Genomic DNA, 284571 nt, shown 5'->3' on the forward strand with positions numbered 1-284571 from the left:
AAATTTACCATCATTTCACCATGTTATGCAATCATCACCACTATTTCTGGAACATTTTCATTACCCTGCCTCCATATCCATTAATAGCTACTCCGTCCATCCCAATCCCCAGCCCCTGACAACCACTGATCTGTCTTCTGTCCTTGGATTTGTCCATTAGAGATATTTCATATAAATGGAATCATACATGCGTGGCCTTTTGTGGGTGGCTTCTTTCACTCAGCACAATGTTTTCAAGGTTGATTCATGTTGTAGCAGGTGTCAGTGCTTCCCTCTTTTTAATGGCTGATTAATATTCCATTGTGGGATAAACTGCTGTTTTGTTACTCTGTTCATCTGTCCACGGACACTTGGGTTGTTTTCACCTTTTGGCTGTTGTGATTTGTGCTGCTATGAACATGTGTGTCTTTAAGTTTTTGTTTGAGTCCCTGTTTTTAATTCTTTTGGGTCCATCCCAAGGAGTGGCATAGCTGGGTCACTCTGGTGCCCAGTCTACGTTTAACCTATATTAAGAAACCATTCCCTTTTTATTACCTCTGAGACTCTGAGCACCTTCCTTCTCTGTGCCTTGGTTTCCTCTCCCGTAAAGAGGAGTGCATGACAGTTTTATTTCACAGGGTGGTTGAGAGGGTGAAATGGATGAGTTAATGTAAACCCTTGGACCAGTGCCTGGCACGGGGAAGCTCTCAATAAACATGAGCAATTACTTTTGCTCTTACCTGATTGCGGGGATTAAGATACTCAAACATAAAGCATGTTACCTTGCTCTTTGAGGACTTATTACTTGGTTTACAGTTCGTGCTAAGAAAATTCTGTCAAGAATGTTCGTAATGTGATGGGGTGGGGGAATATAGCTCAGTGGTAGAGCACATGCTTAGCGTCCGTGAGGTCCTGCGTTCAATCCCGGTACCTACTCTAAGAATGAATAAATCAACCTAATTACAACCCCCAAATGTTCCTAATGTGATAAACTTCAAGACTTATAATATTGGCCAAATGAAAATACAGAGTTGATTGCCTTTTAAAGCAAAGGAGAGAGGGCAGGGTATAGCTAATGTGGCAGAGTGCATGCTTAACATGTACGAGGTACTGGGTTCAATACGCAGTACCTCCATAAAGAAAGAAAGAAAAAGAAAGGAAGAAAGGAAGGAAGGAAGGGAGGAAGGAAGGAAGGAAGGAAGGAAGGAAGGAAGGAAGGAAGAAAGAAAGAAAGAAAGAAAGAAAGAAAGAAAGGAAAGAAAGGAAGAAAGAAAGAAAAGAAAGGAAGAAAGAAAGAAAGAAAGAAAGAAACCTAGTTACCCTCCCAAATAAATTAATTAAATAAATTGTACCCAAAAAAGTTCTTAAAAAAAAAAGAAAGCTCTACCGAATTTTCCCATCACAGCCATTATGCTGTGTCCCAAGATTTGGAATTGCCAGGCGCAAGGAGGGGAGAAAAAGTTATTCTGAAGTGGCTTTCAGGAAATAAAGCAAAGGATGGTTCCTGAAGACTTCGCATAATTCAAGAGCAGTGCCGCTGAAAGGTGGCCTGTATGTGTTCTCGGCTAATGTGGCTGAGAAGGTGGTGTAAACACAGTTAGAAGATGACGAGATTCCTGAGTCATGCTTCCAGTGGGGGAGGGGCACCTCACATTTGGGGTATCAAGTGAGTCTCTTCTTAATATTCTTCTATTGTGGTGTTTGGAGCCAGACTGCTTGGGTTCAAACTTGGGCTTCTTTATTACAACTGTGTGGCCTTGAGCTGGTTACTTAACCTGGAGGTGGCCTCAGTGCCTTCAGCTGTAAAATGGGGATCAGAGCACTGGCCTCACAAGGTTGTCGTGAGAATTGGAGTTAGGTAACATGAAGTGTTTGGAAAAGTCCCCACTTCCCAGTAAGTGCTATTTAACCAAGCGCTTAAGTTGGTTTTGGTTTTTTTCTTTTCAAAATGACATAATTGAAAATATCCTATTGTTCCTTATTCTTACCCTTTTAAGAGGGTCTGACCAAGAGGAGTGGTAATAGTTTGACTGAATTCCCTAAAACTCAAACAGGAAAGAAAGAGAAAAAAAAAAAAAGGAAAAGAAGGCACTGTTGGCTGCCCATGACTGGGAGCAGTTATTCTAGAAAAGAACTTGCTGCAAAGGCATTAATGTTTTGCCGGCTCACAGCCTAAAAGAATGCTGGCCACGTGACTTAATTAGCCACCCCATGGTCATATTTGCCATTCGTTTAACCTCAGGCAGCCCCATCCCTCGCACATAGTAGGTACTCAGTCTGTGAACAGTTTTGAGTGAAAGGATGGTGGGTCTGGGATCTCTTTCACCCTCGATCTTACAAGAACCATCTCACAATCTTTGGATGATGGGTAGATACATGTTCGAGCAGTCTTAATCTTTTCATTTGGTTTCCCTAACAGGCCTTTTAGGTAGAAAACTGCCCTCCCCACTTTCCTGAGTCCAAAAAGGTTAAGTCAATTTCCCAAGTTCAAGTTTGCAAGATCCCCTGTGGAACCTGGATCATCTGGTTCTGCATCCTAAAGCCCCTTACCCTCCCAGACTGCTTACAAGCTGCATGACCTTGGTGCTTTATCTCTAAGCCTACATCCTCACTAACCTCATGGCTGGGGGGAGGTTGGGTCATCCGTCCAGGTATGGATTATAACTTAATTACACTGTAAAAAACAAAAAGTGCCTGTCATTCCCATTCTTCTCTGACACTTCCATTAAATCATTTTAGACCCTGACCAACATAGCTTCCAGGTAGATAAGTATCCTGGTTCTCAAGAAGAACAAACTAACCGGCTGTTTATGCCGAGTCATGGCATAGGCCCTGGGAGCAGCAAAATATGTTTTGCTAGGAAAGTAATGATAGGGTGGCTCCTCCCTCCGCTTGGTTCCACCTAATGACAAGGCAGCTGTTCCAGTGGTTCGTGTCTCCCTGGTTTTCTGTCTCTCCCAAAAGCCAGGGACCAGAGAAGGAGACAGGTTCTGAACCAGGGTAGGGGTTGTGAAATATTTAAAAATTGGCAAACAAACAAACATACAAATAAAAATGACAGAACCCTCCAAACTCCCCAAAATAAAGCCAAAAAAAACCTTACTCTTAATTTTACTTTCAAACCTGTGCCTTTCCTGTTTGTTTGAGTTTTAGGGAAATTAGTGCCCTAAATCCTCTTGCCCTTTGGAGCTCTCCAGGCAGATCCTTTGAGGCACCTTAACATTAAACCTCCCAGGAAGCTGGCCTTCCTCAGCTGGTGTGCTGCTTCTGCGGAGTTCTTCCACAAACACCCCTTCTGCGTGCAGGTGCGCTTGACAGCTAAGGGCGGACATAATCCCACCAGGGGAAGAAGGAAACAAAATGGACTGGGACAAGCCTCTGGGATAATTGAGTCCGGGCCTGCTTGGTAGGCCTCAAAGGACACTGGTCTTGCTGTTCTAGTAGCCGTGGTGGCCTAGACGGGCATGGCAGGAGCAAAGACGTGCTGTCACTGAATCCCTGCGGAAGTCTGTATGAGAAACCGTGAATGCCATCGAGCACTGACTTCCCCACCTTGGTACCCGGACAGCCCCTTAGCTCCTAGCTAGCAGTTAGTAAGCATCAACTGAGGTGAAAGCATTCATTCAATATGTGTGTGTGTGTGTGTGTGCGCGCGCGCGTGCTGTTCTACTCATTTTCTTTTTTAATAGAAGTATAGTTGATTTACAGTATGTTAGTTTCAGGTGTACAGCATAATGATTCAGTTATACATATTTGTCTTTTTCAGATTCTTTTCTATTATAGGTTATTATAAGAGACCGAATATAGTTCCCTGTGCTCTACTGCAGGTCCTTGTTATCTATTTTATAGTAGCGTGTGTACCCACTAATCCCAAACTCTTAATTTATCCCTCTCCCCCTACTTTCCCCTTTGGTAACCATAAGTTTGTTTTCTATGTGAGTCTATTTCTGTTTTGCAAATAAGTTCATTTATGTCATTTTTTTTAGATTCTACATATATGTTATATCATATATTTGTCTTTCTCCATGTAACTGATATCATATGGTATTTATCTTTGTCTGACTCATTTCACTTAGTATGATTATCACTAGGTCCATCCATGTTGCTGCAAACGGCACTATTTCATTCTCTTTCTCTTACTATTCTGAGTAATATTCCATTTATACACACATATATATACCACAACTTCTTTACCCATTCATCTGTTGGGCATTTAGGTCATTCAGTCTTTTATTGAGTATCTGCTATGTTCCATGTGCCAGGCACTGTGTTAGGTACTGAGGATAGAGCTGTGAGAAAGACAGTTGTTTCCCAGGAGGGGACACATTATTTCTGCGTGTTTGTTTTCTATTGCTGTGCAGTAAGTTACCAGAAACTTAGAGGTGGAAAACAGCACCCATGTATGGCTCTCATTGTTCTGTAGATCAGAAGAGCAGGCCAGCTCTAGTGGGCTCTCCTCTTGGGTTTCACAAGGCCAAAGCCAATGGATGGGCTCTCTGACAGCTCTGGGGAAGGACCACCTCATTCAGGTTATTGGTAGAATTTAGTTCTGAGGTCTCGGTGTTCAGGCTGGTGGCTCGGGCCTCTCCCTTAGTCTGCAGAGGCTACTCTCAGGTCCTTCCATGTGGCCCCTCCATCTCACTAACAGAGAACCTCCTCTCATCCCACAAATCTCTGCCTTCTCTCTGCCACCAGAGAAAACTGTTATTAAAGGGCTGAGATGGTTAGGTTGGACCAAACTGGATGGTCTCTCTCAACTCAACTGATTAGCAACCTTAATTTCATCAGTGTAATATAACAGCCATAGGAGTAACACCTGGATTGAAGGTCTTAGGGACCAGTGTGGAACTCTACATACCACGCTATGCAAACAAATAATTGCCATTATTGCAAATGCTAGTAAGTAGTATGAAAAAGTAAACCAGGTGCTGGGACAGAGTGACCAGGTGAATGGGGAGGGGCCTCCATGAGACAGTCCGCTTTGCTGGTCCCTCTCTATATCAGCCTCTGAATGTGGCCTGAATCTGCTCTATCACCACGTCTCTAAGTGGCCTCCAGGCTCTCATACCATCTCCACACATCTCTCCCCTCAGCCCAGATTCCTGTTGAACTAACTCCCTGCCACCTCTGTATAGATAATGTCTAACAGGCATCTCAAATATAACCAAAACAAACAAACAAACAAACAAGCATACAAATAAAAATGACAGAACCCTCCAAACTCCCCAAAACAAAGCCAAAAAAACCTTGCTCTTAATTTTACTTTCAAACCTGTGCCTCTCCAGACATCTTCCCTGTTAGTAACTGGCACCATCATTCACCCCATTGCTCAAGCCAGAAATCTGAGAGGGATGCTTGATTCTTCTGTTTCCCTCCCACCCAACTTCAGTCTATCAGCAAGTCCAGCCAGTTTGACCTGGCAACATACTAACCCGTTTTCTCCATCTCCACCCCCGCCCCCAGTCCAGTACATCTTCATCTCTCATCTAGACTATGAACTGCCTCCACTCTGGTCTTCCTCACTCATTCTCTGCAAGATATGCTTTTAAAGAAAGAAAAATTTGTTTTATTGAGATATGACTCACACACCATATAATTTACCCATCTAAAGTACACAAGTCAATCGTTTTTAATATATCCAGAGTTGTGTAACCATCACCAGAATCAGAAGTAGGATATTTTTTATCACCCTCAAAAGAAACCCTGTACTTACTAGCAGTTATTCCCCAAATCCTTAACCCTCTAGTCCCTAATCTATTTTCCATCTTCATAGATTGATTTTCCTGCTCTAGACATTTGATGTAATTGGAATCATGCACTATAAAGTCTTTTATGTTTGGCATCTTTCACTCAGCACAGTGTTTTCAAGCCTTATCCATTGTTTTTTATTGCCAAATAGTATTTTATTGTATGAGTATACCACATTTAATTTATCCATCCTGCAAGGCATTCTTTTTACTCTTCTCTGGATGGTTTTGAACCCAGTGTTGAAGATAAGGTGGGCCAGAGTGGAACTCGATAGGCACATTTATCACTCCCTCCCACCCCTACCTCCACCAGAGCGCTCCTTTTTGCCCTCCCCCAAGTCTCTAGAGAGCTGGAGAGAAGGATTCCTTTGCATCTGAGAACAGTTTATTAGCATTTGTGAGAATCTGTGTGAATAACAACACCTCTTCAGAATCTGGGGGTGACCCCAGGGACTGGGATTGATTCCTGATGAAATTGCTCCTTCCCTCTGCTCACTGCTTTGGTCTGGCAAGAAATTCAGTGGTGGGAAACCTTCACGTGTATGAAATGCTTGGGGATCTAGTCACATTTGAATCATACATTCATTCAACAAATATGTATTGAGTACTTGCTATGTCCCAGGCATTTGGGATATCATAGTGAACAGAACATTCTTTTGTGGGTGGGGAGATGGACAGTGAATAAACGGGGGAAAACTGGAGAAAAGGCAGAGACAGACGATAGGGAGATGGAAAGTGGGACAGGAATCACAATTTCCTGGCCTAAATTTTAGGGCAAAATTATATTCTCCCTTGAGGCACAGATATGTAGAGATGTATACCCTTTCCCTCCATTCTCTTCTTCAGCCACACTGCCTTGGTTGTCATCAAGAAGTTGAGACCCTGATCACCAGTCTCTCAAGAATTGGAGGAGACAGAATGGGAGATACTGGCCGAGTATCTCCGGGAAGGAGGGTGGCCCTAGGTGAACGATGTTAGCCAGATAGGGCGGCTATGACTGGAGCACATTAATGCCAAATGAAGAGCTATTTGGGCTGGTTTTGAGTGACTTAAACCAACCTGGTTTCTGGTTTGGGCTATAGTGAGAAAGTAAGTTCTCCCACGTGAGGAGAGAACTGGGTGAATAAATTACAGATGGGTTGAGGTGGGTATGTAATAATAATGCCAGCAAGTGCTGATTGGCGTTGACCGCTCGCTCCGATAGGGGTTCTCTTCCAGGGAGCCTACGGGCGTTATCATCTATCTGCCCGAGGACTCACGGCTGCGGGCAGGGTTTCGGCCCCTACCCCTGACTGCCGCCGGGGCTTTCTGGGTGACCAAATGCCCGGGACGGGGTAGATGCCGGGCCACTCGCCACGCTAGGGCTGAGGGACCAAGTAGCCCGCATCGGAGCGCCCCGAGGCCCAGCCCGCCCGCGAGGCTCCAGGCGGGCACCCGGAGAGAAGCCGAGGCGGCGCGGGGCGCGGGGCGCGGGGGGCGCGGCGCTGCGGGCCTCGGGCGGGCGGGCGAGTGGGCCCTGGCGGCGGCGGCGGCGGCGGCGGCGGCGGGCGGGCCACTCCCTGCTCCGCCTCCCCGCTCCGCCCTCCCGCTCCGCCCTCCGGCTCAGCGCCCGCCCGCCCGCTCTTCTCGCTCGCTCGCTCTCGGGCCCCCCATGCGGATGTGACATTTCACGCCGCCGCCATTTTGAGAGAGAGCCGAGCCGAGCCGCCGGGCGCCGCGTCCGCTGCCGGAGCCCCGACGACGACGCCGAGGAGGCGGAGGCCGCAGCGCCCCGAGCGCGGCCGGCCCGTCGCCCGCCCGCGCCGCCGCCGCTCCCGCCGGCCCCAGGCCCCGCAGGCCCACCGCGGCCGGCCAGGCCTCCCGCCCGCCGCGCCCGGCCCGAGGCGGGGCTGACTCCGCGGCCCCCGCCCGGCCGCCCTCCGCCCCCGGCCGGCCCGCGGCCCCGCAGCCCCGGCCCCGGCGGCGGGAGGCGGGCCCCGCGGCGGCGGCGGCGGCGGCGGCGGCCGCAGCGAGCGACGAGGCCGCCCGGCCCGGCCCGCCGGCCGCCCGCCCGCCTCGGCGCCGAGATTGGGCGAATCGCGAGCAAGTACGTGCGCGTCTCCCTGCCGCCGCCGCCGCCGCCGCCGCCCGCCGCGGGCCGCCCCGGGGCCTCCGCCGCCGACGACGCGCGGGAGGAGGAGGAGGAGGCCGCCCCGCCGCCGCCGCCGCCGCCGCCCCGGCTCGCCGCCGCCGCCGCCGCCGCCCGCCCGCCGGGCCCGCAGCCCCGGCCTCCGGCCGCAGGCGAGGCCCAGGCCGCGGCCGACATGAACCACCAGCAGCAGCAGCAGCAGCAGAAAGCGGGCGAGCAGCAGCTGAGCGAGCCCGAGGACATGGAGATGGAAGGTGAGGCCCGCGGGCCGGCGGTGGCGGGGCCTGGGGGCGCCTTCCATTGTGGTCGGGGGGAGCCGCGGGAGCCACGCGAGGGGCTCGCCATCTTTAACCAGGCCCCGGGCGGCCGCGGGCCTCGGCCTGGCCGCCCCGACCCGGCGGGCCCGGCTGGGGCGAGGCTGCACCGTCATGCCGGGCCCACGGGCGGGGGGCGGCCAGCGGCCCCCGGCCCAGCTCATTGTGTGGCCCTGCGGGACCCGGGCGGCCTCGCCAGCACAAAGCGCCGGGAGCCCGGAGTTGTAAATTAGGGCGCTCCGGCCGCGGAGGGACGCAGGCGTTTGCGGGCTGCTGGCGGCTGCCGGGCGTCCGGGCTGGGAGCCGGACTCCGGGGACCGTCCCCCTGGTGGGGCGTCGCGGGGGCCTGCCTCGCCCGGCCTGGCCGTGGCCGTAAGGTCGGGGAACCGGAGACCTCCTTAGGCTCGGGGCTCGCCCACACCTGCGCCCATGCGCTCCCCCGGAGAGGCCGCCGGGGCTTTGAAGCGGCCCTCGGTCGCTTCATCACAGCACTTGTTAGCGTCGGGCTTCATTTTGAAACACCTGCAAGGAACGCAGAGGTTCTCAGCTTTTGGACGGGCCCAGAGTTCTGTGCCAGGCGCTCTTCGTTTCTCTAAGTTAACTGTTTTTCGAAGAGTTAATAACCTGGCTGTATGCGGCGCAGTCAGCATGCGGCCAGGTGTGTGTGTTTGAAACGACGTGAAAGCCCCCCAGCCCACGACTACCTACGTCCGAATCAAACCTGACTCCAAAGGTAACGTAATTTTCTGTCCATACGTACCCGAAGTTTTCCAGGGTACTGTACTCTGGTGATAGAGATTTGGTGTAGAGACACTGGAGGGGAAAGGGTCTTCGGCTTACATAGCTAAAGCAAAGTTGGTCACTGGAAGGCATTTTTTATTTCTCATGGCCCCAACTACTTAAAAGGGCAAAGTCTGAGGAGTCTTAACAGAGAGTCTCCTTACCTACCTTGAGGGGGACAGACAGGCAAGAGTCAAAAGGGGGCACCTGAATGAACAGGGCATTGAATGTTCTGTTCTTGTGCTTTTAGCAAGTGATGCTGGGTTGCATAAATGAATGGGGCCGCTGAGGAAGTTCAGGTAAAGCAGCATTTGTCCTGTGGGGTGGCTACACGTGTGGGGCCCTGCACCCTGATTGGTGGGAACACTGGTATTCCCCTGTGAGAGGTAAACTGCCACTAATAGGATGTTCACTGAAAAAATGGCCTGCACGATTGCAAAAGGCAAAGGTGTAAATGCCTGCAGAAAGCACTTCTTAGTGGTACTTAAAGTGGCCAGTAATGGGGGACAGGAGAACCGAGTGCACCCCAAGGACCAGCCTGTCTGTTTCACCTGGCCCCAGCGAGGCAGTAACGCCATGGAGCTTTTGGCATGTGTCGTTAAACCAATGAACTGAAGGAACACATTGCTGAGAATTTTGTGTATTCCTTGTATGCCACATAAAAGAAGGGTTGCTTTTCAGTTTCTTTTTGAAACATCACCCAGTTAAGACAAAAATCCAGTAGTGCTAGCATATCCGTGTCCACGTACATTCTTACGACTTTTTAAGTGCTCCGAACACTAGTGAGTTGATAAACAGGGACCTCACTTGAGTATATGTCTGATACAGAACTGGGTCCCTGGGGACACTGATGTTCACAAGTTTCAGGGACTTAAAGACCAGAGGGGGTTGAAGAGTGGGAGAAGAATTTTCAGAAGGCCATTCGTGCTTTCAAGACTATTTTCTCATGGAGTCTTGTTCTCATATCAAAGTCTATTGGCAAAATCATTCCTAAAATCTGCAAATTTACTAGCATCTCAAATTGGATGGCAAGGTTGTAGTTTATTACTGCTGAGCCCTTAAACTTAAGTCTTGTTTTTGAGTGGGCTTCTGTCCCAGATTCATTATCCAGAAGATAACCTTGCCTTTGTAGAGCTTATGGTTGTCGACACTGTGAGCATCCACTGATGCAAGAAGAGTGGGAATGAGTGACTGTTGACTCTGGTTGACTTCATATGCCAGGCTGTGTGAGTTACTTGCACCTGTTTGGTGTTTTGCCTTGATTCCTATAGATTCAGCAGCTGGGAGCTGTCAGGGTTCTGACCAGCTTGAGGAAGGGAAGGCTTTGTTGATGAGGAGCATCTTGCCCGCTCCTCCTGGGCTGGGTGGTTTCGAAGGAGCCTGGGAGACTGGTTTGGTTGACAGGTTTTTTCCTATCAACAGGTCAGTGTTAGTTTGCTCTCGACCTGCTCTGCTTTAGAGGGGTTGCGTGTGCCTTTGAATTCTGCACAGCCCTTGCACATCTGCTGGAGAATAACAGCGCTCAGCGTTAGTTATTTTAAAAATGCCCTTTTTTGAGCAGTTAGGAAAGTTGTGAAGGGCAGAGAGGGAAAAGGTAGGGGGTTGTGTGTTGGCAGTTCATCGGGGTCGGGACCACATGCTTGCTTCCTGTAAGATCATGTGTTTTCAGGTTGGGAGGCAAGTAGAACTGTTTCGGTGGTGGTGTTACTAGGTCTGGCCAGGAATGAATTTGCTTGGCAGTTTATTTACTCACAGTCTAACTCGGAGCGGGTGCAGGCCGAGGGGCTGAGGGAGTGACTTGCACCAGCCTCTGCCCTCTTGAGTACTTGAGAGGTGATAATCTGGTCTGTTTTATGCCCCGCCGAGTCAACAGGAAGCTTTCCCAAGGTCTTGCTTCTGCTGCATAGGCTGGCTTGCACAAATGTAAATACCTTGATGTTTGTTCCCCCGGTGTGGTTCTTCTGCCCGTGTGAGCAGTCTCTGTTTCAGAGTGTGATCTTTGAGACTAATAGGAACAGACCGGTTTGTTTGACTTTTGTTCAACACTGCGACTACTGCTATCAGGACACGAAGCTGGGAGCAAACCAACGAGTCGCCTGCGTTCTCTGAAAAGAATTGATCACTGCCTTCTGTGTTTTTTTGTTTAAGGGACAGCAGTGGTGGGTTTCTTTTTCTTTCAAACTTGTGTGGGTAGATGGAGTTTCAAGTTACTTTTCTGCTGAAGCAAGTTTGGGAGTGGAAAGTGAGTTCACTTGCACACACGCACCCAAATAAACTACACGTGGGCATTTTATTCTATCTAAAAAATTTCCTTTTCAAACAGCAAAGTAACAAGACAAAAATCAAATAATATGAGAGTATTTTTTCCTCTCACGTTAGCTATGGGTGGTAAAATAACTCTGCCAGCTGCAGAGCTGCAGCTGAAGCGCTGAACATCAGCTTGGAGAACCCAGAAGAAATAGAGAAATTAGGCCAAACCTAGAAACACCTGACTAGGATGGAGCCTGTCAGGTTCTGGTGGGATTGGTAGTTACTTTCCACAGGCATCAGCCCTCCTGATGTTTCCAAGCTGCTGATTTTGATAATCTGTAAACAAAAGGTTGATAACAGCAAATGTTGGAAGAAAGTTTATACCTTTGCTTTTTGGATTTTTTTAACTTTTTGTAATCAGTTTTGTGGGAAGGGAGAAAAAAGCCAGTGACTTCAGACTCAGGGTGGGGCAGTGCAGTGGGAGCACAGGCTCAGTGCCAGGCCTGCATCTCAGCGGGGACTTTGCCACTTGTTATGTGACCTCACACACATTGCTGAAGCGCTCAGTGCCTCAGTTTCTGCATCCTTGAAAAGGAAGGTCGGCAGTATCCTGCAGGACTGTCGTGAGGGTGAAGGCACAAAGCGTTCATAAAGTGCTGGGTGCGCGGTTGTGAGCGTAGACGTTCAGCCAGTGGTGGTGTGATGGGGAACACACAGGTGAGGCGGGTCAACTTTGGGTGCTTCCACAGCAATTACATCCGAACAAGGATTAGAAAGAAAGCTGACCGACCTCAATCTCAGCGGCATTATTTATAAAATCCTGGGCTCGGTGTGCCTAAATAGATATTTAAGATTAATGGTGTATTATTTTAAGAAAAACTAAACATGATGGATGGATGTGGTGCGTTGTGAGACTGCTGCTGAACCGTGGTCAGCTCGGTAGCCTTTTCTGAGAGTGTTCTTGTCGTTGAACTAGTGTGAGAGCACCCCGTGGTGAATTTGAGGTTGAGAATCAGGTTGTAGCAGGGGAGCTGAGTCACTGAGCCTCCAGGCTTTGGGAGTCAGCCTGAATTCTTGTCTCTGAATCCCACATCCTGTTACCAAGCCCTTTTGGTTTTCCACCCGCCACCCTAAATGAGGCCCCTGTTGCCTCATGCTGGGACTTTGCAATAGCCTTCTTACTGGTCTCTGCTTCCACTCTTCCTGGACCCCACACAGCAGTGAAAAACTGGCTGCCCTGTCATTTCCCTGCTCATAGGGACTCGGGCATGCTGCCTTCCTCATCCAGGTAGATGGGTGGGCGCATGGCCTGGTCTGCGCCATCAGAGTCATCAGCCTGCTTTCTGCTCCAAGCGTACAGTGGTGCTGCATGTGGTCCAACTCTGGCCTTTGGGCCCTGTACTTGCATAGGTGACACCGCCATCCTGGAGCACGGACAGGACAGGTACCCCAGGTTGGTTCGGGTGCCACCTTTTCCCTGACCCTCTCTGGTGGCCTCAGCCTCCTGCCCTGCTTTCTGTCTGTGGAGTCATCACTGTGAACCGCCCTGCTGGACTGTTTGTGCTGAAGATGCCCATCTTATGTTCCTTTTGTGTTAAATTTATTTGTGGCAGACACTCATTCAGGAAACGGCAGTTTTGAGGCCAAACAGTAACACAGGAGATGGCAGGCGGGCAGGGTGGCGTGTGAAAGAGAAAGCCGAAGCCATAAACCAATATTGCCTTGATAGCTGCTAATTCAGTTTTATTGCTTTTAACGTAAGTTGCTTCCAGTGGCATTTTTGATCCTTTTTGCAAGGAAGAACCTGTTTTCCAAACAAGGTAATTAATGGACCTTTGTGAATCGCTGAAAAGTCTGCATATTCTAAAATTTGTTGGTTATTGTTTCTGGTTTTTTGCATGAGGTGTATGGAGCCTGGGTACTTCTGCTTGATTTCCAAGGCAAGTTTTACTCTGGAGACCTGAGTTGTAACAAGGTATTTCTTGACATGTACTGTGACAGAGTTAAATGTTAAATGTCACCTGCTTCATAAACTTCTTGTTCTGAACTAATTTGGACTTAGGAAAGTTGAAGGAAGCAGGATTTTAAGTGTCATGCGTAGGCAAGAAAGTCAGTTATGCCATTTTTGTAGTAAGTTAACACATGGCTCAGCTAATGAGAAGTCAGATGTGTTGAAATTCTCTTGAAGAGAAGCAGGCCTGCTCCAGAGGGTTGGTGATTTAAACTTGGAGGTTGGAAAGGGAGGTAATTAGAAAGTTTCTCGTGTAGGGTAATACACCGACCTGGCAAGAGGTAATGCCTGCAGAACTTGGTGATGACGCCACTGAGTGTGAGACCAACAGAGCAGGGGATGGGGAGGAAGAAGTGCCTCTGGGAGAGCGCGCTTGGAGGGGTGGTGTTGTCATCTGTGGTCCAGGAGAGCTGGGAAGAGAAGACCACTCCAGGGGGACAGGGACTGGAGGGCTCACCGCGAGGTGTGAGCTGGGCCCTCTCTGGGCTGTCCACATGTTGTGTCTGGGACCACTGTTATGAGGTCACAGCTGCTAATATTTACGGAAATGCTCACGTGTCCTTCCAGGGAGCCCAAGCTACCCAGTCATCAGGAGCTTTATCTGACTAAATGTGAGAGAGTACTGTGTCTGAGTCTCAAGATGGTGGTCCTTCCTTCTTTTTTGGGTCATTTGAGAATCTGACAGAGAAGGAGGTTCCCTTGTGACCAAAACAGTTCTGTATGATTTTCCCACCTGGCACAGACTACTTGAAACCAGGCCCTCCCTTGGTTTTGATTCCATGCCAGTGACTAAATTGGTTTGCCTGACGCTGGGAGGGCAGTGTTCTGTGTGAGGTACCAGCCCCCAGAATATCCCCTGGGGAAGCAACAAGTTGTTAAACAGGCCTCTGGTTTGGAAAGGGCTGTATGAGATTGTTGGGGTGACCTGTATGCAGAGGCTGATCACACCCAGGGTGTAGCCACAGGTGTCTGGGTGGTGATCTGACTTCTTGGCTCCCTCCTGCCACCCCCTTCGTGGTACTTTGTGAAAGAGTTGAGTGGGTCTTTTCCCAGGGGAACCGTTTGGTTTTGCTCTCACGTATAGGCTGGGCAAACTAAGTTTATTCATCTAGAGTTGCAGGTACATTTCATCAATGTGATGTTGGGGAATAAATTACATTTCAAGGCTCTTAATTGACCCTGTGCAACTTCTGCTTTCAGACAAACACATAAAACGCTCCTTAACATGTTTACATGGTTAGATAGTCCAGCTTTTCTTTTTAAATAGTGTAGGGTAGGTAATTTTGAAGTGCTTGCTTGGTAGTTTGTCAGCTTGGAGGAGAAATTATTCAAAAAAATTGTGTGTGAATTGGTTAAAAACATCCCACTACCTCTGTTGCTGTTTTATAACCATCATTGATGGACACATAAGAATTCTCCCTCCAGATTCTCAGCCTTTCCTCTTTGGCTTGTAAGGACAGAGGGCGACCACACAGGAATGCCTGGCGTGCAGAACGCCCTCAGAACTAGCTGGTGGAGTGAGGTTGCTGTGGCCTCTGAGTCCCAGCCTTTGGGCAGTCCCTCCCCCTCATGACCGTGGAGCAGCAGTGGCCGGCGGCTGCTTCTCCTGATCTGTGTGGTATCTTACCTGTGCTAACCGGAGGATTCCTTGTTTCTCCGGAGCACTCCAGGTCTCCTGGGGGTACTGATGAGAACAAACTGAGACGCTTTCCTACTAAGACCCGTCTTGCTCAAGTAAGCCACTCAGCCTCTCATTTTCCAATGGGGGCAGGAGAGATGACATATGGGGGTAGGAGGATGCTAAAGGTTTTGTGTAATAAGGTAGCCACAAGGTAGCAATTTTAAGATAATAAAAATGCTATTCCTTAACTGACTAGCCACATTTCAAGTGCTCAGTAGCCACCCATGAGTGAGCAGATACAGCACACGTCCATCAGTGCAGAAAGTGTTAGTGGCCAGAGTTTACCTAGGCAATCTCCTTGGATCCTGGACTAGAAGGTGTTTCTGGTAGCATTAGTGTCACACTGAATGTTAGAAAGATACAGTGTGTCCTGGAAAAGCAAAATTAAAATGAGTGAAAGCTTTGGAAACTTGTGAATAAATAGTTCTTGGGCAAATCTGCAGAGAGCAGGTTTTATTCAGTTATTAGTGAAGAACCAAGTTTTTTCCTTTAATTTCCAGTCCATTTTGGACCGTTTCTAAACAGTATTTTGTAGAAATGAAGTACAAACAAATTATTTAAGAAGTGAAATAAAAAGACACATACAAAATGCAAGCCTGAGTTTATTATTAAATTCAATGAACTTAAAGTCACATTTCAACAGTTATTATTTGGAACAAACACACATAGGAAGAGGGAATTGCAGAAACTGTACAATATACAGTTCATTGGAAGTCTGTGTAGGCCATTAATATAAAGAAACGTACTATTGCACTTGTAACCTTGTAATTCCACTGTTGGAACTAAACAATTTTGTGTGAAATAGCAATTCCTCTTTCTTAAAAGCTTACACGCACACTTGGAAGGAACGCATCATACATGACTAGTTTTTCAAGTAACGTTCCTGCTTGAATGGATAGCATCCCTGCCTCTCATAGAGGATGATGTTTATCCAAGTCGTTTCTATGTTTGTTTTACTAATAAGTGTGTGAATCCAGTACTGCAGGGGTGTACTGCTAAGATTGGGAGCAATCTTAAAGCAGTTTTCCAAAATGTGTCTGTAGACGACCTCAACTATATTCTATAAATTTATATCTAAATTATGTTTCATTGGAAGAAATGTGTTCTGGGTTATATTTACTTGGGTTGCAGTCAACCACCTAACCCTAAAATTGTACATACTGTAAGGGGGCCCCATGTGACACATGACACCACACTCCACTTTGACAGCACACAAACCAGCCCATGCGTGGATGTCTCGGGAAGGTCAGATTGCTGAAATGTCTCCACACTTGCTCTTCCTGTGGGTGAGGTCCACAGAGGACACCTGCTGGCAGGCTCTGCACAGGCACCTTTGGTTTTGTGTCCCCCCACCCCCACCCCCAGATTTGTCTTGTCTGGGTTTCCATGAGTACCAGGGCTCATGGCTTCTGACAGCCTCGTGGCTGCAGAGCTGTGCTGCTGTTCATCAAGTATGCATTGATGAGGCCTCTCCCGACCGGCAGGTGCAGTGCTGGCTGCCCCCTGCACTTGACCAGCTCCCTGGGTGGATGCTCTGGTTCAGTTGCGTGGGGGGAGGGCTGTGATGGAGTAGGGAGGGGGTGTGCCACTGAGGAAGGTGAGGACGAGTGGGGAAGGGGTGGGACAGCTGAGGCTTCACGGAGAAGGTGACACAGCTAAGTTTGAAAAGAAGGGGCTGTGTGATCAGAGGCAGGAGGTGAAGAACAGAACCATGGGCTTAGGATCTTCAAGTCTGTGGCTAGAGGGATAGGATCTGTGGTCCCCAGAATAATGGCCCACAGAGGTGTCTGTCCTAATCTCTGGGAGCTGTGACTTTTGCTTACATGGCTGAGGGACTTCGCAGGTGTAAGTTAAGGATCCCTAGATGGGGAGATTATCCAGCATTATCCAGGTGGACCCATGTAATAACAAGGTCCTTAGCCCATAGAAGAGGGAGGTTGGTGTGGGGTGATGTGAGGAGACTGTTGCTGGCTGTGAGGATGGAAAGGGGGAGCCAAGGAGAAGCTGGAAAAGGCAAGGAAACAGATTCTCCCCTCGAACCCCCAGAGGAGCCTAGCCCTGCTGATACATTAATTTTAGCTCAGTGAGGCCCATTTTGGACTTCTGACCTCCAAAACTGTAAAAGAATGAGTGTGTGTTGTATAACCCAGTAAGTTAGTGATAATTTGTTTCAGCAACCATCAGGAACTAATACGGGATCCAAGAAGGTGGGTAAAAGGCAGCTGGTGGGTGTCTAGTAAATGTAGCCAGCCTTGAACCTTAGAGAGCCGCACAGAGGCTGGAAGAGTGTGTGGCAGCTGACCCTGGCTGAGGACCCTCCCTGCGCCAGGCCGGGATCGGAGGGCCGTGCCTGTGGTAACTCGTGCCATGTTACCGCAGTAGCTGTAGCAGCATCCCCATCATGTAGCAGAGTGAGTTGAATAACCTGTCCAGGGTCAGTGGCAGAGGTGGGATTTGAACCCACAGCATCTGGCTTCACAGAAATTTGCAATTCGTCATAGCCAGTAGACAGCATTGGTCACAAAGCAGTGGTTGCTGCTGTTTTACTTAAAACACACCTGCTACCTTCTCCCACGGTTCTTACCTCACCGCCCCACAAGAGGTAAGCTGCCAGTGGCTTCCTAGCCTGAAGGGTTTTGTGTGGTTCACCACATGCTTTGAACATGGAAGTAGCTCACTGCCGAAACCAGCTGGGGCCACCGTACCTACCCTTCAGCAAGTGGAATATGGTGGCAGAAGATGATACCGAGCAGAACAGATGTTTTTAAAGGTAGACGCCTCCTTCCTTTAAGAATCAAGTATTCAGTAACACGTTATAATAAGATCCTGAGCTGAAGTGAATCATCCTTAAAGCAAACCATTCAGGGTTCTGGGCATGTGGAGAGGTTCAGAACTTGAGAAGGCTCACACCTTGTCAGCCAGGGCTCAGGGCTCAGGGCACAGGCTTACTGCATTTCAGAGGACCCAGTTCTGTGGACCTACAGGGTTAGATCTAACTACAGGCACCTCCAACCAAAGTACAGACCCCATCCACTCCAGTTGTCTGGTCACCCCACCGCCACAACCCTGCACCTACACGTGAGCTAGCTGAAGCTCCTCCAAGCCACACAGGTCACCGACCTGGCTGCACCCCTGCTCTGTCCCACGGTCCTGACCAGCTGCATTTGTCTCCTCCTGTCGCCTAAGTTATCTGTTTAAGATAGCAGCTTTTGCAAGGTGGAAGGAAAACTGGGTCAGAGGTGCCAGAGCCCCGGATTCCTCAACTGGGCAGGGGTTGAAAGGAGAGAGATGTCCTAAGAGGCCAACATGACTGCTTCATTAACTGCCAGCTAGCTGCGTGGTATTGTTTTTGTGGCATATTCTAGATATTTTCCTTTTGGGCCCTTTTCCCTGACAGTTTTAAAACAAGAGATAGATACACACACAACTTTAAAAGCAGCAACACACAGTAACTACTAACGAATGCGGTCACCACTGGGTTGGCAACATTGAGGTCTCCAAGCGAGTCGATTTGGGGGGTGTCTGGAGAAGATGCAGGTAAGTGAGGTGACCCATGGGCATCCTAGTGGTGGGGACTCAGAAAGCAGATGATCTTTAGAGGTGAGACTAGTTGAGCTTCAAGATGCATGGCGGCCAGCGGTGTAAGTTAGGGGCAGGCAGGTCCTGGGGGTGACTGACGGTGACGGCTTCTGCTGCACGCTCACGCAGGTCATGGGGATCGTGATTTCACAAGCATGGTCTTTGGGAGCTGTTAGAAGTCTTGAGGATTATGCCAAAGTTGATTATTAACTACCTTGGGCTTTATGGGGAGAGGGAGATTTAATACTACAAATCTGGGAAGTTTTCTGTTACGGCCAGTATTTCCTTGGAAATTAGAGGCTGTTACGTTAAGTCTTGAGATTTCTCTTTTGATGAAGTTTTTAAGTCCTGTAAGTTTTGTAAGGCCTTTTATTCTTAAAATATTTGTTTCATTTTGGGTATGTTATCAGGACGTTCTTGGTCATGGGATTTAGTTTCAGAGCAAAAGTGACTATCCTGTACTCTGCAGGCAGTGTGGCAGCCACAGCCTCTCGGCGGTGGGTCAGACACTCAGCTCCTCAGCCAGATTCCAGGGGCCCGATGGCCACCTGTGGCTCGTGGGTTCTGCACTGGGCGGTGCAGCTGTGGAATGTCTCCCTTGTCATAGAAAGTTCTACCAGCCAGGTGCTTTTCTAGACCCAGCCTGTGAACTAGGTTTAGCTTTGCCTTTCTAGCAGGCTGCCTTGGAGAGGATTGCTTAGAATAATGGAAAACCAAGCATTTTCTTCTGTAAAGCCTAGGAAGAAGGTTCCCCAGACTGGCTCTGCTTAGTGCATACTTGCTGGTCAGTTCAGATCATTGCTTCAGGCACTGGGGTGGGGTGGTTTACAAAGATGAAGAGATGATTAGATGTCTTTGCTTGAGGAGTCAGCAGGATGTAGACAGGTCATGTGAACACATAATTAATGCAGAATAGAAAGTGATGAATGCCACACGAGGTGAAGAGTTAAGGGTTCTGGAAGGGGAGGAGAGTGATTACATCTGGCTGCAGGGAAGCAGGAAGGCTTGCTGAGTGGGCGGGCCTTAGAGGGTGGTTAGGATTTGAGTTCTGGGGGATTTGAGGTGAGAGAGCCAGAGGCAGGGCTTCTGGGGAGAGGATAATAGAGGCCCCGCCTTTGTTTCTTGGACATGTGCTTTGTATTGTAATTAACACTGAGCTGTGTTTCTTTGCTCTTCTCCCCTCTTTGATGCTGGGGGGTGTTCCCCATGCCTTGAACCTCTGCACACGGTACCAAATAATCAAATGCATTGCATTTTTATGTTTTAGTTTTAATAGGACCGGAACATGCCGCCATGTTAAATGTCAATTAACCTAAAGTTTACCTGCTTTGGTAACCATTATAAAGGGTTAGATTTGCATCTACTCTTCTATAAGTTTTCCTAATAGAATATGTTAGTAGTCACCATGATTTTTAAAATATCAACATATATTGAGATGATTCACATATTTCACAGTTCAACCATGTAAAGCATACAGTTTATTGGTTTTTATTATGTGTACAGTTGTGTAACCATCAACACAATTTTGAACATCAGGGGATTTTTTTAGGTTTGTTTGTTTGTTTAATGAAGGCACTGGGGACTGAACCCAGGACCCCGTGCACGCCAAGCATGCCCTCTGCCACCGAGCTATACTCCCCACCCCTAGCATACATTTATAGGAAATATTTTCTAAAACAAAAATTTAATGAGAATGGTATTGTTTATACATTTTTGCAGATTTCTTTGTTGTCTGGCTTAATAGAAGACAGCTGGATTCTCATATGCTTCTGCAATGTGATTTTACTGAAAATATAAAGAAAAATCAGTCTTAAAAAAAAGAAAACTCAGTCTTAGAGAGGTATATAGTTAGCAAAAGGAGTCATATCTTAATATTTAATAGCTTTTTCAGGTAATTGTGGCAATTCTTTCATACTGAACCAAAATTTGGTAACTTCAGGTTAATTAACAACGTGCAGTTTGAAACCCTATGGATTAGCTTCTCCTGCTCTACTACATTAAAATTCATTGGTCTGTCTTGAACTTTGAATGGATCATTTCTAATGTCATTCATTAGTCATTTGGAAAACATTGATACACAGTTATACAGATCTTACAAATGTTGGCATATTTCATTTTACAATTGCATTAAAAAGCCCCTAAAACATCACATTCATGTGTGTAGCAGTCTTGTGCTGTCAGCTAGTTGGGGACAGGGTTGTAGTTCTAACTCCGGAAAGCTCACTGGGACAGAGCAGAGACTGTTGTTCTTTATGTAAGAGTCTTACTGCTTCTTGGCAGAAGGTGAAGATGGTTGAATGATAATCAGCAAGTGGCAGCCCAGTCATCCCCATGCCATGGCGGTGGGCAGCAGGTAGTGTTGGATGGTCTTCTGTAATGGGAAATTGTCCTGTGGTCCCCCTCACACATACAGGTGTATATAGTGAGATAGTCCTGTTAAGATGAGTAACAGAAATGTGGTGAGAAATCAAGGATAGAGCATTAAACCAGAAGTGATTGTGATTTTGATCATTTTGCTTTCTACTCCTTCGTAATGGCCAGTATTCCACTTACTTATTGTTTGTGTCTTCCCCCCATTTTCCAGTAGCTTGTGTGGAACAGTTGGAACTCTTTGGGAACTGGTCTGAATTAAAACGTAGCTTGTGAAACAGCACACCTCATTTATGTACACAAGTTTATTAGAGTAGAATGTGTGTGTGTCCTACCTCCCATTTTCCTGGCTTTTTGAGTTTTCAGCTCCCCCTCCTCCTACAGAAAAGGAGCCATGGTGCAGACATTTGTGGACTCCGTTGTACAAGGCCTCCTGAAGGTCCTGGGGCAGAAGGGCTCAGACCTGCTTCTTCTATGCTCTTTCAGTTCTCTTTTCCCGAACAGTTAAAGGTCTGAACTCAGGGGAGTGTTTATTTAAAGAGTAAGTCATTTCTTAATTCTTTCCCCTGTTCTACAGGTGTTTTTCTCCTTTTGCTTTACATACAGTAAAACTGCCTTTGGGGTGAATGGCTCTGAGTTTTAACATCTCTGTAGGTCTGTGTGACCACGGCCACAGGCAGGACACAGAACAGCCCCTCATGCTGTTCTTTTAGTTCTTTTAGTCACATCTCTACCAGATGCCGAGCTCTGGCCACCACAGATGTGCTCTCCATCCCTTAGGGTTTTGTCATTTTGCAAATGTATAAATGGTATCATGCAGCATATAGCCTTTGTCGACAGGCTGCTTTGCTTCAGAGCCATGCCTCTGAGATGCGTGCAAGTCCGGTGTATCAGTCATTCGTTGCTCTGTATTGCTGGGCAGTATTGCCATTGTGTGGACATCCAGTCCCACCAGGGGACATCTGGGTTGTCTCCAGATTTTGCCAGTTTGTCAGGATAAAGGAACTATATATATATAGTTCACAAAAATCTGACATGAGTTTTCATTTCTCTAGAGGAAGGTTCGAATTGTTGGGTGTATGGGAAGGTATGCTTAACTTTGTAAGAAATTGCCAGACTACTTCCTGGAAGCCTGGGCGCTCTTGCCTTCCCACCGTCCATGTCTGAGAGGTTGATGATCCTCATCCTCCTTGTCAGACACGTCTGTCTGTTTGTGCCTATAGACATCCCTGTACCCTCTTTGAAGGCTCTGCTTAAGTACTGCTTGTTTTTTTTTTCATTATTACTGTCACATTTGAGAGCTCCTTATGTATTTGATACAAGTTCTTTGTCAGGTGACTTGCAAGTATTTCTCTCAGTCTCTAGTTTATTCTCTTAACAGTGTCTTTCCGGAGAAGTTTATCAAAATTCTCTTTTATAGATCTTGCTTTTGGTGTTAGGTCTAAGAATTCTTTGCCATACTCCATGTGTTCACTTCTGAAAGCCTTAAAGGTTAAAAAGTTTTCAACCGTGTGTATCACCTGTGGCCCATTATGAGTTAGTATGTGTGTAAGGTGTGAAGCTGAGGTTCTTTTCCTTTTTGGCATATAGATGTCCAGTTGTTTCTTTAGTGTTTGTTGATAAGTGTCCTCCTTCCATTACTTACACCTCTGTCAGAAACCAAGTCATTTATGTTTATGTGGGTCTATTTGCGGGCTCTCCTGCTCAATCGATCTTTGCTAATACAGCGCTATCTTGATTTCTGAAGCTTCGTCATGAGTTAAAATCAGGCAGTGTAATTGTTTCACTTCTTCTGCTTTCACTTATTCTGCTGAGATTTTGATTAGAATTGTCTTCAAACAGACAGATTAGTAGACCTGAGTGGTGGTCTACCGGCACCAGTGTGTAAAAAACAAACAAAAAATACCAGAAACAACTTGGTTTTCTGTCCTAGGCTGTTCTGTTTGTGGTTTATTTGTATTTAAATAATGGAACTCATTTGAAATTGGCTGTGCTTGACTAGTTTTTAAAAGTTTTAATTAGCACAATCAAGAATTTGTTTAAAATCTCTTCTAAACCCAATCCTCAGCTCCTAATTGCCTTTTTTCCCTCCAAACATTGACAACAAATTTTATTTCTCAAGTGGGACAAGAGTAAGGGAAAAGGCTCTTGGAATTTCTTCAGTTATTCCTTTCTTGGTTTAGTGGTATAGAGATTGAAAGATAAAATTAAAAGAGGAAGTTTAATAGGGAAAGTGATAACAGGCTATGAATGTGTGCCCTTTTCCCCCCATTTTTTAAATTGAAGTGTAGTTGATTTACAATGTTTCGGGTGTACAGTGAAGTGATTCAGTTATACATGTATATATAAATCTATTCTTTTTCAGATTCTTTTCCGTCATAGGTTATTGTAAGATATTGAATATAGTTCCCTGTGCTATACAGTAGGCCCTTGTTGGTTATCTATTTTATATCTGTTAGTCCCAAGCTCACACTTCCACTTTGGCAACCATAAGATTGTTTTCTATGTTTGTGAGACTATTTCTGTTATGTAAATAAGTTCATTTGTGTCATTTTTTAGATTCCACATTTAAGTGATATCATAATATTTATCTTTCTCTGTCTGACTTCACTTAGTATGATAATCTCTAGGTCCATCCATGTTGATGCAAATGGCATTATTTCACTCCTTTTTATGGCTGAGTAATCCGTTGAATACATATACCACATCTTTATCCAATCTCACTGCCTCTTGCTCCCAAATGGGCCGCTGCTACACCCTCTCCCTTCACTGGTACAACGTCTAAGGGCTGCTTACGGTGGTGTCAGGCCATAGGCAGTATTTTGGTTGTGCCTTTTTGCACTGTGATTTGCTTTGCTTTGCATGTATGTGCGTTTTTACTCTTGTTATTAAAGGCAGGATATATTCACTGAAACATTAAAACAGCGTGGAAACAAAAAGGCAAGGCTCCGTTCTTGAAAGTGGACACTGTGTATGTACCATGTGATGGATACTGTCCAGTCCACATGTGCAGCTTTGTTCTGTATGGACGTCCTGGTAATTGATTCCTCTGTTGGCGGACATTCGCTCTTATGGTAGTTTTACTTTTCCCTAAAACCGCGTGAATGTAGAGTGAATTTATACACATAAGTAAATTTTGCTGATAACTGGGTTTTTTTAATTTTTTGTAGGGGGAGGTAATTAGGTTTACTTATTTATTTATTTGTTTAGAGGAGGTACTGGGAATTGAACCCAGGACCTTGTGGACGCTAAGCAAGCACCCTATCACTTGAGCTATACCCTCCCCCCTAACTGGGGGTTTTAAGCACAAATGTTTAATGTTATTTTTAGAGAAATACTGCAGCAGATGGAGCATTTGTACCGGACTCCGTTGTTCAGTGTATACACATTGTTTGCTCTGCAGAGCCCGCAGGAACAGTTGTGATTTGTGGAGCTACTTGTCCCCACACGAAATGGCCCCTTTCTATTAAGTTTTTTGTCCCCTCCGATACAGCTTTATTGAGATATTTCACATACCCTGTAATTCACTCATGCAGTTCAATGGCTTTTAATATATATTCAACCATCACTGTAGTCAATTTTGGAAGTCAGTTTTGTGCCATAAAGAATCCCGCCGCACTCCTTAGCCACCACCCGCCGCATCTCCCCATCCCTTCCTGCTCTAGGCAACCGCTGGTCTGCCTTCTGTCTCTGTGAATGTACCTGTTCTGGGAACTTTGGAACCATACGATATATGACCCTTAGGATTAATGCACGTTTGTGTTTCAAATTTTTCTCTTAAAAATGGTGCTTCAATGTGAGAAATATTCTTGTGTATATCTTTGGACATGTATGCTAGTTTGGTTGTAATGGATACTAGAAATGGCATTTTGAATGAAAGAATATTTGACTATAAATTTACACTCTAGCCATTGATACCACATTTTGTGATGTGAGACCCTCGATATCAATGAACATTTCTAGTATTTTTGACTGTTAATCTGGTAGATGAAAAATGGTATCGTGTTAGTTAGGAAAGTTGAACATATAAGTCATTTGTATTTCATAAGAATTTCTTTGTTGTAGTTGAGTTGGCTCGTTGTGTTTTTAGGATCTCTGGGCACTCTGGATATTAATCCTTCAGCTACTGTGGTTGCAAATACTTCCTGACTTGGTCCTGTAGCTTCTGTGCAGCTCTGTCTCTACGGGGCATGCTGGGACTTGCTTTTCGTTCCCACACGTGGAAGGCTCCACACGGTACAGCAGATAAGGCTGTTTCTTTCTGTGGAGTAAGCCTGTATGTGTAAGAAAGCAATACCGACATGATTCTGAGCTCCTCAGTTGTACAGGATTGTGTCCCCCTGTCCGTGTCCAGTCAGCATTCACACCAGTCATCAGTCATCGTTTGTGGGACAGAAGTGATGGGCAGTTAGCATGATCCTCTAGGGAACAGATGATTTTTACATAATGAAGCCAAGCTGAAAGCCTCAAACAAATAGTTTTATTTAAGGAAAGCAAATTTATACGTGGTCTTCCCTGGGGCTTTATTTTCATATAACTAATTTAAATCATTATTTCAGAGTGTAGAGCTAACTGACAGGTTTCAATAGAGTGAGTCTACTTTGAACCTTCAGGCTTCATTACTTAGAAGCTGGACAAGAACTGACCTCCCCCCAAAGGCAGGGTCACCACCTGCAAGTGGGCTTCCAGCTAGCCTCCTGGGGCGTGCACGGAGCCGATCATGTAAAAATGGTAAAACCAGAACACATTTGTAGTGTTGATACTGCCACGGCTTCATTGTTAATAATGTGACCAAAGGAATTCATCAGAGTCACTAGAGGCTTTCTTGCCAACCTGGCAGGGGCAGGAAAGCACAAAACCACACATCACCCCACATCCTCCATAGAACAGCAGTGGAGCCTCTGATGGGATCCTCCTGCCTGTGATGATCAGGACAGGCTTGATCAGACGGGTGGGTCAGGGTGGTAGCCAAGGTCCAGACACTGGGACCATCTCAGCGCTGACTCACCTGGCCTTTGAGTGTCATAGTGCTTTCAAGGCCACGGGTGGGTTTCCTGGTCATCTAGTGGGGCACATGCTTTATGGGGACACTTGGGGGGTGAAATCTGGCATCTGTATCACACCTCCAAGGCCCTGCTCACCCTCCGCCTGAACTGAAGTTCCCACCTTCGCCCTTGCCCTCTGCCCTTGTTCCTGTTCCCTCTACCTGGAAGGTGCTTCTCCAGGACCTCTGCCTGGCCAGCTCCCTTCACTCTGTGGTCGTGGCCCAGATGTCGCCTCTTCCTTCATGTCCAAGGCCTGTGGCTCTGTCTTCCCCTCTGTTACATTATCCCTAGTTTCCTCCAACAAGAAATTGGAGACCAGGGCGACTAACTTGTTCTCTCCAGAAGTGCAGGGCCCAGCTGCTCTTGACGCATCAGGACACTTGGTAAGTAGGGTGACTAACTTCTGTGAGAAGAGGGTGCCCAGCCCCAGCCTCTCCCTCCCCAGGTAGTCCTGTGTTGGGAAAGGAGTCATTAGAATGTCGCCCTCGTTATGAAGCGTCATTACTGTAATTGCAGGCAAGTAGGGCATGCTGCTCTGAGGGAGAGGCCTGAAATCCCTGTAATATAATGGGAAGGGAGTAGAAGCGATCTTTTTGAAGCACAGTTGAAGATTCCCACTTTTTAGAGGTTTCCCTGAGGGAGTGAGGACTGGAAGGCATTTGGGTGTTTGCCCACAGCCCACAAGGGCTCAGTGGTCCTTGTCTGTGACTGGGCGAGTGAGCTGGTTCGCAAACAGGGGCCCTGCTGCCTGGTCAGCTCCTCCTCCTTTCCCCTCAGCGGCTGTCACGGATGGTAGGTAACGTTTGGGACCAGTTAGACCTGGGGTGAGAGTCGAGGCACTCAGACCTACGATTGATTACTCATTATACATTTGTGTCCTTCTAAGAACTTAGCCCTCGGTTACCTCCAGGTTCTGCCCAAGGACTAGATATTTTGCCTCAGAATCCCCCAAAAGGGACCAAAGTTGACACCGCAACCACAGAATTCCCACAGAACTGTAGGTTTTCAGAGACATCTGGAGTTGTTTCCCATCTCCCAGCAGGTTCTGGTTTCTTGGGGATTGTGAGCCCCTGCCTCTGTGGAAGCCCTCTGTGCGCCATGTTCCGGGGGCAGGGTCGCCGCCATGACAGCTCAGCTTCTCAGTGGTGCTTGGTAGTAGTACGTCTTCTGTCTCGCCGCTGGGTTATCAGGCTCTTCTCTCCTTTGGCGAACTTAGAGCTAGGGTTTTTGTGGACCAGAACATTGGGAAATGTATTGTATCCGAATCCTTCAAAATAAGTGATGGAGGTGGAAGAGTTCTCCTGGACAGCCTGAGAACTCTGCTGTTCAGAGCCACCTGGCAGCATTCTGGCTCTGGGACACGTTGTTGATCGTTGCCATTGGGAAGAGCACTACTCATGGGGGCTCGATGTGTTTGAGAAAGACGACCTGGTTCACCGTGTCATCTGTAGCAGAATGGTTGGGTAGATCATGACAGGATGTTACGGTGTTATTCAAAATCAAATCTACATACATATTTATGCATATATACATGGGTACTGAATTGGGAGAGCTGTAATTATCTGTGTATTGTGGATAGTAAACTCTTTGTTCATGAAGAAAGTGCGTACACCTTGTGTATGTGTATACATACGTGCATGGAGAATGCTAGGAAGCTGAGCTTGCTTCCCCTCGGGCTCAGAGGGGGCGAGGCCATAATTTCCCTTCATCACTGCATTGCTTCTGTGAGCATTTCATTCTATAAAATCCCCAAATAAAAATACCTGCCTCTTGGCTCAGGACCTGTACAAAAATGTTTATAGCCGTTTTATTTGTAATACTCCCACACTGGGAATAACCCAGATGTTGGCAGGTAAATGGTCAGATAATGGCGTGTCCTGCCATGGCACCCTACTCAGCCGTATAAAGGAACAAATTGTTGACATGAGTCTCAAGGGAGTTATGCTGAGTGTCAGAAGGTGCTCCATGAGGTTACATACTGTGTGCCCATTGGGACAACATTCTTGAAATGGCAGTGGGTAAATGGTTATGGGTATGAGGAGATTGGTTGTTGCCGGGGGTTGTGGGGGTGGGTGAGAAGCACCAACGGGAGGTGGATGTGGCTGTAAAAGGCCACCCGAGGGTCCTTGTGCTGTCCTGTGTAGTATCTTGACGGTGGTGAACACGCAGACCTGCACCATAAGATATGCATGAATGAATAGAAGCAGGATCAGTGTATTGTGTCAACGTGAGTCTCCTGGTTGAGAGATTGCGCTATAATTTTGCAAAATGGTGTTATCGGGGGAAATTGGGTAAAGGGGAATGGATTTCTGTTATTTTTTTTAACACTTTTTTTATTGAGTTATAGTCATTTTACAATGTCAAATTCCAGTGTACAGCACAATTGTTCAGTTGTAGATGAACATGGATTTCTGTTATTTTTATAGTAATAAATACTGTCTGTTAAAGAACTTTTCGCAGCATTGTGCCTCTTTCCTGAGGACTTCTTTATTTCTTTCCGGAGCTCCATCTGACTTGTACTTCATCTAAGGATTGAGTGTTTGTTCCTCCATGAGGTAAGGGCCACACAGGCAGATATATCTCATGGAGGGACAGCAAAGAGATTAGAAAGAGCAGCTGCTCCATAGCCTTACAGGCCTGGGATCTCCCTGTGACAACCCCCTTCATGGTCTGGAATTTCTTTAAGGCCATTGGTCCATCTGTAAATAGGGAAGACACCCCACTATGTCAAACCCCAGGCCGTGATCACCACCTGATGTTCATACAGTGCCCAGCACATAATAGGGGCCAGCCAGTACGTGGGCATTCTCTCTGCTTTAATTACATGGCAACTTCGGGCGTGCTTGAGTGGATGCTTCATGCTGAGGATTTTTGTGTGTAGGTTTGATACCAGCTACGTTCCTTCTTTTTTAGGCTTGAGGGTTTCTTATGTTGTCTTTTTTAGATTTACAGGAAAGTTGTAGTTAATACAACATGTTCCCGTGGACCCCTCACCCGGTTTCCACCATTAGCAGTTTATATCAAAAACTACAGAACCAGTAACTCTAGACTTCCTGTTCCCTCACTAATGCTCTTTCTGTTTCTTGACCAATTTGCTTTATGCAGATGATCATCTAAATTGATGAGGTTGCTTGGCCCAGTTTTGAGAGGAGCTTTAAAAAAAAAAAATGCTGAGGGCAAGCTCCTGGAGATTCTATGCAGTCACTCTGATGTGGCCAAGAGAACCCTCCCCTCCCCCAGCCCCAGCAGATTCTGCTGCAGAGCCATGCAGACATGGCGGGGAACCACAGGCTGGGACGAGAAGGTGACTCAGGAGCTCAGAGTGGGGCTCCTCTGCTGCTGATGGGTTTTCAGAACCAGTACTGCCATTTCTAAACTGTCCTTCTGCAGCATATTTGGGCTTGCCAATTAAGAAATGATTGTGTAGAAAGATACTAGTGCCCTAATTTACTTTGATAACCTCTGTTTTATGTAATTTTATGAAAAGTGTGTTCAAACCCAGGAGAGAGAAGAGGAAGGGGACCCAAGCAAGAGCCTGAGGGGATTTGACTTGGAATTCTGGGTGAACTGATAGAGTTGGGATTAAGATGTGCTCTTGAGGCTCCACTTAAGAGTTGTCCTGTGGACAGCCATGAGCTGTGGTTTTGCTCACTGGGTTGTATGACTAGTGGGTAATTTTGAGGAGGAATCTGAGGGGCTGAGTGGAGACTGACTCCGAGGCATGGCTGATCTTTGTGGCCCAGCTACCACCTGGTGACAGCATACAGACTCTTCGTAGAGAGGCTGTGAGGTTTTATTGTGGTTGTTTGGTTCCCTCTTTGTCCAGCCTTTTGGGGAGAGGTTTGAGAAATCTTTGAGAAGTGTTGGAAAATGTCAAAGCCAACAACTGGAATTCTGTTTTTCATCTGTTTATCTCATTCTGGAGTGAGATTCAGCTGCTTTATTGGCAGCACAACATTTCCATAGTAATTGGCCTCTGGATTGTGACATCACAAAGTGGAAGTCCGGGAAGAAGAGCTGAATATAGGCAGAGGCATCCTCAGTAAAAGGAAATAGAGGCTTTGTAACTAATCAGAGCCTTTTGTGTTTCTGAAGTTACTCTCTTAAAAATATTTTGTGCCTCTTACATATGAGATATACATGTATGTACATATATGTATATATATATATAAATTATGCCTCTGATACTTATCACAAGGTTGTTGTCAAAAGGTTTGCCAATCATGAGTTACTGGAAACTTAATGGAAATGATCTTCTGTTGTCGTTCTGGGTGTTGTATAAATTTTGGAGTGATAATTGCTCTCCCCTATCCCCCACCCCCTACATTTAGCATATCAGAGACTTTTGTCTGTTTATTTGAGGCATCATACTGTCATTGGTCTTCGGCGAACATGTCTCGAATCTTACTTGATCATTGTGTGTCAGAAAATTAGTGTTGTAGTTCATATTTGGCCAAGCGAGAGTTAGCACATCTGGGAAAACTCCAATTAGGCACGATATAAAATTCAGGAACAGGTCACTTTATCTATAGTGATAAATATATGTACATGCCAATACTGCACTTCTTCCTTGGCAGTAAAGCAGCCTTATCATTTAGGATATTTCTGGAAACCTAGTGCCAACTGTGGTATCGGGCGCCTTCATCATTTAATTCTGGTCCAGGGATTTATCATGCCTTAATTAAATTTTTAATCCTCTTGTTGAACAATCATTTATGAGGAGTTTTTTTTTAAACTGGATATTCAGTCTCTTAGGAGCTAGACTTGAGTTGCCAACCTTTTCTGCAAAGGTCCTGTGGCAGTTGGTTGGGAGTTTCGTAGGGCCTGTTGCTGGACAGATTCGTCATGTACCTGGTGGGTCAACCAGGGGCTTTTTGCCATTTGCTGGACACCAGCCTGGACCACCATCCTCATACTTAAGAAGGGTGGAAAAGAGCAAATTGGTCAGCCCAGCAGGAATGTGTACCTCAGTGTGTAAAAGATGGGGCATTGCTCAGGAAAACCTGGTTCAACTGTGAACCCTACCTGCCTTGCCTTTTACAAGCCAACTGCAGAGAAACCTTGTCTTAACCCTTAAACCTTTAAATCTTGTCTTAACAGGAGCTCTTACTTTATAAAGTTTCGAGTCACCAATACAAACTCTTAGATACCTTCTTCAAGGTGTAATCTGAATTCACTTGGTTTTTCAAAATCATGGATCAGATTTAGATCCATGACTTGGCCCCAGCTTAAATTGCTTGTATGTGCATATCATAATTTTAGGGGTGATGCTTTGTTTTGTGTTCAGAGAATTATCCATTTGTCATTTTTGCGCTTGTGTGTTATAAACTATGTTTTAAAGCTCTTGCCATAATTTAGATTTGAACCAAGAAACTAAATTAAAAGTATCAGGCATACATCAAACAGATTTCTTTCAGATTGATAGTGTGTTCACGTGATGCGTGTGTGTGTCTACAGTGAAGAATTAGCTCTACTGCTGCTTCCCCAGAACCTTTTTAACATATCCTCTCAGTGTTTTCACGTAAAGGGAAATAGGAACTTAAATATTCTTATTCCAACATACTCTATCCTTTTTATTACTAAGTTGCATATGATGATATTGCTTGGTATCTTAATTTTTTTAAACAATATATGATGATTTAAGGTAATTAATTAAGGAAATAAATGTGGAAAGTTCAAAGTACCTGGTTTTTCATAAAATGAAAGCAAAGATTTTTAAGCATATAAGTTTTAGAGCTTAGATTTTGAGCTAGTTAAGCAATAGCAAAAGGAATTTCTTCTTTCCCTACTTCTCTCCCCCATTTTTTCTGTCAGGATGTGATGGTTGAGGAATCAGTTTAAAAATTTATGTTTTCATAAACAACTTTTATTTAATTAACAAGAGTATCAAGATTGGCATTGGTCTGAATTTGAGTGTTAATACCTATTTCTTGACTTCCAAGGATTTCTAAGGTGTGTTTTGAGATGCTTAAGGGAAAAAATACAGTGTATATTCAGAAATTATTGGAGAAATGTAACCTGATAGTTAGCATTTTGAAGCTTGTCTAGAGTGGGAAGAGGGTAGGCTGCTATCCATGGTGCTGAATCAGACCCAATGCTGGTCTGAATGGTGGAAAGGCTCTGAAATAATTGGAGTCCCAAGGTCACATCTATGAGCGCTTTCAAAAACCACATCTCCTATTTGTAGCTGAGCCTCTTAATTTCTATTGAAGTGTTTGATTCACCAGGGAAAGCTGACAGAATAGGCAAACTTGGGGAACACCATTAGTTGCACTAAGCTGTTCTGACGTTCAGGACAGAGTTTAAATGTGAAGTAGGGCCATTTTGGCCAATATAGGCTATTTAAATCTTAAGTCTTGCCAAAGGTTTTTAAAATTTTTTTTCTTTTAAACCATGAACCTATGTCTGTGTCAGGAAAATGTTCTTAAGTTAATGAATAAAGAGTGATGAGAATGTTACAGTTGGAACTTACACCTTATATTTGCCAGTCATTGGTTTAAAGTTTTGAATCCCCACTTCTGAATTTATGTAAATGTTTTTCAAGCCAGATTTCAGCAAGCGTTAAGAATGGCAAAACTGTTTCGCTGGTTTGTTTTTGTCTTTGTTTTTTTATCCTTTCCAGGGTCCTTTTCCATGCTAGTCCTCCCAGGGACCTCTTTCACATTCCCTGACTCCCCCAAAACTCTAGTCCTGGTTTTTGCCGTGGATTCATACTTAAATTGTTGCAGGGCAGTTATTGTATAATTAAAGTATGACAGTTTGCTGTTTCAAGGCACGAGTATCCATGGTAAAAGATTGTGATGTACACTGTTTTGTATGTATTTAGTAAACTCTGTATTTTCTCTAGGATTGAGTTTTAATGAGTAGGAAACCTATTTCAAAATAAATTAATTGTAAGTGGAACAGATTACTCTGAGGTGTAGTGTATGTTCAAATCCCATTTGGCATTTTGAAAGCAACAAAAGTTTATATTTAGTAAACATACTACCTTTTGGGTTAGAATTCAGTTCTTTTGGCACAGTTGGAACTTACTCATGACTGGAAATCGTCAACAATATGAATATATTTTTGTTTATTTAGTCCAAGCCATGAAGGTAAAAACTATGGAATTTCTTTGTTTTCTTTAAAGCTGGAGATACAGATGACCCACCAAGAATTACTCAAAATCCTGTTATCAACGGGAATGTAGCCATGAGTGATGGGCACAACAACACAGAGGAAGATATGGAGGATGGTAAGTACCTGTGGCTTATTACTTGCATTGGGTGGAGAAAAGTGTCGGAAACATGCGCCACACACAGTTCCTCTTGAGTACTTCTGACTTTCTTAAGGGTAGCTAGTTTTCAGGAGGTTGTTTCTGAGGAAAATTTAGGAGCCTGTTTCGGTTTTGAATTTGAAGATTGCCTACAAATTTCAAGGTAAGTTGATTCTCCCCAGCCTAGATGAGAAGGTTTAAATACAGAAGTTTGTAATAGATGGGTATTTGCTCAGGCCTGCAATTTTCCAGCCACTGCTAGTATTCAGAACAACAAGTATATCTTACTGTCCTTTCCTTTTTGTCTGCAGCAAGATACTTCTAGACATTAGAAGGTAGCTCTTCATTGCATTCCTGTTATAGCGAGTATATCAGTTGTCTGTAGCTGCTAATCCTTCCCCTTCTGGTTAGGTGTGAAACCAGAATCGAGCTTTGGGCTTCTTTCCCCAGGCAGGCTTTTGGTCTTTATCTTCTCTGCATGTATGCTTTTATACATGCATGGACATTTTGTGCCTAGGAAATCACCTTCTTTCGAGGCTATTTCTTCATTATAATTTATCAGATTGTGTGACCTGTGCATTTGCAAGGTCAAAATCAAGAGAAGGTAGCAGCCAGTAATCACTTTATGCAGCCCCTGGAATCTTGCAGTGTAATATGAAACCATGTTCTGTCAAAAGCATGTCCATCAATCCTCATGAGGGTTGTGTCCTTCCCAGGGGTGTAACGGGGCAGTTGAAAGAAACCATCAGTCACGGGCTGCATCACCAGAAGGACTGCTGTTCAGACCTCCTGCCAAAAGTTCAGCCTCCATGAGAAACTGCAGCCGTAGTTGAGAGTTCTCTCACAGTGCGGTTTACCCCTGGCAGCTGGCTGAGGCAATATCTGAGGAAGGTAAAGAGGCGTGGTCTGAACCCGCTGCTTTGTTACCTGTGGAGTGCGCTTTCCACTGCAGATGAGGGCAACGGTGTGGGTGTGGTCGCCTGGTTGCTGGGCTCTTGGTTATATTCAGACCCTGGAGATGCCAAAAGTGGTCCAGCCAGGTCTGATGTGCCAGGAATGAGTTAGGAATCGATTCTAGTCTTTGGTGGAGCAGTGAGTGGCCCAACCCAATCAGAGCCCCCCAGTCTGGTTTCCACAAAGCAATTTCGTGCTCATATTTCCTTGGGTGTTTTGGGGAGCGGGGGGCTTGGGAGGAGGCACAGATGTGGATAAAAGGGCAGGGTTTCTCAGCCTCGGCTCAACTGCCCTTTGGGGTAGATCATTCTTTGTTATAAAGGGCTGTCCTTTGCCTTATAGGTTGCCATTGTCACTCCACCCTTGTACCCCCCAGTTGTGACCACCAAGATTGTCTCTAGACACAGCTAGATGTCTCCTGGGGACCCCATATTGCCTCATTTGAGAACAACTGTAAGGAGATAAGAAACTACATAAAATCCCTTTACTTTGGAGGGAGATTTTACTAAATTATCAGTGGTAAATAATGGTGCTTTAGAACCTAAGAGTGGAAATGCTTCTGTTGTGGATTACCAGATGGAAAAAGCACTTTACAGGAGAAAGCAGAAATGGTCTCAGTAAGTTTGTTCCTGGTTTGGGATTTTAGTTTCCCTTTGAAAGGCCCAGGGGCAGGAGAGTGTAAAGATCTGTTTGATGGTGAAGCGGGTGGAGGGCTGGGAGGCGATGATTCCGGCTCTCAGAGTAGAAGCCTTAGTTTACTGCAGCGTTTTCCCAGCTGTGTTATGTATTTTGAAACAGTTCATGGTAGGATATGTGTGTTGTGAAATGTTTAGGAATCGAGGAAATTTGAGGTGTGCGAGGTTCAACAAGTTTCTTTATTGTAGTACTTCTGAGCTGTCAGCCAACTAACATTTTTCTCCAAAATATGATTTTGTTAATGATTCCCCAGGGCCCTGAGCTTTAGAACCCCTTTTTAGTGAATCTCCTTTTAACATCTTAATGTGAGGAGGGCACATAGTATGGGAAACACTGGATTAGAGTTACCAGTCTGTGCAGAGCCCTTCTTGGTAAGGGAAGTTTCCTACACAACAGTTAAATGGCTAACAGCACAGTTGGAAAATGTTCAGTTGCAGTAGGGAGCCTTTAAAAAATCCTGTTAACGTAGAATTATGGGCAAGTGTCATAATTTCTGGTTGTACCTATTTGATTTTAGTTTCTTACTAAGCTTTTCCTTCGATGACCAGGCAGATCTAGATGGATCTAAATCTAGATTATTAGTACCCATGAAACAAAAATAATTTCTGAAGATTAACTAGAATTTGCAAAAGACTTATATTGGAAAGGATAATTGAAGTTTGATACAATTACTGCAAGCATGCCATTTGGGAAAACCAGGCCAACCTTTCTGATTAAAAACATCTACTTTTCCATGCAACTAAGCACCAGGCTGGTACATTGTTTTGCCCTGCGAAGGTAAAATTGGTGTGAGAATGAGCACAGTGGTAGCTTTGGACTCCATGAGAGCCGCTGCGGCTCTCACCGGCAGGATTGGAAGGTGGTGGGTTATCAACTTTTCTGACTGAGGATGTGTGAGAACAGCAGGTAACACAAGCTCGTCATCCTGTCGTTTACAGTAGAAGGATACATGGAGTAGTTAGGGAAATGCTCTGTTAAGGCAGGTTTGATTCTCTGAATGAAATACTAATTCTGCGGTATAGGAGGTATCCGCCATAGTCCTAAGTATATTACTTTTTTAAAAGTTACTTTTGAAGCAATTATAGATACAGAGGAAGTTGCAAAAATAGTACATGAGATCCTGAGTACCTTTCACCCATTTTCTCATGTAGTTCCTAGAGGAGGGTAATCAGGCCAGCCCTATCTGCCAAGGGTGGGTTTTGTGTCCGCTTCTCTTAGTAGACCCTCTTGTCTTGATCTTTTGGTTTAGTATAAGTTTTCAGTTACTCAATTCATATGAAGATTTTGGAGCCATAGGATGGTGACATTTTTACTTACATGAACTCTCATGTTAAACTTCCTTATTAGTATATTTTGGAAGATGATTTTGTTGTGCCTTGAACGTGAGGCAGAATCTCACGTCTAGTGTGTGATTTAGCAAGTGTGAACCGCACCCCGTGGGCCAGGGTGGCGCCAGGCTCAGGTCCCCCAGCCTCTGCCTTGAAGGGCTTGCCCTCTCCTGGACTGTGCCACACTGAGCTCGCCGTTGTGTGGTCCTACTGAAAACTCAAACATTAAACTAAAATGTGGGGAGGAAGAGCAGAAAGGCATTTATTTGTAAGTGTGTATCGGTTTTTTGTCTGTATTAAACTCTAATCCTACAAAAACCCCAGTGGTAACTGAAAATCAGGTGAGTTAGGAGAGGTGGGTCGCGGAGAGAGGCAGGTCCTTGTACCGTGACACCATTAGGTCCCAGGAGTGTGTCCTGTGGTGACACTCCATTTCTAGGGTCACTGTGACTCAGACAGGTTTTATTGGGGTCTGCGTTTGGAGGGTCAAGCTAAACTCTAGGATGGCATTTTACAAACCAGAGGCAGGGTCACTGTGCTTAGTGTCCACAGAACTTACACGCTGAGACCCCCTGTGGTCACTCTGTAAAACACCTTGGGTGATAAGCCACTCGACTTCCTCTGTAAAGTGGGAGTTAAGTACGTCGCATTTGCCTGCCTTGTAGGGTTTAGACGCTACTCAAAAGTGACTTGTGTGGCTGTGGAAGAGTGGCCCAGTTCTCTCCTCAGCCCTCCTGGACCTCATTCTCTGGAACAAGTTTCTTGCCTTTTCAGTGGAACTTTATCTCTCCGAGGGATTAGGGTAATACCTACCCACTGAGGAGGCTAGTATGTAACGCTCCTCTTCCTCCCCAGGGCCTCTGCAAACCCGCTGAGCAGTCATGGGTAGGTAAAAAAGTGGGGATGGAGCGCATTTAAAAGAAGGTAGAAGTGCTGTTAAGCATCCTTTTGGTTCTGATTTCTTTGGTTAAGAATACTGCCTTCTCATGAGGACTGATGGACATGTTTTCTTAGAACAAATCCAGTAACAATGGAACCAGTGCACTTGGTCACCTCAGTAAAGCGTGGAGAATAAAGGATGAAGGGCGGGCGTGCTCTTAACGTGCTCTCTTCCCCAGGCTGCTCAGTCTCATTTTGCGCATCCTGCACCTGGGGGTCAGGGATGTCAGACTAGCATCTGATTCTCAACTAGAAAAGGCCGTCCTGTTACTCTGTAGACCAGGTGTGGCCCTTGGCCCCCTGTGCCTGTGAACTGTTGCTGGTCTGCAACAGATAGGCAGAGAGAGAGAAAGCACTTAGAAACTTGTACAGCAGTTTGACCTTCCTGCGGCAGTTTTATGATGTTTCATCAAAGTGTTAGCCAATAACAGATTGGCAGGTGGCCTTGGGAGGGCTGCTCCCTCACGGGGAGAGATTGAGAAGTCTGGACACTGCTGGGTTAGGCAAAGCTAAATGAAATGAATAGTGACCAGCAGAAAAAGGTGGAATTCTGAGTGTGACTTTTAGTTGAATTCTGCTAAGAGACACTATATCAATACCTTGCTTTTAATTTGAGGGAACCTTGATTTCTTAAATTGGTCTTTGGTCTTGTTGAATAAATTTAACAGTTCCTACTATTCGTGTCGAAGAATACCAGTTTCTTCTTTCTTTTTTTCAAATGGCTCTGCTTACAGAGTCTAGCCTGGTATTTCACCAACATCGTGAACTAATGAAGTTAACGTTTGTTTTTAGGCTAACACCTCGGGAATCGTCTTATCCCTAAACAGTGCTGCGCTTCCCGGGAATGGCTGCTCCCCACTCCCTCAGAAGTTCTTTTGCTGCAAATCCAGCGTCCCCTTCATGTCTCTCCTCCAGAATCCGCCCAAGTCTCAAGCCCTTTCCTTTTCCTCCTTAAGTCCTGTCCTTAAACAGATGTGACACGAGCAGTTTCATTCCTTTTCTCCAGTCTCTCCACTCACTGCAGAATAATTGGGATTTAAGACAGAGTAGAATAGACTCTCTTAATCACAGTTTCTAGGAGGGCAGGAGGGCAGGCGGGTGTGTGTTGTTAGCCCTCTGGGTTTTGGATTTCCCTTCACACAAGCTGTGTGTTATCGTGCTGTTTTAGGTTATTAATAAATTGGAAATGACGCTCCCATTTCCCCAAAGAGTTAGGTTTTAGCAGTTGAATTTCAGTTGTTTAGAGTGTTTATCTCAGACTTGTTGCTGCTTTCAGTGTTGTCTGACAATGCCGGGCTCTGACTGACAACGCGTTCTCTTGCAGACACGAGCTGGCGCTCCGAGGCGACCTTTCAGTTCACTGTGGAGCGCTTCAGCAGATTGAGTGAGTCGGTCCTTAGCCCTCCGTGTTTTGTGCGAAATCTGCCATGGAAGATTATGGTGATGCCACGCTTTTATCCAGACAGACCACACCAAAAAAGCGTAGGATTCTTTCTCCAGTGCAATGCTGAATCTGATTCCACGTAAGACAGTTTAAATGATGCAATTACAAACCCACAAATAGTTATACTACATTGTTGGAAGCCAGATTTGATTGGCCTCAATGAATTTTGAATTTCTTTTTGAGTTTCCTTGCTGCCTGTTACATAGTCCTTTGATTTTTAAATTAGATTAATTACATTTCTCTCTTTAATACTCACTGGTAGGTGTTATATCCAAATTAGGAAAGGTGTATATTTTTCTTGGAAATTAAAAAAATCTAAACTTCATGCGTTAGACTCTACCTGCCCATGGAGCATGGAATCAGGGCCTATCTGAACTAGCGGACTGCTAGATGACCACGTCTGATTCTACCATAACTGCCGGAGGGGTACATCGTAGTTAAGATTCTCAGGCAGACCTCACTGTATGTGAGCCGGTTCTTATGGGATATTCAAAAGTTCAAATTAAAACATTCTTTGAGGGTTTTACCAACGTGAGTTTCTCTGGCCAATTTTGTGGTGAAGCCAGGGCCTTGGCTAAATTTTTTCTTCCTGTGTTCACCTTGTAATTTGATCTGATGAGGATTTGGGCTGAGTTTGTTTTAGTGTGACAGATGACTTTAGCCGGAGCAGCAGTTTGGGTAAATGGCGAGCTTCCCGAGCCAGCGAGTGAGCAGAAGTGCCCGCAGGAATAGCACCGCCCTTACACTTGTTCCAATGAGTCTGCAGTCGAAAAATTGTTTTATAAAGCTCCACTTGAACTGGGTTTTAAACATTGACCAGATCTCCTTTTGTGGTCTGCCCACAAGACCTGCTTCTACAGTCATTCCTCCGGTGGTGTATTCAGTGCCCTTGCTCTTGGTTCCCTGGGAGCCCCCTGCACCGCCCAGCCTGGAACCCTGTGTGAAGGGTGCTTGGAGCCACAGCCCCCATGAGCTTCAGGGGGCAGGAGTGACACCTCCTACTAATTTAGAACCTGGAGCTTTAAGTCTGTTCATATTAAAAAAAAAAAAGCATTATCATCATTCTGTTCTTTTCAAGTAATAACCGTATTAGATTCTAGAACTGTTATCTGACCAAAAAGCTCTCTTGCAAAGTGTTTAAAGTTTAGAAGCTTGTATTTATTTTCTAGATACCAATTAAAAAAAAAAACTTGAAACTTTTTAGAAATTAAAAAGACATAAAACCATGAGTTAAATTACTCCAGGTTACATAGGGGCCCCCAGACCCTCTTCACTTCTCTCTCCACTAAAGATCAATGTGTCCTCCTCCTCCCTCTAAAGAACAGAGGGAGAAGATGGGAGTTCCTGTGTGCTGTGTAAATATGCCAGCTGAGGCTTAGGTTGTCTCCCCGAACAGGTCGTGGTCCTGTCACGCACAGGCGGTCCTGAAGATAATAAACTACAGGGATGACGAGAAGTCCTTCAGCCGGCGCATCAGCCACTTGTTCTTCCATAAAGAAAACGATTGGGGATTTTCCAATTTCATGGCCTGGAGTGTGAGTAACAGTGCACTCAGACTGAATGATCTGAGCATTATTCCTTGTCCCCTAATTCTTTATTCTTCAGATCCGTCTGCTTATTTTAGAATCAGAATATTTGCTTTATAATTTGGATAGGTAACTCCAAAAATATCTTTTCTTCAGTTTCTTAGTTTCAGCAGCCAGCAGGACTCAAGTCTCAATTTGTTGTCAGACGTTGTAAGGTAGTTTACAGATTTTCTGGTAGGCTAGATTTTCTTTAAAAGAGATAATACTGAGTGAGGCATAGTGCGGGGTGGTTTCATGTAACTTCCCTGAAATCTTAAGACAGCTCATTTGGGAAGCTTTACCCTATTACGTTCCGGGCACTAGGGTGATTGGAATGAAGTAAGTATTTGTGTGTTCTCATGCAGGCTGGATGTTCTTATTTTTTATAGGAAGTGACTGATCCTGAGAAAGGATTTATAGATGATGACAAAGTTACTTTTGAAGTCTTTGTACAGGCGGATGCCCCCCATGGAGTTGCGTAAGTCTTCCTTTAATCGGGTGCTGTTAAGAAATGTCTTGAGCTGTAGCGAAAGGAACAGAGGTGCACATATTCAACACATTAGCATGCTGTCTGTGCTCCCCCCTTGGCACACACAGATGGCATCCACAGACACGTGTGTCAGCTTCACGTGCATGAGTTTGTGGAGCAGATTGGTGGAGCACTTCCTGTGTGCCAGACACTCTGCTGGGCTCTAGGAATATAATTATGTCAACAAGGCAGCCATGGTTTTCTGTCCTCAGAGAACTCGGGGCTGGTTGGGCAGAGGAGCTAACACCAGTACTTAAGTAGCTGCAGCCACAGGCGCTCTTGTTACTCTGGAGAGGTAGCCATCCGCGTGTGATCACTGGGGGGCAGTGAGGCAGAGGAGCTGCGAGGAAGGCTGCTGTCTCTGGGCCCCGGGGTCTGTGTGCAAGAGCACGTTGCATGTTTTTGGCCTTGAAGAGTGTATAGGATTGTGTCACTTGTTGATAAGGAGGGCCAAGGGAGTTGAAGGTAGGGCAGACAACCTGAGTACGACCCCAGCGGGGAAGTACAACGAGTTTCTTATGGTGAGGAGTGAAGAAATCAAACGCAATCTAGAAGTAGTTAAATGCAGGCACCACTGTCCTTTATGTTTTTTTCTCTTTCCACATGGCCCTGCTCTCTGGCCAGAGTGCCTGGGTTGACTTGGCTAGAATGAGCAGAGAGCAGCGGGGCAGCCAAGAAGGGCAGTCACTCAGCTCAGGTCCTGACTGAGGTGGCCTGTGTGTGGCACTGGGAGTTTTTCTAAAAAGCAAATAAGATTTATTAGCTTTTCATGAATTGGACTGATATAGGAGGAATCAGACTTTTCTTGGGTAACCTTTTGGAATGTATACTTGAATTGTATTCAGATATCAGGAGTAGGTGGCAAAAAAACATGTTATTTCTAATTAATTTTTCTGTGGATTTTCCCCATTTTTAAAACCTTCCCCAATGCTTATGATATATGTCTCTTGACTAAAAAAGTAGATTGGATTTTCAGCCTCACCAATCAAAACAGCTATATTGGTTCAGTTTTACTTGGGAAAACCTATTCAACCATTATCACCTACCTCTTTGTAGGGGGTTTGGTTTGGGGGGAGGGGTGGAAAATAACCACCTTTACAGGTGGTTTAAGATTTTTGCATTTTGGGGCCAATTATTTATACACAGGCATTTTAACCAGGGCCGTTTGGTACATGTGAGTGGGTTTACAAGGCCACGGACTAACCTGGGAATCACAGAGCCCCAGTGACCCTGACGTCACAGTAAATGTCTCCTAGCGTTGTCTTTGAGTTGTATGCAGAGGCGGTGGGATGGCGCTGGGAAGGGCTGTTCTGCTTTCAGGTGGCATTCTCTCTAGCCTCCTGTTACTTCTAGGAGGTGAGGGGGAGTAGGGACTATTAAATCTGAGGAAATATACCTTTTCTCCCAACCAACCACCAGTGTAACAGACTAATGAGAAAAATCTCTAGGAGTTTAAAAGTCTGAACTAAAACTTGCTGCTGTACACTCCTGCCCTTTCCTATTTACATGACCCTACAGGAAAGAGGGGTTTCGGCTGTTCCCATTTTGTGTTGACAACACCCGTGATGGAACTACCCGGGGGCTCGGGTTGATAGAAGTAGAGTTTAATTAGTGTTTGTGAGCGCTGCTCTCGGTAAGTGATGGCCGTGCTGCTGTCAGCAGGCAGTGCTTAGGGGCCTCTCCTGGGCCAGGGATGAGTCTGCACTGGGCCGTGCTCTTGAGCGAACACAACTGGTGACCCCCGGAGGGAGCCATGTGATGAGAACTGCCAGCCTGGTGCTGAGCTGTTCACTTGGAGACGGGTGCTCGGACCTCACCCCGGTGTCCAGTCGGTGGGAAGGAGGTGATGGTGCAGAAATGAAAGTAGTGAAACGCCGGTGCCTCGGCGACTTCCGGTTGCATCACCCCACACACGCTGCAGAAGCAAGGAGGTGTCCTGTGCAGTTTTCCCTCAACCTCAAACTGATCTTGTAGGTGGGATTCAAAGAAGCACACGGGCTATGTCGGTTTAAAGAATCAGGGAGCGACTTGTTACATGAACAGCCTGCTGCAGACTTTATTTTTCACAAACCAACTACGAAAGGTAAATGGATGGTATTTCTCTCCCTCAACCTTCCACCCACCCTTTTCTCTCAAGTATGAAGGGGCAGGCGGAGCCCCTCACCAGACCCTGCCGTGTCTCGTCCTGGTACGCAGGGCTGCTCCAGGGAGGGCCCTGCTTTACGCTTATGCCCCTTTATTCCTCAGTGTTTCAACACTTGTGACGCTAACTTGGCCAACAGAGCTATTGGGCTAGAAATAATAAAGGTTTCTTTGTTAATACGAAAGTCATTAGCAGCAACATTTGAAAGAGTTTCATATCAAAATTGATTAGTTGAAAAACTACTGGCTGAGAAGTCCAAATACTCCTTTTTGTAAGAATATCAACAAGACTAGATATCTTTGAATCTAATAGAAGACAGTTATTTGTCCTTGAGGAATGTCATACGAACAGGGCAGCAGGACAGGCAGCACGCGCTCCTGGTTGTGGGGAAACTATTGGCTGATCTGCTGGCTTTTCCTGTCATACGCGCGCTGTTCTTCTGGGCAGTGTTAATCACCCTGATGGGGTTACATCCTGGGGTTAGCTGAACGTGGATAATTTCAGTAGCATTTAAGTTTCATCAACTCTTCTGTTCACAAGTAATGCTAAGTTTTAAAATGTTGCTCTCAGAAGTATAAAATAGAAGTGGTTCTCATTGGATGGTGAACTATAAATAATTTTTTTAATTCTTTTTTTTTTTCCACTTTCTCATAACTTCCAGATTGTCTCTAAAGACTTCCATGATTTAAAAAAAAAAATTCCTCACCCTTTTGGGGGATAGTTGAAAGCCCTACCCAACTTCCTTAGTCATTGTGATTTTAGAAATGATACTTTCACATAAAATTCCATTTTTATTTCTGAATCAATTCTTTTAGGCTGTGTACATGATGCCAACAGAGGGTGACGATTCATCAAAAAGCGTCCCTTTAGCATTACAGAGAGTGTTCTACGAATTACAGCATAGTGATAAGCCCGTAGGAACGAAGAAGCTGACCAAGTCGTTCGGGTACGTGTTGGGAGCCTCTCCTTCCTGCTGCGTGAAGGGTGACAGTGAACGGGCAGAGCCCAGGCCGTCCACTGTGTCAGCGCATTTTATCAGTCTGCTGCGTTAGACCTCTTTGGAAACGGAAGCTCTGTTTTAAAATTTTTGCTTCAGAAATAATTCACCACTTAGATTTACCTGTCAAGAAAAGGATACGTATGGTTTCCAAACATCTGTAAATTTAATTGCAAACACAAGCTTCCCCTGCAGTAAGATGCAGAACAAGATGAAGTTGGGAACTTTTGGATGTCCTGCTAAAATTCAGTTTGTCTTTGGATTGTAACACGCCCTGCCCCCAATAATCTTCTCCAAAAAAAATGAATTCAAGAATAATTGACCGGCTTAGTTTTTTTTTTAATCTAAGTTGCTTGTTACTTTACTCTTATTTGAAATTTGGACGGTTAAATGTAAATTCGTTTTATCTTTCTAAGGTGGGAAACTTTAGATAGCTTCATGCAACATGATGTTCAAGAGCTATGTCGCGTGGTAAGTTGCAAGCTGTAATTGTATACTACTTACATTTAATATTCTGAAGCACTGTCAGAAGTTGTTACCAAGTGAAACCTCAGACCTTCACACCACTGTGATTCCAGTTATGCCCATCTTTGGTCAGGACCTAGGATAGAAAGAAAAGGCAGCATCTTCAGTTTAAAAGCCAGAGAGACTGACGAAAAAGTGTTCTTTGATAGGGAAGTGTGAGGGGAGACTTGAGTTTGAGTAGTAGGAGGTGATATATTTTAAATTTGTTAAATTGGTGTAATCTATCAGAGTTCTTAATCAAAGAAACAACAGATTCGTTGGCCTGAGTGGCCATCCTGACAGACCCCATTTCACTGTAGAATAGTGACTTCTGTTCTTACATCCAGACCCAGGCCCCCTCCTTTGCACAGAAGCTCTGTTCGAAGCCAGCCTCTGTGTGGCTGATCCTCCCCCAAAATCTCCTTTAGTCACTAGCAAATTCCCGTTCTTCCAGTTGTGATAAAGACACACAGACACACGCAACGTGAAATGGCTGTTCAAGGTGATTGGCTGGGCAAGGTGTGTTTTCTTTTTTGCAGCACTAGCTGGATTGAATCCAGTTCATTAAATATCCATGGACAAACCAGTCAATCCTGTTGACAGGCTCAACCTCATTAATCTCTTGGTGTGGACCAAAACGAGTTAAGTTTAGTGCTCAATTTACATGCTTTTCCACAGAGGTAAAATGAATATAAAAAATGCTTCTAAAGGCACTACAGATTACTAATTCATTCCAAAGGCGGTATAGAGGGTTAATCTCAACTGTTGCATGTAGATATTTGTGTAAATATCCAACCAAGGAAGAAAGATTTTGTATGTTTTTGATAATTGCATGCTAAAGGTCATAATATTTATAGTCTAGAATTTCTTTGACCAGTGAAATTTCCTAGTCATGTTTCAAATTACTGTATCTTAATTAAGCATAACATGTTCTTAAAGCCAAACCTTTCTCTTCCAGTTGCTTGATAATGTGGAAAATAAGATGAAAGGCACATGTGTAGAAGGCACCATACCTAAGTTATTCAGAGGCAAAATGGTGGTATGTGATTACCAGTTTTAATGAACGATTTTAAAAGATTTAAAAATGCTGTTACTTTGACGATGAATGCTTAAGCTGTTGTGTTCCCCGTGTTTATAGTCCTATATCCAGTGTAAAGAAGTGGACTATCGGTCCGATAGAAGAGAAGATTATTATGACATCCAGCTAAGCATAAAAGGAAAGAAAAACAGTAAGTTCTGTCTACCACATGGCACAGCCTTTTGATCATTTGTTCTGGTTTAATGCTTCATTTATACAAGTGGTTTTTATGAAATACAGCTTAGAGAAAATCGCCCAAATGATACATGTAAAGCTCACGCAGGCCCCCACCCAGGTCAGGAAACAGAACATTTGCAAGCACAAATATTGGCCCTTCCCAGTGGCTGCCTCCCCCTCCTCAGAGGAAACCACTGTTGGGGCTTCTAGCATCCTATCCCAGGTTATTTTTGCATGTTTCACTATTGACGTGCTCCTCTAGGCTGTAGTCTCTGATTCTTGTTTCTTTTGCTGATCGTTGTATCCATGCAGTTCATCTTCGTTGTGAGCAGCAGCAGTTTGACCATTTTCATTGCTTTATAGTATTCCCCTTGAGGAATGTGCCACAAGTTGTTTGAATCTGTTCTTTTCTTGATGGGTATTTGTGTTATTTTCAGTGTGAGGCTGGTAGGCAGGACTGTTCCACCCTTTATTTGCATTTAGGGTGGGTGGAATGCTGGCTCTGAGGGCCTGCAGACATGTTGAACTTAGCAGGTAAAGCACTTTATCTGTCTCACACGCTGCTCAGGGCGTGAGAGCTACAGTTGTTCCACATCCACCCCAAGCAGTCATCAGACAAGGGGCATTTTGGTGGGAGTGTGGTGCCATCTGGGGTTTAATTTGCATTTCTTTGGAGATGAGGGAGTTTCACTTTTTCAAATGCTTATTGGCCATTTGCACATCTTCCTGAACATATGGAATGTAGTTTGTAATAACTCAGTGTCCTGGTCAACTGATTCAGTTGTCTGTAATTTCTGCATCTTTTTTGGTTTTGTTTTTGTTTTTTTCAACTGAAGCATAGTTGATTTATAACGTTGTATTAATTTCTAGTGTGGAGCATAGTGATTCAGTCATACATTAATACATACACACACATACAAATTCTTTGTCATTTTAGGTCATTATGACTCAAGGCTGGAGCTGGATCTCTTGATTCATTTTTCGCCCTGGGCTTTACATTCTGGCTCTTTGTGTACCTGGTCATCTTTTACTGGGTGCGAGCCGGTGTGACTTTTACCTTGGGTGAAGGGTATTCTTATCCTTTGTGCTGGGGCAGATTTCAGTTATTTGGAGGTAATTTGGGGCCTGTTGATGAGCTTGGTCATGTGCAATGCAGTGAGGTTTGTTGTCCCCACAGCCAAGCCAGCACATTGAGTTTTCTGCCTGAGCGACCATTCCCGATCCTTCTGTGAAATTTCCTCGCCCACTCACCAGTCAGTGCTCACCCAAGGCTCCAGGGAAACCCTCTGCACATCGCCAGGCTCTCTCCTGCACAGTGTTCTCCCCAGGACCTTGTCCTGCAGATGCCAGCCGCCTCGGTCACGCTCTCTCAGGGAGACTGGGCTCTCCACTTGGGCTTCTCTTCCCTGCGTGCAGCCTGGAAGCTCCAGGCCGTAAGCTGGGACTGTTGAAGGGCTCCCAGCGATGACTGTCCTGCAGGCCAGTTGTCTGCTCTGCTCCACGGCTCTGGGCGCTGGCTCTGGGTTGGATGTCGTGCTCGGCCCCCAGTGTGGGGCTGAGCAGCGTAGCCCTCTGTTTAACAGAATTTCATAATTATAGTGAAATCCAGTCCATCTTTGCCCTCTTTTTTTTTTTTTTTTTTTTTTTGACTTTTTAATATATATATATATTTTTTTTTTGAAGTATAGTCTGTATAATGTGTCAGTTTCTGGTGTACAGCATAATGCTTCAGTCATACATGAACATCCATATATTCATTTTCATATTCTTTTTCACTGTTACTGCAAGATACTGACTGTAGTTCCCTGTGCTACACAGTGTGAACTTGTTGTAATCTTTGCTTTTTTACAGTGAAATCCAAATCAACCTTTGCTGTTTGTTTTCTAAGAACATCTATCCTGAGGTCATAATTCTCTTATCTGTTACTGTTTTACCTTTCCTGTTTATCTACGGTCCCCTGGATTAATTTCTTTGTGCACATGGTCACAGTGGGTGAAAGGCGCTCGGCCTGCACCTTTGTCAGTAGTGAGCCCCTCGGATCTGTATAGACCTGTCTCTAGACTTTTTCTCCTGGTTGGCCAAATTCTGGGATAAAATTTACTTTCTTCGATAAATTCTACATTCTTTTTCAGCTTCGTTGTGGTTTGATAAAATTTTAAGTTACTTAAAATGTGCATTATGATTTTTTTAACTGAAGTACAGTTAATCTACAGTGCTGTTACTTTCAGGTGTGTGTCACAGTTACTAGATGTGCATGTGTATAGTCAAAAGTATTACTCCTGTCTAGTCAGTGAACACACCCATCACCTCATTACTCATTTATTTTTTAAATTTTAGTATTTTGGGGCGAGGACATTTAAGTCCTGCTTTCTCACGGACTTCGGCCATGCAGTGCAGTGTCCCCGGTGCACGCCGTGCTGTACATCAGCTCCTCCCTTCCTACTCATCTGAAAACTGAAAGCTTGTGCCCCTTTTCCCAGCTCTCCCTCCTCTTTCTCCCACCCCAACCCCAACGTGCCTCCTCTGTTTCCACACTGACTTAATTGTAGCTTTAAGTGATCAAAATTTGGACTTTACTGTTACTTGATTTTTGTTAAAGTTATTAAAACATTGACTCTATGTTATCATCTGTTAACACCCTTTCCAAAACCCTACCAGCGTCCTTAGAGTTTACACCTTTTGCCAGACGGGTGAAGGGGCAGAGCCCAGCAGTCACCGCTCACAGCTGCAGTTACTACGTCCTCTCCCTGGCTCCTGAATTTGTGTTACAATCAGAATGTTAGGGATAACATTGGCTGACCTTTTTTTTTTCTTTCTCTCTTAAAAGTATTTGAATCATTTGTGGATTACGTGGCGGTAGAACAGCTAGATGGCGACAATAAATACGATGCCGGGGAGCATGGCTTGCAGGTAACTTGTGTGTCAGTGTCCTGCTGTATCTTTCCACTTGTGTCCAGGTCTTTTGCTTACTTGTGAACTAAAATTTCATGTGTATCTTTTCATATGTTGCTGGTGCTAAAAGGATTTTATTTCTCAGTCAAAAGGATATTATATTGAGAGAGCTCCGATGGTATCACTGGTGTAGTTGATCCGGCAGGGGTGGGGAGGTGTCGGGAAGGAGATTGAAGTGGGGCCAGTTTGCTGGAGGTAGAATCATCACCCGACACACTGAGGGTCCCCACCCTCAGCCCCCACTTCCTCTGTCCTGTCCCTTACCTTGCCAGTGTCAGACCAGACCTTCTCTGAGTCAAACAGAACTGCTTAGTCACGTGGACTCTGATTTGGGTTGGTGGTGGTGTTTGGTTCCCACGCCCCAGCCTTTTTTTTTCTTTTGCAGTGGAGTTTTAGTTTTCTGAGGATCCTGACTTCCAGAATGAGGAGTACATTTTCTGTTATTTTTTCCACGAACTGCTTGTTTTCCACATGGCCCCACAGGAACTCTGGGCTTCAGACAGAGCAGCGAGTATCGTGAACAAGTGACAGTCTGTGGTCAGACAGAGGGACAAAGACAGTGGCCTTTCCAGCCAGACTGGTTAGTGCATCAGTAGCGTCCTCACAGATCCATCTGAGTTGCAGCCTCATAACCCTGACTCATTGGCTCAACTAGTGTATAATTTTTCAGACCATCCTGAGTTCACCAAGCTTGCTAATTTATAATTCATAGTGCTGGTGAACCCATTTAGCAGTGGATCACAGACCTGCTGTTCTTCTGCTTGCTCAGGCCACTCGGGACGCTGAGCTGTAGATCACTTAGCAAACATGCTACTGGATGTGCTTAGTCAAGTCGCAAGAACTGCCCTTAACCACACTGGGTAGTTCTGGGTCTGGTGAGCAGTATGTATTTCAGAGTCACAGTCTCAGTGGACAGTGGTGCAGGAGCAGAGTTCTTCCGGTGCTCTTACAAGTGGTAGTAAACCCTGCCGTTCCTTTGTGTGGCAGGTTCCTGGGCTTTTGCTTTGCTTCCCAGAATGTACATTGGAGAACACTGCCACGTAGACATGGCTTGTCACAGACCCCCAGTTCCTCCAAGTGGACGTTTTCTAGCAGGCGTTAGAAATAAGGTTACAACTTACTGGAAATATAGCCGTGGTGATGGCCACCGATGGCCCAGTGATGGTCGGATTTGCCAAAGGCTTATTTGGGCGAGGAAGGAGCTGGCTGAGGTGGAGAGAGGAGTGAGGCCTAGGTCCCTCCACAGAAGCCCTTGTTGGAAGGTTGGGATGTTGGTCGGGATGTCCTGTAACACAGAGACTGCCGATAACCGGGCAGAGGCCCTGATGGTGGTCAGAGGTGTTGCTGATACTGATCGGAATAGTTGTCGGAGCTGAGCGATCAGTGAGCTCCAAGTGGTGCTCCCCAGTCTGTGTTCTTAAGTGGACATCTTCAAAGCCCGGGGGGAGGGCGGCTGTCGCTGGTGGTGCCTCCGTCCTGTGACTGCTCGCCTGCAGATTCTGCTCGGGTGCTCCTCAAGCATGCCTGGTCTTACATAATTGTCATCATTTTCCTTTTCCATTTGATGACTTCTCCGTGTTTCTCCATCATGTTTGAAGTGTTAAATGAGTATGTAATGCGGCAGCAAGTGACTGAGCCTGAATTTACGCCACTGTTCCCCTGTTGCTAGGTATCAAGTTAATATAATGCAGAGTGAGAGGGAATGACACACACAAGCCGTTGCAGCGCTATTGTAATAGCAGACCTGATAACGGTCTAAACAGCACGCTTTAAAGGCATCCTAGATGGCTGCCCCCCAGAGGTCGCCCGTGTGTTCCCATCTTGCTGAAACACTTGCTTTCAGAAACTGCTTCAAGAAATAAGTAGAGGTGAACTAAATTTGCATTTCTTTTTCACTGTCCAGGAAGCAGAGAAAGGTGTGAAATTCCTAACATTGCCGCCAGTGTTACATCTACAACTGATGAGATTTATGTATGACCCTCAGACGGACCAAAACATCAAGATCAACGATAGGTAATCTAGAGTGGGCTGTGGAAGTTAGGATTTAACCAGCATCCTGATTTAGGGGGTTAGTCTCAGTGCTTTGTTTAGTCTTTCTCTTTTTGGTCTCATCTCTGATTTATTTAGGTTCCCCTCTGCCTAGGTGTCCCAAGAACTGTAATTTTAAAGGGATAACTAGTATCAGGGGCTGCTTCCTCTGTGTCTCCTTCCAAAGGAACCCTGGCCCCTCTACACTGTGGCAGATTGAAGCCCCCGAGGAGAGGGCATTTTCTGTCCCACAGCTTTGCGTCCACCAGAAGTGGAATTTGATGTTACTGCATTTGTTTAAATAGGATTCTCCTATATTTTGTAATTTCTCAGTTGGTATAGAATGTGCTAGAATTGTCAAGAATGCTAACGTAGGTGTGTGTGCCTCTAGGTGCATCTAGAGCCTTAAAGTACTAGAGTAAAGAGTGAGACCACGCCGCGCTTCATCTGGCTCAGACGGAACTTCCATCCTGATTAGTTTGAGCAGTAACTTTGTACGCCTTGGCCAGGGGTGCAGCCTGACAACCAGCAGTCTCCTAGAGGCTGGTCCGTCAACCCTCAAACTCTAGGGAGAGTATGACCCCAGTCAGATTACTTGCCACCAGGCGGGCCTGCTCCTCCGTTCTCGCCCTTTAAGGTCAGGTCTCCGAGAATCTGCCTCCTGCAGACCCCACAGGCCAGTGGCCTATAGACTGGGTCCAGCCTGCTGGTGTGCTTTGTTGGGTCCCCACCTTCTGTTTTTATTGGAGTTAGTTGCCCAAAAAAAATTTTTTTAATCATGATGTTTCACATAAATGTGCAGATTTCTGGCATCTTAGAGGAGTTCAGGGCATTTGGCATTGCTGGGCGGAAGCTGCCTCTTTGGGTTCAGGCACATGCTCTGCTGGGCACCATGGTCCTTGTCTACCTGCCTCCTGCCCAGCCTGCCTCAGGGCATCCCCGATGAATTTTGACCACGTTATTGAAGTGTTGACGGAGCCAGTATTGTTTAAAACACGTCAGGTCTTAGAAATAGCAGGGTAGGTTTCCTTGTTAGGTATTCCCTCCCCAAGTTTGATTTTTCCACATTTCTCAAACCTATAGTTTATCTCTAATGGTCTAAGACCTATACAAGCAGAATCATTCATTAATGCATTTGAAAATGTCCACATCCTAGAAAGGTCACTGTGTCAGAAGACTGTTGTCTGATCCTGGAATTTAAAATTCTGTTACATCAGTGCCTTATAGGTATTTTCCTCTTACCAGGCTTCAAATTTTGTCTTGACTTGTGGATAATCTGTAGGAACTGCCTTAGAAGTAGTTCAGAGGACCTTCCAGGTTAGATTTACTAACCTTTCCGAGTAAAGATGAGCAAATGTTAGCTAGGTCCAGCAATAAATGCAGCCTAATGGTGAAGTATTTTACAAGTAAATGAGATCTGTATTTCTCTTGATGTTTTTTAATAGGTTTGAGTTCCCTGAACAGTTACCACTAGATGAATTTTTGCAAAAAACAGATCCCAAGGACCCTGCAAATTACATTCTTCATGCAGTCCTGGTTCATAGTGGAGATAATCATGGTGGACATTATGTGGTTTATCTAAACCCCAAAGGGGACGGCAAAGTAAGTACTAGGCAAGGGGCGGGTTGGATGCGGTACTGTGTAGGGAATTCACAGTGATGCTCAGCTTCAGACTTTGCCTTGATAGTGAAGGATTCCCTCCTGGCCTCTGAACAGAGGTCATGTCTGTATGTTCTGATCTGTTTTAATCGCTGATACTTCTAAAGGTGTGAATAGTAAATTATGATTGTACTTTATACGTACATCCAGTTATTAGCATCAAATGTCGGACCTTGGAAGAATCCCTTTATATTTAGCACAAGGCACTTGTTCTCCACTGACAAATAATCACACTAATTCCTGTGGCCCGGGGTGGGGGGGGATGCATTGTTTGCACGTTGCTCTGCATACATCATTGTCTGTGCTGTGAAAGGCAGTCTGCCTGGTTCACGTGGATCCCATCACGTGATCTTCATCGGGGGAGCAGAGGAGGGTCTTGCGGTCTGAGTCAAGAGCCATAGGGCCAGCGAGGAAGAGAGCAAAGGTTGGGCCCGCCTAGCTTATGCTGTGAGGAAATTTGATGGAGGGACCCCCTCAGCACAGATCACGACGAGCCTTTAACTGTAGGAGTTAGTACCATGTAAAATGGCTCCATCCATGGTGGAGAGAGTTTGAGCCTAAGCTGAAAACAGGCTGAGTACAGTACAGAAACTGCCGATGGGTGAGTATTAGCAGTTCCCCTAGAGTACGGAAGGAGGAAGGCAGAGGTGCTGGGCATGGTTGCCTCAGGCAGACTGTGTATTTCGGGAAAATGCTGCCTTTTAGTTAGTGCACGCTTTATCTCCGCCGTGGTCTCTCCTTGGCAGTGGTGTAAGTTTGACGACGACGTGGTGTCGAGGTGTACGAAGGAGGAAGCAATCGAGCACAACTATGGGGGCCACGACGACGACCTCTCCGTCCGGCACTGCACCAACGCCTATATGCTGGTCTACATCCGGGAGTCGAAGCTCAGTGAGTGGAGCTGGTTTGTGGTGCGCTCGCCGAGGGGAGCTCTTACGCTGGACCATGGGTCCGCCTGCCGAGGCATTGTCGCCTGTGCAGACCCGTTTCCTCCTCGTTCTGCCTACTCACAACACTTAGCAGCAGCTGGATTGGGCTTGTGGGTTTTGGTGTGGACCTGTGGTGCCAAGTAATTTTACTCTAGTGGATTGCTTTATTCATGATGACGTAACTCACAGAGGTGAAGGAAGATGCGTTTGTCCCACAGGTGAGGTTTTACAAGCTGTCACCGACCATGATATCCCTCAGCAGTTGGTGGAACGATTACAGGAAGAGAAAAGGATCGAAGCTCAGAAGCGGAAGGAGCGGCAGGAAGCCCATCTGTACATGCAAGTGCAGGTCAGACGCCAAGCACAGCCAAGACAGCCCCGAGTGCCCTGGGAGCCTAGCTCCCCTCCCCGGAGTGATGGGGGACTGGTCAGGGCATTGCTCCCGGAGCCGCTCTGGGCAGCTCCTTGACCATGTAACTGAGGGACCGTTCAGAGTCAGGACTGAGCGTGAGAGGTGCTCGGGCCACCGACAGACACAGCAGGGATATGTTAGTGTTTATAAAAAGTGCAGGGGATTAGAGGAGTGACGGCCCAGGAAGGATGCTTGGGAGGGAGGGCAAGCAGAACCCCGGGGAGGCCTGGGCAGGTGGGCCCAGGCTGTGGAGCACCAGGGAGCACTCCAGTAGGGACGAGAATTGCCAGGTGGTTTTGGTTCATGACTTAGTGGCAGTGAGGAAGCAGAACCATTCGTTTTAACAAGTTGACTACTTGGGAAAAGGCACATGTGCATCCTGACTTTGATGTTTGAAGATCACCACACAGATGGGTTTCTAGCTGATGCTTATTCATGAGCTTAGAGTGGCTGTGTGGACGTGGCTGGTTTTCATCTTTCTAAATCAGAACCTGATTTAGTTCTTGATCATTCTGGTGCTTTTCTGCTTGCATCTTCTGAAGAAGATTCGTTAAAGCAAAAGACTACTAGTTTTTATTTTTAGCATTTTATTCTTGAACCTCAGTTTCGATCAGGGTCATCTTGTTCTGTTTTGTCTGTTGTCTGTTTTGTCCATTCTGTATTTTCATGGCATTTTCAGATCGTTGCAGAGGACCAGTTTTGTGGCCACCAAGGAAATGATATGTACGATGAAGAAAAAGTGAAATACACTGTGTTCAAAGTGTTGAAAAACTCCTCGCTTGCTGAGTTTGTCCAGAACCTCTCTCAGACCATGGTGAGTGCCCGTCCTTGGTGGTTTATTCTGACATCCCAGTTTCCCCTCCTCCTTCCTGACTGGATGAGGTCAGATTCTGCCTTTTGTGAGCTGTGGGGCCTGAGCTCATTTCCTTCCGGGTTGTGCCCTTTGGCATCTCCTGGCATCTCCTCTCATCTCCCCAGCTGCCCCCACCACCAACCCCCACCTGGTAAAAGGGACTTGGAGCCCTGAACCCCAGTGATCCCGACAGTCGGGTCACTGTTGTCCACCCCCCATCAGCAGGGAGAGCTGTAATTTGTGATTTTTTTTTTCTTCGTAATCATATAACCATTACTTTGATATAGAATTAAAACATAAGCTGATTTTGTTTCAATTAATTTGTGGTTTTCAGGGGTTTCCACAAGATCAAATTCGGTTATGGCCCATGCAGGCAAGGAGCAATGGCACCAAACGGCCGGCAATGCTGGATAACGAAGCGGACGGCAACAAAACAGTGAGTGTGGCCAGGTTGGGAGTGCGCAGAGGGCAGGTGCGCCTGCTTCGCCTCCCTTAGGGCCAGTTATGTAGAGTTGGACCCGATTATAGTTTTTCATTCCGCTTAGCCATTAAAATCATCTAAAATCAGCGTCTCTTTTGGAAATAGATGATTGAACTCAGTGATAACGAAAACCCTTGGACAATATTTCTGGAAACAGTTGATCCGGAGCTGGCTGCTAGTGGAGCGACATTACCCAAGTTCGATAAAGATCGTAAGTGCCCACCCAGCCCAGCCCCTCCAGAGGTGGAGTGGGCTCCCTGGACCCCAAACACACAGGGCTAGGTGCTCTTCCCTGACAAATATTTTAATTCCAGAAGTGTTTGTTAAGTCCCCACTGTGTTCAAGGCTTCTCCATGAAGTCAAGTCAGAACGGACTGTGGGTTTGCAGTGTCCTGGGAGGTGTGGAGAAATGGCAGCAGCCTTGAGTCCATCAGCTCGAACAGAGCAGGGGTTGCTTCAAGAGCCAGATAGTAAATATTTTATGCTTTGTGGGCCCTACGGCCTCTACCTGCTATTGTGGCAACTACACAGCCACAGAGATGATGTAAAGGAACAGGCTGCCCGTACTCAGCACAGTTTGATTTGCAAGACAGGTGGGTCCAGGTTTGGTGACACTGGCTGTGATAGAAAATGATAGATTTTTTTTTTTTACTTGAAGTGGTCACCTCTCTGTCAAAGACACACAGCCATTCATGTATATTCCCATGGTGACACTCAGCTAGCTAGTGAGTACCAGGTCTGAAACTAAAGGTTTCTGCAACTCTCTGCCCTTACTCTCTTCTTTACTGCTGCAGATGCAGCGTTTCCCGTGGGCTGAATGTTTGATTGATGCTGCAGCCCCAGGAAGCACTTCATTGGGCACAATAACTTTCAGGTGCCCTAAGGTGTCATTTCAGTTGCAAAAGATGAGTATTTCTTAACATTACATGGACTGTAAGGTTCTGACCCAGCCTGTTGTCAACCTTGTAGACGATGTGATGTTATTTTTGAAGATGTACGATCCCAAAACGCGGAGCTTGAATTACTGTGGGCATATCTACACGCCGATATCCTGTAAAATACGTGAGTCCCGCCTGCACTCCCTTCTGAGCTGCTTTCGCTGAAGTCTCGGTGTATCACAGCTTCACACTCTTGCTTTTTCTTGAACCTAGGTGACTTGCTCCCAGTTATGTGTGACAGAGCAGGATTTATCCAAGATACTAGCCTTATCCTCTATGAGGTTTGGATCCTTCTTTTCCTGTAATCAGCACATCGTTACTGGCTGGGGGAGGACTTTCCCATGTGTTCTGCTGGCCCTGAGTTTGTCGTCGTGTTCAGGCCGCAGCTAAGCAGAGCCTCGGTGACCTGAGTCAGGATCCTGTCTGTACATTTGTGTACATTTTTTTTTTTAGCTCTCGGAGGGGGGCGGGGAGTGATTATTATATCCTTATGAATATTAATATTTCACACTAACGTTTTTATTAAAAATGTAGGGTTGGTGGAATTGGGTATGGAGAAGTTATATACAGTGTATGACCATATTAAACATTGGACAAATGTTGCATTGTAACCATGTTCTTTTTCCTGTAGGAAGTTAAACCGAATTTAACAGAAAGAATTCAGGACTATGACGTGTCTCTTGATAAAGCCCTCGATGAGCTAATGGATGGTGACATTATAGTGTTTCAGAAGTATGTACTTTTTGAAAGATTTTATCTTTGTGCTAATGTGAGAAGTTTTTGTTTGTTTGTTTGTTTGTTTGTTTTAAGTTCTAGAACCCAGTAACAAATCGTCTCTAGACCCCGAGTGACGGTTTGTTTGAAGTTGACAGAATGTTGACAGAAGTTGGTCTTCTCTGGGTTTCGAAATTAGGGATGGTGAGCGGTTTCCTCACTGAATCCTTTTATTTCCTAAAAACGTCTGTGGCGAGCATGGTAACTGGCAGCAGGGTGGCAAGAGTCTGTATGGACTAGCAGGGTTGTTTTGGCCCCTTAAAACATGGGCTTGCTTACACTGCAGCCACGTGGGCGATTCATTTCAGTCTGTCTGCGTGGAAGCCGGCAGCCGTGCGGTCTGTGTCTGACAGCTGCCTGGTATTGCAGTTGGCCTCTTCCGTGCACTTGAAGCCATCTGGCCGGGGCAGGGCAGCCGTGAACACTGGCCACGGGGTTGGGGGGGGGGGGTAGCTGCAGGGCACAGCGGCCAGGAGCGAGGCGAGGAGACTTCTTTTCTAAGGGCTGGGCAGTAAATGCTTTCGGTTTAGCAACGACTGCTCTGCTGCCTTGACAGGAAAGCAGTAGCCTGCCAAGCCCTGGTGGGGAATAGGCTCTGGCAGAGCCGGCTGTGTGGGCCCCCCGCTGCATCCAGAGTCCTTCCCTCGTCTGCAGAACCAGAGGGCACCTCCTGTGCTTGGTCGCCTTTCCTTGCTGTCCCTGGTCGCAGAGGGAGCGGGCAGGCTCCTGGCATCTGGAAGCGTTAACCTGAGTTTACATCCGCACCGGGCGGTATCACCGCCGCTTGAGAGACGATGCCTCTTTTCTTCCTACCAGTGTCCCCTGGCCTGGACTCCGATTCTCTGTAACCTGTGTTTTCCTCCCCTAGGGATGACCCCGAAAACGATAACAGTGAGTTACCCACAGCAAAGGAGTATTTCAGAGACCTCTACCACCGGGTCGATGTGATCTTCTGTGATAAGACAATTCCCAATGACCCTGGATTCGTGGTCACCTTATCAAATAGAATGAATTACTTTCAGGTACTCGATAAAATGCTCTTTTCCCTTCACACATTTCACACCAGAAGGACCTCGCCCTTCTTAAAAAATGCTCGCTGAGAGGCTGTGTGATGGGTTTGGTCGTGGAGGGGGTTTACAGCCCCCTGTCTGAGGAAGTTCTTGATTGATGTGGGTTAGTGCTGATGTTGCCGGGGGGTCAGAGCTGTTCCCCCTCCTTGCCCACTGCCCTGCTCCTGCCCCTCCAGGTCTTCTCGAGTATTCAGAAAATAAATCTACAGACCTCACCATTAAAAGTGAAAAACGCTTTAAAGCTTTTCTTCTTCAGATAGGCTTCTCCTGTGGTGATGTACTAAGGAATATAGTTAATGCCTGTGATGGCACATCTCTGGAGCATTTGAATTCAGGCTGCTTACATCACACTTCCTTAAGAACATTAAGCAAATAACCAATGATCAGGTGTATCAGCAAGTTTCAGTTGGTTCCCCAGACGTGGACCTTGGTTCTGACATCTGGTCCCTCCCTCCCCAGGTGGCGAAGACAGTTGCTCAAAGGCTCAACACCGACCCGATGCTGCTCCAGTTTTTCAAGTCTCAAGGGTGAGGCACGCTCACAGATGCTCGGTCTGGGGTCTTGGCTGCATGCTTGCCATAATTCATCCAACATCTCAGAGCTAATTTAAGTAGCTGGCCACTTCACCTGACATGCCATTTCTTAGTTTCAGATACAGAATTGTCACCACTCACATCCCGTACCACACTACTCCAAGATGTCAAAATAGTTGGCGGCCCCATCTAAAGCCAATCTTACTTAGGAGACCTCGTCAACACCCCTCCCATGTGTCCAGCTGGGTCTGGCCCAGCCAGGCTTCTGTGGGCCCTGTCACCATTGCAGAGAGCACTCAGGCGTGACAGCCGGAGGGACTTAGGCCTTGGGGGACAGGAGTATTCAGAGTGAAACCCTGTGCCAGGTCCAAATTTCAAGTCTAGGTGTAAGGCCAGAGGTTTGCTTTTATGCTCACTCACGGGTATTTGTTTTAGGCAAATAAACAAGTCATTTATTTATATGCTGTTTTCTTGTGTAGTTATAGGGATGGCCCAGGTAATCCTCTTAGACATAATTATGAAGGTACTTTAAGAGATCTTCTACAGTTCTTCAAGCCTAGACAACCTAAGAAACTTTACTATCAGCAGGTATGAGCCCAAATTAATGTCACTGTGGGTGATGACCAGAAGGCTTGGGTTTCTGTGGAAGCGTAACTAAAATGAGTCTCTCTTCTCTTACTAGCTTAAGATGAAAATCACAGACTTTGAGAACAGGCGAAGTTTTAAGTGTATATGGTTAAACAGCCAGTTTAGGGAAGAGGTAAGTTTTCTTCTGCGATGTGGGTTTTTAATTGCAGCTTACTGTTTCTCTCCAGACCTTGACAAATAAAGTAACAAAGGAAGCACAGTAAGTGGCAGCGTTGCTGGAGGCCCCGGCCCCAGAGCCCGAGAATCCGGGCACGGGGGCGAGCTCTGTTCTCCCTGCCCCGCCGCCACCTCTGAGGCCTGTGGGCAGAAAGGCAGTGTCAGGCTGCCCGCACACCCGGGGGCTGTTTTCCTACCGAGCCCCCCAGTGTCCACTCGACTGGGGTGCTTTTTGCTACTTGGCCACAGGCAGTGCTTTTCTCATCTGTTTGCGCCTTGGCCAGGCCCCCAGCACATGGAGCCGACAGCGACTCCACTGGGCAACTGGCAGTGTGTGGCGGTTCTTCTGGGAAGTGTGCACCTTTCTAGTTCTACTCATATTGAGGGGAGATCTGAGACACATGTGTGGAGCTGGTCAGGCTGGTGTGACACGGTCCACTCTGGTCCTTATCCTCTCTCATTGTGCTGAGAATTGGACAGGCTCTTAGGGGACCTTCTAGGGGAAGAAATTCCTGAGAAGCTGTCCTGTGAATGGCAAGCCTTTTGCCTCAAAATGGCATTTCTTAGACTCCCGGAGGGCCGGGGGGGTCCCGGGTGGGGGTGGACTCCTGATGGGTAGGAGGGTGGCTGGCGTGGGGTTGGACACGTGCTGCAGTTTTGCGTGTCCTTTAAAAGCCTTTATCTTGTCATTTCTTAGGAAATAACACTATATCCAGACAAGCACGGATGTGTCCGGGACCTGTTAGAGGAATGTAAAAAGGCTGTAGAGCTCGGCGAGAAGGCATCAGGGAAACTTAGGTGAGCCTTCCCTGGAGCTCGGGGTGGGGTCCACTGTCACGTTCCTGGGCGCTGAGCGCGGCCGCGCCTCCTGCCTGGCTGCCATGCTGGTCTCCAGCCCGTCCTCTGCAGTGGTTTGTATAAATATTTTACAGTTAAATCTTCTTTTCCTCCTTCCCTCCTCCTCTCTTCTGATATTAATTAGCTGTAGTAAAAGGGAGATTCAGAAAGAAAAGCCAAGCAGAGGAAGAGTAATTCAAACAGAATGAAAAGCTGGAAAAAGTGCACCTTCTCTGTTGAGCCAGTGTTCAGGCTGAAGAAGGAAGCCCCAGACGTGAGGGTCAGGTTTTCCTTCAGAGAGTCGGGTGCTGTTCTTAGTGCCTTGCCTTACAATCAGCCTGCAGGATGAGACAGCCCTTGGGGCTGCTTGGTTCCCAGAACGCTTTCTTTGCAATATAATAAAAGAATGAGGCCTTTATTATATCTAGAGAAAAGTATCACAAGCCCTGCCTGTTGTGGAGCCATTGCGGGAAAGACTTACACAGGCCCAAGGAGACTCAGTTTAACTCCATCGCTGGTCCCCGACGTGGCTGCGTCCGCACTGAGTCCAGCCATAGCTTGATCACAGGGTCCCCTTCAGACGGTAACGTGCTCCGAGGGGGCCACCAGCCAGCGTTTTCTCTGCTCCCCTTGGATTCCTGCTCGTGACATTTCAAATCTTCCCAAAGAAGACCAACCTAGTAGTTTTACAATAAAGACTTTCTAGAAAACTATCCATCAGTCACTTTTTTCATGTGAATTTATAATTCACTTCCTTCCTTTTTTGCACAGGCTGCTAGAAATTGTAAGCTACAAAATTATTGGTGTGCATCAAGAAGATGAACTATTAGAATGTTTATCTCCTGCAACGAGTCGAACGTTTCGAATAGAGGTAACTGTCCATTGTTGGCACCAGGGAGGGTTTGGGAGCCCCCGGTAGGTGGGACAGCCTGCCTGCCACCTCACCTGTTCAAGTAGCAGGCAACTCTCAGAAGTGGCTTGCGTTTTAAACATTTACGTACCAGTGGATGAAGTGATCCCTAACTATGGACCACTAAGCACATCTAGGTCAGAAACTGCATCCCTGTTGATTTTAAAACTGCTGAAATTTCCACAGTAACTGGAACAATCCATTATTTTGTTGCTTAAAACCCGGAGTTTTCTTTTAAAATAGGTGTTTCTCCTAGCCCTGAACTCTCAACATTCTAAGAAGATCCAAACATGGCATTTTGGCAAAAATATGACCTAAAACTCCTTACTGGAGGAGCAAGTCAGAATTAAGAATTAAAATATAGTGTTGTGTTTGCATTAACTAAATGCTTCAACTCTTTGTGTTTAAAATACGTGTCCCCAGGAAATACCTTTGGACCAGGTAGACATAGATAAGGAAAACGAGATGCTGATCACAGTGGCACACTTCCACAAAGAGGTGTTTGGAACATTTGGGATCCCGTTTTTGCTGAGGATACACCAGGTGAGGTGTCCTTCCGTGAGTAGCTGAGCTTCTCCTGTCGGGACCTGGACCCTCACATGCGCGTGGCCTAGCGTTGTTCAGTCTGGCTTCCTGCCTTGGGCCGGGGTGGGCTCACCGGGGGCCACGTGTGGCCCGGGCGGGTGTGAGCTGTATGAGCACATGTGCCCTTTGTCCTTTGTAGGGCGAGCACTTCAGAGAAGTGATGAAGCGGATTCAGAGCCTGCTGGACATCCAGGAGAAGGAGTTTGAAAAGGTCAGCGCTTCTTGGGTGCTTGTGAATAATTTGGCAGGCAGGATGCTGAAGGCTTGGCCAGGCTTTTTTGCCAGAGGAGTGCATTTTGCTGGTATTTAGAATTAATGGAGGCGTTCTTAATTTTTGTCTTTCAGTTTAAATTTGCCATTGTGATGATGGGCCGGCACCAGTACATAAATGAAGATGAGTATGAAGTAAACTTGAAAGACTTTGAACCTCAGCCTGGTAAGGGCCTCAGTGGGTCGCCTTAAGCGCGAGCTTAAGTCTGAGAAGTTCGTGGTAGGTGGCCGGGGGGCGGGCGGCCCTGGGTTCCGGTGCCGGCACTGCTGTTCCTGCAGCTGGGTGACGCGGCCTCACTTCCTCACCTGTAAGACGAGGAGAGCAGCCTGGAGCCCATGAGCTCTTGAGCATCAGGGCCCTTGGCCTGAGGCTGCAGTGGCTGACACACCACTGAGGCCCAGGGGTGACTGCCGGTGCAGCGCTCGGGAGCTGCTGAGGTGTTGGCTAGGGTGTGGGCGCCCTCGGCCCCAGAGCCCGAGCTCCTCCGGGACCCCCACGGGAGAGGGGGGCCAGCTCTGCTCCTGAGGTTTCAGAGGCTCCCCCTCTGGTCTGAGTTGTTTTTCTCTCCCCACCAGGTAACATGTCTCACCCTCGGCCTTGGCTCGGGCTGGACCACTTCAACAAAGCCCCAAAGAGGAGTCGCTACACATACCTTGAAAAGGCCATTAAAATCCATAACTGACTTCCTTACCCGGTGGGCGAGGCACGGGACCGCGGAGGGCGTGCCCTTTAACAGCCGAGAACTCTGGTGCACGAGCACTGTCCGAAGTCTTCAGCAAGAGGATTTGCTGCTGGTGTTAATTTTATTTTGTTGAGGCTGTTCAGTTTGGCTTCTCTGTATCTATTGATTGCCCTTTTTGAGCAAAATGAAGGTGTTTTTATAAAGCTTGGATGCCAATGAGAGTTATTTTATGGTAACCACAATGCCAGGCGACTGTCAGCGTCACGGGGGAGCGGCTGATGGGCGCGGCGCTGCGGACGGGCTGCCCCTGGTCCCTCCCGTCCCGGTGCCCAGCCCTGCGGCTAGGAAGTCTTCTGTTAGGCTCGTCTGATGTGTTTCCCTCAGTTATACTTTCAATGACCTTTTGTGCATCTGTAAAGGCAAACAGAGAAACTCACAACCTAATAAATAGCGCTCTTTCCTTCACTCGTGTATTGTCGCCCCTTCCTCGGTCTCCCCGCTGCCCGGGTCCCCCGACGGCACTCGTCTCACTTCAGCCAGCCTCCGCTGTCCTGCAGCCCATTCGCGAAGTGGATGCACTGAGTACGGTCCTGACGGACACTTGGGGATCTTTTTATTCAATTGAAAACACTGTTAAATACAATTAAGGTGTACTATGCTGCCTCTCGGCAGACCTGATGATCTCAAGAGTTCATTCAAACAGGTGAAAAAATTATAAATAGACTTACCTTGCAGTGGGACAGACAAAACAGAGGAGGGCCTTTTAGCAAAGGAGGGCATGCCCACTAGTGTTAGCAAGCTGTTGACTTTGTATAAAAAAGTTAAATAAAAAAGAAAAAAAAGGAAAAATGAAATTGTATATTTAATGAATGAACATGTACAATTTACCACTGGGAGGAGGTGGCTTTTTGTCGCGTGGATCTGAGTGACTCACTGATGTCGATACTCACTGTGTGTAGTTTTCTTTCAGTCCGGCCTTTTCCTTTGGAGCTGACGCCAGCTGCGTGTCTAGTTTTGAGTGCAGTAAAATAGAATTCAGCAGATCACACTTATTTTTCATCCTTTTCCAATATTTTTTGTTTGTTTCTGTAGCAGCAGTGTACACCAACTCTTCCTGTATATTGCCTTTTTGCTGGAAAATGTTGTATGTTGAATAAAATTTTCTATAAAAATTATAACTCAGTGAGTGACGTGGAAGTTGAGGAAGATTTCTGCTCTCCCTGCAGAGAGGCTTGGGGAACATTTTCCTTTGTAATAAGGTTTTGATGGGGTACACTTCCCCCCCAATTCTAGTATTGCTGATACACAGTTGTGGTTGGTGGGGGGCGGTGTTTTTTGTTTTTGCCTCATCACATCTAAGCTTAAGAAATCAAGATTTTCCAAGAGGGAACATACAATAAGATGACCGGAAATATGATTAAAATTGTGGAAGACGTGGTCCAGGGAAGGTGTCCTCGCCTCCCACGCCTGGTGCGCCCTTCCTGGTCCCTGGGCTGGTCTCTGCCTGGAGTGACTTCCTTCCCAGGTTCCCACCGTGTCGGGGCCCCTTCTGACCATGAACAGCGCGGTCCCCACTCCTCCCTCCTGAGGCATCATTCACCATGTGCTTTTTGAACATTAAAATGGGAGGGTTGTTTCATGGAGTTTTTTTGGTTTTAGGTTTTGGCTGAGGGCTGATTACAGTCTTAGGTCACTGAAGCTTTAAATGACTTTTCCCAAAAGTCTCTATAACGCGGACGGCATGCACTGTGTGTGATTTACTTTCGCTCCCAGTTTGAGCGTTGAGTCCGAGTTCATCAGCCTGATGGGCGGGTGGCAGGGCTGGAACTTGGAAAGGACCACCTTTGACACTGCTCACTCTGGACCCTGAGGGCAATCCACAGCCCTAGAGCCACGGGTCTTTGGAACCACAGTGCAGCATTACGAGGGGCTTGTGGTCGCTGTGACCGGTACCGGAAGCGGCACGCCGGGAGAAGCGGTCTGGCTTCATGGCTTTAGAAGTAAAAGCGCAAACTCCGTTGGCAGTCACACACTTCAGATGTCGAGGAGGACCCGTGGAGCCCATTGTTCTTGGTGGGCAACACCGGCACTGCCGCCGGCCTTGCCTTTCCGTTCGGACGCTCGCTGCCCTGTAGCTCCTGTGCTGGGGGCGGGGGGAGGGCCGGGTGCCCCCGGAGCTCCTGAAACGTGACTGAAGTAGCTGAGGGAGTGAATTTTCAGATTTAACTTTAAATCGCCTGTTAGCCTTTTAATCTTGGCCAAGACATTGGCTTTGTGGTTGTTTCAGTGATTAGTGCCCTCGAGCCGTTGAGTTAATATAAAGCACTGGCTAGTGACTGGGAGTGAGTTTTCTCGACCTTTCCATCAGAGGAAGCTTTCCGGGGCGTTCATGTACAGGGTGGGATCCAAGTGAAATAAGGACTCAGTTCCCCCAAGTGCCTCTCGGCACTGGGTGCGGGGCTTGTGCCCCGCCCCGTCCTTCCTGCCCACCGTTAACTTCTAGTGAGGCCGGGGCCCTGGGGCCCTGGGAGCAGACTGAGCGGTATGGTGTCTGCAGGCGCCACCAGCAGGTCCTTGCTCTTCGGAGCTGAGGCGCCAAGACCCACCCAGGGGCGAGCACAGGTGATGGGTAGGTCCAGGGATGAGCATTCACAGCAGATCTGCTAAATTTGATGGGTGTTGAAAAAGTTCATTAAGATACTGGGGGAGAACCCACACTCAGCCCCCATGAAGCCCAGTCCTATCCCAGTCCCACCGGCAGAGGAGGTGCCTTCAGCCCGTTCGGGCCCAGAGCTGCTGGTGTTCTGGGCAGTGTGACAGGTTTGGGGCTGCCGTTGGGGCATGGGTTGAATCACCCCATCAGACTGGGCAGGTGGTGGAGGGGGTGAAGTCCTGCCCACCGCCTCCAGCCACAGTAGCACAGCCTTGGCTCCAGGTGAGAGCCCCCGCGTTCACCCTCCTGCCTGCAGTCTGGTGAAGGCCCCAGGCTGGAAAGAGCAGAATGGGGTCCCCAGTGCCATGCCCCGGCCTGTGCCACGCCCCTAGTCCGCTCCTCTGCTATTGGGGTTGCGGGGGAGACAAGTTCTGTCTCTCTGGCCGTGCTTCAGGGACAGTATGACTCAGAAAACCCAAGTCAGCGGACCTGGTAGCAGCTGTCACCGTTGAGCACAGCACGCTGCAGCCGGTAGGGAGGCGTCCGAGCAGCTCAGAGGGACCAGGACATGGACACTGATTAAAAAGTGACCTGGCTGGGCTCCAGCCTGCTGAGTGCAGAGCTGCACTGGAGACCCAGACTCACTGCCTCTTTCCAGGTGCCCCAAGCCAACCTCCCTGCTCGAAGGAGGGGCAGCACCAGGCAGGATGCTGCCGCCTCCTGAGCCCTGGGCCCTCCTGGGCGGCCCCAGAAGTTGACGCAAACCACAAGCATGGAGAAGCCTTAGGGAGAGAATGAGGTCACAACCCCACACATGCCAGCCTGGGTCTGTGGTGAGACCTCGGGACCCCAGAACTGAGGCCTCAGGGGTTAAGAGACGAGTAGTGGTTTAGGTCAATTTGCCCAAGGCAGTGGATGAGGAAGCCCTGGGATGATGGGGACTGGTGGGGCTCGGCCAAGAGGACAGCCCTCCTTCAGCCCTACACTCGCTGAACCAGGGGCCTGTGCTGCTGAACCTTCAGAAAACCTTCAGCGGAAAAGTCTGGACTTTTTACAAATCAGCAAGGGATGTTTTCTCTGCTGAAGCTGCACAGTCTCAGAAAGGTCTGGGGATGGGTCCGTGGGCTCACCGAGGGCTGCTGGCCGAGCTGGGCAGGGGATCGTGGTGCCGTGGGGCCTGAACGCCGCCCACACCACCAGCACTGCATTTGCCACGGGACTGAATATTCCTGCCTGTGAACCTACCTCTCTGGGAATCCTAGTCAAACCCAGCAAGATTGATCCAGAATCAGACCCCAGATGGAGCTCTGAAAATGTGTCCCCGTGACTGTCGTCTGCCTGGCCTGGGTGTCTGTGTGAGCCTCCAAACCAAACATTGACCAAGTCTCAGGTCAAGACCTCTTCCTCTGGGTTGTGGTGGCTGGTGGGCCCGCCTGGCCTCCCTTTCAGTCGTCCATCCTCGCCTGGTCCCTTCTTCGGACATGGAACCCAGATGGGTAGCCACCTGCCTTGTCCACCCAGGTCCACCTGGCGCCCCTGTCCTGATCTATTACAAACAAGAAGCTGGTTCCCGGGTGCCAGATGCCTCGTTTGTGTCAGATGCTTCATGTCCTAATCCTAAAAATCATGATGGACCCTTTTGGATGTGGAAACTGAGGCTTCCATCCTGCAGCTGGTACCAACTCAGAAGCAGGTGCTCTCCCCTGGTTCTCTGGGGCATCTGAGGGGACAAGAGGCAGAGGGGCAGCTGCCAGGCATCTTTCTGGGGCTGACATTCAGACTCAGAGAAACCTGCCCCCAGAACTGGTCTTTTCCCTTGGTTGGTGGGACACGACCCGCCAGCACTAGCACCACAGGCCTGACCATCTGACCCCTCCCTGCTGCCAAAGACTACTTGAAAAGGCCACTGAGATGCTGCCACGGCCCCGTCTTCACTCTACACACACCCCTCCCACCATCGCACCTTTCCTCACCACTGTAGGAGTCTTAGGCCAGCAGACCGGAGTTTCCAGCCAACCATCTAGTTATTGGACCTGTACCAGCCATCTCTCAGGCCTCAGCCTCCACATCTGCAGTACCCAGGTGTGGAACCTAACAGTGAGTGAAGCACCTACCATGTTTTCCTGAGTAAAACGTAAGTCAATGCCCCTGCCTCCCGATTACTTTATCCTCCGCCTCTTGATTCTGCCCCCACTTCTCTGCCCCTTCTCTAGGAAATTCATTTTAATAGAAAAGATAAAACAATACTATTTGTTATATTTTACAAAATTTTTAAAAATCCCTTCTTTGTGCCCCTGGGTTTTCTTTCGCCCACCCCCTGCCTGACCTCACACCTAGGCAGACCACATTTTACCTAGGAGGGATCCGGCTCTTAAGTCAACTTGGGGCCTTTGAATGTCCTCAGCATTTACCAGATTCCAGCATAGCAGCCTTTGCAGGACAGAAAAGCTACTGTGCGGTAGCTGTGAAGGAATGTTAAGGATTAAACCTCTTGTGGAGAAGTGGGAACAGAGATTTGAGAAGATCTGCTGCCCAATCCCAGCTCCCATGGACCCACCAGGGGACACCAGGACCTGGGGAAAGTGACAGAGACTCAAGAGGGAGCAGTGGGGCCAGAAAGGGGCAGCAGAGAGAGAAGAGGGTGGGCAGGGCAGTCCAGAAGGGGCCAGGGGGAGAGCAGATGCATGGGTGAACGGACAGCTTTTCTGGCTGGCTGGAGCGTGGTTGGTGAGGGAAGCAGGCCACAAACGGCTTCAAAGGGACCCTGCTTTACAAGCTGGGTCCTGGGGATGGTGAGTTCTAGGCGAGCTAGAGGAGCTTACTCTTACCCGAGTTAACTTAACTGGGCTCACCCTGTGCCAGCCTCTGGCTGCAGGTAAGGACTGGACCGGAAGGAGCGGTCAAGATCTGGGGCAGGAGACCCCAGGAAGAGCTGGGCAGATAACAATGGGGAAGGAAAGCAATCATTGCCGGGCAGAAAGGACAGGAGGCCCTGGGATTAGAGGACATGCTGCGGGGAGGTGGCAGTGCCGGCCCCGGCCACCAGGGCCATGCCAGGAGGCCGCAAGAGGGGTGACTTTGAGACCTGGTGGGTTCGTGGGCATGGGCGGATGAGGGGGCTGGGCATCCAGGGAGGGCTGTGGGATGCAGGAGGTGAGGACCTTGGGGGGCATCAGCCCAAAAGGGTGTGCTGAGAGGGTGCACAGGAGGTGGCCGTAGCCCCCCACCCCCGCAGGACAAGGGAGAGGGCAGAGAGGGTCGGGGGCTGCAGAGAGTCCAGGCAGGTAGGAAAGAAGGAGAAGTGCCTGGTGGGGGTGGGATTTAGCAGCGGGAGGTCATGGGTCAGCCGGGCAGGGCCTTGCTCTGTGAGGAGTGAGCCCCAGGTGAGGATGTGCTGGCTCCCCGGCTGGAGTTGCAGAGATGGTGCAGAAGCTCGAGCTGACGGTAAGGAGCCAGGAAAGACAGGATCCGGTCAGTGGACTGTGGTTTCCGAAGGCTCAGAAAAGGACGGAGCTGGAGGAGGGAGGGCCACCATGCAGGACATCATTCATTCCCCCGGTGCTCACTGAGTACCTACAATGTGCAGTGCTCAGTGCTCACCTGGCCTTCCACTGGAACAGGAGGGCACAGGGCAGGGCAGGTGGGCACCGCCCTAGTCCCTTTCCCTTCATCACTTCGCTGAGCAGGGCTGGGGGAACCCCAACAAGACAGACACGGGCCGGCACTGGTCACTTAATCGAAGTTTATTTCACAGGCGTTTGTAGCGGAAGAGTTCTTGCTGGCACACAGGGCACAGATGTAGCACGTCCATCAAGCTGTCCACATAGAAGGGGATGAGGCAGCAGCCAAGGAAACACCTGCAGCCTCGAAAGCAGCAGGCCATGGGATTCACCTGGGGCCAAGCCAAGCCTGGGACCCCCACTCACCCGGCCCCATCTGTCCTTGGTGCTGCCCGGCCACCTGTGGTGGGCTAAGAAACTGCCAGCGCCCCCCAAACCCAGCAGGCCCCCCGCATTGATGCTCAGGGCCCTGTGGAGGTGAGGGGCAGCCACTCACCCGGACAGGACGATGCCAGTGCACAGAAGCCAGGTGAGGACACCCGGGACCGGAGTGATCGCCGTGATGATGTGGTTTCCGCAGTATGGACATGTGGACTGTACTGGAACTGGAGACTGCACCCTAGGGGTCCTGGTGAACTGTTCTTGGAGGGGCAAAAAAGGAGACAGGTCACACCCCGTACCTCCATCCTCCCCATCCCCAGTGTCCACCACTGCAGATTCTCTGTGCTCCCCTGAGCATCCTCCGCCTGTCCAGGTGGGTCCAATTTCCCCTTTTACACCATCCCCTCCCCACCAGCCTTCAGGGCTCAGGGGCCTCCCTCAGTCAAGATTTCCCAGCCTCCCACCCATGAAGCACTAGGGAACTTGGGGGCGTCGCTGGTTTGGAACTGGGCCCCGGGAACTCCTACCCATACTGGGGAGGGGGGGTAATTCGGTTTATTTTCTTTTTTTGATGGAGGTACTGGGGATTGAACCCAGGACCTCGTGCATGCTAGGCAGGCGCTCTACCACTGGGCTGTACCCTCTCTCCCTGCCGCCGCCCCCGCACACATTCCCTTTTGAGTGTGTTTAAGTTAGCATCAGCTTCGAACCCTGCAATTGAAAAGCTCTAGGTGATACCCTTGGTAAAGCAAAAGCATGAAAGAGAAAACAGCCCCCCAACCTTCCTGTTGGTATCTCTCCCTCTGGCCTTGGTCTGGTGGGACCGAAAAAAGGTGTACTTAGCTATTTTAAACACTGCAGCCATTTCTACAACCTTGGGTGTGCAGAGAAGGGAGGTCTTCAGTGCTGGCTGAATATTTTGTTAAAACACGATTCCAGAGAGCTCTCATGCTCTAGACGGAAGGTCAGGGTCTGGTCTGGGTGGACCATTTGGAGCCATGACGAGGGGCATGTGACCATTACAGACTTTGGTTTCCTCTGGGGCCCAGGTGAGGGGGTGCTGGGGTTTGTAGAGCCAGGGCCTGGTTTGGGAGAGGTGCCGCCCCCACCCCCAGTTTGGCAGAAAACAAAGGGAAGAATTATATACATGAGAAGGGGGGGACCCATGGTTCTAACGGTGTCCTCCCCACTGAGAGTTTACAACCCAACCCAGCATTCTCAAACTTTTTGTTTAAAAATACCCTCAAAGCCCAGATCCCATGGGATTTGCTGGGGATGGGATTTGCAGAGTTGAGAACAGGATTTCATTGCATTAACATTTCCTACTCTGAGCACCAGCCCCTCCAGCAACGACCACACTGGAGAGAAGGGCTCCCGGCGTTGGCAGTGTGGGGGTCACACAGTTGTGGGGGCAGGGAGGAGGGCTTCCTGGAGGAGGAGTCTTGGTGAGTGGTCAGGGCAGTCCTGAGTGAGACAGAGAAAGCCCGAGGGGTGGGGGCAGGGGCTACATCAGGGGAGGGGCTCTAGTTCCAGTAGGTGGAGAGAAGTAGGGAGGAGGAGGCTCTTTAGGGGAAAAGAAGGGAAAACACCCTCAAATCTGAAGGTTGAATCCATGTCAGACGCTGAGGTGAAAACGTGGCCAGTCTGAGGGAGAGAGGTCTCCCCATTTTACAGGAGAGAATGCTGAGGCCTCCAGGGATGGATCACCTTGCCGGTGGTGGTTTAGCTGGTAGATAGAGGAGCTGAGATTTGAACCCAGGCATTTCTGATGAGTCCTGCCCTCATTGTCCTAGGATGTAAGGTCTTCCTGGAGGCAAGGCCAGGAGCTTGAGGATGCAGAAATAGCACAGGGCCCCATAATCTCTCTCTCTCCTTTCTTTTTTTTCTTTTACATCAAGCATTTATTACGTGCCAAACTCTGGGCTAAACATGTCTCACTCCATTTACTTTTGCCAAAACACAAGCCACGTAGCTCTGTGGCATTTTTCCAACTTTGCCAGTGTAGAGGCTAGGTTCAGAGAGGTGAAGTAACTTGCCTGAGGTCACCCAGTAAGTAGGCATCAGAATCAAGAATGGGACTTAAGTACGCCTACCTCCGGGGCACATGCTACTCAGTGTCCCTTGCCTCTGGTCAAGACGGCTCCAAAAGGGGCAGCATTCCATCTGCTCCTTCTGAAGAACTGTTTGGGCCCCAGGCCCACCTCCATTCTTCCCAGCCTGGCTCATTCCTGACCCACAAAGGGCCTGTCACAGGGTGTGGACACGAAGTTCTGCCCCTCACCTCAGTAGTCCCCCCTGGCCGGCTCTCAGGGCCTTGGGAAGCGTCCACTCCCACGTCCTGGAAGCAAACGCAAGACTGTTTGGGCAAGGACTTCTGGGATCCGGGGTACTCAGAGTGTGGTCTGGGGGAGGGGAGGATGGGGGCCCTATAACCTTAATGACAGTGTCGGTGATGGATGGGGACCCTGTGTGTTTTTACTGGGAACCGCTCGAGACTTTGCACCAGGACCTGCCCTTCCCAGGAGAGGAGCCTCTAGGCTTGAGGGGGGTGCCTGGGCTCTCCCCACACAATGCCTCCTCCCAGATTGAGGCCGGCCAGAGGACAGGACGCCCCTCCCCACTTCTCGCCTCACAGTCTAGACTCTGTGGCATAGGAGGTGGTTTCACACCCATCTGGTCCCCAGAACCCTGCTTAGGGCTGGGTTTTGTACCCATTTTACAGGTGCAGAGACTAAAGGTCAGGCATTAAGTACCTGGCCCAGGACTACCGGCTGGAAAGTCCTTCTGATCTCATACTGAGTTAGTAGCTCCCTGGTCCTACATCAACCATCAGCTCTTTTAATCCTCTCAACCGTTTTCCACACCAGAAAAGAGATCAGTAACTTACCTAAGACTATAGCAGCATGGCCAGGCCCCCACCCCAACCTTCCCCCAACCCACGGTCATTCTGGGTTGTCTCTGGTCCCCCGGGATGCTGGCGAAGGAGGGGCAGGTCATACCTGATATGGAAGCATAGTTAGTCTTGTGACACTTTAAGAGGGCATAGGATGTGGGAGGCCCCACCTTGTCCCCATCGGGCCTCATAATCCCCAAGTTGGTGGAGGCAGTGGGCCTTGGGGAGGTGAGGCTCAGAATCAGCCCCAGTTCAGCAAGGGGACCCGTTATATCCCTGCCACTTCCCGAGGGCCCCACAATCAATGTGTCACCTAAAGGAGTGGACCCTTACCCTGGGGGAGTTTCCCTCTTGGGGACCCAGGCAGCGTCCTCTGTTCCAGCATCGGTGGAGGGGCAGGGCTGGGTTCCAAGTTCTGAGAGGGCAAGCGCTTGTCTCTGGAAGTCCCCATTGCCTGGCCTGGCTGTCCGTGAGGGACGACTGCAGGCTGCCCCCAGAAGACTGGGCTTGGCTGAGGTGGAACAGCCATTGTGATGTGTGTCCTCATAGTGGCCAGAGGGTGGGCTGCGTCCTCACGCTCTGCAGGAGGGGGCGGGGCCTCCATGAGCTCAGACCGAGGAGCCCCCTGAAGGTCTCCAGGCCCTACCTCCCCACACTGCGGGCTGAGTGAAACCTAGGTGGGGGCAGGGGGCAGGGCGGGAGCCTTAAAAATATGAATCTGATTACAGTGAGCGATTCTGCTGTGAGGAATTCATCCTGGGGGAATTAGCCTCACTTTGCGGATGCTCATGTCTTCTTTAGAAGTGCAGAGGGGGGTGTGTACACAGGTAAGCACACACATATACACACACACACGTATATACACAGAGACACATACACATGCACATGAGTATGTGCACACATGTGAACACGCCTGTACACGCCTCTGTCTCTGTGTCTTCTCCCAAGGCCACCGGCCTCTCCTCCTTCTGTAGCTATGAGGTTGGGCAAGTCCTAACTCTCTCTAACCCTCCATCCCCAACTTACCCCATCTGTAAAATGGGGACAGGATACCTGCCCTATAGGGTTGTTATAGAATCGAATACCATAACCCAACTTATGGGTTGGGCTCAGGTACAGGGAGTGAGGCTGGCATTTGTATCTGAAATGATCAGTGGCCTGGAACAGCCAGAAGGGACTGTCCCATTTGTAGAGGGTAGCTCCATGCCGGGGCTGGCTCAGCGCTCTAACTGGAGTCACAGCCGGGAGGGGCAAAGCCAGGATTTGCACAAACAAAAGGCACAAAGTGAGGTTTGTGCACTGGACCGTGGCTTCTCATTATACCCCCAGATACTGGGGAGAGTCCAACACAGCCCTGCTTGTCTATCAGATCGGCAGAAACCAAAAGTTATGGTGAGTCCAGGGGCGGGCGGTGGGGGCAGGGGGACAGGCTTTCCCACACAAACACTATACAGGGGATTTGGTGATATCAAACAGAGTTATAGATGTGGGACCCTTTGACCCGGCAATACTATTTCTAGAAATCCATCCTAAAGATAGACTAGCAAAAATAGCAGATGACCTAGGCACAGCGCTATTCAATGCAGCAGCAAAAATCTAAAAATAATCCAAATATCCATTCATACGGCTACCCTGCAGCTACCAAAAATGGAGGAAGAAAGAAAAGAAGGGGAAAAAGAGAGAGAAAAAAGAAAGAGGAAAATGTCCATGTATTATTACAGAGCAGTCTCTCCTGGATAAATTGTCAAGAATAGCACTATTTTTTTTAATTTAAGGACACAAAGAGGGAGATAATTCTTCTTTTATTTCTTCTTAGAAATTAAGAACTAAAATGGTTAATGTTGAGGAAGACAGGATGGAAGCAGGCTGGTCCTCTCTAAATGTGCCTTGTTTATAGATGTGACTTCGGAACCATATCATTATGTTTGCTAATTAAAAAGGAAGTACCTCGAAAAGGAAAAAGCAACACCGAGAAACGGAAAGCAACTGAAAACCAACAAATGTGATTGTCTATCAAGATTTCTCACACGGGGCATGAAGCACAAGCTACCAAAAAAAAAAAAAATTGAAAGACGACTTCATCAAAGCACCTGCTTCTCAAAAGATATCTTAGCTACAATAAAAAGGCAAGCTACAGGATGGAAGAAAGTATTTGCAGTCCATATATGTAACAAAGGACAGGTATCCAGAATGCAAAAGAGCTCCTTTTAGCTCAGTAATTAAAAAAATAAATTAAAAAAACTCAGTATTAAAAGTGGGCGAAAGACATAAACAGACACTTCACTAAAGAAAATCTAGAAATGGTCAATACAGACATGCAAAGATGCTTAGTGTCCCTGTTCACCTAGGAAACAAATTTAAAATCATAGGTACCACTGGTTAAATTTTTAAAAACAGACAATTCCAAGTGTTTACAAGCATGCAGAACAACTAGAACCCTCCTGCACAGCTGGTGTGAGTATAAAATGGTTCATCACTTTGGAAAACTGGCAGTTTCTCATAAAGGCAAACATACACCCACCTGGGACCAGCAATCCCACTTCCAGGTTTTAACCCAGGAGAAATGAAAAATCTATGTTCAAAAAAAGACCTGTGTGAGAAAATTCATAGTAGCTTGATTCCTAATAGCCCCAAATTTAGAAACAACCCAAATATTTTTCAGCAGGTGGATGGATCATCATATTGTATATATTTATACCAAGGGATTCTGCTCAGTGAGATGAAAGGAATGAACTATTGATGTACTCAGCAAGATGAATACATCCCAACAAATGATTTTGAGTAAAACAAACCTGACTCACAAGAGTATCTCTCCTCGGGGGGGGCGGAGTACAGCTCAGTGGCAGAGCGCATGCTTAGCATGCACAAGGTCCTAGGTTCGACTCTCAGCACCTTCATTTAAATAAATATCTACACCCCTGAAAAAAGAGTATGTCTCCTGTGATCCTATTTGTTTGAAGTTCTGAAACAAGCCAAGCTGTGAGGTGCAGTAAAAGTGGAGGTGCCACCTGTGAAGGCAGAAGTCAGGTTCACATGGCACGCCAAGTGCCACTTACATCACAGACTTGGCAGATCTGTGAATTGTTACAACCGTTTTTCAGCTGATGGGAGAAAGGCATCTTGGGGAAGCCCTTCCCTAATTCCCACAGAGACCTTGTCTTCATGGAAGTAAGAGATGCCTCTTCTGAGGTCAGGGCCTGGTTCCAGCACCATCTCACTCTCACCCTTCCACCTTCTCTCTCCAGCTTTTTATCAGTTCCGTGGCGTCCACAGCTGAGAGTCTTCAAACAGCCAGCTTTGCGTTCCTGCTCAGTCTCTTTTGCCTCCACATGGTGATGAATCAAGCTTGCCCCCTCTTCTCACTCTGTCCCTATGTGCGTTGGTGTCCAAGATTTGATAGCTGCTTGCTGTCCTGATGCATCCCCCAGCGGCCGCATGGAGGAGGTGCTCCATTAATATAGATTGACTGGGTGAATGAATGAATGAATGAATGAACGAATTGGGTGCTTCACTCATCACAGCCCACCCCATTCGGCTTTAAATTCCCCAGATTTCACACCACAGGGCCCGGGGGCTTTGTACAGACTTGAGGTTATACATCTTGGGATGGGGTTAGGGACTGCCTTCTCCGGAGATTTTGAGGAGGCAGTCCCCCTAACGCAGGGCTGAAATCCCACATCTGAACTGGGGCGCTTTGAAGGAGAATGAAAGGGAGCCAATATTCTCGGGCTCCGACCATCCCGGCCACCGCCACCAGGGGGCAGCACTAGGCTGCGCGAGTCAGACTCGCTTCCTCCCTCCAAGCTCTGCTGGGCGAAGAGGTTTCCATCCTGGGCGGGGAGGGCCGGGGGTGAGGGGAGCAGGGCCGCCCCTCCCACCCTCCCTTTAGGGCTGGCCTGGGGCTGAGGGCTCCTGTCTCACCTCGACAGCCTCTGGCTAGGCTGCAAGGAGTGAGGAGGCTTGAGAGAGGGCTTGCGGCCAGCTCAAGGCCTCAGCGTGAGGCTGTAGGGGAGCTGGGTTAGACCCAGGCCCTCTGCACCCAGGTGCAGGGCCCTACTGGTAGCCATGAGGCCTGGCTGGGCTGCTCCTGGGCCTCTGCCCTGAGGATCAGTTCTCTGAGAGGCTCAGGGTTCCTGGAGGCCTCTTTTGTTGTTGTTTTTAATCATCGCATCCCAGAATAAGCCTGGCATGGAGGAGGAAGAAGGTGGTTAAAGCTTGGGCGGTGTCACTCCCAGCTGTGTGACTCCAGGCAGGTGTCTTTGCCTCTCTGAGCCTCAGTTTCCTTCTCTATAAAATGGGTCTAATAATATTAATACATCTTCCTGCTAAGAGTGTTATGAAAACTCAATGGGACAGTTTTTCCTTGCTGGCCGATCCTTCACCCATGCATACTTTCTGTTCATTCCATCCTGCCCCCTAACCCCACCTTTGCACTTGCAGCTCCTGCGGCGTGGAATGCTCTTTCCTGAGATTTCCTATGGCTCATTTGCATCGGCAAACTCAGCTCACGTGCTGCTTCCTCGTGGAGGGCTGCCATGGACCCCCGGACGAGAGGAACCAGCCACCCTCCACCACGCCACCTGGTTCAGCCTGACAGCAGTCACCTCTGCCTGGCAACTGACTGACTCCTGTATTTGTTTACTTGATCACTGTCTGTTGCCCCCAAACCCTCAGCTCTGTGAGGGTAGGGACTTCACCAATGTTGTTCACAGCTGTCTCCCCAGTGCCTAGCGCGGCACCTGGGGCATAGTCGATCCTTGATAACGATTTGTTGCATGGATGATGAATGAAAGAAATCGTGTGATGTACGTAGCCCTGTGCCTGGCACATAGAAAGCTTGTGGTGAGTTAGCAATTAATAATAACACTAATCATAACAATAATGAATTAAATAAGCAGAGCCCCAAAGCCACGCAGGGGGCAGACCATCTTAGGATGGAGTGAGCCTGGAGTTTTGGCAGCTGGGAGACCTGAGAGACCCCAGTCCTCTCCTGCTGGTCACCCTGGGCACCTAACTCACCCTCTCTGGTCTATGCTTTCTTCTCGAGCAGTAAGGAAGACTCTGCTCCTGGGGCCGCTGAAGGGAAAAAGGTGGAACTTTTTTTTCCCTTCCTGCTCATCCTCTTCCCAGAAGAGCCCAGCTCCTGCAGGGAAGCGATGAGATAAGAAGGAAGGAATCCAGAGGGATGAGTGGTAACTGTAATTGTTATGCAAGTGATGAGGAGGCGGGGCTGGGTTGCTGAGGAGACAGGGGAGGGCGGCTGGAGAAGCTCCAGTCTGGGGAGGGGCTGTGCGTCCCGAGAGCCCTCCCTTCCCTCTCCTCCTGCCCATCAGAGAGGCCCCATCTCCTCTGTCTGCAAAGGGGGCCCTGAGCCCTTGATGGGAACTGCTGGGTCACACTGGGACATCCCCTAACCTCTCTGGGCTGAATTTCCAGCTCTGCCAACCACCCTGTCTGCTTTCTCTTCCTCCCAGCTTGTGGGGAGCTGGGGGCAGGAGGTGTGGGAGGTGGATGGGCTGTGGTCAGTGCCCCCCACCTCCAAACCCCACTGCTTACTGGAGGGGAAGAGGGGGCGGGGAATTCTTGTCCCCTGGATACCAAAGGAAGCCCTCTCTCTGAAGAGCTGGCATCCCAGATGGGGTGTGTGTGTGTGTGTGTGTGTGACTACTTCCTTGATGGCTGCCTTCCATTCTCTGCCCTCACAACTCTGGGGCTGACCCCTGAGGCCTGCCTGGAGGGGGACTGTTTCTAGTCTGAGACAGCTCTTGGGGTCTGGAGTGTGGGGGAGAACCCAGGGTACTGTGTGATGGGAGAGTGTGTGGTCATGCATGTTCCCATCTATGTGTGTTTGCATGGGGGGTGGTGTGTGTGTGTGTGATGTTGGTGTTTTGTGTGATGTGCATCTTATCTGCTCCTCTGTGTGTGTGTGTACATCAGTATCTGATCTGCATGGAGTGTTTGTGTGCAATGCAGGTTTGTGTGTGTGTGTGTGTGTGTGAACCTCCAAGCATCTTGGGTGGGCTGTGTGTCTGGGACTTAGCGTGTCTGTATCCATGACCATGTAGGAGGGGTGGTCTGCATGTGGGGTGAGCTCCTGGGCCCTCTTTTCCTTCCTTCAGCCAGCACCCTCAGCTGGCCCTCTTGGACCTCACCCTGAGTGGGTTCCAGCCCCAGAGCTGCCCGGAGTGCGTCAGCCTAGATGGAGCAGGGCAGAGGGCAGGCCCCCACCTCCACCGGCCTCCCATCTGGCCCAGGGTGGAGTTTCCAGCTCCTTCTCAACTGTAGGCCCTTCCAGTGCCATTTTACAGAAGGGCAAACTGAGTCATCCTCCAGCCCCCCCCCCCACTGTGGTCGGCCTGGCTAAACCCCACGACACTGCCACTGCCCGTGTTCTTCAACATGTATTTACAAGGCAGACGAGGTGCCTGCCTTAGGGAGCCCGTGTGTTAGTGGGGGACACAGATGCCAAAGACAGATGTGGGGAGAAGGGTGAAATGCTGGCGGGTGATAGGACTGACGTGGGTGGGGTCGTTTCTGCACTTAGCTCAGGGTGGGCGGAGGGTCCCCTCAGTTGAGCTGTAATGACTGGGGAGAGGAAGCCTGGGAAGACGCGGGGGAAGGTGTGTCCCCCAGATCCGGACATTGGCAGAGTCAAGTTCACCCACCATCTGGTCCCAGAGCTGCACTCCTGGCTCAACACAGCTGGATGGGGCCACTCACTGAGCTCACCAAAACATGTTCCCGAAGATGTAAAGATGTAATGTGGCTTCTCAAAATGATGAAAGAATGAGAAGGAAACAGGAAATGCCACAGAATCTTTGTCTAAGTTTAGCAGCAATGTGAAAACCCCAGAAGCTACAAAGAAAAGGATGGCCGGATTTGATCACAGGGAGCAGGTGGAGGCTGGGTGATAAGGATGTGTCAGTTGTTGGTTGTAACACGTGTGCCACTCTGGTGCGGATATTGCCAGTGGGGGAGATGTGGTCGTGTGGGGGCAGGGGGACAATTCTAGGTGATAATCTGCTGATATGTAGGGTGGGGTGCTGGGCACTATGTGGATGTCAGTGATTCTTCGCCAAGCAAGGCTACCCAGCATCCCAGCACCTCCAAAACCACGGCCCCTCGTTCTCCACGCCAGGGCTACTCTGGGTCATTTGAAGGAATATCCATGCCCTACCTCATTCCCAAATGCCCTCTGAGCTGAGCTGCTGCACCTCTCTGAGCTGGCAGGGAGGGAGGAGTAATGCAAATCCCCTGCCTGGAATGCCCTTCCCACCTCTGTTAAGACTTCACTGAAGCATCTTCAGCTGAAACTCCTCCTGGAAGCCTCGGGGCAGGACCAAGAAAGAGATTTGCTCAAATTCCCTGAGTCAGCATTTCTGTGAGTTTGGAGATATACAGGAAATGAGGAAAGAGGTCTGGTAAGAAACAGCTTCCAGTTTCATGCCCAGATACATTTCATCCCGCTGGGGAATTCAGTCACTGATTCAAGAGTACTTCTAGGGAGTACTCTGCAGAGCTGGGCACTTGACATACTAGTGAGCTGAGCCCAGTGGACAATGTTTTGTGTTGCCAAAGTTATGGCCTACTGGGGAGACAGAAAATTAACTGGTAGACAAAATAATTAAGGGTTTAGATGAGAACTCTCAGGGGAGCCCAGGGAGGTGTGGAACTTCTTTTAACAAGGGTATCTGAGACTTAAGGGATGAGGGGACCCTCTTTTGCCTCTTCCCTCTAAATGAATTTGCTGATGTGTGATGGCTGGAGTTCCTGCAGCCATTTTGGATCATGAGGCAACCTTGTGGTTAGCTGCCACATGTTTGTTAAAGGATTGTGGAGCAAGAGAATAAGAGACACCCGAGTCCCTGAGGACTCTAGACCTGAGGAGTCAACCCCAGGATTCTTATACATGACAGAGATATAAACCTCCAGCTTGCATAAGCTTCTAATTGGAGCTTTACTTATATTCAATTAAGTCAAATCTGAAGTGTTACAGCAGAAGAGTGTAGGTTTTCTTTAATGAGGAACAAGGAATTACTGAAGGGTTTTGAGCAGGGGAGGACATGGTGACAAAGATTCTCTCCCTGACGAAACTTTAGGCTCCTCTGAGTCCTCTGCGCTACTAGGCTTGGCCTTGCGCTTCTGTCTCTGACCTTGTAGAGTACAGTTTTAAGAAGAATCTTGTCACATTGGTTTAGCAGAATCCTGCACCTTCAATACCTGACCAAATTTCTCACCCTCCACCTCCCCCCAGGTGATGTCTGCTCACCTGACTTGCCTTCAGTAAGACTCCTGCTAGTTCAGTTTAGCCAGAATCCCCCTTGACCTGTGATATTTCCTTCCTTCTTAGTAATTTTCCATCCACCAGGCCCCCAAAACCCCCTGGCTATAAATTTCCACTTTTCCTTGCTGCATTTGGAGTTGGGCCCAATCTCTGTCCCTCACTCCCCATTGCGAGTCCCCATACCATTGCAATAGTCCTGAACAAAATCTGCCTTACTGTTTGAACAAGTGTCATGAGTAATTTTTTCTTTAGCAATGGTTAGATTTATGCTTTTGAAAGACCATTCTGCCTGCTGCATGGAAAACGAGTGAGGGCATGGATATTAGGGGGAGGCAGAAGGGATAGGGTGGAGGCTGCTGCTCCTGGGGAGATAGTCGGGGCCCAAGTTACGGTGGGAAGAAATGGGTACAGGTGAGTGGATGTGAGGTACTCTTTGGAGGGAGAAGTCTCCATCTATCCGTGCTTTAAGCCCTTACCTGATGCGATTGCTCCTTAATTGAGACCCACAAATTTAACCCATTCTGGCAACTACCATGTCACCCCACACCCCATTTTCTCTCTTTCTGGTTTAGCCTCACCCTGCTCCTTCCCACCTCAGGGCCTTTGCATGTGCTCTTACCTCTCTCAGGAATGTCCTTTCCTTTGTCTGTTTAATTCCTGATCTTCTAGATGATCTCAGGTCAATCAGCACTTTCCAGAGAAGTCTCTCCTGGCTCCTCCAGCACCATGCCTGTCCCTGCCGTGAGTCACCGTGGGATTTTTGTACCATTGTGTGATTACTGGTTTAATATCTGCCTCCCCTATTAGAGTGTAACACTGCAGGGGGCAGGACCCACGAGAGGTTTGTTTAGCCCAGGGCTTGGAGAAGAGAACATGTACCATAAATATTTGTCAGATAGCTGGCTGGCCGGCTGGCTGGCTGATTGGGCCTTGTTGGGCGGAACATTTAGGCCATATCCCCTCATCAGCCATTAGCTCAAGTCTGGCTGCTAGGCCAGTGCCCCATCAGATGGGGCCAAAGTGGTGGGCTGATGTTGTATATTCTTTTTTTCTTTTTCATTATAGGTTATTCCAAGCTATTGAATATGGGTCCGGGTGCTATCCAGTAGGACCTTGTTGTTTATATATTCTGTTTATAGTAGTTAGTACCTGCTAATCCCAAACTCCCAATTTATCCCTTCTCCCCCGACTCCAGCTTTCCCCTTTGGTGACCGTAAGTTTGTTTTCTGTCTGTGAGTCTCTTTCTTTCTGTTTTGTGAATCTGTTCATTTTTGTCTTTTTTTTTTTTTCATTTTTGTCATTTTTAAAGATTCCACATAGAAGTGATATTATATGATATTTGTCTTTCTCTGTCTCACTTCACTTAGTATGATAAGCTTTAGGTCCATCCGTGTTGCTGCAAATGGCCTTATTTTGTTATTTTTTATGGCGGGGTCATATTCCATTGTATATATACACCACAACTTCTTTATCCAGTCATCTGTTGATGGACATTTAGATTGCTTCCATGTCTTGATTATTGTAAATAGAGCTGCTATGAGCATTAGGGTACATGTATTTTTTGAATTGGAATTTTCTCCAGATATATGCCTAGGAGTGGGATTGCTGGATTACATAGGGTAAGTCTATTTTTACTTTTTAAAGGAATCTCCATACTATTTTCCATAATGGCTGCACCAAATTATATTCCCACTAACAGTGTAGGAGGATTTCTTTTTCTCCACACTTTCTCTAGCATTTATCATTTGTGGACTTTTTAATGATGACCATTCTGACTGGTGTGAGGTGATACCTCATAGTTTTGATTTGCATTTCTCCAATAATTAGCAATTTTGAGCATCTTTTCATGTACTTATTGGCCATCTGTCTGTCTTCATTGGAGAAATGTATGTTTAGGTCTTCTACCCATTTTTTTATTTAGTTGTTTTTTTTTTTTTGTTTTGTTTTGTTTTGTTATTGAGTTAACAATAACTCAATTTTGGGTATATGTTTGTATATAATATGTATGTTCTGTTTGTATATTCTGGAACTTAAGCCCTCGTCAGTCACATCGTTTGCAAATATTTTCTCTCAGTCCATAGGTTGTCTTTTCATTTTGTTTATGGTTTCCTTTGCTGTGCAAGAGCTTCTAAGTTTAATTCGGTCCCACTTGTTTATTTTTGCTTTTATTTCTATTGCCTTGGCAGACTGATCTAGGAAAACATTGCTGTGATTTATGTCAGAGAATGTTTTGCCTATAATCTCTTCTAGGAGATTTGTAGTGTCCTGTCTTTTGTTTAAGTCTTTAAGCCATTTTGAGGTTTTTTTTTGTGTGTGGTGTGAGGGAGTGTTCTAACTTCATTGATTAACATGCAGCTGTCCAGCTTTCCCAACACCACTTACCGGAAAGTATCTTTTCTCCATTGTAGATTCTGGCCTCCTTTGTCAAAGATTAATTGACTGTAGGTGTGTGGGTTTATTTCTGAAGCCACTACAATTGGGAGAACTCCTGGGACCTGTCTCGTCTGATGGCAAAGGGTGGGGCACTGAGCCAAGAAGTCTTATCCAGCCCGCCACCTGAAGTCCTGGTTATCAGTTGGTGACCTTTCTACTGTGTCCCCAGGCTGTGACTCCCTGGGGGCAGGAACTGGGTGGGCACTTTTTATTTCCGCATGCTCAGTGCCCAACATAGAGGCTGGCATGGACGACACACTACAGCAAACTCGGGTGTGGAATTCCGAGAGGCTTCAATTAGTTGAGAAGTTGAGAAGTTTAGAAGGGCTTTGGGGAGAAAAGGAAGAAAAAGAGACCGTCTCAGTTTGCTCCTCGGGCTGCCATAACAGAATACCATAGACGGGTGGCTTCAACGACAAAAACTGATTTCTCTGTTTTGGAGGCTGAAAGGTCCCAGATCAAGGTGCTGGCCAGTTCAGTTCCTGGTGGAAGACTCTGTCTTCAATGGTCTCCTCTTTGTGTGGTTGTGGAGGGGAGAACCAAGGGGAGAAAGGAGAGGGAGAAGAAGGGGAGAGGCAGGCAGAGCCGGGGTCCCGGACGCCGTGTTGTCCCAGGACAGTTACAGGATACCTTCCCCTTCCCGCCCCTCAACTACTAGCCTGAGCCTCAGTCCAGGGTTTGGCTCCTTTTCAGGGGCTGCTGCCGTGACTTGCTGTGTGTGAGGGGGTGGGTCGCCTCTCTCTGCCTCATTTTCCTCTCCTGTAAAATAAGAGTAATGTCATTTACCACAGACACAGAGGACTCAAAGAGGGAATGGAAATTAAGAGCAAAATAAAATGCAAACAAAAAAATAACGAAATCAATAGCTTTCCCTGTTTCTTATTTTGTTTTGTTTTCTTTGCATTCTCTCTCTCTCTCTTCCTCCCCTTGGCCTCTCTCTTCAATCCTTCTTGTCATTCCTAGATCTCTTTCTTTCCGCTAAAGCGGAGGCGCTCGGGCCCATCCGGATTCTTGAGCGAAGATCAGGTAGGGGCCGACCCCGACGTGGTTGGCGCAGAGAGGGACCAGCTCCGACGCGAAGACCAGATTCTCCCACTTTCCAGGAGAGTTTTCTGGCCGGGGTGCAGCACAGGCGAGAGGCCAGGCCCTCCCCAGGCCTTGCGCCCCGCAGTCCCGCCAATCCTGCGCGCGGACACAAAGGTCCCGTCGGGGCTGCTCCCGCCCGCCCCGCCCCTGCTCCAGCCCGCAGCGCCATTGGCCGAGAGCTCCTGAGCACGGGCCCGGGGGCGGGACAGCGGCGAGCCCGCCCCGCGAACCACGCCCCCTCCCTCCTCCAGCGCTGTTCTCGCAGTTCGAGCGGAGCAGCCGGCGGAGTGGAGCAGACTGCCAGGTAGGGAGCGTCTCCCTGGACCCTAGGAGGGGTGTGGTGGGGGGCCCCGCCCCAGAGGAGGCCCAGGGAACCGCCGGGATGGACCTCGGCCTCTTCTGCCGCCGCTGCCCCCACGTACCCCCACCTCTGCAGGGTCTTCCAGCTCGCCGGCATGGGGCTCCTGGCTGGGTCTCTCTAGGCCCCTAAGAAATACCCGGGCTGCCGGGGCCTGTTTGGGCAGCACGGGTCACTCATCCCTCCTGGAGAAAGGTGGGTGTGGCAGCGGCTGGAGGGATTTGAGGTGGACGTCGGGTAGCACTTCCCTCCTGGCCACCTGTTTTCTGCCTGCGGAAAAAGGCTTCCCTCCTCCTCGTCCTCCTCCCCGCCCCCGCCCCCTCCCCGCCTCACCACCCTCCCCTTGCTTTCGCCTGAGTGCTGGAGCGGGATGGGGTGACTCGCGATGCCTTGGGGCCAGGCGCGGGCGGTGGGGCGCCGCTCGGGGAGGTGGAGTCAGCCCCCAGCCTGGCCTGGGCGCGCCAGCTGTGGGCTCGGTTGTGGGACCTCGGCCAGGCCTGGCGGGGAGGTGAGGGGGCCATCCTGGCGCCGCGCGATTGGTCGCGTCTGGGGAGGAGGAGCCGCCGCGCGCTAGCCGTGTGTTGTTTGTGTCCGGATGCGGGGCCCCGAGGCCGTGCAGTGAAACTTCACCCGCGCCCATGGGCTCCCTCCCCGCCGGCCTCGCTGGCAGCCCAAGTGTGCAGGCCGGAAATGCAACGGTCTTTTTTGATTTTTCAAAAGGAAGCCCTTGGCCTCCACAGCTTTTCTGGAGTTGGAGTGGGTGTGTGTATTGGAAATACGGGGCCAGAGATCAGCCCGCTCCAGGCAGCGATCTCGGTTCCCAAAGGGGTGGGGATGTCTTATTGCAACATAGGAGGCTTCTCTGAAAGCCTCCGTTTTCCCATCTGTAGACAGGGGAGACAACTTTTCCTATCAAAACAGGGTGTGTGAATATAAAAGGAGATGGCTAACCCAATGCAAGGAGAAACGTTAGCTACTGTTACATTTTTTACTTGCTTTTTTTGATATTTCGCAATCTCTTCGCTCCCGGTCTTGCCCCTCCAATCCGGTTGCCACCCTGAACCTAGAGGGAACTAGTATAAACAGGTTCAGATCAACCCCCCGGCTTAAAATAGTCTACCATTGTCAGTTTAAGTCCCAAACTTTTCAACATACCTTTCTGTTATCACCCCACCCCACCTCCCCAGGACCTTTACAGCCTCCTACTGCCGCCTGGCCTTCCCTCCCCCTGGGCCTTTGCTCCTTCAGGTCCCTTTGCCAGGAATGACTTCCCCACTCCTCCTTTAGGAATCAAAGCAGCTGCCCCCTCCTCCCGGCCAGGGGCCTCCTCCGAGTGCCCCCTCTGCTCCCGCCCCTTCTTCTCCCGTTTCCAGGGCAGCCTTGATGACCGCGGGTTCTCAATGCTGGCTTGTCTGTCCCCGCACCCCTACACCCCCCCGACTAGTGTGGGAGTCCCTGCAGAGCAGGAACAGGGCCCTGTAGCGTCGCGGAGGCGGGCACGCAGTAGATGCCCGTCACGGAGTAGATGCTCGGACTGGAATGAGCTGAGCTAGGCCTAGCGCAGGGCTCTGGGGTCCTGGGGCGGGGTTGAGGGTGGGCTCCCTTGGGAGGGGAACGGCCTTTGTCTCACCAAGTGGCAAAGTCAGGGCATTTGGTTTGTGTGCGATCAGCAGGGACTGGAATGGGAAGGATTATTCTAGGCTGCCCCATGTCTGACAGTTTCACCATTAGCGGCTCAACTATTGTTGCCTGAGTCCTTTGGTAGCTGGCATCGGCTGCACCGCATCCTCTGCACGACATCCGCTGGGCTGGGAGGCCGCACCATGACGGGCTCATTTGACAGATGAGGAAACTGAGGCAGGGAGCGGTGAGGTCGCTTGCGGGTGGTCACAGAAGGAGTAGAGAGCAGAGTTAGGCCCAAGATTTGGAGTCCAACCGAAGCCCAGGGAGAATGGGGGCGAGCACGGAATACAGGAATGCTGGAAGTGCGGGTGATGAGGGTGCGGAGTGCGTTGCTAGTTACAAACAAGGGTTTGTTCCCCTCCCCCCGCCCCACCAAAAGGAGGGCTGTCCAGGTTGGGAGTGGGCACAGGGTCCCCGGCAGCGGTGAAGCGGGAATCACGCGCTAGTGCTGGAGGGGCACCTCTGGTTCCCCGCCGCTGGTACTCAGTTTCCTCCTCTTCCCAGCACTTTGGAGCCCTTGGGGCGGCAGAGCAGTTCCTGGCTAGCGGACACCGGGGGTTGCACCCCTCCGCGCCTTGTTTGTATTTTACTCTGTGGCTGATGCTGTGGGCTCCCGGCGAGGCTGGCAGAGAGCTCTTGCGTGGGCCAGGCTGCCCCGCACCCCCCTCAACCCCCCGAGTCTCCCCCCTACCCCGCGTCCCCCCTTAACCTCCCCCTCCTCCCCTTGGCTCCGCCCTCCCCTGACTCCCCGCCCTCTCCCCTTCCCCTTCTTCCCCCTCCCATCTCCCCCCCCACCCCAGCCTGAGTCCAGCTCTTTCAGGAATAATGGAGGGGAACGTGGCCTCAGGCTCGTTTCTGGGCCTCTCCGGCTCCCTAGGACCCCCCAGCTCTCTAGGACCCCACCGTCCAGCCTCCCCTGACCTGCCCAGCCCAGCCCCTCGTCCCACGTGCCCTCAGTCCTGCGAGGGATGGCGGAGCAGAGGGGAAGGACGGAGTCTCTGCCTCCGTTTATAGGCGAGGAGCCGGCTGCACTAGGGTGCCTGATTCACCTAGGACCCTCCTCCCCCAGTTTCCCTTCCACCCGCTTACATTAGCTGAGAGGTGGGCAAGGCCTTCAGCCTGCACTGCTCTGTTGGGGGACCAGCAGCATCTGCCTTTCTGGGAGCTCCTTAGAAATGAAGAATCTGGGATCCCACCCCCGTCTTGAGAATCTGCATTTTATCGCCATCCCCAGAGTGTTGTGAGCACACTAAAGTGTGCGGAGAGCCGAGCGGGTTCTCCAGTACCCTGTCCTGTTCCCTTTGGTGGGCTAGCACCGGTCCCCGTCTGCCAGCAGTGGCCCAGCCTCTGGGCTGAGAGGTGTCTGAACACGATGCCCGGCCCTGGCCTCCCCGACCCAGAAAGCCATGGAAAGCCCCAGACACCCCATTTTTCAAAGCAGTCTGGCTTCGCTGAGAACCACCCTGACAGTGAGGCTCCCAACTTTAACCCAGCTGTTCCCTCCTACCCATCTTCCTGCCCTCAAGGGTCTGAAAGCTACCAAGAATGGAGCTTTGTGAAATGAAGTGCAAATTCCTTCTCACTAAAGTGTAAATGACACCACCAAGGCTCCCCTCCCTGGAGTCAGCAGCTGGCTACTGACTCAGGACAGATCTGTCCTTCATATGGTTGGTGGGCTTTGAGGCCAAGAGGGCAGGAGGAGAGAGAGGGGTTGGCAGGGGCTCTGCAAGATTGGGTCTCCAGTCCCTAGATGTGTGGGTGAGTGGAAGAGGGGCTGGGAGACCAGAGCCTGGTGCCCAGCTGAGCTCTCCGAACCTTCCAGGAAGACATGCATGTGAGGACTGTGGAAAATTCCCAGGCTATTTTGGGCTGAGGCCCCCTTCCTGCCCTTTCCCAGGGTTAAGGCCCTGTTGACACACCCCTTCCTGGAGACAGTCAGGGTGGGAGTGCTTCCCGGCCCCCTACCCAGGTCCCCTACCCACCCCTGGGCTCTGGGTCCCCCTTCCTTGGCGGGACACACACTTCAGGACCTGGGGGGTGATGGGAAGGGGGAGCATGGCCAGGGCTCACCCTCACCCACGTTCCTGCCACTGTCTGACGTACTGTAAGCTTCACCAGTTATTCATCAGCTGTGGGACCAGGCAAGTCGCTTGAGGCTTTGTGCCTCTGTCCCCTGTTAGTGAAATGGGGCCGAGCTGAGCTGAGCTGTGTGAAGCGCTGTGCACACTGCCCGGCCCCAGCAGGCTCTTGTCAGGGTGGTGGGTCTCCCTCTCCCTGAACAGAAGCTCCTTCAGGGCAGGAATTTTCACTGACCTGCCTGCCCTTTCCTGCGCATAGCAGGCGGCCCAGTAACTGTTTGAACTCTTCAAGGTCCCCTGGGCCAGTGCTGGCGCTCAGCGTACCGGGGGCGAGGTGACCCCGCCTGGTCTGTGGTGTGCACGCACGCAGGCAGTGACATGCTGGCTTCAGGTGCACACATACATGTGCACATACACACATGTTCAAACACGTGTGCACAGAGCCAAACACAGCATGCAGTCACATGCACACACAGCCACACACATAACACACGTGCACAGACACACACAGACACGTGTGCACACAGCTCAGCAGCTGTGACGGGTCTTGGGCGTGACATTTGGCCTGAGTTTGCTGCAGGCCAAGGCCCATTCCCGGTCTGGCCTAGAGCCTCCTGCCAACCTGAGCCTCAGGTGCCTGTTTGCAAACTCCCCTCAGCTGTAGGAAGTTGAGGGGCAAGGAGTGGGGGCTCGTCGCGGAGGTTGGGCCCTGCCTCCTCCATCCAGGGTCAGCTTCAAGGCCACCCCTGGTGTTGCTGGGAGAGCAGGTGCCCAAACTGTGCTGGGGGGGTGCGGGTGGGGGTGGGGGCCCCCCCACCCCCGCGTCTGTGTGTGTTGTGGGGGGGGCAACAGTGGGCTCCAGAGCTAGCTTCTGGGCTGCTGGCTGCCCCCTCCCCCAGCTGTTTTCCTGACAGCTGGACTTTAACCCAGGTCTCCCCACACAGAGGCCATTCACTCCTCCCCCTCCGCAGGCCTAGGGGTGGGCTGGCCCCCCTCCAGGCCTGCTCCAGCTGCCCCAGCTGTTCTCCAGCTCAGATGGCCCATGAGAGGGGCCCGGGTGGCAGTGAAGGCTCCTGCATCTCCCAGGCCGGCACCTCCCTTCCCATCCCCCCTCCCCAAGGTGCTGGTGTCCTCTGTGCCTCAGTTTCTCCCGCTGCCAGGTGCACCGGCGTGTAGCGTCCTGCTGCTGGGCTGCGCAGCACTGACGTGAATACCAGCAGGGGCTTTGGGCTCTAATGCTGGCTAAGACCCTGCTGTGTCCCAACCCCAGTGCTGAGCCCCAGGGACAGGGGGACATGGAGGGACCCCGTGCTGTCCTCACATTACTCCCCCCTCGAGACAGGCTTCCATCGGCATCTCTGGGGGATTGGGTATGCTGAGGGAGTCATGGGGGCTGGGGTGGAGAGAGAAGGGGGCCACTGATTTGGGCCTGCTTCATTAACCCAGGGGGAGGTGGGCATGGCAAGGGGCATGGGGACAGACAGACAGATGTGGGTGTGAAGCATAGAAGGCACGTGGTAATGGTGATGCCCCCTGGTTCCTGGGCTGGCCTTGCCCTCCTGCCACTCACCCCTCCTTCCCCACTGCCCCCTACACAGACAGTCTCCTTGCTGGCCTTCAGGCACACCTGCCCTCGGCCAACCTCAGGGCCTTTGCACAGGCTGTTCCCCCCCACTGGAAGAGCCTCCCTCTTTTTTACAAATTCTTTCTTACTGTAGGACCTGACTTGCAACTTCAGTAGAGTGGGACCTCCACCCTGTTACTTTTTACATCTTTCTGTGTATTAATTACCAGTCCTTTCAGCAATCTGTAACCATCTTGTTTGTGTATTTATTTAGCTGTTTCTTCTCTGGCTCCAAACTCAGCCCATGTCTTTAGTACCACGAACAGGGCCTGACACCAGGCACATTAAGTGTTGAATGACTTTATGATGACAGTTCTAACAACAATCAGAGCTGACACTCCATGCTCACTTGTTCTGGATGGAGGGGGTGCAGAGTGCTTAGCATGTGTTATTTTATTTCGACTTCATGAAGGTAGTGTGCAGTCAGAACTGTTAAAATCTCCATTTTCCAGACACAGAAACTGGGGTCAAGAGAGGTTAAGTAACTTACCTAATATCACACAGCTGGCAAGTGGTAGGATTTGAAGTCACACATGTGCCTGACTCTAGGGGAAAGGGAGATTTTGGATAGAGGGGGGAGGGCAGTTCCCTTGCCACACTCTGGTGTCCCTGGCTGCAGTGGTCCTTCCTGCTGTCCTGGGCGGGGCCCTCCCTTCTCTGGGCCGGCCCCCTTCCCAGAACCCCAGGCATTGGAACATTCTAGGACTCTATGACCTGTGCTGGTGGGTCATGCCAGAGCCCTGACCCCCAGGCGAGCGGCCGGGGCCTTTGTGAGGTGCAGGCTTCCCGGACTCGCGGTCCACCCTGGCCGTGGCTGCAGCAGAGAGAAGGGTCAGGAGGTAGCTATGGCGCTTCCTTCAGAGAGCCAGCCGGCCCACTCCCTTTCCAGCCAGATAGAACTCGGTCCTGAAAGGGGAGTGTGGAGGAATGTGGAGGGAGAGGCTTTGTCCTTTGGGGGGAGGAGGTGGCCCTTTCCCCTCCAAGGAATTAGGCCTGGTTCTTAGGTGGTTAGGGTTGGGGAGCGGAGGGGCATCGCCGAGTGATGCAGGTTGAAACCTCGGTGCCCTGGGGCTGCGTGATGACTGTAGATGTGGCGGGAGGGGCAGCGGACTGGAGGCTCAGGGTCCTCAGACACCCCCCACCCCCCCAACCCCTGCTGTCCTGGGCCAGACCTGGCTCTGCTCCACCTGTGTCCCCATCACTAGCCCTGAGCTGATGCTGAGTGACGCCCACCCAGCTGACCCACTTTGCGGGTGGGAAAAGTGATCCCAGGGAGGAGGAGGCGCTCACCCAAGGCCCCTTGGCTCCTAGGCTTTGCTGTTCCCTCCTAACCTTGAGCCAAGGGTGTGCGAGAGGGGTACCTTTGTAGTCACATCCGTCGTGTTGAGTACAGTGGCCACGTGCTGCTCTTGACAGGGCTGTTAGAGCGAGGCAGCCCCCTCCCCTCCCCGGCCCTCTGATGCCTGTTAGGAGTCACCGAGGGAATTTGATTTCTTAGCAGCAATCGGAGATTTGGGCTGGGTGGACATTCATTTAAAGGCCTGGATCAGAGTGAGGGATCTGGTGGAGATGCTGCCTTTGAAACGCCCCTGCCCCTCAGGGTCCCTTGGGCTCGCCCACCAGCCCTCTCCTGGATGCAGCCCTGTGACAGCCCCTCGGGGATGCAGACTCGGGGTTTGAGCCTTCTTTGGTTTGTGTCCTGAAGTCTCCTGGAGGAACACTGAGTGTTGTTCCTTCTTTTGACTCCTCCTTCCCTGTAGTGTCCTCCAGCACTTAGCGGGGGTCAGGAAATGTTCGATGAGTGACTGGAGTCCCGATCGAGATGGCATGAAAGCACCCCTGCCCGCCCTGCCGGCCTCCCTGATCCCTCCCTCTCATCCTTTCACAAGGATTTACTAAGTGCCCCAAGTGTGCCAGGGTCTGTGCTGGGCACTAGGGACGTAGAGGTGGCCATGGTGTCCTTGTCACCAGGGCGACCTGGCATTCCTATGATAGAGAGAGGCCCATGGCTGCTCTAGGAGCCCGGGCCAGGTGCCTGACCCGGCTGGGGCTGGGGCAAGCCGGCCGTGTTTCCGGAGAAGGTGACTCCATGTGGAATGAGCCTCCAGCCCCCGTTCCACCACGAGAGGAATGAGCCTCAGATGGTGGACTCTCAGACGTGGGGGGTGGGGATGCATCTGGGGGCCCCTCCTTGCAAGGCCAGAGCCTCTGAGAGCCCCCTGTCTCTCTCCAGGTCAGCCATGTCATCTGAGCCTCCTCCTCCATCACAGCCCCCCACCCATCAGTCCTCGGTTGGGCTGCTGGACACCCAACAGGCCCGAGATCGCTCACCATCCCCTCTTCGGGGCAACGTGGTCCCGAGCCCACTGCCCACTCGCCGGACAAGGACCTTCTCCGCGTGAGTCTCGGGCTGACTGGGGGAGGCTTCCTGAGATAGGTCGCCTGCCCGAGTCCAGAGAGCCTCCGTGTCTCTGGCCACCTCTGCGCCTCAGTTTCCCTGTCTGTCAAATGAGTGATTGAGGGTTGGGTAATGGCTGATGGTTAGAAATTGGCCGAGTGCCTTGTAAACTCTGGATAACACTGCCCCAGGCTCATGGGAGCCCGTCACCAGCTGGGGACAGGGGATGGGGGGTGGCAACGGGTGAGAAATTGCTAAGGTCGTAAATCATTAGGTTTAACCACACACAACCTCCTGCCCTGTGGGCCCTTGACTCCATCAGCTCTAATATGGGGATAGTAGAGGACCCACTCGGCACCTGGCACGTCCACTCAGGCCAGTGAGTGGAGGCTGCTGCTAACAATTAGCCTTCCTTGGGACGCTCAGAGAGCTTTTAGTCAGATGGGGAAACTGAGGCCTGAGAAAATCTGCCGGCATCATTCAGAGAGTCACCCTCACCAGGATCCGAGTGTTTGGTGCTTAGAGTTGTGCAGTGCACAACCTGCACAGCTGTACGTGGGGGCCCTGGCCAGGATGGGCAGGGTTGTGGGTGGGGACTAGGATGAGGTGCGTGTGCCACGGAGAGCAGGGGGGCCAACCTGGAGGGCTCATGGGGGCCCCTCACGCTTTCCCCTCTGTGCCAGGACGGTGCGGGCTTCCCAGGGCCCTGTCTACAAAGGAGTCTGCAAATGCTTCTGTCGGTCCAAAGGCCACGGCTTCATTACCCCAGCTGACGGCGGCCCCGACATCTTCCTGCATATCTCCGAGTGAGTCAGTGGCCAGTGCCGGCGGGCTGGAGCCGGGGTGGGCACTGCCATGGTCCCAAGGAGGCAGGGAGAGTGTGTGACTCTGATGGGTGCCAGGCATGATGAAGGTTTGAGACCAGACGTGTGTGACTCTGCTTGTGACCTGTGTGCGACCATGTTCAGGGGTGGAGTTGTGAGCCCGTAGGTGATGGGGGCAGTGCGTCAGAGGCTGCAGGCAACTGTGTATGTGTGTGTCTGTGTGTCTGTGTGTGTCTGTGTGTCTGTGTGTGAGTCGATAACCACTCGGGGCGGGAGGTCTGAGTGACCCTGTCCCTTCCTGGTGAGGAGGGATGCCCTGTGAGCAGAGGGGAGCTGTGTATGGGCAGGGGGCTGGTTTCCTGCATAACTGGGGTCGGGGGAGCAGGGATTGGCCTGGGGAGGCTGGGGGCTGCCTGATCTCTGCTCCAGGAAGGAAGTTTGGAGCTGGGCTCTTTCTCCCGCAATTCGCTCACTGACGCCCTTCCTTCCTGAGTGTCTGGAAACCCTGGGGTGGGGGTGCTGTTGGCCCAGGGCGGGTCCCACACATCCTTGGCCTTGACTGGAAGGCGTCCAGCAGCCTGTGCCTCACTTCAGATCTTCTAGGCAGCCGACAGATCTGTAGGGACCTGATCTAGTCTCCCACCCCTACACCAGTCTTCGATCTCAGCACCCCCATCTTTCAATCCGTGACAGGCAAAGTCCTATCCCACACAGCAGACCTGACCAGGTACAGAAACCTGTTTTTGAAATTAGGATCCTGTTGCAAATGTCTGCTGTGATGGGCGAGTTATCCCTTCTTACCCTCGCCAAACATTCTCACACTCCAAGTCTTAAATACACCCCCACCCCATTCGGCACAGACGTGAGGACAATGCTAGAGTGATGCATTTCATGTAGGTATGAACACGTACGTGGATGCAGAGATGTATCTCCATAGTGCCTCTTTCCAGAAAGGACATGTAGTGGTTTACAAGGATACACACAGTGCACCGTGAAAAATTAGTAAGGAAAACATGGGATTGAGGGGCACAAATAAGAACGATGGAGATACTGTGATGTTTGGTTCCACTGCTAGAAATGGGCCACACATTTATTCCAGAGCTTCCTGGTGGCCACATCAAAGAGAGCAGCACTGTTTGCAATGTGATTCTTTGGTCAAGACGAACCAGTTCCAGGGAAGCTGGCTGGTCTGTGTTCAGGGTTGAAGGGGCTTGTCTTCCTGGGGTCTCATTAAGGGGCATGAAGATGGGTACCTCCCCATCACCGGTGAGATGGTGACCCCTGTCCCATAGAAAGTAAGAGAAAAGGACTTTCTCAAAAGCACACTGGGATTCTGAGGAGGTGGACAGCAGAGATATGGCCTGGTTTCTGGGACTCCTGGACCAGGTAAGGGTGGTGGTAGGGGCCAGGCCATCTCCCAACTCCAGTTCTCTGGCTCAGACTGGCTCTCCCTGCACCCCTATCCGTAAGGCCCATGGCACTCGTGTTTAATGTGCCATGTGAGCACCCCCAGGGGGCGGAGCTCTGTCTCTGTGTCAGCATCCGAGGTCCCAGGGAAGGAGCTGATTGGGTCAGAGGCTCCTAAGCCAGGACCAGAGGGCTGCGGGGGATCCCTCTGGTGGCAGGGCAGGGCAGGGTGGGGGGCAGTTCCTCCGCGGGCCGGTGTTTTGGGCGCCGTGTCGTGGGGCTTCTCTGAGTGCTCTCTCCCCACCCTGCAGCGTGGAAGGGGAGTACGTCCCGGTGGAAGGCGACGAGGTCACCTATAAGATGTGCTCCATCCCGCCCAAGAACGAGAAGCTGCAGGCTGTGGAGGTGGTCATCACCCACCTGGCGCCGGGCACCAAGCACGAGACCTGGTCCGGCCACGTCGTCAGCTCCTAGGAGGGGCCAGAAGCACCCCTTCTCCCTGGCTTGGGGGCGACTCTGGGGGAGGGGGAGGCAGGACCAAACTGGAGAGGACATTCTGCCACTTGAGATGGGGCTTCAAGGGGGGAGTGTGGTCCCTTTCAAGTATCTCCTGGAGGAAGGGGTGTGGGGGGCAGGCGCGGGGTGCTCTTGGCCACCAGCATTGCCTCTGACCATCGCAACCAACATCTCACCATCTGAAAAGCATTAAAAGCATTGAAAAAGGAGAGGTGCCCCGCTGGTGGCTGAGTGGAGGGTCCAACCCTGGCCCAGGGACTGAGTCCTCAGCCCTGAGAGTCTTTGGAGGCTCAGAATTCCCAGTCTGGCCTGTGGGGGGTTATGTGGACCCCACATATTTTCCCAGGAGGAATTCCCACCCAAGCGCCTCACCTTGTGTCCCTTGTCAGCCCTGGAACTCTGGACAGAGCAGGCTTTTCTGATTCTCGGCTGGTTGTGCCAGGGGGCCGGGAGGGGGTGGGTGGAGGGTGTCTTTGGTGCCTTTGCAGCGGGAGGCGTCAGAGCCGGACGTCTGGGACCCCGAGTGCTCCGAGCCGAACCCTCGCTCTTTTCAAAGCCTGGTCCTTTCTGTCCGTCTTCAGATTGAGTGATCCTGGCTTAGCAGCCCCTTCACATCCCCGTCATTTGGGTAGTGGGTGGGGGTAAGGATGGCGGTGGGTGAAGGAGGTGTAGAGAGGGGAGGGTCTTTGTTTAAAAACAGACCTTTCTCCGGACCCATCCAGGAAAGAGCAGCCAGCTTGCTTCCTGACCGCCTGGTAGAGTCAAAAGTTGGAGAGAAACACCTTTGGTGCGGTTTTCTGGAAAACTCATGTGAAGAACGGCTTAGGGCTTTTTTTTTTTTTTAAATAACTGACACTCTCACCGGAGCCAGCTCTGTTTACACTTTGCTGCCCACATCGCGAACCTTTGTAGACGTTCCCAGTGAGCAGATCCTTCGGATTTTCTTTGCTGTGGTTTGGTTTGCTTTAGTTGTGATTTAAAAACAGAAATAGCTGGGAAGTAGGTTTTGAAATAGGTGGCCAATGTGTAGTCAGGGATCCCCTTGTCGATGCAGGGAGGCAAGCTCTTTAAAGAGGGCGGCCTCCCCCAGGCTCCTTACTCCGTGCACAGTGTCTTTCAGCCTAGAAGTGGCTTCATCCAAAAGTGGGCGGGAGGCCAGAATTGTTCTGCTGAGGCCCAGTGGGGTTGGGTTTTTTTTTCTAAGTGTAACCGACCTGTGACACTGTGTTAGCTCCAGGTGTGCAACACAGTGGTTCGATGTCTCTATACATTACAAAGTGACCACTGGGGTTGTTTTGAAATAGGCAGGTGAGTGTGTTGGTTATGGTGTGCAGTGAAACACTGCAGTTGAGGAAGTTGATCCTTTTTCTCCTGGCCTTTCGTGTCCCTGGAGGGGTCCTCCCACCTCTGCCTTCTGCTGGTCTGCGGTGGCCTTTCCCTTCCGGCCTTGGAAGTCCCCCCTGGAGGCCTCTGACCATCGAGTACAGACCACACTTCTGCAGCCACGTTGGCCGAGACCTGTGTGGGCTCCTGGCGGTTGAACGCTCGCATCTGCACCCCACCCGCTCCCCCAGCGTCTCCATGGCCTTGGCCTCACCTTGGCACACGGCTGGGGCTCCCTGTGGGGCTGGGAGTCGGGTCTGCCCCTCGGAGGTGATCTTTGGGCCCACTCGCTGGGTAGAATCCTTTGTAAACGGCCCTTGCTCTGTCCTTCCTGCGTGGCCACGTCTTTCTCATCATTAGAGCTGAAAGGGACCCCCTCCCCGCTCAAGCACAGTCTCAATTTACAGACTCCTGGAGGCTCTGGGAGGACGGATGGTGTTGGTGACAGAGCCGGGAACAGAATCCGGCATTGATTCCTGACTCCACATCTTTCCTCCCCTGGCACCTCCCTCTCAATAAAAGTGTTTTGCGTGAGGCTGTGTGTGGTGTGTTAACGCGGAAGCTGGCTGCCAGCAGGCCCAGGCGTCTCCCTGAAGGAGGCTGGCACAGTCATTCTGCTGTGCAGTGGGGTTTTCTGGGGGAATGAGTAAGAATATGGGACCATCCCTCCTTCCTTACTCATCACCCTCATGCAGAGGGGAGCTTAGCAGTAAGGTGTGGCTTCGTGACAAAAGAAAACGCCACTGACTCGGTCAGTTGTGGGTAAATGCCCTGTCGATGCATTTAAACTTACACTGTGCGAACAGGAGCAGTCCCTGCGCAGGGCGGTCCGGACGCAGGGAAGTTTAGAAGTGGGAGGTAAGGCAGCCCAGGTTTCCAGGAGCATGGCGGGGAGATGCGGGGGACTGGGTTGGTGCGGGAGAGGCTGGAATGTCTTCCTTGGCCAGTGTTCCCCTCAGGAGGTAGATGATGACTGGGTGGTGCAGAGGTGAACATTTTAATTGTAATAATGTATTAATGTTCAAGGTGCATTAGGAACAGTTACACGCAGCCCATCCAACCTGTTTAGGGAGAGGCCAGAGCAGGCATTTAGCTCCAAACAGATGTGTCGACGTGTGGCTTGAGGGAGGGCCTGGCAAGAAGTCAGTGGGATGCGTTCCAGTGGCTTTGGGGGTGCTGTGGGGGACAGGGCAGAGGTGGACGGGAGCCTGGAGACCTGGCTGAGGTGGCCTGAGGTGGCCTGATGGGCCAAGATCCAGGAGCACTGCCTGGGGAGGAAGAGGAAGCAGCTCTCGGAGAGGAAGTGATTCAGGGCCACCTCCGCCCTCCTGGCCTCATCCACACGTCTGCCCAACCCGTTCCTCTGCTCTGTTCTCTGTTCTCTGTTCCCCAGTCACTCTCCGCCCAGTAGCTTGACAGCCCTGCTGGTGTCACGCACACGGGCCTCCCCGTCCCCTCCCCAGGGATCAAGTTCAGGCTCCTCACCACAGCTTACGAGAGCCTTGCTGGCAGCCTCTCCCACGTGTAGCTGCTGCTGGTCTTTCCCCTGAGGCTTCTTAAGTGACCTTGAGTGCAGGGCCAAATTCCTGGTCAGCTCTGGAGTGCTGCTGCGGCGGTGGGGGAGACACTTTCTCTCTTAACTGCCCCAGGCTGACCTGGGGCGACCTCTCTGCTTCCTTCTTGCTCAACTCTGAGCTTCTGTGTCTCCGTTTCTGGTGATAGTGTCTCCTATCCTGGAACTTAAGGCTGTAGGGAATGACCGAGCTCATCCTTGTCTGGGCTAGTGAGAGCTAGCGAGGGCATGCACACTGGTCATGATGCTATACTGAGGTTAACTCGGTTAAGTTACACGTGTGGTGGGGAGTAGATCCCAGCTGACAGATGAGCAAACTGAAGCTGGGATGAGCTAGCTCGTCCTGTCACACAGCAGCATGACAAGGCTCTGAATCTTGGCCGCCTCCGCTTACCTGCCCACCATAGAGCCTGCTCCTTTGTGAGCTCGTGGAAGGCACCAGCGCTGCACGCGTGTTCCTCGGCTGCTGTGACGTGATGTCCCCACCAGAGAGCCCGATGGGGAGGCCCTGGGTGGGGGGGTGCCGTGGGATGCCTAAAGGGAGAAGAGATGGAGAAGAGATGGAATACATGAGCTGGGGAGCGTGGACTGGGCTAGGACTACATAAGCAGGGAAGGATGGTGGAAGTCTGAAGTTGTGCGGAGGTGGGAGGCAGGTGGGGGAACTCTGACAGTGCAGGGGCGGGGGCCCAGCCTGCCGGCCTGGGGGGACCTGCCCAGGGCAGCCGTGTGCGGGGCGGTGAAACGGTGGGCCGTGTGTCTCGTCGCACAGGTTGGGACAAGACTGTCAGACTCAGCTGTCGTGATATGGTAAGTTAAGGAAACGTCTAGGGAACACTGGCGCCTTCCCCAGTGGGCAGAGAAGCGTGGAGGAAGGGTCTGTGCCAGTTGGAAAGGGCAGCTCGTGGGTCCCAAAGGGCTGAGTTTTCCTCCCAGGATCTGAGAAAATACTGGTTTACCTTTAACTTCGCCGCTCACTTAACCAACCAGAAGAGACAACAGGAACCAGAATGAGAAATAGGAAACAATAAATCACTTTAATTTGCTGCTTTTCATTTTGAAAGATTATTACAGTATCATTGGTAAAAATTCACAAAGACAGACGCCACCGGACGGCCGCGTCCTGGGAACCGTTGAGAAGTCACCCCTGTGGGAGGTGCAGGGGTGGCTGAGGGGGCCGACCTCACACCCTGGTGCTGCGTCTTGCTTTCACCCGTGTCCTGATTCTAAGACCGCCAGGGCTGGTGTGCAGTAGGTGGCAGGGGTGCTTGGAAGGAACCAGGGTCCTCTGATGAAGACACCTGGTGGGGGGCAGGGAGGCGGGGTGTTCAGGGCACCCCCCACCCCGATTCAGGTTCTGGTGCGTGACCCCAGCAGAGGCCACACTGTGGACCAACGCCGCCCCAGCCCCAGTCTTTGGAGGGATTGTGGGTCCTGCTGTCTCCAGATGCTGAAAAGTGACGTGTGAACCGTTTTCTTGGAAAGCTCTTCTGTGATCTGGACAAGGGCCTGAGCTGTCTTCCAGTTTCAAGAGGAACTTGCAGAGGGGAGAAGGGAGGAGTGAGGGTTGCAGGCCCAACCACGGCTGCTTCCAACCCTTGGGTCAAAGTCTGGGTGACAGAGGGCCTACGGGTCACGCTTATTATTCAATGCTCTGCAGAGAAACAGTGCAGCTCCCAGGCTGGCAGTAGTGCAGGCTCTTACCTGACTGACCCCTGAGGAACCAGGGCAAAGAGGCCCTGGGGACAGTGAGGAGGAGGTTCTTTGGGTGTGACACCCCGGGTTAGTCTCCCGACCTGGGCTCAGAGCAGGGCAGGGCTGTGTGCCAGGTCCTCGATGGGGCTTGCTGGTTCCATTGCCCCATCGTGATGGCCAGAAAGCTCCTCAGTGTAGTGGATACAGCGCTAACCCGCGTCCTGGGCCGACTGGGCGCAGGGTCCCTGGGGGTCAGCGCTCACTTGGCCAGCCATCGTCCCCACCTGGGCAGCACGGGTCACCTAGCTCAGTGCCGCCCCAGGACCAGGACGCCGTGTTTCAAAGCCCCCACCCAGCTGACACTCGTTGGGAGCCTCATTTCCAGAACAATTTTGAACCTTCTGCCCTGGGGTCCGATAGTTGTAAACGTCCTGTCCTTTCTCATCACCAAAGCCCCCTTTCTGGTACTGAGGCCGGAGGTCAAACATTGATACTTGTTAGATTTTCCACAATACCCATGAGCACACTGGCTCTTTTTAGAATGATGGGGAAGTTTAAAAATAGAAAAATAGAAAAAACCCAGGTGGACTGTGATTGCACATATCAGGGCAGCAGAGGGTGGGGTGAGGGATAGGGTTGGGGGTGGCGGAGTCTGAGATAAAGTCCTTTGCAGGAGGGAGTCCTTTGAACCCTTCTTAACAAGCCTTTTCTCCCTTCCCGCTGCTTCCGGAGGCGGAGGGCCACCCCCCCGCCGCTGGAGGGCTGTAGTGATGCCTGCAAGGTGGCTGGGGATAGGCGTGGGGGGGCACCTCGCCACCGGGATGCGCCCGCTTCCCCGGCGGAAGGGACCGTCAGCAGAAGAGCTCCTGGCAGATCCTGCGCGTGTCGTCGGGCGCCGTCACGGTGTAGCCCACCGTCCTGGGGTCTGTGAAGATCTCGTGGTCGTTCCCGCCCTGTGAGACACAGACACAAAGCGGATGCAGGTGCCACCCGGTTTATCCCAGGCCGTGGCTGCTGTGACCCCGGGAGAAACAAGGACTTTGCGATTTGACTGGGCAGGGAGATGTCTTCAGTTACCTTTTTCTCAGTTTCCAGAAGAGAAAGAACATGAGTACTGCCATTCATTACCCAGAAAGGGTTTCTCACCTTTCCTTGAACTGCAATTTCACGTTGGAACATGTAATTATGCCTAATGCAAGAAATCACGATGTTCCCGGGAAGATCTGTCTAAAGGCTTATTTGTCTATAAAGCAAGCAAGCACAGGGGGTGACAGAAGTCTCACTGCCATCAATTTGCCTGAACTGTGCCCAGACTTTTCTAACGTCACAGGGGACTGTGGTAGGGCAGACGGTCCAGAGCAGCGCTCGGAACTTTCGGGGACGATGGACACGGTCTATCCCTGACCTGACAGAGGAACTGAGATTATCTGAGTTTGATTCATTTAAGTTTACATAGCCCCATGTGGCTGGGGTCTGAGCCAGTGGCCTGGGTTTAGACCCTGGTTCTAGCACTGATGAGAGGAGTGTTGTGGGTGGCTCCGCATCCCTGAAATGAGGATGATGGTGGAACCATGCCCTAAACACCAGGGCAGTTAGTCGATGACCAGTCCTGGGATCAGCATCGGCGCTTGGCTAGTGTGGCTTCCCAGTCTTTTCACAAATTACTTCACCAGCCATGCTGCTGGGGGTAGGGGCGGGTGGTCCTGTCCCTGCAGGTCCCCCAGTCTGTGTGGCTGGAGGGTGGTAGTCCTGTCACTGTGGTCCCCCAGTCTGTGCGGCTGGAGGGTGGTGGTCCTGTCCCTGCGCATCCCCCAGTCTGTGCTGCACCTCCCGCCCCAGTCCCACTGGACTCAGCCTTCCCACCACACCTAGCCCTGCAGGAAAGCCCCTGCTTTTCTTCTCATGGAATTTCCTATGTTTTCCTCATCAGACTGGATAAGCAGTCTAACTCAAAGTCTTGGGGAAAAAATCAGCTGGTTTAACATATGATGAAAATAACTGCAGAGAAAATGGGTTTTTCTCGTAAAGCACAAAGCACGAAGCTGATATGGAGAAAGTGGAAAGCCTGACATCCTTCTAAAGGACTGACACCTGAAAGGACTGCGGCTTTCATCTTTATAAGAACCGCCCATGCCCCAAGCAGACGGCTTCCCCAGGCGGAGGTGAAGTTCAAGACTTCAAGAGGGCCCGTTGCTGGGGGCCCAAGTGCGCTGGGTGGGGAGTCACGTTGGGAGCCCACCACCTTGGGGTGCATCTGGGAATGTGCTTTCCCAGTGCTTGGAAGCCTGCCAGCCTCATGAATTTACATCCTGTGATTCTGGTCGTTTAGATGGCTCTGAGTTCATGGCCAGCAGCTCCTATACAGTACATGTGAAATCAATTCTTATCATTGAAAAAGTCAGATTTCTCTTAGGAACAGCTTGGTGGGTGGAAAGCAGCACAGAGCACCTAATGAAGGAAGAAGGAACTCCTGCTCTGTCCAGAAAAACCCAACACTTTCACTCCCTCATCACTCACCAACTCAGGAGGGAGGCGTGAGTTCTCATGGATTAACCCAACAAATCTTGTAACAGAGCAGGACCCTGTGGGGCCTTCCTGGGTTAGACCCCTCCCCCGTGTCCTCTGCTGTAGCTCCTCTCTGAAGTACCCAGATAATAGTATCTCATGCATATGTCCTGAGTTTTTCAGATGCTAAAAACCACCACCAAAGGGAAGAAATTAACTACTTGATCAGGAGCAAGGAGCCCCCAGGCCTTCTGGGGCCTAAGGATTGATTAAAATCAACCAGTCTGAGAATTGTGCACAGGTAATTACAGACCGTGGGATGCCCTGCCCTCACCTTGCCTTTTTAAAAAGGCTCAGCTGAAACCCATTGGGAGTTTGGGATTTCTGAGCATGAGCAAGCTGTTCTCCTGGCCCGGCCCTGCGGCACATCTTTCTCTGCTCCAGACTCCCAACATTTCAGTATTTTTTGGCCTCATGTGCGGGGCACAAGAGCTTGCATTCCGTAACAATTCTCGTGAAACCAGCCTAGGAGTCTGCGCTTGTGGCGGGTCGACCCCAGCCTGGGGCAGCCCCTTCCCTGGGTCCCAGCAGCTGCCTGAGCTCGCCTCCCTCCAGGCAACGCGAGGACTCCCCAACAGGCGCTGGCCACCCTGGCCCAAGGCTGTTTGGAGCCGAGAAACGTCTGGAGCTCCCGTCCACCTTCAGTGTGGCCTCAGGGTGAGTGGCTCCAGCTTGTGCAGGCTGGGCATTCTCTCTACTCCATCTGGGCTCATTCCCACTGGGAAGTGAGCCACGCTGGGTCTGTTCTCTTTTGAGAGCTGGGCCCTTCTGTTTGGAGGCCTCCATCTGAAAGTGGAAGTTTTAGACTAAACCTCCTCTGATTTTCTGTCTGTGAGACCTTAGCTTATTTGTTGTTTGTGTTTTTGTGTGTATCGTTTTGGGGTGAGCCGCTCCGGCTTGTGCACGATGGGAAATTCTACCCGCTCCACCTGGGCCTGTTCCCTTCTGGGAAGTGAACCATTCCAGGCTCACGGGGAGCCACTCTGAGTCCATTCTCTTTCAGGACTCAGGCCACTTTGGAAGTCTCCATCTGGGAGTGGAAGTGGAAATTCTGGGCCTCACCTCCTCTGATCTTCTGTCTGTGGAACCATGTTTGTTGTCTGTCAGGACCAGCACTGGGGGGGTGAGACGTCCTTGGTGCTCATGTGTGATGACACTAGGGTATCCTTCCCTATTGCTTTGGCTTCATCTGCTCCCACAAATAAAAGAAAATGCTATTTTGTAGAGTAACACTGCGTGGGCTCAGTACTGCCTAAGATCTCGGGAACGATGGCCCGCAATGGCTCTGCTATTATGCTAGTGGACCTTCTGCAGTTTGGCTTTTATCTTGGGGATGTGTGAGTGGGTGTCTAGGTTCTGCCAAAAGTGAGGTGTGTGAATGTAAGCACATGATATATAGATACATGTTATTGTCTAGTGGATATTTGGGAACTGAAAAAAAAAAAGTCCCTAAAAATAGTCAAGATGATTGCATTTTGTAAAAGCAGAGGAGGAAGCTGCATTCCTCTTCCTGTGCCTTTGAGATATAAATGAGCTACCTGGACTCTCAAGGGGAAAAAGTTTTCATTTTTATTTTTCATTTATTATTTTTATTTTTTTAACTTAAAAAAATTATATTATTTGTAGGCGGGTAATTAGGCTTATTTATGTATGTTCTGATGGAGGTACTGGGAATTGAACCCAGGACCTCGTGCATGCTAAGCACACAGTCTACCTCTAAGACATAGCCCCCTGACCCCTGGGAAAAAAGTTTTTAAAACTCAAGTGAAGAAGCTGTGAGATCTCTGGTTCTATCTTTACGTGAAAAATTAACCTGTAAATGAGCTCTATTTAACTGATCTAAAAGTAAGGGCTTACAAGTTAAATACTTCTAAGTATTGTGAACAAAAAATACTGCAAGCCATAACCGTAAACAAAGAATGCCGAGGGTATGAGGGTATGAATTCATCAGCCGCTGCCCCCCTCCCCGCCCCCAGCGAGCTCACGATGCGGGCAAGCAGGCAGCAGGACGTGAAAGGACCGGACACTGGCCCTAGAGACTTAGGTGGGTAGCAAAGGAATGATTTCAGTAAGCCCAAATCTTTGTGCCTTCCCATACATAGAAAAGTGCTAAATTCTTTAACTTGAGATGTCTGGTTTTCTTTAGTAAACAGTAATCTTATAATGTTCCGACTATCTGGTCTTTGTTGTAAAAACTCCTATACATGGCTTCTCCCTGCCTCTGTGGAGCAGCCCCTCAGAGCCATCTGAGAGGCTGTCATCCCAGGCTCGAAGGGGTTTGAGTCCTCAGAAATGTCCGTCAAATAAAACGCAATGCTCAACTTTTAGGTTGTGCATTTATTTCAATTGATAGTTTTGGCGACCAGATGGGACCCAGAGCAGACTCCTCTCCTTTGCCTGAACTCTAAGAGGGTCCAGAGCCTCGGTACCAGCAGACTCCCTCTTGGGCCCATCCGCCTCCTCGGGGAGTCCAGACGAATTTGGGTGAGTCTCTCCTGGTTCTAGGATCTCCTGTTATTGGTTGATGATCCTAAGTTTTATTCAGTGGCGTTAAATTTCTCTCTGGAGGAATAGGTTATCCTTGAAACTTAGTTTCAAGAAGAGATACCTGGATTATCCTCCGTGAAAGCCACTGGGAAGATTTTATTCAGTTTAGACACTAAGTGGTTTTATCCTCAGTTGAAAGACTGGGAAGATTTTGTTTATTACCTACACTGAGTAGGTAATAACAGAAAACTTCCCCAGCTGTGAAGGAAAACAGTCATCCAAGTCCAGGGAGTGCAGAGAGTTCCACACAGGATCAACCCAAAGGCACACAGTCATCAAATTGACAAAAATTAAGGATAAAGAGAAAATATTAAAATTAGCAAAAGAAAAGCAACAAACAACATACAAGGGAACTCCCATAAGGTTATCAGCTGATTTTTCAGCAGAAACTCTACAGGCCAGAAGGGAGTGGCATGATACATTTAAAATGATGAAAGGGAAAAATTTACAACCAAGAATACTCTTTCCAGCAAGGCTCTCATTCAGATTTGATGGAGAAATCAAAAGCCACAGATAAACAAAAGCTAAAAGAATTCAGCACCACCAAAGTCAGCTTAACAACAAATGTTAAAAGGAATTTCTCTAGTCATCAAACCAGAAGAAAAGAGAATAAAAAAAAAGAGAGAGAAAAAAAGACCCACAAAAGATTGCTTTGGCAATCAGGGGTCTTTTATGGTTCCATATAAATTTTGGCATTGTTTGTTCTAGTTCTGTGGAAAATGTCATGAGCATTTTGACAGGGGGTTGCACTGGATCTGTAGATTGCTTTGGGTAGCACGGCCATTTTGATAACGTTGATTCTTCCAATGCAGGAGCACAAGAAATCTTTCCATTTATATCATCCTTGATTTCCTTCATTGGTGTTTTACAGTTTTCAGAGTATAGGTAACCTCCTTGGTTAAGTTTATTTCTAGGTATTTTGTTTTTGATGCAATGGAAATGTTTATGCCAGTTATAAAGTTCTGGTTTTTGAAGTGGGGGGAAAAAAACAATGAATGGAGGGCCACAAATGGCAAAATATCCTTCTTTTTTGTGGGTGAGTTGTATTCTATTACAAGTATATGCTACATCTTCTTTATCCATTCATGTGCATTTATCCTATCTTGGCAGTTATAAACACCGTTGCTTGTTAATAGCAGGGTATATGTATCTTTTTGAATTAATGTTTTTGTTTTTCTTGGATATATGCCCAGCAGTGGAATTGCTGGGCCATATGGTGGTTCTGTTCTTAGGTTTTTGAGAAACCTCTATATTGTTTTCCATGGTGGCTGCACCAATTTACATCCCACCCACAGTGTGCAAGGGTTCCCTTTCCCCCACACCCTCGCCAACATTTGGTATCTGCGTTCTTTTTGAGGATGGCCATTCTGACAGCTGTGAGATGGTGTCTCATTGTGTTTTGATTTGCATTTCCCTGATATTAGTGATGCTGAGCAACTTTTTCCTGCTTCTGTTGGCCATCTGCATTTCCTATTTGGAAAAATGTCTGTTCAGTTCTTCTACCCGTATTTTAAATGGGTTGGTTGGTGTTTGCTTTTTCACTGAAGTACAGTTGATTTAAAATGTTGGGGAAAAAAAGGAAAAAAGAGTATGGGTATGCGGGACAACTGATTGTCTGCCCAGCAGAAGGAAACAGCCTTATATTGGTGACTTTCAGGAGGGCATTTGGGAAGGGGCATGGAAAGCTGTCAAATATTTTTATTTTTTACATCCTACACTTATTACTTAACCTATGTGAATTATTTAAAAATGTACTCCTTTGTTACTTTTGTAATTAAAAGAACAGTTACATGTTTCTTAAAAACAGAAGTTAAAAGGGAAAAAACAAAACAAAACACTGAGTAGGGTTGGTCTGGGTACTTAGGGGGAAGTCTGGCCTGTCATTTTCCTTGAATTGGCTACCTTAATAGTTTGTCGAAATAAAACTGAAGTCTTATGAGAGCCATCTGGCTCCAAAGATGGGACCCTCCTCCTGGCCAGCAAGGCGTTCTCAGGTGACTGAGGAACTGGCAGGAGGGGTGGAGGCAAAGGCCTCATGCCGTGCAGCTGTCCCTGTAGAGAAACCCACTAGTGACTTTATTCTGACAAACTGGCCGTAGAATGGAGAATAAACTTTTAAAACAAAAGAAAGAGGATGACAGATTGCCAGCCTCCAACTAATACCCCAGCCAGGTTTACGTATGTACAAAACTTACAACTTAGTTGGGAATTAAAGAAAATCTCACCCTGAAAGTAACTAAGCCAGGGCTCTTTTATTGCATATACAGTTAATTTGCATTTCTCTTCCTGGGCCCTTGAAATGCAAATATTTTATCTTTTTCTGGGTGTTTTGTGTGTGTGTGTGTGTGTTTAAAAAAACTTGGTCTCTGCCATCCAGAAGATACAAATATGGTACACATATGGCAGCCATGCAAAGAGACTGGGATTCTGAGCAATCCTTTGTACCAGTTCTGAGGCATTTTGCATCAGCCTGGACCACGAAGGCCTTTACTTTTTTGGGGAAAATAAACGTTTGAATCCCCTACTCTTTTGTGGGGAAGTCTCTTTGTCTTATTGGTTTAAAATCACTACTAACATATCTCTCATTGATGACCAGATGATGGATCCTTTAAACTGGAGAAACTTCTAAATTGGTAAAATTTTAGAGAGCTCTCATTATAAATAGCTATTTTATTGGTACCTATAAAAATCAATCAGATTTAAAGGTGGAAAAAAAAATACATCTAATGGTTACCCTAAGAACTCCCTTAGTTTAAAACAACAGCAGCAGCAGTTTGGAAAGCTTTCTTTGTGTTCTCCCCTTCCCCTCAATGGGTTTTGCAGATGCTAATAAAAACATTAGAATAATTCATGTTTATTAGGTTGAGTAACTGGAAAAAGACTGTAGAAAAAAGATTTTTTTTTTTTCTTAAGGTAAAAAAAAAAAATCTATAAGGGATTTATCCCAAATGTATAAACATTTTTCAGATGGTTATTTAAAATGGGATAAATAAAAGACATTTATTGATTAAATTACAAGGTTTTGATACTACAGTACATAAGGTTAAAAAGGCCAAAGGGACCCCCTATGGGTCCCCAATATTAAAGTTCAAAAAGCCTACTCTCTTTACCCCAGGTTAAAATACATATATTTATAGGGCTGGAAAAGAAAAATGTACACTGAGATACTTGACCAACAATTGGAGCAACAGTTAAACCAATTAATCAGATTTAAAGATTGACAAGGGCCTAAGTCCCTTGGCTCAAACTCCCCTGGGGATCCCAGAGATTTTTCTATAAAATTAGATAAAATGGACAAGAGATAAAAGAAAGGAAAAAAAAAAAAGGCTTCTAGGACTCTTCTAAAACAAGACTTATTGATTGAAAACTAATAAAAACTAAAAGGTGTAAGAGTTTACACAATTGAGATAAAAGTTTATAAAAATTGGTATATTTAAATGGGCTTTATATAAACCTCTTTTGCTTAATTACGTTGTGGGATAGACATGTTTCAGTGGGGAATACTTCCCCTGCTTGGTATTATAAGGCTGGGCACATAAACCTGTCCCTCAGGAAATATCAATTAAAACATACTAAAGAAAACCAATAGGGTTACCCAGCTGTACAATATAAAGTAGAACTAAAAACTGATCTTCAGGGGCTAATAAGAATAATAGAGATTTGCTCTGGGTTTAACTTGTAAACTCAAGAAAGAGGGACTTTATTAAATGCCTTATGCAAGCCTTTGAAGACAAGATAAACTAAACCCTAACTTTTTTTTTTTTTTTTAGTTTTTTTTTGGGGGGGAGGGGAGGTAATTTGGTTTATTTATTTACTTTTAATGGAGGTACTAGGAACTGAATCCAGGACCTCATGCATGCTAAGTATGCACTCTACCACTTAAGCTATACCCTTCCCCTTGAAGCCTAAAGTTTTAAAACATAAAACTCTTTATTTAGAAATCTCACTGATACAAAAAAGCAAATTAAAAAAGGTGTAGTTGAACCTAGGTGACAGACCAGTTCTTTGGGGAACTAAAACCAACTGTCTTTGTCAAGACAATCAGAAATGTAAATACAGCAAACAGCCGGAGACAGGCCTGATGAGCTCAATGAGGTAAAACTTGAAAACAAAAAACTGGGTGCATTTTAAAACTCAACATTCTGAAGAAACTTGAAAGACACATTACTAAATGAAGGAAGCCAGTCTGAAAAGGCTACAAACTGTACGAGTCCAACCAAATGACCTTCTGGAAAAGGCACAGCTACAGAAACAATAAAAAGACCATGGTTTCCAGGGGTTTGGGGAGAGGTGGGGAGGGAGGGAGGGAAGAACAGATAGAGCACAAGGGGTTTCTAGGGTGATGAAATTGTTCTGCGTGATACTATAGTGGTGGCTCCATGTCATTATGCATTTGTCAAAGCCCACAGAATCTACAGCATCAAGAGGGAACCCTAATGTAAACTATGGACTTTGGTTGATAATAATGTGTCCATGTTGGTTCATTGATTGTACCAAAGATGCCACACTGATGAGGGATGTTGAGGGTAGGGGAGTGTGTATGTGTGGGTGGGGAGGGCTACGTGGGAACTCTGTATTTTCTACTCAATTCTGCTGTAAACCTGAAACTGCTCTAAAAATAGTCTATTAAAAAAAAAAAAAACCTCAACATGCTGACAAGTCCTTCAGACCTTATCAAGGACAAATACAAATCTTTTTTTTTTTTTAATTGAGGTATAGTCAGTTTACAATGTTGTGCCAATTTCTGGTGTACAGCACAGTGCTTCAGTCAGACATGAATATACATGTATTCATTTTCATATTCTTTTTCACCATAAGCTATTACAAGATACTGAATATAGTTCCCTGTGCTATATAGTATAAACTTGATTATCTATTTTATATACATTAGTCAGTACTACAAATCTTGAACTCCCTGTTTATCCCTTCCCACCCCCTTATCCCCTGGTAACCATAAGTTTGTTTTCTATGTCTGTGAGTCTGATTCTGTTTTATAAATAAGTTCATTTCTCTTTTTTTAGATTCTACATATAACTGGTAACACATGGTACTGGTCTTTCTCTTTCTGGCTTACTTCACTTAGAATGACATTCTTCAGGGCCATCCATGTTGCTGCAAATGGCATTACTTTATCATTTTTCAAATGGCTTGAGTAGTATTCCATTGTATAAATATACCACAACTTCTTTATCCAGTCATCTGTCGATGGACATTTTGGTTGTTTCCATGCCTTGGCTATTGTAAATAGTGCTGCTGTGAACACTGGGGTGCAGGTGTCTTTTTGAATTATATTTTTCTCCTGATATATGCCCAGGAGTGGGATTGCTGGTCATATGGTAAGTCTATTTTGAGTCTTTTGAGGCATCTCCATACTGTTTTCTGCAATGGATGCACCAAACTGCATTCCCACCAACAGTGTGGGAGGGTTCCCTTTTCTCCACACCCTCTCCAGCAAGGACAAATACTAATCTTGTGTCTTTTCCATAAATATTAAGCCTTAGTGATTTATGCAAGCAAATTCAATTTATTCCAACTGTTATTTATAAGCAGTAAATTTATATTGTAATACCTAATTCATAACTAAGTTTTGAAGTGAAGTTATAAGATCTGTTTTGTCTGTTTATATGTCTGTGTACATATTATAGATGTGAGATGTCTCTACCCCTAAGAAATATCAAAATTAAATTTATAAAAGAGCTCTACTTAATTGACTTAAAAGTAAGCACTTACAAATTAAATTATTTCTAAAATCAAAACTGGCCAAATTGACTTTCAGGTTCACATGAAATGAGAAATATTCAATATTAAGTTAATACCTGGTATTAAGTTTAGTTTGTTTGTTGATCTAATTAATATAGACCTGTCTTTAGAGTCATCAATATTAAGTATAATACTTTTACTGTGCTTAGGTTTAATGAAAGCCAATTAAGGTCTTGTTATATCTGCAGATTTTGTCAAAAAAACTAATTTGCTGTGATAAAATTCTTAGTAAATTAAACGCAAATGAGATAAGAGCTTTTAGATAAATGATTTAAAATGTATCTTAGGAATGTCTGCTTAAAATAATCTCTGCAAATATCTGGTATCTTAAAATTCTAGAGTTGTGCTAAATTAAGTTAAATGATGAGAGTTTTATTAAATAACTAGGTCATTCCCAAATATACTAAAACATTAGTTAACATTGGCTTCCCTTTACAGAGAAGCTAAAGGTATTTGTAACTACTAATAAATATGCTTAGTGCCACCCTAAGATTTTCTATAAGAAAGCACATGGTTTTAGAAATTATTATTGGTATTTGTTTGTCAACCTACATAATGCTAATATAGAAGACAGTTCATAATTGATTATTGCCTAGTTTTCACTGGAAATTAAGGGTTTTAAGAGTTAACTGTTCTAATTTAAATATATAATTAAAGCTACTACAAATGAAGAAAACATTTTGGTATACAGTAGAAAAACAGAGTGTATGTCTTCAGCAAAAGAAGGTATAAAGGATGAAATTACACTTCGTTACTTAGAGTTGGTAGTTTCTAGAGGAGAGAATTAAGGGATAAAATATGATACAGAAAGTGATAGAAGGTTTGTGGAGAAGGAATCCTGAGAAAAAAATTTTGTGTATGGTCAGGATTGACAAAAGGATTGTTGTTAAAAGCAAGCTGGTACAAGGCTGGGGTTTGATTCTCTATGTCAAGAAAACAGTTTCTTACGGAGTGCTACTTTTGGTAACAGATTGTGTGTCTGTGCTTTGAAGCCTCTGTCACTTTGGTCGAGTAAGCATTTCACGGTGACCTATGATTTTATCTGAGCAAGTGTTTTGAAACTTCAACAAGCTTCCCAAATTTCAAATTTTGATTAAAGTTCTTTTGACCTTCAGCTAACTTTGGGATGCTTCAGAGGGCCCATGAAACATCCAAAAGAGAGAGATTAAGCTAACTAGACTTATTTGGTAAGTTAAATTACTTAAAATTGTCAAGTGATTGGGAATAAAGCTTAGGAAGTTATTGGAAGTGAATGGAGGGAACAGTTCATAGTTGCTTGCTTCTTGGTTTTCATTAGAAATTAAGTTTTTTTTTTTTTGAGAAATTGAGGATTCTAATTTAAACATGTCATTGCTGAAAATAATAAGGGAAACATGCCAGCGTACAGTAGGAAAATAGGATATATGTTTTGAGTGAGAAAGGTGTGAGAAATGGAGTGGCATTTTGTTAAGGGAGCTGGTTATTTCTGGATGGGAGAAAATATAGGGGACAGACTAATGTGGATACAGAAGGTTTTGGAGGGTTTGTGGAAAGGAAGCCCTAAAAAAGGAGTTCTGTGCATGGTCAGGCTGAAATTAGATTACACTTAATTAGGTAAATGGATTTTGCTGTTAAAAGTAGGCTGGGGCAGGACTGGATTTTAGTTCCTCTCTGTTGTACGATAACAAGTTTACTTAGAGTGCTTCTGATGACAGATTGTGTGAAACCCCTTGATATTTTTGACAAACTTCCTATCAAATTCTAGTTAAAGTACTTTTGGCTTCAGCTAACTTTGGGGTGCTTCAGAGGGCCCCTGAGACATCTCAGAGAAAAATACTAAACTAACTAAGATTGGTTGGAATGTTAAATTACATGGACACATTGTCAAATGAGTGATAAGCTGTCCCAGGTTATACGTTATGGATAAGTGGTGTTAACATGGATATTCTCGGAGTTGTGTGGAGTTTCTGGGGTGTGGGTGTGTCCTGCTATACTGCTGTCAGTCATGACTCTGGTGGTTGTCTTGGAGGGCCACCTGTCACAGCGACTTGACGGAGCTCTGTCAGGGGCACTGTGATGGGGTCTTCTGCCTTGACTTTTTGGGTCTTATGTCACTTGTGGACAGTTGGGCTGATGCTTTGCAGGACTTAGTTTTCAGGATTCATGGGGGTGGGCTGTGGGGGGGGTGCTTTTTGACAGGAACTGGTTTCTTTGGGATCATGCTCCCAAACTGGGCAAGATATTTACAGAGTCTAGGGAAGACACTGATTTCATAAAGCTGTAGGTGAAAGGGTCTGACTGCCTAGGATTGAGTGAACTGATGAATACGGTTACAATTTTTTGGTTGTCTGAAATATTACTGGCTTTGGGGGAGGGTACAGATCAGTGGTGGAGTACATGCCTAGCATGCATGGCATGCGTGAGGGCCTGGGTTCAATCCCCAGTACCTCCACTAAAACAAACAAGCATAATCCACCCCCCCCCAAAAAAGGTGAGTGAAATATCATTGGCTTTTGATCTACGTTTTAAATTGACCTGTTTACCAAATGTTTGTCTCCCTATCAGTATTGTCCCTGAAATTTAGGATAGAAAGAGAATGCTCTAATGGAGCTGTCAGAGCATAACTACTCACGATGGATAACAACGTTCTAAGCCATTTGCTAAAAGCACACGTATGACGCTTGTGTAACAGTTGGATATAAGTGATAAAATGTATGGTCTATTAAGTGCTTCCCCGTTAACACACCTCTGAGCCTGTTCATAATGTCAGATTAGTCTCCCCCACCCCCGCCCCCTGGATAACTAGGCAGATACAAAGGAGGCCTGGCACCAAGGGACACGACCTGAACCTGGGGCCAGAGCCAGCACCCCAGCACCCACAGACAGGTATTTTGATCACCCATGCTTTCTACTGAGAGGTTTGTAAACAAATGGGGAAATGATGGAAAAATCTACACATAGTGAGGTATGGGGAAGTCATTCTGGCTTATGCATGGTTTGACTTAAGCTTTACTAACCAGAGCGGCCTGCCTTATGGCCTTTTGGACATGCATTAATACATCTGCTTTGGCCTTAAGGAGGAGAATGCAGCTGAAGGTCAGAAGGGAGTGGCTGTGGTTCAGATGTCCAGGGTGGAATTGGGTGGCCACTGTGGGTGTGATTTTGGCTATCTTCCTGTATTGCTGAGAACTCTTAATCTTCTGGGCTGTATCATACTCAGGATGTCACTGGACATTTTCAAAGCTGTGTCTGCTGGCAGATGGCATCTGCAACCTTATGACTTGAGGGTCTCCTCTTGTAACTGCCAGCTAAAAACTGGCACTCACCAGCCACCTCTACAAGGATTACATCACGGGCCACTGCAGCCACTGACCTTCAACAGACCCTGAGAGGAGTTCAGGGTGGAGACCAGGCATGGGGTGCTCTGTGCTCTGGGAAAAACTGGCAGAACACGCCTTCAGAGGGTTAGATATTTTCAGGTTTTCTGAGCCCAAATTCTTGCATCTCCTCAGATCTAGAAAAGCTCTACAACCATTAACAGTGACATCTGCTCCTGTCTAGCAGCAAAGCCTCTGTCTAAACGTGGGCTTGACTGCACGCACCCCCGTCGCTCTAATCATGTATGGCACTGCCCTTCCCCCACCCCTCTGGAGCAGTTCATCAGAGCTGAGGGGCTGTCTCCCAGGCCACAGTCCTCATTTTGTCCCAAATAAAACTTAACTCACCACTCTCATGTTGTGCAACTTTATTTCAGCTGACAGTTCTGGCGACCACACAGGGACCCAGAGTGGACATCTCGCCCTTGCCTGAACTCTACGAGGAGATGGGGCCTCGCTGCCAGGAGAGGCCTCCTGGGCCCGTCCGCCTCCTCGGAGAGGCCACACGGATTCGGGTGAGTCTCCTGGTTCTTGGATCTCCCACACTGGCTGATGGTGCTGAGCTTTATTTGGCGGTGTGTAACAGGTACCTGGCCCCTCAGCTGAAAGACACTGGGGGGAACACCCACTCAGCTGAGAGACACTGGGAGTGGGAACAGGCTGGGTTTGGTCAGTTAGAAAGGGACTGAGCCGCCTGGTCTGAGTGGTTAGGGAAGAGGCGGATCTGCTACTTTCCCTCAATTTGTCTACCTCAGTAGAATTTGTCAGGATAAAACTGAAAATATTACATGAAGGCTTTTGCTCCCAAGAAGAGGGACAGGACTCCTCCCGGTCAGCTCTGCTTTCTCGGGCACCTGAGAAATTTACGGGAGTGGTGGAGGCAGAGTCCTCCTACGCTGGTCCCGTAGGGAAACCCACTCATTAATTCAGAGACTCGCTCACCCAGGAGTCGTGTCAGAACTGTCTGTTCAGTGACTCGAGCACCCGTGGTGGTCTCAGACCATCGAAGGGAGATCCGAGCCCTTTGAGAGGGCTGGGGCGGCTCTTGGGTGATGCCTAGGGGAGTTAAGCTCACCAGCAGCACACTGGCCACCACACGATTTCATTAATAAACTTTATCCCTGACAAATTCAACTTTAAAGTGGGAAATAGTAAAAAGCCAGCCTCCGACTAACACCCCAGCCAGGTGTATGTACGTACAAAACTTACACTCGCAAGTACTTACTTAATTGGGAATTAAAGGAAAACTTTGCCTTGAAAATGCCAAAGCAGGCTCTTTATTGTGTACACAGCTGGTAGTGAACGCTAGCTTGGCGGGGGGAGGGGGGACTTCAGAATTCTGACCCTGAGAGGACAAGTCCTTCTGGGAGAACTTGCTCTTCTCTCCCTGTGGCCTGAGACCAGGGCCTCAAGGACACTCATCTAGACCGTCTCTAATTCCTGAGAGTATGGCGGGGGGCGGGGGGCGGGGGGCATGAATCACTATCACAACAAAGAAGACAAAGCTGTGAGATTTCTGGTTGCGTCTGCCTATGTCTTTGTGTGTATTATATATATAATATGTTATATGTCTTTACTTTTGGATGGTAGTATCAAATTAATTTATAAACCAGCTCTACTTAATTAGCTTAAAGGAAATTTAGTGCCTATATCGATTCTTAGAAATATGAATGAATTTCAGGTTCATGTGAACTGGGAAATAGTATTACATTAATACCTCGTATTAAAGTTTGCTGATTCTAATTAATATAGACATGTATTTAGAACTATCAACATTAAGTATAATACTTTTATTGTATTTAGGTTTAATAGAAATAAGATATTACTTAGGAATAATTAGTTTAGAAATGTCTACTTAAAAATAATCTCTCCAGGTATCTGGTAACTTAAAATTTTAGAATGGTGCTCAATTAAGTTAAATGATGGAAGTTCATTGAATAGCTAGGTCATTTCCAAATAAAGTAAGACACTGAAATATTAATCACTGAACACTGGCTTCCTTTACGGAGGAACTGAAAGTATTTAGGGCTATTAATAAATGTTTGGTGCCAAACATATTTTCTATAAAGAAGCATATTTTTACAAATTATTATTGGTATTTATGTTTGCTAGTCTACAGAATGCTAGTGTAAAACACAGCTCATAATTGCTTACTCCTTAGTTTTCACTAGGAATTAAGGTTTTTAAGAGTTGAGGATTGTAATTTAAATATGTAATTAAAGCTATTAAAAATAAACATTTCAGTAAATAGTAGGAAAGTAGAATATGTATTTTCAGTAAAAAAGTCATGAGGAATGGAATTGCATTTTGTTAAAAGATAAAGTAGATTCATCCTAGAGCTGGCTGTTTCTGGATGGAAAAAAATAAGGGACAAACTAATATGGATACAGAAAATGATGGAAAGTTTGTGGAAAAAGAACCCTGAGAAAACAGTTTTGTGCACTGGTCAGGACTAGCTAAGTTTAGAATAAATTTAGCTGAATAAATGAATTTTTAAAGCAAGCTGGTGTAAAACTTGAATTTAGTCTTTCTGCTGAAGACAAGTTTTTTAAAAATGTTAAGCTGCTTTTGATAAAATATTGTAAAGTTTCTCTTACCTTTAAGTGGAAATCTGTTAAAACTTTCCATATTTGCCTTTGAAATCTTTCATCAGCTTGGTTAAGTTAAGTATTGTTTCCACAGTGACCTATGATCCTATCTGACCAAGTGTTTTAAGACCTTTTGGTCTCAAATCAAATTGTAATGAAGTTTCTTTGACCTCCAGCTAGCTCTGGGATGCTTCAAAGGACCCCTGAAACATCCCAAAGAGACATAATAAACTAACTAGGTTCATTTCGCATGTTAAATGGGAAGTATTGTCAAATGACTAATAAATCTTATTAATATAAATATTCTAGAAATTATAAGGGATTCCTTAAAAATCTGGTATGTCCTGGTTATGTCATAGTTCTGGTTATCTTAAAATGTCTGTCAGAGCAGTAACTAAATTTCTTTCTCTGTAATTAGATTTTAAACGAGCCTTAAGGCTTTTGCGAATCACAGTTCTGGCTTTATTCTGACTCCTTTGCAAAAATTCTTCCTCTTTACGATTTGTAGAAAGGACTTTTTGATAAGTACAGGTTGCTGAACTGTGGTAAGAAGTGAACGAATTCTAATGGAAAACCTGACGGCTTCATAAAACTTAACAGAAAGGATTAGTTACATAGGATTGAATGAACTGGTGAATATGGTTATAATTTTATGGTTTCTGTCTGAAACATTACTGGCTTTTAAACTGTGTTTTCCAGATATAAAGAAACCCTTCCCATCAAGCTAATTATGACTTTAATTCGGTAAATTAAACCTTTGTAAGCAGAACTGAAACATTTTATCTTTTCTAGCTGATTCCTCCAGAGACTGTAAACTCTTAGTTTCCCAGAAGCTTCAAAAGGCAAATTAGGAAGGCTACCTCCTAACAAGGGCAGGCATCTCAAAGGCATTTTGGGGACCAGGAAAAGAGAGGAATTCACCTAAACCTGTAAGGCAAAATCTGACAAGCCCTTGGCTTAGGTTTCCTGGCCCTGAGAGGCCTTTTTAGAAATTCAACCTGAGATGCCTTATAAAAGTTCCAGGAAAGCCAATCAGAGGGAAAAAAGAAAAGAAAAATCTGTATGATCAATTATACTTATATAACTTATCAGGCCAAGTTTGTTGAAACCAGACTTATTTTGCAACCAAATCAGTCTTAATTTGGTTTTATTTGGTAGAAATGAGGGTAATTTAAAGAGAAAAAGATTACGTTTTGGTAAATTATTAAACGCTAATTGTGTTAATGGAGGACTGGATTTGCTGCCTAGGACTCACTCCCCAGACAGCTCCTTGCTGTTATGTTACATTAGTGTAAGTTTAACTGAATTTTTAAAAGGAACACTCTACATTTGTTTCTGAAGCTTATCTCAGTAATCTGCCTTTGGATGAAGATCAGATGTCCCTCGACCTGCAACCAGTGTTTTATATACTGGAAAGGACCTAATTTAAAGGACTGTCCCCAACCTAGATGAAAGGATCTTTATCAGGTACTCCTAACTACTAACTCATGCACAGCAGAACTGAAGGGAATGGACTCTTGGATTAACTTCCACTTGCAAAGGGCCCCTGCACTGGACTGGCCTATAGAGAGAGGACTGCTGACCTCAAAATCTCCTTAAAACACGGCTCAAAGGAGAAGCTACCAGACCAGGATGAGAAGACGACATCTGAGGTATAGAGTCCAGGCCTGTAGACCAGTTACCTTGAATATTGCTCACACCTCTGCTTATAAACTAAATGTATTTCAAAATCTTATGCAGAGTTAAAGTTAATCCAATTGTCAGGTTTATGGTCAATTACCTCTACCCAGTACTTCTGGGTTACCTCTGGATTTCCCTCCTCCAAGGCTCTAACTGAATGACCCTTAGGACATTTATTCTAGAAGAAAAGAAATTATAGTTATGGTCAGGTCACTATTGATATTACCAGGTGGGATCCCCTCACCTGGCCAATTAATAATACCTGCTCTGACCCTGGCCATAAATATATTTTCTTTTAGAGTTACTCAAACTCAAGCGATAAGCAAAATTTCAGCCAAGGAACATAGCTTCCTTCGATTGTTTGATGGACTTATGTGGTTAACACCAGGCTATGATCATTTAAGTTTAAAGACTCCTTCTATGTTTGGAATAATTAAACTATACTCATAACACCAGGACATTGGGCTGGGTGTCTTATCAATGCCTGTGTGACATTTTCCTTAAAGATAAGGATTGGTACAGAACAGACTGTAAGTCAGAAGACTCGGGGATATACCAGGCCACACCTAATGTTAGTTCTTGGCTTAAATTCTCTCTCATGACCTTACTAATACTGCTAGCTATATTATGTCTGTTTTGCCTGTTTTGCAAAATTATTTCTTGCATTACCAAACGTGTCACTGAGCCTCTGATAAAATGATGACCAGGTGACCTGAAGCAGTTAAGCCAATGTATATTTGTATGAGGTAAATGACTGTCATAGTGTAACTCTGGACATGGAAAGAAGCAACAAGACGGAATTTCTTTTTATCTGGACCATGACAGACCAGTGAAACAGGTGGCCCAGAAAGGTTTGGCTACTGTTAAGTAACAGCAAACTGTGTAGCCTATCAGCGAAATCTTGCCCTGACCTAGGAATAAGCATTCCTAGTACCACGGAATGAAATGGTCATGAAAATGCTTCCCCAGCCACGATCAAATTTATTACCAAAGGGGTTCTACCAACTAAACACTGGCACTCACTGTCTTAACGCTTTAGAGGCAATCACCTTGGCACTTGCCGCCTACCTGTACAAGGATTAAATCATGAGCTGCTGCAGCCACTGACCTTCATTCAACACACCTTGAAAGGAGTCCAGGATGGAGATCAGGAATGAGGTCTCTCTGCTCTGAGAAAACTGGCAGAACAGGTCTTCAAACAGATATTTTCAGAATTTATGAGCCCAAAGTCTTGCGTCTCCTCATATCTAGAAAAGCACTACAATCATTAACAGTGACATCTGCTCCTCCTGACTAGCAGCAAGCCTCTGCCTAAATGTGTGCCTGAATGCACGCACCTGCCTTCCACTAAAATCATATATAATACTTAACTCCCCGCTACCCCCGGAGCAGCTCCTCAGAGCTATCGCAAATGCTGTCTCCCGGGCTACAGTCCTCATTTTGTCCCAAACTGAACTAAACTCGCAACTCTCACATCCTGTGATTTTATTTTAGTCAATATAACTTAAAATTTTTAGACAATAAAACTGTTTCAGATCAGATGTTAGCAGAAAAAAGGAGACGTGTAGTAGCCCATAGTTCTTATCACATATATGTTGATACCACATCCAAAGTGAAAACCTACTAGGTAAACGTACACAACTGGCTGCCTGGCTACAAGTCTTCTGTAAAGTGCCAGGTCCAGACTGCTTTTCAGGCTTATGCTCCTGAATCCTCACGGAATGAGAAAGGTCTTATCCTACAAGACCCAGATCTAGGACTTGGAACTTGGGAATATTTCCAATTCAGTGTCCATTCCCCAAACTGAGGTAGGACTATGCCCTGTTTCAGTAGGAAGTAACCAGAGTGGTTGTCACCTCATTTCCTGGGAGATTTAGGGAAGTATCAAACAGGATTGGAGACTGAAACTAAATTCTTCTGCTGAGCTCACGATTAACCTAACTAAAACATTGCTCCCCTTCTGTCCAACACCTGTCCTCCAGATTGGGGAGGAGCAAAGAAAATGGGGAGGGGGCAAGGCCTGAAACCCGACATCAAGGACAGAAAGAAATGAGATAAAAAACATTGCATGGAGATTAAACAACATGCTATTAAAAAAAAAATCAATGGGTCAATGATAAAATCAAAGGGGAAATTAAAAAATACCTTAAGACAAATGACAATGAAAACACAGTCACATAAAACCTATGAATTGCAGCAAAAGCAGTCCTAAGAAGGGAGTTCATTGTGACACAGAGCAAAAAAGAACAATCTCAAAAAGAAAAACCTAACCTACCACCTAAAAGAATTAGAAAAAGAAGAACAAACAAAACCCAAAGTTAGCAGAAGGAAAGATCAGGGAGGAAATAAATAAAACAGACATCAAAAAACTAAGAGCTGTTTTTTTTTTTTTTTTTTTTTTTGAAAGAGTAAACAAATCCAACAAACCTCTGGCTAGGCTGACCAAGAAGGAGAGAGAGAGAGGACCCAAATAAAGAAAAAAAAATGAAAGAGGAGAAATTACAACAATACCAAAGAAATCCAAAAAGCCATAAGAGAATACTATAAACAATTATATGCCCAGAAGAAATGGACAAGTTTCCAGAAACATACTGTCTACCAAAACTGAATCAAGAAATAGGTAATTTGAACAGACTGATTACTAGAAGTGAAACAATCAGTAATAAAAAACTCCCTGCAGACAAAGTCCAGGACCAATGGCTTCACTGGGGAATTCTACAAAACCTATCAAACATACAAAGAACTTATACTGATCCTCCTCAAACTCTTCCAGAAGACTGATGACCAAACTCATTCTGTGAAGCCACCACTACCCTGATTCCAAAACCAGACAAAGACACTACCAAAAAAGGAAATTACAGGCCAATATCTTTGAATATAGATGCAAAAATTCTCAATAAGATATTAGGAAACCAAATCCAACAACATATAAAAAAGATCATACACTATGATCAAGTCAGGTTCACTTGAGGGGTCACATGGATGGTTCAACATATGCAAATTGTTCAGTGTGATACAACACATTAAAAGGACAAAAAAACCACATGATCATCTCAACAGATGAAGAAAAAGCATCTGATAAAATTTAACATCCATTCATGATAAAACTCTTACCAAAGTGAGTATAGAGGGTACATACCTCAATATAATAAAAGCTATAAATGAGAAACCCACAGTCAACATGAACACTCAGTGGTGAAAAGCTGAAAGCAAGCCTTCCCAGCAAAATCTGGAACAAGACAAGGATGCCCACTCTCACTTCTAATCAACATAGTATTGGAAGACCTAGCCATAGTAATCAGACAAGAAAAAAGTGATCCAAACTGGAAGGGAAGAGGTAAAATTGTCACTATGTGAAGATGACATAACACCACATACAGAAAACTCTAAAAACTCTACAGGAAAACTACTGGAACTGATAAATGAATTCAGCAAGGTAGCAGGTTACAAAAATGCAAGAAATTGGTTGCATTTCTTTACACTAACAATGAAATATCAGAAAAGTGAAAAGAAAATCCCTTTTTAAAATCCTGTTAAAAAAATAAATTACTTATTTTACAGGAATAAACCTGACCAAACAGATGAAGACTTATACGCTGAGAACTATAAAACATTGATAAAGACTATTAATGACTTAAACAAATGGAAAGATATCTTATGCTCTTGCATTGGAAGAATTTATATTGTTAGAATGGCCACACTACTCAAAACAATTTACAGATTTAATGCAATACCTATCAAATTACCCAGGACATCTTTCACAGAAATAGAACAAATAATAATCCTAAAATTTACAAGGAATCACAAAAGACCCAGAATTGTCAAAGCAATATTGAAGAAACGAATGAAGCTGGAAACAACGCTCCCAGACTTTAGACAATACTACAAAGCTATAGTAATCAAAACAGCATGGTTTTGACACAAAAAGAGATATATGGATAATGGAACAGAATTGAGTGTTATAATACATACCTTCAGTCAATTAATCTTCTACAAAGGAGGCAAGAATATATAAGGAAGAAAGTGGTGTTGGGAAAGGTAGACAGCCACATGTAAACCAAGCTCTCACATCATACAGAAAAATAAACTCAAAATGACTTAAGGACTTATAAATTTAAGACAGGACACAATAAATCTCCTAGCAGAGAAAATAGGTCAGTCTACCAAAGCAACAAAAATAAAAGCAACAAGAAACAAATAGGACCTAAGTAAACTTACAAGCTTTTGCACAGCAAAGGAAGGTATAAAAAAACTAAAAGACCATCTACAAAATGGGAGAAAATACTTGCAAATGATGTAACTGACAAAGGCTTAATTTCCAGAATATACATACAGCTCACATAACTGAATAACAAAAAAGTAAACAACCCAACAACAAGTTCATACTGTGTAGCACAGGGAACCATATTCAATATCTTGTAGTAACTTATGGTGGAAAAGAGTATGAAAATGAATATATGTATGTTCCTATATGACCAAAATATTGTGCTGTACACCAGAAATTAACACACTGTAAACTGACTATACTTAAATAAAAATATATTTAAAAAATAAAATTGCATCCCCCAAAATAAAATACTTAGGAATAAATCTGATCAAGGAAGTGAAAGACTTATATGTGGACAACTACAAAACGCTGACTAAAGCAATTAAAGATGACTTAAAGAAATGGAAAGATAGCCCATGTTCTTGGATTAGAAGAATTAATATTGTTAAAATGGCCATACTACCCAAAGCAATCTACAGATTTAATGCAGTCCTTATTAAATTACCCAGAACACCTTCCACAGAATTAGAACAAACAATCCTAAAATTTTATATGGAATCAAAAAAGACCCAGAATTGCCAAAGCATTACTGAAGAAAAAGAAGGAAGCTGGAGGAATAACCGTCCCAGACTTCAGACAATACTACAGAGCTACAGTAATTAAAACAGCATGGTGTTGGTACCAAATCAGACATATGGATCAGTGGAACAGAACAGAGAGCCCAGAAATAAACCCACAAACTTTTGGTTAGTTATTCTTTGACAAAGGAGGCAAGAACATACAATGGAGTAAAGACAGTCTCTTCAGCAAATGGTGTGGGAAAACTGGACAGCAGCATGTAAATCAATGAAGTTAGAATATTCCCTCACACCATACACAAAAATAAACTCAAAATGGCTTAAAGACTTAAACATAAGACAAGACACTATAAACCTCTTAGAAGAAAGTATAGGCAAAACATTATCTGACATAAATCTCAGAAATGTTCTCCTAGGGCAGTCTACCCAAGCAACAGAATAAAAGCAGAAATAAACAAATGGGACCTAATCAAACTTACAAGCTTTTGCACAGCAAAGGAAACCATAAGCAAAAGAAAAAGACAACCTACAGCATGGGAGAAAATATTTGTAAAATATGAGACTGACAAGAGCTTAATCTCCAGAATATATAAACAGCTCATACAACTTAATAAGAAAAAAACAAATAATCCAGTCCAAAAATGGGCAGAAGGCCTAAAAAAGCAATTCTCCAATGAAGACATAATACGAATGGCCAATAAGCACACACAAAAAAGCTCAATATCGCTAATTATGAGAGAAATGCAAATCAAGACTACAATGAGGTATCACCACACACCAGTCAGAATGGCCAGCATTCAAAAGTCCACAGACAATAAATGCTGGAAAGGGTGTAGAGAAAAGGGAATCCTCCTACACTGTTGGTGGGAATATGTTTGGTGTAGCCATTATGGAAAACAGTATGGAGATTCCTCAAAAAACTAAAAATAAACTTACTGGTAAATATGATCCAGCAATCCACTCCTGGGCATATATCCAGAGGGAACCTTAATTCAAAAAGACACATGCACCCCAGTGTTCATAGCAGCACTATTTACAATAGCCAAGACATGGAAACAACCTAAATGTCCATCGACAGATGACTGGATAAAGAAGTTGTGGTATATTTATACAATGGAATACTATTCAGCCATAAAAATAATAAAACAATGCCATTTGCAGCAACATGGATGAACCTGCAGAATGTTATTCTAAGTGAAGTAAGCCAGAAAGAGAAATAAAAATACCATATGACATCAGTTATGTGAGGAATCTTTAAAAAAAAAAAACCCAAATGAACTTACTTACGAAACAGAAACAGACTCAGACATAGAAAACAAACTGGTTACAGGGGAGCGGGGGAAGGGGATGGGAAGGGATAAATTGGGAGTTTGAGATTTGCAGATACTAACTAATATATATAAAATAGATAAATAACAATTTTGTACTGTATAGCACAGGGAACCATATTCAATATCTTATAGTAACATGGTAAAGAATATGAAAACGAATATATGTATGTTCCTATATGACTGAAGTATTCTGCTGCACACCAGAAATTGATACAACATTGTAAGCTAACTATACTTCAATAAAAATACATTTTAAAAAAAATGAGCAGAAGACCTAAACATTTTTTCAGTGAAGACATACAGACAGTCAACAGGCACATGAAAAAATGCTCAATATTGCTAATTATCAGAGAAATGCACATGAAAACTACAATGAGGTATCACCTCACACCAGTCAGAATGGCCATCATTCAAAAGTCCACAAACAATAAATGCTGGAAAAGGTGTAGAGAAAAGGGAACCGTCCTACACTGTTGGTAGGAATGTAGTTTGGTGTAGCCGTTATGGAAAACAGTATGGAGATTCCTTAAAAAATTAAAAATAGACTTACCATATGATCCAGCAATCACTCCTGGCCATATATCCAGAGGAAACTCTTAATTTGAAAAGACACACGCACCCCAGTGTTCATAGCAGTACTGTTTACAATAGCCAGGACACGGAAGCAACCTAAATGTCCACTGACAGATGACTGGATAAAGAAGTTGTGGTATAAATATAGTGGAATACAACTCACCCATAAAAAATAATAAAATAATGGCATTTGCAGCAACATGGATGGACCAGGAATATGTCATTCTAAGTAAGCCAGAAAGAGAAAAAAAAAAAAAAAACGGTATGATATCACTTTTATGTGGAATCTAAAAAAAATGGCACAAATGAACTTATTTGCAAAACAGACTCACAGACATAGAAAACAAACTTATGGTTATTGGAGGGGGAAGCGACAAATTAGGATTTTGGATTAGCTGATAAAAACTACAACATATAAAATAGGTAAACAAGTTCCTACTGTATAGCACAGGGAACTATAATGTCTTGTAATAACCTATAATTAAAATGAATATACATAATACATGTATAACTGAATCACTATGCTGTACACCAGAAACTAACACAATATTGTAAATCAACTATACGGAGTCAATTAAAAAGAAACAGGGAAGGTGGTGGAATTGTAACTGGCAGGACCCTGTGGGGCCTTTCTGGGACAGAGCCCTCCCCCACGTCCTCTGCTGCAGCTCCTCTCTGACCTACCCAGATGACAGTATCTCGTGCCCATGTCCTGAGTTTTTCAGATGCTAAAACCACCACCAAAGGGGAGAAATTAACTACTCGATGATTATGAGCACGGAGCTCCCCCAGCTCTTCTGCCGCCCAAGGACTGACTACCAACCAATCCGAGAACTGTGCACAGCTGATCTCAGACCCTGGGACGCCCCATCTCATCTTGCTTTTGAAAAGGCTTGGCTGAAACCCTTCAGGGAGTCTGGGGTGTTGGGGGCATGAGCCATCCATTTTCAATAAACCTTTCTTTGCTCCAAATTCTGAAGTTTTGGTATTTTTGGCCTCACCGTGTGTCTGGCACATGAACTTGCAGAGTGCCAACTACCTGCCAGGCATGTTAGAAGATGGAGATATGGTGGCAAACTAACACTGTCTACTTAAGGGCTGCCTCCCAAGCTTACATTTGGGGCTGGGGGAGGAGACTGACATAAACAGCTCTGCGATGCTTTGTCTGCAAAAGGGGACCAGAGTGACGGGAGACGCCTTTGAGCAGAGACCTGAAGGAGGAGAGGGGACCCACCCCATGACTGCCCATCTAGGAAGGCTGCCTGGTCAAGAACTTGGGGGGTGGGGTGCTCGCTGAAGGGCCTTCGGGGGCCGGGGTCCAGGCTGCGAGGCCTTGTAGATGGTGGTGAGGACTTGGGATTTTATGTGAAGCTGCCTGAAAGCCACGAGCCAGGCTTCACAGGGTCAGGTTCACTTTACTAGAGGATCTTTCTGGAGAATGGATGGGGGATGAGGATGCCAAAGTGGAAACGACAGCCAGGATGCAAGGCCTACAGAAGCAACCACCTCTGGAGTGACAAGGGTCGCAGCTGTCGCACCTGCTCCACCCAGGGGAGGACGTCAGGTGTGTGGACAGATGTGTGCCTGAAAGATGCCTCACCTGTCAGGGGTGTCCGTCCCACTGTCCTGCTGGCAGGGTGGGTAGGGGAGCTGTGTGTGGAACTGAGGCTGAGCTCTGCTGCTGTGTAAGTCACCAACTCAGGACAAAGCCAGGTCCGGAGACTCGCGTCACCCTGGAAGGTGAAACCTCCCGCACCCAGCCAGGGCCTGCTCTCAGAGGGCAGCAGAGCCGCACCGCAGTGCCATCGACCTGGGACCTCCCTTTCCGTCCCACAGGGGACCTGGCTCAGAGTGTGGCGGGCCCCTTCCTGGGGCTGCACAGAGCTTGCAAACCTGAGTCCGTGTGAGGTCAGGAGAAGCAGAACCAAAACACCGCGTTAGTGAGGGTGCTACCCTCCAGAACGAGAAGGCTGCAGAGAACCAGAAATTTCAAAATTGGATTTGCATAGGCGCCAAAGGTTACGGATTCTGGCCAGGCAAACTTAGCCTCCCCCAAGCTCCACAACAAAGCCCTTGTTTCCAGGGAGGAGACAGGGCGGGAAGGGCCTGAGAATGAATAAATGATCATGTTTCCGATAGGGTGGACCTGGCAGGCCCAAAGGAGAGGCCACAGCTCAGCGCAGATCGCCTATTAATATTTAATCCCTACCAGGCCGAGGTCTGAAGATGAAACAGGAGGCAGTGTTTGCTGTGTTCAGACACCGGGAGCTGCAGAGAACCCTCAGCCGCCCTGTTCTGGCGCACGTGACCCTTGAGACAAAGAGGGAACGTGCATCAGAGGGGTCCCCCTGCCCCCCGCCTGCTCGACAGGGGGTCTCTGCTGCATGAACACTCGCCCTCAGCACAGACTCTGTAGCTTGCAGTCCAGAACCATGCTACACATGGACGTTTATCTTGGGTGGTTTAATAAGCACTTGGCAAATTTGTACGTATTATGGGTACAGAGGCCACAAGACAAGGGCTCGATCCCCAAAGAGCCCAGAGCAGGGCTTCTCCCGGGTTTGCAGGAGACAGTCACTGCAGGGGATTTATACATACGTCAATGAAGCTGAGGAAGAATAAGACACCAGAGACCCAGGACGAGCTCCTGGGTGACAAGGGCCAAGTGCCTAGGGGTCTCCTGGACGTGGTTTGTGTATGTGTTAGAATTAGCTGGGGATGAAAACAATCGCAAGCAACTTTAATATGTGAAAATGCATGCCCTTAAATAACTGTACTGATCTTTTCCTAGAAAGAAGTAAATAGCTGTGGTTAAAAAAAAAAAAAAAAAGGCCTGCCCTTGGGTACATGAGGTTTTGCAAGCGATCAGGTGATCCCAATGCACTTCCAGGGCTGAGAATCAGCAGCTTAGAACCCAGCGGTGACCAGGCCTGGGGTGTGGCGGAAAGCAAGCTGGCTGTCAAGCTAACATTCCTGGGGAGACCATCTGTCGATGTCTCCAGCACAAACCCTGCATCCACGACACAGGATGAGAGCTGCGGAGGGGCCCTGGCACAGAGTATGGCCAGGAGACGCTGATTCTGTGGACATCAGTGACTGAACAGGAGAGCCGTGGCAGGGGACCCTCACCTCAGGGCCTGTCTAGTCAGCCACTGTCCTATTCTCTGGACCAACAAGGCCATGAGTTCTGGTGTTCAGAAGGAAGGCGGTCCATTGGGGACCCCAGAGAACACTCAAAGCCTGTGGTTTCCCCGCACGGTGTCCTGCTTCCCATCCTCCCACAGCAGGGACCGGGGGTCTCCTCAGCTAGGCTAAGAACCTTGAATCTGGTCCAGCCTCCCCTAGGAGGCTCAGACCTCAGGGAGCAGCGATTCATCCCAGGTCCCTCCAGGAACAAGGGACTCCCCGCACCACGCTAATTTCAGCCTTCCACCACCCAGGCAAGACCCGGGCCTCAGATTAAGCCACAGAAACAAATGAGCAATAAGACAGGCCACATTCTGCACTTGTGTGAGCCCCCAGGAGTCTGAAGAGCCCTGGGGATGCCAGGCGCGGTGAGGGAGTCCAGACCGTAGCCAAAGGCCAGCTCCCAACTGCAGCCTGGCCAGGAACTCCGGGTTTGCTGGGTAACACTCGCAAAGGCAACCCATCGCCCACCCCGCAGGCCTCCAATCTCCTACAGCAATCTCAGTACTAAGTAAGCCTTATCAAAACATCCTTAAAAGCAGCAGACGCAGTCCAGGGGCAGTGTTGGCTGGGTGCAGTGGGGAGGATTTGGGTCTCCTTGGCTTCCAAGAGCCCGAGGCCTCTTTCCACCACACTGAAGCTAAAGAGCAGTCTCAGAACTTTGGACGTGAGGTGGGAGAATCACAAAGGGAGGGGCTCCCAGATCCCACCCAGCCGCTGACCGTCCGTGAGGCCCCCGCCTTCCCACGGCCACTGCTCCCCATCTCTCCAGGCTGTGGTCAGGACGGGGCGGGGAGACAGCAAGCAAGCATCTAGCCCAGGGCCCGACACCGAGAAAGTACTTGAAAATTTTGATTTCCTTCCTGTTTTCAATTCAGTATTTTAAAATTTTACTTTTCAATAGATAGCACATTCATGCAGTTCAAAAATTTTAAGAAAGGATCCTGTCACAGTGGTCTCTCACAGCCTTGTCCCCACCCCCACAGTAACTCTATAATCTGTTTTTTAGAGGGTATCCCTTCAGACTCCCTGTATGCATTTATAAGCAAATATGAAGAGAGATTTCTCTGATTTTAGACAAAAATTTAGTCTGTTATGGGGAGGGCATAGCTCACTGGTAGAGCGCATGCTCAGCATGCATGAGGTCCTGGGTTCAATCCCCAATACCTCCATTAAAAAAGAAAAAATCTAGACCGTTCCTTACACTGCCCCACACTAGCTCTGTTTTCACAGCCACCTGGCATTCGGCCATGTGGCTGGACCACTGGCTATTTACTCCACGTCCTCCAGTGCAGGGCAGGGCAGGGTGGTCTCGGGTCCTGCCCCTTTCCGTAGCCCTTTCACAGCCACAGGAGTGAGCCGTGCGGTCAGAGTCCACCAGTGGGTGATGCTCAGGAAGTGTTCAAATGTTTTCACATCGCAAAGATCTTAAAGCCAAGATGTCCTTTTACGAAAAGCGTTCAACGAGCAGGAGCGCTCTTGCCTGGGGATTCAGAAAGGCCGGGGCGTGACCTGTCAGGCACAGCCCCCTAGGCAGCCAGGCAGAGCAGCCTGGGTGTGTCTCCCGAGCCTGGGCCATCTCCTTCCCTGTGGCAAAGGTCCCCCGGGCCAGGCCCAGGGCCTCTAAGCTGGACTCGGAGCTCGGTTTCAATGGACACTGATGTGGCTGCTGGGAAGGATGATTTAGAAAAGCAAGGGCCAGCCTCTTCTTACTCTGCTTTCTGGAGGTGCTCAGAGTAGGGCAGGGTTGGGAGATGACACGGGGACTCAGTGTAACATCAGAGCCCATCAGATGGAGGCTGAGCTGCCGGGAGAGGGGAGGCTGTCAGGCAGGCTTCTAAGCCTGCTGAGCTTGGCAGGAAAATGGCTTTTTACTGACAGCTTTTAGCTCAGGTGCTGTTTCCCTGGAAGCCAGCAAAAACATTTGCCATGGTACAAAGAAAAGAAACAGCTTTCAAAAAAAAAAAAAAGAAAAAAGAAAACAGTTTTCAAAATGTCTATCACTGAATATGAAAATGAATTTGAAGCCAGTATTTGGACTGCTCTGTGCCTAAAGTTGTTCAAAGATTTAGATGGCTGGACTGCTAACTCTCATTTCTAGGGAACCACTGACAAAAAAGACCAGAGAGGAGGGCAAAGGGTGACGCAAGGGTATTAGCACAGGGTTAGTTACAACAGCAAAACCCACAACCCGAACGGGCCTCTACTAGGGAAATGGGTAAATAAACTGTACCTAATGGCAGAATGTTATAAGGCCACTGAAATCTTGTTTTCAAAGAATATTCACTAACGTGGGGGAAATGGAGTACGTTAAAGAGAACAAAAGCAGAAAATAAAACCACGCACCGGCCAGGCCCCACGTTTGGGATCACATACATGCGAACAGGCTGGGAGGCCTGTCAGCTGTGATATACAAGTAACTTTTACTTTCTTCATATTTTTTCTAATTTTCTACAATGAATGCATATTAATTAAAAATGGGGGGGGCCTCCATTCAATAGCATCTGTTTTTAAAAGTAGGTAACAACAGATGTGTGGTAATGCAGGGGTTAAACAGAAAACTCTCTCCCAAATGAAGAACTCTCCAGAGAAGTCTTTCTGATTATCTCAAGAACTGCATTCTGTTCTGCAAAGTCCCAACCGCGGCTTCAGATGGCTATCAACATACAGCAAGAGTGTCATCACCACAGAAGAGTCTGTCTCCGGCCGCGTGAAGAGCCGTCCTCAGACCGCAGGGATCGGCGCCACGCTGGGAGGACTGGAGAAGCTCCCGGCTGGGCCTCAGACCGGGGCTGTAATTTCATTAGCTTACTTTTCCTACACACATCATGTCAGATAGTGCCTTTTTTCCCCCCAAAGCCTGAATTCAAAGCTTTTCTGCATCAAAGTGTTTCAACAAAAGGATGGTGGTTATAAACCACTTCTCTCTGTCGTTAAGAGACAGCCTGACAGATACAGCTCCCAAGAAGCACTGCATTCCTTTGGGAACTAGTCCGAACCTTTCCCACCCAGCTCGAGAGACTGCTTGTGGACGGGAAAGTGTGCTCATTTAAAGAGTGGGTAGCTTGCTCTGGGGCCACCAGCTGTGTCATTTAGCTGCGTGACCTTGGGCAAGTGACCCTTCCTGAGCCCCAGTTTTATAATTTTGAACAGAAGACATGAGACTATACCACCCAGGAGTCCCTTTCATGCTGGAAGACTAGCACGTGGAGATCTTAACTGAAAAAGGCAAGGCTGTGCGGGACAAACCTTGGCAAAACAGCAAGTATTTTGGAGCGGACCAGGGATGGGAGGGATTAAAAACTCGCTACATGTAGGCTTTCTGATGCACCTGCTGGCGAGTACGGCCACAAAGCCGGAGACAGGATGCCTGATGGCAAGGTAGTCCCCACCACTGTGGGGAACAGAGGGCGAGAGGAACGTAAGGAGGGGGCCCCAGGCTGGGCACGGGGCTGAGCCTCCTCGGGGCCTCAATGGTGGCAAGGCCTCTCCGCCTGGCCCCCTCGGGGACCCACCAGTCCTAAGGAGAGCCCCGCTCTGCTGCCTCGGTAGCTCTGGGGAAACCCCTCCTACGTGTTCCTCCTGCTGGCGCGGGCCTCTTAACAGCCAGCTCTGCTCTCAGTCCCCAGTTTAGATTCGGCCCCAGACTTGGGATTTCCAACAGCCCCCAGGGACTGCTGCCTGTACCCCATGTGTGATGTCCAGGACTGATTGCCCGCCTCTCCTCTCTCTCCTGAATTTCAGACTCATGAGATTTCCGGTCCTCCTACCATTTAGAACTCCTAGTGTCCAACCTAAATGAATGCCCCCAGGAAGAAGAATACAGTGGAAAAATAAAAGACGGTAAGGGCTTTGAGACACAAAGAGGCTCTGACGACAGCACTGAGTCATATTCTGGAAGGCACTCGAGGTGGGAGACACTTCATTCAAAGCCAAACTGAAAGGCTCGATTCTTGCCTTCACTGCGAGGTCAGGTGTCTGAGCACCGATGAGAGGGGCTCCGTCACCCCATCTCGTAGGACAGAAGCCAGTGCTCGGTTGGAGCTGGGCTGCCTGGTAAAGCGTGGGTGCCGGGGAAAGAGCCCGTTTGTCGGTTTCCCTGCTGCAAACCCAAACTGAACAATGAAACTGCACGAACACTTCCGTACTTACAGGCATGGTTTTGTCTCCAAAGAAATAAATGGTCTTATAGCCATCGTTTTCCACGTGTCTCAGGCAGTACCGCTTGTCCCATCCGTCAGGGAAGACATCAAAGCTGATCTGGCCTCCTGCCGAGTGGGGAGGGAGACACACAAGGTCAAAGTGAAAAGGAGGCTGATGACACGTCACTGAAAACAACATGCCGTTCACTCGCGTCATTAACCGGAGTGTCAATGTTATCTTTACTACCCTAGTTTGCTAATTATAATGCTTTTGGGGTAGGTTCTAGAAATTAATTCTTGCATTATGTTTGTTTCCAACATTATTTCACCTAAAATCTAAATAAGAGACTCAGAGTGGGACCCGTATTTGCATCTGAGAGTGCTGCTGTCTACATGAAGCACTGAGCGAACTTCGTGAAAGAGCGGCCATCGGCTTCACTCAGCCTCGCTCACCTTGAGCTGTACCGCACTCTCGGTGGAAAGGCCTGGAAGCGGGCTGCATCCCCGCTCACTGCACAGGAAAATGAAAATCCCACAGAAGGGGATTTACAGGCCGCTTCCTTGGGCAATAAAAACCCCTTCAAAGTTTTGTCAGGAAGATGTTCATCTCCCAGTTCAAGGACACTTAATAAGCCACCCACTCAACTTTTATACAGAATCCCTCTGCATTCTGTTTTCGGGCACGCACATGCTACTGGTAAACGAGGGGGCTTTCAGAACTGGTTCGTCAGCACCCACAGCAGAAATCGGTCAGCTTAAAGCATCTGACAGGCACCTTCCACCAAAGAGCAAGGCAAAGACGTCAGCCCTGCGGGAACAGCTCTGCAGTCACCAGGAACGTCTGAGCCGGCCTGTCGTGAACAGAAGCTTTGTGAACCTGGACGAGCGCCTTTCCTTTTCTGGGTCTCGGTTTCTTGATTTGTGAAACCAACCCAAGCGACTTCTAAGGTTCTGCGCCGTTCACACATTACAGGATTCCAGAGCACGCTCAGGCTACTTGATCTAAGAGGCCCCCACCCAACCTGTCTCCTACAGAGTTACCAACGTACTGTCTTCTGCACAAACACGTGGGGATGAGTTCCTATTCTTCATTAAGCAAGATGTTCTTATTTTGAACCAGGAGAATCACGGGGAAGAACAATCCTGCTGGGTGAGAATTAAGAACCAAACCCAGCATTTCCTGGAAGGTGGTTCCTAACTGGGCAAGTCTCTACTCTGGCTGATTACGCAGGAGAGTGATCTCTCCCTACAGGTGGGCGCCTCATTGAACCCTCTTGCCCGTCTGCAAACTGGGCACAGTCCAAGTTCAAGAGTGCACCAGCCCACAACAAACTCCTGGCAAACAGCTCCCAAAGTGTGCAACCCGTCTGAGTGCACAATACCTATGGAGAACGTGAGGCCTTTTCCTGCAAACTCCTTCCGCAGATCCTCCACGAATTTCTGCCTTATGTTTTCTTTCTAAGGAAAACAAAAAGATACCAATCATCTCTTGTGTTAGAAAGCACACATTCCTGGCCACAGTGTTGCACACCTTGTCTTCACAAACCCAGGATATTTCAGAAAGACTCACTTGATCAAGTTCGTAGAACTCAATGCGTTCTTCCTGGCTGCAGCTTCGTCCGACAGGGGACACGTTCAACATCCCGTTTCGAAATTCAATGAAAGTACCCCTGGAGAGGAAAAGGGGACAGAGGTCCCGGAGACACATCATTTATCTGAGCTACGTTATAAAGAGGCTGCAAAGTGGGGCAATTCCCAAGGCAGAGACTGCTGAGATAAACGTCTGGCAGAGCCATGCTGAGCCATGTGGCAGCCGTGAGCCCCACGGGGCTACGGAGCCTTGAACTGTGGCTAATCCGACCGGAGATGAGAGTTCAGAGATTTACTATGAAAAAGGAGTATAATCATCATTAATTATGCTTTATATTGGGGGGTGGGTACAGCTCAGTGGCAGAGTGTGTACGAGGTCCTGGGTTCAATCCCCAGCACTTCCATTAAAAAATACACAAATGAATAAATAAACGAACTTGATTACCCACCCCCACAAAAACAAAACAAAAAAATTAAAAATAAATAAATAAGCTAATTATCGCCCCCAATAATGCTTTATATTGAGTGTTTGAAATGATTATATTTTAGATAAATTGGGTTAAACCTATTAAAATTAATTCCACCTGTTCCTTTCTACTTTTTAACATGGCCACAGAAAACTTAAAACACTGCCTGTGTGGCTCACATTGTGTCTGTCGGTGGTGCTGCTGCTGAGCAGAGAACGTTATATACAGTTAACAGAGCCAGGAAAGCCATTACCAGCTCTTCAAATTCCCCGAGGAATTTGAAAATTTATCTCCCAGACACCTTTGTTGGTGACCTAGTGAACATGCTGATTTTCACCAAGCAAAGCGACACGCAAAAAGGCTGGAGGGACCTGGTGAGCCTGAGAGAGAACTGAGGAAGCGCAAGTCACCCAGGGGCAGGCTGCTACGAGATGGCTGATGTGACCGCAGAAATGAAAACAGCCTAACACGTTTTAAATTACTTTGAATGAAGATGTTAAAAAACACATTTTCAAAACAAACATTTTCCCACCACGTTTCCAGTTAGGGTCTCAAAGTTGTTTCTTACAAACTCAATTAAGTGGTAAGCTACTTATTTTGACAAACCCAACATAAGCATTTTTTACTCTGAGACGTCTTCCAATTCTAAACGCCGATGCCCGTGAGCTCCTGAAATGTTTTCCCCGAACCGTTTCTGCTCTTTTAACCAAACAGCTCTGATCTCCAGCCACGTGTAAACCCTGAGAAGACACGTGCCAGGTGGGCAGCTGGGGACCAGAGTCCAGGTCCACGCCACCACTTACGAGGTGACCTGGGCACCTCTCTGAGCCTCACAAAGGGCTAATGACACTCACTCTGATCTCTGAAGAGCCTTGTGAAAACAAACATACCTCGTAAACTGGCGGGAAGCAACAGTCATCAGGTAAAGTAAGAAAGTGGAACCCCCATCACTGGGTCCTTGTCCTGCTGTGCTCAACTTGCAGAAAAACAGGCAAATGGTCTAACAACGTATGTGCACCTGAGATGCTCTTTCAAACCCCCTGTCCTGGCTACCCTGGAGTTGGGACAGACCAGCCTGCCCCTGGCACCTTCCATGTGCACACTGGGGTACGGGGCACTGGGGATCATTCTCACAGGTCCTAAATGGTCAGAAAAAGAGCTCAATTGTTTTCCTCCAACTCAAGGACACATCACTCCTCTTATTCCCAAGGCGGGGAGGGAGGCTGATGCACTGCAGAAAAGCTTCTGTTCTAAAAACCAGGATTAAGGAGGTTTATCAAGCATTCACTTCCTCCCCGAAGATCTGGACGCTCTGAAGTATTACTGCCCCTGCCTGACCTGCATGGGGCACAGAGTCAGCACTGACGAGAAACGTGGGCAAATGCTGAGCAAGGAGAATCTCAGCGCTGCCTCCTGAATTCACCAGGGGCAGCTCATGCTAACTGGGAATTCCAGCTCTGCCTGCTGATCCCCCTCGATAGATGATGTCCTCTTCGGGGACAGGAGTATACTTACCCTTTTTTCAATCTCGCCTTAATACTTAGCCCAAAGCAAAGACTGAACTGACCTGGGATATGTTACATGTTCACTTTTACATGGAGAACTTCTAACACACACAAAAGTAAACAGCATAGGATAACAAACACTCACATGCATCTCCCAGCTGCAACAAAGATCGACTCTGGTAGCCTGTCTCAACTGTGCCCTGTCCTGGGACAGATTAGAGAGGGGCAAGCCCCCTGGCCTCTGAGAGGAGGCGCTGAGCAGGGGGCACCTGTTTCAGGAATTCTGGAAACAGGTCTTGGGCAGCCTCAAAACTGCAGCACGTCTTGAAATCCAATCGCCACTGAAAAAATGTTCCTTCTTCTAATCATTAAGTGCATTAAGTTACATATAAGTGCAGAAAACTGAGAAGATAATGAAAAGCATTTCAAAGAAACCTCCTGTAACCTCACTGCCAAGAAATAGCCACTGTTAGCACCTGGTCCATTTCCTGCCAATCTTCTAACTGTAGGCGTGTGCGCATATGACTGTGTGTTGTTACTTCTTAAAAATGGGAATTGAGATGATAATAGTACTCCGAGCCAGAGGTAGGTCCCCAAACCAAATGTCTACAGAGGCCAGGAAAATGAGACAAGAGGCCTGTGAAAGAGCAAGGGCGGGAATGCTGGGGCGCTGGGCGGGGGCAGTGCTGCCTGGCCCGCTGCTGCCACACAGGAGGTGGGGCATCGAGCTGCCAGGTCTTCAGATGCAACAGAAGCCGGAAATCCAGACATTTTAAAATATGAAATCAGATTTTTAAATGATAGCGCCTGATTCAGATTGTATTTAATGCTGGGGGCCAACCCAACTGGGCTCTGCGTGGGATTTGGCCTGAGGGCCTCCAGGCTGAGACCTCCCAACCTGGGGCTGAGTTTGCTTTTTGCACACTGTTGTTTCGCTGGCATGCCCCCTAACTAAGAGCCTCAGGACGTAAATCGTCTTCAATTTCCGTCCTGTGGACGTGCCACCATTTCCATAATCATTCGTCTACAGCTGGCTTGACGGTTTCCAGTGATCCCTTACTAAGCACTGGGCTTTGGACTTCCAGTAGCCCCAGCCCACCAAGTGACCGCCCTCCACATTCCAGCGCAGCCTCTTTGCTGAAAGCACACCCACCTCTTCCTCGGGAGTTTAATTTTCGCAATGTAGCTCAGACAGTAGTTGATTAAATCTTGGATCAGGGCCTCGCCCAGGTGACCTTGAATATTCTAGAGAGAGAAAATGCCGGAGTTACTTGACATGGCGGAAGGCGCTTTCAAAATGGCTTTGCAGCAAACCCAGGTTCCCGGCCACTATGGGTCGAGGGTCCCCAGGCTGATGCAGTGGTGACGGGGACACGCCCTGCTGCCTTCCCTTCCTCTCCCTTTCCCTCTGGTTGAAAACAGGAGGCAAACCACAAAGGGCTTTAGACAAAAGCATTTTCTGCTTCATTACTCAAGGTCTTTGAATTCATTAGCTTTCAAGTGCTTCCTGGAAGCCCCAAAGAGCTTATCACTGCTGCTTTTATTCAATTAAGATATCTGCAGACACTGAGAGAAAATACATTTGTTAAACTTGGGCCTTCTCTTATGTCTGAAAAGAACGATCTTAATGGTAGTAAGAGCTACACAGGACCTTTCAAAATGCTTGTAGCAAGGCAGCCTAGCCTAGCCTCTGCTACCATCATAGAAATACAAGGTTAAGTGTCCTTAAAAAACAATTATAAAAATTTATATTTTGGAATATTTAGTAGTCACATGGTTCAACACCCAAAATGTAAAAAATACAGGGTGAAGATTCATTACCACTCAGCTTCCAAATACACCTCCCCAGAGGCACTCAACGTCAAAAATCTTTTTAGAAAACATTTTTCTGGTAGTACTTAGTCGTTTGGATACTTGAGAACCTACCTGTTTGCATAAGAGTTTCCCATCTTTATATGCTACCAAGCCATTTTCTGGAAACACATAATCATATTTTTCAACCACTGCAAACAGAAGAAAATTTAGAATGTAATGAAATGAAACCTGTGTTTCTTTTCCTATTTTGTTTTCAACTTTTTTTTTTAAATACAGTAGAACCTAGTTGTTTATCTACCTTGTACATAGTAATTTGAAACCTGTGTTTCTATTTCTTTTCTTTCTTTCTTTTTTTTTAATTGAAGTGCAGTCAATTACAATGTGTCAATCTCTGGTGTACAGCACAATGTTCCAGTCATGCATATATACACATATATTCATTTTCATATTTTTTCCATTAAAGGTCATTACAAGATATTGAACATAGTTCCCTGTGCTATACAAAAGAAACTTGTTTAAAAAAAATTTATTTTTATATATAGTGGCTAACATTTGCAAATCTCAAACTCCCAAATTTATCCCCTCCCACCCCCTCTATTTCTTGATTAACACTTATCACCAATAAAATGGCTAAACTCCAGGAATGACTATGAAAGGCGATCTCATCTTTACAGATTGGCAGAGTGGGGAAAAAAGCTCCCTAAAATTGTTTTAAAAGAAGGCTCTTCAGGGGGGAGGGTTCAGCTCAAGTGGTAGACTGCATGCTTAGCATGCGTAGGTTCAATTCCCAGTACCTCCATTAGAAATAAATAAATAAATAAGCCTGATTACTTCCCCGCCACACACACAAAAAACTAAATAAATAAATCACTCTTCAAAAAAAAAAAGTTAAAAAAAAAAAAGGCTCTTCGTTACAAACGTAAAAGATGACAACTAGGCTGAAGATTGGAGACTTGGTGGTGGGTCATCTCTTGTCTCTGCCTTCAGCCTGCCTGTTTGTAAGGAAGGATGGGAGCCAATGAGGGCTCCCAAACCTCACTGTGCATCTGCATCACCGGGGCAGTGATGAAAATGCGCAGAATTCCAGGCTCTGCTCCTCAAGGCTTCTGAATCAGAATCTGCTGGGGCCAGGCTAAGAATCAGACTTTTTTTTAAAGTTCTTCAGGCGATTCTTGTATTTATTCAGATTTGGAGACCACCCACATAAATCTTAATGGAGCCTCCAACGTTCAGCACTTGTTAAAACGCAGATTCCCAGGCACTGTGTGTTAGGTCCCCCCCTCCCCAATATTTTAACAAGCTCCCCAGCTGATTCTGATCCTGGTGGGTCTTCCATTTTCCCCCAGCTTGTGGGCTTTTGATTCTGGTGTTCTGAGTCATACTGAAATGTAAGACACTGTCCTACACTGACAAACCTCTCTGAGCCTGTGGTTAAATGCATGACCAGAGGCAGAAAGGGCAATCAGGACCAGGTAACAGGATTTCCGGGGCTTAATGTGCCCCATTATGTTGTTTATAGCATTTCTGCAGAGCACCAATAGGAAAATTAAGTGTAAGTGGAACAGAGAGTTTTACAAGACTACATCTATTACTCTCTGAGTACGTGATCCAGTAAACACACCCTATAACAGATCTGGACCGTAAGATATTACATCTAGAACAGTGGTTCTCACCTGTGGGGGATTTCGCCCCCTAGAGGACATCTGGCAGTGTCTGGAGACATTTTTGGTAGTCACACTGGGTGTGGGGGCACCACTGGCATCAAGTATGCAGAGGTCAGGGAAGCTGCTAAACACCCCGCAGTGCCCAGGACAGCCCCCGACAACAGAGAATTATCAGGCTGGAACATCACCAGTGCCAAAAGAGTGATCAACCCGTCTATCCCTCCACCCGCTATTTCTTATAGGCCAGGCACCCTGGAGGCCCTGGGGCTAGAGGTGAATAATCCACAGTCCCAGTCTTCAAGACAAACGTAACCGAAAGTTTCCAATAACCCAAGGGTGCTACACCAGCAGGGCCATGCATTAGAATCTCTTATCAGCAGTTGCTAAAGTATGATTCCCAGGCCCCGCAGACCTATTAAGTCAGTGAAGGAGCAAATAAAAATCTCCGAGAGGAGGGTACAGCTCAGTGGTAGAGAGCATGCTTAGCATGCAAGAGGTCCTGGGTTCAATCCCCAGTACCATCAATCAATCAATCAACCGAATGCTCCCCAACGCCGGGGGAGAAAAAAGAATCTCCAGCTTCCTGAGGTCCGGGGTTAGAGATTCTGGTTCACTGGGTCGGGGAGGAGCCTGGGCGACCCATGACTAGGGAACTTAGGGAAACACGGCAATTGGGCAGCAGAGGGGAGGCATGGAGACCCAGAGGACACCTCAACACCTGAGCTGGGGCCAGAGGGGCAGCAAGAAGCACTGCAGGCAAAGACACAGATGCCCGTCTCTCGGTGAATCTACCCATGCATCTGAGCAGCAAGCTCTCCACCAGCAACTCCAGAAATGTACCGAGAGGATTTAAAGCAGGAAAAATGAAGGCAGAGAAAATGCTTCCCCGTACAAAGAAGCAGGAAGCCTGCCACGTGGGGATGAGGGCTCGGGGCTGCCTGGGATACTTAATGGCTACAGGTCCCAATATCCTCCTGAGAAGTTAACCTTTCACCAAAATGCAACGAGCAAGGTGTAGTTTACCATCACTTCCCAGCTGCTCCTGTACTTTCTCAAAGTCCGACCCGCCTACTACTCCAATTTTGATCTTCTGCCTCAGTTCTTGTAGAAAGCCATCCATGTCTTTGGTAATTTTCTGCATTTCAAAAAGGAAAATCAAAAAATACAATACAAAGTAGTCAGGAGACTAAAATCCCAAGAGCAATACAACCCTTACCTGCCAACTCGGCTTCTAGGTCCACAGATAAGAACAACTATTTCGGTTGGGATTTTGGGACATCAACTTTTTATCAGAAAAACCTTGTTAAATTTGACTTATTTTTACCTAGTTTAAAAGACACAAGTAATCTACTAACAGCTGTTATGCACTGCTGGCTCCAGCTATTTTCCTGTGCATTTATATACTTGTCTATAGGCACACATAGAAGACATAACACACATAAACACAGGCACACATTACAAAGTCTTAAGTTTTTTTTTTTTAAATGGAGGTACTGGGGATCGAACCCAGGACGCTGTGCATGCTAAGTATGCGCTCCACCACTGAGCTATACCCCACCTTCCCCCAAAACAGGTCTTTTTGAAGCACAAGTGGACTCACTCTGTGACTTGTGCAGTATCTTGCTTTTCAGCGCTAAGTTGTGGTGTCTTTTCCATAATGTATGTAGATCTAGCACATTGTTTTCAAATACTACACTGTACTCCATTTATGGATTTAAGCTGTTGATTTTAAAACAAAACAACATAAGGGGGAGGGTATAGCTCAGTGGTAGCTCATGCTTAGCATACGCGAGGTCCTGGGTTCAATCCCCAGTATCACCACCAAAGAACTAAATAAATAAACCTAATTACCTCCCCACTGGAAAAAAAATTAAAAACAAAACCCCCAATACAATATAATGAAATTAAAGAGGAAGTTCAGATTTATTATAATTACACAAACAGAAAGCATAAGAGTAAGAGCACCAGATTTTTGAGAGAAAAGCTCCTGTATAGGCACTGGCCTCAGTGGTGCAATTTTATGCCAGTTAAATTCCCAATGGTGTGCTAATTCAAAATAATTTTTTTTAAATGAATGTTCTTCTTTAAATTGAGGTGTAGTTGGCTTACAATGCTGTGTTAATTTCTTTGGGATGGGAGGGGGCAATTAGGTTTGTTTATTTTAGCGGAGGTACTGTGGACTGTATCCACGACCTCATGCATGCTAAGCACGCGCTCTACCGCCGACCTATACCTTCCCCGCAAGCTATTTTAAACTGAAATGAAAAGACATCCTGGTGTTAAGACAAATCACAATGAATTTTTGATAGTCTTATTTCACTACTTTTAGCAATTTTAACTCTACACTTACATGGAATATCTTCACAAATACAGTTACCAGAAATTAAAAACAAGACACCTGCTTAACTTCAGTACAAAAACATCTTGAGTTCAATCTTCTCTTTTTCTTAAAAAATACTTTTTTAAAGAGCAATACAAATGTATGATTAATAAAATAAAATTGTATAGAAGGGCTTATAAGAGTGCAGTCTATTCTATATCTTTCATGGAATCTTCACCTAGCAGACAAAACCTAGTGGCCTCTGAGTCAATGACAGTGAAAATGGGTCCCACAGTTCCCCCAAGTGCTTTACTGAGAACTGACGTCAGAATGGGAGGAAGTGGGAAAGACATCTGTGATTGCAAAATACTAAAAATGCAAATACGGGGCAGGGCAGGGTATAGCTCAAGTAGTAGAGTGCATGCTTAGGGTGCACAAGATTCTGGGTTCAATCCTCAGCACCTCCTCTAAAAAAATAAGTAAAGCCTTTTTTCACGAAGATGGCACCGAAAGTGAAGAAGGAAGCCCCAGCCCCTCCCAAAGCCAAAGCCAAAGCAAAGGATTTGAAGGCCAAGAAAGCAGTGCTGAAAGGCATCCACAGCCACAAAAAAAAGAAGATCCGGACATCACCCACGTTCCGACGGCCCAAAACACTGCGGCTCAGAAGGCAGCCCAAATATCCTTGGAAGAGTGCCCCTAGGAGAAACAAGCTTGACCACTATGCCATCATCAAGTTCCCCTTGACCACCGAGCCAGCTATGAAGAAGACAGAAGAGAACAACACACTTGTGTTCATTGTGGATGTCAAAGCCAACAAGCACCAGATCAAACAGGCTGTGAAGAAGCTCTATGACACTGACGTAGCTAAAGTCAATACCCTGATAGGCCTGATGGAGAGAAGAAGGCCTATGTATGACTGGCTCCTGACTATGATGCTTTGGATGTTGCCAACAAAACTGGAATCGTCTAAACTCAGTCCAGCTGGCTAATTCTAAATATAAAAATTTTCACTAAAAAAATAAGTAAATAAACTTAATTACCCCCCCAAATAAATAAATAAAATTTTAAAAAGTAGGGGAGGGTATAGCTCAAGTGGTAGAGTGCATGCCTTGCGTGCATGAGGTCCTAGGCTCAATCCCCAGTACCTCCCCACAAAATAAATAAACCCAATTACCTCCTTCTTAATTAAAAAAACAACACAATAATAAATAAAAATGCAAATACCAACAGCAAACACAACACATCCATCTTCAGACAGAAGCCTCAGGGTACAATTTTATCTCATCCTGACCCTTGTGCGCACTGATGAGCTTTATAAATGGTATAGTGGTCAAGCCATCAGACGTGTTCTACAACGTGAATGGGCTGCAGAGGCACCTTTTCACTTCCAAGTGGCAGCAAATACTTTTTGACAGGAAATAAGACCCAGCTGCTTGTGACCACAATAAAGCATCTAAACTACCCCTCACTGCAGGAGAGGTATCAGGAGCAACATGACCATGCAGCAAAATTGCTGTGATGTTTCTAAGTGACTCCGGTGCTGATAATTACAAAGAATTCTTTATAAAGCATCCCAGAGAAAATAAAGCACAGAAAAAGAGCCAAAAGCTTATAAGTAAGATGGAAAAATGTTAAAAATTCTGGGAAAAAAATGATAAAGAACTTTTTTGGGATGATTAAGGAAAACTGATGGGAGTAGTAGAGGAAGAGTTAGCAAAATAGGGCCAGAATTGGTCCATTGCTTGTTTCTGTCCAGTGTGACTGGGACACAGCCACATACATTCATTTACACAGTGTCTGTGGCCACAACAACACAGCTGAGTTGTGACAGAGACCACATGACCTGAGAAGTCTCAACCATTTGCTATCTGGTGTTTCACAGAAGGAGTTTGCCGACTCCTGGACTAGGGTATAGAACAGTCTTAGGGAACTGGTGGTAGTTCCCTTAAGTGTGATGACGATGCTGTGGTTCCCACAGATGTCCTAGTTCTCAACGGCTGCCTGCACAAATATTTAGGGGTGAAGTACCGTTATGACTGCAGCATAGGAAGTGGTACAGCAAAGATCAAAAAAGAGAGAGAGAACTGATCTTAATTGTTGTTGAATTTAAGTGGTGGGAATACGGCTGTTCTGGGGACTGTTTTCTCCAGCAATTCTGTATGTTTGATATTTTCCATGATAGAAAGTTGCAAAACACTTCATCTAGGTTTATGCCCTGTTTCTCTTCGCACGGTTTTGTTCTAAGTCTCAACTGCTTTTAGATGCAATGGCATTTCTTAGGAGAGTACTCAGAACAGCAAAGTTCTACTGAAACACTGAAATGTACAAGGCTCTGGACTCCACTCTAGTTAGATTTTACCTGTATAGGTCATATCCTGTTTCAGCAGCTGCAAGAAAAGATAACCCATTCTATGCTGCCTATCAAGGAATGTTTCCAGTAGATAATAACGCGTATCTTCATTTTAGTCTTCAGTTTCTTCTGATTTTAAAGAAACAGAAATGTTTGACTTATAATATCTAAGCTATTTAATATACTAAAATGCACTGGTTGACTCTAATGATTTATATATGTCTGTGTTTGTGTAATGTGTACCTAGAGGGGAAAGAGTATTAATTTGACCTAGAGTTTGTATAGGACATATAAAAATCAAACAGATTCACATGTATGGCTTCAGTCATTAATTAGATACAATCAGCAATTTTGTAGTAACTACACTAATACTTATCTGACAGTTCCTGAACTGAACTTTTAAATTATTCTCATAAAAATAAACCAATCACTAATGTCAAAAAAAAAAAAAAAAAGATAACCAATTCTATTGCTTCCGGATTCTCTTGTGCTTATCACTGTTTGAGAATGTGTGTACTGAGGAAGGGAATAGTTCTGTTGCTAAAATATTTTTCCTTTTCATCTAGAGCACCCAGCACATAAAAACTCTCTTTTAAATCAGATTTTTTTTTTTAGTGTAAAAATTACTTTCGTTCACCAAAGAATATCATGTTTTAAATGTTTTAAGGGACTCCACTGTGGGTTGCCTGGTTTCGCTGCTATTTCATTTTTGTGTTTATATATACTGATTCCTTCTGGGAATCAGATGCATTTGCCTGAATGGCATACCTAGTAACCAGAACAGCCTCCACCTTAGTGCAGTGGCAGAAAATGGCAAACTTAGCAAATAACAATACCCTGAGGCCAGAGACTTGTACCAGATCTGTTGTGCAAAATCAAGCTCATGGTTTCACTGAGTCTTATGTTTAAAACGGAAAAAACAACTATCCTACTTGGGATGAAATAGGGAGAAAGCTGAGAGGGTCCAATGATACTGTGTAAAAAGGCTTGGAATGTAAACCCTAGACCATCACCGCCACTGGGCCAAACTGAGCACCTGTTTTCTTCGTAACAAAGTTTTACTGAAACAAAGAGACGCCACGTCTACATATGGTCTACAGCTGCTTTGCATTAAAGCTGAGTAGTTACTACAGACCACACGGTGAGCAAACACAGAGTATTTGCTATCTGGCCCTTTACAAACAATGAATTGCTGACCTTGCTCCAGACCACTAAGGACGTTTAACAACCTACAGGATTGTGCTGATCATTGAATCTCAGAGTCAGAAAGGGCTTTCGGAGAACTTGCAGCTTAGTATCATCACTAGATACACAGCACCTGTGGCTCAGAAGGGTAAAATGTGTCTAAGGTCACAGACATTTGATGTGGAATTCTGGAGCACACCCCTGGTACCACCCAGCCAAAACTAAACAGGGTAGAGGTGAACTTGAAGACAGCGAGGCCATTGGGGCCCAATCTCAAGTTGAAATGGCTGGTGTTCAGGCACTAATTTGTGCTGCAAGGGGGAGGTAAGAGTGTGCTTCATCACAGAAGTTAATCCTAAATGAAACCTGTTGGTGCCTGTGGCAGCAAAACCTGAAAATGGGAAGCAAGTTTCCACGAGTCCAAGGAGGCTCTCAGCAGACAGCCTGTGACAATCAAGGTCTCCTCAATCACCTCAGTCCACCGCAGGGCTAGAGAAGGGAGTGGTGGTGGAGACTAACATTTATCAAATACTATTGAACACAGCCTACTGTATGCAGGACACTTTCATGAACTTACGTGATTTCATTCCACCTCCCCCCACCACATACAACCTACGGAACAGGTAATGTCCCCATTTAAAGCCGCAAATGCTGAGGCTCTGAAGTTAAATGACTTGCTCAAGGCCACACAGCTGTGAACAGAAAAGCTGAGACTCTACTAGGTCTATTTGACTTGGAAACCTATGTTTTTCATATCAGGCTACCGGCACAGGCCTGAGGAGGGCACAAAAGCTGGTAGAGAGGCTGAGCTGGGTGTTCAAACCTAGGGCTGGCGGTGAGACTCCAGAACTGTGTTTTCCAACCCAGGCCCGTCCCATCTCTCCTAGCACCCGGAGGTTTTGAAGAGCTGGTCAGAGCTTCCATCTAATCTTTCCAAGGAACTCAGAATAGAGTTCAGCCGCTCCAGGGGCGATAGAAGATCCTTAGCCGCCCCAGGTCGCCCACCTGGCCGGTCGTTAACCCCGTCTAGGAGAACCAGGGGGTTCTGCACCAGCTGCCGCCAGGCCGCCGGGCGCCGCTTACCTGCCGCGGGGCCGTCAGGGTCCCGTCTACATCGAAGAGGCAGAGCGCTGGCCCGGGTGCCGCCATAACCCCAACTTCCACGCGTACCTTACAGGACTCACTGTCACCTGGAACTCGGCCCGGAACTTCCGGGTCCGGCCCCCCGTGCCGCAAGGTACGCCGGGAGGAGGAGAATCCACTCCCACAATGCCTGCGATTAGCGGCGGCTATCCGCCCTGGACTACAGGTCCCAGAATGCAACGCGCCTCTACGCTATCCTATTGGGGCCGAGCACCCTCTCCTAGGGTTCCGGGAGTAGGTGGGATTCACTTCCGGCAGCAGGAAGCAGGGCCATGGTAAGAAGGCAGGTGGCGGCAATGAGGGAGGTGAGGTGTTTTGGGGGTCGGGGTCAGGCCTGGGGTTCTGATAAGGAGAATACGCAGGAGGGACCTCCCGCGTGGGTTACGGTTTGGTATTCCCGGCCTTCTTTTGTGCTCGGGTCACGTGGGCCAACTACAGCGGCAACTAAAGCTCACTGAGCACTCACCGTGCATCAAGTGGATTCGAGGGCTTTAAAACTACTACCTCATTCAGTATGTTCTGGATCCCCACTTTGAAAGATGAAGAAACTGGGGCTCAGAGAGGTGGAGTAATTTGCCCGAGGATCCACAGCTGGTGATTGTAGGAGCCAGGACTGGAACCCAGATCCGCCTCCATCGCCCGAAGTTATCTTTCACTGCACTTTTCAAGGTGTAGAACTGTGCACCTGGTAAAACCCTGTGCCACGGGTTGACGCCTCCATTCCTCCCTCCTCTTCTCCTAATCTAGGCTAAGAAAACAGCGTTTTCCTTCTGCCCCCAAGATGATGCTTTAACCTGACCAAGAATTGGAAAGTCCGTCATAATAATGAATAGCGGATTTGTTTGCCACTAGGACAGTGACTTACTTTCGTCCCTGGGGAAATGTTCACACAGGCTTATGGATCCAGTGCCCAGTCCAGGGTTGGCCCTTCCTAGGTATTTGTTCAATGAATGAAGGCTGTGCCTCCTTTTCTATACCTGCCTGCTTGAACTGCCTGGAGGAAGGAGGACCGGTTTGAAAGTCAGACTGCCCCACACGCTGGCTGTGTGTCTTTGGGTAAACTTCTTACCTTCTCTGGGTTGTTTTCCTCAGTGGTCAAGTAGCAGTAGTGGTTCCCATCTCACAACCGCTTTTGTGAAGATCACGTGAGGTAAAAGCATCTAGCTTACCTTTCTTTTCATCTCTGGCTGTAACGCCAACCTCACAGGATTGGCGGGGAGCCTCCGTGTAAGATGCTTTGCAGATGTCTGTTATGTGAGTTAGCATGGTTGAGTTGCGAGAGAGAAATGATCTCCCTGTCTCCCTTGCAGGCTGCCCTCCTCCGAACTGTGCCACGATTGCCAAGGACAGCTGCATGGGGAAGGCCTCTCCAAGGGCTGTGGTGCTGCAGTGGGCAGGATCCTAGGAGGTGGGTTGGGAGCAGGCCGCCCACCTCCAAGGAGAAACCAGCAGGCACAGAGACAGAGAAGTTTCAGATGGTCTATCGGTTTGATGCCATCAGGGCCTTCGGGTACTTGTCACGGCTCAAGGTGGCTCAGACAGCCCTGACAGTGGTGGCCCTGCCACCTGGCCTCTACTGGTACTCCCAGGGCCTCATGACCTTCAGCTCCCTGTGTCTCGCGGGCGGCATAGCTGGCTTCGCGCTGGCCATGTTGTGCTGGATGAGCCATTTCTTCCGGAGGCTGGTGGGCATCCTGTACGTGAATGAGTCGGGCACCGTGCTGCGGGTGGCCCACCTAACCTTCTGGGGCCGGCGACAGGACACCTACTGCCCCGTGGCCGACGTCATCCCCATGACGGAAAGCAGAGATCGGCCTCAGGAGCTGTTCATGCGAATCCAGCAGTACAGTGGGAAGCAGACCTTCTACCTCACCCTCCGCTACGGACGCATCCTGGACAGAGAGCGTTTCACGCAGGTGTTTGGGATGCCGGATGGGCTCAAGTGAAGGGTCTCCCGCAGGAGGGCAGAGGGGGTGAGCGAGGCTGGGAAAGGGGATCCGGCAGCTGGAGACTTTGCCAGCGTCCCTGGGAACTTATCTTTTGGAATGAGGAAATTCACAGGAGAAAACCTAGTAGTGTGGTTACTAGCCCTGAGTGCACGTTCTTAACTGCACTTGTGTACGACATTCAGATGATGGCCAGAAGTTTCTGTTAAGAGCCAGTTCTTGGAGGAATCTATGCCAAGTTCACTCAGACTGTACAAACACAGGTGTGGGAGGAGCCAAAAGGCTTGGGTCTGTCTGTTCTCAGAGCTCCGTCCTAGGACAGATTATTAAGTCTCTTGGAACCTTGGTTTTTACATCTGTAAAATGGAAAAATCCTCCCTGTCCCCTGGGATGGTGTGAAGATAAACAATAAATGTCACTGTTAGTTTAGAGGTGAGGGTGCCCAGAAAGGCTTCCAGGCAATCGGGAGGGATTTCCTGAGCCCTGGGCTGCGCCCTCTGGTGGACCCAGCAGCACAGGGGACTGGGACGAAGCCTACAGGTGGGTCATTTCCACCTGCCAGCAGGTCGTTGCACAGCCACTGGGACAGGGTTGTCGTCCAGGCAAGCTCACCACCCGGAGGTCTAGGGGCTCTCACGTAGGGAGGCCTTGCAGTGCGATCAAGTCAGTGAACTCGGTGCTGGTGCGATCCTTTACAAACCAAAGCCAGCTACATACAGCGCCCCCTGTAGTTAGTAATACATGTTTAGTAATATATTTATCATGCAATTTATAACAGTAAAGAGGAAGTCATGATCTTTATGATTCTCACTCAAAAGTCAATAACTAAATTTTGTTTTGTGACCTTCCAGTCTTTTTTCACTGTAGTAAAATATAAACATAAAAAATGTATCCTTTTAACCATTTTTAAGTGTACAATTAAGTGGTATTAAGTGTATTTACAATGTTGTGCAACCACCACCACTCTCCATCTCCAGAACTTTTTCATCATCCCAGCCACTAACTCTGTGCCCATTAAACAGTAACTCCCCAACCCCCCCTTTCTCCAGTCCTTGGCAGCCAGTCATCTGCTTTCTGTCTCTATGGATTTGCTTATTCTGGATGTTTCATATAAATGGATTCATATACTATATGGCCTTTTACGTCTGGCTTCTTTGACTTGGCGTAATTTGCAAGGTTGATCCATGTTATGTCAGAACTTCATTCCCTTTTTATGGCAGAATTATATATGTGTATGTTACACCTTGCTTATCTATTCATCTGTTGATGGACATTTTGATTGTTTCCACTTTTGGCTGTTGTGAATAATGCTGCTGTCAACACTGGTGTACAGATGTCTGAGTTTCTGCTGTCAGTTCTTTTGGGTATTTTCTGAGAAATGGAATTAATTACTGGACCATATGGTAATTCTACATTTAACTTTTGGAGAACTTGCCAGACTTCCATAGTGGCTGCATCATTTTATATTCCCACCAGCAATGAATAAGAGTTCCAGTTTATGCACATCTTTTTTTTTTTTTTAAATAGCCATCCTAATGGGTATGAAGTGGTGTCTCATTGTGCCTCCAGTGTTTATTAAAACATAGACGTTTTCCTGTACCTGAAATTTTTTTTTGCTTCATGTTATAACATAAGACTATGTCAGTTATAAACATTCATTAAAAATACTCGGTCACAAAAAAGAAAAACTTGTAACTGTTGAAATGCTAGATGCTAACTTATTATGGTCATCATTTTGCAATATATACATATATAAATCATTATGTTGTAGACTTGAAGTTAATACAATGTCATATGTCAATATATCAATAAAATTGGGGGGAAAACAGGCAACATACCTTACAAGTAGATAAAAACAGAAGTCCCAGATTATTTGATTTTTTTTCATTTAGATACTTTTTTATGCAAAAAAAAACAGTAATTATAAAATATTCACTGAGCGGATGTAGCCGGTTCTGTAACCTTTACTGTTTAAATGATTTCCATTTTTTCGTTGCTATAAAGAATGTGAAAAATATCAAATATATGGGGAGAGACCCTTCCTCTGTGTAGACTGAAAATGGCATTTTGAGCAAAGGAACTTTATAATCAAGATAATATGAAAGAAGTTAGATCTTAATTTATTTCATTTCCCCAGAATTTATTCCATCTTCCTGCAAAAACGCATATAATTCAAGACAGTTTGTTCTTGCAGGCTTCCAGATCAGCCAGTCATCCTGCCCAAACCTCTTGTGCCGGGTGCTAAGGGCACCGCAGTTCATAGAAGGTTTTTGCTTTTGTGGGGCTTCCAGTGTCTAGGTGAGGAGGGAGGACGGAGCTAAGTGCTTGTAGGTAGTTAGAGATGGGATAGTGCAGTGAAAGAGGAGGGGGCAAGGGTTGGGAGAGGAGCCAGCATGCCCCAGGACGCCCAGGATGGGGAAGGAGACCCCAGGAGTGAGGAGGAAAGTGTTACTCACCGCTCTGTCCAGCCCAGGGAAAGCAGTAATTGTGTGCTTCTGCCCTGGATAGGGGCTTGCCTCTGCTAAAGCGAGGTCCCTGAATTTGACCCTTATCACTGTGAGAAGCCTTTGAAGGTCAGAGAAAGAGAACATTGAGAGAAAGTTTGGGAACTTTCAAGAATAATAGGAAACAGCACTTTTTAATTTGTATTCATTTTTAGTTAAAGATTGAAGTCAAAGGACAGAGGCTTATGGATGTTTCCTCCATTACATTCCCATTGTGTGTTGATTCCTGCCCGTCAGAGACAGTGGTCTGGGGAGTGTGTGATCGTGTCCCTCAGATGTTAGGATTGCTGGTACCCACTGACAGCCAGGGCACATCTGTGCTTTTCCTCAATAGACGGGCCATGTGTGCAATGTGATGTCTGACCCAGAGCCTGGCCGTGGGCCCAGGGGGCCTCAGACCCACTCAGAATGCCGGCTCTTCAGGGCAAACGGCACGAATTTCCACAGCTCTGCACTCAGGGCTTCACTCAGCTGTATTTCCCTTGCTCTTCCTCCAATAATCAAGGACCCTCTGGTCTTAGGGCCTTAGAGTTGGCAGTTTCTTCTGCCTGAAAGCCTTTCTCCGTAGATGTTACAGGGAAGTTTCCATCTGTCTCTCCATGGCTCTAGTTCTTCCTCTATAATAACAGGGTGTTACTATCTATGCTTAAGAAGTTGTAGTGAGGATTCAACTACATAGAAGACTTGATTATATAATTATCCAGAACTGTGGGTTCTTGCCCCTATCTTTCCCTCACTTGTTTATCAGGGCCCTTCAATGACTGTGAGCCTCTTCCCCCTAAGACACACTGTGTGCCTATAACATGTCTTAAGAGGGATTAATGATTTGACCTTGACTTATTAAAATCAAAAATTAACTCCAGTAGGTCTGTTAGATTACTTGTAAGCAATTACCTAAGCCATCCTTACCCGTGGAGATTCTGATTATGTCTGGGATGTGTCCCCAGAATGTTTTTTTCTTTCGTTCTTCCTTCCTTCCTTCCTTTCTTTTTCTTTCTTTCTTTCTCTTTCTTTCTTTCTTTTTCTGTTTCTTTCTTTTTCTCTTTCTTTCTTTCTTCCTTCCTTCCTTCCTTCCTTCCTTCCTTCCTTCCTTCTTTTTCTTTCTCTTTCTTTTTTTCTTTCTTTTTTCTTCCTTCCTTCCTTCTTTTTCTTTCTTTTTCTTTCTTTCTTTTCTTTCTTTCTCTTTCTTTCTTTCGTTTCTCTCTTTCCTTTCTCTCTCTTTCTTTCTTTCTTTTTTTTTTTTTTGTCAAGCTTGAGGCTAATTCTGCAATGCAGCCGGTCTGGGAATTTCTGAAATAAAACCAGGCCTCCATGTTCCTGGGTCAGTTTTTTTTTTTTCCCCCTTAAAGAATAGGTTCCCAGCCTGGGCTCTGTGTGTAGAATCACCTGGAGACCTTTAAAAAAAAAACCAAAAAACTCCATTGCCCAGGCCCATGGCCAGGTTCCCTAGGTGATTCTTATGCATCGCCTGGGTTGAAAATCAGTGCCCGGAAGTATCTGCACAGTGGGAGGCAATAGCCCTGATTCCCACCAGCTTTGGCGCGAAAGAGCCTCCACTTGGATGTGTGGTCTGCTCCTGCAGTACCAGCAGAGGGCACACAGAGCAAACTCCATCCTTTCTTCCCGGCTACAATCACAGAGCTCCCGGTGAAAACAGAAACTGGGCTAGGGCTCTGTGGCTTACCAGCAGGACCAGGGAGCTGCTTCCAAATCCCACATCAACAACTATAAAAACAAAACTCACCTGTGCTCCACCCTGTTGATTCTGGTAGAAGCAGCTGGGCATCTGTGTCTTTACGCTTCCCAGGTATTTCCAAGGCGCCCCAAGTTTTGAGAATCATTGTACAGGATTTACCCTTCCCAAGAGCCACCTCTGACGGTGAAGTCGCTAATCAGAAAATGGAGTAGTCTTTATAGTCAAGTAGTGGATATATTGGCAATTACCCATTTGAAAATAGTTCCCAAAATCACCTGAGAGAAATACCCAAGCTTATGTATGAGGATGTTTACTGCATGCTTCTAAGAGTGAAACATACAACAACAGGAAGTAAACTCAGTTTCCATTGGTAGGCAACACAGTTAAATCAGCTATGACATATCACAAGTCCTGAGAAAGAGTGAGGTTGAACCAGACCAGCTGATGCGGACAGGTAGTCACCGGGCTGCATTAACTGGAAAAAGCAAATCACAGAACAATACAGCTCTATATCATCCTGTTTGTTACAAATGGTTCACAATGGTTAACCCTGGGGAGTGGGTCGGGGTGGATGAGATAAAGGGAAGCTTTCTACTCTCAACTTTATAACCTTCTAGAACCCTACTTCAAAAAGACACCTGTACCCCAATAGTTCATAGCAGCACTATTTACAATAGCCAAGACAATGGAAACAAACAGCCTAAATGTCCATCAACAGATGCCTGGATAAAGAAGATGTGGTATATTTATACAATGGAATACTGTTTAGCCATAAAACCCGACAACATAACGCCATATGCAGCAACATGGATATTACTGGAGAATGTCTAAGTGAAGTAAGCCAGAAAGAGAAAGAAAAATACCATATGAGATCACTCATATGTGGAATCTAAAACAAAACAAAAAAAACAAACAAAAATAAAAAACAGAAACAGATTCATAGACATAGAATACAAACTTGTGGTTGCCAGGGGGATGGGGTGTGGGAAGGGACTGGGATTTCAAAATGTAGAATAGATAAACAAGATTGTACTGTGTAGCACAGGGAAATATATACAGGATCTTGTGACGGCTCACAGCAAAAGAGAATGTGACAATGAATGTATTTATGTTCACGTATAAAAATTGTGCTCTACGCTGGAATTTGACACAACATTGTAAAATGACTATAACTCAATAAAAAATGTTTATATATATAAAAAAATGACTGGATAAAGAAGATGTGGTATATTTATACAATGAAATACTATTTAGCCATAAAACGACAGCATAACGCCATTTGCAGCAACATGGATGCTCCTGGAGAATGTCATTGTAAGTGAAGTAAGCCAGAAAGAGAAAGAAAAATACCGTATGAGATCGCTCATATGTGGAATCTAAAAAAAAGAATAAATACAGAAGCAGAAACAGACTCAGACATAGAATACAAACTTGTGGTTGCCAAGGAGGTGGGGGTGGGAAGGGACAGACTGGGATTTCAAAATTTGTAGATACTGACAGGCATATGCTGAATAGATAAACAAGATTATACTGTACAGCACAGCGAAATACATACAAGATCTTGTGGTATCTCAGTGAAAAACAATGTGACAATGAATATATGTATGTTCATGTATAACTGAAAAATTGTGCTCTACACTGGAATTTGACACAACATTGTAAATGACTATAACTTAATTAAAAAAAGTTAATAAAAAACTTTATAACCTTCTAGTATTATGTAAAAATTTCCTATGAGCACGCCATCCATCTTAACAAATGAAGAAAAACCCTGTAACAAACACAGTATCTTCCCTCCTTTACCCCTCCCGCCAGCTTTCTAGGCAAAGAGAAGAGTTTGTCAATCATGATTCCCATTCTGGACTTGGAACCTGGGTGGACAGGAAGAAACAATTGTCACTGAAAGCGTCAGTGATGTGATGGTGTTTGTTCCTCGTGGAGTGGTTTCCTTCCCCATCTGCTGAGAGCCGTCGGGACTTTGGGCTCCTCTCAACCCTGGGCTGTGTACAGTTTAGATGCAGGCGATGGGGTGCTCTGTATGTAGCACGTCCGTTTTCATCTGGTGGTTGCTACGCACTGAATGTTTGTATCCCCTCCAAAAATCTGTAGGTTGAAACAATACCCCCAGGGTGATGGTGTTCGGAGGTGGGGTCTTTGGGAGGTGATGAGGGTTAGATGAGGTCATGAGGGTGGCTTGGAAGTGTCTTGCCTGCTTGATTCCTAGTCCTGCACTTCCCAGCTGTGACCTTCGGCCAGTCTCTCTCTGTGCCCTGCTTTCTTCATCTGTGAATTGATGCTAATAAAAGCACCCACCGCGGGTGGATGAGGGGACTGACTTACTACATGAAAAGCACTTCAAATAGCGCTTGGTCCAGGGAAGCCCTTGATAAGTATTTGTTGCTTTACGATTATCAACCTCACTCTGCAGGTGAGGCTCAGAGAGAGTACGGGACTTACTCAAGGTCACCCAGCTAGACAGCAGCAGAGTTGGGTCATTTTACTGCCTTGTCCTGCCTAACCAGGGAGGAGAGAAGGACAGAAAATGGAAACAGGGACTGTTTTTAACAAAGGTCCCAGTACCTTCCAACCACCTGCCTTGGGAATATACGTTCAGGACTCACACTAATGCTGACTGAGTCTGCTTTCCCAGGCCGGTGGCCAGGCTGGCTGTGAGAAGGATCCTGAGTGGTTGAATCTGAACCAATCCCACGCTGACCACATGTGTGTACTCACCCGTATCTGTGTGTCTCAAATCCTGGCTTCCAAGCTGTGCGATGCTGGGCAGGTTCTCCAACCTCTCTGAGCTTCAGGCACCTCATCTTACAAACAGGCAGACACACACATAACTCATCGGTTTGCTGTGAAAATTACAAAGCCTCAGCAGAACATGCTTGTGCACAGCAGAGGCTCAACAAATGATAAATATTATCACTATCCATGATTATTCTTAAAAGACCATTTAATGGGAGATACTACTTTCCAAGTCGATGATTTTAGATGTGTTGGGTGTCCGAGCTGGAAGAAACTTGTCACGTAAGTCCTTACCAAGACCACTGTCAACCAAAAAGGCCACATTTACTCTGGTGTTTCCATTATAAATATTTTAATTTAAGAATACTGATTAACACAGGAAAACATACTGAATTCATGGAATTGTGCATATGGTCATCAGTTACATTGCGATGGGTTAATTTATCATTTATTGGCACTGTCAACAGAATACTGTAAACAAGATCACTTTGTATGCGCACGTCGGCAGGGCTCCCAAGTAATGGTTTTCTACCATGAGCTGATATATATATACATATATAGACAGAGATAGGTTATAGATAATAGACATGTTAATGTGCACAATTTTGCACGGTTACTGAGTGTCAGTAAAAATTATAAAAAAAAACCATTTATAATAAAAGTGAGGATGCATGAAGGTTTGCTATCACTGGACCTTGTTTTCTGTAAATGTGATGAGACTTGCTAGTGACATTTCCTAAACTCTATGGCACTAATGAGTGATGGGTTCATTTCTGGACCATCGGCCACAGATGCTCTTCGGGATGGGCTCTGCCCGAGCTGGCGGCCTGTCCGCGGGACTCCCTGTGTTTTCCCCAGCCTCTTCCAAGTTTCTACCATCTTGGGCGCCACCAAGAATCCTTTTCCTTGAAATTCTTCCAGCTACACCCTTACCCCTAAAAGAGGATGTCTCAGGAATTCATTATGCCCTGATTCAACAAGGATTTGCTGATTAATGGCTTAAAAAGTTTTACGAGAAGTAACTTCCCTTGGTAAGGAGTGAATACGCCTGGAAACGACTTTCCAGATAAAACAGATTTCATTTCTCTGTCAATGTCCCGTGAGCAGAGAACAAAATATTGGAGCCACTCTCTCCACCAAAGAGAGCCACATTTCTGGTTGTGCCCTGGCTTAAAAACCTTTTGGACTCCAGGAACCTCACTGTATGTTTGCACCCAATGCTAAAATCCTCAGCAGAAAGCATCCGTACGCCAATATATGAATTACAGTTTGGTTTGCATTTTGCTTGTTAAATAAGGCCTTGGATTTTGGGATATTGCCTGTGGAATCTGGATCCCCAGTGAAAGGTGTGAGACCATGAACTGATGTGTCTTTGCATATGCTGTTCCATTTCTGCAACACACTTCCTTGCCTTGTCTGCTTGGTGAACTCTTGTTCATCCTGCAAAACCCTGCTCAAATGTTAGTTTCTTCTTGGAATCTCCTCTGACCCTTAGGTGGGTTGGGGCACTCCGTCTGAGTTCCTGATGTTTCTACACATACCGCATTTATGATCCTTGCCATTCTGCTTTTTAATTGTTAGTTTAAGAGTCTCTTGTGTCCAATGGGATGTGAGTCCCTTGAGAGCACGGACTAGGTTTTATTTCACCTTTGGATTTCTAGTGCTCAGCACGGGCCTGGGACAGAGCAGGTATTTAATCTAAGTTTCATGAATGAATGGTTGGAGAAATAAACAAATATATACATGAGTGAAACCCTTGCAGAGGGAGGGAGGGGCCATGTAGTTGGCAGTGCAAATGCCCTAGGACCCGGCAGAACTCCTGAAAAGCAACAGATGAGCACTGTCTGCAGGGATACAGAGTGAACCAGGATTCATGGATCTGTCCATGTCTATAACCATGAAAGTGCCTTTCATTCTTGGCCAGAAAAAAAAAAAAAAAAGGTTGATGACCAAGTCTGCTGAAGAGTGGAAACGGAAAAAACCAACCCACCTGGAGATCTTTGGATGATTCATTATTAAAGGAGAAAAAGTGCTGAATCGAGAATCTTGATTGGCCCAAAACAGTCAACCAAGGCACCAGGAGATGAAGTGGCTTCCTTTTGGACAGAGGACACCAGCCAGATCTCCCTCCTTTCTCTGCAAGCAGTACCTCATCGCTCTGGGACCACCATGTGCTCTTTTTAGGAGCACCCGAAGTCAAATCAGTTCCAAAATTGTCTCATCTCCGGCAGAGATCGCTTCACCTCAGCCATACTCCAATTAAGCCTCTCAGCATCATCTGCTCATTCACACAGGAAAATCTCTACCTTGGCGGGGCAAGGACAAGCAGACCACCTGGCACCAACAGGCTATTTTTCCTGCTTGGCGCTCTGGCGCCTTTAATTCTTGATGCTTCCCTCAAGAGACCTAGGTCAGCAACCGACTCCGTCTGACGGAGCAGCAGAGCTGCTCCTGGGGCTGCTCAGAAGTGGAGCAAAGGTGGATGAGCTAAAGCTAGAGAAAGGGTCCCCCCAGGGGAGGGGTCCAAATTCAGACCCCGGATGCCACGGGGCAGGGGGATGGGGCTCTGCCACCCCAGGCCTGGGCTGACACTCCCGGGTCACAGGCATGGTTCTGACCCTTCGGTTCACATGCGTCCCCGTGGATGATGGGGCCACAGCTTTCCTTCCACCAAGGAAGTGTTTAATAGGAGGGAGAGAGTTTGGGGAACGAAGGACAGCAAGTAAGACCTGCCAGTGATGCCACCCAGAGATTCTCCCAGGACGAAGCCCCATCGAGGAGAGAATTCACAGTTTATGGAGGAATCCCCAGAGGCACGGAGAGAGTGGCTAGGAGACCACACTCCCTTGCACATGTATCCTCTTATACTTTCCACACCCCCAAGCTCAACCCCAGCGTCCCTACTGTCCTGCACATGCTCTGTCCTGCCCATCTCTGGGCTGTGCGTGGAACGTGCTCAGAGCTCCAGGGCCTGGGGGAGAGGGTGAGTCATGTCTTTGCACAGGGCGAGGGGAGTCCACACCCTCCCCTCACAGAATGTATCACTTGAGAGGGACCAGAATTCGGGAGTCCCACACCAGTCCCAGGAGCAGGTGTCATTCCCTTGACCGGTTTCCAAAGATACTGTCGGCAGATACATGGCCAGGACCCCCAGGGCCCATCCTAAGACTATGTCCAGGGCTCAAGTAGAATGTCTGAGCTTAAACCAATGTGTACCATTGGCTCTGCAGGGAGGGAAACCCAAACCAGCCCCTCCTGCCTCCCCTCCCCCCAAGCCACCAAAAACATCCCCTCCCAACAAATAACCCCCCAGCTGATGCAGTCACCTCTGATACTTTAAGTGAAAACATGAAGTAGGCAAACTAATCAATTTGACGACTGTTGAGATCGGGGCTTTCTCAGAGCGTAGTGGAAACGGCTTCTTTACTTGAAGTCGGCTAAGATGTCGCTGAAAATATTGAGGAACAGGTGTGCATGGTGATCCCTGAAGACCAGAGTGGGACGGAAACGGATGGACTTGTCGCCGCAGCCCCCCAGCATCACGCCTGGAAGGAGAGGCAGGGGGAAGGTTAGGGGCCCGGGCGCAGAGGCCCACGCGGGGGAGCCGGGAGCTGTCACACTCATCCGCGACCCGATCCGTCCTTCCTTCCAGCCCCTCTGTCCATCCTTCACCCCTGTTCTCTCCTATCACCCATCTCATCCACCTCTCTCTTCCCTCCCTCCCATCCAACTCAGAATGCCAGCTCTGCTGCCCCTGAACTAGGTCTGGTGATGGAGAAATCCTGAGAGAAAGTCCTTGCCTTCCAGAAACTCATGGTGTGCTGGGGAAAGAAACTAAGTCAGCAAATGAATTACAGAAGCAGGGGTGGGTTTGAAGCACACAGGACGGAGGCAACGTGCTGATTTTAAAGGGTGACTGCACCTTTGACTAGACGGGGTCCTGGGCTAGGTTGTGTGGCATCTCTGAGGCTCGATTTTCACCCCTCTTCAGGGCTGCCGCAGGTTTTTGTAAGACGGTACACGTGCAAGACCCCACGCTCGACACAGCAGGTGCCCCCCCACTTAAAGCTCTTCCGTGGGGTCCCACAGCTCTTAGGACAAAGTCCAGAGTCTTGAACCTGATCCACAGGGGCCCTGGCAGCTCCTCCCGTTTCATCCCCTGCTGCCTGTCTGTCCCTGGTCACACTCCACCTCTGTAAGCCCCACCCTGCCCCAGCTAATCCCACACATCCCTCCTTCTGCCCAGAATGCTCCTTCCCACCTTCTTCACCTGGCCAACTCCTATTCGCCTGGAAAGACTTCAGGTAAAATGTCACTGCCTCATGGAAGCCTTCCCTGATTTCCTGGACCCCTTCCCCAGCTATTTGTTCTGTAGCTCCTTTTCCTCCATCCGAGGACTTATAACTGCAATCGGTTGTTTATGAAATATTGTCTTTCATGTCACTGCTTCCTGCCAGACTGTAAGCTCCTGTAAGGAAGGGCCCCAACCCTCTCCACTGTTGGCACTACCCACCTTCTTGGTGAATATTGCTGAATGAATAAATGTAGAAGGCAAGCCCCCCCGGTAACTTTCTCTTCTTTTGAGAAATTCTGACCATCTTTAGTCCCATGAAACCCCTGCGCACCACCCCCTCCCCCCTGCCCATGCCCTTCCAGGAAACGTGGGCACCGAGCAGCTCGACGTCCACTCCTGGCAGCCTTACCTTTGTTTCTAGCTATTGAAATGAGTTTATTCCGTATGGATTCGTCTGGAGTGTCGAAGGAGCAGAAGGTGCCTCGTCCTCTCACTCTGCTGATGAACTGGGGGTACCGGGCCTGCAGTGGGGAGAGACATCAAGCCTGTCACCTGTGTAGCCACTGCGGCAACACTGTCCTCCGCACCTCTTCTCAGAGCCAGGAGCCTTAGTCAGCCACCTGCGAGGTGCCTTGTCCTCCAGGACCCGTCCTTGTGACTAGGGCTGGGTTGCATCCATTGGGACATTTAAGAGACCTACAAAGAGAACAGTGACCTCTGATACTTTAAGTGAAAACACGAATTGACGACTGTTTGACGACTGTTGAGATCGGGGCTTTCTCAGAGCGTAGTGGAAACGGCTTCCTCCAGCCCCGGGACTTGCTTTTCTGGGGTGCTGTGACTTCACTCGCAGGGTCTGAGCGCCCATTTCTGCTTTCTGGTCCAAAGCCACGGGGCTATCTCGCAATCTGACCGTGACTCAGGGGATGTCTTGGATCATCTGAATGCTACTGCTTCTCTTTTGTTCCAGCACTTTCCATGTGTCCCATCCATGCCCTGTGCCAGGCCATGAACTCTGCCTGTAGCTTTGTATCCTGAGAGCTGGCGTGATGCCTGCTCATGAGGAAGGCAGCTATGAGTCCACATGGACCTTATGGCCGCTCAGCTCAGGACAGGGAGCGGCCCGCCTTTGTGACAGCCTTAGAATAAGACCCTACTGAGCACGGACCAGGTGTAGCCCATAGTCCGGCACAAACAACCACCAGCAGGGCCCAGCTGTCCCCCAGGGAAAGAAATGCCTGGCATTTCTCCTGCTGCACTGGTGACAGGGCAAGAGCACTGGGGCAGGAGGGAAGGGCCCAACCTTTTGACCCTTCGAATCTTCCCAGAAGCTTTTCCTAGCACCTGCCCCTGCCCAACCTCAGTCTAAATGCAAATCCAGCCCAAGAAAAGAAAAAGAAATTCCGCTGACAGCTGCACAGCACAGCTGAAGGGTCTCAGCTGTCTTCATGGCCACACTTAACCCCTTCAGAGTCTTTGCAGTCAGGCAGATCTGGGTTTAAAGCTCCCTGTTCTCATCCAGAAAATGAGGATAATTGCATCTTCCTAATTTCAAGTTGTTCTGAGTTAGGGATGCCAGAAATAATACAAGATGTGCAGCTACATTTCTGATGAACAACTTATAATTTTCTAGTATAAGTATGTCTCACATGTTGCATGGGATATACTAATGCTAAAAAATTTCATTGCCATTTAAAAAAAAATTTCACCTGGAGCCCCATATTGTAATTTGCTAAATCTGGCATCCTACCAGGGGGAGGAGGATGGTGGTCCCTGAAGTTCTCACCTCTGCCCTGTGACTGGAACCAAGTCAGTGCCTGCCTTTCCCCCCTTGAAATTCAGACTTGTGAAATTTATATTTAACTAGGGGTCCTGCCTTTTTTCCCCCTCCTAAATGCAGTAACCCTATTTTAAGGATTAAATGAGATAAGGCACTTAACACAATGCTTGGCACAGAGCAGATTCTCAATTAATGGAAATAATAATAATAATAATAAAATTATTATTAGGCCCTTGATCATGTCAGAGAGGTAAACACTGGCAAAGAACATGGACTTTGAAGTCCACCAAATCAGGTTCAAACCCCAGACTTGGCACATGGAAGCTGTGTTAATGTTGGGCAAGTTAATAATGCTCAACACCTCAGTTTCTTCATCTGCAAAATAGGGATAAGAGTGGTGTCTACACCCAAAGCATTGCTGTTAGACTTTAATGAAAGAGTGTATGAGCAGGCTCTCAATAAAAGGAAGCTGTTATTACTATCGTCCCCTCCCTTCATCATCACCATCACCACCACCATCACCACCATCATCACCACCATCACCACCATCATCATCACCATCACCACCACCATCACCATCATCACCACCATCACCACCACCATCACCACCATCACCATCATCACCACCATCACCATCATCAACATCACCATCACCACCATCATCACCACCATCACCACCGTCATCATCACCACCACCATCACCACCATCATCATCACCATCACCATCATCACCACCATCACCATCATCACCACCATCACCATCATCACCATCACCACCACCATCACCATCATCACCACCATCACCATCATCACCATCACCACCACCACCACCATCATCACCACCACCATCACCATCACCATCATCACCACCATCACCATCATCACCATCATCACCACCATCATCATCACCATCACCACCATCACCACCATCACCATCATCACCATCACCACCACCATCACCATCACCATCATCACCACCATCACCATCACCATCATCATCACCATCACCACCACCATCATCATCACCACTATCATCACCATCATCACCACCCCTCAGTGGTTCTGCTCAGCTCTTGGGGGACTGGCTGCTTCAAGATTCCAGAGGAAGAGCTCTTTGTGTCCAGCCATCTGGGGAGGGTCATCTCCCCTCCTAATTCCTGGGCCAGACTAGCCAGTCCTGGAAACACTGTGGTTCCGCCCAGAAGCATCCCCCACCCCCAAATCTAAGATGTGTTGGGCAGGGAGTAGACATAACAAAGACAAATCACTATAATAGAGAGCTCTACTGTCCAATGAGTGGTCACACGTGGCTGTTAAAATGCGCTGAGGACAAACTGGGATGGGTGGTACATGTAAGATACACACTGGGTTTCAAAGACTTAGCATGAGAAAAAGACCATGAAATAACAAATTATTTTCTATCCTGGTGGCACATGGAAATAATATTTTGGATACGATGGGTTAAGTAAAATATATTTTTCAAATTAATTTCACCTCCTCCTTTTTCACTTTTAGCATGGTTGTGAGAACCTTTTGGATTATGTGTGCAGCTGGCAATGTAGCCCCTGGAGAGCACTGCTGCAGAGTGATCTGGATGTAGAAGGTCACAGAGGAGAGGACAGGGGACACACTGGTGGGAATGAGAGAGAGGGAGCATTTGGGAGGTTTTGCAAAGGAGGGATGTCTGAACTTGGTGGCAGAAGAAAACCAGGAGTTCAGGAACTGGGAATGAATGGGGTTAAGATGGAGGAGTGGGAAGGCATGCCCTACAGAAACAGACAGCATGGACCTTTCAGAATCTCTGGAGCAGCAGGTGCAGTGCTGTGCTCAAGAGCTTAGGTGTTGCCCTGGAAGCCGTGAGGTGGTGATGGATGGGGTCCTGGGAGGGCGGGGGCGGGGCCGGGGCCGGGCAGGGGTACCTGGAGGTCCAGCAGGCCCACGAGCAGGGCCTTCCCGGCATGCGCGGCGTTGTTCAGAAGGTCCTCCCGCTTGATAATGTTGATGACCTCGGCCAGCAGCAGGTTCTTGGATGGGTCCCCCAGCCACGTGTTGAAGATCCGGTAAGGCTGGGAGGAGACACACTAGCCCAATGAGCAGCTACTAAGGGCTGGAAGGACACCACATATGGTCTCACCGAATTCTCTCTATAGCTACATTCCTACAGGTGGGTACTCCTGTTAGGGACCCCAGTTCGTCCAGGGTCTGGGAAATCCCTCAGTCCTGGGGAGACCAAGACAGTGGCCCTTAACTACCATACTCCTCATTTTATAAAGGAGGAACCTGAGCTTCTGAAAGGTTAAGTGATTTGTCTGTGAAAATACAGCTCTAAGGTGGTGGTGTCAGGAGTGGATTGACGGCAGTCTGACCCTCAAAGACCACCCGCTTTACTCCTCCACAAATTACTCAGGGTGTCAATGCAGCCAACTAAAACACACTTTCCAGCCTCTCTTACAATTAGGAGTGGTCATGTGACCAGACCCTAATCAAAGGTGGTAGAAATAGAAGCAGTGTGGGATTTCTGGGAAGGCTGCTTAAATATGAGAAGGGGGTCACTCTGCCCTCCTGTCCTTTTTCCTTCCCGTTGCCTAGAATTGAGACGTGATGGTTGGAGTTCCAGTAGCCATTTTGGATCATGAGGTAACCTTCAGGGTGGAAACTATATGCAGGAATGGTGGAAGGAAGAATCCTGGGCCCCTGCTGACTCTGTGTGTGTGTGTGTGTGTGTGTGTGTGTGTGTGTGTGTGCGCATGTGTGTGTGTGTGTGTATGAGAATCCATATGTACATGTGGCAGTACAGTGAAATGGTTAAGAGCCTGGGCTCTGGGTTTGAATCCTGACTTTGTCACTTAACAAGCTGTGTGAACTTAGACAACTTAATTAACCTCTCTGTGCCTGATTCCTCATTAGCAAAGTGGGAGAGAAAAATAACACTGGCTTGGTTTCATTGCTGTAAAGCTTAAACGTACGCAAGGAGTAATTAGAATGAGGCCAGGCAAAGAGCAAATGCTCTGTTCACGGCAGCCGCTGTTAGGAGAAGCCTGATGATGGACCGCTGTGAGGTCAGCCCTGCAGAGAGAGCTGGGGTGATCGTAACCATTGGCTTTAAAATAGATTGATAAGAACTGGGTCGGGAAACCTCTGTGACATGTGAGATATCCACTCAATTCCTTGTTTGCGAGAAAGAAGCAGTTATGGGAAAGCGATGCCCTTTGATCCACCTCCCCACCGAGTCCTGGGCAGGAGAGAAGGGCGGGGTCCCCACTCACAGCGTTGGGCCTGAACTCCTCCTTGTGGAAGAAGCCCCCAGTCATCATCTTCTTGCTGAAGGTCATCACGTCTGCCGGGTCATCCAAGCCCCAGTGCTCGTGGGCCCAGAACTTGCCGGTGCAGCCCCCTCCTGTCTGGACCTCATCCACCAAGAAGGCGCAGCCGTGCTGGCCGAGACAGGAGAGAGACGAGGGAGAAATAAACACCCAGCACTGGCCAACCTTGGACCCCGAGTCCAGCCAGAGAGTCACTGCTTCCTGAGCTGCAAGCCAAGCCTGTGTTCTTGGGCTGTGCAGAACCACACCAACGCCTCAGCAGGGCGGGTCCAGCAGAGCTGCATCTGCACGTGCCCGCAAACTGCTGAGCTGGAAGGAAACCGGAACGTCAAATGCTCCCTGAGCGCAGCACAGCCTCCTTTCATCGGCTTGGGTCCCTGAACAAGCTGACGTGCTCAGAAGGAAGTGTGTCCCAGCTGGAAGGCAGCCCCATTTCCCAAGCTTCCGGTGCTGTGTTTGCCAGTTCTGCTCATCACCCAGACTACTGTTTTCTTAGTTCCTGGGTTTAAATCAACTCATGTCACATCACCTCTATCTGTGAACTGACTGGTTGGACACGCCAGCTCTACATGCAAGTGACATTAAAATGAACACAATATTAACATAAAGTTTGTTCACTGGCATCTGTTGGGTGTGGACCACACTGGACTGAAAGGTGAGATGGGATCCCCAGAAAGAAAAGGGAGGAGGCTGAGGACTTCACCAAGAGTCTCTTGATGGGGAATGTCCCCGATTAAGACAGCAGGTTGGAGGCGGATTTTGGACCAATTCCCTGTCCTGCCCTCACCCCCGACTTCTCTACCCATGAGGACCCGACAGGCAGCCTCTGAACATCTGGAAGTTTACCAGACCCCGAAGATAACCCTTTGCTCTGGAAAACCAACTGCAAATGGCCCGTGGCCCAACCCAAGCCCCGGCCCTGGGAGCTGACCTTCCTGGAGATGTCTCTCAGCTTCCGGAAGAAGTCGTCTGACGCATGGTTGTCTCCGCCCTCTGACTGGATGGGCTCCACGATGATCCCAGCCACTGTCTTCTTCTTCTTCCGGTACTTCACGATCAGGTCCTCCACCTGCGTGCCAAAAGGGGGAGGCTCCTGAGCAGTCCCCGAGGACGGGGGCCAGGAGCCTCTGGAAGTTACATTGAAACTGTGTTTGTGCGCACTTCCAGCACAGACGGTGGCATCTGCTCGGAGCTGCACACATGGATGGGGGTGTGTCCCACCTGCGGTTGGCACTACCACCTGTGGGGATGGAAACTAAGAACCCAGGGCAAATATTTAACCTTCCGGAGGCTCACTCTGCTGATCTGAACTATGGGCGTCCTGACAGAACCTACCCACCGGGTTGCGTAGAGGACTGACTGCAATCACACAGCACAGTGTCCGACATACAGAAGGTGGTGGCTGCTGCTACTGTCACTCCTCGCAACACTATACTATTGCTATTACTGTTATTATTGGTATGAGAGACCTTTCTGTGCAGCATCTCAGCTGTCTGTTGGTTTAAAATCTGTTGTGAAACTCATCTATTGTGATAGAAATCCACGTAGTGGTTGCATGGGGTGGGCTAGGGGTTGACTTCTCACACTGACCCAAGGAAGTTTTCCAGGGTGATAAGATACCCTTGATTGCAGTGATGGGTACGTGAGTGTATTTATTTGTCAAAATATGTTGAACTAGACACTTTTAAAAAGTGCATTTTTGGCATGCATTTTGGCATGCATTTTATGGCATGAAAATGAGTGCATTTGAAACTATATGTTAATTAAATTAATTTAAAAAATTTAAACTGTTAACAGTGATGGAGCAGTAAGAAAACACCTGATTTTCCCCAAGTGGTTATATTTCTTGAACTCTTGTTCTAAAATGGGCATCACTTTATAGATAATTAAAGAGTAGTAATTGTGATATTTTATTAATAATTAATTAATTAATTATATATAATTAAAAACTCAAACCATACACCCAGGTAGAGTAACAAGTGTAATTTTTCTCTGCTATGCAAAATTAAGAAAAAATTTTCTGTTTGGACAATGTGACTTTGGCCTTGGTCTCACCAATCGCCCCAAGGAAGCTCTGAGATGCTTTTCTTTGTTTTTAGAGTGTCGTTTGCAATTTGTCATTGTGTGGCTATTTCCTTGTTTATTTGTCCAACGCTGTGTTTCTGACTACCCTGCGCTCTCTGATAGGATGCAGGAGAGACACGTGGCTACTGAGCACTTGGAACATGGCTGGTCCCAACTGAGATGTGCTCTCAGTGGAAAGTATACCCCGGAGTTCAAAAATCTAACACGAAAAAAAGATATAAAACCACCTCATCAATAATTTTCAAATATGAATGACATGTTGACACAGTGATATTCTGGATACATTAGGTTCAATAAAATGTTATTAAAGTTAATTTCACTCATTTCTTCTTACTTTTAAAAAATGTGGTGACTGGGAAATCTGTACTCACACGTGGCTCGCCTTATATTAGACTCAATCATTTTGTCTCTCTTTTTTTTTTATCATCTTGTCTCTTTTATTTACCACTAAATACCTAGCACCTTGCACTCTGTTTCACACCTAGTAGGTGTTATCTATTCATTAAAAAGAATGATGAACCTAAGAGGCAAACCAGCTTCAAATCAGCCTTACTTGAGCTCAAATCCAAATCTGAAGGGTGACAGCCACCCCCGCCCTGGGCAACAGAATCCTTCCAGTGTCTTATGAGGAACCCCGATATATGGAACAGATAAAAGGGGGCTGTCCTGGTTGAAGTGGAGGCATGGTGATGGGGGCAGCCCATTCTCTGTCCCTCCCCTGCCACCACTGCAACCCCCAAGGCTCCTCAAAAGCCCCAGGATTCAGGAGAAGACTGAATGAGTGGACTAGAGGGGCCTGTAGAATTTTTTTTTTTTTGCAGGGGGAGGTAAGTAGGTTTATTATTTATGTATTCATTTGATGAAGGTCCTGGGGATTGAACCCAGGACCTCAGGCCTGCTAAGCTTGCGCTGTACCACTGAGCTGCACTCTCTCCGTGGAATCATTTTTCCTATGAGCTGCTCTATATTCTTCCAATCAGCTCATTTTCTCTTATTCTAGCATCAGTGAAACTTGCCCCCGAAGAAACTTAAATGATACAGAAGTCGGTACTAGAAGCGGGGTTGATGGTGGCTGGGTGGAAAAATCAGTGTCTCATTACCTTTCGTAACACAGAACATTGCGACATGAGGCTGCTCGTCCCTAAGTCCTACCCAGGGAGTGTCACGTGGGTCCCCCGATAAACTCTGTGTGTTCCTCTTCTCCAGGGCTAGGTCTTGAAGTGCCGAGGATAAGGAGGCAGGGGTGAGGGGAGGCTCTGGGAGGTCTGGGAGTTACCTCTTCTAGACAGCGGGCCTCTTCCTGCTGGTTCTCCTTCACAAACTCTTCCAGGGGATACTTCAGCTGGGGGAATGGTGCGATGGGCCAGTCGAAGGAAGGGATGTCAATCTTGTGAATGGCTTTGGAGTGCGTGGTCGCTAAGCAACCTGAGGCCAGCAAACAGAAGAGCAGAGGTTGGCTCAGAGAAGGAGGAAGGACGGTCTCTGAGAAGGAGATGGGGCAGCCCAAGTCTTCACATGCCTTGGGGAGGCGGGTGCCCACAGAACCCACAGAACCCTCGTTCTTGAAGCGCTGTGATGCTGAAGTGGCACCCGTGTGTCTCACGCTGTGTGTGTGTGTGTGTGTGTGTGTGCTTTTGCTTTCTGATTTATCACAGACTAAACACAGACTTGGAAGGCAGAAAGACAGGGGTTCAAATCTTAGCTCTGCCATTGAATGGCCTTGGAATGCCCTTCCCTTGTTGAGCCTCGATTTCCACATCTGCAAAGTGGGAATACTCATCCACAGTCTGCAGGGAACGATGTGGAATCAACGGGATGATGCGCGGAAGCCGCCCACGTGAGATCGGAGGCGGCTGTCGCTATTGGTGGTGCTGTTATTACTGCTCCAACTGCCACCTCGGGGTCCCAGGGGCCCTCCTTACCCATGGTCCTCCCGTGGAACGCGCCCATGAAGGAGAGGATGCTGTAGTCAGGGCACCCGGGGGCCTAGAACCAGGAAACAGCTGTCAGTCAGGGTTGTGAGCTGGGCTCTACCTGGTTGCCCCCACGTACCTCAAGGGGCACAGAAGTCTAAGAACCGGGGACGCCTTCTCAGGCAGCAGCCACAGACTGGACCCCTATGGTCTAGATCCAGCCCAGAGATGTTCTGGCTTTTTTAATCAAGAGATCTCATTAAATGAATATCTGAACCTCTCTGTCTTCTCACAAGTTCTGCACCGTTTGGGCCCATCTTTCTCAGGCAAGCCTGAAGGTGGGCAAGCACACTCCCCCTGGCCCGCCACCCATCTTTCTACTTTCTGTCGCTGGCTGGGTTGTCTACAGGCTCTTCAAGACCCTCCCTGACCGCCCCCCCGCCCCTCCTCCCTGGCTCAGCTCCCACAGCCCACAGATGGGCCAGGTGCCGGTGGGTGCGTATCTCCCTCCCGGGACCTGAGGCTGAGCTGGGCCCCTTGCAGGACACACCCAGGCCTTTGGACGAGGTCTGCTGAGCCAGAGTGAGAGGGTGGGTGGGAGGACCCCCAGCTTTCCCTCTCCTTTCGGCGCTGCCCCAGGGTTCAGGAGGGATGCATGCACTCCCAAGCCTCTCCCAGCCCGAAGCAGCATTGCCTTCTGAACCCCCACCTGGCCAGGGAATCAGACCTGTTTCCAGGTGTCTCAGGGGCTGGGGATGCCGCAGAGGCCACCTTGGGGGCCCCTGAGTCTCTGGGAGGTTGCACAGCATCTTCTCAGGCTGCCTGATCCCCACTGGGTCCCTGAGACCCCCGGGAAAAGCTCCAAGACCTCCTCCCATAAACTCCTGAATATCCTTTGGTCATTTTCCTTTGTTTGCCTCCTGATTATAAACGTGATAAACAGGCACACCTCGCTTTACTGCGCTTGGCAGATGTTGGGTTTCTTATAAACTGCAGGTATGTGGCCATCCTGTGTCAAGCAAGTCTGTTGGCCCCACTTTCCCAACAGCGTTTGCCCACTTTGTGTCTCTGTCACATTTTGGTAATTCTCAGAGTATTTCAAACTTTTTCATTATTCTTGCATTTGTTCTGATGATCCGTGATCTTTGAAGTTGCTACTACGAGTAGCTGAAGGCTCAGATGATGGTTAACATACTTTAGCAATAAAGTATCTTTAAATTAAGATAAGCACTTCTTTTCAGACATAAGGCTACTGTACACAATAGACTACACTGTAGTGTAAACGTGACTTTTATATGCACTAGGGAATCAAAAAGTTAATGGGATTCGCTTTACTGCAACATTTGCCTCATTGGGGTGGCCTGGAACGGAACCCGCAATAGCGCTGAGGTTTTTGCCCGTATACTCACTTACATGGCTGAGGGCACAGGGCCCATATGATTTACATCCCACTGTTTATGGTGCACTTGTCTCCAGGCCAAGAGAAGCCCTTTGTGACTATTTGGCTGCAGGACTTCGTGGACGCACACAGTGGGTTTTTTTGTTTGTTTGTTTGTTTGTTTTAATGCAGTAGCCACTTCTGTCTAAATCACACTGGGATTTAGGCGAAGGAAAGGCCTGGTCTGGCTGCAGCTGGCTGGGGAGCCTGGAGTCCTGCCCACCTGGCCTTCCCTGAGGCTGTCCCCCAACTGCTGTCCCCCAGCACTGGCCTCCTCGGTGCCTCCTTGAACTTCTGGGGTTCCACTTGGAGCCCCAACACTTAACCCATCTTTCCCCATTCCTGGATGTGCTGGTGGTCTCCAGTCTTTTCTGGTGACTGTTACTCCCAATGTCAGTGAGTGAACACCCAGGCAGGTACATTTGCACTGACATTTTGGATTATTCTAGAGAATACACTAAAGGCCATTTTAGATGGGTCTAATTCAGCCAGTTGTCCTGGGAAACTGACGCGTGCCAGCTGGACAAGCTCCACTCAGCCTTGAAACCAAGGGAATGAGCTAGGGGGTTGGAATGTTTGGGGACCCCTTGCCATGGACTGAATGTCCATGCCTCCCCCTCCCCAAGTTCCCATGTCGAAGCCCCAACCCCCAGTGTGATGGTGCCTGAACGTGGGGCCTTTGGGAGGCAATCAGGGTTGGACGAGGTCATGAGGTTGGGCCCAGTGATGGGATTGGTGCCCTCATAAGAATGGACACCAGAAAGCCGCTCCCTCTCCCGGATGTGTGGGGATACAGTGAGAAGGTGGCCGTCCCCAAGCCAGGGAGAGAGCTTGCCCTGGGAAACCAGACTGGCCCGGCCTCCAGAACTGCGAGAAAACACATAATGCGTGCCTGTCGTTTAGGTGCCCCCGTCTGTGTCCCTGGTGTTTGTCGCGGCAGCCCGGGCTGGCTAAGACACCTTCCTGTTCGAGAAGGACAGGGCCCCCTGCACCGAGGGAGCTGGAAAGGACGCTGAGCTCACCTGGTTAATCATGCACGTCTCCAGCTCCTCCTTGGAGAAACCTGACTGGCCCCTTTCCTTGCTCTGACAAAACAACAGAACAAACGCTCAGATGCGCTGCAGTGGGGAGAGCTTCCACTTTCCACCCAAACTGACGTTTAGTCCTGACAACGAGGGGGAGCTTTCAGCGTTGATATTATATGTCGAGGTTACACGTATGTGCTGAAGCCCGAGCCTGTTCACTGTGCTTGTGGGTCAATAAATAGATGCAAGCACAGGGTGTATTATAGTCTATCGGCAACCACGAAGATCTGTGCGATACTACGTCTTATTCCAAGTAAGACAGTGTCATTACTTTGGGAAGGTTGTGCGCCATACCCCGCTGGGATGTTAGGAAAGCCTCGACCAGGCAGTGGCCCTTTCCGGATTTTGACCATGGTCACTGATGTCCAATATTCTGGCCAGCTGATACGAACAGTCGGACAGGGGCTGTGTGTGTGGCTGGGTGCTGGGAGTGAGAGAGAGCGCGTGTGTGTGTGTGTGTGTGTGTGTACGTGTGTGTGTGTGTACTCACGCATGCACGCCCCAGACCTCACCCGATACCACATGAAGATGGTCTTGAAGGCGTTTTCATTGGAGCAGGAGCCGCAGGCCATGGTGATGAGCTGGGACATTCCTTTAGGAGCCACCTGTCAGTAGGGAAACAGCTGTGGGCTCAGTTCCATCGTGACTCCCCACACCCCCAGCAGGAGCTGGGCCTCGGCAGGGGCCACACGCTGGGCCCTGGAGGCCTCAGGAGGGTGGGAGGGAACCAGGAATGTCCTGGAAGCAGCGGGACTGGGAGGGTGGGAGAGACGCCCAGAAGGACCCCAAGGCTGAGGCCAGAGAGGGAAAAAGGCGAAGAAAAGCCCAGATGCAACCTCGGCCCGGAGACACCCACATTTTACAGGTTCTGAACGACTCTAATCGTGTAGCAACTGAAACCCAAAGTGGAGGCAGACTGAAGACCACAGGCAGAGCCTCTGTGGTGGGACCAGGATTAACTTCCCAGGCTCTCTTTCTCCCGAGCACAGGGGATTCCAGCTTTTGCTCTAAAGGAAAATTTAAAAGACTCTTTATGGAAGAAACAGCACGAGGAGTCAGACTGAAGTAGAGACACTCCATCCTTAATTGTTCCAGATCTGAATCCTTTCCTGCCCCTGCTGGTCTGGCCTCCCAGAAATCAGAGCTGCCGGCCAGCAGGGAGGTGTGGCGGAGGTGGGTCCTCACAGTGATGCGCTGTCGCCTCGGGACTCACCGAGAGCAGGGACTCCCGGAGCTTCTCCACAAAGTTCTCTGGAGGAAGGATTCCGAGGGCAGGTCTGTTGATGAATGTGCTCTGCAAAAGAACCAAGAGACCAGCGGTGACTTCCTGGGCCTGAGCCAGCTTCCCGCCCACCAGCTTTTCAGAGAGGATGTATTCCACGCTGCGGGGAGTGACAGACTTCCCTGCACTTTTAGAAAAATCCACCAGGATTCCGCTGGGTTTAAAAAAGAAGTGTCACTCTCTTGGTTGGGATATTGTACTATCGTTATATAAGATGTTACCACTGGGGGGAACTGGGGGGAAAATACATGGGACCTCTTTGTACTACTCTTTGCAATTAATTTCCTGTGGATCTGTAATCTTAGAAGAAAGAAAAACCCATCACAATAGCTAAAAAACAGAAGATGGACAATAACAATTACTGGTAAGGGTACAGAGCAGCTAGAACGCTCATTTGCAGCTGCTGGGGATGTAACATGGGGCGGCCGCTTTGGAAAACAGGTGGGCAGTTTCCTACGATGTTAAGCAGACATGCCCCCTATGACCCAGCAATCCGCTCCGAGGTATTATTTATCTAAGAGAAATGCGAGCACGTGTCACACAAAGACGTGAATGGACGTGAATATTCATAGTGGTTCTTATCTTCAGTCGCCAAAAAATGGAAACAACCCACATGTCCTCCCACTGGGGAAACGATCAAATAAACCGTGGTACGTGCACACCGTGGAATACTGCGCAGCAATGAAAAGGAACACTCTCCCAACACACGTAATAACATGGAAGAACAGGGAAGGATCTCAAAGGCATGAGGCTGAGTGGAAGAAGCCAGAATCAGAGGGTCATACCCTGCACGGCTCTGTTCCATGACACTCTGGAAAAAGCAAAACTGTAAGGACAGAAAGAAGCTCACGGCTGTCAGGGGTTGGGGTGGGACTGACTGCAGTGAGCTCACGGGGACATTTAGGGAGATGAACTGTTTGCATCTGGATTTGCTTTTGATTGTGGTTAAAAAACAAGTAGCATAAAATTGACCATCTTGGTCATTTATAAGCACATAGTTCAGCGGTGTTAAGAATATTCATATTGTGGTGCAACCATCATCACCATCCATCTCCAGAACTCTGTCATCTTGCAAAACCGGAGCTCTGCTACGGCTAAACACAGAGCCCCCATTCCCCTCCTCCCCTAGCCCCTGGCAACTACTGTTCTACTTCCTGTCTCAGATTTTGAGGACTCTAACCACCTCAAATAGGTGGAATCAAACAGTATCCGTCCTTTTGTGACTGGCTTCTTTCACTTAGCATAACATCCTTCAGATTCATCCACGTTACAGCATATGGCGGAATTTTCTTCCTTTTCGAGGCTGAATAATATTCTGCTCTATGGATATGCCCCATTTCCTTTCTCCATTCCTCTGTTGATGGAGACTTAGGTTGCTTCCACAGGCATTCTCTCTGCAAGGAAATCAACAGTGCAAGCCTGATGCTAAACAGATACTCACTTCTGATACCCAGGAAACGAGGGAGCATTATTTACAACAAAAAGGAGAACCACTGTAAATGCCAACATTGGGTTAAGTAAATGAAGGCACGTTAACTGAAGGTGATATTCTGTGGCTGGTAAAAAAAGGCATTTAAAAAAGAGGTTATAATTTTATATTAGAGTTCGTTCTAAGGGTTGTACATTCTATAGGTTCTGACCAATGTGTAATGACATGTGTCCGCCATTATAGAAAAGACACAAATGGAAACGGAAATGGGGTAACAGAGCCGCCCTGTCCCTGGAGGTCCAGCCAGTGCCCCCCAGTGCCTCCTAGCAGGATCAGGAAGAGTCTGGGAGGGGTCTGCATGATCGGTAAGTAATGAGGTCACCAAGAAGTGGATCTGTGTTAAAAAAAACGGACTGTACTAAATACAATGGGGGCATCCTGGCTTGGATCCTGGGACAAAAAAAAAAAAAAAAAAAAAGGCACTAATGGAAATTTTGGGGAAATCTGAATAAAATCTGTAGTATGTAACATACCAACATCAATTTCTCAGTTTTGACAAGGGTACCATGGAGAGGTAAGGGGTTAACATTGGGGAGAAATGGGTGAACAGTAGGTGGAAACTATCTTGACACCTTGCCTATAAATCTGAAATTAGTCTAAAATAGAAACATTTAGTTAAGGGGGCGTGGGGTGGATGAACTAAGCCTGGGATTTGGGCACTTCTCAGGCACCTCTCCTCTGACTCAATCCTGTAATAAGCTCGGTGCAAATCTAAACAGTGGCATCACCGCACAGGAGGAAACCCGAGGACAGGGAGGGCCAAAACCCCATCCTCCTGGCGGCACTAGACATCGTGGCAGGTCCGTATCTGTCGCTTTTTCTGCTTTGTGACCAGCTGGCTGGGTCTAGAATAAGCACTGGGGGGGGAGTTAACCATTCTCATTGTAGAGCTGGAGAAACTGAGGACCAGAGAAGTCAATCAACCTGCCCCAAGTCACACAGACAGGACAGGGCAGAACCACGACTCAAATCCAGATTTGCTGAACTCAGATCCCATCCTCTGCCAGTCACTGCAGGCAGCCTCCACCCAAAAAATATGAATGCTAGCTGGATACGAGTTTGCTTGGCACAGTCTGGAGACCCCGGGTGGTCTGTGGGGGCCACCGAGAGGCCCTTTGTTTTGGCTCTGAGCTGTTAGCGGGGCTTTGAAGAAATCAAGCACATCATGGCATCAGGGTGGAGTGGGGGAAGCAGGTGACAGAGCGGACGGCCGAGCTGGCAGCGTGACTGCCTGTCTGGGCCCAGGGAAGAGGTGGGGGTGGCGTTCTTGTTCGGCAAAGCGTGACAGTAAGAACAGAAGATATCTGGGACATGGGGTAGCAGAATCAATTGAGGACAGGTTGCTAGAATCCTCGCCTTCAGACTCCAGAGCTACAAAGCGCAGTGTGAAGACAATGAGCTTTGGTTTAAGTTGCTTTGCAACCTGGGGCAAGCCACTTAACCTCTCTGGTCTTTAGAGTCCTCATTTGCCAAAATGAGGACCCCTCCTGGGATAGCCAGTGAGAGAATATAGCACACAGATGAGGCAGAAGCTCAGTTTTGAAGGACGGAATTATGTAGGTGGACAGGCCTGGAATTCACAATGATGGCACATGTCTACCTGACCAGGCCAGCTGCCCCACAGCCAGCCACGGTGCCACGGATGTCAGATGGCACTCAACATTTATTGCAGGACCATGCGTGTGCAATGCCCAATAATCACTGTCTGACCTGTGGGCAATGTGATGAGGTGGCCCTGGTGACATAAGAAGTCCTAACTAGAGCCCAGATATTGGACCCAAGAGACATGGTTTAGTTTTTTGCAGCAACATGAATTATGTGGGAGTTTCAGGGTGACGTGGTTGGGGTACCAAAGGGTCGATGAGCCCCTTCTCAGGACTTCCACAACTTGGCAGGGGCCTGGCCCAGGGCAGGTAAAATACCATGACCACCGGAGTGCGTCTCCCGCCAAGAGTTTGGAAAACCCAAGACATTGATCGATGGCCATCTGGTCAGATGCCCGAGATGTACCCTGCTGAGCTTCTGGCAGTCAGCTGTCTCTTCTCTAAGACTGTGCCAGTACCCTGCCCCACACCCAGCCCTCTGCAGAACAAGACTGTGATCCAGACCATGATCCAGACCACCATCCAGACAGTGCTCTAGACTGGTCTAGTCTGTGATCCAGACTGTGAGAGAGACTGCTCTGGACAGTAATCTACATGGTGATCTCGCTATCAAACACAGCACCAAGAACAGTGCCCAGCACATAGTAGGTATTCAATCAATGAGTGAACAAACAAATGTCTAGAAATAAGGCTGAAGAAGCAGCAGCCAGATCACCAGGGCTTTGCACTTGAAGTGGAGGAGCTGGGAGGCATCCTGAAGGCAGTGGGTACCAGGAAAGGGCTCCAGGCACGGTGCAGTTTGGGGGGTGGTTTGGGGGAGGTGAGAATGGATGGGGAGGTGGGAGGAAGCGATGAAGAGGGGCTGGCTGGGGACATCCAAGTGGAGAGGTGGAAGGGGCAGAGCTAGGACTGGTCCCTGACTTGGTGAGAGGTGAGAGGTGGGAGAGGGAGGGGAGGATGAAAAGGATGAGGTGTGCGCCCAGGTTCCGGGCAGGGACAGGTGGGGGCAGGGCATCCCCCGAAATCAGAATCCCCTGGGCCCGGAAATCACGCGCTGTTGGGGCGACTGCCTCCGGAGACAGCTGACACCGCAAATGTGTCTGGCGTGTTTGTTGACACAGTTTTTCAGCACCAACTGCCGAGGCATCTGGGATCTGCACAACGTTTCGAAACAAAGCCGGGCTTTGAATGTAAACACACGCGTGGAGCCACAAATGGGCCTCGCCAGACGCCCTCCGGAGGACGCGGCTTCCACTAGAGCAGCCCCTGAACTTGTCAGCTAATCGGAGGCGAGAATGTCCCCAGGATCCTCCCAGGCAGGCACACTCACGTGTAAAGAAGACGCATGTTCTTTCCTATTATCTTTGACTTCTCTGGAATCACATTCCTTGTCGTGTGTGGACATGTATGTCGCTCTGAGTAAAACGAAAGCCCCCAGTGACCCGTGGTGCCCGGGAGGATGTGGAGCGGCCAGAGCTCTCACTGCTGGAGGGAGTGGAAATACCACGGCCAGTTTGGAAAACTGTCTGAAGGGATCTGCTGAGGCTGACTGTGTGGTCACAGCCCAACCAGAGATGCCACTCCAGCCTTGCATCCAAGGGGATACATCAGTGTGTCACCTAAAGACACACACTTTTAGGTTCACAGCAGTGGCTTTTGTAGGAAGCGACCCAAATGCCCACGGCGGTAGGCAGGGTGTTAATTGCAGTGTGTTCTCACAACAGGATGCTTAAAGCCAAGAGGATGGATGGTCTGTGGCGATACCCACCGAGGACGAATCTCTGGATGGGTTTTGAGTGAAATAGGCAAGATGTGATAAAGAGTACACACTGTACCTTTCCACTTAATGTGCTGCTGGAAGTAAGGGGAGTGGTCTACCTAATTTGGTCTGGGGGAGTAACTGGGCGGGGGCGTGTTGTGGGGACCAGTTGAATCCAGTGGGGATGAAAAGCATCTTAGTTCTTTGGTGTGGAAAGCGCAGGCATCCCGCTGGCATATAGTATATACGTATGTACCATATACCACAGGTGGGCTGCAGGCACAATTATGGTTCCCAAGAAGATGCCCCAGCCTCATCCCATCCCCGGGACTGTGAATACATTACGCGGCAAAGCGGACTTTGCAGATGTGGTTAAGCTTCCTGTTCAGTGCAGAAAGGAGACTGTTCTGGATTTTCTGGGTGAGTCTAGTGCAACCGCATGAGCCCTCTGCTAAGGGCAGAGGCAGAGGAGGGAGACAGAGAGAGGGACCAGACCGCGGCTGGCATAACGCTGGAGGTGCCACATGAAATGCGACCAGGTGCCTGCGACCAGGACGAGCCCCAGAGCAGATCCTCGCCCAGAGCCTCCAGCTGAGAGCTGATCTCAGCTTCGAGAGCCCCAAGCAGAGCACTCAGCTGAGCCCGCCAGACTCCTGACCCACGTGATCCGTAAGACCATAAACAGGCATTGTTTTAAACCCCTAAACTGGCAGAGGTCTGTGATGGCAGCACCAGGAAACTCACACAGGGTGGTATTAACATTTCATGGTGGGGAGAACAATTAGGAAAACAATGCCTAAAAAGGCTCCTACGGGAGTGATGATGGAAAAAAGAGTTGAGAAACATGGGTTACCTGGGAAAATTCACCGCACAGCACACTCAGTATGTATGCCTGTCTCTGCACGTGCGTTACAGCCGGTGTGATCAATCAGCAGCCCCTACGTCAGAGAATAATCCGGCTCCAAATGTTAACAGTGCCGGGGACAAGACACTGTGTCACCTGGTCCCTGACTGCCACCCCAGTCCTGCCTGGCTCCCTCTGGTCGCTCTGCTCCAACCTCGCTGTCCTCTTTTTTCCTGAAGCTCGCTGCACCTCGCCCTCCCACCCTCCTCTCCCTGCAGGGACCTCTCTTCCGTGGCTCCTCATCTGTTAACACTGTCTCCTCCTTCAGGTCTCAGCTCAGACATCACTCTTCCCTGACCCCTCACCCCTCCATCCCTGAAAAGTCCAGCTCCTCTGGGTTTTATTCCCAGCACCTCCACTGGCTGTGTGATCTTGGAAAAATATTTAACCTCTCTGTGCCTCAGTTTCCTCATCTGTAAAACAGGGATAAGAACAATAGCCCCCTCATAGACTTGTCAGTATTAGATCTAAGATGTGCCGGTTGCAGAGTTTATACATACTATGTTCTTAATTATTGTTCATCACTATTACCATTATCATTGTTTTGTGTCCACATGGTGCTGCTTGCCTCACTCTGTAGCATTTAATATGGTTGTAATTCTCTACTTATGTGTGTGGTTAGTTGGCTGCCTCCATGGGAGCAGGGCTCACCCAAGTGCCTAGTGCACAGTATGTACTCAATAAATATTTATGGACTGAATGAATGCATGAATGAATGGATGGATGATAGACTACTTTCAAAGACTGCCTCAGTGATCCTCTGAATCGCCACGAACACTCTGAGGACTCACCACATTTTGAGGCTGTTGGACGAGTTTCATGAGAGCGGGATGGCTGTAACCTGGGGAGAGGAAGATACGGTTAGAGACCAGCACCGTATCTGGGGGTTCCACGCCTCTCCCCCCACTGCCCGCCCCCTCCCTCCCCTTCCAACCCTGCAACTCTCTTCACATAAAGGGGTCCTTTGCAGATCAAAAAACCCATTCCTAGGCCCACCCCAGACTCTCTGACTCAGAATCTCTCAGAGTGAGGCCCCAAAAATCTTCCACAAATTCTCTGGGTGATTCTGATGTTCACATTGGAGATGTACTGGACCAGACAGATGGTGAATGAAGGTTAAAGCAAACTCGAGACCAGGGCTGGGAGGGGTTTACCAGGCTGGCATGACGAATTGCAGACGTGGTCCCTGCCTTCACCTGCAGCACCCACAGCTTGAGTCAGACCTCAACAAGCATTTGCTCAGGGGCTGGGGGGTGAAGGATGCCGCCTGCACTCCGTGACCAGCACGACTGATCCTGCCTGCACACATTTGCTCAGTCCAGCCCCAGACGGAGCCTGCTGCTCCACAGCGAGGCTTAGGATGCCCTTTTATTCTGCAACTGCTCTTCTATGAATTTATCCTACACGTATATAAAGACGTGTACACCTTTCTTCACTGTGACACTCCAACATCTCCAGGCTTGACAGCAACCTAACATCCATCAGCTGTTGCCAGGATTAGCGATAATGAACACAAAGTCCCTCAAGCAAAGTAGATGCTTGATAAACGAAAGATTTTATCACAGAGGAGGGAGGCGTGAGACAGGCCCACACAGCACAGGAGCCGGATGTCCTGGGTGCAGCACCTTCACTGCTGTTTATTGAGCTTCTACTATGTACAGGGGGCTTTCTGTTCCTTATTGACACTCTTAGCAATGACTCTCACAGGAAGACCAAGTTCATAGGGAGGCCCTGAGGTCAGGAGACCAGATATGAGACCCTCAAAGGCAGGGGCCAAGTGTTCAGCCTGATAGATATTAGTTGAATGAGTGAACAGAACTCAAAACTGTCACATATGAGAAAAGACTAATCAGTGACTCTTGGAACAGGAAGTAGACTTTGGAGAAAAACTCCCAGCCATCAAGAATCACAATTTGTTTTTTCATCATGCATACCTTGTACCTATTTTCTTTAAACCGATTCACTTTGTAATTTAAAGAGATTGACTTTGAATGGACACTTCCTATCACTCTGGTGAGAGGCCTGCCCAAGGCGCTGAGCCTGGGGCCTGAGCGCCTCCATGTAAGAGATTAGCCAGTGTAGACGGGTATTAAAGACCGAGCATCACCCAGGGGAGACTCTCTCCATGGAATCGGAGAGAAGAGACTTGAAGAGCCTTGTGGCTTCACCCTGCCCACGGCAGGGAGCGCGGATGGGGGCAGTGATGCGGGGGCCGGAGCAGAGAGTAGCTCACGTCCTTCCTCGGCCTCCCACCCCTCCCCTCCCACTCCAAGGCGCGCTGGGACCACGGCTGGGAAGCGCTTATTGCTCAAGGAAGGAACACGCTGTGGGGTTTTTCCAACCGATCGTGGCCAGAGGTCTTTCTGACTCTTTATCATGCTGCCTGGCTGTTTATGACTTTTCTGCCTCAGTAGATAAGGCAGCTTCAGGGAAATCTTCTTAAGCCGGTGGATGCAGCTTTTCTTACTGGCTTCAGAAGGAGAGATGAAAGCAGAGCTGGCCCCTCTGATCAGGAAATCCTGTGCCGTGGGCCCCCCACAGGGCAGGGTGGGGGCAGCTGTCTGGAAGCTGCTATGATAGAAGTAAGCTTAGGAGGCACGGTCATTGGTTCAAATCCTCAGGCTCCATGGACAGCTGGGCAAACCCTGCAACCCCCTGAAACCTGGCTCCCCATCGGTAAACCAGAAGTGATATTAAAAGATACGATGTTATTGTTGCAGGGATTAAATGAGATGATATGGAAGGCATTTAGCAACATTCCAGGCATAGAGTAAATTCTCATTATTAGTTTAAAAAATCATCTCAAAAATACTGAAGATATGGGAGAAAAGGTGGCAGGGAAAGAACTTCTTAGAACTTCTGGCCTTTTAACAACTACCACCGGCCTGTTCGCCCTCACCCTCACATATAGCTGGCGGGCTGGGGATCTGGACTGAAGGAGCCCTGGGTGTGGTGCGGAGGGTGGAGGAGTTAGCCAGGAAGAGACTGGCCCACAGTCTCGGATAACTAGAGATCCAATCCCTTTCACTCCAACACAAAATGGAGACAGGGCTTTGTAAATCTCAGAATCCAAAACGCCTTCAGTGGGGAGGGTATAGCTCAGAGGTAGAGTGCATGCTTAGCATGCGTGAGGTTCTGGGTTCAATCCTCAGCATCTCCATTAAAAAAAATGCCTTCAAAGACTAAGGCATCTCTGAATGATGAACTTCCCCAAAACAATGAGCCAGCCACCTGCTGTCTAATCTCATCTTAATGGGAAATAAATAGGTTTGAGGGACTGGGCAGGGAAAGCAGAAGAGTCGTGGAGACCTAAATGGGGGGGTGGTTGCGGGGAAAGGCCCTGGGGGGCGGGTCGGGGAGCTACTGATGGGGAGCGAAGGAGGAATGCTCTGGCACCATTCACGAAGGACAGGCTTCATCAGAAGCTCAGCCCACAGGCCAGTGAATGCACTGGGGAGTCCATCGACCAAAGAAACATCAACCATCCAAGCTGCCAATAGCAGCTACCCACCTGTCCAATCAGCATGCTCATCCCTTTGGCTGCCGTGCCCTCCTACGGCAGCGAGCCTCGCTCTGGATGGCCAGGAGGTGAGACTGATGAGGCAGATGCTACTGGTGCCCCACGGGGTCGCCTTTCCTGGGCAAGCCAGCCCTCTCCCAGCTGCTGTGTAGGTGTGGAGGGCGCAGGGAAGGGGGGCTGACAACGGCCCCAGCTGCTTCTCTCTTTAGATAGTTGCCCCATGTCCTTCCCTCCAGCAGCCAATGGGCAATGACTGACTGACACAGGGATACCAAAAGGCCAGCCCCTTTGCCTCGGTCTGGGACTGACTCTGGGGTGCAATTCACCCTCCGGAGTACCTCTGTGGAACCAGGCTGTGGCTAGTCTCTGACTGAAACCTCATCCTTCTTAACACTTCCCTCCTGTCCTATTCTGTTTCCTTCCCTCTCCTTTCTCCCAAGAGCTCTCCCTCAATAAACCACTTGCACAGAAGCCCCGCCTCCAGGAAACCCAAGACTGTTGCACAGGGGTCACACGCTAGCGATGCTTCTGCACAGGCTGCTTCACCTCTCCACGCTTTGCCTGTCTAGCTACAAAATGAGCTATTTACTCACACCCATACTTACCTTGTAGGGTTCTGGGGAGGAGTAAATGAGAAAAGACATGGAAAATTCCTAGTAATGCACCCTCTACGAATTACTCGTTCCTCTTCTCTGCCCCTGAGGGAAGTGTCTGGCCATGCACAAGGGTGTGCCTCTGGGAAGGAGCAGCCAAAGTCTGGAGAGTCATGACTAACAGAGAGAGACAGGTTACATTCAAGGACTGATTTTCCAGCTCTTACCTATGGGGACCGAGGAGATCTGGGAATAAAGATCCAACATCCGGTTGCCATCCACATCTACCAGGTAATTGCCTCGGCTCTCTTCATAATTGCAGAAAAAGTGCACGGCCTCTGCATTCTTGGGGAGAGATGAGACCGGATCAGGCTCACTGCAGCTCCCTATATTCTCAGTCTTTCAGGATTAAGCCTGAACTGGTGAAGTAAACCATGTCCTGTCCACTTATGGACACATGGAAGGTATCTGTGGGTGCTGGCAATGCTGTAGTTTTTGCCCTGGGTGCAATTACGTGATTTGCTTTATGATAGTTTATTAGGCTATGAATTTGTATTTTGTGAATTTTTCTGTATGTTACATATATTACAACAAAAAATACTGAGATATAAATCTGGAAAAGATTATGAAAAGTTAAGATTTATATGGTCTTAGGGCTTAAGACAACTAAAAAATATATAGTAATTGTGAAAGAAATGAAAATGTTACACCAGATGATATTCAACTCTATGTACAAAAAATTAGTAGAAAATTAGTAGCAAATGAACAGAGGAACAAAAAAGACATGAGACATAGAACAAAAAGTAAAATGGAAGATGTAAATACAACTGTATCCATAAAACATTAACTGTGTGTGGATTACACAATTCAATAAAAAAATCAGCAACTGTCAGACTGGATAAAAAGATTCAGCTATTTGCTGTCTACATGAGACATACTTTAGATTCAAGAATATAAATTGGGTTGAAAGCTAAACAGATGGAAAAAGATATATGATTCTCACAGTAACCATAAAAAGTTGCAATGATTTATATTAATATCAGACAAAATTGATTGTAAAGCAAAACAAAACAAAACAAAATGTTCCTAGAGGTAAAGAGAGGCATTTTATGATGACACAAGGGTCTGTCCACTAAGAAGATACAACAATTATAAACATACAAGCACCTGATAACAGAGCCCCAAAACACATGAAGCAAAACCTGGGAGAATTGAAGGGGAAAATAATTCTACAAGAATAGCTAGAGACTTCAGTACCTGGATTTCAATAATGGACGGAACAGCTAGGCAGAAGATTAACAAGGAAACAGACTTGAACAACGCTCTAAATCAGCAGACCTCACAAACATGCATAGAAGGGGAGATGTTCTTCTCAAGTGCATATGGGACATTTTCCAGAACAGACCATTTATTAGCCCATAAAAAAGGCTCAGTAAATTTAAAAGAATTGAAATCACTCAAAATATATTTTCCGACCACAACAGAATGAAATTAGAGATCAGTAACAGAAAGAAGTCTGGGAAGTTTACCGTAATGTGAAAATTACACAGTACATAAAGAAGCAACGAGTCAAAGAAGAAATCACAAGTGAAATTAGACAACCAGGGTTAGAACAAAAGTCAGCTGCATTTTTTTTTTTTAAAAAAAAGAGCCAGCACAGATTAAGAATTTGTGTCCTTCAGCTAAATTATAAAGAAAAGCAATGGAAGGATCACTACTTCAGCCCCACTTACCTGAATTATATTTAGCTGTTTCATTAACTCCTGCAGGCGAGAAGAGCAGAAGTATTATAGCAAAGACACACACTTTCCAAAGTAGCTTAAAATCTTCCATGTCTTCCCAAGTTTTGGGGCTTTCCCCCTTTCATGCCAATAACTTAATAGTTAATTAGTCAACAATATTATAAATATTTTTAAATAGCTTAATATAAATAGTTGGCAGGAAACAATTCTTGCCAGTTAAATCACCAATACAACAGACAGTCTGGAGATTTGGACACGTCAAAGATAACAATAAAATAATCTAAAATACTTAACAAAAAAATTTAAGCTGAAGATGTCTATCTCATGCCCAGAAAAGCAGGGGTTCTCTTTCTTTAGGGGGGAAAAAGGCTTTGATATCCCATTAGGAAAATAAAATTAACTGAAAATAGATATTTGCACATGAAAGAACGATTCAATTATAATCTGAACACTCTATTAACCACTTGTGCAATTCTACATGGAAACTGGGAATTATAAAACAGTGGCTTAATAACAAAAATACAAAAAAAATTTCCAAGTATTTTACTATCATTAAATTAAAATCCACCCCTCTCTGATAAAGATACTAATGAAAAAAGTCTTCTTTTCTTAGCAAAACACTGTGCAAAATAACTACAATCATTTACATGGGTACTAAGATTTCTGGATTTATAAAATAGTTGGAATGACAAAAGAGGTATCTTTTGACTGTAAAAAAAAAAAAGACACTGCGGATAAAATCTGCAAAGTATGCAAAAAAAAAATAAATTTGTATTAAAAAGGTTTACACTGCTATTTTTTAGATACAAACATTAGCAACAGTACTGCTCATCACAGCACAGAATCAAGGTTAACCAACCAGCCTTCCAAAACGTACGCAGGTCTTGCAGGTTCTTTGAGGAGAAGCCCCAACCCCCCTCATCAGACCCACCCTGTGCCTCTTCCACCTCACATACTGACATCTGTTCTAGGAACTCAGAGCTACCCAGTATCTCTCATATGTCACGGACTGTCACCCTGCGGGCCTCTCCCCTTGCCTGGGACAGAACGCACTCCTTCGGCCAATCCTCCTGGTGGCCCTTCAAGACCAAGCTCAGGGGGGTGTTTGCTACACACGCCGTGTGCCCTATCACACTGTCGTGTTCTTTCACTGTTGGTGGATGTTCTGCCCTGACCCTTGACTCTGGATTCAGCAAATTGTGTGACCTGCTTTGGCCAAGAGAATGAGGTGGACGTGACGGTGGGCCAGTGTGGAGCCTCAAGACCTAGGGCAAGCTCTCCTCTTCCATCACCATGAGAACCAGCCCAGCCCAGCTGGCTGGAGGATGAGAGACACACGAAGCAGAGTCGAGTGACCACAGTGACCCACGATAAGCCTAGCCTGGGTCAACTGGTGGCCAGTTATCTCTTAGGCACGTGGATGAGCCCAACAGAGCTGCCTACCCAACTCCCAGTTAACCCTGGATGCATGAGCAACTTGTACACTGCTGAGGTTTGTGATTGTTACGCAGCAGTATTATGGCAATAGATAACTGGTACACCTCTTCTGGGATCTCTTTTACTTCTTATGGTAGAATGGCCTGGTTTAAGGTCCTGGATCTCTAGTAGGAAACTCGCTGAAAGCAGCTAAGAATACAGGGCCCTTAGCTTGGCTGCATTCTTGCCCCATGGACCCCTTCTGCTCTCTTCTGAAACACAGCACTCAAGTGTGCTCAACTCACCCGAGATCGAGGCCCTGGGACTTCCGTCTTCATCAAAGGCCCGTCATAATCAAATTCAACGTCGACTTTGGCTGCAGCCTGACTGATCTGTCTAGATCCTGCAGCAAACGAAGATGATGAGAATCCCTGGGACAGCAGGCATGAGCATCCTGCCCCAACAATAGCCGGTGTCCCCAACAGAGGCAGTACCAGGACCTCAGCCCCATGCCAGACAGACTGCCCCAGAACTCTGAGTCTGGCCAGACCTGGGCATCACAAGAACCCTGAATATTTAAAGAAGTGGGAAAGCGCAGTCGGTGCCAGCGAAGCCGTAGGCAGGCAGGCTCGCTCACATCCGGCTCGTGTGAGGATAAGCTGATGCCAGCTTCCTAGTCCTTTTGACTGAGCATCTCATTTTTTAGAATTAATCCCAAGAAAATAATGGGTAAACAAAGATATAGGTTAAAAATATTTGTAACAGTATTGTTTCTAACAACAAAGAGGAAACAACATAAATATCTGAGAGTGGAAGGAAGCTAAATGGAATATGCTGTATTTTACCATTCCATGGACAGTGGGATATGACACGTCCATAAAAGAATTACCCAAGTTTTATAAAAATTTTATCTACACCCATGTGTATATACAGACCCGAGTTTCTCAGCCTGGGGACTACAGACATTGTGGGCTGGATCATTCTTTGCTGCGGAAGGCTGTCCTGGGCACTGAAGGATGTTTAGCTGTTTCCCGGGCCTCACCCACTTAGGTACCAGTAGCACCTCCCCCAGGAGTTGCGCTGCTAGTTGTGACAATCAGAAATCACCCAGGAGAGAATAATCAAATGTTTAAAATAGTCCCCAGTTACAGATGGTTGTGGTTTTTTTGGTGGTTGTTGTTAAAAAAAAATTGGGGGGCACAAGTCATTTGCTTGAAACTGATATCACACTTTTTGCAGAGTAAAAATCGTGTCGAGGGTTAAATAAATGAGTTCCCAGGCTAACCCCACAGGGCTTTTTCACTCAGCATGTTGCTGAAATGAAGGGTAGTTTCCACCCCACATCTCGATCCCTGAGCAAAGACCGCTGTGCCGAATCCAAGGCATGTTTGTAATGACTTACCGTCAGTAACTGCTAGAAATCCCTACAACGGCCCTGTTCATCTTTTATCTTCCTGGCACATATTTGGTGGTTGTGAAATATGAGTTCCTCTTAACATGGGTTGCCATACTTCATATAAATCATATTTGTGATCCTATTTCACCTTTACACAAACTTCGAGGGGTAGTTGTTAATGTTTGCATGACGCAGGAGAGGAAACTAAAACTCAGAGAGGCAAAGAAACATGCTAGGAGCTCAGTCACTCTTTCTTTCGCTCTGTCTCTCTCACTCACTCACACACACACACACAACTTGCCGAACTATACAAAGCCATGATATTCTAAGACATATTTAAATTCATTCTTAACTTTTCACAATTGCTTTATCAAAGAAGATTCCTGAATTAATTATGTAATGAAGTATAGCCCTTTGAACATAAAATCCAGTTAAAATCCAACACTCCCCATATTTTGAAGCATGGAGATACCAGCTTTTATTTTCTTCTGTTTGATCTTACAATGAAAGTGGAATTCCTAAAGAGTTTATTCCATTAGCCGAGAGTTAAAGGTCATGGAACATACTGATAACTTTTTTTTTTTAAACACTAAACTTTATCTCTTTCTTAGCCAGAACTCAGGGTCCACTGACGCTAACTAGACCTGCATTCAACAGGGATGTATACTTGGATAAAAATAATTCTTAACCAGTTCTAGTCCTGCTTTCTTTCCATCAAAAGGGGAAAGAGAAAACTCTGAAATTAATAAGCTGTCCTCTAATGAGGACACACAAGTCCTCTTCCCCTCCCCCCTCCAGAAAATGTCTCGACATCGCAGTGCAGCAGTTAGGCTTCTTGGGAACTGGGAAGCGGGAACACCAGGGATGGAGACAGCCAGCGGTGGGGCTGGCAGCTGAAAGGTTCCCGAGAGAGATGACGGGGGGCGTGTGGGGTCACGTGGAGCCGCAGTTATGAGGACGCCAAGACTGGGTAAACAGGACTGGGAGGTGGGGTAGGGGAGCGCTGGGAGAGGCGGCGGGGAGAGGGTGAGACTCTGTCCACTAGGAGCAGGGATGGATGGGACACGAGACGCAGATGCCAAGCCCAAGTGTGAGGCAGATGGGTCTGTGCCAAGAGTTACACTGGTTCCTACCATGTGCCAACTTTTTGTGGGTGTGGATGGAAGAGGGCCAAAACTGCTAGGCAGAAAGTCTGAAAATCAGAGTCTGGTGAGTTTTTTGGCAACTGTGCTGTCCGAAAAAGGAAACTGGAGAAGCTAGTGCACATTCAGTCCCTCCTGCCCTGTGCTAGGCAGGCCTTACACAGGCAAACTCTCACCTATTGTTTTAATTAATCCACAACCTTCTTGTGAGATGACGATGTCCCAGTTTTACAGATAAGGATAAGAGAGGTTAAGCAACTTTTCCAAGGTCACACAGCTAGTGAGTTGCAAAGCCAGAATTTGAATCCAGAATACTGCTTTTCCTACTCTATTGCAATTTTGGCTTTTTGTAGAGGAAAATAACCAAATACCAATACAACACATTTTCTCTTAATGATGATATATGATTCCATAAACCACAAGAAGAAAGGAACAAGATCTGAATGGTCAAGAAGCCTCTTCTGGGATCCCTCCTTTCAAGTTGCAGGAGCAGAAATCCATTTATTGAGCACTTACGGTGAACGTACTGGGTATTATTCTGAGCAATTTATATGGACTACCTCATGTAATCGTCACAACCCCCTTAGGAGGTAAATGCTATTATTATTTCCATGTTAAAGAAGATACTAAAGTTCAGAAAGGTCAATTAATTTGCACAAAGTCACACAGCTCGTAAGTGGCTAAGCTGAAAATCTGTCCGCCAGACTTCTCCTTTCCTAGACGATGTGAATGTAACTGATGCTACCTTCCATCGCTCCCAGTGTGAGTCTTTGAAATGAAACATCTGCAGCAAAACGACTCACTTCCCCGAGAGGCAAATCACTATCAAAAGTACAAGGAAGAAAAAAAAAAGTTTGAATTAATATTGAATGATTCAGCATTTTCATTCATGAATAAAACAGCACACCCAGAAGGCAGGGATGTGCCCTGACACACGATAAATCCAGCCCAGCTCTCTGGCCTTGACAAAGATGCTCAGTGGCTGTGCAATCCAGAGAGTCAACTTTTCACTCCAAAGTGTAAAAGGAGCCATCCAATGTTTTTAATGTCCTCTTGATCTTATAGTGAGAATAATAAATGAATGTCATTTTCCCAAACAGCTAGGGTTCTGCATGTGAGCCTGGCCAAAGTCAAGGTTAAGTTCAACTCGAGCTGTCTGCTCTGCTTTTGTTTAAAACCAAACAAAACACTTTATCCTTACCTCAAGTGTCTTTGATAAAATGCTTCCACTTATTCTTTGATAAAATGCTCATTGAGAAAAATATCAATAAGCAATAATGAAAAACCAAATATGTCTAATTTCACCACCCAGAGAGAACAATCCTGCTGTCTGGTCTCCTGGTCTCTGTCCCCTACTTGCTGATATAAGATTATAAGCATCTGAACACAGTGGATGTGCTAGCCGGCTGTGGCACCCGTTGGGCACCCTCTTCTCCCCCTTTTCTCCAAGAAAGCAGCTGCCATGTGGTGAGCTGCTCCATGGAGACCTGTCTGGCACTGAATCCAGCTACGGCCACATGAGTGAGCTTGGCAGTGGATCCCTGGCTCCCCAGGTGAGACCACAGCCCGGGCTACAAGCTCAACTGCGCCCTCCCGAGAAACCTGGAGCCAGAGGATCCAGCTGAGCCACCCTGGGCTCCTAGTCCACAAAAACTGTGACATGATAAACATGCATTATTGTAACCTGAGGAGTATACGGCAATAGAAAATTAATACAGTGGTTATGGGTGTGGGTCCTGGGACAGCCTGGCTCTGTCACGTGCAGGCTCTGAGACTCTGGGGAAGTTACATAACCTCTCTGAGTCCCAGTTTCCTCTGTCTTACGAAGTTGTGCTGAGGACTTAACGGGTTAAAACTAAGCTATCGTTTTAAAGCCATTCTCCTGTCGCTGCTTGTCCATCAGCGTGTCTGAGAGCTCACACATTCAAGTATCATTGCCAACACCGTGGTTTAGTATTAAAAGAAGATCTCTCTCTCTCTCTCTCTCTGTCCCACTAGGTATGCCAAATTGACAGGCCAAAAGACGAAAAAAATCTCACTGTGTTATTCCCTAAATCTGCTGTAAGTGTGCCAAAAAAGATTTAACTCTGGCCAAGAAAATGTAGAGCTCAGGAACTCTGGTTTAACCATTCCTGGGTTTTTGCACTGTGCCTTAGTGTCCATGCTTGCAAAATGGGAGGGAGGACACGCCCCACGTATCGTAAATACAAAGAGCTTTCACGTGAACCATTTCTTTTGAAACCAGAGACTCGTGAAGCAGGGAGGATATGAGCATTGTCCCCACTTTCTTGACGAGGAAACTGAGGCTTGAAGAAGTTCTAGCCAATTGTTGAGGCTCACTTGGCTATCATGTGGTGATTGAAGCCAGTAGCCCCATCTTATGAGCCTTAATCCACTTCTTTTTCCTTATTGCCTCCTTGGGAAGGCTGAGATGTCCTGGAGAATGGCCTTTGAAGGCAGAGTCACATGTGCCGCCTGGCTGAGCCCCCCGGGGGCTATGCTCAGGACCCAGTAGGTGCTCAACAGCATTAGTTACCGATGATGACTCTTCCATGCCAGTGACTCTCCCTCCTACTCGGGACACAGCAGACCGGCATCATTTGGGTGTATTTTCCCCAAAATTACGGATAAGCATTAATACGCTTCTCTTCTAGTTCCATAAAACCAAACCAACCCTGAAAACCTCCTGGCAACTAATAACTCCTCAACGTCAAGAAAAACAAGGGAAGACTGAGAAACTGTCCCAGACAGATCAGAGGAGACAACTCAGTGCAGCCTGGATTGGAGCCTGGACTGGATCCTGGGGCAGAAAGAGGCACTGAGGGAAAAGCTGGTGAAAAGCACATAGGAAGTCTGGAGTTTGGTTCAGAGGAATGGGCCAAGGTCAGTTCCTCACTGTGACAGATGCATCCCGGGGATGTCAGATGCTAACACTGGGGACCAGAGGGCGAGCAGCATAGGGGTTCTCTTTGTGCTAACTTTACAATCTCTCTATACAACAGAAATCTTTCCCAAAAAACCCCCCTGTATTTACAAAGAAAACCTGCTGGCAGAGGAGAGAAGATGCCTGCTTTTTACCCCACCCAGGATAGAAACACCTGCAACGTTCAACATGCCAAGGCCGCGGCCAACAATCTGTCTTCAGAAGGCAGACAGCACCGACAACAAGGAGACACCGTGATGACAAGCACGGGGCTCAGGGAACTGGGGACAGCCTGGAGGCACAGGTGTCCCAAAGGAGGCCACCGACGGCCTCGTTCTCGCAGAGCTGCGCGGAGGCACAGGGGGGAGAGATGCTAACGCAGTGTTTGGAGCTGGACTGACTTGCATTCAAGGTGCTGTGTGACTTTGCTTCTTGGAGCCTCAGTTTTCTCACCTGTAAAATGGGATTCCCTTGTGCCTTCTTCATGGGACTATAAGGAGGGCGGTCTCATGAGATCATGGGAGCAAGGTATTCACCTGGTTAAGGTGCCTGAACTCAGTGAGGCAGAGAGACATGGAGGCATCTGAGAGAGACTGCGGTGGCAGGATGAGCCAGTGCTGCTGACCAGGTGGGTGTCGGCTGAGTGGCAGTGAGGGAGATGGCAGTGTGGAGTGGCACATTCCTGGGATGGGGCCTCCTGTCCAGTGCCCTTGAAGCTTTTAGGTGAATTACAAGGACTTTGGTAGTTTTCTTGTTTCTTGGCAGCAAACCTAGCTATGCGTTTCCCCCAATAGTCCCCATAGGGACAACCTGGGCCCCGCTGGCTGCTGGGGCCACCACCTCCATGCACACAGAGCAGCTCCAGTACAGGTCAGCTCCCAGCCCACTGCAGAGCTGTCCACCCAGGGACAGGAGCACATGGTGGAGATGGGAGGAGTGGTGATGGGGACAGTTTTAGGGGGGTGGGTGGGACAGCCCCAGAAGCACCAGCTGGCTGGTCCCTTTATCCCCAAGGACTCTTCCAGACTCCAAATCACTAGTCTGGACCGTGGCTTCCATTAGGATCAGTTCTTGTCAACCCCCCCAGGGCTTACCGGGCACAAGCAGGTGGTAGCTGTGTTGGAATCTGCAGGCCAGCCGCCGGGTGAGCAGCATGGAGGCCATGATCCCCTCCGTCGGGAACAGAGACCCCCTTCACGCACTCCTGCCCTGAGAGAAACCAGAAAGGCAGAGTTAGGCCAAGAAAGATCACTCCCTTGCTGGCCAGGTATCCCACGGCCCACCATTTCCCCACAAAGTGGAGAAGGTTCTTCTCATAGCAAATTCTTTGCTTGCATACAGAATAAACACTTTAAATCAAAACCTGTTCACATGTGTTTTCATTTGCCCTTGAGGCCAGGTAAGATTATGACGCCCATTTTCTAGACGGAAAAACAGAGAGGGGACAGAATTGGCTTGAGATCCCTCTGTAGGCAAGTTAATAAGGTCAGTGCATCGTCCACCTGGGATAAGCAAAGCAAGCTCATGTTCTGCCCGATGGAAGGACTCAGATGCAGCGAACTTCAGAGCAGACGTCATGGTGACCACCTGATGCAGGAAGCCAGCTGCTCCCTCTGCCCTGTTCCCGTACAGAACATTGGCGGCTGGGCTGTCTGGGAACCCCGTGGGCCCATCCTGGGGGTGGGTTTCTCCAGATGACCAGCCACGCCAAGTTTGCTCTTAACTGAGAGGGTTCCTGGGAGGTAAGATTTTCAGTTTTGAAACTAGAACGGGCCCAGCAAACGGAATAGTTGCCCGAAACAGCCCCAGGGAGTCAGGGTTCTCAGCTCCCACCTTACAGGTGTGTTGGTTGATTCTCTCCAGACTACTCCTAAGTCCTGCTCCCAAATTCGTGGACCCTGTGTCTCTTCTGGCTTTCTGTGTGCTGCCCACTGTGCTAAGCACTTTACTATTAATATTTATTATTATTATTATTATCAGCACCCACAACAATGCTATGTGGTCCCCTTTTTACAGATGAGAAAACTGAGGCATAGAGAGGTTAATGGTGGATCTGAAAACAGCTGTCTGACCCCGGAGTCAGCAAACCTCACCATCTGTCATTCTCAGAAGCTTCCCCCTCCACTTACAGGGGTGCAGACCTGGCAGCCATGTCTGTTGTATGTGACCCAGCCCCACGGCCATGGTTCAGAGCCAGAGCCCTGGGAGCTGTGGGGCCAGCCACCCTCCCCCTTGTAAAAGGGGTAGCCTATGCACTAGACAGAAGCAGCCACAGGAGAGAGAGAGTGGGTCCTGGATGTGGGGGACCCCCTGCTCCTTCCCGAGCCTTCAGGTCAGCTGGGTCACGAGTGTAGCACTCACTGTTGAACCTGCTGGGGGGGGGGGGGGACCTGAGTCTACCTGACCCTGGGGGAGAGCAGGCGGGGGACAGGGAGAGCCAGGAGTGTTAGGCTCACAGATGGCCCTCCACGTGGAAGGAAATGTTAGTAGCGAGGGAAGAACGTTCCCATTCTAATAGTGCCCAGAAAGCACCCCCACACCCGGCCCCACTGTTTTTTGTCTTGCTTGCATTACTTTGAGTGGATTTCTGTTGCTTGCAAACAGCATCCTGGCTAGGAGCACGGTTAGAACATCAGCGCCCCAAATCCTGTGAGTGCGCTGGGAGTAAGAATGCCTCTTCTGTTCAGCAGCGCGGGTGGAGCAAGGCTCTGCAGCGTGGCTAAGGGCAAAGACTTCTGCGCCAGCAAATCTTCTCTCCCAGTGAGGGACTGGGATTCCTCCAGGGTGGAAGTGACTGTTCTGAAGGGTACTTTATCCCCCTCAATCTGCTCAACCATCCAGTAAGTAGGGTACCTCCCCGTTTCAGAGATGAGGAGACGGAAGCTTAGGGGTGGGTATGGGACTGTCCGATTCCCAAATCCTTGCTTTTACTCATTTCAACATCGATTAATTCAGCGAATAACAAAACACCTAACTGTAGAAGCTAGCCGGCTTGAATACAAATGATCCAGTCTGGAGAGGAGATGTTGTTGCTTTTCACTGGAGAAAATATTACTGAGAAAAGCATGGGCTTGGAAAGTGTGACCATAAGTTAACAGGGAAACAATGCTCTCCCCTTGGCAACTCAATGGATTTTTTTTTTTTAAATCTATTCCAGAATAGCCAACTCAGTGCAAGCCTGTTAATTTAGCAGAATAGAGCGGTTGCCGTCTCTCATTTAAAACCATTTGTCTCGAACGGGAGCACTTCAGATTCCACACAATTCAATTTCCATTAGACGTGTTTCTGAAAATGTGAGGAACTCAGAGAGCTCGAATATTAACATTTGAACGCTCTGCAAAAGTGAAAGTCACACCTGCACACTTTCAATTACAAGATGTCACACTGGGAAATATATCACGGTGCCATTTCAGTGGCCCGCAGTTGAAACTGACCTTATAACGAAACCTGGTCTCTATCAGACATTAATTCTTGGCACAATATATCTCCAACAATCAGAAGAGTTAATGTCATTCATTCACTTTCTCTGGCCTGCTAATTCAATCAACAAAATTAATTAGGTGCCCGTATCAGGCAAGGCACTGTATTATTTAGACACAGGAGAAAACTAAGATGGACAAAATTTTCCTCTCTTTCTGAAGCTCATAATTTAGTGTCAGAGGAATGAGAGGGGAAAATAGGAGAATTTAATGTACTAGCTGCTTTACCCATCATGTCAATAAATTCCTAAAATAACCTGGCAAGATATGTCTATGAAAAATTTTCCAGTTCACTCTCAACAGCTAATTCTGTATAAGACAGAATGGAATCCCGACTTTTGCTGGTGAGAGCAAGGTGTCATGGGAACAGAGGTGAATTCTGGGTGTTCACAGCAGGTCAGCGGCAGGTTGTGATGTCAGTGAGGTGTCACCTGGGCTGCATCTTGAAAGGCTGGGAGGTATCAGAAGCCACAGAAGAAAGGGGAGGTAAGGCCTGAGCAAATGCTGGGAGGCACGAGGGGATGTAGAACGGCCAAGGATTTGGGCATGAAGTCATGGAGTGTGGAAGGGGGGTGGGAGCAGGACCAGCTGGAGCTGATCGCTGGATCGAACCCTCTGGAGACCCCCTCAAGGAGGGAAGGTGCCAGCTGCGCTAGTCTTATCCAGAAGGGTCCAGATCAGCCAAGTTCCCAGAGGATGGAGAGGGATTAAGTACTCAGCATGCCAATGAGATGCTGGGGTCATCGCTGAGTATGGAGTGGGGAGCTCACTGGGGTGGGCTGAGTGAAGGACACCCATGAGAGTGGGAGTTGATGGGGAGGAAGAAGCCAGGGACCAGCTCCTAAACCCTCAGCCTTAGAGCTGGTGTACAATTTAAGAATTATGGACTCCTCAAAAAAGGTAAACACAGAATTACAATACGGCCCAGCAATTCCACTCCTCAGTATACAACCAAAAGAACTGAAAATAGGAACTCCAACAAATCTGTGAACACGTGTGTTCACAGCAGCTCTATTCACAACCACCAAAAGGTGGAAACAACCCAAATATCCATCAGGGGATGAGCAGATGGACACGATGTGCTCTGTCTGTACCACAGAGTATTATTCCACCACAGAAAGGAATGAAGCACTGACACCTGCCACAACGTGGATGAACCTCAAAAACGTTACGCTCAATGCAAGAATCCAGACGTGAAAGCTCACATATTGTAATACTCCATTTATATGTGAAACTTCAGGAATACGTACATTCAAAGAGATAGAAAGCAGATCTGTGCTTGCTGTGGGCTTGGAAGAGAGGATGGGGAGTGACTGCTTAATGGGTACTGGGTTTCCATTTGGGGTGATGAAAAAGTTTTGGAATTAGATAGTGGTGATGGTTGCACAACATTGTGAATGTATTAAAAGGCACTAAACTGTTCACTTCAAATGGTTAATAGTTAATTTTGTTATGTGAGTTTGACCTCCATGAAAAAAAATTTTAAAAACAAAGAGAATTGTTGAGTGATCCCTCCTCTTTTACAGAGGGGAGAGAGAGGACCGGAAAACGGGATAGAGAGGAATGACACACTCTGATCACAGAGATCTACGATTGAATTCCTGCCATTACAGGCTCTGTGATCCCAAGGTGCCATTTGACCTGTCTGCTTCGTTCTTTCACTTAGCAGATGTCACTGTGCCCCAGGTGCTTTTTGTGTGGGTGCTCTGATGAAATGTCGAACAAGATCCAGATTAAAAAGAGCTGTGATAGATTAGTGATGTCTGTTACGTGCTCCCTAATAGACAGTACAGATATGCGTGCTGTGCATGAGGTTGGCACCCAACTTGAGCTTCAGACTATAAATCTTCGGTCCAAACCATCACTCTCTCTCAAGTAACAGAGAAAAACCTATGAAAATGCCCTAAGCCTCAGTTTCCTTATTTGTGGAATGGGAAGAGTGATGCCTCTCTCCCTGGTTTGTCCTGGGAATTGGAGAGAATGGATGTAAACTGCCTGGCCAATCACAGGCTCTCGCTGATGATGCAGTCATTGATTCTAGAGCTCTGTGGTCTGAGGTCCCTGGAGGTTTCGGGGGTCACTGAGGGAAGTGGCCAACAGACAGGCAGACCCTCCCTGCGGACTCGCTCTGGGGCCCCTCAGAGACAGGCTGGCCACGACGGAGGCTCCTTCTCCCCGGCAGAGGTGCTGAAGTCCTCAGGGGCTTCTGGGGTTTCTCTCTGGCTCTCCTTCTGTTTTCTAATTGGTCTCCAACCTTTTCAAGGATAATCCACCTCACATCACTCTCCTGCCTAAAACCCTCCAATCACACTTAGAAAAATGCAAATCCCCGAGAGAGTGAGGACCGAGTTTTTCCTGTTCACCAGGTACCCAGAGCTTACACAGCTCTTGGCTCAACACATCAGAGCTGTGAATGGGAAGCAGCCACACGCACCTTTTAAGGCAGATCTGAGGACACGTACTTAAAAAATCAGTGAGCAGGTCTGAAATGCACGTTAAAACAACTTAACAGTAATACTCCTCTCCCCCCGAGTCTGCAGTCACCGCGTCACTGACTGTCCACTGCAGCCCTCGTTTGACGCAGGAACCAAAGACACACGCATCCTCCCCTGGCCTCAGGTTTCTCACATATAAAATGCGGGTGTGGGAGGGTGTCATTTCTAAGGTCCTTTCTGACCCCGAGAAGCGTCCAGTGAGCAGTTTACTGAGAATTCCTTGCAGCACTGCTCTCTACCCTCCCAATCCTGCCTCAGAAGTGTCACTCCGTGCCTCCCGCCATGCCCTGGGCAATCTGCTACCCCTCCTATCGCACATCTGGAAGATGGAGGGGGCGGCCTGAGGCATCCTGGCTCAGAGAGGAAGTTCTCCACACCCTGAGGTTTGTGCTCTAGGGGAGGCTAGAGAAATCCCAGACTCTGAATGGAAGCAGGCCAGCTGCTGACACCCCTGGCCTCTGAAATCCCGGCTCCCCCTGTGTTTTCCAAACCTCTTCACAGCACGCTACCTCTCCCTTACATTCTTGGTTTTTATATACATATTTTTAAAATGTACTTCTTGAAATCAACTTGTTTTTTGAGCCTTATAAATAAAGTTATTTTCTTAAAACCTCTGCTGATCACTCCCCAGCCCCCTACCCTCAAAGTTTCATTTGCTGCAAATAAAGGTGATTGGTGAAAGAATGTAATAAAATCAAGGCAGATTATTAAATTAAAAATGGGATACAGTTAACTGCCCAAGGCTATGGACCTCGGCCCGGCCCCCTGTCTCTGCTGGGATGAAGACTGGCAGCTGTTGGACAGGTGTTAAAGGTGAACTAGCATCAGACAGAAACTTTTCTCCAGAGAGAGAAATCTAACTCAATCAATCGAATAGAATAGGAGCCATCAGAGAACACGGCGGGGTGTGGGGTGATCTTTGTTTCAGACACGCGGAGCAGCTACAACAAATGCTGTTTCTTACTGTGCGTTTCAGTTAGAACAAGTTGAGATCCTCGTCTCACCAGACAGTGAGTCCTCTGGTCCCACCCACCTCTCCCTACCCTCTTTCCTCTAATTAAAGTGCTAATTAGTTCTCTCTGCTCCCTCTTATCTGCCTGGTGCATTTGGAGTATGGGCTGGGCTGGGCAGATGCAATGTTTAAATCAATGGGGTGAGAGGAATTAGGGTGAAAGGGCAGAAAAAAAAAATCCTTCCAATTTGCTCTTGACGGAAGTTAAAAGTTGTCAAAGTACTGGCTGCTGTCACAGCTCACCGACTGGGTGCGATGTACCTCCATGTGTCATTTCAGTGCCCGCCTTGGATGACGGGCTCAGAGCTGAGTGAGTGGCTTCCCAACGTCTCGGAGCTCAAAAGCCAGTGACCCTCACTGCTCAGAGAATCAGAGGAGCTCTCCACCCGTGACAGGGCCCCACCTGGGCACACCTATGGAGGCGGAACACCACTGGGGAGGCTCCCGAGGCAGGGTGAGAACCACCTTCCTAAGGACGGTGGGCCCTGCACTTGACCCAGGTCTGCATGGCCCCCAAACCTAGGAAATGGCTTCTGACTTTGAAAGTTAAACATCCCAAAGACGAAAAAGAAAGGAAAAGAAGACCAGGGTGGCCCTCTGCGGAGGTGGTGTGCAGGGTGTTGGATGTGAAATCAGCCACTTTTGCCTGCTGCGTGAACTCGGGCACTGTAAGTAACCACTCTGTGCCTCAGTTTCCTCCTCTGTAAAATGGGGATGATAGCAATTGCACCTAACTTGTGGAGGGTAAAAGAGGGTAAACTGAGATCTGGGACTCGGGTCCCTGCTGTATCCCCAGCCCCAGAGCAGTGCCCGGCTGCAAACAACCACTGAATAAATAGTAAACACTCCACAATTTTTCTATGAAGATGGACTCAACTTTCCACGATGCTGCCTCCCAGGCCCTGTGAACACCAAATCTTTGTGTACGTCACTGGCTAGAGATGGATCCCCAGATCTCCCTGGGGCCCAAAGATGCTCTATTGCCCAGTCTCCTATCTGCTTTCAGGTTGGAGACAAAAGTGCTGGCAGAGGCTGGGGACATTCCTTTCCCGTCTGCAGCCCCAGCCGTCAGCTTTTCTGTACACTTAATGGGACACAATGACACGCTTAGCCAAGTGGGCCTCCATTGTCAGGGCCAGGGGTCACCATGGCAACCAATAAAGCCAGAGCCCTTGCCTTTGCAGACGGCTCACAGGGCCCCACTCATGGGCCTGTGATGGTGACCTTGGGACAGAAGGCTTTATCTTGGACCTGGCTTCCCTCCTCCAACCCCAGCTGCCACAGCCTCCCCAGGGCTTTCTCTGCAAAACAGACCCCAGCCCTCCCTCTCTGCATTCATGATTTCCTATAACCTGCCTCTTCACGCATCATAACAATCATCGGAGGCTTGATTAAGAGAGAGGAATATTGTTCTTGGAAATGAGCAAGAACTGACTCCTAAGACAGACTGAGGTAGTGCTTTTGAGGAAGTAATACGAGCCACAAATTGGGTCCAAATGTGCCATTTATTAGCTTGATGACTCTGGACAAGTTGCTCAGCTCACCAGGGCCTCAATCTCCTCATGTGTAAGATGGGAAGAATAAAACCTACCCACGTGGTCACCAGGCACAGAATTTGGTTACAGCCAACTGAAGACCATACACAGGACGTATAAGAGAAGGTTCCTTGCCAGCCATGTTCTCAGTTTCCAAAGACCCCCTCCACCTTGGAGGGAAGGCATTCGTTCTACAGCCTCAAGCGCTGGCAGGGACGATTTGCACATGTCGAGGCTCTGCTACAGGCCTGAACATCCAGCTTCCATGAGACAGAAGCTGATCTGCCCCAACCTCTCCCATCCTCAGGCTTCTGTCTTGTTCCCCCGCCTGCCCCGCCCCGGCTGGCCAGGCTCCATCAGGAGGAATGAGGCGAACTTAGATCACGCACGCAGGTGAATGTGAGAGGCAGAGGGCTTTGTTCTGGAGGTAAGAAGTATGTGGGAAAGACACGTCCCAGAATGGCTGGGCTGGTTGTGGATTTACGACCCTGTGAGGGAGCAGGCGCAAGAGAACAGAATCTGGGTTAGGGAGGGTGCTTGCGCCAAGGCCGAAGAAGCCAACTCAAGCCAAAGCCCAGGAATCTGTTTGCTCAGCTCCCTAAATGTTTCTCGTTTCCTACAGGCACCGCTACAGCAAGCATGTGCCTTGCTGGCTGTGTCCTCGGGACCCGGTGTTCCCACGGGGGGGCCCACTGACAAACAGGTCAGCATAAGGGGAGGAAACAGTTTCCTGTTCAGAGAAACCAAATCATTTTAAGGACTCCAGGAACTGCTAAGTATGCAAATACCACAGAGTACAACAAATGAACCATTTGTTTCCTTCCAGGTCTGCACCGCGGGCGACTTGGAAACATGTTTTTGGTGATCAGCGTTACGGCGTGCCCAACAGTATTCCTATAATCCCTTGGAAATGCCTTAGCTGTTCATTGATTCAGAGGATCTTTCATTTACGCGTGATGTAGGGTCTGCTATGATTCAGTGAATGAAGGCCTACTGTGTCAAGCGTTATCCACACTATCTCATCTACTCCTGGAAGGCAAATACCACTCTTCCCCTTTCTCAGGTGAGGGAATAGGCTCAGAGAGGTTTTGCCACTTGCACAAGGACACACAGCTGGAGATAGCGGAGCTGCGTTAGAACCATGGCCAAGACCTGGGCCCCTGTTCAGGTTGGTGGTTGTGGTCCTTACCCAGAAACCTCACCAATCACCGAGACCAACACATATCTCCTTCGCAGGGACAAAAGCCGACTTTGGACCAACACCTATCACTGTCTGCAACCTTCCTGAGGACCTTCATCTTCCCGCTGCACACTCATTTCCAACCTCAGCCCACACTTGGCACTTTGCCTACACCCCAACCCTTGTCCCACCATCCCTTCCAGGGTGCACAGGCCCAAATTCCACAAGGAGCCTTATCCCACCGTGCAGCATGGAAGGTCCTTTGGGCAGTAGTGGCATCGTTATAACTCATGGTACTTAGGGCAGGGAGCTGACAATGCTTACTGGATGTTTTTAACGTCAACATGTGACAAAGAGTTTGCCTACCTTCTGTCACTTCCTAATTCTTCTAGCCAACTCTTTAAATGTTTTGATGCAGGAGTGACAGCAAAGGGGAGGGGAGGTCCAAGGACAGAGTAATGAAAAGGCGCCTGATTTGATCAATCTCACCCCTTGCCGTTGATGTGGCCATAGTGACAGGCAATCACATGACCCTAGCCAAACAGTCCAGCCTTCCCGATGGCACTTGTGTGTTGATTTCCAAGATCCTCATGCCAGTTTCAGCCCCCGATCTGGCGGCGTCTGAGACATCAAACATCATCTGTCTGTTCAGGGAGTGCTCCCTGTCTTCCCACGGGACACCAGAGGGCAGATGGCTGGAGCTGTTAACCCTACAGCTCTCGATGCCTTGTTTAGCTTGTTTATCGAAAGGGGTGGGGCTGGGAGGACAAAAATATGGCACCAAAAGAGCTGGGACATGAACCTGGGGAGGAAGGTTGATCCCAGATGCCAGTGATTGTCAACATGCGTCAGTCAATTGCAAAACATCAATCTTTTCCCCAGTGTTTGATCCACACGGAGCCAGATATTTGGAGTAAGTAAAACTGGGGTGCAATTTTTCCTAGTTGGCATCCTTTCTGGAGGGTAAACCCACCTAGGTGTCCAAACCTCCCTGGGTTCTCTCCTCAACAGCCTTTCTCTACCTTCTCTCCTGTTGAGAAAAATGCCTCCGTTTTATGACTTCTTGATCCTTTTAGGAAAACAAATTTGCTAGGTAAAAAAAGCAAATCTCTACAAAGACACTCTTTGAGACATGTACAAAAACCTCTAGCCATTTTCCAGACAAAAAGAGAAGAGGGGCAGGGAGGGTATAGCTTAGTGGTAGAGCGTGTACTTGCTTGCACGAGGTTCTGGGTTCAACCTCCAGTACCTCCATTAAAATAAATGCATAATTAAACCGAATCCCTCCCTACCAAAAAAATAAATAAATAAAATTTTTCTTTTAAAGATAAGACTTGCAGAAACAGTTTGAGAGCTTCACATGGAAACCACCTACTTTTTTCACAGAACACGGCTAACCCAGTGGCTCTCTCACCTGAACATTCCCTGGCTCCCTGCTACTCCCAGGATAAAGCCCAGCTGCTTGGCTGGGGCACCTGCCCCACCCCCAACCTGTGTGTCCTGCCCTCTCCTGCCCTCCGGACATTGACCTGCACACACTCTGCTCTGTCCTGCCTCCAGGTTGTCACTTGCATGGTGACATCTGTTGGAATGTCCTTTCTGCCCCCTCCTCCTGTTGCTATTCCCTTAGCTCTTTGTGCACTTTTCCGACTGGCCACCTTCGGCCACTTCCTCCAGGAAGCCTTCCTGACTCTCAGTTCAGGGTTAGAGGCAACTCATTTGTATTTCTCCAGCAATCATTCCTTTTAAAAAACAAATAAAATAAAAAACTTCAAACACACAAGATGAACTTGGCTATATCTACCACCTTGTTCCAACTGTCAACATCTGCCGTGTTCAGATTAGCCACAGATTTATACACTTACTCTTTTCCTGTTCTCCTGTAAGGGGACAGTCTGTCCACATCTGTCTCTCCCTTTAGCCTGTGAAATTCATATATTCACTCACTCCTTCACTCCTTCACTCCTTCATTCACTCATGGATCGTCATCAGGCATTCTTCTATTTCCTGATCACCTGCTGCCTGGAGACACAACGAGGACCCAAGTAGGGGTGGGGACCAGACAGCAGAGTCTCTGCATCCTGCTCCCTCGGAAGAGACAGACAACAAATAAATAAACAAATTTAAGATAATTTCACATTGTGATGAGGGTCACCAGCATAACCTGATGGTGAGTGACCCATTTGTCTCACCACCCCCAGCATCGAGCACCACGCCACACACAGAGGACTGTGCACCCCCAGAGCAGAACGCTCCGAGCACAGGGTCCCATCGAGGCAGCCTGGGTTCTGTGGTCACTCCAGCAACAGTCCTTTCCACCCCCTTGGGAGGCGGACACGGAGGGAGACCAAGGTGACTGAGGATCCACCCCGGCCACTCAGGACTGAAACACCCTGCCCACCCCCAGCCTGCTCTCAGGATGCCTTTCACGTGTGTGAACATCTGGCGCCCAAAACCAAAAGGCCACGAGTTAAGTGATAAACACTCCCTAACTGGGTTCCTTCTTGATCACTCGGAAGAGTCACCCCTATAATGTCAAGGGGTGAAAGCAACACAAAACAAACACAATACAGGGGCCGCTTCCAGCTCTCTGGGGCAGACTTTGGAAGCTCTGGTGAGCTTGTGCACTTAGAGGCTCTGACTACACAGATGTGTTTTCTTGGAGGTCGTCACAGCACCCCTGAGTTACTGGCTCGCAGGAGGGTTATGGGGCGCAGTTCTGCTGGGAAGAGGTGGGATAAAGAGGTCTCTACTCCCCCCCCCCCCAAGGTCTCTGGAGAAGCCACTAGGGGCCGCCTGGCCAGAGGCTAGCTCTAAAAAGCAAGCCAGCCCTGGGTGCAGAAAAGAAAGATCCTCCAGGTTTATCCATCACTAGCTGAGGCAGGGGTGCTGGGATTACAAGAACAAAAATGATACCAATAGCAACAACAAATATTTAGTGACCACTTACTTACTTTGGGTCAAACCCTGTTTTAAGCTTTTACATATAACAGTGCCTTTAATTTTTAGAACAACCCTCTGAAGTAGTTACAATGATCATCTTCTCTTACCAAAAAAAAAAAAAAAAAAAAAAAAGGGTGGGGGTGGGGGATGGGGAGCAGGAAATGGAAGCACAGAGAGCTTAAGAGACTTGCCCAACAACACACAGCCACTAAGTAGGTGAGCCAGGATACAAACCCAGGCTGGCTCTAGATGCAGTGCTCTTAACTTTTACACCACCCTCAGACTGGAAGCGTGCAAGACTGTAGAGTTACCCGTAGTAATTTCACTAGAAGGGTGGGCAGTGGGGCAGTAGAATCCTGTGGCTTTTGGTGGGGGCTTGAATCTGGCTCTGCCTGTTTTCTCAACTGGAAAATGGGTATGTTAAGGGCTCCCTCAACCCCAGGTTGCTCTGAGGATTGTATGAGGCAATCCAGGTGCAGAGCCAGCCAGAGTGCCCAGCACAAGGGGGGCCCTCCATCATTTTCAAACCTACAGAAAAGTTGCAAGCACAGCTCAACAGCCATCCACAATCCCAGAACCACCAAATGTTCATACTTTGCCATATATGTACCTATCCCACCTATCTGTCTGTCTGTCTGTCTGCCTATCTATCTTCCGAATTCTTTGTTAGTTGCAGACACTGTGATATTTCAACCCATACCCTTTAGCCTGTGTCTTCTAAGAACAGGGACAGTCTCCTATATAACCTCAGTATAAATCATCTGAGACACAAAGTATCTCACCTTCAGGAAATCTATCATGGATATCATAGTATTACCCATTATAGTCTCTATTCAGATTCTCCCACTTGTCCCCAGCGTGTCCTTTGTGTTTGTTTTCCAGGCTCCACCCCAAGATCACTCATCACTGAGTTCACATGCACGGCTCTCTCATCTCTTTCTAACCTGGATCCATTTCTCAGCTGTCTTGCCTTTTATGCCATTGACATTTTTAGAGTTCAGGCCAGTCTCTCTGAATGTACTTCATCTTAATATTTTTATTTGAGCGAGTCCTTGTAAAGTAAACCGTAGCTCATGGGCAAATGGAGAAAGAGGTCTATAAGGTACACGATGCCAGAGGTGCAGGGGCTTTGGGGGCGGGCAAAGGAGGGCCCACAGCGTCAGCGCTACCCGGGTGCAAGTTGGAGCTTTCCTGGAAGCAGTGACAGAGGAGCTTTGGCAGGTGGACTGAGGTGCTGGGGCCACTGCAGACGGAGGCTGTGGCGTAAGGGACTGAGATTGGCATCTTGGACTGCAAGTGGCAATGGTGCCTCTGAGTGTGAGGGCATCACGCCGAGTGAGCAGGGTCTGTTCCTACTCGGAAAGGAACCTTCCTGGGGCTGGTCCTCGTCTCTGGATCTGTCCTCTCCTCCAAGATGCCAAGGACATTGCCCAGCCTCTAGTCTGCAATCACACAGAGCGACTGGCCACCAAGTCTCCAAAACACTCAGGGGCAGGCGAAGCACAAAGGATCCCCTTCCAGGGGTGATGCGTCTGCCTGCTCTCATGTACCAGCCACAGGACCTTAAATGGCAAGTCGCCAGGAGTCCCACATCCTGCCCTGCAAATGAAATTTCACTTTCTAAACCTGCTTCTTTCTTGCTGCTTCTTGGGGCCTGGGCTGCTACGGTCAAAAAATTCAAAATAAACTTCTAACTGACCTCAGAAGTAAAAAGATGTGACTGCGGTGGAGATCACAATCCAAAGTTTCCTCACACCTGCTCTCGGCATAAGCCTTCCAGGTTGTCAGACAAGAGAGTCTCACTGCAGACTCCTGTCTCATGGAAGAAGAAAGCAAAATGCCCCTGACGGTGCCCCCTGGGTCTTCCATTCCTCTCTGAGGGGTGTGTGTTTGTGTGTGTGTGTGTGTGTGTGTGCGCGCGCGCCTGCATACACTCGCTGTTTTAGCCCTCAGGACAGAAAGGAAGGATCTCTTTTGCGGTTTGAGCAAAAATGCCCTTTCAAGGTGACCCTGACTTCATTTCCTGGGGCTGGAAGGCAAAGTGGTTCTGCAAGCTTACCGATCAACGCAAACTCCTCACCTGTCATTTTACCACCCAGCTTTGTTTATTTTGTTCCCACTTTAAAGGGGCTCACCCCATACTTCAAAAAAAAAGTCAACTCTACTTCAATAAAAAATTAAATTTAAAAAGGGGGGGCTCATCCTGCTGTGTTCTCTCCACAAAACATCCTTGAAAAATCTATCATGTAGGTTTGTGCGTCCTTCAGAAAGAAAGTCACACACAGGCACATTTGCACACGTGCATGGGTACACACATGCACACTTGCACACCCAATACCACAGATAACAGTATGACACACCTCCACTGTCAGCAGATACATGCAAATACATGAGGACAGATGGGGACACACACACACACACACACACGCACGCGTGTCTGCACTCACAGTGCCTGGTCGTCAGGGTCCTGCAGCACGCCTAGCTCCCGTCTGCTTAAAACGCCTCCTCTATGCCATTCTGCAGCGTCCCAGGGATGTGGCTGGATGGTTCATCTTAAGAGATGCCGCCGGGTACCAGCTCCCCCCTCAGGAGGATGCTCCAGACTCCCAGGCCATCCCCAGAACATAGGCTCAGATACAGGAGGGAGAAAACGGCTCCTCCAGAAGCAAAGCAGATTTGGTAAAAGACGTGCTCAGCTGGTTCCCAGCAAGTGCTTAGAGAGAGAGGGACGGGGAGAAGGTGAGGAGAAGGGAAGGGAGAGAGTGCGGGACTGGATTTGGAAAGAGAGAGAGGTTTTCCCGACAGACGCAGAAAGGAAAATATCCACGTGAACCACCTGCTCTGGGACCTCTTGAAATAGGCTGTTGGTCTCCCCTTTACCTTTCCTGGGCCTCTCCCTGAATTTTTCTCTAACAGGCTCTGGAATTCCTGAAGCTACAGAGCAGAGATCCAAGGCTTCAGATTCCTAAATGGCTTCCCCAGGACTAGGGCAGTGGCTGCAGCGGATCCAGCCTTTGCTTGGGGCCACAGCCCTGAAGGGGCTCTGAGGGGCGCCAGGTCACCTCCAAGGCCTCCAGGGGTGGAGGGGCTGCCCTGGCAATTACAGACCCCCTGACGCCCTCTCTGGGAGGGGTCTGGGGGATTACTCTAGCCTCCCCGGTACAACCCAAGCTGAGGTCAATGTCTGTCCACTGGGGACCCAGAAGAGAAAGTGGGAATGTACACAAGATGGGGAGGGTGAGTCGAGGGGGGGAACAATGCGCTCTCGGTCACATGCTGCTCATCAGTTGCCATGACGACGGCAAGGGGGTGGGGGCACCCAGACCGGAGGCTGCAAGAGAGACGAGTTGGTTCTAAATCACCGTGACAGCGCTTCAGTTGAGCTATTACGCCGTTGCCATGGCAACCAATGGGATCAAATCACAGAGGAAATCTATAATTATTACAAGCCAGATACCAGCGAACTCGGCAGGGTAATCAGCACGTTGGGGTAATTCAACCTGAACTCTGGGGGTGGCATGGGGAACACTGACCCCCAGCCCCCAATTCTGGCAAGAATAAGCCCAAGGGAGTCTCAGCAAGGCAGATCTGTTGATGCCACAGAAAGGATACTTGGAAGGATCTTTTGGCCAAATGAGGAGTAAACATTAGGTGAAACCACATGAAAATGTTACATTTGACCATTGAAAAACATTTCCCCTGAATTTATCATGGAGATTTCCAACATACACAAAGTTGAATTTGACAGTGAATATCTGTACACCCACCACCTAGCTTCTGCTGCTGACATTTTCACCATGCCCACTTTATCACGTACCTACCCTTCTATCCATCCATTAATCCTCTCTATTTGTTGATCCAGTTCAAAGTAAATTGCAGACATCAGTACCATTCCCCCTCAAATACATAAGTCTGCATAAAATCAAGGATTTGATCATTTTTGATAACAAAACCAGCAATTTCATCTGATTCAATCAAAATAGAATAAAATCTAGATTTCTGTTATCTAGCTATCCATCCACCTACCCATCCACCCATCTATCTTCTCTTCCATCCATCAACTCACCCAGCCTCCCAGTCACCCATCCATCCATCCACCAATCCATCCAACCACACATCCATCTACCCATCCATCCATCCACCCACCCACTCTCCCATCCATCCATCCATCCATCCATCCATCCCTGGGAGAGCTCATGCACACTTACGGTTTCCATGAATGATTCACCATCCCTGAATCTTTCTCCCTATTCCAACAGGAGGTTCTGCACATTAAGCTCAATATATTATGAGCCAAAATCATGGCTTTTCCCTTCACCACACCTATTTCCTTTCCTATATTTGGCCTCTCAGTAAACAGAACAACAGCTACCTATTTATTTAAGTCAGAACCCTCCCCGCCAAACACATCCTTGATTCCCCCCTCCCATTATCTTCACTCAGTACCACACCGTGGGATTTCACTTCCACACTAGCTCTGGTCTCCATCCTCTCCTCCTGTCCCAGTTCTGGTACCCATCGCTTCTGGGATAGCTGCCCCAGCCTCCTGACTGGCCCCCCAGCTGCCAACTCACTCTCCCTCTGCTTTCTCCACACTGATTTATCATCATGAAATATCTGGCTATGCTGGTGGGGTTGCCAATTTATACGAATATCTCAGAGAGCAATTTACCAATCTAAGTTTAAAAAGTTCAAGGGAGCACGAATGGGGCAATGTCTCCAGAGTGAGTCCCCAGCAGCTCCTACACTTGGGTATCACATGGGTCTGAGACTTAAGTGGGCCAGAGACTTAAGTGGGCCAGTGTGTCCGGGAAACACGGCTTTATGAGCTGCCTCTTCTCTGTCACAAGTGTCAACACTAGATCTTCACCAGGAACACCCTCCCCGCCTCTCAAGCCTCCCCAGATAGCACACAGCATCTCAGCTGCACCCCCAGGTTGGGTAAGCCCTGGAGGGGCTGGGTTGTACTGGGTGATGGTCTTTTCCCTGTTTCGGGGATGACTGCAGGAGCTACCCCACCAGAGGGTGAAGCAAAAACTGGAGCACACTTCGGAGGCCTGGCAAGTTTTGAGGGAACAGGATGGAGCTGACTGGAAGATGCCCAGTTTCAGGTCCTGTGCCTCAGCCAGCCTTCCCCAGCTCCACAAGGGGCTGACCACAGCTCCAGGGATGGTTCTGGAGCTCAAATGTGGCGATGGAGGTGAAAACAACAAGCCAAAGTCACCTCACTACACAAATGAGAGTTATTATTATTAATTTCTCACCAGATCTATTCAGCCTGCTTCTGAATACTAAACACCCCTCGAGCCTGGAACAAAAGCCGTACCTGTCACTTCTGTTTGAGCGCCTGTGACTGAGCTGAGTGCCTTGCCTATAAGATCTCACTTAAGCCTCAAAACAACTCTTTCGTGGTAGGGACTTTTGCTTCTATTCTGCAGATGAAAAAGAGGCAGACAACGGCTAAGTAACTTTCCTAATAACATTCAAAGAGTGATGCTACCCAGACACCCCCCAAGTCTTCCTGACTGCAAAGTCCATGCTTTCCCCATTTCTTAATCATTCTTACTTCTTGAAACAGACCTTTAGACCAGTGCTGTCGAAAAGAAACATACAGGGGGCCCTTGCACAACAGGGGGGTTGGGGCGCCGATCTCCACTAAGCAGTCGAAAATGTGCAGATGGCTCTCTGCCTCAAACACAAAGGGGCTGATAAACGACTCACCAAAGCGCAGGACGCTGAAACAGGTTGAATACAATCAGGATTCAAACCCTAGTCCCTTATATTCCACATACTGTGATCTTTAATCCAACACAAACTTTTCCCCACACTTAATTTAAAGATCCGCAAAATGAAAATGTAAGTACTATATTTATCAAAAACAATCCGTGCAGCTAAAACCTGTGCCGGTCAAGGGTCAACTATAAATGCGAGTCAGGTATGCAATTTAAAATTTGCTACTGAACATGTTACCCAAAAAAGGGAATAGGGGAAATTAATGTTAGTTGTACATTCTAGTTAACCTCATATGCCCCAAATATTCATCATTTCAAAGCGTAAGCAATAGAAAAACTAATCAATGAAATTTTAATTTTTTTGGTCTTCAAAGTCCCATGTGCACTTTCGGCTTACAGCACATCTCAGCTCTGGTGAGCCGCATTTCCACGTGCTCAGTAGTCTTAACCGCAGCTCAGGTGGTGCCTTTATATACCTGGAATGAGGCTAATCTTCATTAGTGACTGGTCAATATTGGCCACCATTTACTGAGTGCCTGCTATATGCCTGGCCCTATACACATATATTCACATATATTAGCATCTACTCTCACCACCCTGGAAAGCAGGTGCTCTTCCGAGATACAGAGAAGACAAATGAAGGTCTGGTAGCTTAGGCGACAAGCCTAAGGCCGTAGAGCTAATTAGCTGAGGAAACCCGGCCCCTCCTGGCCACCCACTGATGCCAGATTTTCTATTACAACACGTCAGTCACAGCGGTCTGTAAAAATTAAACTCCCGAAAACAAGATATGATGTGAGGCACTTAATCTTAAACAATCTGATTAATCAGCATGTAAGGTCAAATCAACATTAAAAAGTATGCAACTCACTCTCACCTTCGAACCAGCATGGGACCTTGAGAATGGGTAACAAACCAGACCATGAACACCCTTCCCACCCCCGCCCCTCAGCGTGTCTCCTTTTGTCTTGGTGGGATATGAACTACAGGGAATGATCAAGTTCTGGTTTCTACCCACTCAACCAGCTCCCTGTCTGACACACTGGTGGCTTCGTTCTTCCATGAGATCCTGACAGCTTGCTTTCCCTGCTGGTCTCAATTATGACGGGCAAACATTGGCTGTATTCTATGAGGGATGGGGATGGTGGTGGTGATTTTCTGACTAGTTTTGGATGATCTTGGACCGGTTTGAAGCCTAAATGATACATGATCTGGGCTGCCAACATCCCTATCTCCTGGCTAGGATGCCGTGGACTTCAGCCAGCCAAGCCTTTTGGTTCCACCGTGTAGACATGGCCTCAGAAACACAGGCTTCTCCCACACCCTTGTGAACTGGCATAAAAGGCAACCACACTTTGGTGCTGATTCCTTGAACATGACCAGAATTACCTGGTCATCAGCTTGAGGATGAAACCAGAGAAGGGAGGAGGAAAGGGAACTCCAAGCTGCCTCAAATTCATCTGCTTCTCTCCCGATTTCCATTAGCTGCTCCAGACCAGCCTGGTCATCTCTCAGCAGGACAACTGCAGGGACAGTCATCTTCCTGCTTCCACAACCCTGAACTCGTCACTCAGCAGCCCAAAGTTGGTCCCCAGTCTTTCACGAGGATGCCCTGACTGCCTGTTTCTCCTAACTCAAGTCATGTCCCTCTGTCTTTTTGCTCACTCTCTCTGGCCATTCTGGCCTCTGGAAAGCACAGAGCTCTGTGGCCTCAGGGCCTTTGCACTGGCCATTCCTGCTGCCTGCACTGCTTCCCTCAGTCCTCCTTGGTTGACTTCTGTGCATTCTTTAAGTCTCAAACATAGCATGTTATCTCCTCAGAGAAGTTTTTTTTTTTCCAACCTCATGGAAATATGATCATCCTGCTGTAATTTCTCAAGAGTTCCCTGTGTTACTGTTCCTTTCTACTTATCACAGTTTACTTTATTTGTGTGGTTATCTTCTTAATGCATGCCTTGCATGCTGTTCCCATTCCCCAAAGATGGGGTGCAGCCCCAGCAGGCAGCACAGTGCCTGGTGCACAGGATGGGCACATTCAATATTTATTGAGTGAATTTTTTTAAACTTTTATTTATTTATTTTATTGAAGTATGGTCCATTTACAACACTGTGTCAATTTCTAGTGTACAGCATAATGTTTTAGTCATATATATACATACATATATTCATTTTCATATTCTTCTTCATTACAAGTTACTACAAAATTTGAGTGAATTCTTACTATTCCCATTTTTTTTTTGTTTGTTTGTTTTTACAGATGAGACAGCTGAAGGCTTGGAAGAAAAGAGACTTCTACAAATAACACAACTATATTAAGAAAATTATTGAAATCCTGTTGGGTGCAAAATTCCTAACCCAAAGGGTCTAGAGATTCTACCAAGAAATGTGGCCAATTCACTAGCATACAGTTGTGCTCAAGAAATAGCATCGTTTGCCCCAGGGACTGTGAAGCCTGCCTTCTCTCTTAACTGCTCTGGGAAGCTAAGGGTGTGTGTTAGGTGAAGAGTCAATTTCCTCTCTTTGAAATGAGACCCAGAAGGAAAAACCAACCACCCACCAATTAACCAACCAACCATCTGGGAGTTACGCTATTTGCATTTCTGATCTCAGGCCTGAGAGTCAGGACATCACCCCTGCTCTTCCTCTAAACAGACCATGATGGAGAATGTCTAGATCCAACACTTTTGGAAAACAATGGGGCCCCAGGGAACCAAGAGACATTAAATATCTGAATTCCAAATAACCCCACTTCCAGGAATTGAGCTAATGCGATTAATCCTAAACAAAGGGATGGTTCTGTGCTCAGAGATGTTCAGAGCAGTGTAATTTAGAAGAGTGGACTGCTGAAAGCAATGTAAACAACCAACAGTAGAGGAATGCTCAAATAAGTTGTGACATGACAACTTCATTATTTACTGAAAACCATGTAAAAAGGCAGGGGAGTGATTTTTGAAGAGATGTAATGAGAGAGAAAAGACCATAACATTTTATATGCAGTCTGGCTATATTTTCGTAGAGGCACAAAACCAAAAACCAAAACACCATAAACCAATACATGAGAAAGGAAGGCTGGAAAGAAATATATTTTCTGGTCAACACTTCTTTTTGTCTTGGATACGGGACTATGGAGTGGAAGTCCACTTTGCCCCTCTTTTTGTATTTTCTGAATCATTGCTAATGACCTGAAAGTAGCCTCTCTTGCTTTCTCTAATAATATACAAAGTGAAATGGTAACAGGGAGTGAAGGCAACCTCCGCTGACGGCAGCTGAATGTGTCTAGACATTTAATTACAGGAAAACAACTACTGAATAACTTGACATGACATTAACAGAGGGCCTCGGAGGCACCGGAACATTGATCTGTGTTCAGTTTGGTTTCTGAAGGTATGGGAAGAGATGCCAAGCTTCCAAATGGACTCTAAAAACGACATTCGTTTTCTGGCGTTGAACCAGGTCAAACTGGATTCCAATCTCTGGTGTAAAAATACTTGGAACTTGAAAGTAGGTCAGCACAGCCAGGGAGCTCAGGGCACATGTCACTGACCCAGGGAGAAACTTCTCTCCTCGCCCCAAGACAGAGGAGGAAAGGGAAGCTCTGTGTTAAGAAGTCTGGCAGTCTTGGAAGGCCAGGAAAGAGGACATTCTGAGGCCTGGCTGCCCGGAATTCAAATTCTCAGCTAGGGGTCTGCACACTGTGGCCAGCTGCCCAATTCTGCAAATGATCTGTCTCCGTGCTCACTTCCAGCCACTGTGGCTGCCTTTAAGTGTGACAACGGCAGCTGGGCTGTGTCACTGTGGCAGAAATCACATGGTCACATTGCCAAAAATATTGACCATCTGGCCCTTACGGGAAAAGTTTGCTGAACACTGATCTCGGCTTTTCAAGCCTTGAACCACAGGTCAGTCCTCTCCTCTTACTAACGCACCGGTGCCCCACGTCCGTCCAAGTCCGGAGGAGTTCAGTCTTTGGAGAAAGCACACATTCCCTGGTTTGGCGGAGCCACTTTCCGCATCAAATCCTGTCTCCTTTTCCTGCTAACATATCGGCAGTGCTGGAGGTACGTGTTTCTCCAGAGCCAGCATCTGCAGTCTGCATCGTTTTTCTGTTTTACCAAGATTCATAAGACTTTTTTCCCCCTTGAAGGTATCTTGCTTTTTTAACAGAAAAAAAATGTAAGTGGAAACTTTTATATCACTATTGTGTCTGGAAAGCAGTATCACTTGTTATAAATAGACGGTCCCTGTAGAAACAGCACAATGACAGCAGAACTGGGTTCGTCAACTCTACCTGAATTCTGTTGCCTGCACAGGGCTCTAAGCCACTCACCCTTCCGGGTGCCCTCGAATTCAAAAAGATACATGCACCCCAGTGTTCATAGCAGCTATTCACAATAGCCAAGACATGGAAAAACCAAAGTGCCCATCAACAGACAACTGGCTTAAGAAGATGTGATACACACATGAGCACGCACACGCACACACACACACACACACACACATACATATATACCCATGATGGAATATTACTCAGCCATAAAAATGAATGAAACAGTACCATTCATAGCAACATGGGTGGACCTAGAGAATATTATTCTTAGTGAAGTAAGCCAGACAGAGAAAGAAGAATACTATTATCACTTATATATAGCATCTACAAAATGATAAGAATGAATCTATAGATAAAGCAGAAACAGACTCAAAGACATAGAAAACAGATTTATGGTTACTAAAGGGTGGGGGAATTAGGAGAATGGGATTAATAGATACAAACTACTTTATACAGAATAGATAAACAAGGATTTACTGCATAGCACAGGGAATTATACCCAATATCTTGTAATAACCTATAATGGAATATAAGCAAAAATACTGAATCATTATGCTGTACACCAAAACTAACAAAAATACCACACATCAACTATATTTCAATTAAAAAAAAGAGTTTTCTATCTTCCCCACACCCCCAGAAGGATTCGAGCTCCATAGATACAGAATTTCGTTGTTTATTTTCATCACTGAGATATGTGAAGTGATGTGGAGATTATTATTCTAATTTTACAAAAGGGGAAACCAAGGCACAGAGAGATTAACATAAGCTGCCCGGAGTCACACCTGGTGATAAAGAGCAGAGCTGGGTGGGGTTCAACCCCATGGGGACCGTCCCAGAGCCTGTGCCCTCCGACCAGGAGCTAATTTCAGGCAGGGCCTGGCACATAATGAATGCTTAGTGAGGGCCAGCTCTACTGCTACCGGTGTTGTGCTACGATTCTCCCTGGACTTGGTTGTGTCTCACTACCGCACACACTCAGAGCCCAGTATCTGTTTCCTTTACAGACCTTACTGCAGCTTTTGACTCAAACATTAATTGTAGGATTTCACAAATGGCGAGGGGGGGGGACGACTGACACCCACTGTGTGATCCCACCCACATGAAGTTCAATAACAGGCAAAGCTAATCCCTGCTGACAGGTGTCAAACAGCAGTTACCCTCTGGAGGCTGTTAGCTGGGAAGGGGCACGAGGGAGGTCTGTGGGGGCTGGGAGTGGTCTGCATCGTGATGTGGGCACAGGTCCTGTGGATGTTTCCACAGGTGAGAACTCCTGGAGCCGTATGCTGTTCAGTGCAGTGTGCCACACTAAGCTGCTCATCCACTTAAAATAAGGTAGAAGGACAGTGATGGGTGTAGCTCAGTGGTAAAGCGTGTGTGTGGCGTGCACGAGGTCCTCGCTTCAATCCCCAGTGCCTCCATTAAGGGAAAATAAAGTAAGGTAAAAGGAAGGAGAAAGGCAATATCAAGAACACTCAGTTCCTTTCCTCCAAAATTAATTGCATGATTTTAGTTCAGGTCTCTCTTCAAGTAACTGTGAGCTCTGAGACGGCAACAGCCAGATGTCGGACGTCCTCGTCTGTATCCCCACCCTGGACAACACCGGGCATCGTCAAGAAAGATTCACTGAAGGGAAAAATAAACAAACTGACCAATGCCCAGAGCAGCGGGCTGCTTGTTCCAAACGTGCTCCGGCAGCCTGTCCCCTCCTGCACAGCCTGTCTCTGTGACCTTGCTCCCTCATCGGGAGCAAGCAGTTCCTCTCCTCCGCGTGACCCAGCAGTTCCTCTCCTCCGTAAATACCCCAGAGAACTGAAAGCAGGGATTCAAACAGACACCTGCACACCAGTGTTCACAGCAACTCTATCCACAGGAGTCAGAAGTGGAAACAACCCAAGTGTCCACTGACAGATAAATAAACAAAATATGGCCTATCTGTACAACAGAACACGATTCAGCCACAAAAAGGAATGAAGTGTGACACGTGCTACAATATGCATGGACCTTGAAAACATTCTGCTCAGTGAAAGAAGCCGGACACTAAAGGAGAGATCCCGTATGACTCCACTTACATGAGAAACCCAGGCCAGGCAAAGTCATAAAGACAGAAAGTAGATGAGAGGTTTCCAGTTACTGGCGGGAAAAGAGAATACGAACTTATTACTTATTGGTTAAGAGTTTCTGTTTGGGGGAGATGAAAAAGTTTTGGAACTAGACAGTGGTGGTGTCCGCACAGCACTGTGAGCAATTCATGTCCCTGAATTGTACATTTAAAACTGGCTGAAGGGACAAATTTTATGTCACAGATATTTTACCACAATTTAAAAACACGAATAGTGTAATATACCCATTCATTGGCTTGTGAATTGAATGGGTGAATTGCATGGTGTGTGAATTATATCTCAACAGAGCTGCTAAGATACAAACCGAACAACATGGCAGAAGTGACGCTGTGCCAGTTCCAGGCAAAGCCTCTTCCTGCCTCTCAGAAGCCAGCCTCTACGGAAGAAGAGGGGCTTCTCTGAGACTTCCAAGCCACGCACGAGAAGCCCAAGTCCCACGGAGAGGCCCTGGAGGCTGAGAGCTGTGCTGAGAGCAAGGCCAGGGGCACCAGGAGGCTAGGCTTGGGTGGGAAGCCCAGTCGAGCCTTCGGATGGCCCCAGCCCTGGCTGCACCTGACCCCCCACTGCATGAGAGACCCTGAGCCAGAAGTGCCCAGCTGAGCCCAGCCAGCCTCCAGAAGTGAGGGAGAGAGCGGCCAGTCGTCTTAAGCCACCAAGCTTGAGAGGCTCTGCCCACGTCCCAGCATGTTGGGAGCTGGTCTGCTGGAGGGAGAGCCCTGGAGAGGAAGGAAAGTACGCTAGCCCCATGTCCTGTCGCTCCAGTTCAAACACTGGCTCTTTTAGTTAATACCTGTTAGCTCCACCCCCTTGAACCTCAGCTTCCTTAAAACTAGGGCCATACCTGCCCCACCAGATGGTTCCAGGGAGAGAAGCTGTATCTTCTCCCAGCTGTCAGGCCACCTCCCGGGTCTGCCTGATCCCCCGGCTCTCCTCTCTCAGGCCATGATGGGGCGGCCTTTAGGGGCCCTGAGGGGAGGGGACTGGAGGTACAGATGGAGCTGGAGACCTCCAGGCTTTGGAGGGAGCATGGCTCTGCAGCCACCTTGATGTAGGACTTCTGGCCTCCAGCACTGCGAGAAAATAAATTTCTGTTGTTTCAAGCCACCCAGTCTGTGGTACTTTGTAACGGCCGCATTATCTCTATGAATGCTTGTAACAGTCATGTCAGCTGAGCGCTGTTCTCATCACCTCCCTTTTCCAGACTGTCAGCTCCTCCAACTTAAAATTTACACACGAGGAAAGGAAGGCTGGAGCCTGGACGTCCACCACTTGGGCTGGAATCTGAACCCAGGCACCGATGCCACTCCCTCATGTCCTGACTCCATTCCAGACATTTCCGGGACATCCTCTCTCCGTCTCCACCAGAATCAGAGCCACCTCCGCCCACACTTGGCTGCAACAGCCTTCCCCAGTGGCCCCGTTCAGCCCACATTCCATGGAGCGGTCAGAGGGAGGGCTTCAAAGTGAACTAGATCACGTCACTCCCTGGCTAATAACCTACCAATGGTGTCTGCAAAGAGGATAAAACCCGACCTTCTCACTGTAACCTCAGAGTCCCCTGGACCTGGGTTGTGCACCTGCTGTGCAGAGCTCTCCCACCTTCCTTCCCCTCCCCGCCACTCCCGACCATGGAATGTACTTCCCTGTCTCTGTATGGCCCACACCTTCTGCGGCTCAGAAATCATCCCTTCAGAGAGGCCCTCCTTGACCCCCACAACTTCACGTCACCGAATTTTATTGACATCGAGGCCCTTTCCCATTTGTTCTTTGATGCATCTGTCTCCCTGCCCTGGGATCAGCCTTTTCCTCTCTGTTTCATCGTGGATGTGGAATATGATTTATAGGTTGAATGGTGATAAGTTCTTGGGATGTGGACACCTCTGGGGATGAGAGCAGAAGACTGACTTTGCAAAACTAAAATCAACAAATGGTCACTCAGCCTGGGCAGCTTTCTCCTGGGGAAGCAGGCAGCCTCCAGCCAGCTGGGACAGGCCTGTCTAAGACCAGTGCTTCTTAGGTCTACCCCAGGGCATCTGGCTACTGGGAATACTCACCTATCTCTCCTGCAATGGTCCCATCAACCGGTCAGCACCTGCATACGAGGAGGGCTGAGCCAGACTCAAGGACACAGATTGCAGATTCCCAAACCTCCGGAGAGCTCTCAGGCAGAGAGCAGCCTTCGCCCCAGGGTCCCCCTGCACCGTCACACACACCCTTCGCCCCAGGGTCCCCCTGCACCGTCACACACACCCTCCTGTGCACCTGGAGGTGTGCGGAGTCCTGGGCACAATGCAAGGCAGCAATGGGATCCCGAATGACACAGTGGCATCGAGGCACGAGCTGTGCACAGACACCCAGGATTACGTCCCAGCTGTAACTTGTGCTATGGCTGTGATCTTGGATAAGTTACGAAACAAGAGAGAAATAACCAGAATGGGTAGATTTAGGCTCAATAACCCAGGAAGCTCCTTGTGTTGGAGTGGGTTCAATTCCAGTCTGGGCATCTTCTAATCTAGGATTCAGGAGAGGGGCTTCAAGCATCAGGGTTAGACTGGATCAGCTCAGAGATTCCTCCTGGTTCCTAGATTCTGCACCCTGTTTGATTGCTCGCTCTGCTGCGGCCACTGCTCTGCCCTGAGGGATGGCAGGTGTCCCAGGGGCAAACTGCTCTGGTTGGTTGTCACTAGTAACTGCTCTATGTCACTCCACTCGCCACGAGTGCTATTTGTTTTGAGACGAAACATCGCTCCATCCCAGGGAAGACTTCTTCCCATTCAGTGGATGGGAAAACCGCAGCAAAGAAAGCTGAAGGGCCCTTTGGCGGGTCCGGCTTTATCTACACTCCATGCTGCCTGATTTCCAGATACCACCGATGCTCTTCAACAGCTTGTGATGCAATGACAGAGCCATTTTGCAGACGGGGAAACTGAGACTCACAGAAGGCTAAGCCAAACTCTTCTCCGTTTTTGTATCAAACAAGTGACGGTTGGGATTTGAACCCACATCTGTCTGGCTGCCCAACTTTTCTGCAGAGTCACAAGCACAGCGCTATGGGGTGAGTCTGTGGACGGGAGAAATGCTATCTTTGCGATCATCCGGCTCCTGCAGAAAAGGAAAAGTACAGCCAGTTACCGGCCTCTGATCGCAGCCGGTGTGAGCGATCTGCTTCTCATTCCAGTCTTTTAACAGAAATCTCTGAGGAGTTCTCCTGTCTCTCTCCCAATGCCAACTCAAGTGGGGAAATGTCTCGGAGACTCAGCAAACCTCCGTGAAAACCATGTGGCATCGACATGCCACTCTTCTTGCCAAAGGACATCCCCAAGCAGACCTGGGACTCATTTCACAGACATGAGTAGATACAGAACCAAGAGTTCTTGGAGACTTGAACTTCGGTCAGACAAGGGTGGATGGGGGTGTCCTCGGTAACAGCTCAGCTCTTTGGGCTCCTGAGTCAAGCAGCTCCTGCAGAGCACAGCCTCCTGGGTCTTGTGTTCCTGTGAGATCCGTCGGGAATGGGGAGGAGGTTGGGAAAGGGCAGCGAGTGGGTGGAGACCGGAGCACGGAGCTGTCTGGAATAGCGGTGTTCAGCTGTGGTAGCCTGCTGGAGTTTCCTTCCCTCCTCTGCGCATGAGCACCTGCCCAGACGTGGCCCAGGGCCAGATTTCTAAAGTCACTCCAGGGAAGCCCCAGGCTTCCGGGTGTACCTGTCACAGCCAATCTTACCACTCCATTGGAACACAAGTTCCTCTTTTATCAAAGCGGCAGCGGCAACTGGAAATCTCAAATTAAAAACTTTCAGAACTGGATAAGGACCTCAGAGAGCTTGTCCAACCCTCCCCTTTAACAGAGTGAAAAAACAAGACTCAGAGAAGACAAGCAGTTTGCCTGATGCCTCATCAGATATGACCATTACCCCCATTTTACAGATGAGGTTCAGAAAGGCTAACTAGCTTGCCCAAATTCCCACGGGTGGGAGGCAGCTGAGCTGGGATTCGAACCTGTAAACAAGGATGCAGGCGGTGCTTGGATAAGACACTCTGGAATACAGAATGAGAAGGGTGGAGCTTGGGGAACAAATGAGCTGCTTCCTGAGTTACCAGATGGTACTTCAGATTCTCCACACACCGTGCGGCCCTACACATCCCCTTTCTGCCTCTTACTGAGGCTGTCTCTAGGGAACTACCGTAACACACCTGCAGAGTGCGGCCCCCTCACCCTTTCTCACTCCTCGAGCTCCAGGTGATCCTAGGGAATCGACTACCCAGGTGTCCAAATCTCAGGGTCTGACCTCAGGCCTGGCCAAATGTCCCCTGCTGGGACACAACTGCCCCAGTGGGAGTCCCCTACTCTTAACCATTACAGGGGTCTGCTCCAAGGGGATGCATCGACCACAAGGTACAAATGCAGCCGTTCAGAAGACAGTTCAAATCCCAACTCCAGCACTCGGTTTCTGGGGAGGTGGTGCACATTTGTAATAGCTCCTCATCTGTAAAATGGGTCTGAAATCGCATCACAGGGTTGTTATGGGGTTTCCAGCACACTGCCGTGCACAGAGTAGGTGCTCTGTAAACAGAAGGATGAGCCCATATGGGGAGCACGGTTTGCACGGGGAGGGACTAACGGAAATCTGTAGTCTGTTTCCACCCAACCCCCAACATATCCCAACATGCAGAGGAAAACCAGTCCTTATTCCAAAACGATGCCATCTCGCCAGGCTCTGAAACCTCCCTTCATGCCGTCTTCTTCATTCTTTTGCCAACAATTCCTGCCTTGAAAATGCACTAGGAATACAAGAGATACCTGGATTCATGAAAACACCATCAATCTTGTCGGCTCCGTCTGGGTCTCTCATCCCAAAACAGGGACAGGTCCATTTAATGAGGTTTTCAGTGCTAGTGTAGACAGAGCTCCCTGCCTCTCCCCTAATTCCATAAACACCCAGCAGACGTACATCTTGACATTTTAAAATCTTCTCAATTACTCTGCTTGGTGCAGAAAGAACCAAAACCCCATTCTGGCTACCAAATTTAAAAAGCAGTGCCAAGGATAGAATGAGGGTCACGGTCATCATCAGTTCAGATAAGGGCACAGATCTGGGGACATCTCGAAATCTGGACTCAAAATACTGTTGTAACTCTGCAGGCGAAATTCCTGAAGAATCTAGATCCACTATTTTGAAAAGGAAAAGAGACCATTTGAGTTGAGAAAGTAAAATCTGAGGAGAGCTGGAAATTGTCATGTTTGCCCTTTGGAAGCTTAGGTCTTAGGCAAGTGACTTGAGCTCTCTGAGCTTCTGTTTTCTCATCTGTGGCATGATAATAGATGCCCTACGGGGTGATGAGTCAAGATGCTGATGAACGAGGAGGAATGACTCAAGTCCAGGGTGCAGGGCCCGGCACCAGGCCCACCCCATAAAGGCCCAGCAGGCAGGACACGCTTGACTGGCTGGGGACAGAAGGGTTCCAGACCCAGTATTGTGCTGGGCAGATGCAGCTCCCGGAGGAACTCGGGCTGACTGCAAGGAAAAACTTGCTTCCACTGCCAGCAAAACCAAAACGCTCTGTGCCAGGAACCATGGGATGAGGCTACACAGGATGGATGTGTTACTACAGAGGTTGCCACTCAGACAGATTCTCCTGCAAAGAAGCAACTCTCGGAGTACTGAGAAGGCGTTTGAAATTGCCCTTAATCTGAAATAGTCTTGTTATTTTCTTAGGGTAGTTGTTCTTGGTATAAAACCAGTTCTTGAATGTGGTTCAAAGGCCTTGAGGTCTGGTTCCTGACCTTTCTATCATCCACACACACCAACTCCCCCTTCTCTCTGGGTTCTGCCACTTGGATCCAGTGTCCATCTCATGCAGGTTTCTATGCCAAAGCCTTTGCAGATTCTGTTCCTGCTGCCCCAAATGCTTTTCCCTTGCTTCTGATTTCTTAATTCCTATGAACCCTTGATTTCAATTCATGATACACCTCCTCTGGGAAGCCTTCCCTGATCTTTCTCCCACTAGATTAATCCTACCCCTTACCCCCTGCCCACACACACTCTCAGCCCCACACCCCTCCCTCTTTGTGGCACCACATTTACATGGCACCCCTGTTGTATAATCATTTGATTCATGTCTGATCACTTACAAGACTGTAGACCTATGTTTACGCCTAAGATCGTACCCCATCATTATACCACTCAGCACCACATTGGGCCCTCAATGCGTACTGTTGAATTGTTAGTAAAAGTGTTGATCGGTTCAGTCTCTTTAGAGGCAATCTGGAATGTTCTATCATATTCTAAGGCTACGGTGGTTAAGACAACGTGGCATGGGGGCAAAGGTAAACATGCTTACCAATGAAACAGAGAGAGAACAGGAAAACAGACCTACACTTAAAAGAACACTTGCTTTGCCACAAGGTGTCAGTGATACTGGGTCGATGGAATTAACCACATGGAAAGAAAACTTCATCATGATCCTACTGCGTCTAATATCTAAAATGCAACCCCAGGCAGACTATAGAGGTTAAGCATGAAAAGCAAAATGTGCAAGCTTCTAGAAAATAGAGGGGCAGTGTGAATGACCTTAAATTTCTGAAATAGAACACAAAAAGCATTCACCAGGGAAGAAAAGATTAATATGAACTATGTAAAACTTTTAAACTCCGATAATCAAAAGCCACCATTAAAAAGTAAATTCACGCCACAGGGGAAGATCTGTAACATACAGCTGGCAAAAGGGCCATTACCCAGCATGATCAAACAAACAAACAACCCCAAAAACTCTTACAAAGCTATAAGAAAAAGAAAATAGGCAAGTTCAAAGAAAAAACTGGACAAGAGTTCTTACCAGGCACTTCATGAAGCAGGAAATCCAAACGGCCAATAAGCATATAGAAAAGACGATCGAGCTCAGCTGGTTAGTAGAGAAATTTTAAAACCTACTTCACACCCACTGGAATGGCTAAAACACAATAGCAAGTGGAGGTGCCGGGGCTGGTGAGGATATGGAGGAACTGGAACTCCCACACTGCCGGTGGAGTCTAAGCTGGGCAACCGCTTTGTTCTAGAATGCTCATGGCAACTGCATTTATAATAGTCTTGCTATGAACTGAATTATGTTTCACATGTCTAGTTCCTGGCTCCTCCTACCTTTGTGACCTTGGCCAAGAAATGTAACTCTCTGATTCTGTGTCTTCATCCCCCTCAAAAAAAATCCTTCCCAACGGGATTACTTAGAGCATTAAATGAGATGATCCAAGCAGAGCCCAGTGCCTCGCAGATGGAAAGCACTCTCACTCTCTTCATCCAATCTGATAACCACCAATATGCTGTTTCCAAGGGCAGGACTGTTGCCACTTTACAGAGAAGGAAACTGAGGCCCGCAAGTCATACCTTGAGGGTGCTCAGGGAACAGCAACACAGCTGCTTTCCAAATACAGGACTTTATCCTTGACCCCGTAGGAGCGTCTAAGAAACAGACCCCACCCAAGCCCATATAGCAGGACTCAAGGGGTCGCACAGGGTCGAATCTGATCATTTACCGCAAATGATCTGAGTTGCTGGTGAGCGGAGGCTGCCAGCAGGACGTGTCTTGGACCACCAGCTTTACTCAGCGTTTCTTGACTTTCGAACCCTGCTTTCCCTGCTGTGATCATCAGGGGTAAGACATTATTTTTTCCATTGATTGATCAGTAAACTGAGACCAGTGAGAGCAGTGGGCACACCCAGGGGCACCCATGCGGTTTAGCTGGACAGCAGGGTCCGGGTCTGTAAACCTGGGTTTCTCTTTAGACTTGACGCTTCTACAATAAGAGTCCGGGTGAGTTAGTCATCTTTCCTTTTTTCTTGCTTTTTTTGTTTTTAATTGAAGTATAGTCAATTTACAACGTTGTGTTAATTTATGGTACACAGCATAGTGGTTCAGCTGTACATACATATAATTATTTTAATATTCCTGTTCAGTATAGGCTATTACACGGTATTGAATATAGTTCCCTGTGTTATAAAGTAGGACCTTGTTTTTTGGGGGGGGGTTTCGAGGAGGTAATTAGGTTTATTTATTTACTTATTTATTTTAATGGAGGTACTGGGGATTGAATCCAGGACCTCGTGGATGCTAGGCATACACTCTACCACTGAGCTACAGCCTCCCTCCCAGGACCTTGTTGTTTAAGCCTCCATTTCCCACCTCTGCAAACTGATCAGTCTTTCCTCCTTGGGTTGTTGTGAGCAATGAAATAAGTAAACACACAGAAAACCCTTAGACTAGCCCTAGCTTCCACTGAATGTTCAGCAAATTTGAGCTGCCACTGTTTATGGGTCATTGCATTAGGATGGGCAGAGCTTGAGATGAAACTCCGTCCAGGGTCATTCTGAATGTTTTCTCTTGTTCCTCTAGCTTATCATTACCCTGACAGCCCAGCTCTGGATCCCTTCTGGACCTTGTCCCCAGGACAGAACGTCTGTGCTCTTCCGTGTGGGCTCTTGTTTGAGTCCTGCTTTCGGCCCCTGGGAGAACTGCGCACTTAGGACTGGGGCAGGATGCCAAGCATGCAAATTCACATGCAGGCAGTAATTTGTACAAATGCTCCTTGGTGTGCTCATTTCCAGCCTGTCCCCAGAACGGCGCTCAGTTTGCAAAGCCAGCAGAGAGCTATTTACAGCTCTGGGCAAGGAGAGGGGAGGCAGACTCTGATCCCACATGGGAACAGCCCTGCGAGGTGGTGGCTTGCTCTTTTGGCTGCTTTAAGAGGCTGTTTGGCCAATCTTGCCCTGAAGGAGCTTCGAGGTCCTGAAAGCTTTTGATAGAAGGCCAGTGATCTGCCCCAGGGATTGTCTGGTTCCCTCAGGGAACCCACACTCACAGGCAGAGGAGCAGTGTCCCTGGGCTCCCACCAATAGCTGCCAATGGACTCTAAACATCTGGAGGAAGGGATACAGGAGGCTGTCAAAACCACGGACAGCTCTAGCCTCTGACGTTGCTCTAGGTCATGAGCTGACAAACTATGGTTGGAAGATGGGGGACATCTGGCCCTCCAGCCTATTTCTTTAAATAAAGTTTGATTAGCACACAGACTCGTCTGTTCATTTATATTTCATGGTACAGTCGAGTAGCTGTGATGTAATTGTGTGACCCCCCAACAAAGCCTCAAATATTTACAATCTGCACTTTTACAGAAAATATTTGCTGAGCCCTACTCCGTGTGACGCCCTCACCATCTCACCTTTTAACAGGCTTCTCTGTCTGCTCGTCCTAGTCAGCCCACTCTCCACCCAGCTTCCAGAAGAGCATTTCTCAAGTGCTAATCATATCAGGTCACCTCCTTGCTTAAAACCCTTCCAGGTTCCCCAGTGGTCTCTGGGTCAAGTCCAAACTCATTATTAAGGGTCACCTGCAGCCACATGTAAAGCAATGAAGTTAGAACACTCCTTCACACTGTACACAAAAATAAACTCTAAATGACTTAAAGACTTAAACATGAGACAAGATACTATAAACCTCCCAGAAGAAAACATAGGTAAAACATTCACTAACACAAATCTCAGCAATGTTCTCCTAGGGCAGTCTGCCAAGGCCATAGAAATAAAACCAAAAATAAACAAATGGGACCTAATTAAACTTATAAGCTTTTGCACAGCAAAGGAAACTATAAACAAAACGAAAAGACAACCTATGGAATGGGAGAAAATATTTGCAAACAATGCAACTAACAAGGGCTTAAGTTCCGGAATATATAAGCAGCTCATACAACTCAATAACAAAAAAACAAACAACCCAATCAAAAAATGGGCAGAAGACCTAAACAAACATTTTTCCAGTGAAGACATACAGATGGCCAATAGGCACATGAAAAGATACTCCACATCGCTAATTATCAGAGAAATGCAAATAAAAACTACAATAAGGTATCAACTTACACCGGTCAGAATGGCCATCATTAAAGAGTCCACAAGCAATATGTGCTGGAGAGGGTGTGGAGAAAAGGGAACCCTCCTACAGTGTTGGTGGGAATGTAATTTGGTGCAGCCACTATTGAAAACAGTATGGAGATTCCTCAAAAAACTGAAGACAGACTTACCATATGATCCAGCAATCCCACTCCTGGGCATATATCATCCGGAGGGAACTCAAATTCAAAAAGATACAGGCCCCTTAATGTTCATAGCAGCACTACTTACAATAGTCAAGACATGGAAGCAAACTAAATTGACAGAAGACTAGATAAAGAAGTTGTGGTATATATAATATAATGGAAAACTACTCAGCCGTTAAAAAACGAAATATGCCATTTGCAACAACATGGATGGACCTAGAGATTATCATACTAAGTGAAGTAAGTCAGACAGAGAAAGACAAATATCATATGATATCACTTATATGCGGAATCTTTAAAAATGACACAAATGAACTTATTTACAAAACAGAAACAGTTAGGGGAGGGTATAGCTCAAGTGGTAGAGCACATGCTTAGCATGCAACAAGTCCTGGGTTCAATCTCCGGTACCTCCTCTAAAAAATAAATAAGTAAACCGAATTAACCTCCCCCCCCACAAAAAAACCCCAAAACCAAAACCAAACAAACAAACAAAAGAGTTATCAAAACAGAAAGAGACTCAGTCATAGAAAACAAAACTATTATTTAGCGGGTGGGGTGGGGGTAGAGGGATTAATTGGGATTTGCAGATACACACTGCTTTACATAAAACAGATAAACAACAAGGTCGTACTGCATAGCACAGGGAACTATATTCAATACCTGTAATAGCCTATAATGAAAAAGAATAGGAAAAGGAATATATATATATATATATAACTGAATCACTATGCTATACAGAAACTAACACACCAGTAGAAACCAACTATACTTCAATAAAAAAAAGAAAAGAAATAAAAGGAAAAAGGGTCACCTAGCTGTCCATGATCCAGCTCTCCTGAAGCTTCCCCTCTCCTCACCCACCCTGTGCTCCACAGAAGGCCTCCTCCATCCTCTGAACATTGGTTTTATAGAAAAAAAAAAATTGTATCTCAATGGAAAACTATGCATTGTTTACATACAACACATATGTTCATTATCTTCAAGCTGTTTCTCTGCAAATCATAGGAATCTGATAGATAAGCAAATTCTGTCTTATCCAACACTTTTTTGCCTCCATTTGCAATGCATTTCAACATTCCTTTACTCCACAGACAATTTTGCTTCATTTGACTTTTCCTTTGAACCAGTTCTAACATCTGGCTCTCTCATTGAGCTTAACAAAATCATTGACAAGTGCTCATTCTTTTATCTGTATGGGAGCCATGATTTTATCCTTTTTTTCTGAAGATTTTCTTTTAACACTTTTCCATGAAGTCTCTGAGGCCCTGTTCATGATCTGTCTGTCCAGAACATCTTTCCTACCTTTCCTTCCTTTTCCTCCTAAAATTTCTTTCCCAGCACCCCCAGGGACAGGGACAGGGAACACCTTCCTTCTCTGAGCTCCAACCTCTATCCGCCCACGCCCACCCACCTGGCACTCATCTCACTGACTGGTACTTGTTGATGGGCCTGTCCTCTGACAGCTAGCCTAGAAGATCCTCCGGAGTGGTAGCTGGGACTTCATCTCTCCCTCACCACACACACACACAAACACACACACACACATACACATACACACACACGTACTGTATGGGACAAATGGAAGTTGTGTAATAAATTGGCACACTTAGGAACAGATGAGTGCAGATGACTAGACTGTCCACCTGGATAGAAGCCACTAAGAGGGAGACCTTGGCCAGAGAGGGTACAGCTCAGTGGTAGAGCGTGTGCTTAGCATGCACGAGGTCCTGGGTTCAATCCCAAGTACCTCCATTAAAATAAATAAGTAAATGTAATTACCCCCCCACCAAAAAAAAGAGGGAGGCCTTGTTTTCCTTGTTAATACCACACACATGATGCCGATGTCCAGCATCTACAAAGCACTCAATAAAAAAATAATTGCTGAGTAAATGAAAAGATACCACTTAAGTTCCTGTTCTTGGCCTATTTTAAAATCATCTCCTGGCTCTCCACATTTGAAGAACAAACCTTGTAGCCTCAGAATGCTACCCTCCCACCCCATATTTTCGTGTGTCACCACTATGGTGTTTCAGCTGCATGAATGATGGCCATTGTTCTGTTCTGTTTCATGGTCATCGGGCGACCTTGGGCAAGATGCTGCCCCTCTGGTTTTCCGGTGGGAAAAGCAAGGTCAGTTCAGGCATTCCAAGAGGTAAACTACATCAGGCAAAGACATGCATGTCTAGTAATGCTCTCATGATGTTCCAGCCCAGACACCATTTACAGGGTAGCAGATGCTGTCAGTGTAACTCATCAGCGATGCTACGAGGAGTTAGCTCTGAGTTGTGAGGGTTGTAGCGATGTCCTAGGATAGGCTTCCCAAACGACCTGAAGGGGCACACGAACCCCTCACCCCACCAGGATATTGTTAAAATACACCTTGTGTTCTGTAGGCCTGAGTGGGGCCCAAGAACCTGCATTTCTAACCAGCCCCCAGATGCTGTCATGCTGTTGGGAGCTGGACCACACTCTAAGTGGCAAGGTGCTAGGGCACAGTGGGTCCCAGCTTTGAAGGAATTTGCAATGCAACTGCTGAGGGACAGATTTCCAGCATGTTGCTGATAGCCCAAGGCAATAAATGCTAGCCCCCAAGTGGGAGATGTTGGCAGTTAAGACTGTGAGACTGAGAATGGACAAGTTGGCGAGGCTGGGGAGGTCTCGTGCAGGGTTCCCAAAGGACACGGAAACCGGGTTGGGAGCATCCTGCCAGGCTGGTGATTCTCCTGAATCATCAATTCTGGTGGTGGAACCCATCAATCTTTGTTTTAACACACCTTCCAGGGGATTTCTGATGCTAAAGTGTGAGAACCATTGTGCTAGGCAGAGAGAAAGGGGTAGACTGTTCCATTTGGAAGAACAGTGTTCTGTTTCACATAGTAGAGCTTCAGGCACATGTCCAGACCCTGTAAACTGCATTCATTATTTCATCCATCTACCCACTCATCCAACATCCAACAAATAAGTCCTAAATGTCCACTCTGTACCCTGTTAGGCACACGAGATATAACTTAAGTTGTAGATACACACTTATCTAAGCCTCTAAACCAGTGATGCTCAACCAGGGGCAATTTGGCCCCTTGGGGGACATTCGGCAATGTCTAGAGACAGTTTTGGTTGTCATAACTTGGGGGAAGACTATGCTGCTGACGTCGAGTGGGTAGAGGCCAGAAATGCTGCTAAACACCCTCTCTTGCCCCAGCAATGTCAATAGTGCTATTAAGGAACTTTGCTCTAAACTGTGAGCTCCTTGTGGGCAGGAACTGTATTGTAGTCACCTTAATATCCCAGAGTCACAGGGTAGTGCCTGACCCACAGGAGCTGACCAAATGTTTAAATGCAAGAGGCAAACGGTGACACAAAGATATACTTATGTATATAAAGAATTCTTAGAACTCCACAAAAAAAAGACAAGCTACCAAATTCGAAAATGGACAAAGGGCCTGAATGGACCTTTTTCCAAAGAAAATATACATGTGGCCCACAAGCACATGAAAAGATGCTCAACATCACTAGTCACTAGGGAGGTGCAAATCAAAACCATGAGATACCACTTCACATCCACTAGAATGACAATAATAGTAATAACAGTCATCAGAAAATAACAGGAGTTGGCCAAAAATGTGCATAAATTGGAACCCTCACACATTGCTGGTGGGAATGTAAAACGGTGGAGCCTGGCAGTTCCTCGAAACATTAAGCAAAGAGTTACCATACGACCCAGCAGTTTCACTCCCAAAAGAATTGGAAACCAGGTCTTCAAACCAAAACTTGTACATACATGTTCATAGCTGCATTATTCACAATCATCAAAAGTTGGAAACTCAAATGTCCATCAAGATGAATGGACACCCACTCCCAGGCATATATCCTGAGAAAATTCTAATTCAAAAAGATATATGCACCCAATGTTCATAGTAGCACTATTTACAATAGCGAAGACATGGAAGCAACAGATGAATGAATAAAGAAGTTGTGGTATATGTATATAATGGAGTATTAGCCATAAAAAAGAATAAAATAATGCCATTGGCAGCAATGTGGATGGATCTAGAGATTATCATACTAAGTGAAGTAAGTTGGGCAGAGAAAGACAAATATATGATATCACTTAGATGCAGAATCTAAAAAATGACACAAATATATTTATTTACAAAACAGAAATAGACTCACAGTCATAGAAAAAAAAACTTATGGTTACCAAAAGCGGAAGGTGGGGAGGGATAAGTTAGGAGTTTGGGATTAGCAGATACTAACTAATATTTACAAAATAGATAAACAAGGACCTAATGTATAGCACAGGGAATTATATTCAAAAGCTTATAATGGAAAAGAATACGAAAAAGAATATATATAACTGAATCACTATGCTGTACACCAGTAACACAATATTGTAAATTAACTATACTTCAGTAAAAAAATTTTTTAAAAAGATGAATGGATAAACGGTGGTATATCCATGCAATAGAATATTATCTTGCCATAAAAAGAAATGAAGTACCGATACATGTTACAACGTGGAGAAGCCAAACACAGTAAGCCACAAATTGGATGATTCCATTTAAATGAAATATTCAGAATAGGCCAACCCACCGAATCAGACTAGTGGTTGCCAGGAGATCGGGAAGGGAGAGTGACTGGGTACCAGTTTCCTTTCAGGGTGATGAAGGTGTTCTGGAACTAGACAGCGGTGATGGTTACACAACACTGTTAATGTATTAAGTGTCACTGATTTGTAGGCTCTAAAAGGATGAAAATGGCATATTTTATGTTACATATATTGCACAATAAATGCTCATTGAGTGTCTCCTGTGTGCCAGGAACCGTGCTCTGCATTCAGGACACAAGGACAAATGAGACATGGAGGTGTGAGCACAGAAGGGGTGAAAAACCAGCAAATGGCCATGGACCCAAGGAAGCCCCGGCTGTGCGTGCCAGGGGTTGAGAGGAGAAAGGAATCTCCAGGTTAGGGGTGGGGAGGCTCAGGGAGACAGCTTTTGAAGGAGGAGGGAAATTTGTCCTTGGTGAGTCGACCCCATTACTGAAGGAATGTGTGATTAGAGGCCAGATTAGGCCACACAGTCCTGTGATGGGGAAGACAATGCCTGGAGCCTCCAGAAAAGCAAGGCTAGTCAGACACAGGGGAGGAAGGAGGAGAGCAGACACCTTCAGAACTGCCTCCTGGGACTTTCTGCTGGGATGCAGTGGAGGGAGGGGGGGTTGATGATTCAGCCAGCTGGGCGTTCTTGAAGCCCTCAGGCTCCCCAGCTGTCACTCACCCGGCCTCCTGGCACGGGAGGGTGGGGGGAGGCAAGCAGAGAGATGGGGAGCGCCAGGGCTCACATCACTGAAGTGGGACGAGGTACCAGGTGTTTGAACAGGGTTTCAGGTAATCCTCACAATAACCGAGGAGGGTCTACTATTTCCCCTCCTTTTTCTTTTCTTTTTTCCCTTTCTTTTTAAAAAAAAACTATTATTGCTTTTTCTTTTTAAAGATGGGGAAATGTGACACTGAGAGGTAAAATGGCCATGGCCTGAGGCCACCATGCTAGTGGAAGCCCAGTTCAGCTCTGGTCAGTGTGACCTCAAGACCCACAGAGATGCTGGCAGAAGGAATCCCCCAGGCCAGGGTAAAGGCTGAGTCTGTGGCCAAGAGGCCTCAGGTTCCTGTCTCCTGGCCTCTGAACCCTTAGGAAGCTCAAAGGCCTGGCTTTTGGCTACCAGCGGCTTCTGCAGCTGCAAGAGCTCCAGCCTGGGGAGCAGAACTCAGGCTGGGCCCCCCCCCGCCGAACGTCCCGGTGGGGGGACCCCGAGCCAGTCTCAACCTCGGAGGGCTGTGCTTGGTTTTGGCTTGTCTTTAATGCACGGGAAGCTTGCTAGAGGATTCCTTTTCTTCTTTCCACATGGATGTAGTCCTAACTAGCCATTTTCATTTGAATTTATGTACACTTATTAAAATACTATATATATTGATCTTGTGACTTAATTGTTTTCACTAAATAATGTCTTGGAGATCTTTCCAGGTCAGGAATGCAGCTCTACCCCATTCTTCTAAAAAAACAGCTCATTTCCCCATGTAACGTAACCTCTTCCCATCTAGGATTGCAAAGCCCTCTGGCGAACATTCTTGGGGTTGCCCATTGTGTGCACCTGTGAGCATTTCTACAGAAGATTCTTAGAAGTGGGGTGGCTGGGCCCGAGGGCATGCAATTTAAATTCTGAACGAGACTACCAAATTATATGCTGAGAAGGCGCCAGAACTAGGTTATTTCTAAAACTGCGGCATGAATGTTTCTTTGACCTCTAGCAGGGAAGGAGGTAATGCCTTTAGAAGAGTCCTTTAACCTCTGTGAGCCTTAGTTTGCTCACCTGTAAAATGGGAAACCTACAGTTTAATATACATGATGGTGCTCCAGAGATGGTCAAGTCCTGCTTAAATGTGTGAGATTAAAACTGCCCTTCACATAGGGAGGCTCAACAGTGGGACCCCACCTCCTGCATGATGCACAAAGCAGAATGAGGAGCCCGAGCAAGAGGGATGCTGTCTCACGTCAATCATCAACTTTGTGCCAGGCACATATATTAGACTAGCAGCTCTCAATGCGGAGGTTGGGGGGATTTACCCACTAGGAGACATCTGGCAATGCTTGGTTGACAGTTTTAGTTGTCATAACTAGAAGCAGTTGCAGCTGCCATTTAATGGGTAGAGGCAGGAATGCTAGACATCCTACAATGCACAGGACAGCTCCCCACAACACAGAATGATCAGCTCCAAACGGCAACACTGCTGAGAATAAGAAGAAACCCTGTTCTAGACCGAGCTCTTATCTGATGCCCACCCCCCAACAAACCCAATTCAAAGATGAAGAAACTGAGGCTCAGAGAGGTGGATGACCTGCCTAAGGCTTCCCAGCCAGCAGTAATGGGAGTAGACTTCCAGCCCCATCTGACTTTAGAGTCTGCGGTGCATTCTATACACTGCACTCTCTCTCTGGGAAGACATCACCCTTGTCTCCAAGCAAGGGCTGAGGGTCCACTGCCTTGGCCCCTGGCACATTATCTATGATGCAGGCTGTAAGTTTTCCCTTAAAGCACAACCTCTCGACCCAGTTTTAGAGGTTTTATGACTTGTAATCATAGTCACTGCTTCCATCCATTTGCTGTGTGCTATGCACTTTACAAAGAATTAACTCAGTTTACCCTGATAAGGACATCGAGGGAACTGAGTTACAGAGAGGTTACCAATTCCTCCAAGACACACACTAAGTAGCAGACCTGGGCTCTACACCCAGATAAGAGGTCCAGAGATCGATCCCTCAAGCCCACACACTGTGGTTCCCCCTCATACTCTGAACTTTCACCTTGGCACCTTGCATTTGGATCCCTGTTCTGAACTGGAGCATGACAGCCAACCCCTTAGCTGGAGACAGGGGGAGTCCCACCTCAAGACCCTCCCATTTGTAGGGAATTGGTCACTGTTGCCCCGCTTGGCGTCCAATGCCTCAGGAAAAGCAGGCTCTGAGCTGGGATGGGAGATTGCCGCAGAGAACTTGGGGCCAGAGGGAGTGTGCAGGGATCAAGGCGGGGGGGTGGGGGTGGGGCCCTGGGGGAAGGCGCCCTGACTTCCTTGAGCCCTGTCCAGAGGGCCTGGAGCAAACCTCATCTAGCAACTGAGATTCCTGCAGCAGTATCGGCTCCAGACTATCACAGCTGATCTTATTCACTATCCTGGGTCCATCTGGATTTTGGCAAGTCTAGATTTAGCAGTGGACTCAATCAAAAGGTCACACGGGCTGAGTGGGGAAGTGTAACTCCTGGGGAATAGATTCTACAAGGTGGCCTGCTGGGGGGCAGCGCTGAGTTCCAGCTCCAAGCTGCCTGACATTGGCAGAGCCTCCAAACCTCCTCTGACCAGTGGGGACAGCAGTGTCTGGCAGTCCTGGTTGTAAACGTGAGGACAGGAGGTAGTGTCCGGGGGATCCCAGCCGCCCGCGAGCCCCAGAGAGGCTGTGACTAACTTTGCCACTCATTGGCTGGGTGACCTTGAACAAGTCTCTTCCCATTTTTTTTTGCCTCTGTTTGCTCAACTGTCAAATGAAGGAGTAAGATCTTTGAACCTCAGTCCCTGGGAGGCCTAAGGACTCCAGACAGCCATTTCTCTTTCCCGGGGGCTGACCTCTTTGGGCATCCAGGACACAAGCCTCTCCTTACTCCACATCTCTGGGCGCAGCTCAAAAGAGCAAAGCAAAGCTCCTTGTATTATTTCTTTTCCCTGCTGCCAGCCCCCAACCTGGCCAACTAGAGAAGAGCAGCTCCCAGCCCTCCCAGGTCACCAACATTCTGTCCCTTGGTCTAGCTTCATCCAAGGCAGCCCAATGGATGGTTCCAGCAGCATCCGTCTTCCTTGGCCAAGGGCCTAATTCCACCAGGCAATGCCCACAGCAGCTGGGGGGCAGGGGGCAGCCCCAGGGAGCAAAGTGGGGCCCTTCTGTCTGCACTGATACCCCCTTCTCCAGGAAAGGGGTTGGGCTGTCTCAAGGGAGGATATTGTGAAAACAGTCCTGTGTGCGTGTGTGTTGGGGGGGGTTCCCACTGGTCCTGCTGCCTTAGAGGCCATCTCTGTTGGTAGAGTTTAGAGGCTCCTGGAAGGATCTCTAGGCTCAGGATCCCAGCTTTAAGGGTTTCAGCCTTACTAAACCTTCTTACTAAACCCAAGCCTCTGGTCTTATCTCTGGCTGGGGTGGGGAGGAGGGTGAGGAAAGGTGAGATGCAATCAGGTGGAGAGGCAAGGTGGGAAGGATGGGATTGGGAGAAGGGGGGGGTGCTGGGATTTGAGTGAAAGGGTTAGAGAGGAGTGGAGTGAGGTAGGTGACTTGGCCTGGATGGTAACCAGACCCTTGCCCTATTTCTGAGTATGAAAACCCCTCCTCTTACATTTTTACTGGAGAAAGAGGGGGAATCCCCCAAATGCCTTTAGTGCAGAGGAGTAGAGGCAACCTCTCTAATGGATGGGGGTGGGGTGGGGGTGGCGGGGGATATCATCCACTTCTAAAGGCAAATCGCAGCCCAGTTTCTAAGGTGGGGATGCAGGGAGCTCTGCACTGGGTTTGAGGGTGACATGCGGTCTCTGCCCAGGGATATCCTTGTCTTAGGGAGGGGCTTATTTTCTCTTCTGGGAGCTTTCATTTTCCCCAGAGGGAGTGCACCGTTATCTACGAGCTGAGAAGGGAGGGTGGGGAGAAGATATTCAAACTTACTTTTTTAGACTGGGGAAAGGGGCATTGGTCTCCAAAGACATAGGGGTTCCTAGATACCCAGGGAGGCTGGAACCCACTTTTGAGGGGCACGTTCCATTCCAAAGGGCAAACTAGGGAGGAGAATCTTCTCTCTAGAGCCTGGGGCCAGGAAGGAAGGGCCCATTTCTGAAGGGAAAAGGAAACTATTTTGCTCTCTGGGAGGTGGGAGACGCTCTCTTTTCCGGGGAGAGGACCCGTGCCTCGGGAAGATGAGGCCCCCGTCTCTGTGAGAAGATGTCCCGGTTTTGCTTCCTGGGGGAAGGGCCGAGGGATTCCATCTCAGCTCCCGCGAAAGGGACCGCCCCACACGACCTGGCGCCAGGTCCTTACCTTCAGGCCCTAGCTCCGACCCGCGGACTCCGACCTGCCGGGCTCCGATTTGCCAGATCCGCGCCTTCGCTCGGGCTGTGTCCAGGCTCTGCCCCGCTTCCCCCAGCGACTCGCCGGGCTCCTTGGCTCCGTCGAGCCGCACTGGCCAATCAGAGTTGCCGGCCCCGGCCCTCGCTCGTGCCGCAGCCAATGAGTGTGCCCGCCACGGGCCACCGCCCCCGGGAGGGGGGGGGGCGGGGCGGGGGTAGAGTCCGGCCTCCGGGGGCGGAGGAGCCGGGGGCCTGGAGGAGGGACTGCGAGGGCTGGGAGCGAGGATTCCGGTTGTGGCAGAGGCGGCGAGGAGCCCCACGAGGCCGGAGGAGAGCCTATCTAATAGCGGGTAGGGAGCTCGTCTCTAAAAGGGGGCGGCTCTATAGACTGATTTAACCTAGAGTTTAATCACCTCCGCCCCTTTCCTGGACCCTTGCGGCTGCGGGCGAGTGTAGCTGCCCGCTCTGCACCCGCGCCTCGAATCCCGGGCTCTGGAACCCTAGAGTCACAGCCAAACAAGGTTCCGTATGAAAGAGAGGGGAGAGAGCATCATGCCCTGGCCCCCTCCTCCCTCTCACGCCCCCATCCTAACCTCGCCCAGTCCAGTCCTGCTGTGCTCAAGGCCCTGTCACTCAGCAGCCTCCCAGCTGCCTTTCACTTAACACCTCGTTGCCCAACCAGCCCCGGAAGACGAATAGCTTGTGCATGGTGGGGGCAATGCAAAGAGCAGGCAATGCAAAGAGCACTGGACTAGGAGTCCATGGTACCTTCTCTATGATCTAGGGCAGTTCACTCCACCTCCTTGATCCTCAATTTCCTCAATAGTAAATGGAAGCAGTAGTGATAGTACCTCCTTCATGGGCATAAATGAAATGGTAGATGTGATGAGGGTGCTTTTATAAAAATTAAGATGCTGTATGAAACCTAGTGAATACTAAAGTGTGAATGACTGATAGTCCTGTAGCTTTCTAAAAGTATTTGGAAAGAGGATGCATTACTTCAGTGGTAAAATCAAAGACACAAGGAACTACCCATCAGAACAACATGAGACCACAAAGTGCTCATAATGAATGGATGAATGGAGACTCCAGACCTTAAAAGGCCAAGGAAGAATACAGCCTGGTCTTCCCCACTCAGCCTGATCAGGTAACTATTTCCTTAGTCTGCTAGCATCTTGCAGAACACTGAGGTCCTTCCTTCCTGCCTTCCATGAATCTAGGCTGCCCTACCTCTGACTAGGTGAGCAGGACTATACTCCTAGGAATTGAAACAGATATAAAGCAAATAAATAAATTTAAAAGCTGCCAAACAAACCATTTGCCCCACAGTGTGGTCTGTGACTGTAAGGACTAAAAAGAAGCAGTAAGTAAGAAATATACAAAGGAAAGGACAGAAAATAAAATTGATCCACAGTTCTGCTGAAACTGACAGCTTTGCCAATCTCCTTGGTATGTTAACCGTGTCCCCTTGCAGAACTTTACGAGGCCTGGGTTATAAATCGGGGAATTTTCCCTTAAAACCTAAGCCATGCAGATAGTCTCTTTTACTGCCCAAGACCTGCCCACAGAAATAAAATGGCCAGTAAATGTGGGAGGAAATAAAGTTTCTCAAAGAAAAGCAAGTTAAAGAGATGGAAAGTTTCATCCATCAAAATGGCCTCATTTTTATTATTATAATGACCATTATCTGTGGAGGTTTGAAGGAAGTGGACAATTTCATGAATGTATAAATGATCAAAGCTTTTCTGGAAAGAAACTTGAGTACTCCTATTTAAAAAAAATTGTTAAAATGAGCTTACCCTTTGACTTAGCAGTTAAACATCTGTGAAATTACCCTAAAACAATGAATGGTGCAAAAGTTTAGTGACAAATTTACTGTCGGTTTGTTTCTTGTAGCAAAAAACTGGAAACAACTTGAATGTAGGACGACAAGGAGGCGGAAGGGACATCTGTTGCATGAAAATGAATGCCTCCAATAAAGCACAGGTGTTGAATGCTGAGTGGCACAGAACTGTTTTGACTATTGAATGGTTGACTCAAAATAGAGTGAACAAAAGATAATCACCAAAAACTTTATCTGATATTGTTCTATTTGTGGTAAATCTATGTAAGTAGATATGGATAGATCAGTGCTGTCCAAGAGAACTTTCTGTGATGGGGGAAACGTTCTGAATCTGTGCTGTCCAATATAGTAGCCACTAGCCATTGGTAGGGATGAAATACTTAACATATCACTAGTCGACTGCAAAACTGAATTTTTAAAAACATCTAACTTTAGCTTTAAGCTAAATAGTCACACGTGGCTAGTGGCTATCACACTGGACAGCACCAATATAGATACATGATAGACAGAGAGAGACAGACTGAAAAAAGAAATGCCCACTAGTAGAAGTAATTATCTTTGTATGTTGAAATTACGGATGATTATAATTTTACTTTATCTGCAAGTCACTGATTCCTAATTATTCTATCATGGATATATATTGCTTCTGTATTAAGAAAAAAATATTTGAAATGAAAAACAAAAAAGCAAAAGTCTAAGCCAAATGCAATGCACTCTTTTGTGTGACCTGCAAGCTATGATAGAAAATGGGTTTTACATGTTAAATGGAAGGAAAAAAAATCAAAAGAAGAATAATATTTTGTATCACAAGAAAACTGTATATAATTCACATTTCATTGTGCACAAAGTTTTACTGGAACACAGCCACACCCACTCACTTATGCATCGTCTGTGGCTGTCTTCCGGATACCAAGGCAGAGCTGAGGAGGAGTTAATTAAGACAGAGACCGCACAGCCTCCAAAGCCAAAAAGATTTACCGTCTGGCCTTTTTTAGAAAGTTTGCCAAGCCCTGGCCTAAGGCAGTCGGAGAGACAAAAAGTGTGCAGAGCCATCCTCATTCATCTGTTCCTTCCTTCATTCAACTACATACCGAGCACCCACTGTGGGTTAGGCCCTGGCACGGGGCACACAGGAGGAGCCGTGCTGTTTCTGGTTAAGAAAAGGTGTGAGAGGGATATTTAGGTGCTTTTGCAAGCTGGTTCTCAAATAGCTTCATTGTGACACTTGGGAAGAAAACTGTCAGCAGGTGGAGAAAGCCCTTCTCTCGTTAGCTTCGCTTGCGTGTTCTAAGCGCCACGGTTTTCCTGTGGGGCTGCGTGGGGCTGCAGGTGTCTTCCAGAAGATGCTGAGCGTGTTTTCCGGAGGCTGGCTGAGGCCCAGGATGGGAGCTCCTTCCAGGAAGGCAGCTCTGGCTGGGAGAACTCCCACTGCAACTTCGGAGAGGAGAAATGAGGACAGTGGAGCCTCGTGAGGCTCTTGGGGCACCAGCAGCCTAGGCAGGACAGCCTCTCAGTGATCAGCAACCCATTGTACAGAAGAAGAGACTGAGGCGCAGAGATGAGGATGAGGATCTGGCCTAGAGCCAGATTAGAACGTGTGCCTTATTTTTTAGCTCTGTGCTTTCTACCCTCTCTGCTTACAGAGTAATAAAGGGATATCATAGAGGGTACGTGGTTATGAGGGAAAAGGGATCAGCTTGGGACCTGATACTGAATTCCTGTCTCATCTCCCAGTGGTCATGTGATACTGGACAAGTCATTTACCCCCTCTCAGCCTCTGTTCTTTTATCTGTAAACTGGATAATTAAAGTATCTACCACAATATCCACATGTAAAAGAATCAAGTTGGACTTTTACCTCACATCATATACAAAAATTAACTCATAATGGACCAAAGACCTAAACGTTAAGTCTTAAAACTATAAAACTCTTAGAAGAAAACACAGGGGTAAATCTTTATGACCTTGGATTTGGTGATGGCTTCTTAAATATGATACCAAAAGCATAAGAAACAAAAGAAAAAATAGATAAATTGGAATTCATCAGCATTAAAAACTTTTATGCATCAAAGGACACTACAAGAGAGTGAAAAGGCAACCCACAGAATGGGAGAAAATATCTGCAAATCATATATCAAAAGAGAGCCTAGTATCCAGGATATATAAACAACTCTTACAACTCAACAACAAAAAGACAAAGAATCAAATTCAAAAGTCGGCAAAGGACTTGAATGGACGTTTCTGCAAAGATGATATACAAGTGGCCAGCAAGCACGTGAAAAGATGTTCAACATCATTAGTCATCAAATCAAAACTGCAATGAGATACCATTTCACACTCACTAGGATGGCCAGGATTTAAAAAATGGAAAAGAACAAGTGTTGACAATGATGTGGAGACACTGGAACCCTAATACACTGCCGATGGACATGTGAAATGAGCAGCCACTATGGAAAACGGTTTGGTGGTTCCTTAAGTTAAACACAGAGGTCCCATATGACCCAGCAATTCTACTCCTAGGTAGACATCGATAAGAATCGAAAACAGGTGTTCAAACAAAAACTTGCATGTGAATCAGCATAACAGCACTACTTCACAACAGCCAAAAGTGCAAACAATCCAAATATCTGTCAGCTGATGAATGGATAAACAAACTGGGGTACGTCCATACAATGGAGCATTATTCAGTCATGCAAAGGAATGAAATGCTGACACTTGCTACAATGTGAATGAATCTTGAAGACAAAAGACTACATACTGTATGGTTCCACTTATGTGAAATGTCCAGAATAGGTAAATCCATCGGGTCAAGAAGCGGACTGGTGGTTTCCAGGGGTTGGAGGTGGTGGGCATGGGGAGTGGCTGCTTAATGGATACGGAGTTTCCATTTAGGGTGATGAAAAAGTTCTGGAACTAGATAGTGGTGATGGTTGCACAACACTGTGACTGTGCTTAAAGCTATTGAATTATACACTTTAAAATTGTTGAGATGGCAAATGTTGTTATGTTATGTGTATTCTGCCACAGTAAGAAAACAGTATCTCCCATAGTCTGGGGTAAATGAGAGAAGGGCATTCCTGGCCCCTGGTGGCTATCCAACACTGGCAGCTGTGGTTGCTACTAGTTTCACCGAGTTCCCCACCCGACTGCGAGGGGTTGGCCAGAGCTCATTCATTCACTCGTTTAGGATCTTATCTGTTCATTCGTTCATTCAGTCAGTCAACAAATACGCATTTAGCACCTACTGTGTGCCAGGTGATGAGCCGCTCCTCACTGGGGATTCGAGGTCCTGCCCTATGGGGCGTCCATGCTGGTGCTGGGAGGCAGCATCTAAAAAAAGGGCAAACATGGGAGGAGGGTAGAGCTCAGTGGTAGAGCGCGTGCTTAGCATGCATGAGGTCCTGGGTTCAATCCCCAGTACCTCCAGTAAAATGAATAAGTAAGTAAATAAATAAATAATTTAAAAGGCCAACGTGTAAATAAGGAAGCTAGTTCCTGACAATAAGTGCTCTGATAGAAACAGAAAATAGGGAAGTGTGCCCAGGGTCGCGGCGGGTACGTCAGCCCTGAAGGCTGGGACATGCAGGCTGAGGCCTGAATGCTAAGAGGAAGCCAAGGTGCGCTTTCCTTGCGCTGATTCCCATGCATTTTGTCCTGTGCGCTGGGCTCCTGTTAGACCCGCGGCCTCCAGCTTTCCTTATCTGAATGACAGGTAAGACGGGGACAGCTTTATTCTGCAGTCCTTGTGATGACTGGGCCCTGCAGAGCTGCCAGCCTCAGAGAGACAGACAGTGCAGTCCTGCTGCTAGCTCAGGACACACTGAAATGACAGGGGGACCGTGTCACCTCTCAGTGCCGCCCCCATGCTCTGCAGGGCTTCCCTGAGGCAGGAAGTGCACAAGGCAGCTCCCTGACAACAAACAATTATCCTGCTCAAAATGTCAACAGCACCAAGGTTGAGAAATCCTGCACTAGATAATGTTAGGTAGTTCCGAGAACATGGAAGGAACTTCATGCGTAACGAGGCCCCTTCCTCTTGTAACCGAGACAGCCTCCTATTCACCCCAGTTCTCGCTGACACATACAAGGGCCTGTCAGGGGGTCGGATGGAGGGGTGTGGTTCCCCCTCATATCCTCGCACTGGAGAAACAGCCAAGCATTTAGGTCTTTTCTGAGGTCTCTGAGGACAGTACTTGGCCAGTGGTAGGTACTTTATTACTTGGCCCCGACAACTCCCTGCTGAAACTTCACTGAAGAGAAAACCCAAACTGAGATCAAACTTCTCCCAGGGCCAGCAGATCCAAAGTCCTTTCTCCCCTCATCCTCCCCTCTCCTCCCTACAGGCAACAGAAGATGAAAACCAGGAGACGGTGTGCTTAGTGATTCCACCCTCAGACACTGGTGTCGCAGAGTCCTGGGTTCGTATCCTTGCTGTGACAATTAAGAGGGGAATGACTTTCTACAGACAGCCTAAGTTCTCCGAGCCTGAGCTCTTCATCTGTGAGATGGGGCTGATGATGAGGATGCCTGCACGATCCGGGTCCCCTGGGTGTTCAATGGGAGAAACGTTGGAGAGCACGTAGTGGAGTGGACGGCATGTAGATATTAGCCGTTATTATGAACATCTTCAAATCATCACTGTCACAGTCCAGAAACAGACCCCAGGGAACGCCGGGACCCAGTGTGAACACCTGCTCAGGGTGGCAACTCCTTGTCGCTTCCAGCTTGTCCCTTTTGGGTTGAGCAGGGCTGAGTGTCACACAGTGACAAGACAGGTGAGCATGCAGAGAATAGGTAATGCTGGGCAGGGCGTCAGTGGTGGCTCCTCCTCCTCCTTCCCCATCATCGTCAGCATCATCTTTGACCACTGCTAAGTGTTTTTTTCCCTTACTTTTTTTCCTTTATGTTTTTGGAGTAATTTCACAGGTTCATAGTAAAACTGAGGGGAATACACAGATTTCCATATACTGCCCGCCTTTACACAGACAGTCACCCCTCACCCTGTTATCCACATCCCCCACCAGGCGGTATATTAATCACAACTGATGAACCTCCACTGACACGTCATTTTCACCCAAAGTCCACAGTTCACATTACGGTTCACTCTTGGTGGTGTACATGCCATGGGTTTGGACAAATGTATAATAACATGGGTCCATATGTTATTTCACCGTGTATTTTCACCGCCCTGAAAGTCCTCGGTGCCCCACCTATTTATCCCCCTGGAAACCACTAATCTTTTTACTGCCTCCACAGTTTTGCCTTTTCCAGAATGTCGTACAGTTGGCATCACATATAGTATGCAGTCTTTTCGGACTGGCTTCTTTCCCTTAGTAATAAGCATTTAAGTCTCTTCCATTTCTTTTCATGGCTTGACAGCTTATTTGTTTTTTAGTGAGGAGTAACATTCCATTGTCTGGATGGACCACAGTTTATTTACCTATTCATCTACTAAAGGACATCTTGGCTGCTTCCAAGTTTTGGCAGTTATGAAGAAAGCTGCTGTAAATATTTGTGTACAGGGTTTGGTGTGGACATAAGTTTTCAACTTACTGGGGTAAATAGGCACTGGATTGTATAGTAAGAGTATGTTTAGTTTTCTAAGAAACCACCAAACTGTCTTCCAAAGTGGCTGTACCATTTTGCTTTCTCACCAGCGATGAATGAGAGTTTCTGCTGCTCATACTCAGCATTTGGTGGTGTCAGTGTCCTGAATTTTTCTGGATTTTTTTCCCTCCTTCTCCATCATCATCATCATCTGGGACCACTGCTAAGGCTTTAAATTCCACCCTACCCAGCCCACAGAGTCTGTGCTCACCTCTTTCCAGCCCTCATCGACTTCATCAATTCCGTCATTCAATCATGAAATCATTAGCTGAATCAAGTTTTCATTTATTCACTCATTTACGTACTCATTTATTCTTCCACACTTCAATCTGTTGACCGATCATCTACTATGTGCCAGACATCAGGCTGCTAAATAATGTATTTCAGGGTCTCCTCTGGCCAGTGAGCCCCTTGGGGACAGGCCCTGAGCCCAACTCCTCATCCTCTGCTGGGTCCGAGCACAGAGCAGCGCTCAATATGTGTCTAATTGAACTGAAACAAATTGGAGGAAACAGTACACTTTTTTTTTTCATTTTTCAGTTTTATTACAATTTGACTGCACATATACAATGCATTGCATGTAAATACGTATATACGATATACTGCACATTTAAAAAATTTACATATATCTACTGTTCATTGTTTCTAAGAACGTTCAGAGCTTTAGCTTTTTAAACTTACATAGTTATCAAAGGAATAAAGCCAACCACCAAATAAGAATTAATTCAAAAAGCTACATACACCCTGCTATTAAGAGCAACATTATTTATAATTGCCAAGATACGGAAGCATCGTAAGTGCACATCAATAAATGAATGGATGAAGAAGATGCAGCATATGTATGCAATGGAACACAACGCACCCATAGAAGAGAAGGCTATTTCGCCATTTGCAGCCCTTCATTCACTTTTTTTTTCCCACTTCAAAAACCAGAATTTTATAACTGGCAAAAACATTTCCATTGTATCAAAAACAACAAAATATCTAGAAATAAACTTAACCAAGGAAGTTACCTATACTCTGAAAACTGTAAAACATTGATGAAGGAAATTGAAAGTGATACAAGGAAATGGAAAGATATCTTGTGCTCCTGCGTTGGAAGAATCAACGTTATCAAAATGGCTGTGCTACCCAAAGCAATCTATAGAGCCAATGCAACCCCTGTCAAAATGCTCATGACATTTTCCACAGAACTAGAACAAACAATTCCAAAATTTATATGGAACGATAAAAGACCCCAAATTGCCAAAGCAATCTTTTGTAGGTCTTTTCTTCCTCTTTTTTCTTTTTAGTCTCTTTTCTTATGGTTTGATGACTAGACAAGTTCCTTTAACATTTGTTGTAAAGCTGGTTTGGTGGTGCTGAATTCTGTGAAGCTTTTGATTTCTCCATCAAATCTGAATGAGAGCCTTGCTGGATAGAGTATTCTTGGTTGTCGGTTTTCCCCCTTCATCACTTTAAATACATCCTGCCACTCCCGTCTGGCCGGCAGAGTGCCTGCTGAAATTCAGCTGATAACCTTACGGGAATTCCCTTGTGTGTTGTTTGTTGCTTTTCTCTTGCTAATTTTCATATTTTCTCCTTATCTTTAATTTTTGTCAATTTATGTGCCCTGAGTGAGCTACAGCCATCCCCTACGTCCCCAGGAGACCCTCCAAAACCAGCAGGCAGGTCTGACCGAGGTTCCTATGAAATCACTGCCTCTGCCCTTGGGCCTGGCACATGCGAGATTCAGTGCATGCTTCCCAAGAGAATGAGGTCTCTGTTTCCCCCAGTCCCATGTGGCTCCTGGAATTAAGCCCCACTGGCCTTCAAAAACAGATGTCCTGGGGTCTCCTCCTCCCAATGCCGGGACCCTGGGATGGGAGACCTCAGAGCTCTCACTGCTGTGGGAGGGCCTCTGCAACTTAATTATTCTTCAGCTTGTGGGTCACCCACCCCGGGAGTTATGGGGCCCAATTATATCCAGAGCAACCCCCTCCTACCATCCTGCTGTGGTTCCCTCTTTATGTTTCTAGCTGAAGACAATCTTTTTTGCTAGGTTCCAGTCTTTTTTCCGATGGCTGTCTAGAAGTCAGTTGTGGTTTTGTTGTCAATAGTATCCTTTTTATTTATTTTTCTTCCTGAATTGAACACACCATGAAGATCCAGATTTTGTGGGAAGCAGACATTTGCTTAACTGATGTTTCAAATACCTTTCCCAAGGAAAATGTCTTTGTGAAAACGAATCTCAGAGGCCCCTGGGAGTTCGCATACATGAAGCCCATGCAAACGCTTGTTCTGCAGGACTCAGAGGCAGTGGAGGGAGGAGTCTTGCCTGGAAGGTACCAGACCACATGCCAGCTCCTGGGAGCGGCTCCTTAGCTGGGTTCACCAGGGTTCCAGTCCCAGACTGGCTGTTGCTGCCCTGTTGTGTGACTCTCTGAGCCTCAGCTTTCTAAAAGGGGATGGATGATGGTTTCTGCTTGCTGGGTGTGCATACAGCTGGGGAGACCACGTCAGGCCCACCCTCCTTACGAGGGTCACCGCACCACAGCGACTTTCACTGAAATATCCTCCACCTTCCTCTGTAACCACAGGCCGGTGACAGCCCTCCCCCCACGCCACTCTCCCATGTGTCACTGAGGGCCTGATGTCTCTGCCATGCTGGTCCTGAGTGGGGATGCCTCTGACTCCAGGCTGCATCGGCCTACCCTCAAGTCTGTGATGCAGCACAGTCAGCCGAGCTGGGTGGTTCTGCGGGAACCAAGGTGACTTTTGGGATCTGGAGTCCTGAGAGGCTAGAGTGGAAACCACCCACGCTCGAGTCAGACCCACCTGAGTGCCCACCCAGCCCCGCCAATCACAGGCTGCAGGACCCCTGGGGGTTCCTCCCCTTCTCTGACCCTCAATTTCCTTGCCCATAAAAAGAGGAGATACTGCAAGACTTGTCTGCCCAGTGAGAAGGTTAGACAGTTGAGTTTCACCCTGATTTCCCCTGGCCCTCCCCTGAGTCAGGCACTGGGCCTGACCCAGGGTTCCAGGATCCTCCACTAAGGACCTTAGAGTCACATGATCACATGCGATCCCAAGAGACAGGTTCTGTGGAAGAACCCTGTACATGTAGCCGGACAAGCGTAGGGAATGACTATTAACCCAGCCCCGGGGTGACCTGCAGGGACATCTGACCTTGTGTGGAGACAGTCTGGGTAGTCACGACTGGGAGAGGAGGGAGGTGCTACTGGCATCTGCTGGGTGGAGGCCAGGATGCAGCTACACATCCACAGTGCACAGGGCAGGCCCCCAACAGAGAAGCATCTGGCTCAGAATGTCAGTAGTACTGAGGCTGAGAAACCCTGCCTGGCTGTAACTCCTCTAGTTTGACAAGACTGACCTTGGGCAAGTTTTAGCCTCGCTGAGTCTCAGTTTCTTCATCTGTAAAATGGGGGGTAAGAATGATAGTATTTACCCCCAGAGGGTTGTGGTGAGGTTTAAAAAGAGATAAACCCCTCCTACACTGTTGGCAGGAATGTAGTTTGGTGCAGCCACTATGGAAAACAGTATGGAGATTCCTTAAAAAACTAAAAATAGAGTTACCCTATGATCCAGCAATCCCACTCCTGGACATATATCTGGAGAAAACTCTAATTCAAAAAGATACATGCACCTCATGGAAGCAACCTAAATGTCCATTGACAAATGACTGGATAAAGAAGATGTGGTATATATACCCATTGGACTACTACTCAGTCATAAAAAAGAATAAAATAATGCCACTTGCAGCAACATGGATGGACCTGAAGATTGTCATATTAATATTAAGTGAAGCAAGCCAGAAAAACAAAGAAAAATACCATATGATATCACTTCTATGCACAATCTAAAACAATGACACAAATGAATTTATTTACAAAACAGAAAGAGACTCACAGTCATAAAAAACAAAGTTATGGTTACCGGCAGGGAAAGGGGAGTGGAGGGATAAATTGGGAGTTTGGGATTTACAGATATTAACTAGTATATATAAAATAGATTAACAACAAGGTCCTACTGTACAGCATAGGGAACTATATTCAATACCTATAATAGCCTATAATGAAAAATATGAAAAAGAATATATATATGTATAACTGAATCACCATGCTATAGACCAGAAACTAACATGACACTGTAAATGAACTATACTTCAATAAAAACAAGAGATCTCCAAGGTAAAACATCTTGTCCAGGGTTGTACATAGCCCGAAAAACATCAGGAGTGTGGGGACCCCTCTCCCCATTTCTTAATTTTAGTTCTGACTCTTCTGCATGTGGCTGCCCTCCCCCGGAACATTTAGGTGTGCGTTGTCATGGAAACCTTTCAGGGATGGTGCACTCAAGAGCTTGAAGGACTTTTTTTTTCCTCCCCAAAATAACCCATCCTGTCAGTCAAATAGCACTTAGGCAAAGTGATTAGACAGACGAGATTGTTTTACCATCGTTAACTGTTGAGCAAGGTGGCTGCTTGGGGAGTTGCCATCCCCCACTGAGACAGGCGGTTAATAGAAATGCAACAGTGAATAATTAATACTGATGAGGATAATGTTGATGGTGATAATGATATGATGATGGTGGTGATGATGGCGGTGATGATGGCGGTGGTGATGAAGCTGATAATGATGACCCCCACCTTGTGCACCTCTCTCCTGAACCAGGTTATGTGCTATGTGCTTTACATGCATTACAAGTACAATCTTTCATAGACACAAATGCTGAGGCTCCAACAAGTGAGTGCTGGGGCTGGCCTGAGCCCAGTTCAGACACCAGGTGCCATGCTCTAACCACTAAGCTTTATTGCCTTTCAGGAGGCTCCACTGAAAGAGGGAGCAGGAAGGAGGCTCAGTTCCTTTGGTCCCTGGCTCCAGCATCCAAAACATCAGTTCCAGGCTCTCTTCTCAGTAAGCTGGAAGCTGGAAACTCCATGACCTGCCCACAGAATCCATTTCTGAGCTTGACTCCTCCTTCTTGGTCCAGACAGTCCTGCCCCCTAAAAATGCTTTGGTATGGCTCCAATTTCCACTGCTTCCTAAAGCCTAAGGCAGAATCATGTCTCAGTCCTGACACGTCAAACCCTCAATCTGTCTCAGCACAATGGTACAGCATTGTCTCCGATCCACAGGGCTCCTGCTTGCCTTCAAACAGTCCCCACCCTGGGTAGGGGGTAACTGTAAGAATGCTGGCTACAGAGTCAGGCAGATCTGCACTTAGAGACCGCCCTTGTTACTTCCTAGTCCTGTGACCTTGGACAGCCTGCGTGTGCTCTTCAAGCCTCAGCTTACCTACCTTTAAAGTGGGTTCAGGGTTGGAATGCTGATAAATGAGAGCAATGGTAAGTGCTTTAAAAACGTGGGGGTTTGATCTGAACTAGGGTGTGGGGCTAGCTGGGTAATGGCTGCTCTCAGAACTAACAAGCCATCAGATAATGTATAGCAGGTTGGGTGCAGAGAGAGTCCCAGTGTCTCTTGGCAGCCAGTGGCCAAGGGTGACTTTGCCCTGGATTCCTTGCTGCAGGTCCCATTCATTCACGAGGCTGGGACGCCACCTCGTGGCAAGAGGGAACCAGCCTGGAGGTGTGGTGCCTGGTGAGGGCCTGCCTCCTCTGGCTTTGGAACCTGGGGGAGGAGACAAGGGCCTCCAGGCTCCAGGAACTAGCTCCGACCCTGGTCTTCACCACTGGTTGGGGAAGAGCAGGGAACCCAGAAAGCTCCGACTCCCACGCAGGTCATTAATTCCCTCCTCCGTTCCTTCCTCTGCACGGCTGGCTCCACTCTCTTCAGCACCTGCCCCCATCACCCCGCTTCACTAACGCTCTTCTGGCCCTTCCATGGCCTTATTTTCCTTTGTAGCACTTATCCACCCCATCAAGGTGATAATTCTCAAACCATGAAAACGTAATTTTCTTCAAACTGACAGCGAGCATGTGGCAGAATCCCATTTAATTCACTAAGGAGGGATGATGCAGGATGAGCTGGTTCAAAAGAGAAGACGAAAACCAGGGATTTCTAGTCAGCTGGAAAAATGGTGAGAGAAAACTGCCGTGCTAGACACAAATTCAGTTCATGTCCTACAAAGCAAAAACACGGCACCCCTTCGGGTTCTCTTCCTACTGGACAGAAAAGTCAAAAAAGACAAAGGGGAGGGCCTGGGTGGTTTCAGGTGGTGGCGGGCATCCAGGCTAAGAGGAGGGAGTCCTGTATTCAGCAGGTGGGCAGAATGGGCTGGGAAGGTTGGCAGAGGCCAGACCTCCGGAGCCTGGGGCCCTACAAAGGGGTTTGGGTTTTACGCAGTGAACTCACGGTGGAGGCTTTTCTCGCACTATTGGTGATGGCCTGAAAGACAAGTCCCCGAAGCCACAAAGATGTGCATGTGTTCACAGCGGGAAGAGCTTCCCCCATAAATGCATGCTGAAGAAGTATTTCCCAAGGCCTCACAGTACCCTCCAGCCAGGTGGAGTGCACACCTGGGGGAAGGAGGCGTTTTTTCTGAGGCTGAGGAGCAGGGTGGGGCGCTCAGAGGCTGACCTCCAGGCTTCCTCTCTGCTTCCTGTCGCCTGCAGCTTCTGCACTTGCAGTTTCTCTGCAACTCAGTTTGTATTTCAGGGAGCACGTCCCTTAGCTCCTGTACTAGTTCCCCAGGGCCGCCATAACAAAGTACCACAAACTGGGGGACTTAAAACAACAGAGATGTGTTCTTGCACAGTTCTGGAGGCCGGGGGCCTGAAATCAAGGAGTCACGGTTGGGCCTGGGGCCGCCCCAGGGCCCAGAGGAGCAGCCCTCACAGCGGATGAAGGGGAGGGACGGGCTGGCTGCTCCTCTAGCTGTGGCTTCCTGGGTTTCCTCCCTGTCTCTGTCTCCCCAGCCCACAGAGCTGTTTTCTCTGAAGCAGAGAACCTCACGCTGCAGGCTCACATCAAAATCCGTCTCTCCCCCATTTGGCCACTGGCTATGCTGGAGCCTAAGCTTTGCGGTCCCAATAGTTGGTACTGTAGTTGGCACCTGAGGTCTACCTGTCCAAGCCTGGAGAGGAGGGAAAAGGCCCTCAGGGTACAAATAAAAGAATTTGGGCACCTAAATATTCATAGCAGCACTATTTACAATAGCTAAGACATGGAAGCAACCTAAGTGTCCATCAACTGATGACTGGATAAAGAAGATGTGGTATATATACAATGAAATACTACTCAGCCATGAAGAAGGCAATTTTGCCATTGGCAACAACATGGATGGATTTAGAGGGGACCATGCTTAGTGAAATAAGTCAGACAGAGAAAGACACTGTATGATATCACTTATATGTAGAATCTAAAAAAATAGAACAAACAGATGAATGTAACACAAAATAAACAGACTCCCAGACACAGAGAACAAACTAGTGGTTGGGAAGGGGGGAGGGACAAGGTTGGGGTAAGGGACTGAGAGGTACAAACTACTATGTAAATAAGCTGCAAGGATATACTGTACAGCCCAGGGAACAGAGCTAATATTTTATACTAACTTTACATGGAGTATAATCTATAAAACCATTGCATCGCTATGTTGCACACCTGAAACTAATATAATATTATACATCAATTATACCTCAATTTAAAAAATGTTAAAAAAAAAAAAAGAATGTAGGGAGCTGGGGTGGAGGAGAGGACCACTCAAATTAATCCTTGGAAATAACATCCTGTTACATACATATCAAGAGGATAAACTTAAAAAATTTTTCTCACTTAAAACCTCCTGGGTACCACTGGTGTCATAACCTGCCGCGCTTTGGGAAACACGGTGTAACGAAGAAACATGGGCATTAGGGAATTCTCCCTGGGGGCAGGAGTGGGTTTTCGTAAGTCACAGCCTGTTGGAAGACACATCGCCCAAGCAGGAAAGTGGGGTGTCACCCGCAGCCCCTCCTCTTCCTGTACCCCCCAAATCACTTGGGAATGAATCTGAGTCCGCACAAGGAGGTGGACGAGAAAACGAGCAGACTTGGGTAGGCTGGAACCCGGATGGGAGTCAGCGGTGACTGCTAGACCCCGTCAGGCTGCTGTCCTTCCTTGCCGGCCGGCTTGCCCCTCCCTTCCAGCCTCTGAGACGGCCTGTATGATCCGACCTTCAGGGGTTTCCACCCTTGTGTAGTCCCCTGCCCTTGTGTGTGGGCTGGACTTGGTGGCTCGACTCTAAAGGACTGAGTAGGACGGAAGTGATGGAATGTCACGTCTGAGATGGTCACAGAAAGACTGACTTCTGTCCTGCTGGTCCTCCCTCTACTCCTCTCCTGTGCTTGCTGTGATAAAGCCGCTGTCACATCTCCCGCTGCCCTCTGGAGAGCCCCACGTGGCAGGGGTATGAGTAGGCTAGGGCTGCCAACGCAACACCATGGACTGGGTGGTTTAAATAGCAGAGGTGTATTTCCTCATGGTTTGGAGGCTGGGAAGTCTGAGATGGAGATGTCAGCAGGGCTGGTGTCTGGTGGGGGCTCCCCCTTTGGGTTGCAGGTGGCCGCCTTCTCGCTGTCCTCACATGGCCTTTCCTGAGTGCATGTGGAGAGTGAGTGAGCTCTCTGGTGTCTCTTCTTAAAAGGATGCTGATCCTTCTGGGTCAGGGCCCTGCCCTCATGACCTCACTTGTCCTTACTTCCTGAGAGGTTCCATCTCCAAGATGGCCACACTGGAGGGTCAGGCCTTCAAACATATGAATTTGGTGGGGAAACAAACATTGCATCCATAAGAGCAGGGGAATGAGAGAAATCTCTGATCAACATCCAGTGGAGAATGGAGGCCCTTAGACCAATAGCCGGCAAGGAACTGAAGTCTGCCAGCAACCACGTGGGGGAGCCCGGACATAGGTCCTCTCTCAGTGGAACCCTCAGATGAGACCACAGCCCCGGAGACATCCTAACTGCAGCCTCGTGAGACAGCTTGAGACAGGCACCCAGTTAAGCCAGGCCTGGATTCCTGACCCACAGAAACTGTGAGAGGATAAATATTTGTGCTTTAAGCCTCTAAGTTTTGGGGTGTTTAGTTACACAGAGGGCCTTGCTTACACTAGAGTTCTCGGGCCACTGGGCAGAGGCTCAGAGGTGTGAGTGACTCCGCCCCCACACCACCTCCGTGGTGGCTGGGTTTATGCCCCCCTTCAGTTTGCTGCCTTGTCCATTAGGGCTCTCTTTCAAAAAGCAATGGGCTGGACACATGGATAAAATTTACCATGAGACTCAGCTTTTAGTGCAGACAGTGGCCACACTCTCCTGGGTGTGAATACACTAAACTCCTGGCCAAGAAAGCTAGACAACGTGGAGCTGTGAGCGGTCCGGGGTCCTCTCATTCTGTGTGTCACTGTCATCTGGGTCTCAGCTGGAGGAGGACGGAGCACAGTGTCTTGCAGCCCCAGATCCACATGAGGGATGACTTGTCCTCCACACACGGAAACTGTTTCTCTAGGCCTTTCTAGATTCTTTGGATCAAAATTTATTTTCCCAAATTGGCTACCAAGCCACAACTGAAAGTGTGGCCTGACCCATCTGCGTTCAAATGAGCCTTAGTATCAGTTACCTGAGGAGGCAGCATTTGGGATGTATGTGTGCGTGCGTGAACTTAATTTTATCTTTATCTTCAGTAAAAAAGAAAAACACAAAAATAACCCACACTGGTTGTAAAAACAACATGCACAATGTGGGAGTTTATCTGAGTATAATTACTAGCCGGCAACCTGTACCCACTGTTCCTCCACATCCACGGACCCCGCCCATCGCGGGCCGTGTTGCACTGCCACATTCACTACTGAAAAATATCCAAGAGTAAGTGGGCCCGTGCAGTTCAAACCTGCGCCGTTCAAGGGTCAGCTGCACGTGTATACAGCACAAGGGGCAAAGTCTCTTGTCAACTGCTTCTTCAATCCCAGGGCCCAGGATTAACCCATGTCCAATGGTGCAGGGTGTAGCTTTCCACGTAGAAACACGTGCCTTAGAGCTGCTGTTTATAAACTGTGCCTTGGTAAGCAAATTACTTGGAGGGATGGATAGCCTGGTGGGTGAGTGCTCACACTCCAGAGCCAGACTGCCTGGGTTCAAATCCTGGCTCCACCCCTTACCACCTATGTGGCCTTGAAAGAGTTTTCTGCCCTGCCCCCATGCCTTCGTTTACTCCCTCCGTCACGTGGGAGTCAGAGGATTTCCTGAGCTAACACCTGCAAGGTGTTGAGAACAGCTGGCTGAATCTCCCACAGCAGCATTCTCCTCGGGCGGGTGTGAAGTGAGGCTTTCTCCTCCCCTGAGGCCACCATCTTTCCAGGTGGCGCCTCACTGCTCAGGTGTCCAGGTGTTTAGGGATACGGGAGGGTGCTGATGTGCTGTGACTCTTTTTCAAGCCCCCGTCCTATGCTCAACTCCCAGTGGCTTGAGCCTTGGCAGTATTGGGGAAGTAGGTTTAATGAATCTAATTCTAGTTAAGCAAGGTTTTACTACACACGGCACCTTACGAATCAAGTTAGATTTCAATCATCACAACTCTGCTTAAAATCACCAAGTCCTCCCCATGGGAACCCAAGACCCATTTTGAGCAGGCATCTGTATCAATCGGTGGAGATGGGGTTTTCCATTGATTTATTTGTGCACTGCTCTTCGTTGAGCTTTGCTTCCCGTGAGCTTAATCACTGATGGTGGTATTGTTTCTTCCTTGGCTTCTTGTGCTCTTTCCAATCGTTCCGTTGATATTTTCCTATCAGCGCAGAAATCACACTCACTGGATGCCAGACTGGTCTGACGAGAAGACTGCCCCCGTGTGGGGACAGAGATCGGGGCTGTCCTCGAGAACCCAGGGCCTCCTCCATCGCCCAAGCCTACACGTCTGTTTCTGGTCTGAGGGGCTGAGCCTGCCCTTTGTGGTTTTAACAGAGGGTTAAAGTGCAAAAACCATCAGGTTGATTTCTCAGTCTGTTGGTAGAGAGATCGTAACATAAACACCTCCCATTGGCTGCCCCAGTGTTGTGGGCAGAATCACCAGCCAGTGTTGGATAAGCAAGTCCCGGGAGACACCAGCTGTGGGGCACCGCACACCATGCGTGCGAGAAGCGGCGCAGTCTGGGAGGCCTCCCTGGTCCTAGCTGGGAGCAGGGTTGACCCCCCGTCTGCTTCCACCGTCTGCGGTGTCACCACTTGTCAGCACCTTGGCTTGTGAGCAGGTTCAACCTTGCAATCACACTCCTGAGGGCTAATGCCACATTCACTTAGCCTTCTAGAAGGCTGCCACGCAGGGAACACAGCACGCACAGTGTCATCATCACATCGGGAGGACCAGCACCCAGGCACACAGCACCTCTGCCTTGAGACCCACTGGGGGCACGAATGGCCGCTGCACCCCAGAGCCCAGATGCCCATGGGTCACCTTGACGCAAGTGCAGCAAGCTGGGTCTCCCAGCAGGATACTTTGTATCAGAGTCACGAGGGCCAGGGCCTGCCCGCCCACCCCCGGTCAGCCCTGCGTGATGGCTCCACCGCAGACAGGCAGGCACGACTTCCCACTTCCAGCCCCACCCTGTGTGAGTGCCTGGACTCAGATCATTTCCCCGGGCAGCAGTCTCCCCTGCCAGCGGTGTGGAGGGTGACTTGCCTATTCCTCTGAGGGCCACCTGGGTCCTCCAAAGTGACCTCTGTGTACAACACGGAGCCTGGAATTTAAGGCAGGCGTATGCAGTATTGACTTTTCAAATTTGCTCTTTGCCCAGCTGGTGTGGCAGGACAGCCTAACACACAGGATCTGTTTTATTTACATGGATAGGTAGAGACTGCTCAGTGATTTCTCTAGCAGGTGACGGATGACAGAGAGATCTCATAAACCACGTGGGCCATGGTGTACTAATTGAAAATGCTCCCAAACCAAAAAACTCTACCCTAGGACAATGCCTGCTGTCCACTGAAAACCTCCCTCGTGCGTCTTCCTCAGATTATCTGATATCCCCCTTAACAATAACTCCACGCAGAGGGGAGTTTTCCCATTTTACAGATGGGGAAGCTGAGGTGCAGAGGCTAGGTCACTTGTCCAAGGTCATCTGGCTGGTCCATGGCGGAGCCAGGACTGAACCCAGGTCTGCCCAACCCCAGAGTCTGTGCCCTTCACCAGGGATGTTATGTCCCAGCCTTGCTCTTCGCAGTGTGGTCCCTGGCCCGCAGCACCCACAGCGTCACCAGGGAGCCTGTTAAACTGCAGCATCGCGCTCCACCCAGGACTGAGTCAGAATCTGCGTTTAGCAAAGCTCTAGGCAATCTGCGTGCACAGAACCTGAGGAGTGCTGGGGCCACAGCATTACTATTCATTGGTGTTACCAAATCTTTCCCATGCAGGCTTGAACCAAGTCCCCTCCATGGGCCATATATTCTCTGAAAATGTTAGAATATGTTAAAAAAAAATTGAGTCTAACAGTCTAGCAGAACATCTCAGTGGTTTGATGATTCTGAAACACTGCTGCCAAAAAAGCACTTAGAGAGGCTCGAGCAAAGCCATAAAACACGGTGATAAGGACGCATTTTGACTCTGAGATGTGAGAACCTGAGGATGCTCTGAAATACAGTGAGTCAAGATTAATTCTGGGCTCCACTTAGAGAAAGCTTTCGGGCCAAGTGTCTTGGACATAAAAGCACTCGCCCTAATGCGCCAGGTGAGAGGAGGGACAACCCCATCGCTTGGTGCCAAGTGTATTTACAGGCTTGTCCCCAGGAGTGCTAGGGAAGTGTCTCCAGCAGTGCTGACACATGGCCAGCTGTGGGCTCTGTCTGGGAGTTTGTTAAAATATATCCCACGTGATCCACAATTACGCTCAATTATGGTGAGTCTATCAGGGACTTCTTTTGGTGGGGGAACCTTGGAAAACAGGAATAGCTCAAAGTCTACGCCACTCAAACCACCGTGCACACAAGTCACCCAGGGTCTTGTCAAAATGCAGATTGACTCAGGTCTGTGCCAGGGTTGCCGCTACATTTCTCATAAGCCCCTAGGTGACGCCGTTGCCTGCCACTGCTGGTCCAGGCACCGAACCGCTGGATGTGGGAAGGGCAGAGGCCCGGGAATCAGGAGGGTGAGCTGGGAGCCTGACTCTGCCACTTGGCAGCTGTGTGATGGTGGGCAAGTTGCTTAACCTCTCTGAACTTCAGATTTCTCACATTCAAAATGGGGACACTGGTGCTGTTTAGGGTCTTTATAAGAGTCAGAGATCATGCAGGTAGATTTCCTACCCACTCCCAGAGGGGAGCGGGGGACCCAATGGACTGCATCGCCTTCATGGTAGGTTCAGCTGAGACCCATTTTTCTTTTCTAAAGTAGCTAATCCTCTTCTTCCAGGTCAGGGTTTCTCCACCTCGGCACTGCTGACATCTTGGGTTGGATCATTCTTTGTTGTAGGATGTCTAGCAGCTTCCTTGGCCTGTGGCATCATCTCCCCAGGTTGTGACACCTCAAAATGTTTCTAAACTTTTCCAAATGGCTAGGAAGCAAAATCACCCACAATTGAAAAACCCCATTCTAAGCAATACGTCTTACTAACGATTCATTCAACAATATGTGTTCAGTGCCTACTTTGGGCCAGATCAGATGCCAGAAATATATTGGTGTTTAAGATGAGCAAGATCCCTGACCTCATGGAGATTTTTTGCTTTCAGAGCCTTAGTCTTCTCAACTATTTAATGGGTATAACCAGGCTGCTGACTTTCTAGAGTTGTTGGGAAAATGAGTTAAGACTTGAAAAAGGCTGGCCCATGGTGTCCGAATAAGCCAATGACTTGGGAGTAGGGTAGGCCTGGGGAGCAGACTTGTGCTTGGGGAGAAGTGACGTGGGCAAGGACAGATGAGCTGGAGCTGGAGGGGCAGAGAGAAGCCAGGAGATCCGGGCTGCGAAGGCCAGGCTGGGCCCTGGTGGGACCTGAACTGGAGAGGAGAGAGAGGAGGGAGAGGCAGTGGGAGGGACGCAGAACCACAAGGTAAAGGGAGGAGCAAAAAGGAAGGGTAGAGATAAAGCAGAGAGGCACAGAGAAAACGAGTAAAAACCAGACACACATGAGCACACGTGATGCACAGTGGAGGGAGATCGAGGGCGGGAGGGAAATGCCACGAGGCAGACAGCCCCATGGACCCCGTTCCCTGGGCAGCCACGCAGGACCCAAAGGAGCTGTTGTTTTAAGCACACCAGATTTTGGTTAAAAGAGGACACCAAGGCCACTGCCAGGTGAGTTCAGTTTGGGAGCCGCCTCTTGCCTCCTCCTCTGAACGGGCTCCCAGCAGAGGGCCATGGACGGGGCACAAGCAGCCATGGAGGAAAGGAGGCCTCTGTGTCCCATTCCGCGTGGTGTTATTACAGTGATTGTGGAGACGATGTTAAACTCATTTATAAGCAGTTAACAAAGGGGAATATAAATGACCCTGGGCGCAGCCCTGGCCGACCCCCAGGGGAAGCACGTGGTTAAAGCAATCAGCTCTAGTGGAACGGAACTGAGAAGATTGCCCAGCGTGGCCAGGCGGCTCTCGAACATCCTGGAGCACGTGATCCAAGCCGGCAGCATGAAACACAGGCCACCAGACGGACTCCCAGCGCAGGGCGATCACGTTCTCTGGCTGCTGCTGGGTGGCAGCGACAGAGGCCAGAAAAGCCTATTGGGTCATAAAAGGTCCAGTTGCCATATTTTTCAAATGACAAAAGTCTCAAGCACGTTACACTTCCGATTTTATTAGAAACATCACAGGAGCAGTCGAGGAGCTGTGCCTGCAGACGGGACGGGTCCCATCACTGGTTCCACAAAGACCTTCCAGAGCTCCTGCAGCAGAGAGGAGAGATTCCAGTTGAGACTTCACAACTTCATCAAGGGCTGTGATTAGCAAAAGAAGCGCCAAAAACACGCTAAAAACAGGCAGACCGCAAGCTACTGCGAGAGCAGGAAGCGTATTTGATTTCTTTGCTGTTCTGCTTTTCTGCGGAAGAGAAGCTGGGTGGTGAGTCCCGGCGCTGATCCAAGGGGCATCAGGGTGCCACGGGGTCAAAGGGACCAGAAGAATGGCAGCGAGCGCACCCCTTTCCTGTGTACCGGGCACCATGGCTGCTGAATCTCGTGAGGAGCTGATTTCTCGATTGTGTGAAGCTCCCCTTAATGCTGGCAGGTGAAGGTACCAAACATGCCAAGTTCCAGCGGGATCCTGGCATCATCACTAGCAGAAGTAGCCTCGGAGGCTGACTGCGGGGAGGCCGCCCAGAGGTGGTGGAGCGACGAAGGGAAGGCCCTCTTGGAGCACGGAACCGCACAGAACCGCCTGAATGCAACGCCACTCCTGCCTGCGGATGGGAGCGGGAGCCGAGCAGGCCCTCCGTCAGCCCTCAGGCCCGGGCCCCACAGACAAGAGACCAAGACAGCGAAAGACCTTCGGACTTCTGTGAATCTAGCTCCTGGGAATTTTAAGGGATCTTAAAGGGTACTTTTGACTTTTCAAATTTCCCCTAAGTGCTGGTTTTAAAACTGTGACGGGAAGTGACGCGGAGGTAGGATGAACCCCAGCTCTGCCGTTTCCTGGCTGGGACTCACCACGTCTCGGCGCAGAGACAGGGATGAGGGGCTCAGCCGGGCACCTGGCACGTTATTAGGATGACTGCTCAGAGGCCTGTGAAGGGATCCCACAGTGCCCCGGGCGGAAGGGCCACTGGTCATCAGACATGCCCGCCTAGTCCGCAAAGCCACGTCCTTGGACGGTGAAGATGTGGCCACTGGCACTGGGGCTCCTGCATCAAGACCTCCAACCCAGCCAAGGGCCCCCAGACCTCCTGCTTCCTTTGGAGCCCGCACTGCCCACGGGGAAAGAAAGTGCTACGAGCCAGGTGACCGTTCAGCAGCAGCCCTCCCCCGATCTGGTGAGCCTCCGCCCCAGGTTCCAGCAGAGTGGCACTGGAGCTCCTCCCGGCTGGCCGGGCTGGCTCACCGCCTCCTCTGCCCCGCAGCTGACAGCCTCGCACCAGAGGAAGCGGCCCTTGGGCCAGCGGTGCACCTACCAGCTGCTGGATGCGCTCGTAGACCAGGAGCTGCGGGAAGGAGGCGTCCACCGGCTCCACCACGAAGCGCAGCCGGCCGTCGGCGAGCCTCTCCAGCTGGCGCAGGCAGGAGCGGAAGTGGTCATAGGCCTCGCACGTGACGTCCAGGTGCCTCAGCGTGAAGTTCAGCCTGTGGACAAGGAGGACACACACATCGCCCGTCACCACCCGAACGTGTTGCTGCCCCCTCATCACCGCCTTCCCGAGGCCCCTGATCTCACGCGCAGCATTTTAACTGGATGCCTCCTGTGCGCTGGGTGTGCACACACGGCCTTCCAGCACCTGTAGGAGAGCCTGGGAGGGGGACACGGTTCCCACCTCCACCCAACAGATGCGGGCACCTGTCCAAGGCCCCGCCCTGCGGGCTGCAAACAGGTGCAGCAGGTGGCATAGAACCACCTGAGGACGGTCCCCTCCCCCTACGCCCAGCACAGGCCCTGCGTCTGGACCGCCAACAACGTGCACGTGATGGACGCACAACAGGCGGGGCAGGGTGGGGGGCGGGGAGAGTCCAGGGAGGGCCGACTTCAGAACCGAGCCCTCACGGAGCATCCCACACCCTGACCTGTAGCACCGCCCAAGTGAACCTCATACTCTTCACCGCTTTCCCTTTTCTTTCCAAAATCTTACTATGAAAAATTTCAAATATATAAAAGGGGCAAGGATGGTATAGTGAACCGCCCAGCTTCAACCTTCGTCAGCTCATGGCTTCTCTGCCACCTCTGCCCTTCCCCTGCCCCGCCACCCCGCCCCCAACCAAATTATCAAAAAGCAAAGCCAGACGTCACAGTATTGCCTATGTAAACATGTCAGTATGTCTCTTGAAAAAAGGGTTTTCGCTTGAAACAAACTCAATTAATCTTTCACATCAAATACTTAGTGTTCAACTTTTCCTGACTGCCTCACCCATAAAGGCCTTTGAAGTCAGAATCCAAGTGATTGGATCCACATGGTGCTGTTGGTCATGTGGACCTCGAAGGGGGCCCTTGACGTTGTCGGTATAAACAACACTGCAACGTGCACGTGCCCACCCGGGCGGCTCTGTGCACGGCGGTGACCGCTTCCTCAGGGCAAGTTCTAGATGCTGAACTGCTGGGTTTATCAGTGTTTGGCTTTATGGCTTTTGCTACATATTCCAAGTTGCCTTCAGAAAAGCTGTGGCTTATGGTAAGAACGAGAGGAAGGTGTGTGTAGCGTGCCCAGCGCTGCATCTAGCACGAGACGGCCACTCCATCCACAGGAGCCCTAATGTTTCAGGACGTTCAAGTGGAAGTGTCCCAGAGGGGTCCCTGTCCGTGTCAGGGAGAGGACGGTGGCCCGGGGCGTGAAGCAGAGGTTCAGGAAGAGCAGGGGCCCTCGGCGGGTGTGGTGGCCCCGCGTCTCGGCTCTGGTGCACCGTCTGCATCCCAGTCCTCGTCTGTTTGCTGTCCAGCTGCGGCCTGGGGGGGTCCCTGACACCTCAGGCTTCCTCTCTTCAGCTGTGAAATGGGGACAGCAGCACCCACGCACAGGGTTGGTGAGTGGATTACATGAGGCCGTGTGTGTAAAGGACCAGCAGGTGCGTGACCATGATGACACTGAAGAGGACACACCTGGAAGGTGAGAGTCTGGCTCTCGGGGACATCAGCCCGGCCCCGTGCAGAGCTCACCTCTTCTCCACAGAGAGGATGGCTGTGCAGGCATTTTTCAACTTGTGAGCGAGTCGGGAGAGTGTTTTAAACAGAGCATCAGTTAAGTCATCATCGTAAAACACTGTGGGGAAGAAAACAGGCAAGTATCAGAGAAAACTACCCTCAGAGGACCACGTGCCACCGTGGACTGAGGCCAGCAACAGGTCTCAGAATTAAAACCGCACAGAGACGTGGGAGGACCCTCCCCGTGAGGACGTGATGCCAACACCGTGGGAGGAAGAGGGCGCTCACCTTCGGCCGCGAGCAGGATGGTGGTGTGGCCGTACAGGTCGGAGATGTCCTCTTCTGACCAGCTAAAGGGGACCTCGGGATCTGTGAAAGGGCAAGGGCATCTTGGGAGCAGCCCTTTCTCTGCAGGCTGCCAGCACTCACCGAGACTGACCGAAAGAAGCTTCAGGAGAAGAAGCGGGGTTGGGTCAGCTCAACGCAGGGGGCACCACCAGGCAGCCCCGAACCCCAGAGGCCCAGCTTCAGGGCCCCCGAAGGCAGACTTCAGCCTAACCCGCTGACTCGGCTGGTACCCTGTGTCTGTACCTCCGTCCACAGTACTCCTGCCCCCATGTACCTGCTGTGTGACCCCGAGAAAGGTGCTTCCCCTCTCTGAACTGCAGTGGTCACACTAGAATGGGCATAATAATGCTTCCCTCACAGGGCTGTCAGGGAGACCAAAGGACCTCAAGTGTGCGAGGAGCCTGGTAGATGACAGGCACTCACCAAGCAATGATCTCCCTCACCTGACGTCTAATAGGGAAAAGAAAAGTGAGAGCTAGTGTGCAGGTCTGCATCAGTCTTTATAAAAAATTTAGCAATCTCTCACCCAGCAGGCCCTGAACCCACGTGGCCGACTCCCTGCTGTGGGCTGAGGACTGGCGCCAATGGGAGGAGGCTTCCCGGCTGGGAAACGGTCTCAGCCCTGGAGTCCCAGAGACCTGGGTTCACATCCTGACCTGCCAAGTACCTGTGACCCTGCGCAGGCACTTAGCCTCTGAACGGCAGTCCTCTCCCGTAATTCAGGGACCACTGTACCAACCGTACAGTGACTCTATGAGTCTGAATGACAGGATGAGCAGAGTGTGCCCGGCACGCAGCACCAGAAAGGACAGCTGTCACTCGTCGGCCCACAGAGCCGGGACTCTGCTGGTTAGTCAAGGCCACAGGGCCGATGGCCTCAAGGCATCACAGTGAACCACCAAAGGGACACGAGGAGGAGGACATGCACCTGTGCAGAGGTCATCTTTCAGCCAGTCCAGTTCCTTGACCTTAACTACACCACCTGCAAAAGCAAACACAAACAGGACCCCTAAACACTGAACACAATGAGGGAAAAGATAAACTTTCCACTACACACCAAGATCCATCCATCCGTCATCACTCCCCAACCCCCCGCAACCTCCCGCAGTTTCTGAGTGCTGAGCATCAGGCCTGGGGCTGGCACAGGGAACACAGAGACTGATGGACATGTCCCTGTCCTAGGAGGCTGGCAGGCGGCAGAAACCACACTGACGGGCCTGCAGTCAGGGTGACGTGAAGAGGAGGTGCCAGGTGCACAGGAGGAGAGGGACTCTGGTGTTGATGGGGTGTCAGGGAAGGCTTCAAGGAGGACGGGCTTCGAGCCTGCTCCTTCCTTCCAGGCCTGCTGACAGCCTGCTGTGCCCTGGCCATTCAACAGACAACCTGACACAAGGGATCAACCACAGATGGGCCCTGCCCTCACGGAAGGTGTGGCCTAGTGGGGTGGCAGATGCCAGTCAACTAGTCACATAAATGTCAAAACGCAATGGTTCAAGGTGAAAGGAGAGTCTGTTAGGGGACTGTGACCTCACCTGGAGGTCTGAGCATGATTCGGAACCAAGAGGAGGATGAGAAAGAGAATTCCAGGTCGGGGAACCAGCAGGGCAAAGGCCCCAAGGGCAGGGGAACCTCCAGCAGGGCCAGGATGGGGAATGGGGGGCACTGTGGGGAGGGGCTGCCAATAGGCAGGGGCCAGACATCTCAGGATGTGGACAAGTAAGGGGGCTGGGAAACCTCTGAAGGGTCTGAAGCCTGTGGGGCCAGAGTGAGCCAATCGGAGTCTGGAAAAGTGCCCCAGGCTGCTTGGAGGAGGAGGCCTGGACAGGCAGACTAGTTAGGAGCCAGCTGCCACGTCCATCATGTGAACTCAGTCCTGCAGGCAGTGCAGGAACCTGACGGTCAGGCTGATGGGTGGGGGGCATTTGGGGCAGAGGGAAGAGCATGAGGAGTGACTCCGAGGCTCGCTGGACGCAGGGCTAGACGGCACTGTCAGGATAGGAGGTAGGAAAAGTGGGCCAGGGCCAGACCAGGAGGTTTGGAGCCAGGGAAGAGCTCAGCCTTCACCCCAGAAGGCTTTCAGTGGGGAGTGACGGGCCAGGCTGTCTTACAAAGGTCACTCCGGATGCTACACAAAGGACAGCTTGGGTGCATCAGACAAGGAGCTAGGGAGAGCGGGAAGGGGCCCTGCGACCTCCAGGGAGGAGAGAGCTGAGGTAGCATGTGGCGGTGGGCGTGGGAAGAGATGTGGCAGACAGAGTCGTCTAGGATCTGAAGCGACTGGAAGCCAACCCGTCTGCTCCACCACTCACCGAGGCATCAAGGGAAGCAGACAGAAGCCTGCCTCCATGTCACAGTTCTGGGTGTCTGCCCACCTCCCAAACAGAGAAACCTCCCTCTGGGACGGGAGATCCCCCAGGCCTCACCTCCAGCGGCGGTCAGGTGGCTGTTGAGGGCAACGTTCCGCTGGCACATGGCCAAAAGATCTGCACCGACATCTGGAAAGACAGAGGGCACGCCATAAAGCGCCAGCCGGGGCGGCCCTCCTGCCTCCGTGCTTCTGCCTGGGGAGAGCTGCTATCAGCAACACGACTGCAGAAACGTGTGAAATGGAAACGGAAGTTGCTCCTGTGTGCTTTACTGCCAAAATGAAATACATTCAGCATAAGGCTTTCAACGATCTCTTCCTTAGGTAAGAGGTGACTCTGGTAGGGACAGGGTCTGTGCATTCCAGAGATGGAGGTGAGAGCTCCCAACACCCTTAGAGCATAGGAAACAGGCACGTGCCTCCTGAGTCCACCCTCAACATTTCTAATGACCCTACAAGCTGCTGTCGCGGTCCCACTTCACGGACAGCTGGTTGGAGCAGTCACATGGCTGGGCGGAGCCAGGGTTGCATTTGAGCACAGGTGCCTGTGACTCTGAATCTAGGCTCATTCCCTGACAGCCCAGAAAACTGGCCAGTGCCAGAAGGGCGTCTGGGTGTGATTAACAGAGACAGAGCAGATGCAGACAGGCTGGAGGCAAGACTGCTGGTGCCTGACTTGCTGTCGCCACCATCATATCTCCTGAGCTGCCTGCTGCTCTCATGAGGAGAGAGCAGCTCCTCGTTGCTCCAGCAGAGCTGAATTCTAGTACATTGAGTCCTCGATGGGGGTGGGGACAGTGCTTTGACAAAAGTTAACTTTCAGTTAGGAGAATGTGCACATGGAAGGCACTCGCCTGGCCCTCTGTGGGTGCCCCTGCTCCCCCACTGCAGATCCCTGGGGACCAGACTGTTGTCTCCATCCCAGGGACCATGCAGAGCCTGGGTATGAGTGTCAGGGATGGCGGGCTCTCTGCTCATTGAAGGGACACACCTGTTCCTTTTCCTGGGCCCCAGGTTAAGAGGCTACTGATGTATGTGTCTGACAGCACAGGGCTGGGTCAGCCGTTTTTAAGCCTTTATATACTTTTTGTCAAAACAGATCTTGTGTGGGATTGTAACGTATAAAACAGATGAGAGAGAAGCACGGAGGGCTGAGTCAGGGAGGGAGACCTGGAGTTCCGGGGCTGCCCCTGCCCTCTGCTCCATGGAAGACAGTGTGAAACCCCCACATGAGGAGGCACCACGCTGTGAGCCAGCAGCCATGCGTGTGACCCGGGCCAGCCACCTGACCTTAGCCTTGGTCTGCCCATTTGGACAAAGCGGGAGGTGACAGGCCTCCTGGCTACTGCCCTGTGAAGCTACAGGTGCTGATGCCTGTGAAAAAGCTTCACTAACTTAGACGTGCTGTCAGGATGCAAGCTCTGGTCTCCATGCCAGGACAGCTCTCTCGAGGGCAAGATAACTGGATGAGATGCTGCTGTTGGGTGCCAAGCACAAGCGCAGCCCTTGGGTGTTGCTTCACGGCTTGACTCACTCACTGGTGTTTGACCCCAAATCGTCAAGGAGCAGCACAAAGGGTGGCTGCCCTGCAGACTCCCGGGCAGCGGTTACTGTTGGGTTTCTGACCAGTACACCCGAATCCCAGGCCACTCCAGCTTCCTCTTTCCCAGCTCAGGATATGCAAAAGCAAAAGACATGCACCAGGAAAACATAAACCAGGGGTCGAAGAACTGCAAACCACATCAGCAGACATGGCTCTCTGCCTAGCAGGTGTTAAAGATGTGAAACACAACAATAATACTGACCCGATGCGATCCTACTCTCCCATAAGCGGGGATGCTCTTCCTAAAAAAGCACGCTGCAAGCCTGCAGTGTAGCTGCCAGCACTGCACCGCGCAGTCTGCTGCGTGCTCCCTGAGCTGTGGTACTTAAGATGCTACCATAGGGGGAGCTGGGGAAGGGGACGTGCCACTTTCTATAGTATTTTAGCAACTTCTCTGTGAGTCTCATGTTACTTCAAAATAAAAAATTCAAAAAGGAATCATGAGACAGTAAGTATTCAAAAGCTCAAGAAAGGTCCCACTGACTTCTAGGAATCTAGCCTAAGGATTATCAGACAACAATGCACAAAGGTATTTGTTGCAGTGCAACTGACATGCAAAGACCCCCCAAATCCCAAAACACAGCACATGACAACAGCCAAAATGTCCAGCAATAGAAGAATGGTTTAAAAAAGGAGAAAGAAATATTACATGGTCATTAAAAGTCATTTATAATTTTTAACGGTCATGGAAAATGCTCTTTCCATTTTTCAACATTTTTGGCAGGATGTAGCCCTGAAATATAGTTTGATTTCAGCTATTGTTTGGGATTGTGTACACACAAAGGAAAAAGACTATAAAAAAAAAGTATATATATATAAACAGTTACAAAACAGATTCGAAAGCTCCCTGAGGACAGGGACTTGATCTGTTTTATTCGCTCCTGGGTCTCCCGCATCTGGAACTGTGTCTGGCAGACAGCAGGTACTCAATGAATTGCCTATTGTTGAAAAAACCCGACAATTGTAAAATTACGAGTAAGTGTAAGTTTTATTTGCTCTTCTATAAATAGTAGGCAAGATCTCCACAATCAGGGAAAAATAAAAATCTTGTTTTTAAGCCTTACGAAAAGCATACTCGTGGTTTTCTGAGATGTTTACTCTTCTGAGGGCATGTGAGTGGAGGTACCAGCAGAGCCGCTGGTCCTGCACCTGCTGGGTGCTGCTGGGTCATTCTGAGAAAACCATGGAGGGTGGAGAAAGCCAGCCAAAGAGGATGGCAAAATAGCAGCCAGGGACCAATGTCCAGTTTCTCTCCCTCACTTTTTTTTCCAGTCAGTACATGCTTTGTGAAGAGACCACTTCCCCTCAGCCTGGGCTGGCAGGGCGTTACCTGTGCAGTAAACGGTCCGAGCCACTGTGGCTGCGACAATGCTGGCGAGCCCAGTGCCCCCTCCCAGCTCCAGCACGGTGCGGCCCTGGAAGAGGTCCCGCTGGAATAGGACGTAGTCTGCCAGGAGCAGGGCACCCCGCCACACCTGGAGGAGAGAGGGACAAGGAATGACAGGTGATGTGAGGCTCAGGAGAGACCCTTCAGGGCCGTGGAAAGTAGACGGGACCTACCCACCTGCTTGCCAACATCCTCCAGGGGGGTGGCCATGGTGTGCTCTGGACGGGACAGAAACCAAAAGAGAAAGGGCCACCATGAAAATGGGGATGGACAGACCACAGACAGACGGGTGCATGGCAGGCTGCAAACATGGTCGGATGGGGGCTGGAGGCAGGCGTCCTGAGGAGGAGCAGAAATACAGGACATGCTCCCAGTCCGGGGTGGGTGTGTGTGTGTGGCATCACTCACACTCCAGGCACCACGGCTCACTCTCATTCTGATCCCTGGGTGTCTCTGCCCTGCAGCGCCAAGACTCAGGTCACAAGAGGACTGGACCCAACTTAATCAAGCACACCCCTCCCCACTCCACCTTTTTATGCTCAGTAACTGCATATTCTAATCATAATGTATTTATGTTTTGATCAGCTGTATGCTAAGAAGAATCACAATTCATTCCCAAATATTTTCTTACACTTAGAACACACTAAGCTAACAAAATAAGTTTGAGTTTATACCCTTTTTTAGGTGAAAAGCAGTATGTTAAAGTATCCTGAAGCACAAGATACATTAGGATGAAATCTGGTGCCGGTTGTGGAGGAGGGGAGAGGACAGAACTGCGAGATCGAGGAGAAAAAGGAATGACGTCAAACACTTTTCCTGTTAAGTAAGCACTAGCTCTCGTATTTTTAAGCAAGATGGTGATGGCTATTGAATCTAAATGCCCACCACACACGCACAGCAGGGAAGCTGCATGCGCTCGTCAGACTGGCTCAAGTCAAGCCCCAGGCTCACATCAAAACCAGAGCAGAGAGCAAGGTGGGGAGAGGAGAGCAGTGAGGCTGAAGGTGTGAGTGGGTGTGCGTGTCCACACACGTGTGTGGGGGAGGCGGGGGGGGGAGAGGCTTCCTCGGGGTCCCGGCTTCCATAGCCCTGCCCCCTCCCCAACTCTGCAGCCCCACAGTGTGCTGTCCGCTGGCTGCGGCTCACAGCACCCCTCAGAAGGCCCCCTCCCTCTGCCCCCCCGGCCCCCTGCCTCTTCTGTCTGCCCGGCCCAGCCAGGGCGCCCTCCCAGCGGGATCTCGGTCACAGGCACTTGGTCTTTTCTCTGAGGGGTTTCGTGCACTCAAGTCTTGCTTCCCAGCTGCATCCAAGGGGCGCTTGGCTTCCCTTGAGAGCGAAGGTGGACTAAGCTCAGACAGACCCGAGTGTGAACCAGGCTGGTCACGTCCTAGCTGGTGGCGGACTCACTGAACTCTTCGGAGCCAGAGCCCGTTTGCTCCCTTACAAAACACAGAACTAACACCTTCACCTCATCTGTGGGCTCAGTGGCCTCCCTAACCAGGGCCCAGGGCGGGGAGTTCCTGCCCTGGGAGAAGTCAGAGTTTACACCCAAGACAGTCCCAATGGCGCCATAAAAACGTCAAAGGCCAGCTTGAGGAACAAACCCATGAGAAACTCCAGGGTCACAAACGGGGTGAGACAGATGGTGTTAGAATCTGATCTGCACCCTGCCCCCATCAGGACAGCCTCTAGACCTGCAGGAGCCCAGCCTCTCCTCCCTACCCGTCTCCCTCCTCCACACCTGGATCAGTCCCCAGGAGTTAAGGCTGACGGCAGCTCACATTTTCGGAGCACTACTCTCTTGGTTCCTCACACCAGAGGCTACACCCATTTTACAGGCAAGGAAACTGAGCACGGAGGCCAAGGGACTTGCCCAAGTCACAGGCCAACAGAGAAGGCACATGACTTGGGATCCGACAGCCTGAGTTCCAGCTCTGCCTCTTCTGAGTTCTCGCTGGGTCTCAGTTTCTTTACCTATAAAATGAAGGATAGGATGATAATTTACTGTGAACCCTGGGTCTGTGGATTCCTAGCGGGTCCATGGCTAAGCTTTAGATTTGATAATCCACTGAAAGAGTTTGGAAAACACACTCTCCTCCCTGCAAGGGAGGTTTTTAAAAATCAGTTTCTCAAATGGGCCCACAACCTGGGGGAAAAAGGCTTGGCTCATGGAAGGGAGGCACGGGGTGACCAGGACAGACACCTGCTCAGCACCTACTCCGCGCCAGGCCCCGCAGGAGGCACTCATTGGGCAGTATTTATGAAATTAGCACCAAAATCCAGGGAGGGCACCTTCCCCGACCCCGTTTTGTAGTCCAAAAATGGAGGCTCTGGGTGGGCAAAACACTTGTCCAAGGTCCCCTGGCTTGTGAGGAGCTGGGGAGCTCTACAGGATCCCGCAGTCCAAGACCCCTTCCCTACGTCACACTGTACAGGTGCGGATGGACCATGGACCAGTTAGGAGTTACCGCTTAAGCTCAGGTAGTTAATTACACTTCCACTCTCCCCCTGGGGGTAGGTGGGACAGTGAGCTAAAAAGGAAGGTGAACCTCCATCCAGGCCTGTGAGATCCAGCTTCACCACTCGCCACAGGGAATGAGGCAGGAGGGGAGCCGGCCCCATCCTTCAGGACTTTGTTCTTAGCTTGCAGGATGGGAAGCTCTCAGAACGTTAAACACAGGCACTCTGGGGGCCAAACGACTCACTGTGGAAGAACCAAGCCTGCCGCTGCCCTCCTCAGGGATGCCAGTTAAGTGAAGGCTAGGTGAAAAGAGCAGTCCCCGACGCTCCTGCGGGTAGAACTTTCTCATGCTGTGATCACATGACGTGGGTAAGAAACACGGCTGGGGCGTCAGACGGACCTGGGTGGGAATCACGGCTCTGCCACTGACTAGCTATGTGACCTTGGGCGAGTTCCTCAACCTCTCTGAGCCTCAGTTTCTGCCTCTGTGAAACAGGAACACCCATCTCTGGCAAGGCCGTGAGGACCAGAGGTAATCCCCCACCCCCACCAGAGGTCTAGAACACAGCCGGCCGGGGACGCAGCAGGCACTCGCTCAGTCTGCTGAACAGAGGAATGGGTGGCCAGCTGTTCTGTCTGGGCTTTTGAGAGTGCCCGGTGGACCCCATGCCCCCATCCTGGCCAGGACTGAGGGAGACCTCTACCTGGGTCCTCAGGCACCATTCAGGACCCTGGATCTCAACGAGCAGACTCAAATCAGAGCTCCTTCCCCCAGAGGAGTAGTGCTGGGGGTGGCCAGAGCCCAGGCTGTGGAGACGGACCACACGGATTCAGAATATTCCTCACCGCCACCAAACTGCACGGCCTTGCGCTTGCCACTTCCTCATTTGTACCACCCCTCGCAGGGGGTGGTGAAGAATACAAGGTGATGAGGTAAATCTCTAAACACAACAGGTGCTTCACCATCGCTGGCTTACTGCCTGTCCTGGCTCTTCCCCACTCCTGGCATTGCCAGAGATGAAAACCCTGGAGTCACCAGGCCCCTCTGCATCGCCCCTACATCTGGGAGTGGGTGCTTTTGATCCAGCCTCTGCATGCCCACTCTACCTCTCCCGCCACTTCATCACCACCCTGGTTCCCCACTTCATCACCCCCCTTTTCCCACCTGGCTTTCAGCTCCCGGCTGATCTGATCAGCCCACGCAGTCCCCCAGGTTAACTCTGGATCTACCTCCCTCTCCCTCTACCACAATCCAGCTCTGGAATCTCCCATGGCTCTCTGGTGCCGGCCCAGGCTGGCTGGGTATAACACAAACTCAGTCCCCCGCCCACACCCCCAGCATGCTGAGTTGGATCCAGTGTTGATGCAGGAGGAGAAAGGCTTCCTGGAGGAGGTGATGGCCAAGCTGGGACTTGGACGACAGTTAGGAATGTGTTAAGCAAGCAGAGGCTGGGGGCAGATGTTCTGGGAAGGAGGCAGAGCACAAGCAGAGGCCCACAGATGAGAAAGCACGCGGAAGGGGGAGAGGGTCGGTTGCAGTGTGAGTTGAGGCTGGAGACGTAGGCAGAGCCACCTCACGCACAGCCTTGGGAGCTAAGGTGAATCACTGGACTGTGTCTTGAGGGCAATGGGGAGCCACTGAGGAGTCTTGAGCCGGAGAGCAATCCGACTGTGTGTTTTGGAAAGCTCTCCTGCTGGCAGCAGTGCTATTTGCCCCCAGTTTCATATGAGCTGTTCAGCTAATCGGTCCTGCCCTGTGATACCCTGGATGGGCCTGGATACAGCGCCCACGCTCAGGCATCCTCGTGCCCTGACCGACACTGGGGAGCTGGCTTGGCAGCAGGTAAGCCGCTCTCTAATTACCTATTTTGATGAAATCGTGGGGGCTGCTCTCTCGGGCTTCGTCTCCCAGGCCGTTGTCTTCCTCCTGCGTTAGAATCATGGGATGTACCTTGTCTCTCAGGGGCCCTGATGGGTCAGAGGCAGCCCGTGGTCTTCTCACAACGTCCAAATCCCCATCCTCATCCAGCTGAGCTTCCAGCCCCTCCTGGCCGCTGGTGTCAGCCTTGGCCTGGAGGGAGACGTCCTCATGGTGGCAGCCACTCCCTGGAGGGGACCCTGCGTCAGTGGGAGGAGTCTCTTCTGTGCGGACATCGCCACCCTTGACCCCCGAGTCTCGGTTCCACAGAAGCTTGAACTGGGACAGGAAAACTGAAAGGCAAGACAGAACACAGGAGGATATTTCCAAACTCTCCTTTTCTATTTCCCTTCCTCTCCTTTCAGAAAATCTGATTTCCACCTGGAAAGCATTTTAAAGGCCAGGTGGAGTGGAGACATCATAACGCCAGAAGAAAGGGTGGATTCAGCCGTGATGCTGTGGCCTCCAGGGCAGTCACCACGGCCACCAGAAGCAGCTGCCACATGAGGAGCATCTATACTGCAGGCACCCAGCTCACACGGTCTCGCCTGAATCTCACAGTCCTATGAAGCTAGTGGTGTCACTCCATTTTACACATGTGGAAACTGAGGCTCAGAGGTTAAGTGATCTGACCAAGGCCTCACAATGGTGGATGTGGCTTCAGCATGATACAAACCCAGTCTACTCAACTCCTAAGCTGATGCCCCGTGCTGCCTCGTAAAGCCTGGAGACTAGGACAAGGACACCAACTGCCCTTAACATCTGGTGGCCAGAAAGTCACCGGGGCAAGTTTTGGTAAGAGTATGGGTGCTAGGAAAGGTGGGCAGGAGGCGGAGGCAGGGTGCAAGGACCTGAATGGACAGTCCTGGGCCCGAGTCCTCCGTGTCCCCAGGTTGTCTGACGCTGGGGCAAGTCACTTACCTGTTCTGAACCTCAGTTTCCTGAATCCAAACCCGGACATAAGAGAAAAGGAAGTTATTAATGGCACCAGAACAAGCAAATACAGGGGGATTGGAGCTGGGGAGGTGGACAGGGAGGGCCTGTTTGAGGTGTCATTTGAAGAGTCAAGGCTGGGAGGGAAGAATGTTCTGGGCAGAGTGAAGGTGCACGCAGCGTGTGAGGGGCAGAAGGGAGTAGAAGGCGGCGGCAGACCAGCAAGGGAGGGGAGAGAAGTGTGGACACACGGGCAGGGGTGGGGTGGGGCTGGGCCTCGCAGGCCAGGGTGAGGACTCCGGTTTCATTCTAAGAGCAAAGGAAGCCTCTGGAGGTCTAAATCAGGGCAGTGTTGTGATCTGCATTTTTCAAAAGATTCCCTTGGCTGCTGGGGAGAGGAGTGGTGGAGGGGGTGCAGGAGGAGAACCAGGGAGCCCAGTGGGAGAAGCCAGAGGCAGCCAGGCCAGCAATGCAGGCGGCCAGCCTGGGGAGGGCCTCCCCTCCTGGCCCGCAGGCTCCCTGAGGGCAGAGCTCGGCTTCTGCATCCCCAGCACCGAGTCCTGATCTGGCACACAGCGGGCGCTCAGGAAAGCACAGGCGTTTACCCAGTGAAACAACGGCACTTAAGAAGTGGCGTGAGGGTCAGTTAGACCATCCAGTCTCCCCAGCCTTTTCTGTGAAAGAGCAGAAACACAATGGGCTCCCCGGGGCGCAGGGACCTTACCTGGCTGCCCCATGCCGTTCAGCCGCACCATGAGGTGTCTCTGGTTCGGGGTGTAGAGGTGGACGTCTGACAGCACGGTGTCACTTTTGAAGGTGATTTCATCCATGGTGGGGGCGGGAGCCGGCGACCATGGCCCAGGCTCCACATTAATCATGGGACAGCAGCACCTGAGAGGCAAGAACAAGTCCTCAGGACAGCAGGTCCCAAAGGGGAACACTGTAAATGGACCCCAGCCAGGTGGCAGAGAGCTCTGCATTGCCCTGGGAGTAAGACTTCCTTTTTCAATCCTCTCTTAATTCTTCCTAAAGGACAGCATCTCAGAGCCATGGCAAGAGAAAAGAATCCAGCTGGAAACGTTATTTTGTTTTGCAGTGTTCATTTTAATAGTAATCTTTCATTTATGGCAATAAATTTATATTTATTTATACTGATAAAGTTTTTCTTCCCTTTTTATTTTTTCCAACTTTTTTGTTATAAGAATTTTCAAGTAACAAGTTGAGGGCATGGTATAATACAGCCATATACCCACTGCTTAGAGTCAATGATCATTAACGCTTTGTCATATGTGATCAATCTATCTATCTAACCAGGTTTTTTCTCCCCTGAACTCACCGAGTACATTCTAGACATCACAACATTTTACCCCTAAATTCTTCTTCGGCACCTGGCTCCTAAGCACATGCTCCTATATAACCATAAGACCATTAACAGACCTAAAATAATTAACAACTCCTTTATACCATTTAAAACCCAGTTCATGATCAGTTTTCTCCATTTGTCACCCAAATGTCTTTTGTAGCTAGTTTTTCCTAAACCGGTATTCATGACAATTTTCACTTTGCATTTACTTATTTTCCCAGCTGCCCACATAACATGTGTTTTAAAACCTTCTTTTTAAATTAAAAAGAAAGTGAGTGGATTGAAAGGAAAAGCAACGAAAGGAATCACTGTGTAGGTGACATATAGACAAGGAAAAATTACGAAGGTGACACAGCAATACTAAAATTTGGAAAACTGTGACTGAGGCCAAGTGGTCAAAACCTGGAAGGCTCTCCCTCCACCCGGGTGTTTCACTTCATCAAAAAGCATCCAACAGCAGCAGCGTGCAGAGCCTTGGGCTGTGATGCTGGGCACAGCAGGTGTAATCCCCATTCCACCTCCATGCTGTATGACCTTGGGAAAATGACTTCACCTCTCTGGGCCTGTTCCTTCAGCTGTATTCTCACCTTGCAGGGTTGTGGGTGAGGGGGACAGGCATCAAGTGCTGAGCAGAGTCCCTGGCCCATGGCTGTGGTTAATAAGTTCCAGAATATCCTTGTCTTGGGGCTGGTTTCAGATGTTTGACCCAAATGTGCCCACAATCACTGACAGGAACCGTTCCTACCTGGGCAGGTGTGCAAACTAGCTGTGTGCCCCAGGCATGTCATGAAACCTATTCCTTCGACTGGAAATGGGATCATCATAACCCAGGCTGTTCACAGTCTCAGTCTACACAACTGGAGTTCCTACATTTAAGTACTTGCCATGATGCGAAAGTTGGCCAAACACAAACATTTTTATAGAAAAGCCAACCCCTTACTAGTCTCCGTGCTGGCTTTCTTATCTGACTCTATACACCAGCACAAAGTAAGTGGGTTGTTGAGTGAGGCTGTAAATCTGGTAAATTCATGCAGGATTTCATGGTGTCAGTGAAACTGATGGAGGAGAAATGATCTCTTTCAGGGTTTAGGACATACTGAGTGCTCAATATATAACAGCAAACATTATCATTATAGCGTTGATAATAATAATAATAATTAAAGAGTGTGCTGGAAGATGGAAAAAGGCAATAGTTTCTCTAATCAGGAACAGCTGACTCAGTCTCCGTCTGGGAACGCTGGGGCGGATGGGCTTTGGTCCCCTGTCCTCACTGGGGAGGAGGGGAAGGACACACCAACTGCTGATGGGGCCCCGCCCCCTCCTTCGGCTGGTTGCTGACAGCCGTCCTTGGCTTTTCTAAGGCTGTGGGGACCAGATCAGACGCTGTCATCCTTTATCCAGTAGGAATCCCCAGTCAGGGCTACCCCCTAAAAGCACTTTGCTGGAATCTGGGGTGTTGAAATACCTCCCCGCCTCCCGGGCTTTCTGTGTCAGCTGTCACAAACTCATCAAAAATCAGGAACTGGACGCGATTCTGGAACCAAGGCCAGGGGGTGCGGGGAAAAGACTTGGCCCTGGCCAGGGCGCGCAGAGCTGTATGTAGTCAGGTGCTCCACGGCCCTCGGCCCCGGGGGGTCTTCGTTCTGTCTTGCCGCCTCCCTAAACTCCACGCTGGTGGGTTAAGCACCGCCGTCTCAAACTGCAGTCACAGCTCGGGCATCGCCCTCCCTTCCTAATCCGAAACCGAGGGGGCTGCTTGGACCCCGAATGGAATCCAGACGACGGCATGGACTCCATCCCCCAACACCCTTGCCTGGAAGGAGAAACTGAGGCTGAGTGGGTACTTAGGCTTCAGGTCCGTGGGAGCTCGTATTTCAAGGCCAGACTCGGTGCCAGGAGCCGCCCTGCATCCTACCCCGTGCCGCCGCCTCTCGCAGGGGCTTACCTGACGCCGACCGCAACCTTAAGTCCCGCCAGACCTCCTCACCACAGGGCTCAGGCGGCCGCCATGACGGGAGGTCTGCGCAGGCTCAGTTCCACCCCCGCCCCACCCCGCCCCACGGTCCCGCCTACCTATTGGGTCGCGCATGCGTATCAGCGTTGCCGGCGGATGTGCAACCCAGAATAGGAGCGTTTCTCATCTGCTTGGGGGTTGCTGGGGTGGTTGGCCTGGGTGGCACGGGTCTGCTAGCGGGGGGCTGTTAGATAACTCACTCAAGTCACCCAGCTAAGTGGTGAGGCTTGAATTCTAACACGGATAATCGGGCTCTAGAGCCTGCGGTATTAACCAGCATGATAGCTATTTTATTATTATCCTTGCTTAGTACTCATTAATAGAAGCTGGTACTCATTTCATTCATCCGCTGATCAAGTCTCCAACATCAGGCGAATGAAGAATCTCAGCGTAACTGGCGTCTGAAAGGAAATGAAATCCGATACAACTGTGGCACTTGAAGTAAACTTTCAAGCACGTAGGAAGCACCAGAGATGTAAAATGTGCGCGCGCACACGTGCACACACACTCACACCCACACAGGCACCCCTTGCCATAATTTTTAAATGGATTTCTCTCTTCAAGACAAAAGGAGGTCGACACCAGTTTCAGGGGTAAAACATGGGGAGTTGATAGCGTGACCAAGCAGCATAAATAAGAAAAGTGTTTTTGAAGGAAACATGTTTCCTGAACTCTCCAGGACAGTACATGGAGAGCCCGCGGGGCATCTTGAGACCCCATTCTAGTCCTGGCTGGGTTGTCTCCAGGGGGTGTCTGGGTGCTAGGAGGGCACTGAACAAGGCGGTGTTAACACTCTGGATATTTTGTCTAAAAACTTAACGAGAATAAAGCCGGCAGAGCCATCCTTTGAAAACAAAAGTCAGATCACCCTCCTTCTCTGTTCAAACCCTTGGAGGCTCCCCACCTTGGACAGAAAGAGAAGTCAGTATTCTCACAGTCGTCCCCTCCACATCTCATACCCACTCTCCTCCCCTCCCACCACCCTAATCAGTCATGGTCCCCTTCAAATGCTTTGCCTTAGCTGTTCTATTCACCAGGGATGCTTCTCCCCAGGACACCCACCTGCTTTGTTCCCCGCCCTCACCTCCTTTAGCCTTGTGCTCAAGTATCCTCTTCTCAGTGACATCTTCCCTAACCACCCTATTTAAAATAACCACCTTTCCCCACCCAGGCACTCCCTGCCACATAGGAGCTGCTCAACAAGTTCATTTTGTTGAATGACTGAAGGAAGGAAAGAGGGACATGTGTTCACTGGGTGTGCAGAGAGGGAGGACAAAAGCAGACTTAATGTCACTGGCCATCTCTGGGCTGCCTGAATGTGTTAGGCAGCTGGACAGAGAGCTGCTGGGGGTGATGTTGAGGTAATTCACATCATCACAGGCTTCCCATTATCCTCAGGGTCAAGTTCAAACTCTTCATCTGGCCCCTGTTAACCTTTCCTCCCTGAGGCATGGACAATATCTGTTCTCCTCTCCTCCCACAGTTGTATAATTTTGCTGGGCACATGCCTCCCCCAAGTTAAAAATTATTTCCCAGCCTCTCTTGCAATAGCCAGGTCACAGGGTTAAACCAATGGGATTTAAGACAATGGGATGTAAGGGGGATGTCATGGAGCAGCTTCTGGGACCCTTCCTTAGCAGGAATCTGGGGAGTCCTTTGTCCCTAATACTTTGTCCCCTCCATCATTCACGAGGCCCAAAAGAGATCAGGAGGAGGAGATCAGGAGGGCCCTTCACTAAGCTATGGCTGAGTTGCAACTCTTCTCAGGGGTCTCTTCCTCCAGGAAGCCTTCCTTGATTCCCCCTCCTCCAGTAGATGAGTCTTTGGGCCTTCCCAGTCCACTCTTTCCTCCTCATCAGAGCACCTGTGACTCGGCTTGTTATGACCTGTTTACTTGTCTCCTACACTGGATGTGAGTGCCTTGGGGGCAGGAGCAGCTGCTGGTTCCCATCAGCAACCCATGCTGGATTTCTCTGTATCTGAAAGGGAAAACAGAATAATGCTCGACAAGAAATGGCAACAGGACTTACAAACTATTACAGTTGACCCTTGAACAACATGGCTTTGAGCTACCCATCATGAGTCAGTTTATAGGGGGACTTTTTTCACTAAATAGATACTATGGTCCTACACAATCCGAGGTTGGTTGAATCTGCAGTTGCCAAACCACAGATAGGGAGGGTGGACTGTAAAGTTACATTTGGATTTTTGATTGTGCAGAGGGTTGGTGCCCCTAACCCCTGCACTGTTCAAGGGTGAACTGTATTATTGCTTATACTAGTTCATTCAAGTAGTAAACACCCCAGACGTATTGGAGGAGGGCCAGGTGCAGACACCCCAGTCAACAAGCCCAGCTGAATCCGTTCTTCACCATCCGGCCAGGCCCTGCAAATGTGAGCGATGGAACTGTATTAAGTCCCAGGGCTGTTGTAACAAATTACTAGCAAACTGGGTGGTTTAACAAAACAACTCGCTGGGCTCACCACAGGGGCATCTTCCCCTTCTATTATCTGGGCTGTCCTTTTCACTTTGAAGAAGGCATTAATGAGGAGTAGGAGGAGGAAATGGAGGTGCAGACCCTCCATCAACAGGCCCGGTGAATCCACTGGTCACCATCCTGCCAGGCCCTGCAAATGTGAGCAATGAAACTGTATTAATGTCCCATGGCTGTTGTAATAAATTATCACAGATTTGGCGACTTAAAACGAAATGAATTAATTCTCTCATAGTCCTGGAGGCCAGAAGCCCAAAATCAAGGTGCCATTAGGGCTGTGCTCTCTCTGAAGGCTGTCGGGAAGAATCCTTCTGTATTAGCTTGAGCTGCTGTAACAAGGTATCACAGACTGAGTGGCTAATCATCACAGATCACCTCTCACAGCTCTGGAGGCTAGAAGTCCAAGACCAAGGTACCAGCGTGGTCCGGTTGCGGCGAGGGCTCTCCCCTCAGGCTGCAGGCAGCCACCTTCTTGCCGTCCTCACGTGGCCTCTTCTCTGTGTATGTGAGGGGAGAGACGGAGCAACTCTCTGGTGTCTCTTCTTATAAAGACACTAATCAGATCCAATCAGGACCCCATCCTTAGAACCTCATTTAACCTTAATTATTTCCTTAGAGGCCTCATCCCCAGTATAGCCTCCTTGGGGGTTAGGGCTTCCACATGTGAATTTGGGGGGACACACTCAGTCCATAATACCTTTCCTGCCTCTCTCCTAGCTTCCAGTGCCTCCTGGTGATCCCTGACTTGTAGGTATGTCACTGGAGTGACATACCTGCCTCCAACTTCACATGGCCATCTTCCCTCTGTGTCTGTGTCCAGATCTCCTCATCTTACAAGGACACCAGTCATTGGACTAGTCTCCCCCGCCCAAAACCAGTATGACCTCATCTGAACTTGTTTATACTGCAAAGACCCTATTTCCAAATGAGGTCATGGTCACAGGCTTGGGGTTATGACTTGAAAATATCTTTTTGGAGGACATAATTTGACCCATGATGGAAAATGTCCTAGAAGGGATGTTCCAGACCCAGTTTTTTGGTCCCCAGCTGTGTGAGTCGCCTCAGCTCCTGGGGTCCTCCTGGCCAAGGCTCCCAGACATCGTGGAGCAGAGACCAGCCAGCCCTGCTGTGCTGTCTGAACTCCTGATCCACAGAATCCATGAACATTACAGAAGTGTCATTACGGTCTGTGCCATTCAATTTTGGGGTAGTTTGCAGCACAGCAGTAGATGATCAGAATCAGGGGGAAGGAAAGCTGCTCTTCTCTGCAGAGCTTTGCAGGTTAGGGGGAGAGGCCCCCCCCACCATGTTCCTGAGCCTCAGTTACATACAGGCTGCTCTGCTGGCGCCTCCACCTTTAGATTCTTCCTTCATCCACACAACACCCCTGAGGCTCAGACAGGAGAAGCGCTTTGCTCAAAGTGACCCAGCTACTGAGGGGCAGAGCTGGGATTCAGACTCAGGTCTCTGAAATGCCCCCGTGAGTCTGTTGGATGGAGCCTTAGAGTGATAAAAGCTCTTTCTAGCATCCCAGGCACGTCTTTTCCTTTGAGAGCCTCCTGCCGGGCTTGGCAGTGCCGGAGTGTTCACCCCCCCCCCCAACCCCGCCGCCTGGGCTAATGACAAATCACGTATGCAGCAGAGGGAAGTGGACGGGCGGCCAGATGTGTGATAAGAAACCAGCCTGCAGGAAATTGCTATCAGCTGATCATTACTAGCCCAGGTATTCAGAGCAGCCACGCTTCCAAAGGTCATGCATTTACCAAACGCTTGATGCGTTTTCCCTGTCAGCCCCAGAAGATTTTGTCCTCCTGGTGAGAGCTCTTCCCCTGGGACTGCTGAAAGCTGGTGATTGTAATGCTGCCCTCCGCTGCGCCCCAGCTTCTAACAGCAGCTGCTACAAATGCGCAGTGATCGCCTCTCTGGCTCCTGGCTCTGTGTGGAGAAGCCCCTAGCTGAACGTCGTGTGGGATGGAGCTAAGTTCACATCCCTGCCCAGCCACGGAGTAATCATATCCACTCATTTGATGCATGATTGTGGAGAGCCTTTCACGTGCTAGGTCCTCGGGCAAGTGACTTCTTTGGAACTTAATTTTCTACTTTCTCAAGTACTGATGGTAATACCTACCTCGAGGTGTTGTTGTCAGAGATAGAATACGGCAAGTTCCAGGCACCACCTGCCTGCACTTCTTGAGGTGATCTGACAGAATCTCTTGCATTTTAAAGAACCCATCAATTTCACTCATTTTATCAAGTCATGTTGTCAGATTGAAAAAAAAAAGCAAATATCATATGATACCACTTGTATGTGGAGAAAGACAAATATCATAGCACTTATATGTGGAATCTAAAAAAATGACACAAATGAACTTATTTACAAAACAGAAAGAGACTCACAGACATAAATAGCAAACTTATGGTTACCAAAGGGGAAGCGAGGGGTGGGGGGGGTGGGGATAAATTGGGAGTTTGGGATTAGCAGATACTAACTACTATATACAGAACAGATAAACAACACGGTCCTACTGTATAGCACAGGGAACTATATTCAACACCTTGTAACAGCCTATAATGGAAAAGAATATGAAAAAGAATATATATATGTATAACTGAATCACTGTGCTGTACACCAGACACTAATGCATTGTAAATCAACTATACTTCAGTAAAAATAAGCAAGTTACAATGTCAGACATACTGTGTACTATCAGTTAGGTAACAGAAAACATTCGGAAAATTACGTTTTCGCAGGACATATACATATTATGTAAATACACAGAAAAAAGTCTAGAAAGATGCCTTCTCAGGATGGGGGCTGGGATGGGAGAAGCTTGAGAGGACTTGAAGTTTTAAAGTGCTGCATCAGATATTACTTCTATGGTTAGAAAGTTATTTAAAAATGAAAGTGTAAGGGCCTTACACTGGCCAAATGTGAAACAATATGAGCATTTAAGTGAACATTGATAAGAGTAAAACATGACACATTGAATAAAAACGGCCTATGTAAACAGGTCCTCAGACAATGTGTCTTAGTCTGTTCAGACTGTGATAACAGCATGCCATAGCCTGGGGGGGCGGGGGGTCGTAAACAACAGGAATTTATTTCTCACAATTCTAGAGGCTGGAGTGTAAGATCAGGGTGAAGGCCGTCTTGGAGTGACACCAACGTTCAGATCACTGCAGAAGGCATGTACACGAGTGTTCTTAAATCAGTATTCATAGTCAGAAATACCTAAAAGTCTACCAACTGAAAAACGGATAAATAAAATGTGGCCTATCTGTACAATGGGATATTATCCAGCCTTAAAGCGGAGCGAAGCACTGACACATGTTACAGTGTGGATGGACCCTCAGTGACATATGCCAGACACAAAAGACCATACACATGTATGACTCCACTTATAATGAAACATCCAGGAAAGGCAAATCCGTAGGAACAACAAGCAGACCAGTGGTTCCCAGGGGCTGGGGAGAGGGAGAAATGGGGAGTGACTGCTTCATGGGTATGAAGTCTACTTTCGGGAGGGATGAAAATGTCTTGGAACTAGATAGAGGTGGTGGTTTTGTAACACTGTGAGTATGCTAAATGCCACTTTGTTGTACCTGTTAAAATGGTGAATTTTATACAACTCAGTAACAACAACAAAAAAACCCCACACAACTCAACCAAAAAAATGGGCAGAAGACCTAAACAGACATTTCTCCATGAAGACATACAGATGGCCAACAGACACGTGAAGATGCTCCACATCGCTAATTATCAGAGACATGCAAATCGAAACTACAATGAGGCATCACTCACACCAGTCAGAATGCCCATCATTAAAGGGTCCACACACTTTAAATGCTGCAGAAGGTGTGGAGAAAAGGGAACCCTCCTTCATCGTTGGTGGGAATGTAGTTTGGTGCAGCCACTATGGAAAACAGTATAGAGAAGCCTTAAGAAACTAAAAACAGAGTTACCGTATGATCTAGCAATCCTGCTCCTGGGCTTATATCCAGAGAAAACGCGAATTTAAAAATATACATGCACCGCAGTGTTCACAGCAGCACTATTTACGATGGCCAAGACAGGTAAATAACCTAAATGTCCATCGACAGATGACTGCATAAAGAAATTGTGAAGATATAATACACACACCACGAAATTTGCTGTTTTAATGTGTGCAAATTGGTGGATTTCATATACTCACAGCACTGTACAGCCATCACCACCGTGTAATTCCTGAATATGCTCATCGCCCCCAAAACAAACCCTGAGCCCATCAGCAGTCTCCCCACTGCCCTCTCCCCTGGCAGACAACTAAACTACTTTCTGTCTGTGGATTTGCCTCTGTGAGGTATTTCATATAAATGGAATCCTACAAAACGTACTCTTTTGTGTTTGGCTTCTATCACTGAGCGTGTTTTCAAGGTTTATCCATGTTGTAGCATGTATCGGTTCTTCATTCCTTTTTTGGGGGGGATATCTTGTCAACTGTCAGATTAATTTATCCTAAGTTGCCAGCTTAATTTTTTAAAACCTGAATTGGTAAACTCCAATCTGATTAAATGTATGTATCTGGGTGAGAATAATTATTTTTACTGAAGCACAGTTGATGTACAATATTATATAAGTTACAGGTGTTCCGTATAGTGGGTCACAATTTTTAAAGGTTATACTCCATTTATACTTGTTATAAGTACTTCATTCCTTCTTAATGGCAAAATAACATTCCATTGTATGGGCAGACCACATTTATTTATTTAATTAGTTGATGGACATTTGACTGGTTTCTAGTTTTTGGCTGTTATAAGCAATGATGCTATGAACATTGTCATTAAGTTTTTGTGTGGACATACGTTTTCACGTCTCTTGGCTGCATACCTTGGAGTGGAATTGCTGGGGCCTATGGTGACTATGTTTAACCTTTTGAGGAACAGCCAGATTGTTTTCCCAAGTGGCTGCACAATTTTACAGTCCCTCCAGCTGAGGATGAAGGTCCCAGTTTCTTGGAGTTTAATCTTATTGGGGAACTCTCAGAACCAGTGTAAAACACGTGCCTCTGACTTACCTTATCCAAGGGGCGAGGGTGCTGAAGTATTTATACACCAAGCCCTGCATTCTTCGGTTAAGGCTGCCAATTCCTTGTCTTTTCTGGTCGGCCGTGTGTGAGCAGAGTGACTCCAGGGAAAGCCTCTTGTGCTGCCTGTTAGAAGTCAGGCCTGGGCGCTGGTAGAAGGGGATGTGGTGAAGTAGGGCCTGCTACTGCTGCTCTTGTGAATCGGTTAAGGATAAGACAGCCAGGCTTAGGAAGAAAATACCCTCCCTGGCCTGCTGAGGCCCTCACAGGACTGCAGATGGCCTTCTGCAGGGTTCAAGTGGCACAATTTAGGGTCCGTAGTGGCCCGAAAAGCATCCTGCAAAAATTCGTGGCCACCTGAAGCCTCTGAATTTGCCCTTCTTTGGAAATAGGGTCTTTGGAGATGTAATCATCCTGGATTTAGATTGGGCCCTGAATTCAATGACAAGTGTCCTTATAAAAAGAGGAGAGGACTCAGAGAGAAGAAGGCAGTTGGAGATGGAGACAGAGGCAGAGACTGGAGTGATGTGTCCACAAGCCAGGAGACACCAAAGACTACAGGCAGCACCGGAAGCCAGGAGAGAGTCAGGGGACAGACTGTCCCTCAGAATCTCTTGCAGGAACCATTCCTGCCGACACCTTGATTTCAGACTTTGGCTGTCCACAATTGAGAGAGAATAAATTGCTGTTGGTTAAGCCCCCTGGTTTGTGATACCCACTTAGGAAGCTGATGGACAGTCTTAGCTTGTTTGTGCCTGGAGGCTTTGGTGTCCCCTTGGCTCCAAAGACCAGTGCCCAGCCAAGTGTCCACCTCCGTGATCGGCTTCTTCTCCTCCTGCAGTTCACAGCTTAAATGTCCCCTGCTCAGACAGCCCTCCCCACGCCCCCATCCTATCATGTTTCCCCCTACTGTCTGCCCAAGGATCTCTCTATCACACATCGGTTTTACTTTCTTTCTAAGCCTGTGGCTCTCCAGAATGACCTGTGATTTAATTTTCCCTTGTTGATCATCTGCCTCTTGCACTAGAATGTAAGGTGCATGACAGCAGAGCCTTGCCTGCCTGGTTCATTGTTATCCTGAGCACCGGGCGCGGGGTAGGGAACTATCTGCAGAGTGAACAAGAGGCTGGAGGCACCTGGAGTGCCTGTGGAGGTCAGGGGGAGGATGTTAACTGCAGAGAGACTGGCCCTCGTCACCCCACCCACTCCCTGTGCACGGTGGGGAGAAGAGGTTTTAGTGGTCCACTTAGACCTGGATCAAAATGTTCTCTTTTGAGTGAGTGTAAGAAGTCACCCTGTTCCTTCTTGTGTCTGGCTTCGGGAGAATAATGAGTATTTCCAAGTGCCAAAAGTCTGCTCTGTTTTTCTTCTTCCCAGATTACCCCAGGACCCAGGATGCTGGTGGAAGACTTTGAGTGGCATCTTTTCTTTCTGGCCAGGCTCCCTTCCTCTTCCCATTATGGCTCCTAGCAAGCTGTCTCATTTCTGTACCTTAGCACCTCAGCACTGTAGGGGAGCAGTGGGGTCGCTGGGATCCAGACAGTGGGGTACATCCTCTGAACACTGAGTGCAGTAGGAGAGGGGTGTAGAGGGAGGAGGTTAATGTACCATCTCCCCAGGGAAGGATTAGCTACTTTTTAACTGTCTCTCCAACAGCCTCTTTGGGTCTCCCCTCTGATTTCTATTTCATTTTATTTAAAATACATCTGTTTCCTTCAAGCTTGGGCAGGGACTGATCTTTGCTAGCTGAGTGAGGGGTAGTAACTCTGGAATACAAAGCCACGTCCTGGTCAGTAATTCCCAGACAAATGGAGGCTGGGCCAGGCATCTCACATACTTTATCACTTTTAGTCCCCATGACAACCCTATGGATAAAGTATTGTTACCATTTTATAGACGAAGTCAGAGAGGTTAAGTCATAGGTCCAACATCCTCTCCTTCCCATTTCCTTCTCTCCCTTTCTATCCTTCATTTCTTAAAATATTTTTAAAAATTCATAAACTTTATTTTTTAGAGCAGTTTTAGGTTCATAGAAAAATTGAATGGAAAGTCCAGAGATTTATGTCCAATATATCCCAGGCATGTCCGAACCCCCAACCATAGCCCCAGGAGTCTCTCCAGCTGAGCTGGAGTTACCTGTTTCTGAGAGGGCCTTGAAAATCCCCCAAGTAGGTGAGCAATCACGGTCTCGATATTCAAGAAAATGGTGACGTGATGGATAACCATGGCTCTTCTCATAGAGATGTTTTCTTGTCTTGTTTTTGAGAGTCCCCTGAGGGTCATGGCTGTGTCAAGTAGGAACTTCCTGAAACACGTTGTGGTTTGAAATGCTGGACTTGACAGACAGGGAAGAGGCTGGAGGATGGAGAAAAGTGGAATCAGGGTCAGGAGGGACCTTGGGCAGCTCAGGGGAGGCAGGGGTTGAGAGTCTGGACTTGAGCTGGGAATAGTCTGGACTTGAGACTTTGGGTGACCTCTCTGAGCACCGGCTTCCTCCTGGGTGAACTGGGACAGGCTTATTCTACACCGTTTCCCCTGCGGTACACCTCCCCCCCCACCCCATGTTGGCACCATCCCCTGAGAACAGGAGTGACGGCTCCCGTTGGAGAGTCAGAATGCGGATGGCCCCTTGTCATCTATTTTTTTTCTCTCTCTAACTCGTGTTTTTCTCTTTTTTAGC

The 284571-nt window shown here is 48.2% G+C and overlaps 7 protein-coding genes, 2 long non-coding RNA genes and 1 pseudogene across 15 annotated transcripts; 6 read left to right on the forward strand and 4 right to left on the reverse strand.

Moving 5' to 3' along the window:
- Window positions 1-7942: 7942 nt before the first annotated feature.
- Window positions 7943-63389, forward strand: USP7 (ubiquitin specific peptidase 7). 2 transcript variants are annotated; one of them, XM_064478198.1, is made up of 31 exons: window positions 7943-8108; window positions 33014-33118; window positions 38381-38579; window positions 39897-40035; window positions 40455-40543; window positions 42569-42677; window positions 43553-43683; window positions 44151-44205; window positions 45197-45277; window positions 45377-45467; window positions 48321-48403; window positions 50349-50458; window positions 51919-52075; window positions 52879-53023; window positions 53280-53410; window positions 54153-54287; window positions 54661-54762; window positions 54913-55018; window positions 55777-55869; window positions 55959-56026; window positions 56377-56477; window positions 57388-57541; window positions 58049-58116; window positions 58602-58710; window positions 58805-58882; window positions 59624-59724; window positions 60535-60634; window positions 61097-61216; window positions 61398-61469; window positions 61604-61694; window positions 62105-63389. In XM_064478198.1, exons 1-31 carry the CDS (start codon window positions 8030-8032, stop codon window positions 62209-62211), a joined length of 3309 nt encoding a protein of 1102 aa, XP_064334268.1. In that variant the 5' UTR covers window positions 7943-8029; the 3' UTR covers window positions 62212-63389. The 2 variants fall into 2 exon arrangements, with proteins under 2 accessions (XP_064334268.1, XP_031289074.1); XM_031433214.2 differs by lacking the exon at window positions 7943-8108 and adding an exon at window positions 33856-34030.
- A 5223-nt stretch (window positions 63390-68612) lies between these two features.
- On the reverse strand, window positions 68613-76446 carry LITAFD (LITAF domain containing). The gene is made up of 4 exons (XM_064478762.1): window positions 76438-76446; window positions 75435-75528; window positions 68921-69065; window positions 68613-68721 (listed from the first exon to the last, which is right to left on the reverse strand). Exons 1-4 carry the CDS (start codon window positions 76444-76446, stop codon window positions 68613-68615), a joined length of 357 nt encoding a protein of 118 aa, XP_064334832.1.
- A 7270-nt stretch (window positions 76447-83716) lies between these two features.
- CARHSP1 (calcium regulated heat stable protein 1) lies at window positions 83717-96307 on the forward strand. Of its 2 annotated transcripts, none has more exons than XM_031433210.2 (4): window positions 83717-83805; window positions 91478-91642; window positions 92326-92448; window positions 94185-96307. In XM_031433210.2, the coding sequence occupies exons 2-4, from the start codon at window positions 91485-91487 to the stop codon at window positions 94345-94347; spliced, it is 444 nt and encodes a 147-aa protein (XP_031289070.1). In that variant the 5' UTR covers window positions 83717-83805; window positions 91478-91484; the 3' UTR covers window positions 94348-96307. The 2 variants fall into 2 exon arrangements, with proteins under 2 accessions (XP_031289070.1, XP_031289071.1); XM_031433211.2 differs by lacking the exon at window positions 83717-83805 and adding an exon at window positions 84031-84054.
- Window positions 96308-98362: 2055 nt separating this feature from the next.
- Window positions 98363-145734, reverse strand: PMM2 (phosphomannomutase 2). Its single transcript, XM_010991307.3, has 8 exons — window positions 145592-145734; window positions 139677-139788; window positions 137101-137177; window positions 136328-136419; window positions 133183-133282; window positions 132995-133070; window positions 131623-131738; window positions 98363-99992 (listed from the first exon to the last, which is right to left on the reverse strand). The coding sequence occupies exons 1-8, from the start codon at window positions 145655-145657 to the stop codon at window positions 99891-99893; spliced, it is 741 nt and encodes a 246-aa protein (XP_010989609.1). The 5' UTR covers window positions 145658-145734; the 3' UTR covers window positions 98363-99890.
- Window positions 112535-125256, forward strand: LOC135319177 (uncharacterized). The gene is made up of 2 exons (XR_010377631.1): window positions 112535-113782; window positions 117197-125256. It is a non-coding gene; the product is annotated as an uncharacterized LOC135319177 (long non-coding RNA).
- On the forward strand, window positions 141459-141974 carry LOC105098593 (large ribosomal subunit protein uL23-like; annotated as a pseudogene).
- A 130-nt stretch (window positions 145735-145864) lies between the features above and the next one.
- On the forward strand, window positions 145865-149638 carry TMEM186 (transmembrane protein 186). 2 transcript variants are annotated; one of them, XM_010991306.3, is made up of 2 exons: window positions 145865-145926; window positions 146962-149638. In XM_010991306.3, exons 1-2 carry the CDS (start codon window positions 145924-145926, stop codon window positions 147595-147597), a joined length of 639 nt encoding a protein of 212 aa, XP_010989608.3. In that variant the 5' UTR covers window positions 145865-145923; the 3' UTR covers window positions 147598-149638. The 2 variants fall into 2 exon arrangements, with proteins under 2 accessions (XP_010989608.3, XP_010989607.3); XM_010991305.3 differs by having other exon boundaries at window positions 145916-145956.
- A 5245-nt stretch (window positions 149639-154883) lies between these two features.
- ABAT (4-aminobutyrate aminotransferase) lies at window positions 154884-234920 on the reverse strand. Of its 3 annotated transcripts, none has more exons than XM_010991302.3 (16): window positions 234772-234920; window positions 191331-191445; window positions 185081-185178; window positions 183351-183380; window positions 181845-181962; window positions 178296-178345; window positions 171680-171760; window positions 170979-171071; window positions 170404-170466; window positions 167953-168016; window positions 167307-167455; window positions 164877-165014; window positions 163889-164056; window positions 162542-162688; window positions 159252-159363; window positions 154884-158093 (listed from the first exon to the last, which is right to left on the reverse strand). In XM_010991302.3, the coding sequence occupies exons 2-16, from the start codon at window positions 191398-191400 to the stop codon at window positions 157972-157974; spliced, it is 1503 nt and encodes a 500-aa protein (XP_010989604.1). In that variant the 5' UTR covers window positions 191401-191445; window positions 234772-234920; the 3' UTR covers window positions 154884-157971. The 3 variants fall into 3 exon arrangements, with proteins under 3 accessions (XP_010989604.1, XP_010989606.1, XP_031289069.1); XM_010991304.3 differs by lacking the exon at window positions 234772-234920 and adding an exon at window positions 205328-205989; XM_031433209.2 differs by lacking the exon at window positions 234772-234920 and adding an exon at window positions 201803-201823.
- Window positions 234921-235060: 140 nt separating this feature from the next.
- LOC116147224 (uncharacterized) lies at window positions 235061-237270 on the forward strand. The gene is made up of 3 exons (XR_004130762.2): window positions 235061-235150; window positions 235758-235947; window positions 236697-237270. It is a non-coding gene; the product is annotated as an uncharacterized LOC116147224 (long non-coding RNA).
- Window positions 237271-256941: 19671 nt separating this feature from the next.
- METTL22 (methyltransferase 22, Kin17 lysine) lies at window positions 256942-274355 on the reverse strand. Of its 2 annotated transcripts, XM_031433207.2 has the most exons (11): window positions 274266-274355; window positions 271682-271848; window positions 269970-270317; window positions 265823-265863; window positions 265589-265733; window positions 262714-262785; window positions 261219-261272; window positions 260231-260311; window positions 259958-260060; window positions 258270-258438; window positions 256942-257049 (listed from the first exon to the last, which is right to left on the reverse strand). In XM_031433207.2, the coding sequence occupies exons 2-11, from the start codon at window positions 271833-271835 to the stop codon at window positions 256972-256974; spliced, it is 1245 nt and encodes a 414-aa protein (XP_031289067.2). In that variant the 5' UTR covers window positions 271836-271848; window positions 274266-274355; the 3' UTR covers window positions 256942-256971. The 2 variants fall into 2 exon arrangements, with proteins under 2 accessions (XP_031289067.2, XP_031289068.2); XM_031433208.2 differs by lacking the exon at window positions 265823-265863 and having other exon boundaries at window positions 270058-270317.
- Between the last annotated feature and the right edge of the window lie 10216 nt (window positions 274356-284571).

This window comes from Camelus dromedarius, chromosome 24 (genome assembly GCF_036321535.1).
Source record: "Camelus dromedarius isolate mCamDro1 chromosome 24, mCamDro1.pat, whole genome shotgun sequence".
In the NCBI taxonomy this organism is placed as follows: Eukaryota; Metazoa; Chordata; class Mammalia; order Artiodactyla; family Camelidae; genus Camelus; species Camelus dromedarius.

Bases quoted from the DNA above. Each gene is read 5' to 3' on its own strand.
- USP7 (XM_064478198.1), top strand. From the start codon at position 8,030: ATGAACCACCAGCAGCAGCAGCAGCAGCAGAAAGCGGGCGAGCAGCAG. The intron at 40,036-40,454 runs GTGAGTAACAGT...TATTTTTTATAG, and splicing joins CCAATTTCATGGCCTGGAGT to GAAGTGACTGATCCTGAGAA. The intron at 40,544-42,568 runs GTAAGTCTTCCT...CTGATCTTGTAG, and splicing joins GATGCCCCCCATGGAGTTGC to GTGGGATTCAAAGAAGCACA.
- LITAFD (XM_064478762.1), bottom strand. The intron at 69,066-75,434 runs GTCGGAGCCCGA...TGCCCCTCCAAG, and splicing joins TGGTGGCGGTGGCCGGGATG to AACAGTTCACCAGGACCCCT. The intron at 68,722-68,920 runs GTGAGTGGCTGC...TCGAGGCTGCAG, and splicing joins ACTGGCATCGTCCTGTCCGG to GTGTTTCCTTGGCTGCTGCC.
- CARHSP1 (XM_031433210.2), top strand. From the start codon at position 91,485: ATGTCATCTGAGCCTCCTCCTCCATCACAGCCCCCCACCCATCAGTCC. The intron at 91,643-92,325 runs GTGAGTCTCGGG...CCTCTGTGCCAG, and splicing joins CGGACAAGGACCTTCTCCGC to GACGGTGCGGGCTTCCCAGG. The intron at 92,449-94,184 runs GTGAGTCAGTGG...CCCACCCTGCAG, and splicing joins ATCTTCCTGCATATCTCCGA to CGTGGAAGGGGAGTACGTCC.
- PMM2 (XM_010991307.3), bottom strand. From the start codon at position 145,657: ATGGCGGCACCCGGGCCAGCGCTCTGCCTCTTCGATGTAGACGGGACC. The intron at 137,178-139,676 runs GTAAACTACACC...TTCTGTTTGCAG, and splicing joins GGAGCAGCTGGGAAGTGATG to TGGTTGAAAAATATGATTAT. The intron at 136,420-137,100 runs GTAGGTTCTCAA...TTCTCTCTCTAG, and splicing joins GGAAACTCTTATGCAAACAG to AATATTCAAGGTCACCTGGG.
- TMEM186 (XM_010991305.3), top strand. From the start codon at position 145,924: ATGGTAAGAAGGCAGGTGGCGGCAATGAGGGAG. The intron at 145,957-146,961 runs GTGAGGTGTTTT...TCTCCCTTGCAG, and splicing joins AGGTGGCGGCAATGAGGGAG to GCTGCCCTCCTCCGAACTGT.
- ABAT (XM_010991302.3), bottom strand. From the start codon at position 191,400: ATGGCCTCCATGCTGCTCACCCGGCGGCTGGCCTGCAGATTCCAACAC. The intron at 171,072-171,679 runs GTGAGTCCCGAG...CCCTACTGACAG, and splicing joins TCCGGGAGTCCCTGCTCTCG to GTGGCTCCTAAAGGAATGTC. The intron at 170,467-170,978 runs GTGAGGTCTGGG...TTGTTTTGTCAG, and splicing joins CCATCTTCATGTGGTATCGG to AGCAAGGAAAGGGGCCAGTC.
- METTL22 (XM_031433207.2), bottom strand. From the start codon at position 271,835: ATGATTAATGTGGAGCCTGGGCCATGGTCGCCGGCTCCCGCCCCCACC. The intron at 270,318-271,681 runs GTAAGGTCCCTG...CTTGCCTTTCAG, and splicing joins GAACGGCATGGGGCAGCCAG to TTTTCCTGTCCCAGTTCAAG. The intron at 260,061-260,230 runs GTGAGCGCCCTC...TCTTCCCCACAG, and splicing joins CATCCTGCTCGCGGCCGAAG to TGTTTTACGATGATGACTTA.